General features: G+C 36.2%; 9 protein-coding genes and 1 long non-coding RNA gene across 18 annotated transcripts in view; 3 read left to right on the forward strand and 7 right to left on the reverse strand.

The window, feature by feature from the left end:
* LOC129253332 (SH3KBP1-binding protein 1) overlaps positions 1–896 on the reverse strand; it is a 3,633-nt gene extending 2,737 nt beyond the window's left edge. Inside the window, exons 1-2 of the mRNA XM_054891650.1 lie at positions 543–896; positions 1–355 (exon numbers count right to left, since the gene is read on the reverse strand). The exon at positions 1–355 is cut by the window's left edge and continues 946 nt beyond it. Coding sequence (XP_054747625.1) covers positions 1–355; positions 543–598 — 411 coding nt within the window. The 5' untranslated portion in view covers positions 599–896. The remainder of the gene's footprint in view (positions 356–542) is intronic.
* Positions 897–5,182: 4,286 nt separating this feature from the next.
* On the reverse strand, positions 5,183–16,677 carry LOC129253334 (F-box only protein 11). 3 transcript variants are annotated; one of them, XM_054891653.1, is made up of 10 exons: positions 15,900–16,677; positions 15,681–15,842; positions 15,098–15,622; positions 14,970–15,032; positions 13,586–14,463; positions 12,798–13,526; positions 12,547–12,727; positions 12,146–12,486; positions 9,605–10,338; positions 5,183–9,314 (listed from the first exon to the last, which is right to left on the reverse strand). In XM_054891653.1, the coding sequence occupies exons 2-10, from the start codon at positions 15,772–15,774 to the stop codon at positions 9,185–9,187; spliced, it is 3,675 nt and encodes a 1,224-aa protein (XP_054747628.1). In that variant the 5' UTR covers positions 15,775–15,842; positions 15,900–16,677; the 3' UTR covers positions 5,183–9,184. The 3 variants fall into 3 exon arrangements, with proteins under 3 accessions (XP_054747628.1, XP_054747627.1, XP_054747629.1); XM_054891652.1 differs by having other exon boundaries at positions 15,681–15,846; XM_054891654.1 differs by lacking the exon at positions 14,970–15,032 and having other exon boundaries at positions 15,681–15,846; positions 15,900–16,676.
* Positions 16,678–19,208: 2,531 nt separating this feature from the next.
* LOC129253336 (probable ATP-dependent RNA helicase DDX43) lies at positions 19,209–21,855 on the forward strand. 2 transcript variants are annotated; one of them, XM_054891656.1, is made up of 7 exons: positions 19,209–19,232; positions 19,398–19,971; positions 20,036–20,535; positions 20,597–20,987; positions 21,051–21,191; positions 21,258–21,358; positions 21,423–21,855. In XM_054891656.1, exons 2-7 carry the CDS (start codon positions 19,411–19,413, stop codon positions 21,733–21,735), a joined length of 2,007 nt encoding a protein of 668 aa, XP_054747631.1. In that variant the 5' UTR covers positions 19,209–19,232; positions 19,398–19,410; the 3' UTR covers positions 21,736–21,855. The 2 variants fall into 2 exon arrangements, with proteins under 2 accessions (XP_054747631.1, XP_054747630.1); XM_054891655.1 differs by lacking the exon at positions 19,209–19,232 and adding an exon at positions 19,240–19,296.
* Positions 21,856–22,107: 252 nt separating this feature from the next.
* On the reverse strand, positions 22,108–24,094 carry LOC129253337 (DNA primase large subunit). Its single transcript, XM_054891657.1, has 2 exons — positions 23,545–24,094; positions 22,108–23,489 (listed from the first exon to the last, which is right to left on the reverse strand). Exons 1-2 carry the CDS (start codon positions 23,949–23,951, stop codon positions 22,283–22,285), a joined length of 1,614 nt encoding a protein of 537 aa, XP_054747632.1. The 5' UTR covers positions 23,952–24,094; the 3' UTR covers positions 22,108–22,282.
* Positions 24,095–26,022: 1,928 nt separating this feature from the next.
* On the forward strand, positions 26,023–28,715 carry LOC129253339 (probable ATP-dependent RNA helicase DDX43). Of its 2 annotated transcripts, none has more exons than XM_054891662.1 (7): positions 26,023–26,122; positions 26,273–26,846; positions 26,911–27,410; positions 27,472–27,862; positions 27,926–28,066; positions 28,133–28,233; positions 28,298–28,715. In XM_054891662.1, the coding sequence occupies exons 2-7, from the start codon at positions 26,286–26,288 to the stop codon at positions 28,608–28,610; spliced, it is 2,007 nt and encodes a 668-aa protein (XP_054747637.1). In that variant the 5' UTR covers positions 26,023–26,122; positions 26,273–26,285; the 3' UTR covers positions 28,611–28,715. The 2 variants fall into 2 exon arrangements, with proteins under 2 accessions (XP_054747637.1, XP_054747636.1); XM_054891661.1 differs by having other exon boundaries at positions 26,064–26,196.
* A 1,659-nt stretch (positions 28,716–30,374) lies between these two features.
* LOC129236057 (uncharacterized) lies at positions 30,375–31,249 on the forward strand. The gene is made up of 2 exons (XR_008581627.1): positions 30,375–30,498; positions 30,597–31,249. It is a non-coding gene; the product is annotated as an uncharacterized LOC129236057 (long non-coding RNA).
* An 8,751-nt stretch (positions 31,250–40,000) lies between these two features.
* Positions 40,001–97,048, reverse strand: LOC129253341 (tyrosine-protein phosphatase vhp-1). Its single transcript, XM_054891664.1, has 4 exons — positions 95,481–97,048; positions 83,640–83,795; positions 72,058–72,282; positions 40,001–42,888 (listed from the first exon to the last, which is right to left on the reverse strand). Exons 1-4 carry the CDS (start codon positions 95,548–95,550, stop codon positions 41,945–41,947), a joined length of 1,395 nt encoding a protein of 464 aa, XP_054747639.1. The 5' UTR covers positions 95,551–97,048; the 3' UTR covers positions 40,001–41,944.
* Positions 97,049–107,496: 10,448 nt separating this feature from the next.
* On the reverse strand, positions 107,497–136,466 carry LOC129253345 (fatty-acid amide hydrolase 2-B). The gene is made up of 6 exons (XM_054891683.1): positions 136,208–136,466; positions 110,127–110,349; positions 109,848–110,065; positions 109,497–109,787; positions 107,969–108,361; positions 107,497–107,898 (listed from the first exon to the last, which is right to left on the reverse strand). Exons 1-6 carry the CDS (start codon positions 136,379–136,381, stop codon positions 107,602–107,604), a joined length of 1,596 nt encoding a protein of 531 aa, XP_054747658.1. The 5' UTR covers positions 136,382–136,466; the 3' UTR covers positions 107,497–107,601.
* A 19,224-nt stretch (positions 136,467–155,690) lies between these two features.
* LOC129253349 (fatty-acid amide hydrolase 2-like) lies at positions 155,691–171,385 on the reverse strand. Of its 5 annotated transcripts, XM_054891690.1 has the most exons (9): positions 171,215–171,378; positions 171,018–171,070; positions 163,197–163,370; positions 162,908–163,130; positions 161,580–161,797; positions 161,212–161,502; positions 161,026–161,151; positions 156,921–157,184; positions 155,691–156,837 (listed from the first exon to the last, which is right to left on the reverse strand). In XM_054891690.1, coding segments are annotated over exons 1-9 (1,641 nt in total). In that variant the 5' UTR covers positions 171,216–171,378; the 3' UTR covers positions 155,691–156,546. The 5 variants fall into 5 exon arrangements, with proteins under 5 accessions (XP_054747665.1, XP_054747667.1, XP_054747666.1 ...); XM_054891692.1 differs by lacking the exon at positions 171,018–171,070 and having other exon boundaries at positions 171,215–171,385; XM_054891691.1 differs by lacking the exon at positions 171,018–171,070 and having other exon boundaries at positions 171,304–171,372.
* A 26,920-nt stretch (positions 171,386–198,305) lies between these two features.
* Positions 198,306–201,615, reverse strand: LOC129236229 (probable muscarinic acetylcholine receptor gar-1). Its single transcript, XM_054870489.1, has 4 exons — positions 201,500–201,615; positions 200,989–201,416; positions 199,268–200,932; positions 198,306–199,192 (listed from the first exon to the last, which is right to left on the reverse strand). The coding sequence occupies exons 1-4, from the start codon at positions 201,613–201,615 to the stop codon at positions 198,306–198,308; spliced, it is 3,096 nt and encodes a 1,031-aa protein (XP_054726464.1).
* Positions 201,616–288,358: the final 86,743 nt, after the last annotated feature.

A 288,358-nucleotide genomic window follows, 5' to 3' on the forward strand; every position in this document is an offset into this window, starting at 1 on the left:
CGAAACAACTGTTGCATTAAGTGCATCATTGTGAGGCATCAACGGCGGTGGTAAATATCCATAAAAGAGCACATCACCACATGATGAATGGTTTAAGTCTTCGCACAGTGCTAGACGCTTGATAAGCGGCGTGATACCATAATACTCAGATTCGTGCCGCAGTGCGCGTATTTCACAGTTTTTGATATCGATATCCTTGGTTCGTAAATAGTTGAGAATGATTGAGAACAAAGTGGGGTCTCGGTCAATGAATATAGCGCCAGTTTCATCGCGTAAGCTGGAAATTCGCCCACTCAACAGTGCCGTAAAAAATGTATCAGGTATCCACGTCAGCGTTTGGCGTGAAGTAGAAAATCTACAATGTATTTGTCAAACTATAATAAAATAAACCCAAAAACTGCCAAAATAAAGCACAATCGCCAACTGGTAAGCATACATTAGCGTTTATTGACAACACAACAAATCAAGCCTATAAATATGTTTATATGTATGTATGTCTTTGCCAGCTGAGCGACATTCGTTCCAACCAACAAGCGACTTACCGCTGTCCTCCAACATTTAGATTTACTAGATCGCCACTGTGCGCATAGTAGCTCATCGCGTTGCTGATAGTGGTGCAGATGGTTCGACTGCCACTATACTCCTCAGCCTTTATCGTGGTCACTCTAGAAATTCCGACACAACAAAGAGCGCTTGCTTACCTTATGTCAGTGTAAATGCATTTCATTCGTATGTTAGGTGAACTTTGCGATATCTCCTCTGTAAGTAACACTTCACTTTTGATATGGAAATTATTTTGTACACTATATTTAAAGTTAAAATCTATGATGTTTCACAAATGGAATGCAAATGGAAATGGAAAATCCTTGCAGTAAAAGTGACGTTGTTGCTTTTTATTTACGTATCAATGTTGCCACCAAAATATAAGGGAAATTTTATTTCTAGGGTAACAAATACGAAATTCGTCTTATTGGAACATTTAGAAAATACAGGGAATATTTAAAATACAAATTTATATACAGTTATGTTGATATTAATAGCAGTACTTACGTGGCTACGAAAGAACCGCAGCTTCATTCAAAACGAATGCACTTCAATTTTTAAATCTTTTCATTATTCAATTATGGGATAAAAGCAAATATTTTGTATTTACATTTACATGAACCGGAAAAATAAGCGAAAATCTCTATGCGAAAATAGAAAAGGTCGTAAAACCATTTTTTTAATAATATAAAGAGTGCCAGTAGCAATGACATTCTTTATCAGTACGCAAACTTGATAAATAAAATATTTGATCAAAATGCGTTACGCAAAAAATTGGTACAAAAGTATATGTACATAGCCAAAAATGTTTCAAATTAGAGGAATCGAAACCCATCTGCCAAATAATGAAAATGTTTCTTTTAAAAAAGAAAATTTACCGAAGAGACATCAAACTATAGGATCCTCTATTTGCGGACAACACCCAAAAATTTGGAGGGAAAACTTTATTAAAACTCCCTTAGGGAGCGCATTTGCTAACTTGGCCTAGAATTTTAAAATATTTATTTACACGATGTTGTAAAAAGTTCCTACCAATAGGATGATGAATACATTATTGACGAGCATTCACTTGGCAGTAACAGGAAATTTCACTTTTGCATACGCTTCAAGCATCTCACAACTTTCGCCTTCTGTGAACCAACTACACAAAGGGTGGGGCTAAAGTAAAAAGGCGAACCGTGGTGGTTCAATTTCGACATGTTCTGCATAAAAATCGGCTAGAGACCAGTAGATGCGACTGAAAGCGGTGCTTTTAATTGCAGCAAACGGCTCGCTCTTTAAATCCTCAGATTGGGTCAGGCACTGGACTGGCGACCAGCCACATAGAACCGACTACCAATGATAAAATTTAAAAATTCTTGGATGATAACACAGGTCTGCAAAAAAATGAGTTCGGAATGTCCTATAAAAGTGTAGTGTCATTTCCGAAGTAATTTTTTGCGTAGAGTCCGAATCCGGGGTTTAAATTGCTCTATCACGTCAGGATTTTGAGATATCCTAACCTAAAAGTGCAAAAAACGCTGTTTTTGTCCATTTTTGAGGTTATGTAGCTACGCAGATTTTACTCTTCATAAAAAAGTAAGCATAGTATTTTAAAGTATAAGTCTTCCTCTTTTAAATGCCGTTGAGTTTGCTCAAATATCTTAATTTTTCACTGAGATAAACATAAACGGCAACGTTCGACATCTGACTCTGTCCTACTTGAGTGAGCATATATATGTATGTAATATATGCTCACTCAAGTAGGACAGAGCCAGATGTCGAACGTTGCCGTTCGTTTGCTTTGTCGTTCGTTCCGCGCTTTCGCTTGCAGTTCATTCAAGGTAACGGCAATGAGCAAGGTAACGACACATTTTTTCGTGCGTGCAGCCGGCTAAATCGAATTATAAGACGTTATCACGTCAAAATGTAATGCTACCTTATGCGAACGAGAATTTACCAGTAATTTGGAAATTTCAACAAGACAATGATCCGAAGCCCACTTCTCGTGTGTCAAAAAAAGTTTTTCGAAGACAGTTCGATCACTTTTCTGGATTGGGTATCTTCGAGTGCGGACTTAAATCCAACAGAACATCTTTGGAACGACGTAAAAGATGCATTAGTACGCAAAATATCATAAATTTGGATCAGTTATTTGAAAAGGCCTAGGCAGCATGGTAATACATTCTTGTTGAACGTGGTCGAGTTCTAATAATGCCAATGCAAAGGCGCTGTGCAGCAGTTATAAAGCAAAAAGGATTTTCAACAAAATATTAGTTTATACTTTTCCCTTTCGCCTGCATTTTTTATGATTTGACTTTCATTTTGCTTCTTTCTTTAGTATTTTTTTAGTGACTGTATATAGCAAATTCGCGTTGAAATCCAGGCGACCTTTCGAGTGTTCGAGAAAAAAATTAAAAGAACATAACGAGACAGCAAGGCTCTATGTCTCCACTTAAATGCAGGCAATTTTTGCTGAAAGACTGGACCAATCCAATTAGCCTATATTAGAAACCAAGCCACTTTCTAGACATATGAGAAGCCATTTCTGTGCTCGGAATCCACCCCTCACCCATCGCAGCAAGAGAGATCGGGTCTCCTCGTAACACTCTCGCAAACACATTAAGAATGACGCCGCAGTAGATTCTAGCATACCAAACATATGAGAAGCACCGCTCGATGATACTGGCCACCTCTTAAGCCAACTAATATTTGATCCCATTGATGGTTCGATGCTAAAATAAAACAACATTATTTTTCGTTTTACATAAACTTTGATTTGTAATCAGTATTATATCTATGTATGCATGTATGTATTTATAGTTATACGTCATTGCGTATGTGTAGTATTTAATATGCATTTATTTCTTTATATATATATTTAATTTTGTCATTTTAAACTCTAATTTATGAGTAATATGTAAAGTTTGTGGTTATGTTGTAGGTAAGTAATACATTAGTAAATCCATTGCTTCAATTCTTATCCCGTTGTAAGAAATCAACGCCTCAAACTGGTTGGTCCAGCATGAACGCCAGACGAATCGGAAATTTCGCTTTGGGCCAGTTGCATTTTCATTTATCTTCAAACAGTGTTGTTAGACGCTTTTCTTTGCTGCTACTTATTTTTTCTTTTTAATTTTGATAATTCTTGATTGCACTATAATTTGCGCATCTATCGTTAGGATTATTTTATTAATTATGACAGATAGTTGAGTAAGGTTGCATATATTTGTATTTGTTTTCTTCTTCTTTAAATTTACGACAAACAAACGCTAACTTGAAATTCGCAGCACAGCTGCAATAATGCGGTATTACAAATACAATAGTAGTAGTTCAAATAAGTATATAAATTGTCATTTCACTTATCTGTGATTTACTTCAAATAGAAAATGGTTAAAAACTTTATTAGCTAACGGAAATTTGCGATCGATCTAGTGTTAAATATTCTATAAGAGCTGGCGAACATGTACACAATTTTATGTATGACTAAACAAAAACATAAGCTGTAACCTCACGTAGTTACAAAAGTTTTTAAATAGCTTTGAAAAAACCACTAAAAAATTAGTGCAATTATATAGTGCATTATTAGTTTTAATTTATAGGTAAATTGACAGTTTGACAGTTTCCGGTATTTAATTTCATATTCGCCAACTCTACTACTAGCAATGGCGGTGTATCAGATTTGTGGTGGGAATGGGTGTGGGCCACCATGAGACTCGCGTGTGTTTCGTGTTGGGATGAAGTTTACTTTTTTTAATTTTCAAAAACAAAAATGGCAAAACTAATTAATTATGTGAAAGAGGAATTACGTAAAATGATTTAAAAGGGAAATTGGATTACTAAAAAGGTTTCCACTGTTTCTAATTTAAGAGCTTAATTTAATTTTTTTTATTCTACGTATATCTGATTATATATTGCGCGTTTTAAACAAAAAATCTATCTGAACTTATTAGCCACGATGATCAATAATATATAGTTTTTTGTTAATTTACCTAAATTTTTTATATGCAAAATTAAAAAAAAACTGCTTTAACTCTTAATAGAACTTCAAACTTTCGGGGTTTTGAAAGAGACTAAGGTACATTCCAAAAATTATTCCCATACAGCTAAGGAAGACGGCGTTTTTAAGTGTGAGAGAGTAGAGTAAATTGCAACAAAAGCTTCAAACTACTAGCCGGCAGCACGTGGAACAAGTACAAAAAAATATTGTTGTCAGCATGTAAAGCATCTACTCCTGAGCTATCTTGGCTCTCCCTTTTCAAGTGTGCGGGGAAGTTATGCCATAGCAGATGGGGAGTAACGCAGAACAAAATATTTTTTTCAGTTCTGGCTATAAACAATGAATGTTAACGAAATTACTTAAAGAAAATATAATATTCAATTTAGTTATCTACCGTCTAAACACACTTCCTTAATCCCATGCAGCCTTGGGGTATTGTTGTACGTATAATTGTGGTGCAACTCGGCATTTACATACATATCGCCTTTTTCTACACATATTTTTACTTACAGTACTAAATGACACACTGGAGTGAATTAAAATATTCGTATACATACAAATTTATATAAAATGAAAATACTAAAACATATATCTACAAGACACATAATTTGTGCTTGTATGTTAATGAACATTTCAACAAAAAAGCAAACAAGCAAAGAGTATAAAAATTATACACACCCGTGGCATTACCATTAGGTGCAGAATTTTATTTCCAACGCATTTCACACATAGGTACTCGATTATTATGACTATAACTATAGCTGCAGCTGATTAATAAACAAAAAAAAAAAAAAAATGTCCCTTATAAGAAGTGTGTGCTTTTTAACGCCCATAGTAGCATTATATTACTCATTCATTGTGAGTGTGTGAGTCAATTTATGGCCTTTACTGCAGGAAGTTATGTTACTCCACTGTTTTTTTTTGTTTTTGTTGTATAGTTAAATATACAATACTAGTGTATAAAAATTTTGATTTCGTAAAATAAAAAATTATTGTAATACTTACAAATCACTTCTCATTCACTAATGTCTATAGTAAAAAATGACAATATCTATTAAACAAAGCACATATGTATATATATACATATATATAAGTATAGATAAATACATATATAATTGTCGAATATATTTTTTGTTAATTGTTTTAGGCGAGCAACTCCTCCAATTTGTGATATGGGTCTTAATATTGCCTTACAATTGGAGAGGCCTAACTCTGTATGCTGCCTCCGAACGGCAGGTGATGTTTATGAGAAGCTTTTGCATGACGGAAATGTGCTTGGTAGTTTGCCATCACATACTGAAAGGCAACAAAAAACTTTTTTTATAATTTATGTTTCATGTCTACACTGGGCATCCTATCCGAGACCAACCGAATAGCAGTTCCACACAAACCCATCCGGCTGTCATGGCTGCCGAACGGAGCATACAGACAAATTACAAGATCTATACTACAGCTAAAGAGTAATCTACATATTCATATGGTAATTTTTAATTTATTATAATATTGTAGGTATGTAAAGTTAATGCAAAGTACACAATGTTCTGCTCTTTCATGTCTAGTTATTACTCAATAAGTAATACGTGTATGTGTGTATTCATGCCTATTATATATTTAATATATATGTATATTAAAACATACGCGAGATAAAAGTAGTTTTACATACACATTGTCATTTAATAGTGTACTGGGATTTATGTTGGTTTACGTGTTCGATTGGCATGTAACTGGCAAACAGTTCACTAGATATAATTTAATATTAGGGACTTTCACACCCTGTCCGTTAAGTTGTTATTCGTTAGTTGTTAACTTCTGACATGCATGCAGATTTACCGAACAGAATTTTAACGAGTTATCGAGATGACAAGTCTGATAACGTTGCAAAGAATATTTAGCCCACCTGACTTGTGTGGTCCTTCATTTGAAGTGCTTATTCGCCTTTGTGTATATGCTTATATATATATATATATATATAATTAGCGCTTACGCCCTTTATTTGGTGTTTGACCGAGCTCCTCCTCCTATTTGTGATGCGCGTCTTGATGTTTTTCGACAAATAGAGGGATCTACAACTTTAAGCCGACTACGGACGGCACATGATTTTTGGAGATTCAAACGAATGGTAGTCACGCACCAACCCATTCGGATGTGGCTTATTCGCTTTTGGGCATAAAAATAATGAGTAGAATTAAATAGAATAGAATTGAATGTATTTTATCTAAATTTATTTTAAATTATTACAATTTTAGTGAACATTCAATAGCAGGCGCATTGTTGCGTACTACAAAGTATTACACTATCTGCTCGAGCATGTTGATATGCTCTCAACTGAATTGGTTATCACAGTCAGAGGTTTTTGACTTTTCACTTTCCGCGATACCCTAAGATCAGAAAATACTGGGAATGTTTAAATAAAACCAAACCGAGTTAAATTTCAACCAAATTTATTTTATCTCCTTCAAAATATGACCCGTCTGAAGCAACACACATGTGCCAACGTTTAACAGAGTCCTCCATGCACCGCTGACAGGCCGACGAAATCTCCTTCCACGAAGTGGTAACTTCAACTTGGAAAACAAAAAGAAGTCGTACGGCGCCATATCAGGTAAATACGGTGCTTGCACGATGGCATTTACTTGGTATTTTTTGATCATAGGGTATACTATTTTAATTGTGTCTTTCAAATAAATAAAATACCCGACACAAATTTATTCCTTCTGTGAATGTACTATCTGTAGATTTACAAAATTAGTTATCATTTTAACGAGTAAAAAGGGGGAAGCGGTATTCGAAAAGTTTACCGAGTTATCGAATAACGAGTACAACTTTAACGGATTCAGTGTGAAAACTCCAATTATTACAATATACTTAACTTAATAATAGTTATAATTTGCCATATAAAAACTGCATGAAAAAATACAAAATAAAAAAGAAAACGTCTGCTTCTATGAAATGAAATGAAATTGATGCGCGCGAGACGCTCGTAGTCGAAAACTAATTTAAAATTTCCTAGTTTTCTCTTCAACTGGTTATATTTTAGAAGAGTTGCGTGTCGTCTGTGGTTGCCTTACATATAACCATGATAATCATATACGTAGAGTTTGTATGTACTTTTATGCTAGTACCTAAGCAATTTCTAATGTGGTTTATATATTTTCATAGATATCATTCCTTCTAGTAGTTTGATTAGTTCTCTCTAATTGCACATTTTAAATTTTGCTTTACCACATTGTATATGTGTATTTATGCATCGCTCATAGTTGTTTTTCGCAATTTAACTTTTCTTTATAATATACAATGAGTATAAATTGTAAAAAAAAATCATATAACTTAAATTAACTTTGTATATGAGTACTTGTCAATTTCTGCTTTCAACCGATTAGGTTAATTTTTCATTTCTGTATTATCGTGTTTCTAGTATCTTGTGTTCCTTTTCTACGCCATGTGACAAAATGCTCATAAACTCATGACTTTATATTCTTTTTTCTTTTTTTCTTTTAAAATTGATCGCAATTTGTATTATGGACGTGAAGTTTTATTTCGTCCATCCTCTGCTGTACATGCGTGATTAAAGTGAACATATAACTTGGACTTGCAAGTTTACGAAATAATAATGCAGAAATTATTTTACACATCCACATGTGATTTGAGTAGATACCTAACTAATGTTCAGTTCAGTTCATTTATATTGCTTGTAGGCCTAATATCAATAGAAATGAATAGGACGAATGGGATATGAATAAATTAATTACATTTCGCAAGGGATGTAATTTTTATAACATTTTTTAAAACTTACGAATAATTTGTTTCGTCGGACCACTATATGCTATATTTCAAGCAATTCAAATCTAATCAAACGAAACGTCATGTAAATGTTTGGTAAGTTTTTTTTTTTTTAATTACAATTAACAAAAATTAGAAGTATTTAAAAAAAACGATGAAATATCCCAGTTCATCCTGATATTATCGGAGTTGCTCAGGAATATAAAATGATTAGTTTAAAAAATAGTTTTTTTAACGCAAAATTAATTTAAAATGATGTTTGCATAAAAAATAATAGTAATAATCGATTTCTTAACAGAAGCCTGCGTCAAAATTAATAGTACATACTTTCAAATGCTTGATCTTGAAGTATCTACAAATTTCTTTTTATTAAAGCAAAACGTAAGCATGTAAGTATAATTGGTTGTATGCCAAATGGTAACCACTAAAGTCCCCATTTGAGAGAATTGTGTTGAATATGTTATCGTATTCTACCAACGAAACTATCTATCTCACACTCCACTCGCATAATGTTTTGCTTTGGTTTATTCAGCCTTAACGTGAATTACATATGAACGAAACATTCCCATAAACTACAATGCTAAACAAAAATAAAATGATAAATTACAAAACATTTTTTTTTTTCTATTTTATTGCAATTTATAGCAATGATTTTTTCACACGAAAATAAGGATAAAGCCGAATAAACTTAAAAACAAAATACTAGATTCATAACAGGAAATATCAGGAATTGCAGAGAGAATCCTCACAAGATAACATAAAAATAGCATAACATATATGATGCAACATTATATGTTAGCTCAAATCATCTGACTATCTCTCCCGTTCAGAAAATTTATATTCGAATGTAGGCCTTAATGAAATACTTATAAACTAGCAAAATTAATTCACCATAAGTGTATGAGATTCCATAGGTGCTGCCGAATCGTACAGTGTATCCGTATCTTGAGTCGGCTCGCCTTGTAATTGGCACTGATTTGTTAGCGTACCAGCACCACAATCACAAAAGAAGCTAATTAAAAGGGGTAAAGAAAACATATATTTAGTAACAAAACTTAAAGAAATTCATCTATTTTATACATTGATGCGCCTAACAGCTAAATTTTTCTAATCTAATCAGAAACATTCCCCTACATTTACTTAACGCTCACTTCAAACTAATTAGACATTTATCCTCCAAAATATCTATTTTTTGCATACCATCAGAATATTGAATATGTAATACATATTATACAGCCTAATCAGACACATTACCAGCAAATCTTTTAATTAATTTATTTATATATATAATTATTTACTCACCGATCATGTCGAATGAATTCTACATCGTGTCCAGCATGACAATGTTTAATACAATTCACACAAATCGCGTTACGGTCAGTCGTATTGCAAGTTTGGCAACGATAAAAGTCATGCATTGGAAATGATGTATAGCTGCTAATTTTGTACAGGCACTGACCGCCTGAGACTGCTTTCTCGACCTCGTCTTCGTTGTTGAATATATTGTTACCACGTACCACGGGATGTACGCCACTAGCTAGACACAAGCCACCGAATTTATTTTTGAAAATCTGATTATGCTCCAAGGTAGCAGATGCATTGTTTGTAATTTCAACTCCAGCTGCTTGGCCATCATAAATACGATTACGTCGCAAAATCGGGTGGGATTGCGTAGATATGAGAACGCCAGCCTGCGTGTTGCGGAAGATATCGTTCTCTTCAAGAATACCTTTGCCACCATTAAATATACAAATGCCGCCATCACGCCCGTCATAAATCTTATTACGTTTTAACGTCGGATTTGAATCAGTTTTTATCCAAACTCCAGCCATGGCATTGTCAAATATTTCGTTTTGTTCTAATAAGCCCAGACCACCATTGTATACTAATACGCCACCATTTTGTCCGCCCCAAATTTTATTGCCACGTATAACGGGATTGCTGCCAGTTCGTATTTGTACGCCAGAGTAAAGATGATTGAAAATGTCATTATCCTCAAGCTTGCCATGCCCATTGTCATAAAAATATACGCCGACCTGTGAAGTAAATTTGCAGTGATTTGAGTTCATATTTGAAAAATGATGTCAAGAGATTCATTTAGAAACATGTGTAAATTCTTCAGAAAATATAAGGATTTTTATAAGATTTGATTTTGAATTGCAATAACCAATGTGGAGTGTTGTATTTAAACTATCTTTTTTAGAAATGGAAAATCGTTTAAAATGTCACATGAGAAAATAAATAAAAATACATATACATACAGGGTGCATACGGTATTTGAGAGCATGCATGTAAATATGTGACTATAACTTCCCGAAACCATTATTTTTCTCTTTGCTCTTTTGCAGATAAGGCATGGAGGACTATAACTTAACTCAGGAAATGAAGAGACACGCAGTTATCGTCGTTATATGTGCAAATCACACCGATTTAGAAATCTCTAATTTTCTTAACTGCTGCCGTTCATTGGTTCATAAGGTTCGCCGTGAATTGGAAACATCAAGCGGCGATACAGAATCTGTTGCAGAACGCAAAAAACACGTTCTGACGTTCTGACGAAGACTCTTGTTTCTGAGGATCTTATCCGTCAAGTTGTGCATGCAGATCTTCGGTATAAATCCTAGGTTATACGCAGAAGACAATTTATGTCGAAGCTAACATGAGAACAGGGAGTTATCCGATCAAAACGCCTTTTAAACAAAATGAAACACCCCGAAGCGCCTGAAAAGCGTTATGGTTCCTTTTCTGATGAAAAAAAATGTTTACCAAAACCAAAACCGCAGAAATGGCCGATGGCTGAATTGATAGTGTACACGGCCACAGCCAATACATCTCTCAGCAAGACTCTGTTCCTTCAAACAAAGCGTTGGCGACACAAAATTGGAAAGCTAAAAATTTACATGACCACATAACACCGAACTTATGGCCGCCTAACTCTCCTGACCTTAATCCCTTGGATTACTACGTATGGAGCGTAGTTGAGCGTGAAACCAATTAGCATTTATTTTCTGAAACCTGCAATTAACCCTAATCCCAAGTTGATGGTCCTTCGTGTCCCGTTTTTCTTATGAAACTACTGCACGGTGCATGTTTGATACCATTTGTTTATGATAAACTATTATTAAAATAAAAAATAAAAAAATTTAAATCTCTTCGGATATGTTTAGTTAAAGCTTAGAAGATACCTTATGATTTTTTTCTAATTTTCTGTTGGCGTTATATATTATCCCATCAACATGGGATTAAGGTGCCAAATGGAACGACATGGGATAAGGGTTACATTTTTTGACAATACCCTTATAAAAAATCATATATGGCATATGAAAGAATAGTATCTTCTCATGCAATTAATTAATCCAGAATCCATAAAAATATACTTGAATGAATGACTAAATGAAAAGGATTGCACTTCGACCTCAAATTCTTTTGTGCCCTCTAATCATCACAGTGCCTTATCCAAACACAGCTCTCTCAATGAACCTAAGATGGAGCTGCGTTGGGCTGACTGTATGTCCGGTGGCATACGGCTAATCCTTCTTTTCGCTATACCATTACATTCGAGAAGAAATACAGAATAACTTTTCGGACGAAATTGTCAAAAAAAAAAGAATCTATAACGAATTGTACAATATTTATTTTATACTAATAAAGGCAAATGGTTTAGAAATATCAATCTGTCTGCTACAGCTATCAAAACCTTAAACAGAATTCTCGCAGGCAACACTTCCAATAAAGTGTACCTTACAAAATTAAATGTAATAAACTCCATTTGCTGTCACAAAACATTAAAAACAAGCAAAACAATTATAACTGTTCTGCCTTTTTATTGTTCGTTTTCCTCACCTGTTTGCCGGAATGTATGCGATTTCGTCGCAAAACTGGGGTGCTGCCTGTAGTTATCCAAACACCAGCTAATGTGTTCGAGTATACTTCATTTTCTTCGATTAAACCTTGACCCTTTTCGTGCACGTAAATGCCTCCATGTTGGCCATGATGTATTTTATTGTGACGCACTATCGGATCACTGTTTGTTCGTATTTGTATGCCAGCCAATGCATTGCCATAAATATTATTATGTTCTATAAGCCCACGCCCCTCGCCAAAGATGTAAACACCCCCTTGATGTCCATTGTAAATTTCATTCTTTCGTATAGTGGGATTACTATTCGAAGTTATCCAAACACCTGGTATAAATAAAATAGTTTTTTTTTTTAAGGGATACTTCCTAATGTGGTATGGTTTACCTGCAAAATTATTCGAGTGTATACGATTTTCAATGAACTGACCCAAGCCATTCTCATGCACATAAATTCCGCCTGTCTGGCCATGATGTATCTCACATTTGACTACGGTAGGATTGGCACCAGCTTTCACTTCGAACCCAGCGATTCGGTTATTATGTATATCATTTTTCTCAAAGTAACCCTACGGCCCAAATTGTTGATTGATTAGGTGATTTTAGCCAAATTATATGAATTAATTCTCCTATACTCACCATGCCATTCTCAAACGTAAATATGCCTACATCGCGCCCATGGTGAATGTGATTTTCGCGCATAATAGGACTGGCGAAGTTCTTTACCCAAATACCGGCCAAAGCATTGCGGCTGATTTCATTGTGCTCATAAGTTCCTTGAGCGTAGTCGGTGACATAAAGACCGACATTCTCGCAGTCGCTTATATCGCAATTACGTATGACTGGATTAGCGTTAACACCACTTACACACACTGCGGCGCCAACAACCGATGAACTACGTATAATGCAGTTGTCTACAGTTGGTGAGCAGTTTTCTCCAATATCTAGACAGTAATGTTTATGATGGGAGACTGTCGATGTTACATCCGGTGAGAATTTCAGCGTCAAATAGCCAACGTAAGCATATTTAGCTCCTTCTACAAACATCATTGTGGAACCCGCTTCACGTTCTAACACCACAGACTCTGCCACGTTACCAGAGGCCGCCCCAATTAATGTCACATCTGATTCAATATACAAGTATTCGCCCTTATAATGGCCAGCATGTACGAAAATCAGTGGGCCCGGATGGTCTTCAGGTGTAATACTGTCTTGGTAGATCGAGATCAGATCATTGGTCGTGGTAGGATCAGATGCAGGAACATTTGTATACCCGCCAATTGCGGCTGCGGCCGCTTGTTCTGGGTAATCAAGTGCAGCTTGTATGGTGTTAAAGAATAATATATTACGTCCGGGATATTTTTTGTCCTAAGCAAGTAAATTCATGAAAATTAGAGAGCAAATATGCAAAAACACAATCTATTTACCTGAAAGCCAGCACGAACATGCACTCCACTATAGAGTTGTCTGAAACTCTCTTTCCATGGATTGGAATACTCGGATTCTTCTGGCTTTTCAAAGACAAACTTACTTTGTTCGGTACTGAAGAGTGGCAGATCGTATTCGAACACAGACTGATACAACCGTTTCCACAATTCATTATCATTTGCAATGGTATTGAAGCGTTTGCAAACAATTGCCAAACGGCACAAATCCTGCTCTAAAAGATACGAATATATGGCAAGTAGAACTTCGTCCGGCAGTTCATATTGTAAATATTGCGCTGCTGTTGGACCGGGCGGTGTGGTGCTTCCCGTACAAGCTGCCATGCAAGGCATGTCAGCCGTTTGTGCATATGAACGGCGTGACCGTTTGCGAGCTGGCGACATAAGATTATTATCCTCAATGCCACCAATCGGCAAAGCACTGCAATGTTGCTGTGGTATGGAACTGTGTACTGTAGGTGATGATCCCAGTGGAGCACCGGTAGCGGTTGAATTCACAGGAAAAGTGGCACTAGTTGATGGCGCGTGAACAATGGCTGAGGATGAAGTTGAAGATGACGATGATGGCATGGCAGATATAGATGAGATGTTGCAGCTTCCACCCATGTGTGACGGACCGCAGGAAACGGATTGTGGGCTGCTATTGCTAGTATTAGCAGATGCACTAGACGTACTGTTGTTGGCAAGAGTATTGGAAGCGGACGGGAACCATTGTTCATGACCATTAGCGGGCAGCTTTCGACGAAGATCGTAAGGTGATTGATGTGAGCAACTGGCCACAGATGTGGATGTGGATGCAGATACATTTGACATAGTTGATGAGTTGCATGGCACGGAACTTGAATACATTGAATTGCTTGCTGAAATTGGGAAATATCGCTTGTTTTAATTAAGTAAGGAAGTACCAAATTACGTCAGAACCGAACTTTATATACCCGCGCACATTTTAGTTAAATATAATTCTAATTCTTTGAAGCAAACTTAAATTTTTTAAAGTAGTTATTGAGAAACAGACATTTATCCAAAAGTGGGCATGGTGCCCTTTTCAAAATTTTATTTGCGCCATATTTCTGTTGTTAGATTTGTAGGAAACGTAGGTAATTTTGCTTTATTTATAAAGACATATAGCTTTTTTTAAATTACCGTTATGCTATTTCATAGAAATACATTAATATTTTCTCAAGTTATCGTGCGCACGGAAGGACAGGAGGACAGACATGTCTGAATCAACTACTGAAATCATTCTGAGCTTTTTGGTATATATGTTACATATGCTGTTACATACAACCAGGGTGCATAAGTGCGCGCGGGTATAAAAATAGATATTTGCTTGATGCAATTAAAATTGAAATTTGTATTAACTTACAGCCAGTATTATTTTTACTACTGGAAGTGTCGGCAGTAATATTCACTGAACTACTAAAGGAACCTACATAAATTTGTTCTAAAAATTAACTAGGTAATTTTACGAGAAAACTATGGATTTTCATTCACCTGCACAATTATTACTTGTTTCTGTATCCATCAAATGTGCTCCTACAAAACCGCCTCCTGTGTTAAAAACTGACGAACTTATTAAGTTACTGGAACATGTGGCACCAAGCATTTTTTGTCCGCCTGCGGCTCCAAGGTTGCAGGAACCAGCAACAGACCTGGACGTTGAAGGTCCAGAAGTAGTTGATGACTGCGAGCATGAAGCACCAGAAACATTAGTAAACATTTCTGATGAATTTGCACCTGCAGCTGCTGAGGCTGTCATAGCTGCTGAAGATGCGCTAACAACAATAGCAGCCGATTGCGATGATGTGTCACCTGAAGAACACGACGATAATTGTGGTGTGGAAAGTGAACCAGATGGAGCTGATGACACATTCATAGTTGTAGAGATGACACTCGAGTTTGGCGGATTGGTATTATTTTGAAGTGACGGTGCAATAGCATTGGCGTTGGCACCTGCACTAGCGTTTGAAGAAGCACTTGAACCGGGTATATTTTGTATCATAGGATCCATTATGTTACCTTATTATGGAAGAATTTCAAAATGATTGAATAAATATGTTAATAATATAGAACTAACCGGATGGACGATTGGGTAAAGCAATGCGGTTGGCACCTTTACGTCTAGAACGCCGCACATACGAGCGCGACGAAGTGAAGGAAGCACTGGGCATTTTTCCTTATATGTTGTTAAGAAGATTGCTAGGTACAAATCCTTTTAAGTATTATTTTAAAATAGTGCCTAGCTAAAATGAAATCATTTACATAATTTTAATAATTTTCACATAATCATACATACATTCAGATATTGTGAATTTCCTTTGTTTTAACTGTCCTTTGTTAGAGCTCACTGTTTTACTGATTTTACACTACACAATTTATATCCATTTTGAATTAATATTAAATATTACACATTACAAAAGTCTTTACTATATATATATATACAACTTTTTAAGTCACTGCCGTTTTCTATGCCCAGTCCTTGCAACCGATCAAAAGGGAAAGGTTACAGACCAACCCGAGTAGAACGCCATTTTCGGTAATCGACGTCGCCTTTTTCCTTTCCCACTTGGAGTTTGCAGTCGCCATTAACTCCACTTACACCTTTCCTTCTTTATGCTGTTATTCCTATTTATTGTATATTTCTATGTATTACTGCGTTTCGCTTTTGTTTTCGTTTTAAGACGGTATTGAATTTTCCACTTTTGCCTTGCCAAACACTTGTCAAAGAAGCAAAACTCTATTCGATAATTGATCTGCCCCCATTTCACTCGCTCTTGAGCTCTTCACAGCTATCGCAACTCGTTTATATTTTTTTTTTTTTTGTTTTATTGCTTATTTCCCTTTGAGATTGGTGCTAGCAGAGAACGTTAATTTTATGTGCATAGATAATTTTTCTTCCTTTATAAATTATACTTTAAGGAACACACTATAGAATATATTAGAATCCCTTAGACACTTAATTAACTTTTTTTATAAAAAAATGTTTTATTTTTACTTCAATTGGCACAAAATAAGTGTTTGGCCCACAACTTCCTTCGCCTGTACGGGAGCAATGGGTCGACGCACTTTTAGTAGGGTTGCAATTTTCAGGTCGTAATATTGCAGGCGAAACTTATTTAGTATTGAACCCATTTACGGGGCTATTAAATTACTTATTTAGATTTGCGAGCTTCATTCCAGGAAACATTAATTTATTTTGCGATATTATACTGGATAATAGACCCCGTTCCTACGGGAGTCATTTCGACATCACTAACGATCCGGACTTGTATGTGACCAAGGACTGTCACTTCACCAGTATCTACCAGACATTTATGGGGAATGTTTTTTATATTAGCAGCTTTAATAACAGATGTACAATTTTTAGAAAAAACCGTATCTTGATGAAAAGGTTCCTATGCAATTTAGTTACAAAAAAACTACAACCCTGGCTCTCCTTATACTACGTTTATACAGGGTAAGACTGCAACTTTGTCATACGGCAACGAAGTAACATTGGCCGTAGCTGCGTTGATTATTTCGTGCGGGACCATCACAATCTCAGTTCTTACCACGTTCTGTTACATAGATAATTAGATGCGAAACTCTTTCATTTTGTGTGAGAGCGCACCCAGCCTCTCATTTAAAAATTGGCAGCATTCAATGATGATGTCGAAATGGCGAGCTGCCAGAAGTAAGCCACCAAAAATAATTAACGAAAACAGTTCGTTTTTGCGGTAATGGAAAAATTTAGTGATTTAAATATTTATACTGATTAGTTTTAAAATAAATTCAATTGAAACGTAATAATTCAGATTGAAGGGTTTTCAGGTTTTTCCAAGCCTCTTATATCCTTTCGGCTGATACTTTTAATTCGTCTTGGATACATTTGTATATGAATAAATTTTACATATGCACATGTAATTTTATTGAAAACTGCGATTTGGTTTATGTCTAAAAATTTGAATATCTGCAAATATTTTATGGTAAAAAGCGGTAAGGGGATATCATTTGAATCTGAGATAATTTACAAACATTCTTGTGTCAACTATTTGTAAGTTATAAAAATTAAGGTCCTTTAATTTATTGTATTCGTTATTTCACAATTTGTTGTTAACCAATTTTTATGTTATAGTAAAAATTGCAATATTTTATGTATTTATTGATACTTATGTTTTTCGGTTTCATTACCTTATTATTATTATATTACTTTTGTAATTCAATTTTGAACATTTCATTTCAATATCAATTTTTGAATTTTTTGCTTATTCATGTATTTTATTCTGATTGTGCTTATTTTTATTATATGTAGGTGTATACGGGTGATATAAACCTACTGAGTAACCGCACACTAAATACTAACCTCAATGGTGGTGTGGAAACTAAAAGCTCCCAATTTTTCTTTAAAAAATAACCATTCAATTATAAAAAATTCACATTTTCACAGCGCTCTCACGAGAAAAAGAATTTCGCATCTAGTCATCTATGGTCTGTTATATGGAAGCTGCATTCTCTTCGCCATGTCCAAACTTTATATTCTGTCATCCTTGTCTCGGTGAGCTATGACAGATGTTGTCAAGTTTTGGTTTCCAAAAAGCAAGAAAACTTAAAAAGAGCATTTTATTTCATTAGGTTAGGTTAATTCGTAGACAGTGTCGACGTCAACAATAGAATTGTGAATATATTAGTAAGAAAGTGTGCCATGTAAGCGCCAAGTTAAGTTTCGGGGATTAACGACTTTTTCGGAATTATCTCAGAAATTAAGCCCATAATCCGGATGAACTACTAGACTTAATTCCCATAATTTATTTCGACGACAATACTGCCGACAAACGACAGTTTATACTTATTTTTAATGAAAAATTATCAAACTTTTAAGAAGACAAATAAAAAAGACTGTTCCAAGACACGTTCCACGTTGCACGTTACATTAATTGTATTGATACTTCGGAGCAGTTTGAGAAATTGCAATTTAATTTTTTTTTAATAAATAATTATTTTTTTAGTATCAGGGAAGCTAATACCGGTATTTGTTGCCTGAGGTTGATCTTTTACTTTATTTTTTCAAAGACTATTAGATTATTTAAAATGTTTAGGGCAATAAAGCAGTGCATAGATTGAGCTACCGACATTATTTTTAATTTTTTGTTTAATAAACTTTTTTCTTTTGTTGAATATGCAAATAAAGTTCCCCGGTATATAAAATATTACCAAATGAAGATATTTCTCAATAAAAAAGCTACGGAATAGGTTAAAAATATTTGTTTATTACAAAGAAATTATATTGTATATATATATATATATAATTTTTTTTTTTTTTTTTTTGTCGTTACTATATGCCTTTTAATGTTACCATAAAAGTTCGAATTTGCCATAGCAACCACGCCATTCCGATCGAGCAAACAGACCAAGCACTCACACCATCCCACACCTAAGTGCCTGTTAAACTCACATCCAGGGAACTCGAAAAAATTGGAAAAAAGTGTTTTCACTTGCAATTTTGTACATTGTTCACGAATCAAATTTCTCACAAAACGCGAAATATTGATAAGTTGGCAGGGCTGCCCATACTACTGTGTTTCTCAAGGCGAATATGAACTAAATTCGCCTTGCTTGGTAATTGCCTGGTAATATACCGTTTCTATTCACAGTGCGTTCATTATTGGTTTCTATTTTATATTTTATTAATCGTGGCTTGTACTTAATCTTAACCTGTATGAATTTGTATTTCTGAAAGTTTCCTACTTTTTGAGGCTCAGTCGTTTAACGAAAGTGTCGTTATTTTAATATAAAATTAATAAATATTTTACGATAGGAAAAGAACTACAATGACGGAATGGGTGGAAGAAAACTGGGACGACGACGACCAAACTCCCGCTAAACCATATGTCTGTTATAATGACAACCAAAATAACTCCTTTTCCAAAGGACGACAACATAACTCGGATCGCGGTCATACCGGTGGAAAACGCAATAACTACCAAAGGCATGAACACAGTCAATCCATAAATATTCCATCGGATTGTATTGGTTTGGTTATAGGTCGGAGTGGTGCCAACATAAAACGTGTACAGAATGATTTCCATGTCCGAGTAGATCTTGACAAAATAAGTGGTGTAGCCACTATTAGTGGAAATAATGAGCAAGATGTTAATGACGCATACAAATATATTGAGAATCAAATGGATTCAGGTGGACGGGATAGCTATGGAGGTTCTCGCAGTGCCGGTGGAAGTAGTGGTAATTATCACTTCAAAAGTGAGGAAAACGAAGAATGGAAATTGGGTAGTTCCAATAACTATACTACAAAGGAGTCAAGCTATTCTGGAGAACAAACCGAGTCTAAATTTACCGGTATTATTGATTGGGATGCCGCGAATCGTAGAGCGGTAACACACATTTTTTAAAATAAATTGTTAGTACAAATATATAATATAGACATGAATGTTACAGAAAGAAGAAAAAACAAAACGATGGGCTAAATGTCCACCTCTTACCAAAAACTTCTACAAAGAAGACCCTGAAGTAGCAAATTTAACACCAGAAGAGGTAGCTCGCATACGAAAAGAAAACAATGATATATCGGTGTCACGGGTGTTTAAACAAGATGACGATTCAGATATTCCGAATCCAATATGGAAATTTGAGCAGTGCTTTGGGGCTTACCCTGATTTATTGCACGAAATTCACAAACAAGAATTTATCAAGCCATCTCCCATACAATCACAAGCTTGGCCAATCCTTTTAAGGGGCGAGGACATGATTGGCATAGCACAAACAGGTACAGGTAAAACCTTAGCTTTTTTGTTGCCCGCTATGATTCATACCGAGTACCAAAGCACACCACGGTCACAGCGTGGGGGGCCCAATGTATTGGTGCTTGCTCCGACACGAGAACTTGCTCTACAAATTGAAAAAGAGGTCAACAAATATTCATTTCGTGGCATGAAGGCGTAAGCACTTAAGATTCCATTCTAATGAGTTCTTAATCGCATGTAAGTTTTTAAATTTTAGTGTGTGTGTATATGGCGGAGGCAATCGTCGAGAACAAATAAGCAACGTTCAGGACGGTGTTGAAATCATTATTTGCACTCCAGGACGTCTTAATGATCTCATTGAAGCCAATGTTATTAACGTGTCTAGTGTAACGTATTTGGTTTTGGACGAAGCTGATCGTATGTTAGATATGGGTTTTGAACCGCAAATACGAAAAGTTTTATTGGATATCCGACCTGATAGACAAACTGTGATGACCAGTGCAACTTGGCCCCCAGGGGTGAGACGTTTAGCACAAAGCTATATGGGTAATCCTATACAAGTATGTGTAGGGTCGCTTGATTTGGCCGCAACGCATTCGGTCAAACAAGTGATAGAAATACTGGACGAAGAGGATAAATATTTCGCGGTAAATTTTATATTTTGTAATACAAATTAAATTAATTCTACTACTATTTGTCTTTGATTACAGATTAAACAGTTTATCAGAAACATGAGAGAAAATGACAAAGCGATCATCTTTTGTGGAAAGAAAGTTCGTGCAGATGATTTGTCTAGTGATTTGTTGTTGGAGGGTGTTTCGTGCACCGCTATACATGGCTCTAGAGAGCAGGTATTTATGTGTTGATGTTATAACTGTAGTGTTTTTTTTCTAATTTTATAAAAATATTCTTGTTAGGCCGATCGAGAACAAGCCATTGCCGACATAAGTACAGGATATATCAAGTTGTTGATAGCAACAGATGTCGCTTCCAGAGGTCTAGATATAGATGATATTACGTTAGTATGATTATACTTTACATAAGTAATACTGGTATTTATGTTTTTTAAATTATCTGTTTAGACATGTGGTGAACTATGATTTCCCTCGCAACATTGAGGAATATGTGCATAGGGTTGGACGTACCGGTCGTGCTGGCCGTACTGGAACATCGATTAGTTTTATAACTCGCAACGAGTGGGGTGTTGCCAAGGAGCTTATAGGCATCTTGGAAGAAGCTGGTCAGGAAGTACCAACTGAACTTCGTGATATGGCAAGTCGTTTCAAAGCGATGAAGGATCGACGTGCAAACGAGATGTCAAAATTCAATAATAATTTCCGTGATCGAAATGGTGGAGGTGGACGTGGTGGACGAGGGCGTCGCGATTATTATTAAATCTCAATTTTCGTATTGTCTTCCTACACATATATATTCAAAAGGTCATGAATTCAATCAAAATATGAAGTAAAATTTTGTTTATACAGATGTAATAAATACATTCATTTATGTATATAAGTTACTTATTTAACTAAAAGTTACTTACGCTCTACTACGAACCATATATTAATAACTTCGATTTGCATTTTTTCTTCGAATCTTAACCTTACGAAGAAAGCTGACTCAACATCTCCCAAATATTATTGATGGAAAATAAGTTATATTTAAATAATTTATTTGTTTCTAAGGTGGTATAATTTTTCTCATGGAAGGAAGTATAGTTAAAACAACTTTATATTGTCCGACTAGCTAAAATATAAAGAAATCAAATTTTGTAAGATCATTCTAATATTGTATTCCGTAGAGCATTATACAGACTAATTTAATAAGTAATTTGAGATTTGGTAACCAAAATGCTGAAAATATTGGATTTGAATCTAAGTTATAATTCGTACGGGGTATAGTATACGCTTTAATAAATATCTTAATTCTTATATTTTGCTCGTTAACAATCGATAGCTGTTAGGTCAAGATCTTCATCCCAGGCGCTTTTCTCGGCAGCTTGGCTAATGTAAGTGCTCTCTTGAGTTTCAGCAATGTTCCACAGTTCATCATCTTCGTCAGCATTCATTACATTTGTAATGTCATTCGCACCGCGCTTCATCGATTTACGCTGCGCGGCATTTACTGTTTTCTTGGCTACCCGATTTCCCATCAGATTTTGACTTTCTTCAAAGTACTGATTGGGATGGTTAATGGCCATCTCTATAGGAGATTCGTGTATTATTTGGAAATATTTTCCACACGCTAGCTGATAGTGACCTTTTGATACATAGTTCATAACCTCTTGAACGTGTGCAGCAGATAAACCATATGATGCGAGTTTCATTTTCAATATACTAGGCTCACTTGATTTATATGGACAGCCGCGACAATCATCTTGAACTGGGTTTTCTTGAATTATCTTGAGGCAAGAGTAGGGTGTATAGCTGATCATTGAACCCTTTTTGCCATAATTATGATAAATATTATACTCATAACGTTTTGCGAACTGTTCAGCATCGATTTTCTTGGTAAATTCCTCACGGAAAAAACGAAGACTATCCTCCAACGTTACACCGATGCCTTTCAGAAAAAGACCGTATTGCATCCGACCGCCATGTTTAAGATGGTGATGTGTGCGCAAGTGTTCGTGGCAAGTGCGCATGCAGATCGGGAATGACTTTTTCGAAAGTTGGTCTAATGATTCAATCGACACATTGCCTTCCTTGCTAAGCGCATAGTCTTTCCCCGTGTATGAAGTATGTAACGATTTAAGCAAGTGAAAGATACGCTCATCTGTCTCCACCTCGCGTATAAGTTTCTGTGCCGATTGCAAACCATGTTCTATTTCGTTTAGCTGAATGACCGCAATAACGGAAACAAAGTCATGCGTGTTGACATATGCAAAACCATCCTTCAAGTAACATCGTCGCAAGCGCACCAAGTCCAATACTTGTGTAAATGGCACTTTGTAAAAGTCGAGTAATTCAATTTTGGATACACTCTGTCCAACTGTACTTTCATAAAGTCCATCTTTAACTGCGTCTTTTTGTGCCTCAGTCAAGGGAGTATACTCTAGTTCATTCAGCTCTAGAAAATGTTTGATACAGGCGCTAGTCATGGACGAAAACTTGTATTTAAAAAGTTCCATTTCTCGTGTCAGGAACCAACTACAATAGTTGCATAAGTTAGAGAAATTAATTAAATGAATATATTTGTATATACCGCTTTAATTCCTCAGTGCGACAGTAGGCTAAGCGCAATATAAAATGCGAAATATAATCACGCCGTCTTGCCTGCAATTCCAGCTCATATTTGTTGCTATTCACTGCAGTATTAGTGCTACTGTTCGTACAAAGTCGCAAATAACCTCTCAGGCCCTCGCGAGTTAACTCTGTATTAACAGACTCCTTCCATTCATCCGACAGAAAACGTAAACCTTTAGATGTCGCCTGTTCTAGAATACGTAGCACTTTAAGCCGTTCCAGAGCCAAGTCCTCGAATTCATGTATTTTGATATCTTCCGTTGGTGGCAATCGGTAAAGTACAACGTTGTGTGGGTACTGTAATTCGAGATTTTCGAATTGAGGTTTACGTTCTAAACGTGGACGTGATTTGCGTCGAAAATCCATTTTAAAGGGAAATCGTTTATATTATCACTTTTTAAATATTTACTACTTATTCAACTGCACCCGTGCATTGACAAAATTGGCGGGTGAATTTGACATTAGCAGAAAAATATAAAGGGGCCTTCGCTTTGCTTCGTTACTTGGCAATTTTACGCACACTTTGCTTTCGTAAAGCCACGGCCAAGGCGAATTTATTACAGGTGACAGCAAACACATATAAGTAAAACCCTACATGTATTTGTTGTTGCGTTTGGTGCAAGCATCATGTCAAAATCAGCAAGCAAATGTAAACATACGAATGTAAACATACCAATACATACAAACAAAGCATATCATTTTGACGTAAGCCATACCTACGGCGAAAAATTCAGCTGGGTGAATGCTGTCACCTTATTAAATCCACCTTGGCCACGGCCAAACTATTATTTTATTCTTATGAACCAAGGCGAATTGAGTATCTACGGTGGCGACATGAAAATCAGTTACTTTATTTTTCGCGATTTCGACAAGTTGACGTCAGCTCAGTTTGCATACAAAACAAACGAACAAAACAAACAAAAGTAGAAAAAATTACGTGTTTGTGAAAATTCAGTGATTGCCTTGGTAGTTTTGTGATTTGTAAGATTTAAACTAATAGTTGATTGCTTGTTCTTCAATGCACCTTTAATTTTGAAATGTCAGTAAAACGTAATGTCGCAAAGTTGTTGTTGTGTTGTGAATGCGCGATAACTTATTTTTTTACCTAATATTATTGCAATATCCTCCAACCAAGCGGAGTCCTATTGTCCGATACCTTTCCTTCCTCTTTCTTTTGAGGCCCTCTTACTCCCACTCTACATGAAACATCTGATACCAGAAACACATCAGCATGGCTTTCGCAGCGTGCATCGTACCACCCCAGCACGATTGATACAAGCCCCAAGATCAACCGCGGGCTTAACAACAGTCGACCCTCCGGCCAGGACTGAAGAGGTGGACCTCGAACTATCTGAGTGGATCGATATTCATCAGGCACTTTCGAGATCAAAGCTTAAAACAAAGGTGGATAAAGCAACTTCAAACTCAAACTTCAACGGTGTTTGGAAGATGCTACCTTCGGTATTCAGTTCGCCATGGATACCACATTGCCCGAGATGACAAAAATAAATGCGTTCATAAAGTTCATGGAGCAATGGCGGCATTTTTTTTCAAAATGACAAAGGAGCTGCTGTTACGACGAATGGCGAGCGTTATCGATTCCCGCTGGCTGAATTTTTGTTTCCAAAAATTAATCAGCAAAACATCAACGACATTTGGTTCCAACACGACGGTGCAACTTGCCATACTGCGCGCTTAATATTCAGCTGACATCTGCCGGTTATCATATCCAAAAAATAAATGCCATGTAATGATCTACTAGATTATAGAAAAAAAATTCATTCCAACAATACATATTTATAGATCCGCTTTGGCTTCGAGGATTCAAAATATTTTATTTAAGTCTGGCAACTTTTGTCACATTTCGACTGTGTAAAGCGTATTTGTAAGCAAAGGGTCCTTCAAAAGTGACGCCTTTGCGTCAGTAGTGAATAATTTCCAGATGACACTTACATTTTATGTCATCTTTGACATTTGTCTTGTAGACAGATGTACAATATTACACGATAGATCAATACGTTAAAATTATTAAAACTTATTATGAAAATGGTCGATCTTTAAAAACAGCATATCGCAAAATTCGTTTTCTTTTTGATAAAAAATAATCATTCGAATGAGTTGAAAATTCAAAGGCTGGTGAAAAATTTTAAGAAACTGGTTTTGATGAGCATAGAACTGGCAGATTGGAAGCTGATCGTTCTGTTGCGAATATTGCTTTTGTAGAGCAAAGTGTTGCTGAATAACCTTCAACTTCGATATATCGACGTTCTGAACAGTTAAGTATTCAAGAAACGACTGTTTGGTGGATTTTCCCGCCATGGTGGACTTTTAAAAACGCCGTATTTTAAAATTAAATAGTGAAACCTGAAAGAATCTGAATTTTTGCATGTTTTATTTTAATACAACATCTAGGCGTGTCTTTTGAAATACCCTTTATTTTAGTAGATTCGCCTTCGACTGTGCCTGTCTTTTTAACTTTCTTTGGAATATACCGTTTGCATCGTTTGTACGCAAAAATTTTCTGTATTCTAACCGTGGTTTGTATTTGTAGAATATTTCTATCATCTTTGTTAATACGTATTTGAACATCTGAAAGTTTCCTAGTTTTCAGGTGCAGTATATCTTTATAAGTCATTTAACGGAAGTGTCCTTGTTTTGATATAAAATTAATAAATATTTTACAATAGGAAAATAACTACAATGACCGAATGGGTGGAAGAAAACTGGGACGACGACGACCGAACTCCCGCTAAACCATATGTATGTTATAATGACAACCAAAATAACTCCTTTGCCAAAGGACGACAACATAACTCAGATCGCGGTCATACCGGTGGAAAACGCAATAACTACCAAAGGCATGAACACAGTCAATCCATAAATATTCCATCGGATTGTATTGGTTTGGTTATAGGTCGGAGTGGTGCCAACATAAAACGTGTACAGAATGATTTCCATGTCCGAGTAGATCTTGACAAAATAAGTGGTGTAGCCACTATTAGTGGAAATAATGAGCAAGATGTTAATGACGCATACAAATATATTGAGAATCAAATGGATTCAGGTGGACGGGATAGCTATGGAGGTTCTCGCAGTGCCGGTGGAAGTAGTGGTAATTATCACTTCAAAAGTGAGGAAAACGAAGAAAGGAAATTGGGTAGTTCCAATAACTATACTACAAAGGAGTCAAGCTATTCTGGAGAACAAACCGAGTCCAAATTTACCGGTATTATTGATTGGGATGCCGCGAATCGTAGAGCGGTAACACACATTTTTTAAAGCAAATTGTTAGTACAAATATATAATATAGACATAAATGTTACAGAAAGAAGAAAACACAAAACGCTGGGCTAAATGTCCACCTCTTACCAAAAACTTCTACAAAGAAGACCCTGAAGTAGCAAATTTAACACCAGAAGAGGTAGCTCGCATACGAAAAGAAAACAATGATATATCGGTGTCACGGGTGTTTAAACAAGATGACGATTCAGATATTCCGAATCCAATATGGAAATTTGAGCAGTGCTTTGGGGCTTACCCTGATTTATTGCACGAAATTCACAAACAAGAATTTATCAAGCCATCTCCCATACAATCACAAGCTTGGCCGATCCTTTTAAGGGGCGAGGACATGATTGGCATAGCACAAACAGGTACAGGTAAAACTTTAGCTTTTTTGTTGCCCGCTATGATTCATACCGAGTACCAAAGCACACCACGGTCACAGCGTGGGGGGCCCAATGTATTGGTGCTTGCTCCGACACGAGAACTTGCTCTACAAATTGAAAAAGAGGTCAACAAATATTCATTTCGTGGCATGAAGGCGTAAGCATTTAAGATTCCATTCTAATGAGTTCTTAATCGCATGTAAATTTTTAAATTTTAGTGTGTGCGTATATGGCGGAGGCAATCGTCGAGAACAAATAAGCAACGTTCAGGACGGTGTTGAAATCATTATTTGTACTCCAGGACGTCTTAATGATCTCATTGAAGCCAATGTTATTAACGTGTCTAGTGTAACGTATTTGGTTTTGGACGAAGCTGATCGTATGTTAGATATGGGTTTTGAACCGCAAATACGAAAAGTTTTATTGGATATCCGACCTGATAGACAAACTGTGATGACAAGTGCAACTTGGCCCCCAGGGGTGAGACGTTTGGCACAAAGCTATATGGGTAATCCTATACAAGTATGTGTAGGGTCGCTTGATTTGGCCGCAACGCATTCGGTCAAACAAGTGATAGAAATACTGGACGAAGAAGATAAATATTTCGCGGTAAATTTTATATTTTGTAATACAAATTAAATTAATTCTACTAATATTTGTCCTTGATTACAGATTAAACAGTTTATCAGAAACATGAGAGAAAATGACAAAGCGATCATCTTTTGTGGAAAGAAAGTTCGTGCAGATGATTTGTCTAGTGATTTGTTGTTGGAGGGTGTTTCGTGCACCGCTATACATGGCTCTAGAGAGCAGGTATTTATGTGTTGATGTTATAACTGTAGTGTTTTTTTTCTAATTTTATAAAAATATTATTGTTAGGCCGATCGAGAACAAGCCATTGCCGACATAAGTACAGGATATATCAAGTTGTTGATAGCAACAGATGTCGCTTCCAGAGGTCTAGATATAGATGATATTACGTTAGTATGATTATACTTTACATAAGTAATACTGGTATTTATGTTTTTTAAATTATCTGTTTAGACATGTGGTGAACTATGATTTCCCTCGCAACATTGAGGAATATGTGCATAGGGTTGGACGTACCGGTCGTGCTGGCCGTACTGGAACATCGATTAGTTTTATAACTCGCAACGAGTGGGGTGTTGCCAAGGAGCTTATAGGCATCTTGGAAGAAGCTGGTCAGGAAGTACCAACTGAACTTCGTGATATGGCAAGTCGTTTCAAAGCGATGAAGGATCGACGTGCAAACGAGATGTCAAAATTCAATAATAATTTCCGTGATCGAAATGGTGGAGGTGGACGTGGTGGACGAGGGCGTCGCGATTATTATTAAATATCCTTTCTGGAATTGAAATTCGTCGCACTAAATATCGTGAATTGCTTCGTTATACATTAAAAACGTGATGAATTGAATTAAAACATAAAATCATTTTTTTAATTACTTTTATTTCCATAGTGTCATAATCCCAAGGAATTTTTTTGTGCAATAAATTCATGGCGATATTTGTTAACAGGATCTCATAGTGCATTGATACAAAATGGGTCATTTAGCACTGACATTCGTTTTCAGTACGCGGACTTGGAAGTTAAAAATATTTTTTTTTTATTTTGATCATTGTTTTTAATAACATTTCATTAGCTTATAATATTAATTTTATTTAAGGAGTCATAGTGAATTGAACATTTCGAAGCCGTTTTTCTCAACATTTTGGGTCTAGAGTTATGACGCTACAGAAGGTTCCGACAACCGCTGACAATATTAAACCCACATCTCCATACTTACAGTTGGCGAATTTCAACATTTTCATAAACGCCTTTGCATTGGCATTATTAGAACTCGACCACGTTTAACAGGAATGTATTGCCGTCCAAATGCATGATATTTTGCGTACTGAGTGTATTTTTAACGTCGTTCCAAAGATGTTCTGTTGGATTTAAGTTTGCACTCGAAGATGCCCAATCCAGAACAGTGATCAAATTGTCTTTTTCGTGTGTCAAAGAAGTGTGCTTCGGATCATTGTCTTGTTGAAATATCTAAATCACCGGTAAATTCTCTTCGCATAAGGTCGCATTACATTTTTAAGTATCTGAACGTACTTGACCGCATCTATATTACTTTCAATATGATGAATTGGCGTTCTACGAAAGCATCCCCGCACCATTATTGAACCTCGCCATGCTTTATGATTGGTGGGACAACTTGTGGTCAAACGCTGCATGTTGCGGCCGCCGCACGTACTTGCTACCATCTGGACTAACTCTATTTATTTTCGATTCATCGCTGAATACAATATAACACCACGGATTTTGAGTGCAGAATATGGGCTCTTGAGCAAATTCAAATTGGCGTTGTAATTGCGATGCCGTTACCATTGGCTTGTTCCGTGCCAGCCGACCGTGAAGCCCTGTTTCTGCCAATCGAAGCGAAACTGTTCTTTTTACTATTGCCTTTTCCAGGTGAACAAAAACTTCTCGATGGATATCAGCAGCACTCTTTTTTTACAATCTAAAGATCATCCTATCAATTTGGCGAGTAGTCTTTCGCACTTTGTTTTTTTTTTCTGGGAACTTTTTTCTGCTATTTTGTACTCAGAAAAATATTTCAAAGCATTAAAAACTATAATTTTTTCAATGTTTAATTGTGTGGAAGTATCACGGTAAGATAATCCGTTCTTTTGCAACTCTATGATTACTTTTCGAAGAGCTGGGGGTGCAATTTTTCCCTTTGCATTATTGAATCGATTCAACTAAAGTAAAGGGCAGTAGGAATTTTCTTTTTTACTTACTTACCAGTTACAATATATAGATTTTTTACTTCAAATTAAAGTTTTTTGATTTCAAATTAAATTTTTTTAAATTCAAATTAAGGTTTTTTTATTTCAAATTAAACTTTTTTAAATTCAAATTAAAGATATTTAAATTAAAGATTATGAAATATGATATAATAATTAATTATTATTTTCCAAATATGTTTATTTTGCTGACAATAAGGTTAAACAATTGTTTAAAGTTTAGCAATTGCAGTAATCACAAAATAAAACTTTTTTTTGCAATCGCAGTAAACGCAGAATAAAACTTATCTTTTCTTGCTGTGTAATTATTATTTAATTTGAAATAAATATTTAAAAATTCAAAATCCTTAAAAGCCTTAAATAAGATTATGATAATGAACACGAATACATCACCTGAAGAAGTAACTTTCGAAGAATACAGGAAGTCCGGTAAATAAACGTCATTCTCGGCGAATAATGCAAGTCACAGAAAATTCTGATGATAGCAATTAAAAAAATGAAGAGAACTTACTTTTTCCTGGTTGCAGAAACCGCTGGGGAAATTATGTTATACCGAGTATTGACGAAAACGAGATTTTGATAAAATGCTATATTATAAAGAAGGTAAAGCTATTGCAGAGTCAGCAGAATTAGCTGGAATTATTAAAAACACAGCCACTTCTATAATTAGAAGATATAAGACGGATGGATGTGAGATTATTAGACGAAATCGTGTGGAAAAAGAAATGTTAAACCAAGTGATGAGATTTAAAACTATGTGGACAAATTAGTTGAAGAAATTCTATCAATTACTTAAAAAAAAATTGTTGAAAATAAAAACGTCAACATGACCACAACAACGGTATTTAATGCATTAAAAACTTAAAAAATAACACTAAAAACCGCCACAATCAACCTGGACCGCTTAAACTCCAAATCAACAATTGAACAGCGCACAAATTATGCACTAAATTGATGAGTCCGGTTTCAACTATCCTCTTCGCAGAAATAAAGCTCGATCGAGGATAAATATTTAAGCCCATGTAATTGTTCCAACAACAAGAGGACACAATGTTTCATTAATTTTAGCCATGAATTTAAAAGATATTATACATGTTCAAGTAATTTCTAACTCAACAGTAAATTCAAATGTTTTTATTACATTTCTTGATGGATTATTTAATAAACTTGCTGGAAGTAACATCGTAGAAGCATGGTTGGTTCTGGACAATGCCAGAATCCATAAAACTCGGGAGGTACGCGAAAAGATTAGACTAATCAAACGTAAATGTTTCTATCACCATATTCCCCCCTGTTAAATCCTATAGAAAAGGTATTTTCAAAAATAAAATTGTTTGCACGAAATTTGCTGGCCGATCCACAAAATAATCAAAATTTGGTACAGATTATTGAAGAATCAATGACCACTGTTGCTTCTACTGATTGCAACAATTGTTACGTTGACATGTCTAGGAAACCACCGCTGGCTGTAGCAGAACAACCGTTGCATTAAATGCTTTGTCCAAATTGCTTTATTTACCTTTTTTTAATTCTTATTCTTGTTAGTATTCATTTTTTACTATATTATAAATATTCAATATTACATTAATAAACTTTAATTTGAAATTAAAAATCTTTAATTTAAATAAAAAAAAAATTTAATTTGAAATAAAAAAACTTTAACTTGAACTTAAAAAAATTTAATTTGAAATTAAAAAACTTTAATTTGAAGTAAAAAACCTATAAAACAGAAAACAATTTACAACATTTTGGACGAAGACCGAATCGTTCTTACGTATAAGCATTTCTCTGAAAAATATCAGTGCTCCTATTAAAACGCAAAAAATTAATGCGAACCCTTCAAGTAAAGTAGACAAATGAACGCCTTTAAATGCAATTGATCACAGCAAATATATTCAAGCGCAAACGTTACGTAGGTTCACATATAAGTAGATTATCTCATTTTTCGTGCTTAACTTCCAATTCGTAATTAAAAAGGGTGATTACTAATACAAAATTTCTCTCCCGAAATCTGAAAATAATCCTAGATTATAACCATACTTTTTTACATACAACCTTGTGTTATCGATAATTATTTTTACGAATGTTATGAGAAACGTCAAAGTAAAAATTAAATAAAATGACCGTCGGCAAAGAAAACGGGTCTGTAAACATAATTGTAATACAATTTTTGTTAAATGTTATTAACTAGCTTTAACCCGCGGCCGCGCTCACGTAGGAGTAGTTTTGAGGGATTTAGGATATGTATATAAAAGAATTACAAACAATAATTTGATAGAAAATAATTTTTTATTAATAACCATAATATTACAATACCCGGCATCCGTTGCTATGCCTCGTTGAATAAAATCAAAACAACCAAACAGAAAAATATCAAACCGTTTTTGAACTTTGCATTTGGGTCATAGTTGAACAGCTTATGCGGATTATGAAGTCTAGAGTGTGCTATAAATAGTGGGAAATAGAAAAAACTAATATTTTTTAGATTAAATTCGAGCAAATATTCGATTATTAGTGACGAATGAGAGTGGTGGCGCGCCCTGGGGGCTGTGGGAAGGGAGTTCCATTATAAAAACATGCCTATAATCTTCATTGGGTAAAAATATGAATGCATAACAATTTTTATGCCATTTGGTGTTGTCGCTTCGTAGTGATGCGCGGACAACGTACAGAAATTCACCTTTATAGTATAGACTAGCGAAAACCCGCCCGTTCCGCTGGTCGTCTTTAAAAAAATCTAGATTAATTAATTAAATTAAGCCGAAAAATACTGTGTGTATTTTATAAAAATTCTCGCGCATGAATAGTAATGAAAGAAGTTTTAAATAGTAGTAGCAATTAAAAAACGTTTGATGTGATTTACTTTATTACTTTTTTTTTGTAATGCTCTTTGGTATACAATATTCCTCGTTTTTCCATGCGTTGTTGAATAAATGAACAATACCGATGGCTTACCAACTCTTGAGCATGAAACATAAAGTTGGCCATGAGAAAAACATGAGTATTCTAAATCAATACCACAAATTGATAAAGTTTGGCCTTGTGACTTATTAATAGTAATGGCGAATGTAAGGCGAACAGGAAATTGAAGACATTTGAATTCAAACGGCATATCCGATGGTATCATTGGTATTCGCGGTATTAAAACGTCTTCACCAGAGTATTTTCCATTCAAAATTGTTGCTTCAATGACGTTATTCATCAATCTCTTAACTGTTAATCGAGTGCCATTACATAGTCGTGGTTGATTTATGTTTCTCAACATAATAATCGGTGCTCCTATTTTCAAGTTTAGCATGTGCATAGATGCGCTCCCCTTTACACATAAACAACAATATCAATCGTATGATACATACACTTCGTCGTGTACGAAAAAGCGGAGAAGGAGAAGAGAACTGTTCTATTCCCCTCCGCTTTAACCCAGCTTTGTGTTCAGGTGCAAATGACTTTTTTGCGTGAAGTCTGATATAAAATAAGTTCTATTTACTCTTCTTAAATTTATATAAACTTTTCCAGGCGAAATAAAAAAACTGACATATATTTGCTTCAACCGTATATTTGTGAGTACACAGGTAATACGTAAATATATGAATGATATAGGTAATATCTCATATTAGCATAACCTTTCTGCAAAAAATTAAGGAAACGATCACCAATCACGCCGGCAATGATACAATGAATTTTTCACTATAACTGACTTCAGATTAAAGTTTATATAATAAGCGTATATGTAACATTTTAAAATATTTTTAGAATTTTTTTTTAATTTTTAGTAATAAGTGGTCTTCCTCTTCCTCTTCCTGTAGCTATTCCTTTTCCTCTTCCATCTCCAGCTCCATCTCCTTTCTTTATCCCGGAAACGGGCAGTAAAAATTACTTCACTTAAAAGCTTTCATCAACAGCTTCCATCTGATACCCATATTGTACAAACACATCCAAGAGTGCCTTGGTCCACCTTTTCGGCTATATCTCGAGATCCTGGTCACTCAGAGATCTAAAAAATACTCTGTATTAAAGCACTCATCAGTAGCTTTGATTTGATACCCACAATGTAAAAACACATCCTAGGGTTACCCGGGTCCTCGTTTTGGCCTTCGGCAGCGCCACCTGGTGGCGAGTGGAATCAATAAGCATATCATACTAACCTTCACCGTGGAAAAATATATATATATTCCAAATTTCATAATAATCGGCCCAGACACACACGACCAAAATGTATTCAATTCTAATGAATGCTATGTGCGGTACAAAAAATACGTGCGGCAAATAGTAAAAACACACTCACTTAACCGACGCACCGCACACACACGCGTTGCCAGATTTCAACCAAACTTCACAGAAACCTTTGCCAAAGCAGCACCAACAATGTGTGAAACTTTCATTGTTTTCCTTACACGCGTTGCTGAGATTACCCCGGACAAATGCACACTTTTTTTCGGCTTAATTTTTATATATATAGATTATGGATTCATTTTACAGAAAAAAAACGTGTGCCTATGAAGGGTTTCTCCTCTTATTACCTATTATAAAATGCAATATAGAATATCCCATGCGCATTGTTGTCATAATTTTTTGCAACCTCAGTAAACGTCACATACCCTGTTAAGTGATTAGTTTTTCTTAGACAGCTCGATTTACTGTGCTGAATTAATTTCAAGCGAAGACCGGGATGCAAAACCGGGTTTCAGCCAAATATTGGATTCACCGTGCGCGTAGGCTGAACGATTATGATAACGATTATCAGGAAATTCAGTGTTCATGCTTTCTTTATAATATCAAAATAACAGGGAAATTTTCGTTTTTTGCTTAACTTTAAATTTCATAGCAAATGCAGTTTCCTCTTTCGGCATGACGCACATATACGACATTAACTAAAAAATGAACTTTTGAAATTGACGCATATATACGACATAATCACTTAACAAGATACGGATTTCCTCCAACTGTTTATTATTAGCAGCCAATTGCTCAATTAAATCAGCTAATCCTTCTCCTTGTCTTTTCTTTATATCGTTAATAATTATTATTCAAAGATAACGAACTATCATAACGGATTTTTTAAATTTTTAAGTAAAAATATAAAAAAATTTGTACTTTGAGAGAAAGGATCTCGAAAACTTTTTACTTTTTCGTATATTTTTTGTTTTCACTCTAAGCTCTGTTTTATTACAAAAAAAATAAACTTTGATTAAACAAAATCGATGAACTAATACAAAAGTTACAAGCATTCAAGTAAATATATCCATATAGTAAAACTTAAGTACCCTACAAATAGTAGCATATGTACATATGATTCTTAAACTATCTATTTAGGCGACATATGAAATTTATTACACCAATGAAGAGGAGGGAACCAACTTGCCATTCAACGGACTGCTATATTTGTACTACAAAAGTATTTGGGGTTGGAAAGTCAAGAAAAGTAACCTATGCGAGCGTATCTACAGTGTCATTACCAGAACTAAATTCAACGGAAGCTACATTGCCAGAATCAAATTTAACTTTAGTTTCGGCTCCAGTTTCATTGTCAACAGCAGTATCTGATTACGCGGCATCATGTTGTACTGAATTGCAAACGGAAAACGAAAGAAACCCTTTGTCACAAGCACAACTCAATGATTGGATAAGGGATTTGGAATTGTCAAAAGAAAAGGCCGAACTACACGCCTCTCGTGTGCAACAATTTAAATTTGTTTCATCCGATGTTAAGGTAACATATTATATGACTCGTCGCGAACAATTCTCCCAGTACTATACGAAGAAGGACAGTGTTTGTTATTGCAAAAACATTGCTGGTCTATTTAAACAGTTTGGTGAACCATATGATTCAAAAGAGTGGCGATTGTTCATAGACGGCAATTAATTAAGTTTAAAGGCCGTATTATTGCATATTGGCAACCAAAAGCCATCTATCCCGATCGCGCATGCAGTAAATACGAAGGAAACATATGAGACAATGCAAAAATTGCTTGAATTAATTAAATACGAAGAACATGATTGGAAAATATGTGCCGATCTAAAAGTCGTTGGAAACCTATGTGGTCTACAACCTGGATACACAAAATACTGTTGCTTTCTATGCAAATGGGATAGCCGAGCACGTCAAGACCACTACATCATAAAGGATTGGCCAGAACGAATCGCGTTTCAAGTTGGGGTGGATAACATAAAATACTCACCACTTATAAAGAAGGAAAAAATAATTCTACCTCCGTTCCACATCAAGCTCGGCCTTATCAAAAACTTTATCAAGGCTTTGGACAAAGAAGGCGAAGCTTTTCATTATTTGAAAACAATCTTTCCACAGATTTCAGAAGCAAAAATAAAGGAAGGGATTTTTGTGGGGCCGCAAATAAGGAAAATAACGTCCAATACCCATTTCAAAGAACTATTGTCACCAGTGGAGGCAGCGGCGTGGGACTCTTTTGAAAAGGTCGTTACTTCTTTTTTAGGCAAACACAAAAGTCCTTCGAGCTGATAGAGAACGATTTAATCAAAAACAATGCGGAAATGGGTAAATAAAAAACACATATAAGACCGTTATATATATATATATATATATATATGTATATAAGACCGTTTTCTCAGTTAACTTTAAAACTAAACAAAAAATTTGAAAGCAAATTTTTAAATTTACATGAGAATATATAGCCCTTAATCTGAATTTATTGCCCTGCTCCGAACAAACAAGAACGACCAAAATTTGTTCTGAATTGGAAGATTAACCCAGCCTAAGAAAATTATATGCTAATGTGTCACTTATGTATTTATCTAATTCCTTTTTTAATTTTCTTTCAGGAGTAAATATGTCTTTAAAAATTCATTTTATGCACTCCCATTTAAATTTTTTCCCGCAAAATCTTGGCGACGAAAGTGACGAGCATGGCGAAAGGTTTCACCAGCAAATGAAAATGATTGAAAGTCGGTATCAAGGATTCTGGGATGTCGCTATGATGGGTGACTACTGTTGGTTTCTCATAAGAGAAACCGATCCTTATATAAATAAGCGTCAAAACAAGACACATAACTTTTTCAATTATAAAATAAGATCATAGAGTTAAGACAGAATAGATACAGTACATATGCTATTATTTGTAGGATACTTAAGTTTTACTATATGGATATATTTACTTGAATGCTTGTAACTTTTGTATTAGTTTATCGATTTTGTTTAATCAAAGTTTATTTTTTTTGTAATAAAACAGAGCTTAGAGTGAAAACAAAAAATATACGAAAAAGTAAAAAGTTTTCGAGATCCTTTCTCTCAAAGTACAAATTTTTTTATATTTTTACTTAAAAATTTAAAAAATCCGTTATGATAGTTCGTTATCTTTGAATCTGCTGGGCCTAGCAAAAAGTGTTTTACACACAGTTTATAGGAAATTTTATTACCTTTTAAAAGCTTTAAACGGTTTTGGAATCGCTCAATTCGTTTTCGAGATATATATGATTAAGTGGGCCCAATTTTTTGTTTTTTTGAAATAACGGTAATTCGTAAATATCTCAAAAACGTTACCATAGAATGAAAAATAACCTTGATTTTCGGAATCAGACGGTGATTTTACATAGGAATTTCATAACGGCGTCTCTGGTGCATTTTGGCTGTAAACCAGTGTAATTAAACAAACCAAAAACTCCAAAATATTTCACCAAAGCAACTTCTATGAAGAAAAACCTTTCACAACAGTATTGACAGCTGATTGGCAATTTAGCAGGTAATTTGACATATGTGAATGGGTAGATTTTGATTTCTTAGTCGATTTTTTGACATTCAATCAAAATTGGTTGGAAATTTAACCGGCAGCCGTTGCAAAGAATCAAATCAGTGAGAATAGATAGCAAACCGAAGCATCAATGCTAATGGTTTGATTGTTTACATTTTGACCCATTTCGTTTGCTTGTTTCCCATGTGAATTTGTGTATTCGGCAATTTCTGTCTTCATTTTGATATCACAAACAATTAAGCAACATATCTAGCACGTATTCATACATGTTTAAATAATAAAAGGTTGTGCAAACTTTGCCAACTGATTTCGGATGCTACTTAATCCATTGATGCAATTTGGAAGTAAGGAAAAAGGTACATACGTTTATCCACTTTCTAAAAAGGTAGTAAAAAGTTGAAAAAAGGTCGATGCAAACCATATAATAATTTTATGTAATTTTATGAATCGTGCTTAATTATTTATATTGAGAATGCATGTGAGGCCTAGTTGCCGAGTTTTTTATATACCATATTTGATGGTATTTTTGCCTGTAAAGCCTTAATTTAGTAATCTAATCTTTCTGATTTTTTTCAGATTTTAGAAAAATGAATATCTCAAATCCAAAAGCTCGTAGACTGACAAAAAATTGTGATAACCAAAACGACACAGAAATAAAATGCACCTTATTTAGTATTTTCAAATTAATCGGTTATTTTGTGCCATTTTGAAATAACCTCACTTTTGTGCAAGTGGGTGAAAAAACAGAATTGAAGTGCAAGTGATTCATTTTCAAAAAAACGATCATCATCATCATCTTTCCTCTAACTCCTGGGGGAGCATCTGAACCGAGTTCAATTTTTTGCTAACTCCTTTATCTCCAGCCATGATTTTCCAAAAAAACGATAACAGAATAAAACGTAAGTACTTTTTGACGAAAAAAAATTATTTCGTGGAGTCGATATATTCATCTTTATCGATGGATAATAATTTGTCCGCTTTTCAATTGTTTTCTATACTTTACAATTAGTTTTTATAGTGTGGAAAAACAAATCCATTATTTTTGGTTTAAAACTGTTTTATGGTCGATCTTTAGCTCTTGCGCGATGCTACGACTACTACGATTATTTCTGATTTTAACGACATTATCGAATGCCTGAACGGAATCGGCGAAACCAAAATTGTCCGTAATTAGTTGTTACTTTATCGGCACCATACACATCACTCAAAATTTCAGCGACTTGGCTTGCATTTTCGCCTTACCGAATTTTCTCTTTGTTAACTTCCATTGTTAACACCCTGTAACTCACAACTGAATGGAACAAACAAAAAACAGCAAACGATTTTTTTAGTGTGAAATTTCACCTTGGCAACGAGCATAAACTTTAAACGGCTTGATTAATACTTTACGAGATATCGATCACTACTGCCATCTATGTATTTATTTATTTATTTTTATCGATATATTTAATGATTTATCGATAATTAAATAAAATTAGTTTTCAAAGTAAAGGGTTAAGGTATTTTTCCCATTCCCAGCGGATTCAACGTAAATATGCTCGGAAATCACCAACATTTTCAAGACCAGAATGTTGGAAAAAACGGCTTGCGAGTTTTCATTTCATTTTAGATAAATAAAAATTGAAAAATTTATAAATAAAATCACCTTTCATTTTATGGTACATGGAATAAAATACACATTCACTTTCTTTTTAAAAGTATTATGTTTTACATATATTTTTCTTGTTATGTTTACACTCCACAGCAAACTTATTGTGGCTTTGTAGCTTACCAAAATAGGTTTGTATGTACGCAGGTATGTGCAAGAACAGTATTATTACATTTAACATTCATTTAATGTATGTATGTATGAATTGTATATGCAGGTGTGTGTTTATGTATGATTCTTCATAATTAAGTGGTACATAAAGTCCATTAAGTCCCAACATTGCTTTTGAGCCAAGCAGAAACGAAGAAAAATTAAAGGATATTCTTTATGTTTTTTCTCTGTTTTAATATGATCTTATAACGTGTATAAATAATTTATATATTATGCATAAGTATATACATTTGGACTTGAATTAAAATTTAATATAAACTTATGATATTCATATATACATATGTACTTAGTAAGGTAATTAAATTAAATTAAATTAAACTCTGGTAGTGACGAGAATAGAAAATGTTATAATTAAAAAATATATATTTCATTTTTTTTTGTTTTTAAATTATATTACTCATATACGAAATATATGGAAAAGCCAATGTGTTGTGATGCTTGGGTAATTTTTTTATCGGCTGATTTAGGCTTTTGATTTCAATTAAGTTTACATACTGTATACTTTGAAAACTTCTCGCTTATTGTAGGTGTGTGCGTAAAGGAAAAACTTAAAACAGTTTTATAGAAAGAGTTTGGCATTAAAATAAATATTCGCTTGCTAATATGTTTATATGTATACAGTTTGTTTTTTGTTTTGTACATGGTTTTTTTACTATTTTTTTTTTTACAAATTATGCTAGGCAAAAGATAGGATTTTTCATTTTTTTTCGGGAGGACAAACATATGAATGTGTGTAGATTTGCAAAAAATCGTTTTTTTAACATTATTTTTATTACTTATAATAACTAAATTTTTCACTTCTCATAAAAATTAATTATGTATATGCATGATTTTCTTTCTTCATTAAATTTATGCTCGCAATATACCACAATGTTGTAGCGTACGGGGTGCTACAGCTTGGTTAAGTATATATGTGAACCCGGTGACTTAGAAGGGCATGAGGAAATGTAAAAATTAACGAAAATAAGAATTAAAAAGTAATGAAAAAAAATTAAAAATTAACGAAAAAAATTTATAAAAATGTAATTTCAGCCAGTGAACTACATTATTACAGTATTGCATATATGTATGTACATATCTGGACTTTTGACGAAACTTTAATCGACTTCGCACTTTATATTTGTCAATCACTAAATTAGTTGCTGGGCTTTACAGTAATATTTATACTATAATTCGTATTTCATATAATAAAAATAATATTTATACTATTATTCATTCACAGATGTAGCAGGCATTCATCTTTACAAAAGTGGAAGTCTATGAAAAAGCCAAAAGTCCATAGATAAGCGAACTTCATAAAGTGGACATGAGTGTATGCACTATGTTGCCCCACTTAATGGTGTTCGGTCGGTCGGTCGTTAATATCATTTCCCGTAAAAAAGCAAGTTATGCTGAAAATTTTTGGATTTGCAAAATAAAAAGATAATTAAATATTTCACAAAAACTTCTTCTACATTTATATTAAATACATTTTATTAATGACTTTCGAAAGCGAATTTTTCTTCTACTGAATGTTTCTTAAGCTGAAAATTATATTATATATAAACAGCTCCTTGGCAATAATGTCTACAAGTAAGCGTTTTACTAATTTAAATCATTTGAAAATAAATAAATAACATTTCATAGTTAAATCTTTTCAAAGTAAACTTTTTTCATACTCGAAAATTAGCCTTAAGCTTAGGCAAATGCATAGTTGCAATTTCTCTGAACGCCATTTGTATGCGCTCCCTTTTATTAGTTTTTCTCAAAAGGTAAAAAGGTACAATATTACAAAAAGTAAATATTTTCACAATTCTTCAGTTTTGAATTTATAATATGCATTCTTTTTGTATCAATATGTATGCCTTTATTTAGGTACATGACTTGCATGTTTACTTGTTTGTTCTTCGTTTTAATTATCCCGCTTTATATTCATTTAAGACTTTTTAATTGATATACTCGTCAGTAATTTTCCTGATCTTTTACAGAAATTCATATGTACTCGCAGTATTTACGTAATAATGGTAGGCGTGGTGTTATTTCGATCGCTTATTCGTTCGATCGGTATGCTAGTGTACTTACTATGTATGTATGTAATATACACAAAATATATATACGCACAACTGTGTACATATGTATATACAAGTATGTATGCTATCGTTAGGTAGGTACGCTCGCTATATTGTACACTTAAAAGATATTCACAGCATTTCTCAAAGTGCTTGCGTTGCTTTTGTTTTTGTTGTTAATTTTTTTAGTTATCTTCATTTGCTATTTTTATTTGTTTTATTTTTTATTTTTACTACTAGTGAATCCTTATTGTTGTAACCGTATTACGTATGTATTAGTGCTTTCATTCACTGGTCGACATTGCCAATACAACATTGTTCTCATGGTCCATCGCCACGGGCAAGGGCATGTTGCTCGCGCTGCTAGCGGCTGCAGCTGCTGCGCCTGCTATCGCCAACGCCGTGTCTGTTGCCTCGCTGGCAGTCGGGGCTAAGGCTTCGTCAGCCACTTCGCGTATCGACATGCACGACTGTGACTGTCGTATCGGCGCGAAGGTAGAACGCAGGTTGAGCCGCAGTTTGGCGGGCGAATGACGTTTCGGCATGGCGGTGGGTGTGCAGCATAGGAAGGGCGATTGTGCTGCAGATGAAGAAACGGATGGTGAAGTCGGCGTTGAGGCTGAAGATGAGGCGCATGAAGAGGCAGATAGCGATGATGACGATACCGAAGAAGAGCAGGACGCTTCCGTCGAAGTGGAGGGCGAGAGAAGAGCTGCGGGCGTTCCTGTAGGTGGCGGCCATGTCAATCGTAGCGCTTGACTATTACTGGCACAACTGCTGTGGCTGCTAAGCGTACTGTGCGCATCCTCAAACAAATCATCTCCGGCATCATCATCATCGTCGGCGCTCATCTTACGCTTGGCCTCACCAGGTCGCTTGCGTAATAACGACGCATCGGTTTCGTCTTCGTCCTCAGCCGAGGCGGGTTTCAGCACAGAGTTATTGGTAAATTCGACTTGACTAGATGTTGGGGTAGTGGGTGCAGTGGCGGATGGTGAGACGGGTTTCAAAACGCCACTCATACGTAAATTCTGTTCGAGTTCTAGCAGTTGGCCCATAAAGTTGAGATTGGGTGAAATTATGGGTCGCGCCACTTTAACCAACTTGTAAGCCTCGAAGAGCGAAAGCGATTTGTAACGCATAACGTAAGCGATGGCGATGGTAGCGCTGCGCGAAATGCCCGCATGACAGTGCAACAGTACACGGGAGCCGGTTTTGCGTGCATCCTCTGTGAAATAAAGAAACAGAAAGGAATGAGAGACATTAATAGAGTATATAAATTATTTTTGAAGATTTTTATAATACAAATATGTACTTGTAGACGATGGGTGGAGTCATAATATGAGCGTGTGTACGCACTCGTGCTTATCGAAAATACCTCATAAAATCGTTATTATTAAATTTATGCGCTCATCGTTCAATTTGCTTGCGGCGCTGATCTAAGCGTCGAGTATTATCAGTAACATTTCATCTAGATTACGTAAATAAGCCAATAGTACGAGTAGGTATGTATGTATGTAGAGATGTACATATGTACATAGCATTATAACGTGCGCATGTACATACATAAATAAATATTTTATAAAACAAATCATGCGAACGTTTATACAGGTTGAACAATTCATAGGCGTAGTAATTTTTGCAAATATTTTTTTGATTAGATTAGCACATTAGAAAGCACAATGGAAATATTGAAATTTCGCTGTTTGCTCTTTGATATTTTTCTTTCTTAACCATTGTTATCAGTAAATGATGAGTGTAAAACTGCCAAATTCAAACTGCCAAGTGATTCAATTTCGAAAATTTTCGTATTACAATGCTACAGGTGGAAATAACGCGAGAGTTGCGAAACATTTCGATATTTTAAAATAAAAATAAACTGCTCAAAAATAGTACTTATGGGACATGTCAGTCGAACGGCAAATGATGGACACTTCCACCAAAAAGTACATCGCAGACAAAATATTAAAAGTTAATAAACTGCAATTTTAGTATGTTTTCATTTGGTGCATGTATTCATAACCCATTTCGAGATATTCCAAATTCTATTTATTTTTATTTAATTTTATTTAAATCTATTTTTGTTTATTATTTTGTTAAGCAATACTATACATTGTTTAATGCATACTAAATATTTTATTTTTTAAATACAGTGAATACTTTGAATATTTCTGTTGATACAAAAATTTTTTACTAACCTTGTTTATAAATAATTTCGTAAAAACAGCAAAAAAAAAAGGAAAAATTTCACATGCGTCAGTGGTTGAAATTCAGTTTTGAAAAACGTATAAATAATTTTTGAGTAAAGTCATTAGCGGGTAAATTTTAAAAATAATTAGTTATAGTTATAGAAATAGAAATTTGTCAACAGCTGCCTAAAGAATATAATTTAAATTTTCTGGTTAAAAATAATGCCAAACAAGGAACTGTTCGAACAGGCAAACAAGGAGCCGCTAGACATTTGGAATAAAACACAGAAGTGGAAGTGTATTTGGTCACACTTTACGCAAGGAAAACGGTAACATAGCGAAGAAGGCAATAGAATGGAACCCACTCGCAGCGAGAGGAAGAGCGCCTGGTAGGCCAAGGGAAAGTTGGAAAAGAACTGTGGATCGCGAGGCAGCTCAACTTGGGTTAAGCTGAAAGCAGGTGAAGGCGTTATCCAGTAATTGGACGAGTTGGCGCATAGGTGCATGTCCGCTAGCGATTCAAGACAACAATGACGATGATAGAAATAGCCTAAGGTTCGCTGCTGTCGCTTGTTTGAAATTTTAGCCGCGAAAACCACTTCTGTTTTTGTTCGGTGCGAATGCTTTGGTTTTTTGTAATTATCTTGAAAACAACAAATTATAGCAGTAATTAAGTTCTTTAAGTTGAGCTTGCTGTCAAAATGACGTGTTTTTTTCAGTTTGTGTGTGTACGATGGTCGCATTTGCTATGATGAAAATGCCTACTTTGAACGGTAGATAATTTTTATGACAATATTAATTATGATAAAAATGCAAAAATGCAGTAGATGATTTGTTTTTGCCTGCTGAGGCGCGCCCGCTACTAAAAACACTTTTTCTATAATTTAATGTCACATGTCCTTAATAGGCTTCAAACCCAGTACCGTCGACCCTGGTTTCGTAATATATTGAGAAAAAGCAGTATTATAGTTTTCAGATTTTTACTGAAATTAATTATTATTATATTATATTAATATAAGTTTTAATTCCTATTTCAGTAAAATATTATTTTTTTAGTTTTAGTTTGTCAAAGAACTCATCCTGTCATACTTTGAAGTAACACTTAAAAATTAACATAAAGCGCAAATTTTTACTAAATAAATAAAAAAAAAAAATTTGGAACACTTGTTTAAGGGGGTCTTCTGGTCTCGAGGCCCTGAAATGAAGGGTTTTTTTGGGGATTGATTGTGACAAATCCTGTGAATATTAAAAAAAATTTTTTTTTTTATTTTAAAGGTACATGTCTTGGCTTTTAAAAAATGGTTTTGACTTTGAAAAAAATTAACACCCGCGACCTTGAAATGGCGCTGAAGACGTCCACCTCCAAACGAAACAGGTCTCCATTTTGGTCACGGTTTTTCCACCTGGGTAATCAGAAAGCAAAAATTAGATATGCGTTGTCTTCAGAGTTGCCCTGGTTAAGTTTTCCCGTGACAGATTTTTTTTTTTTTAATTTTTTTCAAAAGTTATGCAACAATTTGCAAAAAAAATTTTTTTTTGCTCATTTTTTGAACTTTAAAAGGTTATAAAAATGGAATGAAAAAAATTTCAAAAATCGTACACGGGGAAACTTAGCGGTAAGTTTTCCGAACCTTTTAAGACCAAAACCATTGAAATCGGAGTATAACTACTATGAAAAGTGTGACCAAAATGCTTAAAAAACACGATTTTCGGGGAAACGCGTTTAAAGATAAAGTTTATGATAAAACGGCCGGAGGAGGGTACACTTCGGTGCCCAGAAAAATGTGAAAAAATGCGATTTTCAAAAAATCCTTTCTGTGGCGTATTCTCGCATACACATACAACAAAATTATGCAAAAAAAAAAAATCGATTTTTTTTCGCTGGAGACCAGAAGACCCCCTTAAGTAACAATGTTTTAGATATACATACATACATATACAAGTATATGCATCGAAAGTTTGTAAAAAACATGAAGAGTGTTACGCTTCAGAAAAAAACTTCGTTTATTTTTCGAGGCGTAGAAAAAAGATTAATTAAATACCTAAAAAAAAAATAACACGACACTTCCATTTCAACTCTGAAACTCAATGCGGATATTTTTATATTTTCATTAATGTATGGACAGCTGATTTATTAGCTTTTCGCTTCTGTACATGTATTTATACATCTGTTCAACATACATACAAATGCGTATTCTTATATTCAAAGATATATTTTTTTCAACCGTTTTTAACTGTTTTTGGATAAGCATAAATATCAAAGCCAGTAAATATGTATATACCATAAAAAATAAAAATTTATGTACATACTAAAGTATAATCGCACAAGTGAGTGCATTTTCAATGCGTCAATAAATGCTTCGCCTATTCATTCAACTTATCCACCCTCCACCATTTTAACACAAGCAATCGCTCAGTACCTTCGTCAATCAGCCAAACCGAACGTCCAGTCAAGTCAGTCAGTAGCAACGAGAAGTCAAATATGTATGTCGAGACAATGAGGCTAGGCAGGCAGGCAGCAGAGTACGTTTGTGAGTCATCAAAATTGAAATGAAGCAACAACAATTTTATCAATACCATCACGATACGATATTGAACTGCTATATTATTGTTTGCTACTCTTCGACTATTGCCGTCAATGTATGTATGTAGGTATATTCGTCAGTCACACTAGCAACAAAAAACAAACAAAAAATGAATGCAAAAAGTGTTTGGTTTTGTGTGCACGTCAAGTAGCTACTTCCGTCACTGGTAGCATTTTCATTTACAGAACACTTTGGCGCGATTTACAGGGCTCCCTGCTATCACAAGCAAATGAAATAAAATTTTCCGCTGATATCATTGTTTTAAGTTCAAATATTATATGTATTTAGTACATGCCTATTGCTTATTAGCTAAATAGGCAAGCTATATTCGTATTGTTATCCAAGTTATTGTGTATAAGAGTACTATTTGTTAGGAACAATAGTTTAGGTTTGTTAACAATAATCCAGTAACCACTGAATACTAGCGCCATTATAAAAAAAAACATTTTTCGCCCTTGAAGTCAATTAAACAATTCAGTGCAATGCACTATACTCATTTAGCAAATGTTCAGGGTTAGGCGGGTTTGATAAGAAACTTATTTCAATGAAACTAATGAATTCATTGTATGTACGAAAGATCAGCGAATGCTCAGTACTTCGATGCCTTTGAACTGGCTGACTTGATTAAGTGTAGTAGAATAGGCAATAAATAGTAACTCAAAAATAGTTAATAGTATTACAGAGAAATTTTTGAAAATCTTAATTTATTAGTCAAACAAATTTAGCAATACGTATCGGCGCTTAAACTGAAAAATGTTGATTTTATAAACCAATACTACATAAAAAAAAACAACTATCGCATGGCATATGTATTTCAAATTCACTTTCTTTGCAAATAAATTTAATTAGTATTTGATTTGGGATTATAACTGGTTTTATCCTTTTCAAGTGCCTAAAAGTATGCAACAATTAATTTTATGAAGACGAAAAATTATCACGTAAAATAAACAAAGATTGCCCTTAATTTAAGCGCGAATTTAACCGTATTGAGCATTTAAATTAAGCTATACTCTGCAGAATTTGACACCTAACTATACTGTGGTTAAGTTTTACACAGCGCCACAGCCATTTTAGCGGTGCAACAATCAGGATGAAAGTATTAGAGCCACATAGTAAAAGCCCCAAAAGTTTTATGCATTCTTAGATATACTTTTTTTATAGCCTAATTAATTTTTAATTTATGTACTTGAGCGCTTTTCGAAAAAGTGCAAAAAACCGTTAAAGTACTTCTTTGAGCGAAATACCTAGCCCGAACGAATACAGTAGAATCTCACGAGCAATATTTTTGTAGTGTTCTAACCCGTTAGCTCCCCAAAAATATGGGTATTTTGACCCTTTTTGGAGAAGTTTGAAAACAATGCATTAAAAAGGTCGCTGGAGGGTTGAATTGTTTTAGAAAAATTTCACAATGGGTCTTCTCAGAGAAAATCTGCATAAAGGAAGCGTAAAAGCCGATAGGAGCTTGAATAACAAATCGTTCCCCTTGAGATATGCAATAATTTTTATTCTTTCTTTCAAAGGCATTTACGTGACGAATGCACGAAGCTGCAGCCTATGCTGGGAATTGCTGTTTTGAGTGATTTTGAAAAGGGTTTGCTAAATGCTTACATACATATGTACATATATAGTATATAATATAAATATTGTATAAAATAAAGTCTGTTCTATAAGCCACTTCTCTGCTAGCTACCTCTCTGCTCGGTGAAAGCAACAACGAAGTTATCGAGCAAGATTCGGCGCTAGCGAGTATGGTTATATCCCATAAAACTGGTGTAACTCACATCTCTATTCAAGCGCTACTAAGCCACGTTTATTTATACGAGTTGTTCATCTTTTCGCCACTTGCTAACGCTTGGCGGAAAGCAGAGGCCTATAGATTCAGATTATAACGATACAACTCTGCTTTATCGATTTCAAAAATAATAAATAGTTTACAAAAACATTATTTAATAAATATTAATTAATTTCTTATGCATGCTGTCTAGGAAAAATTGTTCGCTAATCACACAAGTAGTCGCTTTGCTTGACTATCAATCGGCTAATCTCAAGTTCCATGCCTACTATGAACATGAAACATCAAATGACAGAAAAAATATTATCTAATAACGGTAGTCCTCCCTCCGAATGAATTCTGCTGTGAAAATGTTTTTCACAAAAACTGTTACTAACTGTTCTTGATAAAAACATTGATTTTTTGTATACACAAGGTGGCCTTACCCTATCCGAAGATTTATAATTTCTGTAAATGGCATCGTACGTCAATTATATTTGACACTCGTGAATGGCAGGTCAAAATAAACATTTCCATCATTCAAAATTATTTTTTTATTTAGTAAAAAAGTTATTCAAGAACGAAATTGGATGAATAATTTTGCGCCACCTTGTACATACATACTAGTATAAGTAGATTAAAATACAGACATCAAAATAAGATAACTACGAATATTACAATACTTAATTCGTTTGTCCACAAACGAGTAATGAAATTGACGAATATTTGCCATTGAGCTAATTGAGTAGTACCAGCGGTTTGAGTTTTAATGTTCCATTTCGTTACTATCTATACTATATAGTATACTATAAGTGTATACTTAGATATGAATAAGCCAATATTTACACACTATTACTTAATATACCATTAGCTACATTTAACAGATACAAATCTATAGATATTATATTATACCATGAAGCTATCAGCTTGCACGCATACCCTTTTTATATACAAGTAATATTACATTAGCTAGCAATACAGGTGACACCACTCATCCAACATTTTTATGAAATAATTGTGAAATACCCACTACCTATCGAGTACTGCAGAGTGCGACGAATATTTAGGACAAATAGTTATGTCAAAGTAACAGTAGTTATGACAAAGTAACAGTTACTCATACATGCATTGGTTGGTCATACTCTTAGAAAAGGTGGTTTGTTATGAGCAATCTTATCAGGAATATTGTGCCAAGGGTAGAAGGGTAGTTGCAATATTTTCTTAAATAAAACTATTTGTTGTTTCAATCGGATCCACCTACTTCAAATGCTATTGCGTATAGCAAGCAGAGAGTATTTTAGACTGATACAATACCAACAACAATAAGGCTTAAGCGAAATTCACGTAAAGGAGACTACTAGTAACTGGGAATATACATACACAAGTTTAACCGTCATTTAGAAAGTCCAGAGAAAATGCAGGTGAAATGTTTTGAATCCTACAAATAGAAAAAAAATTCAAAATTCTGCTCCGTCAGCGGCTTGTAATTCATGCTTTGAAACTATTAAAAAACAATTTAAGATTCTCATTACTACCTTCAATATTTGCTAAATTCGGGTGCATTTCCGAGGCAGACCAGTAATATCCTAATGCCTAATGAATTTTATTGTGAAATTACCTAGCAAATTTTATAACACCACTGATTGAATTCGCTCACAAGTAATCTTTCATAGCCCCCAAACGAAGTATGTAGTGTAGCGACTTGCAACTTTGTCTAGACACTCTAGAATAAATTTAATATGTGAAGAAAAGTGAGTGTTAAGTTAGAAGTGAAATTCGAATCAAGGCAAACAAATAATTGCCGAACCAAAGGGCTTAATCATATTTCACGGATGTGAATTTGGAAAAATCGTTTTACATATGTACATATTGTGGATATATTGAAGAAGTAATTATGCTAAAAACAATTTCAATGTTTTTGACCCAACACACCGCACGATCCCTTTAAACCAATTCTTCAGACCCTGTACAATTCTCTCTAAGGTTATTGCAATAAAAGGGAGAATGGAAGAAAATGCACAAGACCGCATGCAAAAAAATTATCAGAAACCAACGCGAATTTTGAGACACTTCATTCGCGCACCATATTGTACAAAAATGGAATTGGCTACAAAACTGCACATCCAGAATTTTTTTAAAAATTCGAACTACAAATTGTGGAATTTTTTATAATTTATAATTATGTGCAAAGCTTAAAGTTTTGAGTTAAATGATTTTTGTTGTATTATAAAAAAAAAAAATTGTCGCGCTGCTATTATTGTTTATATGGGTGTACGAGTATGCATTTCTGTGCAATGATTTGTACAAATTAAAACAAAATTTAAATTGTCCTAAATTTTCGCTGATAATTTTTTTTTTATAAAATAGGTACCAACACCATCGATGTCTTTAGGCATATGGTTTTACCCTATAAATGATTATAGAACATTATGGAAATTATATTTTAAGTACACAGATATATAAATACTATATATTGAACATACTACATATATCAGAACGTAAGATTGTATAATATTTACAAAAACAGCTGAGAGGAAATGCATATGGAATTGTAAGAAATCAGTTTTATAATTATTTAAATAGCTTACTAGGAAATAGCTACGAATTGCAAGCGCCAAAGCCATTCGTATGCCAATGAGGTTGCGATTAAAGTGCGACGCTTAAATGAAATGAAATATAAAAAAAAAAAAATAAAATAATAATAACTGACGCGTACACTTCTGTTAGGTGTTTGGCCGAGCTTCTTCTCCTATTTGTGGTGTACGTCTTGATGTTGCTCCACAAATGGAGGGATCTACAGTTTTAAGTCGACTCCGAACGGCAGATATTTTTTATGAGGAGCTTTTTCATGCAGAAATATACTCGGAGGTGCCATTTTCTGCCGAGGAGCGACCGCTATTAGAAAACAACTTTTTCTTCATTCGAAGATTCAAACCTACGCACCACGAATGGTAGTCACGCGCCAACCCATTCGGCAACGGCGGCCACCATTTTTTAAATAGTGCGATTAAATAGGTTTTGGTTTGAAAGAGGCTTCTGAGAAATTTTTTTTACGTATCATCTCTGTGTTCTAAATAAATGAGCGAAACATTTTTTGTTTGAAAACTTACGAGATTAGCTGAAGAAAAGATTAAATAGAAAGAAATAGAATAAAAAAAAAAACATTAAAGACAACATAATACAACAACAGCAAAGCTTATTACATTGAATGACAGTTTGATTCTAAAAAACTTTCAAGGCTTGCCGAATTCTTATAAACTTACATGTACGGAGAATGCTGCTGGAGTGACAGCCAATGGGAACGGAAGTTAGTTAATCTTAACTTCTGGTATATTTTTAATAATTCAATGGAAGGGTTTCTGTGTGTATTTATTTTGAAGTCATGGCATCTGACAGTATTTCTATTACTTTTGGAGGTAGCGCTAGTTAAATCACAGAAATAATCTGCCATATCTTTATGCTTGCGATTGACGGAGGCTAGAATGCAGGGCAATAGTGAGGAGCCTTTGAAGGATTTATAAATATAAAAATATTTATTTACTTCAGTTCAATAGCTCGAGAGCTCTGGCTTGCCCAGTTGAACTCCATCTGCTGTTGACACCAACCAGTCTTTGTATAAAATATTTTTATGACAAGTGGCTACAATGGAAAAATTGATTTTGTTTTAATAACGGCCGCGTCTCTGCAAGCCTCCGCCGAATGCAGTCACTGCCGCGAAAAAATATCTCACAAAAATCATCAACTAGTCAGAGGTGGCATCAAAGTGTAGGCTTCTCAATGTGAATCTATAAAATTTCAAAAATAATTTCCAAATTAGAATGAGCAACAAAATTGCATAACCAGAATTCTTCTAAAGCTGAATATGTTGGTGATAATATTTTAAATTAATTAAATAAATAATTTGTTAAATTTTTGTGAAATTTCTACAAAATTTGAAAAGTTTTATATCTGTTATAGCTTTATAAAAATTTATACAATAAAAAAAATTGCTTGAAAAATAGTGCCACCATTGTAAAAAGACAAATACCTATACTATGTGTGTAGCTAGTCATTCAGAAAAAACAAAACAGAATAATTTTCATAAATTTTGTTGACCAACCCAACTATGCAAAAATCTCTGCTTACAACTATGAGTTTTCTAAAGGGTATGGCGCTTAAGCTCCTTATGATTCGCCGCACACTCTTTTGCCAAATGTACTAATCTGTATAATATGGATGTATGTATGCACAAATACATATGCACATATACAAGGTGACGCACAATTAATTACCCTATCGAAAGATTTATAATTTTTGCAAATAGAATTCGACAGCCGCAGCATACAAACAGACATCCAATGCAGCGCTTAAAGGGCAAAATGAAGATTTCCATCACTAAAAATATTTTTTATGTAATAAAAAAGTTATTCAAAATCAAAATGTGATGATTAGTTTTGCGCCACCTTGTATTTCTAAAATTATGTGACAAAATAGCAAAATGGTTAAAAACCTTTGGAAGTGTGTGATTCACGCGTCGTGAGGGGTGTGCCATATAAGGCAGCATTAGTCCATGCACATGCAAGTGTAAATAGGTGTACTTAGGTACATACAAACATACATACATACATCTATATTAGCAAGCATGTGTTTAAAAAAAAAACAAAAAAGAAAAAAAAACTGAGGGCTATGGCTGATTGTCTTTCAAACAAATCTAACTGTTTGACTTCCTTGCTATGTACATTTGTACGTATATACATACATATGCATATATGTACATTAAATGACTGCCATACTGTCTGCTTGCCAGAGTGTCGCTAATACAATACGAACTATTCACATACCCATAGATATGTATGTATGCAGGCATAAAGAAGCAATAACATTGCTGACTCATAATGTTTGCCAAAGCATTGAAGTGTTGAGTATTAATGGCCTCAAAAGTAAATATGTATGTATGTATGTACGATTGTTTGGCAAAATCTATGCGTTCATTGAATTCAATATTTTTGTTGCTTCTGCTGGTGTTTCCACAATATTTTTGGATTTATTTGCACAATTTTTTTAATATTTTTGTTGTTGCAGTTTTGTTTTCCTTAGCGGTGTGGCCTATCGGCAATCGTAATTATGATTTTGCATGTGCAAAAAAGAGAAAAATTAAAAAAAAAAAAAATGCGATTGAGCGTCTGATTTATTATGTGAGCCAAGGCAGAGGAAATTGCTTGGCAGAAAATTTTGTAGCACAAAATCGAATCGTGAAAAAGTATTGCAAAGCGCTAGGTCGCATGAGAAAATACATAGAAAAATGTTACACGTTAATGTGCCTAGTTCTAGTAATTACCCGAACCCGTACTTGAATTAGTCAGCATAGGATTTGATTTTATTTCAGTTTTTGCTAAGTTAATGCACAAAAAATGCCGGTGAGTTGGCGCATAATAAGTCGATTCCCATTAATTTGCGCAGTGACGTGGAAAAATTCACTTTCACACGCTTGCGGCTCACCGTTTCTTTCATGTGTTTTCAATGTTTCTATAAAAAAAATATTACGATACAATAAGTAACAAAATAATTACTAATCGATGATTAAGTGCCACCAAAAAGCCTTAAAGGCGGCTATAAAAGGAAGTGCCATGATGCGCATGCGCAACTGACTGGATTGCGTTACTCACACTCAGCGCTGGATATGAATGAACAAATCAGCGGCGACAACGCATCGGAAGTAAATATTGAATAAACGGTTCACATGAGTGATGAATATTGACAAGTTACCAGTGAACAAATGGTGGGTGGCGGCGGCGGCTTCGGCGGCACTGGCGAGATTGTCATTGTAATGGAATTTTTGGTATGTGCACACCATTACCTTTTGTCACTTTTAATTTGTGAGTTTTCAAATGGCTTGTATGACTTTGTGTTCTATGCGTAATTGCGCGCGATGCGTAATCTTAATCAAGGTGACTTATTAGCTACATATGTATGTATTCTGTCACACCGTGAAATGTCAAGCATCACGACGGCAATAAAGAATGCAACGATTTTGGATGACGCAAGGACTGGCTGGCAGCTAAACGGCTGTTGCACCACCGATGACGTGTTGCAGTGTCATCTCTCCAAGTGTTGTTGCATTCTAGAAGATTGCGCCTTTCAGTTTCGATTTCGTGAATTCTTTAAGTCTTTTTCATTTCTCATCTTATGTTTATGTGCATTGGCTTGTGTGTTTTAATTGAGCGTGATGATTAAGAATATTTTGGGGATGACTCTTAGCGTACGCTATGCATGTACTTTTCACTTGCAGCTGCAACATATCACAAATACGAACAAACACATTCAGATGTTTGCTTATCAGTGTTAGTAAGGCGATGAGCTGTCTACTTTGTAAAGATACATATATATACACATACGAACAGACATATCTACAAAATTAAGTGTAAATACGTTTTGACTTTGTTGTTGGTGCTAGCAATTGGCGATCGCGAACAACAGGTCGCCGCTACTTTGACCGACTGACGCATAAAGGCAAACAAACACTAGCAGCTGGCCACTAAATAGCAGCCAGAGGTGAGGATGTGTGACGCGTCATGTGCGACACACAAGCATGACGCAGACACGCACTTTCTGATGCTGCCACTTTAATTTTATTTTTCTTCTTGATACACCTTTACACACAAATATACAATATTTCAGTTATATTGCTGGCCTGTCTATGCCGCCAACTCTGCCGATGTCCTTCAGCTGGCGCTATCTGTCCGCCATTTACACGTCATAGTATTTAGCGTTTCCTCATACTCGCACGTACATATGTATGTACATACGTACATATTGCATGTAATTTGTGGCATGCGGAGGTTTATTTTGAAAACTTTTGTATGCTTATTGCGAGCTAAGTAATTTATTTTCTTTTTTTAAATAAATTTCAAGTCATATACGGCGCTGACTCATTGGCTTAATTGTTCTTTATTCTTAATTTATTGCTATTTTTGTGAGCACGTTTATTCTTCTTCTTCGCTCTTTCACAATAAAATCCACTCGTCAGCGTAAACAAATGAGTTAACAAAATAAAGCATTTAATCCACGCTAACTCGATGGCCTCAGCGATTTACTTATACTTTTATTATCTGAGTGACGGCTACTCTTCTCCTTACTTCGCTTGATCTTTACTGCGTGGTTTTTATTCTCCCTGTTTTGTTTACTTCAGTTTTTTTAGTTTCTTTGTTTTTGAATAAGTCATGGCCGAAACACGTTTTGGCAGCAGCTTAATTTTGGCACTGACGCTTTTTTCGACATTTGGTTGTCTCAAGAGAGACAAGATGCAAAGTGGCATTAGTAATGAAAACGTACGAATGGCAAATGTTAAAAGCATAGAAACCGTAAAGTCAGTAAAGTGAAGATTTTATGAAGAAATAACAACAACAATGATGCAATGAAGCAGGTGTCAGCCGATGAACAAGCATACCCACATACATAAGTCTGTGTGAAGATAGGTAGATGACTGAATTGTGCGAAATGGCGCCGAAGTAGTTACCAAAAGCAGGTAAATTTACACCAACCGATCGAAACTCACACCATTATGCAAAAAAGCCGTATGAGCACGTACATATGTATGTACATACAACTGTATAAGTTAGTTAAATGAGTAAGGTAGAGATTAGTGAAGTATGCAGAAGATAGTTTCTCGCAATGACAAATACGATCTACAGTGAAGTTGGAGAAATCTTTATGAACTTTAAATTTTGTAGCTTGGCTAAAATATTGCACATTAGTTACAAAATTATTATTTTTTTTTTGTATTTAAAAAATTTTTATTAATATACATTTATAAATTTTGACAACATTAAGCCATTCAATCTCGAATCAGTCCCGAAGTTAGTTGGGATTCCGATTTCCAGTGTTGTATTTATAAGAAAATGCAATTTGTAAACCGAATATGTTGCACTTTGAAGAAAACCACTACATCTGTGCATACTTTTAGGATGATGTTCATAGGCATACTTAAAGGCAACCAATGGTGCATATAACGGGGTCCTAATTTTGGAGAACAATTTATTTATAATAATTTTTCCACTACTTGGACGAGTGAGCAGCGTTTGTTATTGACGAGCCATTGACCAAACAATATTTATTGCAGTTGCAAACTTGCCAACAGTCGACTGTGTATTTATGCGTGAGGTTGAGTGATAAGTGGCGATCAACAAAGCAAGAATAAAACAAAAGCTATAAAAACGATCAAAATCAACAGAAACAGTAAATAAATCGCAAGCTTTGCCAATGATTCATGTGAAACTTTTGAGGGCGCCAACGCTATCGCTCCACCTCCACCGACAACAAAGTTCAAGTGCGCGCTTGCCTCAAACGAACTTTAAGTTTCCACTTCATTCAAGTGAATTGAACTCAAAACAAGTAAGTCGCAGAAAAACAAAAAAACAAAAAAATCATAATAATAATACAAGTGGTCACTACTAAGAGGACTGCTGCGGTGCGCACGCGCAATTCGCAGCCTTCACTCAGCAAGTGGCATCCCCGCAACAAGCGTTAGGAGAGAGGAGGTAGTCAGTTGCCATTAACAACAATGAGTTGCTCTGCCATCCAGTAGTCGCGTTTGCGACTGACTGCGAACAAAGTACACTGTCAATTGGAAGTGATCGATTTTTGGCGTTTTTCAGTTTTTGGCAAACAAGAAAAAATTTATTTGAAGCTAGTATGAGACAGCTTCTGGTACTTCGTTGATTGACCTTCAACTTGCGCACTCAAGCAGTTGATTGGCTCATTTGCGTTAATATAAAAAGTTGTTAAATGGAATGCATGCAAAGCTAAGCAATTAAATTTAAAAATATTTAAATATAAAACCAAAATGCAAAAAAATTAATTTTGTTAACTTTAGCGAGTCATTGTCGCCGTGGCGGTGCGGTGCATTCAAACGCTGTAATTAGACTATAAATTAAATGCGATATCCCCAAAAGTACTCAAGCGAAGTTCATGCAGTTCAAATTAAACAGTTTTTGTATAAAATCTCACAAAAAAATTAAATACATAAATAAAAGAAATAAACCAAAAATAAACCTTCACTTTCATGTTTAGCGGGTGGCTTTGCGGCTGACGGTGACTCATCCGTAATGAAACGCGGAACGCGCGCCTTTACAGGGAGCGCCTGCGCACACGCTAACGATTCAAGCAGTCACACACACACACACATGCGTACACACACCTAACAATTGTTTTGTTTTGATGAATGACTGACTGACTGACAGCTTGATCGTTGTTTGCACGCTTCAATGGCTGAATGGATTCCCGTGAGTTGTCAACAATGACAACAGCAGCAACAACAAAAATCTCATCGCTGTGATCTCATGCTAATGTAAACAAAAACTGCGAATTATACAAATTCGCCATAAAATTTAATGAATCTCGTGTGCCCGTGGCTGTGTCTTTCCCGCTTAGAGAAGTCTGGTCGTCTTTGAGTTGTTTACTCTCTACTGCGAAATGCAGGGTGATATCAACGCCAATGACTTATACACATACATACATACATATAGTTGTAGGTGAAAGAAAACGTTTCGCCGTAATTTGCGGGAAGCTGGAATTTGTACAAGCTCACGCGTCTGTTACATATTTATGACTTATAATAAACTGTTTATATTTTAAATTGTTGAGGCATGAATTGTACATCAGTTTGCAGTTACATACCAATGTATGAACGTATGTGGGTGAGTATGAATGCGGTTAACTCGTCGAGCTGACCGAAGACCACGCAAATATATTTACATATACGACATCTCTTGGAATTCCTGGGTCATAAATTGATATCGCACATTCCTTTGCTTTCTTAAAATTTCTTTGACTTTTCAATATTCAACAGCATTTATTTTTAGCGCGATGACAAATGCGTTAAAATTACGTTATGGTATGTACATAAAATATTTATATACAAACAGACATACGTGCATAGGGTTATACCACTATTTGTGCACACGCCCTCAAATATCCGCATTGTGATGTTGCTATTTTGTAAATGAAAATATGAGTTTCCAAGCAAACTAGTCTTATCATTTTTTTTATTTTTGATGAAGTTCAGATTATGTTATGATTTCATCATTTCTATGAATAATTCGCGGGATTACTATAAATAAATGGTAAAATTCATTGTTGCTATGGTTTCGTAAAAAGAATTATTACAAAACAGGGAGACGAAAAGTAACTGAAAGGTACATATCCATATATGAATGAATTAAACAATATTCTAAACTTCTTTTTGTTGCTTTTTATCTAATCAGTACTTAAGTGATAATCAACAGCTCTGCTGTCATTAGATGAAATTTGTATTAGTAAAGGTGTACGTAGAGGAAGCTAATTTGCGTAAATAAAAAATAGTTATAAAAAAAAATAAAATAAAAATAAAAAAATAAGTACGTGAAGGTAAATAAGTGGTGCTTAGTGCAAAAAGTAGTAGTAAATATTTATTGTGAATAATATTTATCTAAGAAACAGTAATGAATGACCCCGTCGAAATAGAAAAGATCTTCGAAGCAGGCGAAAAACTTATCCCGCAAAGGCTGAACATTCTTTGACCAAAGGTGCAGCTTGTTGCACATAGCAGAGTTATGATTTAGAGTTATTCAAGCAAATGATTGCCTTCTAAAGCTAACTTAATAGTATCACGAAATTGATAATTATTTTTACCGAAAAAGTTGGGACATCTATCAGGGTTAAGGTTATTAGTTATTTAAAAAAATTAGTGTCTAATAAAGGATAATTTTTTATCACAAAAAATCGGAACACCAACCAGAGTTAAGGCTACTAATTATTAAAAACAAATGATTACCTTTTAAGTGTCCCGAAACTGATATTTGTCCCGAAAAAATCTTGGCACCAGAGTTATGGTCACTAGTTATTCAAACAAAATGATTGCCTATTAAATTCAACTTTATAGTGTCGCGAAATTGATAGTTATTTGTCCCGAAAATGTTTCAATACTCTTGCAGTATATATTTTAAAAAGTGCACAGCAAAACAGAAACAAATCGGTCCGCGAATTCCAGTATGTCTTATAACACTATTGTGTGGGGCGGCCTTCAGGAGTTTAAGGCTACCGTAAATATTATTTGAAAACGACTAATGACGAAAAAGCTTTTTTACATTTACAGTCATATAAAATGTTTCAAACCACAATATCTTAGAAAACTCTCCATTGCGCATTTACTGTTATTGCCGAAGCTCAAAACGGCGTCCTGTTTAGACTACTAAAAGACACGAAGCGTTCACCGACACTTCAACCATTGGGTAAATTGTGACAGAAGTTGTCTATTGGCCTTTTTTCCATATAAATACCACAATTAATTACAATTTCGAATGAAAATTTCCATAAATTTGTTACAAAAAAATTCACATCAAGAATTGCACAGTGTACTGTTTGGGTATTTTTTATATTCTTATGCATATTTGACGAGCTAGTAGTTTTTTGTCAATAGCATTAAACTAAATTTTCTCTTTATATAGGCATCAAAAATCTTAATTTACATATGTAATATATGTACAATATATATTCACTTTTTTACTTCTCCATTAAATATTTATTTAATTTTCTTTGCCAGGCAAATTCAAGCTAACTGCCTATACATTCCGAACGCTGTTACTTTCCTTTTGCTACTTTCCCCCCAAGTATCTTATCTTTTTTGCTTTGTTGTCAGCTTATCTTCTTATCATCTAAATATCAATGTATGTATAAAAAAACTTTAAGAAAAACGTTTTGAAAACTGCGTCTTTTCTTTCTTGGAAAAAGTGTTGGCATAGTGTCATAATAAAAAAAACATTTGTGTAAGAATACATTTATGTACTTTACTTAAATATACATGCGTTTGCTTACATACTATGTTTGTAATTAGTTTAGCAGTTTAAATGCCTTTCACGTACATACTCGTATATCTATAATTGTTCTTAAAAGTTGTGAAGAGGCAACTTAAGAAGTCGCCAGACGTATCAAGTATGATTTCAGCAAGTCTGTTAAACTGGATTAATTAAAAATAATTTTTCAAATTACACGAAAAGTTGGTTAACAAAATACTTTTCGTTCGTGGACACGGGAATGTATACATTTTAGCAACAAAAATAGTTGAAAAAACACCTTCCTTTGTCCTCCTTTGTCTGACGGCAGATTTTTATTTTATTTTTTTCTTATAATTTATTTTTTTCTCATATTTTATTTTATTTTATTTTATTTTTTAAAACCTGTAATTTTTTTTTAATTTAATTTAATTTAATAAAAAAACAAATTTTTTGTTAACTTTACGCAATAGTCTTCAATTCCAAACAAGTCTTCTAATAACTATACTTTCACTTGTTACAAATACACATGCACTGTAGTAGATTAAGATTTGGTTGCACCGAACAAGATTACGTGTTTGATATAATATAATATTTTTCAATTAGTCAGTTCTAACTTTATGTTTTAAATTTGCTCATATTTTCTTAAAATAAGCTCAGGTGCTTTGCATTGTTGCAAAAAGGAAAAATCATTACTTAATTTGGACTAGATAATCCATATTCATTATACATATTTACATGTATAAACTAGTACCGTTTCATACCACAAAAATAAGTTGTATCATTTTTTACTTGATATAAGAATATGAAGCAAACTTTCTAGCTTAAGCTTTTCTTGACTGTATAAGTATAGTATAAATCTATTCCCTTCGTAAAAGTGAACTCGAGCTCAAACTTTCGTATTTGAAACTATCGCTTGAAAAATACATATTTATATCTTCATTCCTGGTGTATTTTCATATGTATTTATTTTTTTTTACTTTAAATTTAACTTTTCCATTTGCTTCTATGTGATTATCACGTGCTTATCAAAAATGTATAGAAATCATGACTCCTTTTCGCAACGATTTGATGTCAGCGGGCCATCGAAAAAGGTCAACTTTCAAACAATTAGATACGCCGATTAATTTACAGCTAGCTTTTAAAATTATGAGAATACAAATAAGAAGAAAAAGCATATAAAAATAATCGTGAATAAAATGTAAGTCAAGCTATTAATGTATGAACAGTAATGTACAAAAGACGTGAAGTAGAAGAAACAATGAGAGAGCGGACGCAGAAAAAATGTGAGTAAGTGAAAGAGTTATAGACAACAGTGCGCAAGTTTTGGAAAGAATATCATAAACTGACCACATCTCAGAAATTAAAGATCGTACCAAAACCGTCTGTAGTGCAACTTACTAAACAACTCCAGATAAACCACTAGCAATTTACAAAAGATCAAGTTCGTCAGCTGTTGAAATTTTCTAGGTCAAGTGCCAGATTTTACACAAAAGCTCCACTAATTATTTAAGTTTTGAATTTTGAAGTAGAGCAGCACTCGAAACAGGGAACACACTATTCGTCACTATTATCTTTTGTTAGCGTAAAGCAAATGTCCAAAGTGGAAGTGGCGGAAACAGGTGGGCAATGCGAAGACAGAAATGGAAAATAAAAATATAAAAAATGCTATGTAGCGTAGTAAGAGTAAGTTGTATATAAAATGAAAAATGTTTAATAATTATAAAAAAATCAACAAACTACAGTCTAGACAAGAACGACGGACGGAAGAAAGACGAACACAACCAACCAACGCAAGCTACATATGGTTTGGTATGTTTGGTGAATACAAGTACACACATAAACATGTAGGGGCGTAAGTAGTTGTGTGTGAACCAGCAAATGTGTAATACAAAAAAATCTGTTTTCACACCATAGCTAAGTGATAGCACGTAAGCAAAATGCGTGAATGGATAAATGTAAAGAAATCAATGAATTGTTGAATGAATGAGTCGGCAAATGGCAGTTGAAAGTATGGCATAGAAAAAAGTAAAATTTAAAAAAAAAAAATTAAATAAAATAAAAAACAAATACTTACATGCGCAAACAGTTAATGAAGTATTAAATGAATATGGATAATTACATTTCTGACGACAACAATGGGTTTGAGGGAAAATGGATTTTTAATGGCTTATTTGCATAAATTTTGGAAAGGAAAATTTTGCTAATGAAGAATTACAACAAGAAAATAACTAAAATATAAATAACAAATAAATAAAATTCCCAATCTTTCAATAAGAAAATAAAAATTTGTAAAATTTTAACAGTAAAGAGAAAGAAAAAGAAAGAAGACTGGTAACATTTAAAAAAAAAAAAGTTTAGAACTTAATATTTTAAATACTAAACATAAAAATATTGCACACAAAATGACAACCACAAAAAAAAATTATATTTATAACTATTAAAAATTGAATACAAAATTGAAGTAAAGTTTCCAATCTTTGAATAAGATAATAAGAAAAAACCATAAAATTCCGTAAACATTTTTTTTAATATTTATTAAACTAGAAGCTTAAAATTAGCTACGAATTGTCAAAATTGAAGTAAAATTTTTAATTTTTTAATAAGACAATAAGTAGAAAATCATAAAAATTATGTACTAATTTCCAAACACAGAAATTTTGTACTAATTTTCCAAAAAAGAAATTTATAATCAAAAATCGCATACAATTTGTCTTATGAAACTATTTATTTAATTCATATATTTATAAATAAGGTAATAAGCCAATATCAACATTTTGTTGAAAAAAAAGTTAAAAAAACAGACAAGGACATAAGATAGTATAATTATTTTGTAAATACTTGCAATGAAAAAATTCAAAATTTAAAACTAAAAGGTAAACGAAAAGTAAAAAAAAAAAATTAATATGATTATACTTTGTTCCCTAAGGGCTACTGTGGAAAAAGTTGAAATAAAGTACTAGCGTTAAATGCAAAGTTAAAAAAGGAAACGAAACAATTTTTTTTATAAAATTCAAACCGCAACTTTAGGCAGAAAACATGTAACATATGGACTATTTATGAAAATAATTATTTTATTAATTAGTGATTTAACTGAAGTTAGGCGGATGTTCTTGGAAATCACTTAGGCCCCGCGCCCTTTATGTGACTTATAAGTCAGTCTTATTACCCTAAAACAAATTTGTACTCAATGTGATTTTATACGGTTCCTAATCTTTAGAAACCTGAGTTCACTAAGCTCCTCAAATTACTAAAGATTGTAGCATGAATAATATTTTAGGAGGCATTTCGAAAGTGGGCAAGCTACCAATTAATTATTATGGCTGCATAAAATGAAATTCTGGCCATACAAATTAATTATGAAAACTTCGAAGTGAAAATTCCGAAAATCACAAAGTTCATTATTTAAATATTAACTCTTAATTAAGTAACTAAATTTTGTACATGGAATTAGAAATAAAGTTTAATTTTTTATTATTTAGCGAATTATGTGCGGCACTGTTTCTTTTTAAGCATCAGGGGAACTCGGACTCTGCAGATTTTTGTATATTTCACACAAATATCTCAATATAAAACCATGAAGTCACTAAAACATTCATACTAAGTAGGCACAGAAGTAATTATTCATGTCAGAGCGAATTACTTATTACGAAAAATTAAATTAAAATATGAAGATTATTCAAAACAATAAACTCATGTTCGTACTCGTAGGAGATTCAAGCCGAGGAAACTGTAAATATTAAATTCAAGTATGTTGTGTGAAAACGATAAATTTGGCACTTCTCTTATTTAAAATTTTCCAAGCCCTTATATAAGTTAAGTTATAAGTTATTTGCAGCACCGCAATGGTATAAATAACTTAGAAAATGTAAAAAACAAACAAAACAAGTATAGGTATATGAAAAATGTAGAGCAAAGCGGCCGATTACTTGTTTCTAATTAAAAAGATTTTAAAATAACGAAAAATTTGCATGCAGCTAACCTTTTGTTAGATATTTTTGGCCAAATTGCTTGGTATTTTAGGGCGTAAGTCGTTTTGCCTGCTTGCTCAAACATTTCTTACTTCAAGTCAAGCCAATATTTTCATTATTTATACTTATGTAAATATGTATGTGTGTAGGTAAATACTCATGTTGGCTTGTTGAAGTTATTTTACTCCGCATATGAATGAAAATAGCATGCGCATTGACTGAAATTCATAAAAATATTACTACTAAAATATTAAAGAAGAAATTATAATAATAATTGCTATAGTATAGACGAGGCAAAAACGTCAGAGTGCACACATGTACACATATATTATATCAACACACACGCAAATGAGTGCTATAAAAATAAACACAACGCCATATAAACAATGCACATACATACATATCTATATATATGCAAGTATGTATTTGTAAACATTTATATTTACTCGCACGGCGATTGCTTCAGAAATTTCATGGCATAAAAACGAAATGGATGATGATGAGTCATCGGCAGTCGACAGCCGCAAACCACCAGCCAGCAGCCGGCAGCGAACGAGGCAGTCAGTCAGTCAGGCAGCCAGATAGTCATTCAACCAAACAACCAGGGCGAGTTGTTGACGCTGTTGTTGTTGGTGTTTTGACTTGGAGTGTGGCAGGGAATTGTACGCAGGGAAGTCGCAGTCAGTCAGCCAGTCATCCATTGCTTTTGTTGATTCTTTACTTATGATCGTTGTTGTCATGTTGTTATTGTTGCTTGGCCATTATAGCTGTTGCTTCAGCAGAAGCAGACCCAATCGGGCCGGTTAAGTAGAGAGAGAAATTTCGCCCGCACTCTCGAATCTCTTAGATACGTCGAGAGTTCTACTACTCGTCGTATATATGTCTGTATGTGTGAATGTACATATATTTACTGAGGCATATGTATGTACGTAGCGCCGCTATTCAAATGTACCTAGCTGTGTATTCGTCTTTATGCGCATATTTGCCAGGTATTACTGTGTGTTGTTAGCATTTAAAAATTTTCTTGCTTTCATTAATTTTTCTTATTGTTGTTTTTGTTGAATTTTTCAGTTTGTACTTAAAAGGCTTGAGGAATAATGAGAAGAGGCAACATAGTACTTTTAGAGGTAAACATAACCATGGGCTGACGTCGATGACGATTATTGCACTGGTGTGAGTTGAAAAGGGGGTGGCGGAGTTGTGCACGAGAAAGGTACTCGTAGAGTGGTTGTAGGCAATTGTCGGTGTGAAACTGTTTTGAATGAAGTATGTATTGGTGAGCGTGTTTTAGAAGGGACTTACATATGTATGTGCATATGTGCATACGTGTGCTGTCGTGTGTTGGGTGGTGGATCTGGTGGGTTGGTGGGATGCAGCAAGACCGACTAGCAGGCTGTCAGTGAATGAGATTATAATTGTTTCGTGCCGTGTGCGAATTTATTGTGTTTTGTGTTTGCTATTGTTGTGCTCTTCGTTTGTGTGCACGTAATAGCATTCACTGTTACATACATTGCTGTTGATTTGTAGTAATTTTTGGAAGTTTTCAATTAATTTACTGCAAGCAGAAGATAATGTATGGAAATCTAAGAAAATCCCAATTGAGTTTATATATGCCAGCGGGAATGAAAGGGACGCTGGCCTGTACGTGGAACTCAGCTGGCTTTCATAAGCAAAGTTGTAGATGCATTGTATGTAATTTTAGTAAATTAGGGTGAGTGATTCTGGGCAATGACTAATGCGTTTAAGTGCGTACGTAAGTAAATAGGTATAATCTACGATAATGGCGTAAGCTACAATAAAAACTGCTGTTCCAAGAAATCCCTAATATTTCTTCATTTTAGGGCCCACTAATGTACTTATATAATGAGGTAGACAACTCAAACTTCAACAAAATCTTTTAGGCACCTTCCTCATCCAAAATATAATGGCAAAGAAGTGAAGTTGTTGATAAAGAAGCTAGCACTCTCTACGCTGACAGGTCCAAAATGGACTCTACATTCCGAAGTACTTGGTATAATTCTATCATTACGGCCGGCAAATCAACCAACCATATCTCAGTCGGAAATAGTTACAATGGGCAAGTACTTTTAGCATCTTTAGGTAATCAATCAAAGTAAAATTGAATTATACTTAGCTTCTCATATGGGCAGCTCTATGGATTCTGGTATACAATTCCACACTAGGAGCATGAGACATTTAAAATGAGCTTTCATCTTGTTATAGCAGATCGAAGTCAACGGATTTGCTAGAACCAGCCACAGATGCCTCTTTGAATCTCTTGAATAATTATTCCAATTCTGGAATATTTTGAGTTAGTTTAGCTCGAGTACTTAATTTTTATATACAAGCTTACTAAGGAACGATTCAGCAATTACGAAACTTTATCGACACGCACCCAAAATATTCGCTTTGCATGTATTCAATAAATTGTTAATGACACAATTTCCCCACGCATTAGAAATAATAGTTGAATATAACAGTATAATTAGAAAAGGACACGTAAAACAAGGGTCAGAGATAAAACACGCAATGGAAACATACTTCCAAGCCGCACGCACCTGCCATTAGCAGCTGGATAATGGGGAAAACTGGTTATAATAAAAAATAAAATAGGAAAAAAGGACACGTACATGAACTAAATATCGTAATAAATGGAAGGGAAAACTATTCATGCCAGAGCTCGGCTATTTTCGAAAGCATACGAGAATATTTTAGTGAAACCTGCCAATAAAATTAAAAAAATTCCTCGAATAAAATAAAATCGCCATATCGTAGGAGGAAACAGCAACTAATGACCAGCCGGGCTAATGGCCGCAGGCATTGGTTTATGTAAAACCGCCAAAACAAACCCACAAAGAAATAAAAATTTAACACGCAAAAAATGCGAGAGGCAAATCGGAAAACTACTAAAAACAAGCAAAAGCAAAGGAATACAAGCATGTTTGGATGTACATATGTATGTATGTATGAAGGCGAGTAAGCAGGCTATGAATAGCTGCTGGGCCGGAGGTGCAGAGGTGGCGTGAGGAAGTGGAAAGTAGAAAAGCCGCGTGTCAACAATTTAGCCCCAAGGTAGTTCATTTTAGTTTTATACGGTCGTTGTCCCGCCAAAGAAGAGAATTTATGTTTGGGAGAAGAGTAAGAAAAGAATGCTCACTGTCCTTCTGCTACTTTTCAGCACACCTCCAAAAATATTATATGTACTTATGTATATGTATGTATGTATGTACTATATATGGAGATGAGCACCCGCTGCAGGCTGGCGAGGCCAACAACGGCGATAAACCACCGCTATATATGATTATGGGTGGTGGTGGTGGTATAAATAAGATAAGGGTTGGGGAGTTTGCCATAAGGCAGACAAACAAATAAATAAAAAATGGGTGGTCGCAGGCAAAAGAGCGGACAGACGTACTAGCGGTTGAGTGTGCGACGCAATAAAGCGAAAATAAACTGAATCGATGACAGCCGAAAGGCGAATAAAAGCAGCGAAAGCGGGGCGGAGATGTCGGTGCGATGGCTACAAGGAACAAAAAAAAAATACAAGTCATAATAATAGTAAAGGAAAGAGGTGTTCTATGGTGGTGGTACAATTGCGGGCGGCTGATTTCCGTGCCACATTTGCATTGCAAGGCGATGACTCATCATCAATGCTATCGCCAACGCCATCCTCATCATCAGCGCCATCAGCACCAATACGATGATGAACAATAATAATGCCACTACCAACAGAACTACATCCATACATATGTATATACTTATACATACATATGGATATGCAGCGCCAAAGGCTATATTCGTGCTCGTGGCAGCTGTTGTGACAACGACAACAACTACAATAAGAAGGCGGAAAATAATGAAAATGGTAGCAGTTGCGGTGCTGTTTGTTATTTTTGGACTGAATGCAGAATGAAGGAGTTTTAGAGAAAATGCGTGGCTGCTCATATACTGTTTTTTCTTATTTGCCAGTTTTCCGGTAGAAAAAGTCAATGGTGCCGAGTTGGTAAATTTTTTAGTGAAGTCAGAAACACAACTAGCTCTAATTGCTTTTTTTTTATATGCAATTAGAGAATTATTATTATATGGAATTGTTTTAAAAACACTTCTTTACAAAGAGATTGAAGCGCTGGTGTGCATACTAGGTAAATTTTAAAAATCGATGCTCTAGGGAGTGCCAGTTTTCGCTTGATTGCCAAAATACTATAGTAATGAAGCTCAGTATTAGGGCTGTTTTCTCTAGTGAATACGTGGCAACACCGCAGAGCAAAATAACTAAAACTATTAAAATCATCTGTTTAAAAACCGACAGATTGACCATTGTAGATAATAAAAGAGCTAAAGAAAAGTTAGGAAGGCAAAAAAGTGTCAAACATTTAGCTGCCAAAGAGAAAGTAGTCGTAAGTTGGTAGAGTAGTTCTTGTAGCTGAGGAGCACAAAACACTCTTTCACAACTTAAAGCACCGGAATGCGGGTAACGTAAAATGAAAAGTTTGGCTGTCAGCTCCTCTAGCTTCACAAATGTAAAGTAGTTGGCGCCCTCGATGCAAGGTATGTTAATAGGGTCATGCACTAACCTTTAACGTTTATCGACGATAACCACATCTATATGCATACATACACACACATACAAGTACATAAAACAAGCAGTCGAGGCTACGACAATTTATTTAAAGAACAGATAAATTTTAAGGGGAAGGTAAGAATCAGATTTTTCCAACAGGGTTGTTTTGTTTTCTGTCATTACAGTGCGTGTAAGTGGGTTCATAAAAGCCCACGAGGACAAAAGTGTGTACGTGACGTAAAGCGGTGAGTTGTAGGCGAAAAAAATGCGTGCAACAACACGCAAAAAAAAAACCAACAACAAGGAAACACAAATTGAAACAATGTTGTTAAGCAAACACAGCAATGAAATATGAGGGTACCAACCCCTCTGACCGAATTCGTTGCGTGAGAACGAAAAAAGTGTGTGAGCGAGAGAGTGAGAGTGTGCCAGACTGAGGATGACTAATCATTGTGTATGCGATATAAACAAATATTATATTAAAGGAAGCATGCTCCTCAACGATCAACCAACACAAGGGGGAAAGGGGAAGGATGAGTGGGCTGTTGTAGAAATGCTTATAAGTGGCGAGAAAAGTGCGGTGTGAGGAGAACGGAAGAAAGTTGGTCACCGAAGTACATACAAACACATGCAGGAAGAAGGCTTGTGGTTACCGTTGATTCAGCTGCCGAGGGGATGCCTCATTGTTTGTGTTTCCTTGCGTCGATGCGTCATTTCGAAGCAAGCGGGCTATCGATAAACGCAAGGAGTAAGGTGGAAAATCTAGTATACAAAAGGGCGAGTAAAAAGTGTTACAGACGGGCGAAATGTTCTCATATCTGCATTTGTATGTACGGAAGTAAGTATAGAGAAAACTTACACAGAAAAAAGGTACCTAAAAGCGTCAAACGGCTGGCCGACACGCTTTGCGGCAACAGCCATTAAATATTGTACATACATTTGTATGTATGTATGTATGTAACTGCAAAAACAGCAATAACAATTATTGTAAGTCAACAGCAGTTCGCACGCCGTCTGTCAACGATGAAGTAATACACGTGAAACTGTTTTGAGTCACCTCCAAACGACTGCCTTCGTTTCCTGCCGACATTCGTCTGTTGACTCTCGTCTCTTGTTGTCAATGTTAGCCATAGCCATACCAGGCAACCAGGCTACCATTTAGTCAGCCTTTTCCCAGCCATTCCGTCTCATGGGGACCGTTGGCCTGTCTGCAATGGTAAGCGCACTTGCTGCAGTCTGAAGGGTCGGCCGGTAAATATACAAACATCTATGTAATTTTGTGTTTATGTTAGTGTCGCTAGGAGCCATACTGTCTGTTACGAACGGCAAAGGCGACTGCAGCGGTGTTGGCGGCAGCAACAATGCTCACGACAGGCGATGCGCAGAGACTCCCAGTTTATTGGTTGCATGGTTGGACGGTCAGACAGTAGCTTTTATTGTCGTTTGCTGCAGGAATGACGAAAGAAAAACAGGCAATAAAACTGCAAAACTTTCTTGTAAATATTGCTAATTAAATAAAATTGAAGGTTTCGTCGCTTTGACGCACTGATGACGACTTTTGTATACCAAGCAACAAAAAAACAAAAACAAGTTTCAATTGCTAAATATAATAGAATGCAACGGAAACATTTGTGCTGCAGTGGAAGGAGCAGTATATTTGCTAATCAGCGGAGAAAATATATGTACGTATGCACTTACGTACCTACAAATTTGTTTCATGCCGCTCGAAAGTACTAAGTAATTAAATAATAGAAAAAATATTAAAATAGAAGGAAATTTTAAAATGGAAAATAATAAAAAGAACTCTAGCGATTGACGTCAACTGCGAGTCAAGAACTAAAAAGAAATTAGTTATTTAAATTTTGCCACAAAGTATAAAAACCACTAAAAGAAAATCCATTGAAATTAGCCTCGTTGGAATATTTTACTTTTTAATCCCATGGTTATGTTGTGTGGGACAGTAAACAAATCTGCTTAAAGCTGTGAAAAATTATATATTAAATAAAGGCATTAAAAATTATGTTAAACTAAATGACTAAGCCAGAGAAAAAAACAAACGCAAGATACTAATTGACTAAACAAGAAAATTTGGAATTTTGGCATACACACACATATACGTATATATATACATCTGTATGCATATGAATTTTTCAGAATAAGTGCTTTCCTTCTAATAGATACAAGAATCTGTACTTAAGATCGATATACATATACGATTCCTCTTAGTAAGGGAAATAAATTTTAAAGTATACAAAAAAATCAACACAAGTTTTTTTTGTTATAAGCAAAAAATTATTTTATGTTTCAATTTTATGAACCAGAATAAATAATTTAATTGAAATGATAAAATTTTTAATTTAACTGGCTCAGATATGAGTACTTTTGATTAATTTCCCACTCAAAAGTATACATTATTTTAAATTGCCAATCAAACAGCTGCAAACTAAATTTTTGTGTCTGATATTGCGCCAATAATTATTTTGTGCTTGTGTTCTGAGTTTCTAGTAAAATAAACATGCACCAGAAGTCATAAAATTTTGTTAGAAAATACTGTGTAAGATTATGCGACTATTTTTTTCTAATAGAAGAAATGCACATTAGACCGGGCGGCCGCCTATACAGGAAAGCTAAGGTGGATAGTATTTCGACACCATAAAAGAAAGTTCTTGAAAATTGGATAACACATAGCCAAGTTATAATGAAAAAACCATTTCAACGGTTTTTAGAAGAATAGAAATTAAAAAACTGTATGGTGCCGAAATCCTTGCTTTATAAACAGAAGTGAACTTTGCAACTTTTTTTTCTACCCAATCTTATGTATGAGCGAAGGATATTTTATATTTATACATACAGGGTTGCCAATATTCGACGGACCTATCTGGCAACCCTGTATCTTTTGACAGAGACGTCAGATCGCTTAATGACATCAATGGCGTTGGAAGCGCCAGTTCAAGCAGATTTTTACCATGGAACAGTACACGCCACGCGAGCACTCGCAAATTGTTGAAATTTACATTCAACAAAAGAAGTCAATTGTGAAAACTCAACGTGCGTATAAAAAATTAAATAATGTGAAAAGTGCACCTTCTAAGAACACCATTAAAAGTTTGTACGAAAGGTTTTCGACTGGTGATGCTCTTTCTAATCCAAAGAGGCCAAATCAAAACCGACCAAGGCGTCGCCAAGGACATCGCAAAATCGCCGTTCTCAGCAGTTGGACATTGCTCGGACCACTTTACAACGAATTATCCGCATTGATTGACAAGCCTCGTCGATTGGAATGTTCCCAAAGAGTCATCGAAATCCGTATGTATATATATACCTATACACATATATGCTAGAAACAATTACTCTTTGATATCGCTGAAAATATGTAAACTGAAAATCCAATTTTAATTATTGCCTTTATTATTTTTCTTTTTTCTTCAAGCGCAACAAACTTTCCATATTTTGACTCATAACCCGATTTCGTTATACAAAAGTACTTGAAACACAAAATTTTCTAGAAAAATTAAAAGTTGTATTTTTACTCACCAATAAAATCGTAGGCCTCTTGAAAATATTGTTTTATATTTTGATGCGGTGTATCACTGGCAGGTATCTGTTTATACTTAAGTCCCGGCGTAGGTCCTGAGCTGGGTGCTTGGCAGGTAACATTCAAAACACAATTGGCGCCCACACTACTCGGATCGCTGGCATCTTTGCCGTTGCCCAATAGTAAATGGGGGAAAACTGGTGACGCGGGATGGGTTTCGATATCTGTGAAAAAAAAAATGAAAATAAAAAGTAATGAAATTGTATTTAAAAGACTGAAAAAGGTAGTAAAAATATTAAGTTTTCAAAAAGCACAACAACCTATGAGATTACACGAACAGTGTGCACAATATTTCCAGCTATGGAAGGAGGGAAATTTAAAATAAAATATCTAAAATGTAACAAAAATTTTAATCTTTGAAAGTTTCTTAACACACATACATCCATACATACGTATGTAGCTGTATCAAAATTGCCTTTTATTGCGTCGCAATTGAGACATACCTAAAAATATATACCTGCACATGTAATTGAAAACAAAATAAAACAAAACAAAAAAACCAGAGTAAATGAAATGAAAATTGTATTGTTGATGAATGATCTTATTACGGAAAAGTACATAAAAAATTTATATTTACATACTATATCTGAATTAACACCGCGAGCCAATGCGCGAATGTGGTTTGCGTCGCACGCGCCCAATCCAGCGCAGTTCAGCTTTTATGGAATATATACTGCTTATTAATACATTATTATGCGCTCATCACCTCATCGGCAAAACTGCTCCACCTACATACAAGCAATCTACAAGTAATCATACGTACAATAATCTATAATACACATGTATGTACATATCTGTATTTCTGTATGTATATGTGTAGTATTATCTGTCGCTGCTTTATTCTTCACACAAACTTGTTTATCTTACTTTCAAGTTGTATTTCTAGGGTCAAACTCAAAGAAGTTGAGAAGTGTAGTAATCAGCTGTGAATCGGAGACTTTTGTATTTCTTATTTCCCCAGTTTTTCGGTGATTGTCAGCATACAAACAATGTAAGAAATGCACTACCCATTATGTTTATAAATAAATTTTAATCACAGCTGTAAATTGTTGTATGCTTTACGCTTTAGCCCCAGAAAGCTGTCCTCATTTGGGCCCTGAGTTTTTTTTCGGTCGTTTGAGACGTGCGGTCAATGTATTCGACAGCCCGTGTTACTCAATTGCAGTGAAATTTTGTCATAAATTGTATTTAGCGCAAATGTGTGAGCAATCGTTCGTCGAGATTTGAGGATCAAGTAAGCGTTTTTTTTGTATTTTCTCATGTTAATTAACGTTGTAGCTGACGTCTTTTCTGCCCTCAAGTTGAATTGAGAAAAAAAATTAAAAAAAAAGAAAAAAGTCCAATAGCCATTTTAATTATGTAAATGCATTCGCCTCTGGGCGCACTAGACAATTTCGGGAGTTGAGAGATGACAACAACCAGCTAGTGGATACAAGTAAAGGCATTAAAGTAGCGACATATTTCATTGTAAGTTACTTGCTTCGTTAGCTTATTACTTTATAATTGAAATTCTAATATATGTAATATATATGTACAATAATATATATAATTGGCGCTTGTACCCTTTTTGGGTGTTTGGCCGTGCTCCTCCTTCTATTTGTGGTGTGCGTCTAGAACGGCAGATATTTTTTAATAGGAGCTTTTTTTATGGCAGAATACATTCTATGGTTAGTCATTGCCTGCCCAGGGGCGACCACTATTAGATTATGATTATTTGTTCTGAAGCATAAAAAAACAAACATAGACTTCAGTAGATTAGTTCTTTCAACATCACTCGAATGTGCGTTCAAAAGACAGTCGGTTCTGCGTTACCGGAACGACCCGGGTTTATAGCCGGCCAATAACTGTCAGCAAAATTCCCCAACTATTTACGGAGAATGTTTTTGCTATTACAACAATAACTCGAAAAAAAACAACAACGATAACAACTGCCAACATATACGGAAGATTTTAATTCCTCTCGTTAACTCATACGACTTACATTCTTCCTTAGATTTTAAACTTGAAGCTTAAGCCGACAAAGCAGAGGTCAGTCATGCCTTGTTAAAGCACATGGGATACTTGATCAAGGAAAGTTGGATACATTTATGATAAGAGGTCATGGAAAATTCTACGTAAACCATCTATTCAGAATGGAAGACAGCAGATCTCCAATTCGCGATGGTTTGTTATCAGAAAATATGGGAAAATGGATAGACAAAGAAAGGCGTAGGTACATAGCATGAACATTCGAAGAAGTGAGGCAATGTAACATGGAACCGGAGCGACCCGGATTTATAAGTACATTCAGCCAAGGACTGTCACTTCAGTAGTACTCCCCGTATGTGTATGGGGGATGTTTATACTACAACAACAACAACAACAACAACCATGACATATAGAGCAGAAATGTGAAGGAGTCACTGACGAACACTTTGTAAAATGAATTTTCATTCCAAACTGACACTATTTGTTTCTTACGTAATTCGATCGACAAACTACCGAAAATCAATAAAAAAAATTATTTAATGATACTGTTTTTTGCTTAAATTTTTTAAGGAGGCAACCGATGAAAATGACTAATACTTACCTAATTATCTACTTACATATGCCAGTCGACAGAAATAATAATAACCTTAAAAATTTTTCCTTCACATCAATGGCCAAACTGCAATAGGTAGAAGTTGTCTGATTTTTTTTTTGTATTTTTCTAAAAACAAAAATATTTAAACATGCACATTTTCGCATTTCAAGTTTTAAATTTGTGTAAATTTAGATGTTCAAGAAAATCCTTCCAACTATAATAAAAGTATAAGCAATTTCGTGAGTTTACGCTATTTGTAAAATTCCATTGAAAATACGGATGTATTTGCTTGTTACGAGTATTCAAGTAAAACGTGAGATATATCAACAAAATTCAGTATGCATGCTCTTTTTTAGTAAAAAATATGATCGGTATTGAAAATAGACAAAATATGGGTAATAACCAATCCTAATAATGAGATACAAATATGGCACAAAGGTGATATGAGTATTTGGTTTCATCAAACTTTGAAAAATTAAATAAATTAAAAATTAATATATGTATACTAAAATAAAAAATGGTGTATGTATAACTAAATAATATTTAGAAAATTAGTAGAATAGGATAAAAAATACACAAGCAAAATTGAATCTGCTCGATTAAAATCGGGGACCATCTAAAGTTTCTGAGCGGTTTACATTGGTTTTAAGAGAGAAAAGGGCAATTTCCCCACGCGGCATCACATTGAGCATGAGTTTGAATGTAACCCACTGTTACAAACTAATGCTACTTGTTTTGAAAATATCCCGAAATAGGATTTAACTTACGATTCAAATATCTATTGGCAGGGTTGCAGTTAATTTTTTTAAATAAAATAGAGAGGTTTTAAAAACATCATTTATTTATTTATTGTATAGCCATACCATATAATATCTTAGCCTAACAAAATTTCCTCACATATTTTTCGAAAGTGTAGAATTTTATTGTGGGATTTTGCAAATCTAATTATTCTTCCCCGTTCTTATTATAGCTCGGTTTAGTCACATATTTATTTAACAAAAATGTTCACACTTTTAGTCGAAACCTAAATTAAAATAAACTGATATACATAGCTAGTTTCACTAAAGTTAGTTAGCACTAAAAATAGGCGTACATACATATGTATATATGTAAATATTTTAAACGCACAAATGTTTGATAAAATGTCAGATCTTTGAAATGATGATAGCGTTTGAAGAGTCTCGACTCTCATTAGAGCAATAAATAAATTACGAGTATTTGATTGCTTGACATTCGGCCGCCGTGGCCGAATGAGTTGGTGCGTGACTACCATTCGAAATTCAGAGAGAGAACGTCGGTTCGAATCTCGGTGAGATATCAAAATTAAGAAAAAGTTTTTTCTAATGGCGGTCGCCCCTCGGCAGGCAATGGCAAACCACCGAGTGTATTTCTGCCATGAAAAAGCTCCTCATAAAAAGTATCTGCCGTTCGGAGTCGGTTTGAAACTGTAGGTCGCTCCATTTGTGGAACAACATCAAGACGCACACCACAAATAGGAGGAGGAGCTCGGTCAAACACCCAAAAGAGGGTGTACGCGCCAATTATATATTTGATTGCTTGGTAGGAGTAAATGAGTGTAGACGGGCAGGTGTTTTTATAAGAGAAGATGGAGAGGTGATCATTTGGAGGCAAATAGCGATTTTCTGTAGAGACTGAGCAGAAACAGTCACACGTATTTACATATGCAGATAAATATGTATGTATGTGTATTGAACTTACGAAGAGGCTCGTTTGGCTGTGCCTCCAAATTATAAAACTATAAAAGCAATCAGAGAAGCAAAAAAAAACTCAATAACCAAAAACTTCTGCAAATGTCTGTGCGTATGCTTTTGTATAAACATGTACGTATACATGTATCTTTAACCAACAAACCAGCAGCAATTGAAATTTGACGCGTATTTACAAGTCTACAGGCATTGCGGTCGTCTTGTTGTAATTGCTGTTGTTCTTAATTTTTTTTTTTTTTTTTGTTGGATTACTACATTTACGTTTTGTGTTTTCTTTCAAAGCAACGCAATAAATACACGCGGTTTGCATGAGTCATGCAAGCGATGCGATCGACCGCACTGTGAATAATTTGTACATATACATACGTATACGTATGTATGTATAAGTACACACTGAAGTAAAAATAACAACACTACACGCAGTAGCTAAAAATTACAACCATAGCAATAACACTAACAACAACACCAACGACATGTGCGTGCGTTTTAATCGCTCCTATCACATCACACACACAAATATATTTATGAGTACTATTTTCGCTTCGCCACTTGCTACCCCTCTTCCTTTCCCACTTCTCCATATGGCTCTTTTACGGGTATATATACATATACACATACATATCCATACGTACATGAGAATTGTTGTAAATTTTTATTAAGTGCTTTCAATTGAGGCAGCAGCTATTTACAACAACAGTAGAACATATAACCATACACATAAAAATTAATAGGAAAAAAAAAACAAAAAACAACAAACAGCCCAAATACACGCAACAATTGTGGCTGACAGCGGCGTTGAAAATTTAGGCTGATGAGTGGTGTTCAGGCAGGGCGCCCAATTGCGGCTAGCCTATGAGTTACCATGTGTGTATGCATGTGTGATGTAAGGTGCAGATGTATGCATCCACATATGTAAGTATTTAGTTTTGGGGAAACGCTGCCTATGGGTGGTGGGGCATCGTTTGGCGTCGTTGTTTTTTGGATTTTGTATATTTTTGCTTAGCATGAAAAATTTATGTTGCTTGCTTGTAATTTGTAGTTTTTAATAGTGATGTAGATTTGCAGTTATACATAAATATATGCAGGCGTACATACATTTGTATATGCGCATATGCGGTAATGCTATAATAATTAGTAGCTATGCTGCGTGTTATTGTTGTCGACGTTGGGGTTTGCGCGCCATTACCGTTTTCCTTATTAGTTGCAAGCAAAATGTTGAAAGAAATATATTCATTTATTCTCTCTTCCTCCTTATCTTATTATTATACCTATTTTTGTATAAACATACGTAGCCACACATACATTTACAATGTACGCAGCCAAGCAGTTTCAACATTTTTGTTTATGTCTGTTTGCCTCTATGTCTCATTCAAAGTTTTCAAATAGCAACCTTTTTGGCTTCTTGGGCAAATATTGATTTTCTTCTCAGTCATAAAGCTTCTAATTGGGTTATCATGCATTTTCTTGTTTTTTCTATTTTTGTTCTCCATTTTATTCTTCATTCTTCTCTCCTTTAGTGGCACGTTTTTGTTTATGCCCCTTTTATGACTAGGGATTACTATGACGACCGCCAGTTTTTGTTTTGACTGCTGAATTTTGATTTCGTTTGTGTTGGCATGCGAGACAATAATTACGCTGGTGCAACTACTGCTGCATGTTGAACGGGAATTGTGGAAAATTGCATAAGTTGATAAATGTGGGGAAGAGGCAATGACGCTGAATGTGACAATAGAATAATTAAGGGCTTGCAAAATACAACATGCATACATCCATAGCGATTGTTATTAGTTGAACCTATAGACTATGCTTCGGAGCAGTAGAAAACTTAGCTTAGTTTTGAAACGAAAGTTATAGTTTAAAAATCCCCATTATTCCATCCTAAAGGGGAAAACTAAAACAAAAAACCTAAAAGATTGTTTTTACGAAAATTGTAAATATAATTAATCTTATCAGTAGAGAATGACAGTGAGGGGAAAAAATCCAGTCGTGCTGGAAATACCAAATAAGTAACAATGCCAAAGTAAACCCCAAATTAAGGCCCAAAAGAGTCTAGTTGTAGTCGATATGATATTATATTTGTTCTTGTAGTGCCCTAGATGCGTTGCTTAATCCAACTTGATTCTGTCGGCTGTGAACTTTTGCTATTCGCGTCTCTCTTATCATTTTTCGTAGACTTTTTTTAATTCAATTATTCAATAATTAAAGAGTTTAACCCGAAATTAAAAGAGAAACAACACCAAATTTTGTTTTCCATTGTTCAAGGCTTGGATTTTGATTTGGTCACGTTGTCGACTTGTCAAATATCATTTGAATAGGCAACTGCTGCATAGGCTGCAAGCAATTTGTTTATCAATTTCATTTTTAAAATGTCTTCGTCAAAGAAAATAGCTGAAGATTCTCGTTTCGTAGGCCTTAAATTTTGATGTACATAGGGTTGTGTGGTGTAATTTTCTATGAAAGTTCAAATATCCAACTTTTGTTTTAGTTAATACACAATTTTCCTCCATCCACAAAAAATTACAAAAAATTTCCTATGTTCCTGCAAGAAAAAGTTCAAACTTTCACCTCTTGTTTTAGTTAATACCAATAGTCCCACAACAACAAAAAAAAAAAAATTAAAAATAAAAACTGTCCTATCATCTCGAGAGAAATATTTGGCATATGCGATTTGATAAGCAATTAATAAAAGTGGATGTATGTATTGCTAATTGAGGACAATAACTTCCCTGCTGTCCTGCTCTCGCTTGATTGATATTCACACAACTTGGCACTCACTTTTTCTTACTCCCACGTACATAGCAGGTTTAGATATCTTTTAAATTTCATTAGTGGTATAAAACGCTCTTCTCCATAACCCTCCCTACAGTAGCCATTTTGTTCCTGTCTTTCCCCATTTATTCTCTCAATGGTGACACAAGGCACGAAATTTGTGTTTTGTCTTAATAACACTTAACTTCACTACAAGAAGTTGCTGATGGAATTACTAACACACGCATACTCATAAAATCAGCTCGCCAATGATAGAAAGAGAATGAAGTAACCAAGTTACTCACTTTTATGTATGTGTGCCAATAAGATAAGTGCATATTTGGCATAAAGATACTCTCCTATAAAACCGAAATAACTTAAAAGGTGATTCCCATTGATCATATCATATCATACTTTTCCGATTGAACTCTATAAAATGTATGTTATGCCCCTATTGAAAACCCTTTAAATACATTTGAGTATAATTTTTACAACTTTTTTTGCATTTTATTGAGAAACCGCGTCACTTTGAAATAATGTTTTGCTCACAGGAAGTACTTCTATGTATTCATAATTCGTTAGAAAAATATGTATGTATATATGAACATAGGAATGTATATATGGAAGATATATATTTTAGTAGTCAGTGAGTGTACTACTTTGGTATGCTTATTTTAGGAATAAAAAGCTTTTATTGTTTTTTGAAGATTCTTAGCAAGCGGTGCCGAATTCATAAGAATTAGTATTTTTTATAGACAATATGTTCCAATGTTTAGGTATGCACAATATATTTGTGTGTACGTAACCCAATCACAAAAAAGGTTACTCACAAGTAGACTTTAGAAGGCGAGCCTGTAAAATTTATAAAAATTGAGACTTTTTCTTTAAGACCTCAGTGCGTATAATTTTTAAAACCGTTTCTTGTCGCTTGCTTTCCAATTTATTACTGATATTATGGGATTGTATTAGCAACCTTTGATTGATAACCTAAATGTTCTTTCCAGACCAACCCACAATTTAGCTGATTCAGCCGAAGATTGCAAATGGTTTGGGAATGTCGCTTTGTCAACTCATTATTTGCAACAGTTTTGCCAGCACATCCTAGTAAATGACTAATAAAAAACTGTGCTAATTCTTATGAACTACATACAAATACATGTACATATATGCATGATCATTTAAGGTGAGATTGGTGGTTGACACGTCATCGGCTGATCCTGCTGAGTAATGCAGTTGGAATACAGCTAGCAACAATTTGTTATTGAGGAATAATTTCACAATGGCACACGATATTGAATGAAGGGCAAAAACGCACGCATCTAGTACGTATGTGAATATGTGTATATGGACATGAGTACACGGAAACAAATTATTTGATTATAAAAACTTGAACTGATAATCGATTGGGCAAACAAAATGACTAAAAACTATAGGCAAAAGCGTAATAACTGTACCAACAACTATACTGAGATATTTTGCAAAGTAGTGGTATTCGCACCACATTTGTATGCATAATTTTGCATATGTGGGCGTAACCGCCCACTAATTGTATGCCGAAATACTCTAATATTTACTGCTATGGAAGCCACCCTCAATAAGTTATTCGATTCCATCAACAAACCAAAGGTAAATCACTTTAGACTAATCGCAATAATAATAACAACAACAAAAACACCATTAAATCAGCAATTAAGCTTTTTAAATGAATCATGTTTGCGACGTTGAGCGTTCAAGTGCAAAATAAGGCAATAATGTGAAGGAATACTTTTTTTCTGTTATTTACTCAAGTGACTGTAAATAGAAGCATACTTGTATGCACATACATATGTATATGGTAATAAACAAATTGTATTTTCATTTACTCATTTATTGAACATTTGCTTATCAGTCGTGTCACCGAGGGCCATTAGTGACGCGCATCAGCAACGCCAAAGTCAGCGACAGCGACAGCGCCAGCGCCACCAATAAGAGATAATCGGATCCCCATAGATGAAATATACATACATACATACATATACAAGCGCCCCCCCCCCTAGTTACCCCGCAATGATGATAACATTTTACATATTTGTCAATATCAATGTAAAGTATTTGCATGCCAATGTATATACATACATATACATATATACATACATATAGACATATTTAAATCGCTTGTAAATTTCTTTTCCGTTGCAATTTTTTCTTCAAGTGACGGAAGTTTTTCGTTTTGCGTAAAAAGAAATTGTAAATTATTCTGTTGTTTTCGCGCCGGTTTGTGAAGGTGAAAATGCAACAATAACAACAACAACACCAACAGCAGAATTAGCATGCATGCAGTAGTTGATTTGCATGATTGTGATGCAATTATCAGCGCACACTGCGCATCGAGTTGCCTTGCACAAATCAAACACTACGCAAACAGTACTACGCGGCGTATGAGCAATTTGTAGAGCGCTAAAGTGTAGGAGTGCAGAGCGGTGCTGCTGAGTGTTGGCTGTAGCTGGTGGCGTTGGAATTTAGCGTGCATGCAGCACGTGCTCAATGCAGCGAACATGCTATTAAGAAACAATAAGCAACAACAACAAGCGCGCGCGCGCACACACACACAGCAAAATTTGCGAATGCAATTTGAAATGTTAAAAACTATGCACATATTTTAGCAAAAGCAAAAAAAAGTGAGCAAAAAAATTAATAAATTGTTTACATTTAAATTACATTATTGGTTAATTTGCGTATGCTCGGACTGAGCTCAGCTCAAGCTGGGGAAAACGCTATTGCTACTACTGTTACGTTTGATTTGCCTTTACACTGGCTTGACGACGAGTTTTATGTGCTTTTAATTGACAGCTACTGTACACGATGCGTCGCAACTTATTTACTTGTTATTTTATCACTCACTGAATATTTGCTGGTGTACGCCAAACAAATTTGCTGGTGTACGTCAACTTGGCACTGACAGATTTTTATTACTAATATTATTTGTACTTTGTAGTTTGTTGTCAGTCAGTTGTTGGTGCGTTGATGAGGAAATAAATATTCATTTAAATCACATGCAAACAAGAGTATATCACTATGTCTATCCAAATGAATGCGTATGTAGGGGTGCGTGACAAAAGTAGTGAATTTTATACAAGCTGTAAAACTAAACTGGATAAGCATTAAGATACTGCCGCCAACTCTGATATCGTTCGTCGTTGTTTTATTCTTTTACTTGTTTAATGCCAGTTATGCGAAACATGTTTAACAAAATGTATGCAGTGCACGTTTCAATCGCTACATATTTCCATTAACACATACATACATACATATGTAAATGTTTTAAAATTTAAACGCATATCGCGTGTAGCTGCAACTTGCTTAACTTTAGCCAGATGGAGAAATGCGTAAGCAAAATAAATAGCTTTATTGAAATGTGATAGGAAACTTTGCATGGAATTATCTTAAACCACCTATTTCATAAATAAAATATTGTACATTTAATATTAATAGTAGGTAAAAAATTGTGAAAAAAAATTAAATTTACTATTGGCAGCATCCAAAGTTCCTTTTTAAGCGCATAAAGAAAAGAATGAGCCAAAATTAAAATCCAGCGACCAAACTGGTGTTAATATTGGGAAAACATTTTGATTTCTATCAAACTGAAATGTTTGCTTTAAAAGTTGTGGAATCCCATTTAGTCTCATGCAAGTAGGTGAAATTTCATTCAGCATGGAGCAAAATTAAATTTTATGTTCTTAAAGTCGCAGAATCCCATTGTGCTACGCCCATGTAGGCAACCAGCGAGTTTTTCAGTATGGTCGTCGTTGTCGTTGTTGTAGCAATTTACTAAACCCTGCCAGTGCGATGTAGTCACCGATCGTCCAAGTTAAAAGAACTCATTTAAAGGTAGGTCAAGAAAACGTGGGTAGAACGACAGGTTGGGTCAAGAGGAAGAAGGGTGTTGGGTGAGTAGGTTTGATAGGGCATGTGAATAGGTGGTTAGTGGCGTACGGTGTGCCTTTTAATGTGATATGTATGCATGTACTTACTTGGAAGACGATAACATAAATTTTGAAAACAAAGAAATTAATGCAAATGTCTTACGCTTAAAATGCATCTGCTTAAAAAAACTCATACACTTATTACTATTTAAAGACACTGATTCGAGGGCACTAGATTCACGCAGTACTTTTTTGTTACTTAAAAGTTTAAAAAATCCTAAGACAGAATTCGATTATAGCGCAACAAAGCTTCAAAGATAAATATTGTGACTTCCCAGTCGCATTCAGGTACATCAACAAGTATTTTAATCAGTATTTACGTTCTAATTGTTCTGTTATTATTTTCTTTTAATAATTTATTTGCATTCTATTATTTTGATTTGTGAATCGCGTTGTTCTTGTCGTATTATTCAAAATATTTCACCTATACAAGAATTTTGTTGTTGCTTCCAATCGAATTTTTTTGTTTGTTTTCAATAAAAACATCGCTTTTTATTATTATTGTATTTTATCAAACTCACCATAAACAGCTGGTGTAGAGCAACTTCTCATTAGCGGTGAACGATTGCCTGTTTGCGGCGCCGTTGACGACCAATCCTCGTTGCAGTCTTCTGATGGCATTGCCTCTGGTGCCGAAGCTGTGCCGTGTGTATCGCAAACTGTGGATCGTTTACAATCTGCAAAAAACAAAAAAAAAAATATATATATATATATTGGTAAAATTAGGATACGTAGATATGCAAAGAAAGTAAAGAATTCTAAAATAAAATATGAAGAATTAATTATAACAAAAGGCGGAATCAGTTCATTGCTTAATACAGAACAAATAAAAATAAATTAAAATCAAAGAAAAAATGGAAAGAATGGGTATCTACTTTTTTCTTAATTTAAGTATTTCTTCAAATGAACTCCATAACTGAATCTAATAAAAAAAGTTCACACAACAAACTTTTACGCAAGCATACAATAAATTGGAAAGAAATTAGAACTTTTATAAGACGCAATAATTAATAAGACGCAAAAATAATTAATAAAAAAATTCAAGAAAATATAAAAGAATACTAGACTTAATTGTCAATATCAAAATCAATTTAATGGAGTGCAAATGAATTGCACAAATACGCACACAGACATACAAGCTTTATGCGCAGGGTAAAGGCCCTGCAGGAAGAGTGAACTAATAAAGTAATGAAAAACTGAATGCAGAATAGACAGCTGGAGCAATAAATGAGAGATGGGTTTAGAAATAGTGAATCTGAAGGCGCTTATTTAAAACTCAACCAAAACCCCTAAAGAGCAGAAATTGTAGAAAATTAACTGATAAAATTGAACGCGAAACAGAAAAGATTTTAGTGAATGCATTGAAATAGAAAACAACGAGCATAGATTGCCCCGATTGATAGATTACAAGATTGCGACAACCGTGAGAGTGATTCTGGCAATAACGTAACAAACAAGAAAGAGAACGGGATTGTAGGGGAAATTCGTTCGTGAATAACAATACAAGTGAGAGACAGAGAATTGCACCGGTTGAGTGTAAAACATTCATACGCTTCGCTTGAACAAAAAAACAGGCCTTTGCGTTCAAACGATCGAACTTGTTCAAATAAGTTATTGTCATTGTTTATTTCAGCTCAATCAAATCATGTGCTGCGTTTTAGCTCTCCGATGTTATCACCAATCGTCTTCATAGCAGCCGTTTCGGGTATTTGCTCGTTCGGCTGTACATTCATTTTTTTGAGCAAGAATAAAAGGACTATAGAGCCAAATGAGCCGGTTTGAGCACGTATGATCCCGCATGAGTTTTTGCATGTAACGATAGCAAAGTAAAAGCAAAATTTTTAAGCAAAAACACTATATTTTCATATATGTTTTTTTTCCTTAAAATTTATAATAAAACATATAAAATCGTTTAACATTATTTTACAACGGCTGAAACCAACTAATCCTTTCAAATACGAAACGCAATTTACAGCGTACATTGTACGCCAACGCCCGTTTGCTCGAACATGTGCTATTTACAATAATGACAATTACTTCTTTGAACAAGTTTGATAGTTTGAACGCAAAGGCCGATGCTAATTTCATTCAATGCTGCTTTTTGGTCAATGATTAGATTTGAGCCGAAGGCATTAGATCATACGTGTTGACTGAGCTAAACTACGCGTTCGCCTGCATGAGCTGACTGCACTTGACCAAATATTTTGGTTCAATTGACTGAATGTGAGCAAGAAATTTAGCGTATGAACAACTCAAGAAAACAGTGAGCCATGCAGGCCTCTGGTGAGAGACCATGCAAACACCAAATGAGTACATATATTATCAAGAATAATAGAAACAAGATTGCACCCATCAGAGAGATATGAAAAGGCGAACAAGAATGCAAGAAGAAGAACTTACACAAACAACACACGACTAAATTGCACACTGCGACGTCACACACACAGAGATTCTGTCACATAAATGAAAAATAACTAAGAATTTTGCAGTTTACTAATAATATGTTTACAATTCCAAATTTGTTAAAAACTTGCCGTCTCAAAAAATTACAGATTTTCCTATGGGGTAGGTACTACATACGAATACAACAACAATACTAAATTGAAACCATATTTGCTTGCGTATATTGGCATACATTTGATTGCTTGTCAGTTTGTACCTTGCAAATCGAATATTTGATTTAATGAATTGAACCAATCGAATTGTAATACATAAGTAGAAACCTATGTACATGTGTTCAAACGAAAATATGCTATATAGTTTTTGCCAAACACGCAGCTCGAAATCAACACAAGCCAATATAAAGTAATAACAGAACTCTAATCGAATTGCTTACGCCTGAGCGACGTATTCGCAAATGATTCTTTTCGATTCGGCGCGCGTTGGCATGACGTCAACATTTGTTTTTATTGGTTTTGGAATTGAATTTTTCCAGTTGTAGAATATACACACTTAAGAATTTCATTATAATTTTTATTTAATGCTGCTGCATCACCTGAACTAAGCTTTGATGAATTTCAATAAAGGCGCTCGTCCGGAGGTGGAAAGTGGAGTAAAATAAAATTGAATTGAGAAATTATTGTAATATATGTAGGTATGTATGTATTTGAATAAAGTGACTATATACATACATTAGTACTCATTCCCTAGGTATGCTTATATAAATCTATACAACAACGTGAAGAGATTTCAAATTCGCTCACTATGCGATTATATCAAGTAAAAAATTTGTTGACTAAAAAGAACAAAAAAGAACTTTTTTTTGACTGATCGATGTTTATCTGATGGCTGGCAATAAGTTGCTGAAATGGTTGACTGATTAAGCAGATTGTGTTGAAGAATATTTTATTATTTGCAATTAGTGATGGGCGTGTTTGACAAAGTACTAAGAATTTATTTTGATGCCGAAAATGGCAGAAATAATAGGAGGGAAAAATGCCACGAATGGCATAATATGTAATACATAGTATATGTATGCATATGTAATATGTATCATATGTAGTTAAATATGGTTTTGTAAAATCTCTTTAGTACCGAAAATTTTGGTTATATCGGTAACTGATATGATAACTATGGTTTGACAGCTTATAATGGCAAACTGGTTGACATTTTTGTTCAGTAAGGTTTATGAAACGAATAATGCCAGAACAACTCTTCCAGATTGTGGAAATTTACTTTGAAAAAATAAATGTAGACGAAAAGTTCATAGAGCACTGACGACATCATCGGCTCTCATTTATTTCGAAATGAGAAAGGCGCTGCTATTTCGGTAAATGGCGAGCGCTATCGAGCTATGCTGACTGACAACCGATTTATTGCAATATTCAAGCCACCATTGACCACCATGCAGCCAGATTTATTGGGAAAAGTAGTAAAAATTAGACTGATCGAATAGATCATTTAACTCGTAGGCACGCTATAGTATTCAAAAAATAAATGCCGGATTATATTTAAAACAAAAATCCATTTCAACAAATTTTTAATCTAATTTTCCAATCTATTTTTATTGTAAACAGGTCACCAAAGAACAATAAAATTTCGCATTTTTTAATTATTTTATGGAGACTATATTAATTTTTTAGCGATTAACAGGTTTGGGCGTAAGCTGCACAGGCTCAGGATATGCGATTCTGTGACTTTTCTACAGTTGCATTATCACACTTGCTGCACGATGCGATGCGGGAAAAATAAGTAAACATCACGGCCTCGTACGGCCGGAAGAGGCTCGAACGCTCAGTCCAGCATAGAAGGCACAATAGGGGGTTTAAGGTTGAGGTGCATACTTCTATTGAATATCTTATCTAGCAATTAGTATTTAATTTTATGGCATAAAGTGCGAAAAGTTAGCTCAAATAATTAATAGAGAAAAGATTGCCCAGAAATTTTTAGTTTTTCGTCAAGAGTTAATAGGTATAGATATATATATGTAGGTATATTAGAGTTAATAGGTATATATAACATTAATATCGTGAACTACAGACAAACAATTGCCAAAAGTATTTAAGAATAACATTTTTTCATTATCGATTTTCAAAAAAAAAAAATCCTGAATACGTACAATCAGTCAGAGCAATCGACGCTATTTTCTATTTATTTAATTTTTTCTATTCTAATTATCATCGTAAAAGCAAGCGTCTCGAGTATTTGTTCTAAACCACTTTGTTTTTAATTTATGAAAATATCACATTCTTTTAAAAACTCACCTTACATATTGGTGTTAAATTTTTTTATTTGTCAAAAATATGGAGGCATTCAAGAGAAAAAAATACAATATGTACCTACAAAAATAACAATGAAATTTCGCCGCCCGCTTGAATCTGTGTATGCAAAAAAGCTCTCATCTAGATAAAAAATATGTCTACGCCAGCAGAAACTCAAGTCAAACAGCTCGACGATAGCTTGAAAACTCAAGCGGGTCACTTTTAATTCATGAATTTTAAATTTCAATTCATCAATTTTGTAAATTGTGCCATTCAATACGCCCTCCATACACTCTAGCGCCAAAGCTGTTTCATACAACTGCATATAAGTAGATGTACATACACATGTACAAACATGCTTGTTGTTGATACTCTTTGAGAAACTTCCTTTGGGTCGAGCGAATAACAACAGTTGATTAGAAATTATGCTTATCAGCGAGAATTGAACTGAACTGAATGAATACATGTGTACATATTATATATGCATAAATGTGTATGTTTCCATGTAGCTAGCTACGAGCACAACGGTTTTTTAAGCGTCAGCATAGGAAGCAAATTATATAAATTATAAGTAAAATATAAGTAAGTCTTCAGACCGAGTCGGTAAAATTATAATTCGTTATGCGGAAATACAGTAAACTTTCTAGGTCTGAAATACATGGAAAGTATACACCAAAACCGAATCGTAACTTTACCGAGCTCAGTCTAAATACCCCTAACATTTTTAACAATGTAAAGTTGAATATTTGTACATGGGGAAACTCTTTGAGGTGACTATTGAAAGTTGAAGAGGTTTTTGTTTTTATCTAATGGAGTAGTTATCACCAGAGAACATGACAAAGAGCTTTACACTTATTTGTGTCCATATAGGTACATATGTATGTATTTACGTATGTTGTACTTTAATATCTACAGTGTAGATTTCTATAACAATTTTAACTCACTCTGCAATGCTCCACATTTTTGGCTGAAAGCACATCCAAATATTCGTGGGCTGCCAGACACTGCTTTAAATTTATTTATACGAGTGCTGCAGCTGTAGGGCGTGAATGATTTGAAATCTAGTGGATATCACTTATGTATACGCTCTAAGGATCCTGTGGTTGCAGATCTGCAGCTATGTTGGAAATTAAGAGTAGTGATTGAGAAAGCACAGGAAAAATTCTCTTGCAGAGCGAATAAAATTTTATATAAAAACATTGCCCAAATATAATTTCTTGATTTAGGCAACTTCAAATATTCGTTGCTATATACATATGTATATTATGTACAATAATGCATATATAAGTATATATGCATATATTTTGATTCTTTGTGCGTCCGTTTTCTTTACGCGTTCTGTGAAAAGCAATTGAAAACCTCAGTATGCGAGTATGCTGATAGTCTGACATATCAGTTTATTTGCGGCTTTACACGCTTTTTAAGCGATAAACAAATAAAGGAAACGCTAGACTTTGGAAAAAAGTATGCGATTGCAAAGTAGAATATGTGAAAAAAAAAAAAAAATACCAGTCTAACGGTTAGACGCGATAGAAGTGAAACCTTCCGTAAAACAAACTGAGAGAGAATGAGACGAAAACAGCATTAGGGGCGGGATAATTATAGGTTCATTATAATATTGATATAAAGTTCATATTTTATTTTCTTCATTTTATTATTATTCATCCTCAATGTTTTCAATTTCAACAAATGATACGAGTGGCTTATGATAGCTAAAATATGATACAAATGCTTTGGTTTCGATGTTGTCAACATATCTTTGAAATACCGCGTCAATTGTTGTTTTTGATCGTGTTGTCGATTCAGTGCGATTGTTACACATTTTTAAATTGAATGTTGTATTGAGAAAGTCAATTGAAGGAACCGCTGTGTCCAATGCAAAATTTACGTTGAAATCACCTCTTAAAATCATTGGAACTTTATCGTATCCGCGATACTTCTGGTGTATACTTTATTAAATTTTCGTGAATGAATTCCGTGATGCTATTTATTGATTTTGGTTCTCCGTCACCTTTGGAAAATGTGTAAACAGTAAGCAAACTTTATTCAAATATTTTCCCTCATTTTTGCATCAGTAAAATTAAACAAACGCCGTAGCCGAATGGGTTGGTGCGTGACTACTATTCAGAATTCACAGAGAGAACGTCAGTTCGAATCTCGGTGAAAACACCAAAATTAAGAAAAACATTTTTCTAATAGCGCTCACCCCTCAGCAGGCAATGGCAAAACACCGAGTGTATTTCTGCCATGAAAAAAAGCTCCTCATAAACATAGCATAAAAAAAAAAATAACTGTATAAAAAAATTTTTTTTCTTGTGATTCGAACCAAGGATTTTGGATCGGAAGCTCACATTGCTAGTCGCTCGGCTACCGCGCCATGCTGTCGGCGCTGGCCTAAAAGTTATTTAGTTCGTCGCTACGTTTATATCAACATATAATATAACGCTTCGTAGCTAAATAACTTTTAGGCCAGCGCCGACAGCATGGCGCGGTAGCCGAGCGGCTAGCAATGTGAGCTTCCGATCCAAAATCCTTGGTTCGAATCACAAGAAAAAATAAAAGTTATTTAGTTCGTCGCTACGTTTATATCAACATATAATATAACGCTTCGTAGCCAAGAGGGTCGCTATTTCCGTTTCACTTTTTCTCAAATCACTCCCAACGATTCTAAAGAAGTTTTCACTTCAATAGTTGACGTTATCAGTATTGAGTTGGTTTAATGCTTTTTATGTAAATAAAACAGCAGCTAATTCAACTTGAATTTTGCATTGAAATTTGTGCTTGCGCCAACAAAACATGCATATACGAATATAAAGTGCAAGCCCAAATTCAACCAAAAATTAACTGCAAGTACTTTTTTGTACTTAAGTCTTTTCGTTTTAGCTTTTGGCTGACGTCAAAGGAAGCAGGAAACGTGTTTTGGCAGCTACTGTTTGACGCTGTTTATTTTTTGTAAAGTTTTAGTTATGCTTTATTTGTGTAATACGATTTACACGTTGGCAGCTGCGTTGGCAAATCGTTGGCCCCGGCAAACAAAAAAAATTGCATGTATGAAATAAAAATTTAACGCCAGAAATCACTTGGCTCACAGAAAAAATGCAATTCAGGAATGATAATAATAAGGGGCTATAGAAAACAATTCAACAACAAGAACAACGTGAGACAATGCAGACCATATGCCAACAACAACCGTCTCAACAAGTAACAATACATACACACTCCCATACCCACTCTCAACTAATAAACAAGCCAGCAACAAGCAGAGCTTAACATAACAAAAAATAGGAGAGAGGCCAAATTACACAGAAACAAATATATGCAGCAGCAATTCTCGAAGTCCAACCAAGCAACGTCACCTCTACGCAACAGTCATCAGCAGTTCAGTAACAACAACAACAATAGCAGAATGAAGACAAAAAAAAAACCGCGACCAGCAACCGGAGTTTCTGCAGCAACAACAACAATTGTTGCTGTCGGTGTAGCAAAAACTCGAACTCGTACTCGAAAGGTCGTTTCAAAACGGGTTCAAAAACAGTGTTGCCAACTCCACGTAAAAAAGCACTAACACAAGGCGCACGTTTTCTTTTTGGCTCTCTTGTCTACTTACATACTTGTACGTTGGTATGTACATATATACTTATAGTATGTCTTGCCGTGACTTGGCGGTGAATTCGTAGCTCGAGTGTTGGTTGCTGCTTCGTTTTTGCTGCTGGAAACGGCGACTGTTGGTGTTATTGTTTTTGTAGTTACTGGTTTAGTTTGCTGTGTTTATTCGTCAGCAGTAGGGGTTTCACAATGTTGTTGTTTTCTCGAGTTTTTCATTTTTAATTCGAGTCTTCTTTCTTTAATTTGAAACGTTCGTTTGGCTCTGTGACTCACATTGCAACGACACCCCATCAACATTAGTACTTAAGTACGTACACACATATACATACACGCATACGTACATATGCGTCTGGTGTTGGATAGTTGTTGATATGATGCAGTACTTTCATTGTTGATCTCTCGATTGAAGATGAAGATGTTGTTGTTTGTTGCACGCGAAAATGTTTGTTATTTTCAAGCGCATTCTTCATTGTTGCTATTGTTGTTAGATTCTTTTTTTCACATACATACATACACATACATACATATGTATGTTCTGCGAAAAGGCGCGAAAGCATAAGCGCGACTTTGAAGTGGGGGAAAAATGTATTGTTATTGTGCAAAATTGTGAGGGATATTTTTTTTTTTTTACTCGTATGCTTATTAGGAAGACGAAGAGCAAATTGGTAACTATGCAGGAAATGCAATGCGTGAGCAATGGGGAAACATAAAAAGCACTACTCTAACAGAGGTGCATTGGAGTAATTTTAAATAAGAATCAACTGGCAATATTAAGCAAAAACTGCATTTGTATGTATGCACATATTAATAAGCCTGTTGAATTTATTTTTCGTTCCACTGTAAAAAAATCAGTCACTAAAAATTTCACACTACTCTTTGCTAAACAAACGCTGGCACAAAGTGAGCTTTAATTAAATTTAATTTTAAACAGCTGTTTAAGCTGTGCTAATCGTGTGAGACACTAGAATATTTAATATAAATAAAAACGTTGATGAATCACTACCACTTTCCGCAAGCTTACCTAATTTGAGGTACATTTATATATGTACCTACATACATAAATACCTGAGAATATACCTGTCTACATATGTATGTACATATATATTGTAGATACTTTAAAGCATAAAATTCCAAAGAATCGCATGAGACATAATGCTTCAAAATATGCAAAAGAGGAAATTCTAATAAGAACCGAAATCTAAATGATTAGATCATTATTATTGAAGAGTAAAATAATTACGTACATACTCCGCATGGACATGATTAGGTGGTGTGTAGAGGCAAGATTAATAGAAGTATTGATATTTGTATAGAAGTATATGAAACAAATTGAATCTAAAACTGATGACGTGAATGCAAAAGCTAATCAGGAACGGATAATGGGTAACAGACGATCACTCTCAACCAAAATTTTGAGGCATAGGTCTAGGGATTGTCTGATAAATGGCATCTCGGTAATATATACAATATTTTTAACTTAATATTGTGATAAAAACTTATGCATGAATATTTAACATTTCCAAGAACGCACCGATCTCTCAAAATATACACTCTCCCTGGCTGAAAGCATGATTTTTTGAAACGATATAAATATTTATTGCAATTTTACGAATAAAAGGGAATTTTTATTGGATTAATTTTTGAATGCAATTTTTTGTATTTTTGAAAACCAATTACAACTTATTGAATCATCAGTACAAAAAGTTGACAATTTCATTATACCTGCTGATAATTGGGACTCCCGCAACTAATTTAATGAAATATCATTTGACTAATCGATGGTTAGACATCTAGAACTATGACTCATTAAAGAAGGAAACAATTACTACCAATTTAATTTTAATTGAGTTTTTGTGTATAAAACGAAAGCTCAAATTGAAATTCGTAAATTATCTTAAAAAAATGATACGTGCATGCAATTTGCAGGGTACGAAAGGAAGATAAGTATTTGCACTCAAGATCTGATTTTCCTTATTTAATATTAATAAAAATAAATAATAAAATATTAAATATTGATTTTCCAAAAGAAAAATTTAAGATGATTTCTAAAAAAATTTCACAAATTTAGAAAAATATTAAGTACTGTTTTTCCGAAAAAAACTTTTTAAGATGATTTATAACAAATATTTCCATTGAAGCCAACGACTTTCTCAAGAATACTAAAAATTAGTAGGTGTTGATTTCTCTGTTCAAGTTAAAGTTTGGAATTACTACCTCAAATATGTCATTTGCATTACTCAAATAGTAGGAAATATACCTTTAATACTAAAATCAAAGTCACTTTCAGATGTAATCAAATATTTGAAAAATGTCTTCTGGAATTATAAGTATAGACAGAAAATAAAATAGAGTTTAATAATAAAAAAATAATGGAAGTAGTAAATATTTAAAATATTTGAAATTAAATGCAATACTAATGCTAAATTATATTTGTTCACATCATTTTTCTTTCTATGTTTTAACGTAAACATTTTCTTACTTACTATATTTCACTATCTGGAGCTACATTCTTATTATATTGCAAGATTTAGAAGCTAATCTTTAATTTTAGCTTGTTGAGTTGAGTTGAGCCGAACTCATTTTCGAAGAGAGAAAATTAATGAATATTTTCCAAGGAAGTCTATAAACACCAACGAAAAAACCTTTTGGGAAGCGTGGAAAAATTGCCACCTTTGTTTTTTTTGGTAAGGGAATGATTTGTTCAGAAACATGAAATTGAATATCGGAAGAAAAATAAGTTAAATGATATATTTTGAGGAGAGTCTTTTTAATCTGCTTTACGTTAATCATTGCTTTGGAGTTGTTTACCTTGTTCGCATGGCCTAGTTTCCTTACAAAAGTGTTTATGTACACATATAGCACATACTTCAATACATAAAAAATAAGAGGAACCGAAATTTTCGTATAAAAATTAAATCAGTAATAAAAGATACATTTACATTTTCCGAAAATATTCGATGGGCAGTTGGTAAACCAATAAGCACCAGTTTGCCAGTGAGAGTTTAAGTCAGCTTTATTTTTAAAATAATATATATAATAATAGAGTTTAGCTGATAAACAACAAAATGTTTTGTTGATAGTGAAAGAAACGCAAAAAAATGGCAGGCTGATTGACTTGACTTGGAGGTTGATCAACTGGTTGAACAAACAACTTGCTTAGTGCTTGGCCGGGCGGTGCGACGTCATGAATATTTGTCAAAAATAGCTTTGATGCTTCGGTTCATGCAAATGTATGTATGCATGTATAAGTAAAAATGAATTTACGTTTACCGCGGCGGCTATGATGTTAATGGTCCGTGAAGGAGGGGTGAAGTTCGCACCCGTAGAAGTGGCAACATCATCGACCCAACGGCAAAAGCGGAGGTTGAGACAAGTGATGGCGATGATGATGAATTTATAAATCTTTTATATGTATATGTGTACGTATATATTCGTGCATATTTTGCAGCCTCTTAGTTTAACTTATGTGAATCCAAAAAAACATTCATATATTTTTCGCCTCAAAATCGCGTAGGAATTTAACGCTGATTAATCGCGCATGGTATTTCTACAAATATCTAATTTTACACGCATATTTTCACTATTATTAACTCGGATAAAGAAATTTATTTATAATTAAACTGGCAATGAATGTGAAAATTTAGAAAATGCGCAACGTGGGCGGTCATGGATGGGGGCGGCAAATTAGGCATATATGTAGATATATATACATGTTTGTATGTATGTATGTGGGGGAAATTTTTTCCATTATTAAATAGAATATGATTCTCTCCTTCCCAACTGTCCGCGTGAAAAGGAAATATGTACATACATATGTGTATATAATGTCGTTCGTGGATACTTCGAATTTGGTTGGGCACAAAGGTGGGTGGTGGAAAAGTCTGCTCACTCTCAACCCAGCAACTAACCAACCCATCGTTGTCAGCAGCCGTCAGCTTGCATTCATATCAATACTTAACGTACTAATAACTGTGTACATGACATGAAAAATCTCACACAAGCATACACTCACACCACATACAGGCTCATACTCACGTCACACGCGTTTGTACCTACCATTTCTGCTGTTGATTGTCCTAAATCTCAGCACGAGCAGCGGTGATTCTCTCTTTACCCGCATTTTCATTTCACTTTTATGACTCACGCTCTTGCTATCACGTTCGCACTCAGCGCTACGCGACACTCGCTTGACTATTCGCACTACTTTGTGTGTCTTTTTTATTATTATTGTATTGCTGCTGCAACGCAAGCAGCGGCAGTACTAGCGACAGCGAAGTGAATCACAAAATTACACTTGAACACACGGGTGTGTTTGTAGATTTGTTGTTTGCCAAGTTGTTGAGGTCTTCACTCACGTCTCTTCAACTCTCTTTGACATACGTAAATTTACAGTGAGATTTGTGTTGCTTTTTCGCTTTGCTATGCTTTACTTATCTGCTGCTGCTGATTAGCTTGGTGTTGTTGTTGCTTTTCGTATTATTTTAAACAAATTTTTTGTTCGTTGTTGTTATTATTATTGTTTTGCTGTAAAAATTTAGCTGTGCTTGTTATTGCTTTTGTCTCTGCTGGCTTATTAGATAATATGAAGCAAGCGCACTTTGGGCGAATATTAAAAATTTATTTTATTATCTATCGTTCGAGTTGAGTTCGTTTTCGAAAAAAACTTTATGAAAACTCGTGGGCATTCACTTGCAATATATGTACATATGTATATGGGCAATAGTTATAGGAGGCGGGTGGTAATTTAAATCGCGAAACACTTGCTGATTTTTTGATTCCCTGTTTTCTCAACGTTTTTTCAACTATGGTATTTTCACCTTGTATATTGTTTCGTCTAGATTAATTCTTTTTTATTCGTTTCTTGAAATACTCAAAGACCGCACAATTTGTTTTAGTTGTTCTTTTATTTATATGTATATGCACTTTGTTTAATTACTTTGTTTTTTTTTTCTTATTCTAGACAGTATGTTTTTTCTCTGTATTATTTTCCCTCTCTTCAACTACACTTTGCTGCATTTTTCGTGGCCGAAATTCCTGGTTAATAAGTTGGCTTACTGATGGTTAGGTTGAATGGTAATGTTTTTTTCGTTTTTTTAATATTTGTTGTAGTTCGCTTTGCACACGCACAAATATATATAGCTTTATGTCATTGAAAGAATGCAACAGGAGCGTTATTGCTGGTTAAAAACGTAAAATGAGTTCACCGTGCGGTCGCTCGAACACTTTATTGAATTCTGTTTTCTATTTATTTGTTAAAAACATTTTTTCACAAATGCGTGGTTGTTGGTTAGTAGCAGTCGGTTTGGTGTTGGTAGTTGTTGTGTAAAAGGCACTTGTTCGTTCCTTTTAATCCGCATTTACATTTTATGTTACTTTGCTTAAATTCGTTGAAGTCGCGTCTACTATTGTAATCACATTTTCTTCGCTCACTTTACACAATTATAAAATACTTTCCGATTTAATTGAATTCTTGAATACAAGTCGACATAACACTCGCACTTTTATGTAAATTAGCTATTTGTTTGCTTTTCTTCTAGCTGTTAGCTCTTAATTTCCCCCGTTTCTCTGTCGTAGCATAAATTAAACTTCCGTCGTTTCTTCCGACATACATACCCTCTCGATTACGTTCTTCGAATTCGTATGAAAGCAAACGACAAATCAACTTCTTCATTTATTCACCAATAAGTTAAATGCATTCTCCGCGCCGCTTCTATTGTGAATAGTTAAGGTTTCACCAATACACCACAGTATTTGTGGAATTCACCATTACGTTAAAGTCACGGTGGATAGAAGTCTTTGCATTTAAGTTTATGAGTTGACGACAGGCGTCGCTTTGCGGAAGTGTATTTATGCACAGTTGGGAGAAAACAGAAAGTTACACATACCGCAATATCGCTAATCAGCTCTTAGTTCATTGGACAGCATCAGTTCTGATGCTGACGTAATTATAGAAATATATTTAAATTTCTTGGTTTAAAAATATTTTTTCTTTATATTATCCTACATGTCTACATTAACCTAGTCCAATAATGATAATATACAAGATTATGTAGATTGAAGTTGAAAAAGTACTTAGACGCGGTGCAGGGCTTAATCGTATCTCATACCGCATCCAGACACCGAGAGGAGTTGTCGTTCGGCGACAATTCACCCTGATGTCTGGTACCACTTGACAACGATGACCACGAACTGCCACCTTCTAATCCAGGGTTTTATACGTCGCCATGCCCATTGGAAGATTTTCAAGCAGGAGGTTAATTTGGCTTTATTATAATGGCACCTCCTTAACACCGGGGCCAATTGTGGAGTAACGGTGACCTTATCACGGCAAGGGGCGCTGGCGTGGCGGACCTAATGAGATCTCCAATACATTTAGACACTGCTAAGCTTGCCTCGTCGGACAGGGAGTCGCTCAAACAAGATGAATATGAACAAAAGCTTGCCAAAAGCCACTTCGCGGGGCTTACGGAGGCGAAAGTGTCACTCTTTGAGGAACACGCCCTCGAGGATGATGAACCGTCTACGTGTGGTTTATTATAATGGCACCTCCTCCGAACCGAAGCTTGCCAAAAGCCACTTCGCGGGGCTTACGGAGGCGAAAGTGTCACTCTTTGAGGAACACGCCCTCGAGGATGATGAACCGTCTACGTGTGGTTTACCATGTGGGGTTTACCATGGCCCAGCCTAAGACGCACTGGGATTGAGTGGGTGAGTAATCACAGAATCAGCATTCAGCGGCCGCCGTAGCCGAATGGGTTGGTGCGTGATTACCATTCGGAATTCACAGAGAGGTCGTTGGTTCGAATCTCGGTGAAAGCAAAATTAATAAAAACATTTTTCTAATAGCGGTCGCCCCTCGGCAGGCAATGGCAAACCTCCGAGTGTATTTCTGCCATGAAAAAGCTCCTCATAAAAATATCTGCCGTTCGGAGTCGGCTTAAAACTGTAGGTCCCTCCATTTGTGGAACAACATCAAAGACGCACACCACAAATAGGAGGAGGAGCTCGGCCAAACACCTAAAAGAAGTGTAAGCGCCAATTATTTATTTTTTTTTAGTTACCAATGAAGCAGTTCTCACCAACGAGCATCAGTGCTGTTGTTGCCAAGTATAAGATCTGATACTGGTCGGGCTAGTAACGAATCTGAGGTATCCCACCAGCGGGACTGGGGGCCATTTGCAGTAAGCAGTAGCCACAAATCTTGACGACACAGTGAGTCCGGGGAATCGTCCGACTATAGAAGGGGAAGGGTTGGTGGGGGAGAGGCAAATGCCCAACTCTCCCGCAGCCTGGACATCCTGACGAGTTAGATGATCCCAGTGCCACAACTAAGAGGCAGTGAGCGCATCCATCGCCATATTTCCCCTCTTGCAGCCCCGCGAAATAGTAACGGACAGTCCACCAGCTATTAGAAGGCTCTCCAAGGCATTCGTTCTAGCGCCAGAAGATCTCACTGTGCTTAGAAAAACTATAATGCATAAGATCTTTAAAGGTTGGACTTCTTCTCTGGCTTTTGATGTACTTGTTGACTGCAAGGACAAGAAGTCCGCGGAGTGACTTGCAAGCGTGGCACTCAGGCTTGCAGAGTGGAAGGCTTGACACCAAAAGTCGGACGACATACTTCCCACATAAATACTTCATCCCAAAACGAAAGAGGTTCAGGTAACTCATAACCTTCCCTAAAGATAAACGGAGAATGTTGCCGGGCTTTCTCAAAGGCGATCCTAGATTGCATAGTCATTTGCACAGCTTGGGATATGGTTCACTGACTCCTGGCGTTTCTGTGATCAGTTCTCGGATACTCCAACATACCTTCGACTTGTATGAAACGCTTTAGCGCGGAGAAGGTTGAAACATCTCAGCCAAATGCAGCCAGAAGAAAGGCATATACCACAGCCCAATCCAACTCTATATTAAGTTTATTAAGGGAACTTTGTTTGGGTGAAGTTCGGTGATGAGTAGAGGACACAAAAGACCATGAGGTCGAAGAGAAAACCTCAATTTTTTATTTTTCTATTTAAACTTTAATAATGTTTCAGCCAATGGTGTAAAATTGGAAACATCGGTGTTGTGTTGAGCTAAAATACTTAGTGAGTTTTATAACTTTTTAATTAAAAACAACACTGTTTTTGTTTTGTTACGCAGGGCTAGGCGCCTAGATGCATACTCGCCCATGCATGAGTTTAATTAGCTACAAGTTTTACGTTATCATTTTCTTGACTGCAGAAAATCCCTGCTATGCTTAAATATTCTAGTGATACCTTTAAACCATAATAACAAAAACCATTGATATCGAAGATTTTCTTATAAAAATTTCCACCAACTTATACGAGATCACAAGGAGAAAACATTAGTATTTTAGATATCCATGCTATCCAAGGGCCTGTGATCACGAAGTTGAGACAGACATACTTCTCGGAAGAATAAAAGAGGTGACGAAATAAATCACAAGAGTTTAGAAATGTGCTCGAAAATTATACCTACAAACTCAAGAAGAAAATTTCTGGGCTGGTAATTGTCAACCAGAGAGTACTGAACAAAGGATATTTAGATTCAAATTTCCCAGTCATCATGGCCAATGGAATTGGAGTCGTGGTTATTAGATAATGAATCTGACGATATTAAAAGTTTTATTTTGATTTCAAACATTTATTTATTATCTTACAATTTGAGACTTTCATATCATACAACATCAAATTACTTGGCAGAATACAAAGATCAGCCTGTGCAATAACAGTCGGTGCAATCAGCCCGTGTCCCAGGGATACTCTGAATGCACTGATACACGTTATCCCGGTAGATCTACATATCAAGAAGTTGGCAACCATGAGTGCATTTAGGTTAAATGAAGCGGGTCGCTGGAAGGAAGGCCATGCCAGCCTTTTACTTGCGACAAATCCAGTATACCTCGGAGAGGACTGACTACATCGTCCCGACGGTAACATTCAAAAGGAATTTTGTCATTCTCTTTCTGTGGTGTTGAAGCTGGTATAAATTTTCATAGACTTAAAATTGAAAAATCTGTCCGTCTCCCTAATGCCTACAGTGTCTTTCAAGCGGAAGTACTGACAATTGGCGAAGCTTGTAGGTTAGGTTAGGTTAGTATGGTTGCCCAGGGAGTGGGCACACTTGGACGAAGAGATATTCGTCCTTTGTGATACCATTTTCAAGGAGGTGAGGAGAGGGGAAGGACCGATGAGGTGCAGGGAGAGGGCGGGGAGAGGTGGTGATGGGAAGCTTAGGAGCGTGCGGATTATGAACGATGACTATGTTTGCGTCAACCGCTTAATGCTGCTGATGAAACTCATCAGATTTTTAATGTCAGCGCCAGCTACCTCAGCAGGCGTGGCAAAGAAGTAAGAGCCAAGATGCCTGAATCTTAGCCCCGCCAGGGCAGGGCAGCTAAGGAGAAGGTGCTGAGGTGATTCCACCTCATCCTCCATACATCCAGCACAGAAAGGACTTGAGGTGATTCCAAGTCTCACAGCATGCATTCCTCGCGCATTGTATCCTGTGAGAGAACCCATTAGATTGGAGAGCTGATATTTTGTCAGCCTCAGAAGCTCACCCGAGCGCCTTCGGTTCACACGTGGCCAGAAGGATTTCGCGACTTTGCACGTTTGTGCATTTTCCCAGCGCTCGCTGAGTTTGCGCGATGCCCATCTTTCCAGGAGCAGACCGCAGGTAGTCAGGGGGATTCCAATTTTCTCCCTCCGCGGGGAAATCATCTCACACGTCCCTTGTCTAGCCAGCTCATCCGCCTCACAGTTTCCCGCAATGTCGCTGTGACCGGGAACCCAGATGAGGCTGATGTCAAAGAATTCGGACGCAGTCGAAAGTGAGGTCAAGCATTCCTTGACCAATTCCGAATGCACCGTCATAGACCCGAGGGCCCTTATTGCCGCTTGGCTATCGGAGTAAATATTTACCTTCTTGACTGTTAGTACACATTTGAGCAGCCAATCAGCTGCCTCCTTGATTGCGGCTACCTCTGCCTGGAACACACTGCAGTGGTCCGGTAGCCTGAATTTAAGTCTGATGGGGAGCCCTTCGCAAAAGACTCCTCCGCCAACCTTTCCTTCCAACTTCGATCCATCCGTGAACAGGTTCACCAGGCCCTGCCCCCAAGTGTAGCCCCCCGTCCACTCTTCCCTTGACGGGATGTGAGTGGAGAATGTTTTGTAGGTTACTAATCGCATATTTCTCTTTTAAGGACAATATCGGTATTCTTTCGGATAGCCAAGTTGCAATCCACTGTATTCGGCGACAACAACTTCCAAACTGGTGGAGCAAAGCAGGAATAGCCTTACCACCTTGAGTGGAAACCATGAAGTTACCTTAATCTGGGTCTTGGGGCATCGGAGCATTGAAGGTAAAGAAAAAGCAGCTGAACTAGAAGGGGATCTGTCATGAATAACGATCTGGTAGAATCAGTATTCACAATATAAGGTGTAGTCAAGAGTACAATTTCCCTAAAATATCTCCGAATTGCGGATTGGAGAGGACAGACTATACGCAAAATTAGCAGGACATTATGACCCGCCTACAACCTTAAGCAATCGTCAACATTGATAAACATGAAACGATGGGACGCCTGGAGACTAATGGCAGTCGGAACTGGCTTTTAGTCTGTCGGGGAACAACCAGCCAAATTGGGCATCCCTCACGACACATACTGTCACAGTTGCAAGCAACCGCAGAAAAAGGAACCAATATTCTATTTCCTCTGTGAATGCCCTGCCCTATGGAAGGAGAGAATGTTAAACCATTGGTCATACACTGTTCGGGAGTCTCGAACACCTGTAGGGCTTAAATGTTCAACAACATGATAAGGTTCCTGAACCGCACAGACTGGATATAGTCATGCTGTAAATAACTGGTAAACAAATTGGTAATGAGGATGTGGAAATAAAATGGTGCGGAAGCGCTAGTTGGATTCTGGACGAATCACCACTTAAACCAACCAACCGAGACCTTCATACAGCTTTTCTCTGAAACTGCGTATACTTACGAATGCTGTGCTTAGAGCAAAAGCATTAAGTATTGGAAAAGAGGGCGTGGCATATCTCACACAAACTTAAATCTCATATCGTGGCATTGACAAATTGCCATATTTTATAGGTATATATGTTTATGTATATTTGGCGCATACACCCTTTTTGGAGCTCCTCCTCCTACAGTTTCAAGCCGACTCCGAACGGTGGATTGATTTTTTATGAGGAGCTTTTTCATAGCAGAAATACACTCGGAGGTTTGCCATTGCCTGCCGAGGGAGAAGTCACGCGCCAACCCATTCGGCTACGGCGGCCGCCATATTTTAGGAAAAATTTAAAAATGCCTTTGGAGCTGATAAATACAAACAAACACACACTCTCTCTCTCTCTGATGATTACATAGTTACAATATATAGCTCAAGTGGAATTGAATAAAATTGACTACACTTGAAGGTCTGTCATTGCCTGCCGAGGGGCGACCGCTTTTAGAAAAAAACTTTTTCAATCATTTAGTGATTCATATCCGAAGTTTCGAAACTGGGCACTAGGGAATGGTAGTCACGCACCAACTCATTCGGCTACGGCGCTCGAATGTTACATACAAATCATGTTTGAAACACTGAAGGTAACTTTCTATTACCTCCTCCTTTAGGACAAGTAGCGCTTCTTTCATCGCTACGGTACAGCGAATTGAGTGGACGGTGTAATACTCGGATGGCTGTGGTGTACTGATTTGTTCGCGATTAAAGCGAGAGGTAACTACTAATGTTCATGGCAATTATTTTCTTTCCGCGTTCCATGTTTCCATGTCCATCCTTGTCGGCAGCAAATAACGCAAAATGAAAATTGTCAACCGATCTACAAAATTGGTTGCGTGTTAAATTGAACAATTCAACCGTCACACATTGTGTTTGCTTCATACATATCGAATTAATGTAAAATGTACATTTCACGCGATTTTTTTAAAATACCATGACCTTATTTTAGGAGAGAACACTGATCAACAAGTAAATATGTTTTGTTTTTAATTGAATGACTTTTTAACTTCATCAGCAAGCCCACTACTAAAACTTGCTGACCCGTCATACTTAGTGACTTTAATCGTACGCAACGTGCTCAAAACTCTATATTATAAGTTAATGCTGAAAAACTGAGACATAATAATAATTTTATTGAGAAACTACCACAGATCGTCGTCAGAAGAATCCAATGCAGTTGATATATGCACCAAATTTTCTTCCAAAAGCATGTCTTGAACTACCGAATGAAACATCTTCTTTTTCTTCTTAGCTTCACAGTCCGTGGTGGACCATAGCTTTATCTTTTTTGTCCACTTTATTCTTTCCATGGCTTCATCTCTCCAGTTGTGTACGTTCGTTTCCTTAAGATTTGATTCGTTTTTTAGGTCGACCTTGTTACAGCTGTATGTTGTGTGTAACGGGGACTTCGCGGCAAGTTTTGCTGTTACGTCTGCTACGGTGTTTCCACGTATTCCAATATGTCTAGGGATCCAAAACAACTTTATTTTTTCGGGGTTTGATATTAGCGTATCTCTGATTTGAGATATCAATATATCGTTGTTGTTTATGTTTTTTATTGAAGTCAAAGTTGAAAGTGAGTCACTGCAGATAAGTAATTTTCCTTCGTCTTTTTTTTGCTATTTTACAGGCGTTATAGCTGGCATTTGCTTCTGCTGTGACAACGGATGCATAATCTGGTAATAAGGCGGAAGATAGTGTTGCATTCTCGTTAACAACGCTGAAGGCGAGTACATCTTCATATTTGGAGCCGTCAGTATATAGTGTGGACCAATGATGATAATTGTTGTGTATGCGTTGAAAGTTTTGCAGAAATAGGGGCACCGAAGTTTTTTTCTTTTTTATATCGTCCGGATATATAACTGATTCTATCTTTGATTAGCGGAAATCCCGCTTCGGCGAGAATATTGAAGAAGGGAGTGGTGCGAAAAGCGCCTAACGCCAGACGAATCGCAGAATAGTATATAGATGAAATTTTCGAAAGATTTCTTTGTGAGGTAGCGCCGTATAGAGATAATCCATAATGGATTTTCGAGAGAATGGTGGCTCTTACAATATTACGAGGGGTGCCTTTTATATGTCGGGATTTGGCAACCCTGGTGTTGCAATCTGGCAACTGACAGTTGTATCGCAAAGTTTGACATTTTTTGGCTTTTACGTACTCAGAACGTTTTGATATACCAGCGCTATTTGTGTTGTTTACAGTAACTTAAAAGATTCATCTCGGTCCGAAAATGGAATTAAATCGGAACATGTTCGTGTGATTATTTTTTACAACTTTTGACGTGGATTAGCTCAGCAACATTGCATGGATGAACTTAATTCATTTTTTGGCGATGAAGCTCCATCAAGGACCAGTGTTTATCGATGGTAAGGTGAATTCAATCGTGGTCGTAGTTCACTCCAAGACGAATTTCGTGAAGGTCGTCCAAAATCAGTTGTTGTTCCGAAAACCATTGATGCTGTGCGCGAACTGATATTGCAAGATCGTCATGTGACCTATCGTGAGATTGAGACAATCTTAGGCATTAGTGGGACCAGCATACATTCAATATTGCATAAACATTTGACTGTCAAAAAAATTTGTCAATCGCTCAAAAAAGGCTCGTGTCGATTGGTCGAAGGAAATGCTCAAAAAATACGATCGCGGGGCTTTGAAACACGTCTATGACATCGTGACAGGTGATGAATCATGGATTTACGCATATGAGCCCGAAAGTAAACAGCAGTCGACTGTATGGGTGTTTCAAGATGAGCCAAATCCAACAAAAGTTGTTCGCGCTCGAAGCATTTCCAAGCAAATGGTTGCCTGTTTTTTCGGAAAAACTGGACATGTCGCAACCGTACCACTAGAACAACGCAGAACAGTAAATTCTGAGTGGTACACAACCATTTGTTTGCCAGTTGTCTTCCAAGAAATTAGGAAAACCAATCGCCAAAGACGGATCACTCTTCACCAGGACAATGCGAGCTCTCACACATCAGCTCAAACAACTGCATTTTTGAGCCCTAAAAACATCGAATTAATGGATCATCCGCCGTATAGTCCTGACTTGGCACCGAATGACTTCTTTTTATTCCCGTACGTAAAAAACAAACTGAGAGGTCAACGTTTTTCGACACGTGAAGAAGCGGTTGCGGCATTCAGAATGCATGTTTTGGAGTTACCTCATTCAGATTGGCAAAAGTGCTTCAACAATTGGTTCAAACGCATGCAAAAGTGTATAGATCTTCATAGAGAATATTTTGAAAAACAATAAAGTGATTTTCGATGATTAAAATTTGTTTTTGTTCCCTAATCCCGACATATAAAAGGCACCCCTCGTACTAAAATAATCGCTAAAACAAAAGAAAATATAATGACATATAGTTTAACTATCGTGTCTTCAATATATTTTTTTATAAAAAGCTAAAAAAATTACTATTATAAATACTTACTTTTCATCAGACATCGTTCAATGGCAGGTTGGTTTGGTAGGCGAAATGGTTGAAGTGCCAATCTGGCACCCTTCAAGTAGCACTGAAGCGTTGTTTTGTTACCATTATGAGACTTCCAACAGGCAGATATTTACAGCCAGCCAGAGCTGTTGAAATAATGGAGGAGATTGATTTGATTTAGGTTGGCGCACTGGCCCAGGCTTTCGAAGAAAGGAGCGCCCAGTGACCTTAGTCGTCTAGATGCCAAACCCGGACATTTACAGAGAAATCGCTCTACAGTCTCCTTCTCTGGAAGGTCCCCACAGCTTCTGCAATATGGGTTAAATGGTAACACTAACTTTTCCGCGTGTGTGCCGATCGTCCAGTGACCGGTAAACACAGCTACAAGTTTGGAAATTGAATGGCGAGGAGTCCAAAGGACTTTCTGAGTCATTCGTATATTGTACTGGGGCCAAAGGGTTTTCGAAATAGCACATGAAGAAATGGAGCTCCATCTTTTCTGCGCTTTCCTGAGAAATAATTTGTGCAGTTTCCCTTTAAGAACTGTCAAGGGGATTCCGATGACCGGGTAGGTCATTTCAGTACCCTTCCTGGCAATTTCATAAGAAATAATTTGTGCAGTTTCCCTTTAAGAACTGTCAAGGGGATGCCGATGACCGGGTAGGCCAATTCAGTACCCTTCCTGGCAATTTCATCACCAATTACATTTCCCTCTATGTTCCTGGAACTCAGACCAGAGAAAAGTTACCTGCACACCCAAGAGATTTGATCTCCTCCTTACAGGAGTTTACTAATTTCGTTCTGCACCATGACGTCGTCAGAGCCTTGATCGCGGCTTGACTATCGGGGAAAATGTTAATATCTCCCTCGCAAAAACTTCTGCTTGAAAAAAGCAGTATTCGGCAGTTTAAAGGAGATAGATAAATTGGCTGATTTAGAGAAAACCACTGCTCCGACTCCCGATTCCAGTGAAGTGGTGGAACCGTCAGTGAAGACAGAGGTGCTGCAAGCTTCGGCACAGATTTTCCCCTCGATCCAATCCTGCATATTTGGAAAGAAAGTTTGCGGATAGAGAGATCTGTACGAAGCTCGGAGACATACGGTGGTAACCGAGTACTATATGTATATATATAATTAGCGCGTACATCCTTTTTGGGTGTTTGGCCGAGCTCCTCCTCCTATTTGTGATGTGCGTCTTGATGTTTTTCCACAAATGGAGGGACCTACAGTTTCAAGCCGACTCCGAACGGCAGATATTTTTATGAGAAGCTTTTTTATGGCAGAAATACACTCGGAGGTTTGCCATTGCCTGCCGAGGGGCGACCGCTGTTAGAAAAATGTTTTTCTTAATTTTGGTGTTTCACCGAGATTCGAACCGACGTTCGCTCTATGAATACCGAATGGTAGTCACGCACCAACCCATTCGGCTCGGCGGTTGCCCGAGTACTACTCACCAAAATTTTTCTGTACCACACATTCCATGACTCACTTACAAATATCGTATTATTATTATTTTATTTCTAAAAGAAAATTTTATTAAAATAAAAGCTTACCAATATTTTTCACATAGTATCTACTAATATTACGAATAAAAAAATTACAAATATTTCTTATTTTGTTATTATTGTTATTATTATTGTTTATACATTTATTACTATGTACAAGTAGGAATATTTATCACAAAACCTGTCCAACTAGTTACCTCGACTAATCCATACGTTGAAGTTCATGTGGCGTAGGAATAATCCAACCACCGAATGCCGTTTCTAATTCACCAGCAATTTGGATGCACAGCTTATCTTTATAAGGGGCAGCAATAACTTGAAAGCCTACGGGTAAGCCATTATCATCATGACCCATGGGTACATGTGTGCACGGAAAGCCGAGAATATTGAACATTAGAGTATAATCTACAGCCCATAGCGCTAGGGTAGAGGTATGATGATGCAAAGCGGGAACAGTAAAAGTGGGGAAGAAAAGAACGCCATTACTGCCCAGCATTTGCTATGAAGGAAAAAAAAGCAGTTATTATTAAGGTAAACAAAATCTCGGAAAATATTATCAAATGACTTACACTAAACTCAGCTTTCAGCGTCTGGAGTTCTGCTTTGTATTTTTCTAAATTCTTCGATTTCATGAAAGCGTTTACTCGTCGCATTATATCGAAGTGTACCGCCTCCTTACTATACTCTGACTTGCCGAAAATTGCTTTCAGAAATTCAATCAAATGTTCGCGTACTTTATTTGGATTTGAACTGTTGATCAAATAAGGAAAGTCTTTCAACAGTACCAGAGAACTTAAGGATATCTCAAGTGAGTTCTTAAAAGCTTTCATTGAAGTCCGTTCAACTTGGCAGCCGCGACTCTCGAAAAACTTTACAGCTTTTAGAATGGAAAGCTTCATTTCAAATACAGGTGATGAATGCAAGAAACCATTGAGGCCATCATATCCGAATGCATAAAATATCTAAGTATTGAGGAATGGAAATTTAATTAATTGCCCATAATACAAGGTGGCGCAAAATTAATTATTAAATTTTGTTTTCGAATAACTTTTTTACTAAATAAACAAAAAAGGAAATTATTATCAGTGATGGACTTTTACGTGCTCCATTCTTTGTGTGTTTGTGTACCGCTACTGTCTAGTCTACTTAGTCTACCGATAGGTTGATTATTTTGCGCCACCTTGCATAAATATTTAAATTAAAAATTATAAATAAATTTAAATCGGCATGCGCTGTTCTACTGTTAAGACACATAATAACAAATCAAGAGATATATGTATAAGTATAATAGGGCGGGTCGATTTAAAAATCGCTCATTGCTCTGTGAAATATCTTATTCTAGGGATCAAAAAAAGAAACTTTGCCGAAGGAACTATACCTCTAAAACGAATTCTGATGTCCCCCAATTTGGGTCGAACGAAAAATCCCACTTTGACCCATTTAGAGTGCTCCAATCGAGTCCAAATGTATGACCGACCCCCACTAACTTTGGACGGCCGATCCACCCCTGCCAGTGGCACACCCCCTGGAACTCCCCTGGGGGGTTCCCCATACAATCATTTCAAAAGATCACTATTTTTGGCCTTTACATGAGAAACGAAACTAAAAAGTTCGACCCCAATTGGGGGACATCAGAATTCGTTTTAGAGGCATGGTTCCTTCGGCAAAGTTTCTTATTTTGATCCCTAGAATATGATTTTCACAGAGCAATGGGCGATTTTTTTGCCTCCCCACAAATCGACCCGGCCTAAAGTATAAGTACGTGTAAGTAGAAATCAGAAAGCATATGTATGTACATCTTTGATTTGCCTGCTAACTCCCGCTTACTGAACGATGAGCTGTATGAACTTTACGACGTCATAGACATAGCGCAGCGACTAAAGATAAAGAAGACGCGCGCAAATCGCGTCGATTTTTTTAAATCTGTTTTTGCGCTGCTGAGCATTTTCTTCTAAATAAAAAACTACCGAACATGTACTTTCAGAAAGGTTATAATAAAATATCGGCCTATTTCCAAGAAGTTAGAACAAGCGCCTGCTATGTAAAGTTCGGATATTTTTCTTATGCGCCCACTTAATGGCCAGCATAAAGACGTACCTTAATGTTCTTTGTTTCCACTGGTGTCATCAAATCCAATTTATCCGCATTTTTGCCAGCCATCACCAGCATTAGCAATCCTAAATCGCGCCCAAAGCGTGTTAGTGGGCCCAGCTGAAGATACTGACGACAATTTGCATCCGAACTGCCAGGAAAATGTCCTTCAATCGAGGTGATACCTCCTGTGGGTTTATGTCCGAAAATACCACAGAATAGGCTTGGAATACGTATAGAGCCACCAATGTCGGAACCAATGCCAAATAAACTGGCACCAGCACCATTCAAAGCAGCCTGCATGCCAAAATAACTATAAGTACACAAATGTTTTCCAGAAATATTTCAATTTCTTACCTCTCCACCCGAAGAGCCGCCAGGTGTACGTCTACTATCATGGGGATTCAAGCATCGTTTTTGCGTAGTCGGATTCGATTCTATGCTAAAGCAGTATTCGGGTGTTACGGAGACCAACAATGGTATACCACCAACGGCCACTACATTGCTCACCACCTCACCATGCTCAGGACTTGTTAGATGGGTACGTTGGCGACTCCCAACATGTATTGGCATACCTAAAAAGTTTCGAGAGCGAATTAAGGCCATTTGATTTATATTTTTAGAATTTTTAGCTACCCTTCACACCGCAAGTTTCTTTCACCGTAAATGGTATACCAAGTAGAGTGTAGCGGCTAAAGAGTGTTGGTAGTTGTTCGTCTGAAGCTTTGGCGATGAGTCCATCAGCACGAATTGCTTCATCGAGCGCAGCGGCAAATCGGTCCTGAACCACTGCATTGATATGAGGTTCGACTTCCTTGATGCGTTCAATGTAGGCTTTTACCAGATCCACCGATTTCAACTGAAAAAATAATTAAACAATGGAAGCTCATTTGGGGAAAGTTTTCACACTTAAATTATTTACGAGCAACTGTGAATAGAGCCCCGCGGCCTAAGGTAATTAATAAATGCAAAGTGTGCTTTCTTATATTTATTCTTATTATTTACTAGCAAACCCGGCCCCCTTCGCTGGGCACACTAAAATAGAACAGGTTTAGGTTTAGAACAGAAAATATATGATTTTCATATTATTTATTTCTTTATTCTTTATTCAAGCGCTTTGGCATAAACAATATTTTTTTGTTTTTCTATTTGTTTTTGAGTAAATATAAAATATAAATTGAAAATCAGGAAAAAAGAAGATTGTTTTTAAATTTCAAATCAACGCATATGAATAAACAATCGTCTTTTTTCCTGATCATCCATGAATTTTTCGTTTCAATTTATATGTTTTATTAAGCATTGGAGCTTTTTTAACCATTATCCATTTATATTTTTCAAAAAAAAAAAAACGAAAAAATTTTTTTTTTCCACGAACACATAATTTCATTCGGATTTCACATTAAATAGAAAAAATTCACAAACAATTTTTACATGTTGCACTTACGTTTTTTCTTTATGGCATCCAAATCAGAAAGAAATATTGACACATTGTAACTCACACTGTCAATTTGACAGTTCAGTTCCGCCCCAAGCGTTAAAAAAGTAAGCGACATTATGGCTGGTTCAAAAGAACGCTGTACCCGTTGCCAGTGCTCCGGATTACAACCAAACTTTACGAAACCCATTTTCAATACTTACTTAACAATGTGCGTAAGTTTGGTTTAATTCGGTGCAAAGACACGGCGGGGGTCCACGTCCACGTTTTGGCATATATTTCGAGACCCTAGTCATCAATAGGTATGAAAATTACCCCGTATTAAATCACTTATCAAGAGCTTTCATTTTATACCCATATTGTACATACACAACCAAAGGTTACCCGGGTCCACGTTTTGACCTATATCTCGAGACCCCAGTCACGGAGCGGCATGAAAAATACTCTGTACTAAAGCATTCACCAACAGCTTCAATTTGATATCCATATTGTACAAACACATTCTAGGGTCCACGTTTTGGTCTATATTTCGAGACCCTAGTCACGGAGCGGCATGAAAGATACTCTGGACTAAAGCATTCACTAACAGCTTCCATTTGATACCCATATTGTACATACACATCCGAAGGTTACCCGGGTCCACGTTTTGACCTATATCTCGAGCTCTATTTCCAAAATAAGATATGATCCATGTTACTCGTGGATGATGTAGCTTTCGAATGGTGAAAGAATTTTTAAAATCGGTCCAGTAGTTTTTGAGCCTATTCATTACAAACAAACAAACAAACAAAGTTTTCCTCTTTATAATATTAGTATAGATTAGAGAAATATAAAATATTGCACTAACAATTTTAACACACTGGCTGGATTGGCCTTCGGTGTTTTTTATATTTATTAATGTAACTTTCCTTAAAGGAGATGTACTTTTCATATAACGAACATAATGCCACTGAAATATATTCTTTAGAATGAGCGCATCATGAAGGTCAAAATAAGATTCGTAATTTTGCCCTTTTTGACACTATAATTCAGTCTGTGCCAAAAGTAATTTTATAAAGTTGTTATGTTTTAATATAGGAGATCATATCACCTTATCTATTCAACTACCCTTCTCTTCCCTCATAAATACTCGTGTTCTGTCCAAGCGAGCATGGGATCGCAAAGTATTGCAGTTTGTTTGGAGGTTTATGTTCCCTGCCAAGCAAAAACTCAGAGCTTTGATGAATCGAACATTAACTTGGTTTCTGTAAATATGTATGTCGATTCCAGCGTCACCTTGTGGATCTAAACAAATTAGGATGATCATTTCTCAAGCGCTTTACTTTGCAGATAATCAATATGACTCACATCGGCTCATAAAAACGATTTTTGGGAATATCTGGACCATAGCCATTCAAAATGGGCGCAGTTTTTCTGAAAATGTTTTGTTAAGTAATGTAGACATATTCCAAGTATGCACTAAATCGGATCTTAATAAAATGTTTTGTAATATTCCGACTACCACACAGCGCGTCCAAGCAAGCTCGTCAACCTTCTCAGACGTACTCAAAACAACTCAATTAAAGCCTTAGGAGTCTAACTACAGAAAAAAGCAAGTAAAGCAATAAATTTTCACATTTACGTGTACATAAGTGTCATACACTCACATATAAGTATATAAGTTATGTATATACAAATATACATATACGCTCCTCACATCTTTTGCTTATTTGGGCCGAGATTCTCCTCCTATTTTGCAGTTTGCGACTTGTTGCGCAGAAGCCTACAGTTTTATGTCACCTTTCAATGGCAAATAGTTTGTATGAGAAGCTTTTTCCAGGCAGAAAATATACTCGGAGGTTTGCCTCTGTCTGTCGAGGAGCGAAAAAGATTTTCTATTAATTGGTGTTTCATGCCCGGAGTTTCGAACCTGTGCACTTTCACCAACCTATTCGGCTACGGCAGCCGCTTAAAAACACATTTCTTACGAGTATCAATTAATGCATAAATCCACTCAACTAGGGGACAATAAAAAATTAAGTGCAATTCATTTTATTCAGTCTAAAGTTTCGTTGGTTGCTGAGTGCCTCGTGGCGCTGATAACGTGCATGCAGTTTATTTTTTTTGTTATTAAGTCTCGTAGATAAAGATTTAGCTATTTTTCACGCTATGCATTCAAATGTCGTCATCCAAATGAATCTTTGAAATTTATGTCTATATTTTTTTGTATAATTTGGCCCATTTTTTAGACATGTGCAAGCTTCAGATTAGATAATTCAACGTAGCTTTGGAAACTACATACATACGTGGTTCTCAATGAATCAATTTGCAAAGGTCAGTGCGCCAGTATTCGAAATATATTTTATAAGATACGTGAACTAGGGATGTTCGAAAAAGATCGATGTTTTCAATTTTTAATTTGGTGAATCATCTTTTAGAAAATTCGGTTTTTACATTTCCCAACAGCCGAATGGTTTGGTGCGTGACTACTATTTAGTAGTGCTCGGGTTCGAAACTCCGGTCGTGAAACAGAAAATGATAGACCTGTTTTTTTTAATAGCGGCCCCCCTTTGCTTTTGTTATTGCCGGCAAACCTTCGAGTGTATTTCTGTCATAAAAAACTCCTCATAAAAAAACCAATCGTAGTTCACCACACTTCAAACTTGAGGAGGAGTTCTGCCAAACAACCAACAAAGCAGATGTAAGCACGAATTATACTTAGTTCTGCCATAAGTTCTGTTACAAGTTACGCCCCTTGTAGAAATTATATAATTATAAGTTTTTTATAATATAAAAATTATTAGCTTTATTCAACACAACCTAATTATAAAATTATACAATAAGTTTTGTATAATATAAAAATTATTAGCTTTATTCAACACAACCTTTACCACCGGAGTCCTCTGCTAAAAAGAAAGATCCATTTTCAACAGAACTCCCATTTACAAATTCTAATTGGACAATAGTGAGTTTCACACTTTATTACTCATCGCTGTTAATTGCTCTGGTCGCTCTCATAACAGTCGCCTCACACTTTCATAGTAACTGCAAGTAATGCGTGTGCTGTTCGCTGTTAACTGAACTCGCTTTCACAGCAGTCGACTCACACTTGCATTGCAACTGTAGAAGCGCTGTAAAGTCGTATGCTTAAGATGTTCGCTGGTAGGAACACATCAGAGAGCATATTCGTGTATGAAGGTGGCCAGCAGTTATTTCTGCTTAACTTGAATAGCTTAACTTAGATATGAAATTATAATACTCTTTTAATCAAGTTACTTTTATTAAATCATGTAAATGAGTAAAGAAAAAAAATTTTTATTTTTATTTGAAATGGCCGTCACCATTTGCTTTTACACAAGTCTTCAAACGATTAGGCCATTCAGCTATTGCAGCAAGAGCAGTTTCCGTGGAGGTTGACGTCGCTGCCGAACCAAAAATTTTTTGAGACTCTCCAAATTTTTATGAGGTCTTCGACGAGCCATATTCTCCAATTCTGACCACAAACTGTAGGCCAATGGATTCAGATTGTTTTTGCCTTATGGGCTGGAGCCAGTGTTGCCAAAGCCAATAAATCTGAGTCGCTAGGTCCAATATCAAAAGTCGCTAGAAAGTCGCTAACTCCACCAGGGGCGGAACCTAAATTTCATTCTGAGAGGTGCACAAGAGGCCAGCTGCGGACTTAAAATTTTTAGTTAATTTTTAATAATTAAACCAGTAATACCAATTCTACTGAAATTTGAGATCAACGGACGTTAGTTTCAATCTTCTTAAATACTGTTTTTTTATTATGATTCGATAAAACTACCAAATTTTCTAACGCTTTGTTAATTTGTCTCTGAAAAACATTCGTGTCTTTAAAATATCATTGGAAAGCATGAGTGAATTAAGAAATATTGAAAAAGTTATTTACGAAGTTGATCCAGTACTGGATTCAAATGGAAATTTGAAAATTTATAAAATTAATAATATTAACTATTACGCTTTTATAATAAAACCGGGCAAATCATACAATAATTTACTATATTATTATTAATTAAAGTCTTGAAATGGATTTATAAAATATATTTAAGCATAGTAAAGAAAAAGTGGCATTAAAAAGCAACGCTTTAAGGGGGTAGTATGGTATTTTTTTTTTTCATTTTTTTTTTTTTTTTTTTAAATTATTCTATAACATCTTAAGATTATTGTGTGAAAGTTTGAAGTGCATTAGAGTAAAATTGACAAAGACACAAAGGATTAAGTATCTACCTCTCCAACCGGATTTCACGCTGCCGAAATCTTTAAACGCGTTTTTCTCACACTTGCCTTTTTTACGGTCGGTGTCCACTGTAGATTCATATCTACTGCACCGATTCTTTTCAAATTTGGTTTTTTTGTTTCTTTACTTTATTCACGAGGTAATGACGTCGAGTTTATTTTTTTTTTAATTTTGTCATATTTTAAAACAACAAAGTTTTCAAGTTTTTTTTATGAAAAATCGGTGTTTTGACTTCAAAGCGCTTTAAAAAATTAAAAAAAAAAAAAAAAAAAAAAAAAAAAAAAAAAAAAATTCGACGTTGTTACCTGCGAAACTTTATTAGCTGATGAAATCAATTTGATTTTTTGATTTTAGTTGATCCAGTAATGAGCTCTGAGGGACACCGCAATAAAACTTTTTTATGAGACGTCCGCGAAGATTCGCTGCCACCAACTCATTTCTTCATAAAAATCAATATTCTTTAAATATGACTTTATAATGAAGTAATTTTAAAATTTTGAATAAATCAACTGTGTCGACAAAAAAAAATTTCGAAAAATATGCTTGTTTTACACCGAATTAACCATACTACCCCCTTAAGGGGGAACACCACAGTAACAGCCAAAGAAATAAGTGATTTTTTTTAGGGGGAAAATGAAGGAATTTGTGGATCAGATTTTTTTTATTTTATTAAGTGTCCATTAAAGACTGTCATCCTAAATTTTGATAGAAAAATATTAATTTATAAATTTAAAATTTCAATTATAGATTAGATGTTACTCTAGAGTATGGAAGGTAAAGGGCATTCACGGGTAATCAAGTTGACAGAAAAGTATCTATTGCCTAAAACGGTTTTGATTTGCTCTCCAAAAGTCGCCAGATAAGTCGCTAAATCATTTTTGTCGTCAAAACTTTGTTTTTGTCGCCAAGACTCAAGCAAAAGTCGTCAATTCTAGCGACAAAGTCGCTAAAGCTGGAGCAGAATATTGTTGGAAGATGACTTGCCAAACCTTACTGCCTAGAAATGCAACACAGGTTGCCATTCTCAGCTATAAAACCATAGTTATCGATGCCGACAGTTCTCATGGAGCTAAAAATACACCCGATACATGTAAGTATATCATTTATATAGTATAAAGAAGCAACACGCTTTGCAATTAAAATACTTATTTATTATGAAATAACAAATTGCTCTCACAGCAGTTGTGGTGCTTAGACCGGTTCTAGGATTAGTAGGGGAAACTGAACGTTCCTCGGAACGGGAACAATTTCGCTAATTGCGAAACACTTCGTACTCATATTGCATCAGTTACAATAGTATAATGCCAAATGTATGCTTATCGCATGCAAGTGAAATAATGCAAATATCTATGGCGTGCGGTTTAGTGCCTGCAATTAGCCAGCTATACATATTTTTTTTATAGATGATAAGTACAACTTAAAGTAAGTCTTAGCAAAGGCAACATTACAAAATCAAATGAGAAATTTAAAAAAGGTGTGTTTGTTCTAATCTCATTAGCCTTTTTAAAAATTTTTGCGCGTAAAGGCAGCGAATAGATTGATTTACTAAATTTTTTTTTTTACTTTTCGGCGGCTGTTTGATGTGTAGGTTCGAGCGGGCACGTGAAGAGGTGATAGAAACGGCTTTTTCCAACGCGTTCGCCTCTCAGCAGGTAATGGCAAACCTCCGACTGTATTTCTGCTATCAAAAATCTCCTCATAAAAAACCATTTCCCGTTCGGAGTTGGCTTAAAACTGGAGGCCCCACCATTTGTGAAAAAACATCAACGAACTCACGCACCAGCTGAGAAATAGGGGGTTTCTCTTCCGACGAAGGTAATTAGGACCTAAGAGCTTACAAAGGTGATGATTGGCCTGCACCGAGTCTCATTTAAGGTCTGTTTGTATTTCGTCAGATGCAGGTGTAGTTTAATATAAGACCGGATCTCGTCAGTAACTTCAAAGAAATGACTTCTCAGGTGCCTACGAAAATGTTTTGTTTCCGGCAAGTATCCGTCTAGCGTTAGCATCCTAGCAGAAACTGCTTGCTGAGCATGGTGTTATGTTTCTTCTTTGGGTGCAAGTAGACTTATTGTATCAGAAGGCATCCCATTGCAGTCCTAAGTGCAGTATTCTAACAGTTCTGTCGCCTTAAATATTGCATCCTGCTAGTTTCCGAAAATCTGGTGGGCACTGCGTAGTTTAGAATCGGCTGACCGATCGCTCAAAATGTTGCTAACAACGTTTATTTGTTCTTGTGACAAGTGCTGCCTGCCGGCGGACCTTTTTGCGGCTTCTTTCTTTAGCGGTGATCGCGATTGTATGTGCCAAGAAGAAGAATATACTGTATAAGGTCGTTCGTGGTCACGCCGACTTGTGCCTTCAGTTGGAGTTTCGTCTCCTTCATCCATGTTGCAATCCATGTTTAAGGGAGACACTGTTACCCTCCGTTCAGTGTAGGAGCGAGAACAATCAGAGAAATTACTGTGTAACTTCAAATGCAAGCGAACGTAATCAATATCGAGCAAAGATTCAACGTAAGAGATCAGTGAAGCTCTCTCTGAGGGTTGGTAGAGCATTGAGATATAGAAGTTGCGATGCACCGCGGCACAATAGCGGTGTGAAATTCTCCAGTTGGAAGAGGAGAGAACAAGAAGAGCTGTGGTAACCAATCCCAGTTAAGAATTTTATATTTATTTATATGTCCATCAGCAGCGTTTTTATGGCAGACATACATATTCTCACAATGTAAAAGGTATGCGTCTATGTTGATTTTATCAAGCCGACGGCCCCGTTGCTTGCGCTTTAGAATGTATGTAAGTGTGGAAATGGGGTTCTATATCTGGGTTTCCACTTGGTTTGTCTAGATAAGATGCGATTTACAGGCAGATGTTCGGGCAGATTGCGATTCGTTTCTGGACCATCTCAAGGCCATAGTTAAGACAAAAGGTGGTCATACCGAGCAAAAGTAAATTGATTCTTAATTTTATAATATTTTCCAACATTTTTTACTTTGAATTGAATAAAAGTAAATTCCCAAATTAAATTTATGGCCTTTTTAATTGGTTACACTTCGAGTGCCGGGCCCTGTAATAGACATTGCACACTTTCCGTCGATGGTGCTTCATCTGCACCTTTCTCTGCGTCTTTTGGTGTTCCTCCAGGAAGTACGAGGTGTGTTCAAAAAATAAGGTGGAGGTTTCAAATTTCGCGGGCTACGTACATTCGTCTTTCGATTATTATTTTTTTTTATGTTGGCACACTCGTCTCGAAGATATGTTCACGGTTTTAGCAATATACATAGCTTGCTTAGTTTGTTTGTGAGAGGCATAAATAAGACAAGTGTTTTGCGTGTTCGGTGATTTTCTGCTATCGAAAAAAATGGATAAAAGAAGTTGCGTCAAATTTTGTGTAAAAAATGGAATTCAGCGCTCAAAAACACTTGAAATATTGACAGCGGCATACGGTGAGAGTACTCTGAGTCAAAAAATGTTTACAAATGGTACAAGCTTTTCACAGAATGTCGAGATGATGTGAATGACGATCCTCGCTCCCGTGCTATTTTTTTTTATTTTTCAACATACAGGGTGGGCCAAATAAGACTTACTAATGTTAAGCACAAATAACTTTTTTATTTTTTTGACATATTTATTTTTCTCTTTTTGTAGGTTATAATTGAATTGTTGGAAATTTATTATGGAACCCTACAGTACAACACGACGCGTTAAAATTATCGAGTTTTTCTATTCTTGTCAACGATCAATTTTTTTAACGCAGCGTAAATATCGGCATATGTCGGATGAAGGGCATTTCCCTTTAAATGGTTATGTCGACACACAAAACTGTAGATTGTGGGGCTCTGAAAATCCAAGGGCAACACACCAACATCAGTTGCGCCCATCTAAATGTACTGTTTGTTGCGGTGATATGGCCACTAGAGTTATCGGTCCATATTTCTTCGAAAATGAGGATGAAACGCCGGAATCGATTTCAGGAGCTTCTTACAAAACATTGATTGAAAACTTTTTGCGGCCAATGGCGGAGCAGTATCCTAATTTGTGGTTTCAACAGGATGGAGCAACTGCGCATACTACTAGGCAAACTATGCACCTGCTGCGTGAAATTTTTGACGAACGTCTGATTTCCAAAAATTCAGATTTCCCTTGGCCAACTCGTTCGCCAGATTTGACTGAGCCCGACTTCTTTTTATGGGAATATTTAAAAGTCAAGTGTATCTTGATAAACCAGAGACTATTAGACAGCTGAAGAAAAATATTCGTGACGAAATACTGAGCCTTCAACCAGAAACATTATGTGGTGTAATGGAAAACGCGTGAAAAAGAGCCAAGCTTTGTATCGAGAAAAATGGTGGACATTTGTCTGATGTAATATTTCATACATAATTTCCATAAAATATATTCAATGTATAAAAACAATTAACCAAAATAAATGATTATTGCAAAAGTTATTTGTGTTTAACATTAGTAGGTCTTATTTGGCCCACCCTGTAGTCCCCTCTTAGAAAGATACACGGTGCGGTAGCAATTCATGCAGTTTGGCGACTACAACAGCACCTTCGTTTTCGCCAAATGCGGCCGTGTCTCATTCAATTTTTTGTGAAAACGGTCCAATAACTCACTGTAGTATTTCTAGTGATCGTTCTTCCTTTTTCTAAAAAATCCATGAGGATGACGCCGTTCTCATCGCTAACTTATCATGGAAAATATTAATTGCCGTTCCGGTCGACACACCTATGACCTCTGTTACTTCGCGCACTTTAGTTCGTCGATCAGCGAGAATGAATGATGAATGATTTCCTCGGTAACTGATGTTTCCATTTGCTGAGGAGAATATGCCAATTCCAAATCACTTCTCAATATTAGTACGTAAATAGTTTGTACAACATACTGCTAAAGTTATGGTTTAGCTAAGCCAGTCAGCCCACCTAAGCCTCGCTGAAACTTTTAGGGAGGCTTAAAGAAGCGAATCCGGAAGGAAACATTCCAAAATAAGAAGGATTTGTGGCGAAAAATAAAAGAATTATGGTATTTGACTCCCACAGAAATCTGCCGTTGGATTATCAATTCCAAGTCGAATACATAAAGTCATTGACAATCCTGGTGGACGCAGTGGTTATTGATTAAGCTTCAATAATTTAAAAAGCATTTTTAATAAAATCACTAAGTTCTTTTTGTATCCTATCTATTTCTATTTCGTACCTATATATATTTATATATCTATACAATGTAAACCAAAAGGTCTGTCAATGTCTCTTCCTTTTGCAAGTTATATTTGAATTCTGGAAAATTTATAATAGATACCTCGACCTTTTCTATTCTTGTGCACGCTAAATTGTTATGACGCAGCGAAATTATTACCAATATTTTAATTCAAAATCAGCTGCCACAGCTTTCGCCGACTAGAATTTTAGTTGGTCGTTTTGAGGAACTGAATTCAGTAGCTGACCATCCTGGAAGAGGTGATCATCGAAATACTCACGCTGAAGGCAACGTGGCAGTTGTGCGGTAGAGTTTAGCAAATTATCCAGTTGAATCCACTCGTCGTGGTTCTTTTGGGTATTTCTAGGATAACATTGTGGAGAATTATAGGCCCTTATTATGAGCAACATTCGATCTTCGACTGTAGTCGAAAGTGCTGATCGAACGAATTTTCATTTGGTATTATGGTGCTCATTCGTTGAAGAATAGGACTATTGTGAATTTCGATCGCTCGACGCATTTACAATAGATAATTATTTCTCAGCTGATACAACAAATCAAAATAAAAGAACAACCGATTGTGTTGAAATTCTTTGCTAACAACATTTTTAAAAGTTAAAAAAAGTATTTTTTGTGAAAATGAGTACAACGGAGTTGTGGTTCCACGATTCATCGGCCGATGAAAGATTAGTGGAACTAGCTAGAAGTAGTAAACAGTTGAGGGGCGCATCCAACCCCCTAGAAATGGCTTCCACTGAGTAAGTTTAGAATTTTCAAAATGTGTTGACATACTTAATATTACAGAAATGTCCTTACAGTTATCCGATGAGACCCTCAACGATGATGCTGAAGATATTGAAGTGGAGTCAAATAACGGAGAAGCAGAAAACATAAGAAATGAAATTCTTAGAATATCAAAGCAAAATCTAAAAAGTATTAAATAGAAACCTTTACGCCACAGTTTCTGTTTTATTTTTGTTATAAATTTTCTTTATTCAATTATTCGTCATTCGAAAAAAATATGTATTTCAGTTCCTCTACGTATTTCAGCCCATACCTACCAAGGGAAAATAAAAATGTATTTCTATAAACATCACAAAAAAAAACATTATTAAGCTTAATCCATTTTGCTGCCGTTCTCACTGGTGATCCCAAGCAATTCAGCTCCGTTGTAAATTCCTCCCATTTTTTTGCTGCTTGAACTTTGGTGCAAATCCCTTTTGCGAATTGTGGATTCGCCTTTCTAATTGTTGTTTGGTACTCACGACTTTCGACCTACATAAAATTAACAAAATTAGTATATATTTATTATTTGGTTACTATAAAACCATAAATAATCGCAAACAACTTACATTTTAATAAGTTTACCCACAATACGCAACACAATCGAAAGCAAAATTGCATTCGACTCTAAATTCGGTATTCAACGAAAATTTCGACAGGGCTGCACCGCTCATAATACCAAATTGACATTCGATTTTCGATCTTCGACAGCCAACGAATATCGAAGATCGAATCTAACTCATAATAGGGGCCATAAAGTTGGATCTTTAGATACACACATACAAAAAGCAAATTGTGTAACCAACGACGACTACAAAATGCTATTCGTTTACACGATTAGCCACACAAATAAATTTTGTAATTATTGTTTGATGTCGCAACTTTCCAACAGTGGGCGTCGAAGGCAAGACTAGCGAGATAGTAGTCATGCACTAGAAACAAGATTAAAAGAGATAAGAAATACAGGAAGAAAAATGAAAGGGTGTGACTCTTCACGGAAGTACGAAAGAAAGTTCATTGGATAATTGAACATCTGACCGCGCGTGCGAACTTATTGCGATTTCTGTGAGGGCGAAAAAGATGCAGAATCTATAAAATTTGTTGTAGGTATGTATGCCCTGTTATGTGTATGCTCTTCCCTAAATGTTTTCGCAGATAGTGGTCCACATTATGGTATCAAAACGGCACGTACGTGCTACTTGTAGTGTACCTGGTGTACTCTTGCCATCTAACCTACCTACCTATCTACGGCGTGTACTTAGAAGAATGTACTACATATTTAATTAAAAGTGTTAACCTCTTAAGCGCTTATGCCGTTTATATATCGGGTGTTGTTTTAGCTGCATGAGAACTATCGAGAGAAGAATCTGAGAATCTGAAACGATGTTGATATTTCTGTTCAGTAAGAGTTAGCAAGTCATCATGAATCGTTTAACGCCAGAACAACGTTTCCAAATTGTGGTAATTTACTTCGCAAAGAAGTTCATGGAGAACGTCGTCCATTTCATGTGCTGTTTAAAGTTGGCGGCATAATCGGTCGTTATTTCTTTCGAAATGAAGAAGTAACTACCGTTACGGTGAATGGCAAGCGAAGAATTTTTGTTTCCAAAAATTAATCAGCTAAACATTGGGGTACATTTGGATTTAACAAGACGCGCTTAGCAATCAATTTATTGAAATGACCGAATGGACAATGCAACTCGTAGTCGCGACGGACATATGCATAAGGCATATCATATTAAAAAAATAAATACCATGAGTTATCTACCAGATAATAATAAAAAAAATTCGTTCCAGTATTTATGTTTTGTATTATCATTTTAAGTTGGCGTGTACACTTCTGTTAGGTGTTTGGCCGAGCTCCTCCTCCTATTTGTGGTGTGCGTCTTGATGTTGTTCCACAAATGGAGGGACCTAGAGTTTCAAGCCGACTCCGAACGGCAGATATTTTTATGAGGAGCTTTTTCGTGGCAGAAATACACTCGGAGGTTTGCCATTGCCTGCCGAGGGGCGACCGCTATTAGAAAAATGTTTTTAATAATCATTTTAAGTTATAAAACATTTAAACAAACACCCTGAATATCTGTTATGTCTAGTTGACTCCCATAGCAATTTTTTTTCGCTGACGGTATTTGGTGAAAATGTACAAGATCGTCAGTAAAAAAAAACAAAACTGCCAAAAATCAATGCGATTTTTAGGTCACTCGAAACTTACACTTTACCAAAATTTAATGAGCTGTATAATATGTAGTTATCATATAAGAATTTTTCTAAAAAATTTCGTTTAGTGGACAAATACCTGTAAAATTTCGAAAAAAAAATAATTTTTTTTTTCATAAAATGTTAATATAATCCTTTAAGAATATGTCAAAAAAAATTTTACAACGTAAATTTAAGTATTTCTTATATTATAGATTGTCAACCGTGACGACTCTATTCTTTGCGTTCGAGCGCTGGGAGAGGTATAGTTACGTTGCCGACTTTAGACGCGTTTTTTAAGCGATTTTTTTTTTCATTGGTTTTTTAATTCATATAGATGATAAATTGGCAAATGAAGGCTCAACAAGTACGCCACTAGGCCCTGAACTAGGGTTTCTCTCCCGGGATTTCCCGTTCCCGATATCCCGGGTAATCCGCAAAAATATCTATTCCCGATTTCCCGAAAAAAACGTAAATTCCCGGGATTATTTAACATTTATTATCATTTAAAATGAAAAATTCAAATTACTTTTTTTATTTAAAAATATTCAAAAACAAAGTAAGCTAAGCAAGCATTGACTTTCTTGTTTTCGTGATTATACAGCTGTGCAACACAAATATTTGAAAAGTCATAGCGTTTGGGTGTCTTTACTTTTTATATTTTAAAAAGTTATATATTAAAAGTGGTTAAAAGATTTCTTTGTGAATTAAAGTAAGTTTAATTGAATTTTAATAACAATTAGTTATTATTCCGATATTTTAAATATTAAAATTAAAGGGTTATTAAAAAATACGAATGTCGTCAGAAAGAAATTGGAGATTTTATTTTACCATTGATTCTACTAATAAGGACAAAGCAAAATGCAATAAATGTAATCAAGTGATTATGAGAAAGGGAGGTTCCACAAGTGGAATAAATCGTCATATGCAAATCCAACATGGAGTAGATTTGGTTACCAAGAACAATAAATTCGACGCTCCAAGTACTTCATCGCCGGACAAATCTGATAAATCAATTTCAGGAAATCAAAATTCCATTTTAAAATATGTAAAGAAACAATCATTGGAAGAAATTCTTGCAAAACTAGCAGCTGTAGAGGGAATTTCCATCAATGTTATTTCGAAAAGTACGTTCATTCGTGAATCTAATATATTTGTGCGAAAGGATATTTTCTTCCTAAAAATCCTTCACACATAATGAATCTTATATTCAACTATTATGCCGAAGTTAAATCAAAACTTAAATATAGATTTTCAACTATTCTAAATGCAAATAAAAAATTTTGCTTAACTGTAGATGAGTGGACAAGCAGCCGTAATCGTAGATACATGAATATCAATGTTATGTCCAATGGTGGGATATTTGAAAATTTGGGATTAATAAGAATTGAAGGAAGTTGTGGAGCTGAAAAAACATTAGATTTAGTTAATGAGCGGTTAAAGGAATTTAACTTGAATTTATCTACAGATATTATTGCAATCATAACTGATGGATCAGCCGTTATGGTGAAATTTGGAAAGTTAGCTCCTGCCTTCCATTTACAATGCTACACACATGGGATTCATTTGGCTGTTCTGGATACCCTTTTTGGTTCTACTAAGACAGAATTATTATTGCAAAAAAATCAGCAGCACCAAGTAGACCAATTATTAGATTCAGATGATGATAGCGACATTGATAATTATGATTGTCTTGACAAAGACGAAAATACAACATTTGAAGGGATGTCATATGAACATGATACAAATATAAGTGACCTTAAATTCAAAGATCTAAAACCTCATATCCAGGATGCAATAAAACAAATCCGCAAGATAGCATCATTTTTCAGAAAATCGCCAGTACGTAACACGATTCTTCAGCAAAATGTCAAATTAGAATATGGTAAAGAATTAAACCTATCATTAGACTGTACGACAAGGTGGAATAGCTTATTAGATATGTTGGAAAGATTTGAGCAAATAAGAATTCCGATTAAAAAAAGTCTATGCGAAGTTAATGCTACACATCTACTTGAAAAGGAAGATCAGCTGTTCCGAATTGTAAGCACATTAATTACTTGTTTACGTCCAGTAAAATTAGCGTCCGATGCATTATGTCGACGTGATATGGATTTAATAAAGAGTGAGGGAATACTATCGTTCCTAATAGAAACGTTTAATGCGTTAGATAATTCAATATCTCGAGAATTATTACAAAATTTTAAATTCCGTATGACAACTTGAAGATCCAAAATTTTAATTTCATTGGTAAAGTACCTAAATAATTCAAGTTTATTGTACTCCAATCAAGATGATATGTTTTTTGAAATGTCGTCGAAGTCTGAAATGGTTAAATTATCTAAAGAATTGTTACACCGCCTATTTCCAGTTAATATCCTTGAAGACACCACCGTACTTGAAAATGAAGAAAGCGTATTGATTTCCGAAACGGAAAACAATATAGAAGCAGAAATGCCCGCGAATGTTTTGAAACGAAAGCTTGAAAGTGCTATAAATAGTATGAGCGCCAAAAAACAAAGTACTGGAGATACAGAATATAAGACTATATTAAAAGAATTTAATTTATTTGAAGCTAGTGGAAAGTTAACCAAAAATTTTAAAATGCTCTTAGATGCTCTTCTTTGCATTAAACCAACTTCAGTGGAAAGTGAAAGAGTATTTTCGACTGCTGGCCGTTTTGTCACCAAAATTAGGACAAGACTCAACGACAATTCAGTTAATGCGCTGGTTTGTCTCAGAACTCATTTTAAAAACTCTTCTAATAAATAACTTCTTTTTTTGTTTTATGAATTTGAATAAATATGAATTTTTTTGTTTTGTGAATATGAATAAAATATGTGAAAATGAATTTTTTAATTGTTTTTAAATTAATAAATTTATTTTAATTAGTAAATATAAAAACTCGATTTTCCCGGGAATCCCGGGAATATTCTCGTTTCCCGGGAATCATTATGTGACGGGAAATGAGAAACCCTACCCTGAACCCTTTCTAGGTGTCGATACAACTATGGATTGACGACTTCATGAGGTCTACCCACAGAGATCGTTGGTCTGAGTTGAGCTCGTGCAGAGTAGCCAAGTGCTTTGTGAAAGAACCAAACAGGACCTTTCTCCTAAAACTCAGCAGAAAGGACCTGAGAGTACTGGTTAGCATATGGCTACCATGGGCGTCGTAGACAGCTCGATATGCCTATTCTGTCTTGAGAATGACGATACTGCAGAGCATTTTTTCTGTAGCTGTCCTGCATTTTCCAGAATTAGACTCAGGATATTGGGTTGCGATATACTGAGTATGGACAAAGTTCATACTCTTCCTCTTCCGGATCTCTTAAAATTCATCAATGAATCCAAGAGATTTGTGGAAGAGTGACCTCAAACTAATTTTTCCGTTTTACCATCCACTTTTTATCTTTCCTATCTCTATTCTTTCTACTGATATCTATCCGGGTGTAGTACAATGGTCTACTGACTGGTCTACTGCTTGGACTTGTTATTACGGACTTGACACTACCTTTGTTATTCTCAAAACAATCGATCAAAAAGAGTTTCGTGTTTTAATTTTCCACCGTTTCTTGATAGGGAAATATACCGTTCAAACGTGTTATGGGGACTCCGCTCCATCAGAAACGACAATAAAAACATGGTTTGCTGACTTCGTAGAGACACCGATGATGCAGCATGCAGTGGACGTCAAAATGAGGCGGTAACACCAGAAAATATCGAAAAAATTCACAAAATCGTTTTGAGCAATCGAAAAGTGAAGTTGCGTGAGTTAGCTGACATCGCAAAAATATCAAAAGAACGTGATGGCTTTATATTGCATGAGCATTTGCCTAGGAGAATGCTCTGTTCAAAGTGGGTGCCGCGTTTGCGCGCTGTTGACCAAAAACTAGAACGTGTTGATGATTCTGAGCAATGGCCCATCCACTGTAGTCGCCTGATTTGGCTCCCAGCGATTACTCACTCAAATGAAGAGTTTATTGCTGAAACTGAGGCCTATTTTGTGGCAAAATATAGATCGTTCTACAAAAGTGGTATTGAAATGCTGGAGCGGCGCTGAAATGAAAGCTAATTTTGACTAAACACAACAAGCTTTCTTTGTTAGGCCTGGGACTTTGCAGCCCATGTGTTAAGTTTAAAATACTAAGATAAGGCGTATTTTATTTCTATGCTGTTTTGGTTATCACAATTGTTTATCAATCTACGAGATTGGATTTTGGATACTCATCTTTCTAAAATCTGCAAAAATATAGTACATTTGGGAAACATTACTACATCAAAGCTTTACAGACAAAAATAATATGAAAAAACGAGGTTGCTAGCGCATATATGTAGATGCTCATCACATGTGATGTCAATATGTTACAAATCCGCGCCAATAGTTAAGTTAAAAATATAAATAATTAAGTACCATTCATAAAATTATTCTATGGTCTGCGCCGACTTTTTCAACTTTTTACTACCTTTTCAGAAAGGGATTAAACTTATGCCCTTTTTCCCTTACTTCTAAATTGCATAAACGGATTAAGTAGCCTCTGAAACCAGTTGTCAAACTTTACACAACCTTTTATTACTGAATGATGGTTTCACACGACTTTTGTAAAACGAAATGAATAACGAAATAAATAAATTGTCAAAATTTGCAAATAAGTCTCTGTGCTATAGTTATTTAATCCAGTATAGTAAAAAAAAACAAAGCCCACCTTTGATTTCACGACTGCGGGATACCATCCCTCACCCCCCCGAAAAAAAACATTAAGAAAATGGCTCATGTGTGCAGTGCACTTTGTGCCCAGGTTAAGTATTACATATAAGCTGTGTATATTATTTTTAATCCACTGTACGGAATATATTTTTAATTACATACAAATATATGTACAAGTTTTCATACTCTTATAATTTTTATGCATTTATCAGGTAGCACAATGATGATTTGCAAAACCCAACAAATGTACTTTTGAATTTAATGGTGGAATTTTTGAAGTGAATTATATGCAAATTGAAAAACTAGATATACGAGATAAGGCCATTAAAATATGAGACTGGCGATGTAGAATATTTTATTTTGCTTTCAGAAATATTTACTTATTATCTAAATGAATATATAAGTATGTACATATAACTCTCCGCCCTTTCACAGCTTCGGCGAACACAAATATTGTTTTTTGATGTGAATTTCACGATACAATTTGTTCTGCGCACGGTTCAGGACTGTAGTTCTAAGATTGCATACAGACTGAAAGCGAAACCAAAGATGAAGACTAAGCCGAAGACGAAAAACAGTGCAGTAGTAAACATATAAAAGTAATCACAGGCAAGCGAAGACGAAGCCGTCGGCACACGGTACAGCAGGAACTTCAGCGAAGTCAATTTTTATACAACCCAAATGCTTTCGCGGGACGGGTATTTCCGAAATTACTGTTCAAAATAAGGGAAAGCGAACACTCCACATGCATATACGGGGATGCCGCCGGAGATGGCGTGGAACACACATTCTTCCAATGCATGCGTTGGGAACAAGAACGTCGAATGCTGGAGAAGGCAGTCGGTCACATAACCACTGAAAATGTAATCGATAAGTTGCTAAGTAGCGAGAAAACGTGGAGATCATCAGTAGTTTCGCGGAAAAATATCTTCGGATGAGGACCTAGACGCAGGCACATAGGCATAGACCTTTGTAATGAGGAAGACGAAATGCTACTCTGAAGTAATGCGAAAGCGGTTCCAGAGCGGGCGACAGTTCCAAGCGAGGGGGAGTTTTCTAGTCCCAGACATACCATTGCTGCGACGGAAGCTTTGATGATGCATTAGGCATTTTAAATGTCCTCATCCGCAAAACAATCTCCGCCAACTACCCGAAAGGCAGTGCACAAGTGAGTAAACATTTCCCATTTAGATATCTACCTTACAGGTACAAACATGTTACAAAAGCCGCTGAAAGCCATGATCAGAGTTTTATTGAAATTCTTCCATTATTTTTCAATAAATGGCTAATTTTTTTGCAAAATGTAATCAAACGCATTAACTGAAATTCTTGAATATTCGAACATTCTCTGTTCGGCCGAAACATTTCATACAAGTGGCCAAATCTTCTAGACAAATTTATTTAGTGAATTGTTGTTTTCTTTTAGTTTTATTTAAAAAAAGGGTTTCATTTAGAAACAACTGGTCATCTGAAGACGAATTCATTTGAACAATTAGTTAATCTTTTTCGTCTTCCGCTATGAATATTCGCCAACTTGCCCGCTGGCCTCGTTTCCACTCTGTAGGCAACCTAAGTGCCCATTTACACAGGGAAACATTTTGTTCGTGGGGGAAGGACAGCCGGGGAAGAGAGAAGAGAATTTGTCTCCCCAATTTTTGACAGTTGTTTCATTTTTTTCTGTGTTTTCTTCTTTTGTGGGAGAAAGTTCTGAGTTATGTGTTGGTTTTCAACCGAATGGAAGACATCAATGACGATAAACATCAGAACGCTGCTTGGGAAATGCAGGATAATTTTTGCTACTAAAGTAGGTATAATTTAAAAAAGTTATGCGACATGTTTATGTTGAATTCTAATTTTTTCCCCATTTCTAGATACTCAAGTTAATTTTAAGTAAATTATTTATACATGAAGTATTTTTAGTTTAATTTTTTTGTATTCAAGTACAAAAATAACGTGACGCAGCGAATTGAACGTAAAATTATTAAAACTATAATAGCCCGCAAAGCAATAGAAGAATATTACCTCTTTAAGGGGTAACACCACTCTACACGCGTAAAATAAACACGATTTTTAAAGAATTTTTTTGTATAGAAAGAAAGGGAAAACAATCACTCTGATTTGGGAAGTTATTACTTATATACTAAAATACAAAACTACAAAGTTTGATCGAAAAATTTTACAAAATGGCGGTATTGGAGACATTTTTGTAATGTGGTTTCTCTTGAAGGAGTTCCGCGGCACGCAGCACAGAGGGTGCAAATTTTAATCTGGAACAAGGAAATTTATTTTTTCTTAATCTAGATAAGAATAGCTAGAGAAACACGTAGGGGATTTAAAAAATATTTATTTTTGTGGAATTAGCAAGCATTTGAAGAAAAAAACTCTATTTTGGACTAAAAAAAATAAATTAATCTATCGAGTGAAAAAGACTACGGGTTAAGAGTTTCTCATGAAACTGTTCGAAAAGTGTTGTAAAACCACAAATATTCTTCAAGAGTGGTTAGGAAAAAACCCCTGATATCAGTACAAAACGTTGATAAGAGATTGCGATTTACCACTGAGCACATATCACTTCCCACAGAGTACTGCGATGACGTTATTTTCTCAGATGAGACGAAAATGATGCTCTACTACCATGATGGACCCCAGAGAGTTTGGCGTAAGCCTCTCACAGCACTACAAAACAAAAATGTTATCCTTACCGTAAAGTTTGGAAAACTGTCAGTAATGGTTTGGGGTTGTATATCAACAATGGGAGTGGGTGAAATCAAAATTTTGGACGAAATAATGACCAAGGAAGTATATCTTGATATTTTAAAAAACGAATTGACTTCCAGTATTAGAAAACTCGACTTTGTTGACCCGAAAAATTCGAACAAATTTAAATACAAATACTATCAAGATAATGATCCCAAAGATAACTCTTATTTATGCAGGTCCTGGTTACTGTACAACTGCACAAAAGTTATTTATACTCCCGACGAAAGTCCCGACATTAACCTAATTTAAAATTTGTGGGTTCATTTAAAAATAAAAGTAGGAAAAAGATCGCCAACTAATAAAAGTGAATTAATAAGATTCATCAGAGAAGAGTGGGAAAAAATACCATTGGAATATGATATTGCGCAACTAATTAAATCAATGTGAAGTCGTCTTCAAGCGGTAATTGATGCCCAAGGAGGACATACAAAATATTAACCCCAAAAGACTGAATTTTTTGTTGTTTTCATCAGTTATGAAAAGATTCTTTTGACACTTTTTAAATAGAGTAAACATCTTTTTTATTGTTGTTTTTGTAATGTGTGTGTTATTTGATAACTGTTGGCGCCTAATAGTCGTAGACAAGTACAGTAATGGAATGTGTGTATAGATTATTTGTTTGCTTTTTTATTTGATGTTGAAATTCTCGATCAAAGCTAGAATTTAAAATTTTTCTTCACTATGCTAAGATAATCTTGTCAAACTGTATATGCACATAAATAAAAAAACAACAAATTATTGCTATTTAAACAGTTTGCATTCTTCAATGAGATATTTAAGAAACTGTTGACGAAAGTTCTCCGCTTTACATGTTAGTCGGTTGTAAAATATATCCGAACCAGAAGATGCTAAAGTAGTAAACGTCAAAATGTTGCCGAAAACAATTTTGCCGGTGTAACCGCGAATGAAACATGAAAAAAGAATTTCCAGTGTCTCCCTTCCAGATGTATCCGTGTGTTTATCGGCACGAATGGTGCTCACACTCACCAATGTAAACGCGCACCCGTGTCAGCGGACACGATGAAACTAATGGGAGCCACATGTAAATGAATTCTCACTACCGTTCCGTTCCGTAGTATCGAAGATGGTTGACGTGGGATTTTGGATTCTTTCCGTAGAATCGTGTCAGCTGATTGCTCTCTCTCTCCATACAGTGTTACCAAAAAGTACATTTCGAAATCATTTACAAAATAAACTTAGAAAAATTGTATTTTTTTATTAAAATAACTTAAAAACAATGTTGATAAATGATAAATGAACTATTTGCATTTGTTGGTTTTTGCCTTGGGTTTTATTAAATAATGAAAAATTGAAATTGATAACGCGAATGTGTGTAAACCACACACAAACCGATGTATTGTGTAAATATGCAACTAAAAGTTGTTTTCTACGGGATAAATTTTGCTCAATTTTATGTATCCTACGGGCAACGGTAAGGGACTACGATACGTTGATTACATAGTGTGAGCACCATTACACTGGGAAGCCGAACTTGGCTGGAAGCCTCTTAACCGCCAATACATAATTAACGGGCGAACAAAAACAAAAACCCAATGCTAAAGACGACTATGACTATACTTAATAGTTTACATAAGTGAGATAGAGAAGTTGTCGATTTGAACAGCTGGCGGTCGTTGGTGTTTGGGTCTGTTCGTTTGACAAAAAATTGCATGTGAATGCAACAACAAAGTTATCGAGCAAGATTCGACGCTAGCGAGTATGGTTATACCCAAGGATGATAGAATACAAGATTGCGCTTTCCGAATTCGCAACGACTTCATACACCAAGGAAATACAAACAAAAGGGAGGGAAATTACCAAGGCGTATCTATAGAAAGTGGTGTGTAGGGTAGTTCATTTCTTGTTTTTTAACTCGCCTTTGATTTAGAAATGCCAGTAAAATGGAATGACGGAAAGTTGTTGTTGTGTATTGAATGTGCGACAAACTAATTTTATCTATTTGTTATGCATTCATTCTTCTATTCTCTTTCATTTGACAGCTCTAATTTAAAAAAAATTGTTTTTGTTCGAATGCCACCACCTTGAATAGGAGCGCCTTGGAAATTACCTGCTTGTGAAGAGGAACAGTAGGCGAAGGAAATATAAACTGCCAAGCACAAGAAATTATCCACAGACACACACACTTTTGTCACGACGTCATCGGCAAAAAAAGCAAAAAACTGCATTCGGAGGCTAGTTGAGCACTTTTGACTGATATTGCAATTTAGTTTACACTACCAGTAAACTTTTGCTGATTACGAAAAAAAATTGCTGTAAAAGTATATTATTAATGATATAATTTGATTTGCATTATCAGAAAAATATTTACTGTTTATTCGTAGTTAAAACGTAATGCACTCTCATCAGGGGAATTAAATCATTTATATTTATACTCAATAAATATTTTGGGTTTTGGCTTATCTTCAGGAAAAGAAAAGGAACATAAATACAAAAGAGTCAGAGCTTGACCGAAAATATTTAGCAAAGGCTGAAATAAAAATGAAGTGAAAATATAAAGGGTAGTTAAATATCAAGGGCTGATGTTGAATGTCAACCACACCTAAACGTCAACGACACCGTTGGACTTCTTTCTTTGGGGTTATTTGAAAGAAAAGGTGTACGTCGATAAGCCAGCAACAATTCAAACAATCTCAATTATGCCTCAGCGTCATCGAAAATTTGGACCAACGGATGGAGGTGTGCCGCCAAGGCCGCGGCGGCCATTTGGCCGATATTTTGTTCTATACGTAATTGAGCTACACCAATATTATCATAATAAAGAGAAATGACAATAATTTCTTAAAAAATTGTATTTTATTCAAAATCAACACCGGCCCTTGAAACTTAACCACCCTTTATTTAGCATTATGAACAGATTGAGATTATTAATAAAAAGTCCACCTTGCATGAAATATAATTTTAAAACAAATATGAACAAAGACTGGAGTGTCTAGGCGAACCAACGAAACGGTACCCGAAAAAGGAAGGGGAAGACCACATCTTTGTTGGAGGGACCTGTCCGCGCTCGGGACTTCTAACTGGCACCAGCAGGCCCAGGACAGAAACAGCTGGCAGGCTATGTTGGTTTCGGCCAAAATCGACATACGACATTGTTTCGCCACCTAAGTGAGTAGTTTAGAAACAGCAACAATGTGAAACAACAACAGAAGATGGAGTCAAACAAATTTTCAATTCTTATATGGTGAAGTATGGAAAGATAGCCGATGCCGCAACTCGTGTTCTGTCTCAAACACCTCAAAAAACATTCTTTGATTTCCAGGATGAAACTAATGGTAAAAGTTTTACACTTGATTTTCAATTAGATATATGTTTTATGCATATATTTACTTAAATATATATTAACACACAGCGTGGTTCCACTGGCCCGGGAATTTATCTTCAGGACACATATTTATACCTGGATGAACGAGATGAAACAAGTTGTCTAAATAAACATTAGGCTTTGTGTTTGCTTTTGTGCTTGTTTTAAGAAAAGCTAATAGCGAATGACAAGTATAAAATAATTGCTTCAAAGAAAACAAAATTCGCGTCTTCATCATTATTTCATTAATCTAGAGGGGTTCGGTATTGATTTGATACTACCAGTAACTATTTCCAGTAAAGATTAAATATTTTGCTGATAAGGCAAATCAAATTACATTATTGGTATTTTTACTGCAATTTCTTTCAGTAATCAGTCAAAAAATATTTTTACTGAAAAGTTTATCCAGTAATCAGTAAAAGTTTACCTGTACCAGTAACTAAAAGTAAATTAAATTTCATTATTAGTCAAATTTTACTAATTACTGCTATTTGTAATGCAGTACATACATATATAATGCAGTGTGCCTATCTAGGGTTCGGAAGTACAATATATTTAAAATTTGTACTTTCACAATTAACACGCGGCACTTCATTTTCATTACCTTGTTTCATTTAAAAATCAAAAATCTTTAAACCACAATATTACCAAACGATTCACTGAATATTTACAAACAGATAATTTCTCTTCCCTTAGCTTATTTTGCTTATTTGTTTCGTTTACTTCAAGCCAAGGCGCATTCAGTAAAAGTGGTGGTACTAGACCAAGAATAACTTGTTTATGAAGAAAAAGATTAGGCGAAAGCAATGGAAACAACCAAACACCAGAAATTATACGCACACTCACATACTTTCTTGCCACGGCGTCTTCCTCATAAAAACGCAAACAAACTGCATTTTGAGGCTTTATATTAATTTGTGCTTCCACAATTTAACACACGGCACTTCGTTTTCATTAGTTTGATTAGTTTAAATCTCACAAATAACAATACTACCAAACTATTCACTGAATTTTCACAAACATGTAATTTCTCCTACTTTTGTTTGTTTTGCTCGTTTGTTTTGTATTGCGAAAGGAGCTGACGTCAGATTAAACTAACTGTTGTTTAATAGCGCCACCTTTAGTACTCAATTTGCGAATAACAACGTTTTGCACATTGTAATTTCATGACAAAAGATAGTATAAAAGAAAAAGAAAAGAACGAACATTGTACATAGCCGACAAGAAGTTGGAGCTAGAAGCATACGACAATAGTGCGAATTGAACGGCTTTTCGTCATTTCACACGGAGGCACACGACGAAACGAAAATACCAAATCAGCTGGTCTACCAATACCACTTTTAATAGATTCGCCAGCTTCAAGCGAAAACGTACACCGGTTGTCGAATTCGCGGAAATAAAATAGCGGTTTTTGGAAGGCGCAACCTTTATTTTTGTACACTATGTGCTCGATGTGATTGAAGTTTTTTCAATTGTTGCAAACCAGTTTGGTGGTAGCTGTTTAACTCTCTTGTCGCTTTCCCCAATTTTTTTATTAACTGTCAAACCTAAATTTTTAGAAGAAAATCAGCAAAGTATTTCGCTTCTATTTGTTAGATACATGGGGTATTCATTTGTTCATAAACATCACAAATATTTGTAGCAGCCTGCAGTGTTCCACTTTTTCCAAGAAAACAAAATGAAAAAAAAACTGTTTAGCGGTAACTTTCAACTCTAATTTTTAATTCAAATTTACACAATATCACTTTTGTGGTATCAAATACACACACACAAAATATACAAGTTTAAAGTTATATATCCGTATGTATGTATGTTACCGAACATTTGAGACTACTCAACCACCAGTCTTTCAGTTGCTTCGCATATATTAATTTTATATACTCATATTAAATATTTGTGAATTTGGCAGTTAAGCGCAAATGAAAAAAAAAATTTTATACAATACTTTTTTTATAATTTTCTTTTGAAAATAACATATTTACTTGCATACCAGAAAATACAAGCTTTGTTATGTAGTTAATGATGTATTTACACTTTTAAAGATTGTATGTTGAACAAAAACATAATTTATTTACCTTTCTTTGCCGCATCAGCTTTACCAGATCGATTAGTGGAAGTGTCACTAACTGATTACGAATAGGTGGAATTGTGGATGGACTTTTACGCGGTAATAAAATATGCAAAAGTGGATAAATTATCGCATAGATGATTTTGACAATAAATTGTATCAGGCGTAAGAAAAATTCCATTTTTAATTCATATAAAATCACTTGTATAGTGTAACAAAATACCAAATACCCAAAGGTAAACGTATATACAACCAAATTCACAAACAAAAAAAAACAAAAAACAAATAAATATGCTAATGTATTTTCGAAAAAATCTACTACAGCTCAATGTATGTATATGTCGTTGCGCGCGCAATTACGAGTACTACGAGCGCATGAGCGATACCAACTGATCACAATTCGACAAACACAATCTACTTATACAATACCGTCGCCGTTGAGCTGAGTAGCGAAACAATTCATTTAAATATTACATACAAACATACAGTAGGGGTGTCCTAATTTGTGTGTACCCAAGAATGATAGAAACAAGATTGCGCCCATCAGAGAGTGCGTGACGTCCCATTGGCTGAGTTGTGCAATGTTGCCAGGCCATTGCTCTTCGCAATAAATTTAGTGCTTTCTATAGACAAAATACGAAAATTTTTAAGTCTGGTGTTTGTTTCTTTTTTTAAATTAACGCTACCGAAACTGTAAGATAAAAAAACTGTATAATTAAACAAAAGAATGTTAAAAAATGTCACTCTGAGCAGAGTTTAGTGCTAATGAAAATTTGTTGATCCTAAATTTAATTTTTTGATTCTTTTAAGGTTATGCAAAAATATAAATTTTTCTCTCTCAACTCTTCTTAATATTGAAAACCTTTTTACACATTTTAGAAAGCGTATGAATTTACTGAATGCGAATTCAAACCATAGAGGTGTAATCGTTATTCCGGTCCTCAATCCTTAGTGGAACATCGGGCATAAAGGGGTGTATTATAATAGTAAAAATAAGCAAAAAATACCAGAAAATGCGCAACCATAACGACATTTTTACAAAAAGAGTACCTTATATTATTACATAAGCTGAAATATAACAAAGAAGTCATTCTTTTAACAGAAGAGTTTCTCTGAACAAAAAAATTATAAATTAAATTGTATATGAAAAAAAGTACATTTTAAAAACAATTTGTCACGCATACAAACTTCTTCATGTAATTCAATAAAAATTTGTTATCTTATGGCCTTTAAATGGTCATTTTAGCGCGTTTTTATATTCAAAGCTAGGCAACACTGCAGTAGTGAGAGTGAAATTTGACTGGTGGAGGAGAAGAACATCAACAATAACTGCAATGGCGGGCAATGTGACCAGATCTTAAAAAAGGGAAAGCTAAATAAAACTGAGTGAATTATTAAAATTATTTTTAAAAAAATTAATATTTTACAAAATTATAAACATTACATTTTAGTTAGAATAGGCTAGAAAAGTGTCATAAAGAAAGAACTAAACCTCCGAGGCTAAATAACAAAAAAATGCTAAATTAAGTGGTAATCTGGCCATACTGGGACTAATATGATGTCACTCATTGTCAAATTTGCTGAGAACAAAGTAACGGTACCACGATAGGTGCCATCTCATTATTCTTTCCATCATGTTATGTAGCTTTAGGTACTTTATAATATTTCATAGTAATAAAATATTAAATATAATTTGATCGCTTAATAGTTAATTATAAGTTCATCTTTTACATACAAAATCAATTCAACAAAATTAAGAAAAATATATATATTATAATAAAAAGAAAATATATGCATGTTAAAAATTATAATTTATTTTTCAGCATAATTGCAGATGTGTTGCGTGGAAAAATTTTAGTTGATGTCTTCTACGGCAAAGTCGCCTCAGCCTCCTTATTCACTTTCTTGCCCGTAAAAAAACCTTTTCCGGCGCATGTGCACCTTCAGAAAGTGAACAGATGTTAATTTGAAAGTGCCAGGTTAGTGCAATCAGGGGAATGAATGTCTTCCGGCCCTCTTAATAGCATTCATAGAAATGAGGTATTTTCAAACTCGACACCACTTCTATACACTCATAATCTCATTACCATAAACAGTTTTAACCTTACGTCCGTCAGAGCCTCACTAAACTTACTTTTTGGTTGTGCCTCGTATTATTCCTTGAGGTTTTAACCAAAACGTTGATAGGAATTGAAACTTGGATGTTAACTAAACAAAATGAAACTAAGTATTTAGGCATCCATATGCTCTCAAAACTCACTTGGGAAACTCACATCCTCAAAAGAAGAACTCTGGGTTTAAAACTCACTTCCCTAAACTGGTTCTCTTCTCTCTAACTTACTTCTCTTCGCTGTTTATTAAACAAAAAATCTCAATTGAGCTATTATATGTGGTACTGCAGCCAACTTAATTATCGAAATACTACAGAGATTTCAGTCTAAAGAATTATAATAAATTGCCGTGGTATGTCTCCAATGCCTAAATCCGCAGGGATGTCGAAACACCGACGGTTAAAGAGGAAATGACGGCTGCAATCCGCTACAAAAAGAGATTATTCTTGTACCTAAATACTTTGATATCATTTCTAATGAGAGAAAAAAGAAATGAAAGAAAAACTCCGCTCGAATTACCGTTAATCGGATCTGAGCGTATTTTACAGAATCAGCTGATGACCTGACGCCACTTGGTATGTGCTTAACAAAATTTATATTGTGTTAAGTTAGGTTGCGCTAGTCAGGTTGCTTGTTTAAGATAAGACAATCAGTGGCTCTAGGGTCCATTATTGTACCTGCATTTGTTTTCCTTGCCCTAACTAAGTTGCTTAAACCACTTAGATCTTTTTAGAAGGGAACTAGTCCCTCCAATGAGACATTTTGCAAATTTCCCAAGCCCTCAAAAAAATAATCGCCAAGATATTTGGCACGGCTTGTTTGAAGTTCAGGACATTCACAAAGGAGGTGTTGTATCGACTTATGCATAACGCATTTTTCAACAGAAGACGTCAAAAATGAGATGGAGTTTAATATGGGTAAAAAATACTTATAAAGGGTTTTTCAATAAGGGCGGGTAGATGTTGAAATGGAATAAAATGACGTTTGCTGCGTGGCACGTAGCGCCGTCCTGCTGGAATCACATGTCGTCTAGGTCCTTATGGTTCAATATGGGCCATAAGAAATTGGAAGGGCCACCACGTCTACCGAAAAATGGGCGCAATGCGCGCAACGTTTGCTTTAATGAACACTCATTTTGATAATAAAGTTTTATCATTTGAACGTGCTGTTCAATCGTGTAACTTGCCATGATGATTTGGCATAAACAACTGAATAATAAGCAAAAGATTTGACAGATGTCACCAAAACAAAATAGCTGCCACAGGGCGCCAAAATCGACCCGCGCCAATTGAAAAACCCTTTAGTTTATTAATAATTTGTGCATTTAACAATAACGCGTTTTAGCAAATATATTAGGTTTTTCGAATAAGAAATTTCTAAGGAGAGGTATTGTATCCAAACAATATACGATATATACATTCATATATATATATATATATATATATGGGGCATTCTTTCTCAACGGGAGACCCCTATCCATCCAAAAATGTTTTTGACCTAGAGAGTTCTAATAGGGCTTAAAATTTAGCTCTTTTTATTTACTTTTCAATGCAGAGTGGCCAAAAACGAAATTCAAGATGGCTGACGGAAAGAGTTGTACGAGGTCTCAAAATTTAGCTAATAAAGTTTACTTTAAAATACAAGTGAAAAATTTAAAAATTCAAAATGGCGGATCCAATATGGCGGATGGATTTTTGAAAAAACTCATGAATTCGCATGAAACTCATTACTCAGGGGTTTTTGGAGTCACTGATTACAAATCTGATGTTGGTTTTTAAAAATTCAAAATGGCGGATCCAATATGGCGGACGGATCCCACAAATAATAAAAAATCACGGTTTCTTGGTCTGTGAGAATAAACAATTATTAATAAAAAGATACTCAAACGCTCCAAATGGCATTGTACTAAACTACAAGGTTAAGTGAATTGGACTAAAACTATTCTTGCCTTAACTGTCAGGAAAATGATTTTGTCTTACCTTTGCTGGTTGGACCAAAACAAGTCTTGCCTTAACTGTCTGGACTATAATCTTGTCTTGCCTTTGCTGGTTGGACCAAAACTAGTCTTGCCTTAACTGTCTAGACTATGATCTTGCCTTACCTTTACCGGTTGGGACAAAAATATTCTTGCCTTAACTGTTTGGACTATAATCTTGTCTTACCTTTGCTGGTTGGACCAAAAATATTCTTGCCCTAAGTATCTGGAATATGATTTTCTCTTACCCTTGCTGGTTGGACCAAAACTAGTCTTGCCTTAACTGTCTGGATCGTAATCATCGACTAAAAAAACCCCTGAGTAACGAGTTTCATGCGAATTCATGAGTTTTTTCAAAAATCCGTCCGCCATGTTGGATCCGCCATTTTGAATTTTTAAATTTTTCACTTGTATTTTAAAGTAAACTTTATTAGCTAAATTTTGAGACCTCGTACAACTCTTTCCGTTGAAATGAATTTTTTTGGCATAGGTTATTGGAATGAATTTAATGAATTTTGATTACATTTTTAGCCATATTAAATGAGCCATCTTGAATTTCGTTTTTGGCCACTCTGCATTGAAAAGTAAATAAAAAGAGCTAAATTTTAAGCCCTATTAGAACTCTCTAGGTCAAAAACATTTTTGGATGGATAGGGGTCTCCCGTTGAGAAAGAATGCCCCATATATATAATTGGCGCGTACACTTTTTTTGGGTGTTTGGCCGAGCTCCTCCTCCTATTTGTGGTGTGCGTCTTGCTGTTATTCCACAAATGGAGGGACCTAAAATACCATAAATTAATTGTTTAATCATATTTAATTTTATTATTTACATTCCACACTTTGAAAATGCATAATAATTTCTTTGTCATGTGAGCCATTTAAAATATTTATTTATTTAATTATTTTTAATAACACAAAGGGCCCTTTTCAAAGCAGCAAAATACTATTAAATAAAGAGATCAAAGATTTTACATTACATGGTCCGGCACTCGAAGTGTAACCAACTTCAGACCACTCGCGCAGCTGATGCACGGGCTAGCTAAATGACAGCCCAGAGTATTGTTTACAAGCGCGCGGAATCATTTTGCCGATAGTAAACGCGAACAAAGAAAATCAGTAATGGATTTGAAACGTACAAGTAATAGTGTGATTGCATTATATTTGGCTGGAAAATCAGCTCATTTTAAGGTGTTCTTGTTTATCGCACCATTACTCGTTACAATGATATGCTACGCGTCATGGAGTTGGTCATCAAAAGACTGCAATGTCATGTGAAATTATTAAAAAGTCAAGAAGCGACTTGAGTGAAATCCCCGACGAAATGCCAATCAAATGGCGAAAGAATTACAAACATCTGACTCAAGCATCTGCCGCATACTGAAAAATGATCTCAAAGATCCTTAAAAGTTCCAAAAAGCGCATGATCTCACGCCAAAGCAGCAACAAGAAGTTACTTCGCTTGGCCGAAAGCGGTAAATTTTCGAACATTGTGTTTTCTGACGAGACAATTTTTCAAGCAATTCATAAACTCCCAAAACAATAGGGTTTATTTGACCGACCGTTCATACGAGAATTTGAGTAATCAATTGGCCACCAGGAGGCAGCACCCACCACAAGTAATTGTTTGGGTTGCTGTAACCGCAAATGGGCGCTCTCCAATCGTTTTCGAAATATTATCGGGAAAGTATTCTGGAGGTTATTTTGAAGCCGTGGGCAGACAAACATTTCGGTGGCAGAAGGACCTGTATCGACTATAGAAACTTGAATTCGATGGTGCTGAAAGATCGGTTTCCGGTGCCAGTTATTGACGTTGTACTTGAAAAATTGTAGAAAGCAAAGTTTTTTACAGTTATGGATCCGGAAAAAGGTTTTTTTCATGTCAAGATAGACGAACAGAGTAAAAAATATACGGCGTTCATCACCAAAGAAGGTTTATTCGAATTCAATAGAGCGCCTTTTGGGTTCTGCAACTCGCCTGCAGTTTTCAGCCGTTACGTAAATCACATCTTCCAAGACTTGATTAACAACGATATCATGGATTTGTATATCGATGACATAATCATGTACGCTTCTACGACAGAAGAATGTTTAAACAAAATGAAAATGGTCTTAGAAACAGCAGTTGGAGTTTAAATATCAAGTGGAAGAAGTGCACTTTCTTACAGTCAAGGATAAACTTTCTTGATCACACAGTCGAGAATGGAAGAATCTCACCAGGAGAAGAAAAGACTAGAGCCGTAAAAAAGTTTTCGACGCCGCAGAACATAAAAACAGTCCAGTAATTTCTTGGATTGACGGGTTTCTTCCGAAAGTTTATTCCGAACTACGTTCTAAAGATCTTTGACAAATATTTTAAGGAAGAATAAGCAGTTTGATTTCGGAGTCGAAGAACGGAAAACTGTACAAGAACTGAGGGAAGCGTTTATAGAAGAACCAGTGCTACACATTTTTTGTCGAGATGCGAACACAGAACTGCATACTGACGCATCAAAAGACGTGTTTGGAGCCATGTTGCTGCAGCAGGTCGAAAATCAACTCCATCCGGTATTTTTCTGGAGTAAAAAGACGTCGCCGAGGGAATCCGCTCAACATAGCTACGTTCTTGAAGTTAAAGCAACGTATCTAGCATTAAAAAAGTTTCGACACTATTTACTGGGAACGAAATTCAAGCTTGTCACGGACTGTGCAGCGTTTAAGCAGACCCTTAAGAAAAAAGATGTCCCCCGTGAAGTTGCACAGTGGGGGCTCCATTTCCAAGAATTTGACTACGAAGCTGAACATCGAAGTGCGGACAAGATGAAACATGTTGATTGTTTAAGCCGATATGCACAGCAAGTTCTTATAGTTGCTTCAGAAGTCACAGTTCTCATGCGCGCTGCTCAACAACGGGATAGGCATCTCAAAGCAGTTCACGAAATCTTGAAAATCAAATCATATGAAAATTTCAAAATTAAGGGCGATATAATATAGAAAGTATTAGACGGTCTGGAGTTGTTAGCAGTACCGAAATCGATGGAGTCCGAAGTTATCAGAAACGCGTACGAACCAGGACATTTTGCCACGCAGAAGACGATGCACACGATCAAAGAGTTTTACTGGAGAGTAAGGTTAACAGTTCGTCAATAATTGCATAAGTGCATCCTGTACAACAAGAAGTTGGGAAAAAATAAGGTTTAAATAATTGCATTGATAAAGGGGACCTGCCGTTGCATACGATCCAATGGATGCGTCATCAAAAAGTTACCGATATATTTTTGCTGTAGTCGACGGGTTCACTAAGTTTGTGTGGCTATACCCCACAAAGTCAACAAGCTGCGAAGAGGTTATCCGGAAGCTGAGCGAGTGGTCAATTATCTTCGGCAATTCAACACGCATCATAAGTGACAGAGGTGCTGCATTCACATCTAATGATTTTAACGAGTTTGTTACAAAGAACAACATAAGCCACGTTTTGACCACCACTGGCATCCCAAGAGGGAATGGACAAGTAGAACGGGTCAACAGGGCGATTTTATCTATTATTTCAAAGCTCTCGGCAGCTGATCCTGCAAAATGGTGCAAGTTTGTATCTGAAGTAAAAAAAATAATAAACTCTTCTTTTCACAGCTCGACAAAGGCATCGTCATTCGAAATTATGTTCGGCATCAAAATGAAAGTTGATGTTGAGAGCCAGATTCCAAATGCTTTACGAGATGAATTGGTTGACAACTTGGATATCGACAGACAGCGAATTCGTGATGACGCGAGGGCACAAATTCTGCAGACTCAAACTACTTACAAGCGAAATTTCGACAAGGGCAGAAAGGCGGAAATAGGTTACACGGTTGGGGATCAAGCGCACTCAGTTTGTGGCTGTTAAAAAATTGGCCAGCGAATATCTGGGTTCTTATGAAATCGTCAAGGTTAAGCGCAATAGTCGATACGACGCACGCAAAGCAGCCAACGTAGAGGGTCCCAACTCTCTCGCGAAATAAATTCGGGACGCACAGCAAATACTTTGTGAACTAATTTTTTCAGAATTCATCTCGATTATTTCGGCATTGGGCTAATTGACTAGGTCGGCAAAGCTGTGCCTATCATCCAAAAGTATGATAATCTAGGCTATATGTGCGAGGGTAGTTACGAATCAATGAGTTAATAATGAAGATAAAAGAAAAATGAATTAATAATAAAGCAAAAGGTTATTTGCATTCATACTCCCTGCATTTTGCTCAAAGATTTTGTTTAGTTAGAACTCATTTGCTCAATGCTCAATAGCCCTGGTTTAAGTACATATAAAGTTGAGATGTGAACAATTGTGAAAATGCTCGTTAGTGAAGTCATGTTCACGAATTTATCCAGTTATCCGTATTTGAAATAAGTGTTTCGAAAATATTGTCGAAGGTTAGATTACGACGGTTATCACTCTCCATTAGATTGTAGAGGGGCCCAATTTGGACTTAAGTTTTCACTTAAGTGGTGAAACCACTTTTTATCATTCATAAATTGTAAAATATTGTGAAGGGCTGTGAATTCTAAGTACTTAAGGTATCCACTTAGCACTTACTTCTCAGCAATCAGCGTTTCAGCGTAGTTGCGACAGAAGTCATTGGAGGAAAGATCATAAGATCCTCATGTTTTTCTATTAAGCAGTGCCCAGTGATGATAGCAACTACTATACTGATGGAATGTCGATCGAGTTAGATGAGGGACATAAATCTGTTTTCTTCCATTCTAGATAAGGTCTGTGTAGGTATCTCACAAGTGGGCTCCGCGATCCATCTATTGTTGTACTGTTATTCTAGAATAGAAAGAAAATGTTCATTTCGATATATTAATGATGTTTTTGATGTATAATTGCCAAGGTCGGATTTGGTAACCTTCCAAATCTATTACCAGTTATCGGAATTATAGATATATGTATATATAATTGGCGCGTACACCCTTTTTGGGTGTTTGGCCGAGCTCCTCCTCGTATTTGTGGTGTGCGCATTGATGTTGTTCTACAAATGGAGGGACCTACAGTTTCAAGCCGACTCCGAACGGCAGATATTTTTATGAGGAGCTTTTTCATGGCAGAAATACACTCAGAGGTTTGCCATTGCCTGCCGAGGGGCGACCGCTATTAGAAAAGTGTTTTTTTTTTCTTAATTTTGGTGTTTTTACCGATATTCGAACCGACGTTCTCTCTGTGAATTCCGAATGGTAGTCGCGCACCAACCCATTCGGCTACGGCGGCCGCCGTATCGGTTGCTTCTATGATATTTTGTGTTTGTGTACAATTGTTTAAGAACTGTGAATTTGATTCGTGTTATTGGTGATTGCAAAAATTTTTATATCATGAATTCAGGTATTTTTCGAGTCAGAATAGCTTAACGAAATTTTACGTAGTGGCAACGCTTTTGATGACTAGAGGAGTGTGAGATAGAATCGACAAATTTTCTTAAGTTAAAGTAAACAAAGAAGATAAAGAGAGAAAAAAGTTGTTTGTTTAATACATTTACATTTGCAAATGATATGGGCGCGAGATGAAAAACTAGTAATTAAATCGAAGAAGTGCGAAGTGATGATAAATGTTGTCTGCTAGAAACACGCAATTGTAGGGTGATCCAGAATCTAGTAATTTCCTTTTAAAAGTTCAAAAAAATTTGCAAAAATACATTTTTTTGTTTATTACTTTTTTTTTTCAAAAGAGGAAACATTCCTCATTCATGTAGCTAATTCAGTTGGCACAGTAGCACGTCCTGTTAATCCAGTTTTCCAAGGTCTTGGTGACGGTTTCGAGTTCTATTTGATGTATAGCTTGCTTGATGTTCACTTTAAAGGCCTGAATCGTTAATGGATTGTCCACATAATATTGGTTCTTCATGGCACTGTATAAAAAAGGCTGACGGCGTCAAATCGCAACTCAGAGGTGACCAATTGGCATTACCAAGACGGGTGACAACACAATTGCCGAACTTGGTGTGCAAAAGATCGAGTATGGAATGGGTGCGCGCAATTCTGCTGAAACTAGCAATGGTCAAAGTCTATGGCTCCAATTTCCGGCTACAGAAAATCCTTTATTATGCTTCTTTAGTGTTCAACTGAAATGGCGTTCCTAGCAACATTTTCGAAGAAAAATGGGTCGAACATGCAACGGCTTCAAAATCCGCACGAAACTGTCACTCTATGCGATTGCTTTGGCCTCTCACGTGCGGATTTAATAATCCGTAGGTGTGACAGTTTTGCTTGTTCATATAGCCGCCGATATAAAAATATATATGTATATATGGGGCGTTCCACGTCAACCGGACCAAAGCTCTGTCCAAAATTCTATGGGATGAAAATAATCATATAATATGTCAAAATACTCGTAAACTCATGCCCTTTCAATTGCAAAGTGGCAAATTTGAAAATTCAAAATGGCGTCATTACTGTGTCACCTCAAAGACACTAAATTCCAAAATTTGCAAATATATCGATCAATTACTTTTAAAAATAGGTTCAAAAATGATGACTCATGATATATTTGAATGTTTTTGGGGTCGCTGATGACGAATCCGATGTCAGTTTTTCAAAATTCAAAATGGCGGATCCAATATGGCGGACATTTTTCGAAAATTTTTTTTGATTCGCTTGAAACTCATCACTTGGGGGTTTTCGGGGTCGCTGATGACGAATCCGATGTCAGATTTTCAAAATTCAAAATGGCGGATCCAATATGGCGGACATTTTTCGAAAATTTTTTTTGATTCGCTTGAAACTCATCACTTGGGGGTTTTCGGGGTCGCTGATGACGAATCCGATGTCAGTTTTTCAAAATTCAAAATGGCGGATCCAATATGGCGGATATTTTCGAAATTTTTTTTAATTTGCTTAAAATTTGTTACTCCGCTAAAGTCAATGGAGAAAAACGATTATTACAAAAAAGACTCTTGCTTACCGATATTAAAGTAATGCATGCAGAATTTAAGGAAAAATATCCTGATTTGCCGATTGGCATGTCAAAGTTTGCTGCTTTGAGGCCAAATTGTGTTTGTGCGGGATCGGCTGGCACTCATAGCGTTTGCGTCTGCTTAATTCATCAAAATTTTAAATTAATGATTGATGAGTTGAATTTTGAAAAACTGGCACCTGATTCAGACCTTTTAATTAAAAATTATAAACATTGTTTTAATTTTGTTTTATGTAAAATTCCTCAGCCCTCTTGTTTTCTTTTAGAATGCACCTCATGTCCTGGAATTGAAACCTTTTTAAATAAAGTGTCAACTGCTTTAGAAGCTAATGAAATTAGTGAAATTATTTGTAGATCTTGGCAATCGACTGATAGGTGTACTCTGAAGAAAATGTTCTTTTCCTCAGAAGATTTTATAGGAGAAATGTCCACTCAGTTTAAGAAACTTTTAGCGCATCATTTTATTGCTAAGAGGCAGTCTGAGTACTTTCAGGAAAAAAAAAATAATCTTCAAGACGGCGAAGTAATATTGCATTGTGATTTTTCTGAAAACTATGCTTATTTCATTATAATAATGATCAATGCACAGTACATCCTGCAGTTTTCTATTACAAGGAAGGGAATGAAATGAAGCACCGCAGTATTGTTTTACTGTCAGACTGTACAACGCATGATACTGCAGCAGTTTACATATTACAGCAGACAGTAATACCGGAAATAAAGAAAGTATGCCCAAATGTTAAAAAAATATACTATTTTACTGACGGGGCTAAACAGCACTACAAAAATCGGTACCAAATAATAAATTTAATAAACCACGAAAAAGATTTTAATGTAAAGGCTGAGTGGCATTTCCATGCAACTGCTCATGGGAAAGGAGCATGCGATGGCGTTGGAGCAGTTTTAAAAAGAGAAGCAACGCGTGCCAGTTTACAACGTAAACCTCAAGACGCCATTTTGAATGCCAAAGCTCTTTTTGATTGGGCAAAAGAGCACATTAAATCGATTCAATTTTTTATTTATTCAAAACAGCAACATGAAAAAATGAAACGTTCGCTAAACAAGAGATTTTCCGCGGCACCTTCTGTAACAAAAATCCAATCAGCACATTGTTTTATAGTTACACCACATAATAAAGTCAACGTTTATAGGTACTCGAATGACCATGAACCGCTCGCCATTGTCCAATATTAATCAGCCGTTTTGAAATATAAAACCATTTAAAAAGAGTTACTATCAATCAGCCCTTTTCAGAGCTAATAAATTAATTAAAACACCAAAAAATAAACCTTTAATCAGCCCCTTTCAGGGCTAATAAAGTAGCTAAAACACCAAAAAATAAATCATCAATCAGCCCTTTTTAGGGCTATAAAACAACATTGATTTGACATATTGGATCCGCCATTTTGAATTTGAAAAACTGATATCGGATTCGTCATTAGCGACCTCGAAAACCCCCGAGTAACAAATTTTAAGCAAATTAAAAAAAATTTCGAAAATATCCGCCATATTGGATCCGCCATTTTGAATTTTGAAAAACTGACATCGGATTCGTCATCAGCGACCCCGAAAACCCCCAAGTGATGAGTTTCAAGCGAATCCAAAAAAATTTTCGAAAAATGTCCGCCATATTGGATCCGCCATTTTGAATTTTGAAAATCTGACATCGGATTCGTCATCAGCGACCCCGAAAACCCCCAAGTGATGAGTTTCAAGCGAATCAAAAAAAATTTTCGAAAAATGTCCGCCATATTGGATCCGCCATTTTGAATTTTGAAAAACTGACATCGGATTCGTCATCAGCGACCCCAAAAACATTCAAATATATCATGAGTCATCATTTTTGAACCTATTTTTAAAAGTAATTGATCGATATATTTGCAAATTTTGGAATTTAGTGTCTTTGAGGTGACACAGTAATGACGCCATTTTGAATTTTCAAATTTGCCACTTTGCAATTGAAAGGGCATGAGTTTACGAGTATTTTGACATATTATATGATTATTTTCATCCCATAGAATTTTGGACAGAGCTTTGGTCCGGTTGACGTGGAACGCCCCATATATATAATTGGCGCTTACAACCTTTTTGGAAGTTTGGTCGAGCTCTTCCTGCTATTTGTGGCATCTCCCAAATACAGTTTTGGCCGACTCCGAATGGCAAATGGTTTTTTAAGAGGAGCGAATTCGTAGCCGAGGGGCGAACGCTATTAGAAAATTTTGTTTCTTCATTTTGGTGTTTTCCAGAGATTCTAACCTACGTTCTCTCCGAATTCCGAAGGGTATTCACACACCAACCCATTCGGCTACGACGGCCGAATAATTAAAAATGTGTCAAGATATCCAGCGGGAAAGAGTTGTCACTCTCTCGGGGAGTCTAATATTGCTACCGGTATCTCCAAACGGCGCAATTTGAAGGGTTATTTTCAGCCAATAATAATATAATAACAATAAAAACAGAACATCCTTCCTTTAGTACACACAGTCGCATCAGATAGCGCTACGCCGCACATGACCGGAGAGACGATGGCGCTACTCGGTGATTTCTTCCTTAACAAATTAATAAGCCGTTTCGGTAGCACATCTGACCACCTAGGACGCTCGATCTTATCTCTATAGACTTTTTTCTTTGGGGGTACCTCGAAAGAAAAGTCTATGGAGCAAACCCAACAACCATTTCAGTACTAAAAGAAAATATTGTTCGCTAGGTTAGTGGACAACCAAATTGGTTAACTATTGGTAAGGAGAAGATCAAATCTCTTGGGAGTGCAGATACAATTTCTCTGATATGAGTTACAGGATATAGCAACATTGAGACGGAAAAAATGCTGTTGAGATTGTCAGGGAGAGGGAATTCGCGACATCCTCCTGACTGTTAGTAAAGGGAAATTGATTGCACAATTTATTTCTCTGGAAAGTAGATCAGATGGAGTCCGATTTCTTTGTATGCAATTTTGAAAATCCCTTAGCTGCAGTACAATAGAAGCAGAACGTAGATAGTGCTGTGGACTCCCCGCCATTCAATTTCCAAACTTACCGGTTATTGGACCACTCACGTAGAAAAGCTGGGTTTAGCATTTAGTCCCCGTTACAGTGGCTGTAAGGACTTTTTAGAGAAGGAAACTGTTGAGCACTTTCTTTGTAAACGTCCGAGTTTGCCAGCCAGGCGATTAAAGACACTGGGTGCTCCTTTCTTCGACAGCCTGAGGCAGTGCTCCATCCTAAATTCCATCAAACTTCTCCGTTATATCAACAGCTCTGCTTCACTCTAGATATCCTCCCGCTGAAGATTTCATAATGGTATCAAAACGGCGCATTAGTGGTAGTGCCAGAGTGTTACTTCAACTTAAAATCTATATACCTACCTACCCAGATAAGTTAATATCAACGATTCTTCAGGTGTCGCTCTATCAACCGCTTCTTCAGGTGTCGAAAAACGTTGACCTCTCAGTTTGTTTTTTACGTACGGGATTAAAAAGAAGTCATTCGGTGCCAAGTCAGGACTATACGGCGGATGATCCATTAATTAGATGTTTTGGGTGCTCAAAAATGCAGTTGTTTGAGCCGATGTGTGAGAGCTCGCATTGTCCTGGTGAAGAGTGATCCGTCTTTGGCGATTGGTTTTCCTAATTTCTTGGAAGACAATTGGCAAACAAATGGTAGTGTACCACTCAGAATTTACTGTTCTGCGTTGTTCTAGTGGTACGGTTGCGACATGTCCAGTTTTTCCGAAAAAACAGGCGACCATTTGCTTGGAAGTGCTTCGTGCGCGAATAACTTTTGTTGGATTTGGCTCATCTTGAAACACCCATACAGGCGACTGCTGTTTACTTTCGGGCTCATACGCGTAAATCCATGATTCATCACTTGTCACGATGTCATAGATGTGTTTCGAAACCCCGCGATCGTATTTTTAGAGCATTTCCTTCGACCAATCGACACGAGCCTTTTCTGGAGCGATTGACAAATTGTGTGGGATCCAACGCGAACAAATTTTTTTGACAGTCAAATGTTTATGCAATATTGAATGTATGCTGGTCCCACTAATGCCTAAGATTGTCTCAATCTCACGATAGGTCACATGACGATCTTGCAATATCAGTTCGCGCACAGCATCAATGGTTTTCGGAACAACAACTGATTTTGGACGACCTTCACGAAATTCGTCTTGGAGTGAACTATATTACGACCACGATTGAATTCACCATACCATCGATAAACACTGGTCCTTGATGGAGCTTCATCGCCAACAAATGAATTAAGTTCATCCATGCAATGTTGCTGAGCTAATCCACGTCGAAAGTTGTAAAAAATAATCGCACGAAAATGTTCACGATTTAATTCCATTTTTGGACCGAGATGAATCTTTTAAGTTACTGTAAACAACACAAATAGCGCTGGTATTTAAAAACGTTCTGAGTACGTAAAAGCCAAAAAATGTCAAACTTTGCGATACACCTGTCAGTTGGCAGATTGCAATACCAGGGTTGCCAAGTCCCGACATATAAAAGGCACCCCTCGTAAAAATGCAAAGTACCAATATAACTTTATTTAACTTCAATTGATTACGATAAATATATATATACCGCGTATTAATGGACAGAAAATTATATGAATACAAAAATGTATCGAAAGCAATTTTAATTAACGATGATATAAGTTCACAGGAGAGTTGCCACGTATGAACTACGTGGCCCATGCAAGCCTTTTTTCAATGGCTAGAGATTTGAATGCATAGATAACTCAAACATAGTCAAAAGTAAAGGGACGTTATTTATATGTATACTATATTTACTTGTTTTTATCTTTAGCTTAAGCATACTTTTTTAATAATAGGACTATGAATAAGTTCGTGCGGTTTTACAACAGATGGCGTAACTTGATTATTATTCCATCGATCCACATTTCCAAACATTCATTGGAGAGCTACTGTCGTAAGGCACAAACGTCAGTATAAGTTTTTTATTTGAAGCGTAAACAACAATATTTTTACCACACTTGAAAATGTCGAATTTCGTGCCAAATAATGTGTTTTTGCGGGGAATTTTTTAATATGAAGAAAAAAGCAGCCGAAAGTCATCGTATCTTGGCGGAAGTTTATGGTGAGCATGCTCTAGCTGAGCGAACGTGCCAGAAGTGGTTTGCACGCTTTAAAAGTGGTGATTTTGGCTTGGAAGACGAAGAACGCGAGGGTGCGCCGCCAAAGTTCATGGATACCGAATTGGAGGAATTGCTCGATCAAGATCCGGCTCAAACGCAAGAAGAGGTTGCAAAAACTTTGGGAGTTGATCAATCAACCATTTCCAAACGTTTAAAAGCCATGGGAATGATCCGAAAGGTAGGCCATTGGGTGCCGTATGAATTGAAGCCAAGAGACGTTGAACGCCGTTTTATGGCATGCGAACAACTGCTTCAACGGCACAAAAGAAAGGGTTTTTTGCATCGAATTGTGACTGGCGATGAAGAGTGGGTCCATTACGACAATCCAAAACGTCGGGCAACGTATGGATACCCTGGCCATGCTTCAACATCGACGTCGGCGCAGAATATTCATGGCCTGAAGGTTATGCTGTGTATCTGGTGGGACCAGCTGGGTGTTGTGTATTATGAGCTACTGAAACCGAATGAAACGATTACGGGGGATGTCTACCGACGACAATTGATGCGTTTGAGCCGAGCACTGCGAGAAAAACGGCCGCAATACGCCGATAGACACGACAAAGTTATTTTGCAACATGACAATGCTCGGCCACATGTTGCACAAGTGGTCAAAACATACTTAGAAACGCTCAAATGGGATGTCCTACCCCACCCGCCGTATAGTCCAGACCTTGCGCCATCCGATTACTATCTCTTCCGATCGATGCAACATGGCCTGGCTGACCAGCACTTCCGTAATTACGATGAAGTCAAAAAATGGATCGATTCGTGGATTGCGGCAAAACCGACCGAATTTTTCACAAAGGGAATCCGTGAATTGCCAGAAAGATGGGAAAAAGTAGTAGTAAGCGATGGACAATACTTTGAATATTAAATTTGTTTCAAATTTCGAAAAAAACCGCACGAACTTATTCATAGTCCATAAAAAAATTTAATTTCAATTCAATAACATGCAGTTTTTTTCATTAAGTAAAAAACTACTTTCATTAAAAAACTAATAATTCCCAAAAAAATATTACTGTAGGTAAACATTTTATTTACAGTCTGTCTAATAGAAGCGTGACCGCCATAACCTAGAAACTGTTTGACGAATTCGATTCAAACAAACTGCATTGTATGGGCTTATATTCAATAAATTGTAAGTCATTATCGATAATGACTTCACATCTTTCAGTCATAACTTGTGTTCATTTCTGCACAATTTGTGGTGGAAATCGGCTCCAAATTAGCCGAGTTTGCTTCGATAACTATTTGACCGTCTATATTTGTTTTCCTTTGAGTTTTTGCTTAACCACTGCCCAAATATTTTCAATGTGGTGGGCATCAGGCCACTGTGAAGGCCAATTCAACATTTCAGTCTAATTTTGCTGTTTCCACTCTACACACCTTCAGCTTCGATGCTTGGAATCGTGGTATTCTTGTAAAATCCAAGGTTGGCTAGTTCTTGCAAACATCTTTTCAGCTGACGGTAGTAATGGCTTTTGGTAAATTTTATTCATCGAAACTGCATTCAAATTGGCGGTCAATACAAATAAAAGGTCACAGCCTTTTTCGCAGAAGCAGTTCCAAACATGCAACTTAACTGGCTGCTCAACAGTTCGTTGAAGCTGTCGCCCCTCAGCAGTACACCAGGACTGACGTATGCAACTATTCGCCTGAAGGAAAGATTCAGCCGTGGTCATTACATTTACCCAATTCTGTTCTGAATTTGCTTTAGCCCATGCAAGTCTTTTTTCAATGTGTTACGGAATTTAAGGGGTTACATACGTCCAGCAGCGCGAAAAATGCGCTAAAAGAAAAACTGTTTTTAGAAGGGATAGCAATAGAAATAAATATAAAAAAATGTTATACATTGTTTATTAGTAGGTACTTAAACTTTCTAAAAAATTTTTTTTTTTACAAAAATTAATATATAAAAAATCACGTGACCCAAAGTACAATGAAAAAAATTGCTCCACGGTCTGCATCATTTCTCCTTGAAATGTTGATGGATCTGTAAAAAGTCAAAAAATTCTTGTAAAATCGAGCCCGATTTTTGAATTTCGAAAAATTTTGCAATTTACCTCATTTTATAAAAAAGTAAGTGTTTTACGGCACCGAAGCCGAATGGGTTGGTGCGTGATTACTATTCGGAATTCACGGAGAGAACGTTGGTTCGAATCTCCGTGAAACACCAAAACTAAGAAATACATTTTTCTAATAGCGGTCGCCCCTCGGCAGGCAATGGCAAACCTCCGAGTGCATTTCTACCATGAAAAAAGCTCCTCATAAAAATATCTGCCGTTCGGAGTCGGCTTGAAACTGTAGGTCCCTCCATTTGTGGAACAACATCAACACGCACACCACAACTAGGGGAGGAGCTCGGCCAAGCACCCAAAAAGTGTGTACGCGCCAGGTATATAAATATATATAAGTGTTTTACGTCATAAATGTCACACTTTAATTATGTTTATAAAACTTTTTTATAAAAATATTAAAAATCAAATCCATAGAGAAAACACTTTCGAATTTTAAAAAAACCGCATCAAAAAATATTAAAAACTATATAAGTTATTATGCAGAGAAAAAGTAGTTTCGAGAAAATTTGGTTTAAAGTTTGAGGTGCAGGAGCGCGCGGATCGTTCTATACCTAGTTAATGGGCTGTAGAGGCTATAATATTGGAGATTTCAGCATGAAAATTTCATAGTCTGTTCTTAAGGTGCTATACTTTCGAAATTTCGAAAAAACAAAAAAACGATTTTTTGAAAATTCTGGACGTCTGGACGTCTTTTGGATGTAAGCATGTCGTGTCCTTGGATACATAATTACAATTTTTTCTTAAAAGTGCTTCAGCTTCACGCAACGATAAGTACGAATTTGTTACAAACAAATAAACGATCTTACTTTGGAGAGGTTTGTTTTGGGACCTTGTTCGGGGTAATTATGAACATCGTCTGTCTCGGTTTTCAAATATCTCATCTCAAGACCCGAATCAATGTTCACAAACACACATACACATTCGGGTAAATATGAACATATGGGTTAATTATGAACAGGCATTTTAGGGTCTCTTAGCTGCAACTATAAAACAGAAGGAAGTAGGGTAATGAAATATTCGTTTTTGGTGACTTTGAAGAATTTCTGCAGGGATGAAAGACTTTTCGTGGCTGTTAGTACCTGAAATTTAGAAAATTTGTTCATAATTACTCCAACTGACCCTACATTTGTTATTCAAGGTGTCGAGACTGCCATCAAATACTTGGCAAGGAAAGATTTTTGTACTCCTGTCTTCAGAGGAGTCAGAACGAATTTTCAGCAAGGCGATTTAATTGTAAATAATCTGCGGTGATTTTTATTAAAAAAATTTAATTGAGATTTGATTGCCCGTAAATACATAACTTGAATATAAATGCATGGACATCAAAATTAATTAATTGTGTAATTATTCGAAAGTATCTACAGCTTATACATCAGCTATCGATAGTTTGACAGCTCTAGTAGAGGTATATCCTTATACTCGTACTTTACACTTGTGCTCTCATAATGAAGCCACTTTATCTCTTTATAATACTCGCCTTTTTACGCGAAATTTATTTCGCTATTTTTTAATAAAAATATAGTTTTATGCATAGCAAAAATTTTATAAATCAAGTAATTAAAGCTCCAATCTTTGTACAAAATTCACAAAAACTTAATAAATAAATAAAAAAAAAAAATGAATCTTTGATCTTTAATCAGAACTTTTTGGTATACAGTTTTATACTCCGTTTAGTTTTAGTAATAAAAAGTGTAAGTTTGAAGTCGTCTAAAAATCGCGTTAATTTTTGATAATTTTTTTTGCATACGATATTGAGAATTTTCTTTCATATAAATCAGATGCTCGGAAGTTTTTTTTTTTTTTTTGAAATGTTTTAACTTTTGTATAATGTTTGGCACTTTAATTAAGAATGTTTTTATTAATGCGAAAAGCTGAACGACTTAATTATGTGAATAGATGTATACATCTCTATTATACCATATGAGAGAGACCGCTTAAGCAAATTTTACAACGCACAACAAAAAATACAAATCTTCAATCAATAATCACATTGCAAATATTCTAGAGAAGTATACATAAAGAATTTCAACCAAACTACGTAAGTACGTAAGCACAAAGCACGCTATACTTATGCTAAACTTAAAAAGCTTCAAGTAGCTTATTTACACTAAGCTTTTATGTCATGCGACAGCGGCGGCACCCATCCGCCGAAAGCGCCTTCCAACTCAGCTGCTATCTGTAGACACAATTTGTCTTGATATGGTGCAGCGACCACTTGGAAGCCTATTGGCAGGCCTCGATGATCCAGACCCATTGGCACATGTGTTGCAGGCAAGCCCAGTATGTTGAACAATAGCATTAGACCCACTCCGACCAAATTCAAGGTGCTTGTGTTGAATGCGAAAGCCGAAGTGGGAAAAGTGGGCAAGAAGAGTACACCATTCTCGCCTAGCATTTGCTGAAAAATATAAGAAATTATTAAGGGGATATAAAAATGTATGAAAAAAGTTAAGCCAATAAGATAATGACTGTTTATCTCACCACCAACTCTTCTTTCAGCTTTTTGCTTTCAGCGCGTAATTCGTCTGCTTGCTTATCAGAAATATACGCCTTCTCTAGACGCATCCACTCCATAAAGACAGCATCGCGGTTATGCACCGACTTCCCAATAAGCGAGAGAATCAGCTGCCAAATCAATGTTCTTATTTTGGGTGGACTTTGAGTGGTTACGCTCGGTATGCCGTGTAACTCTGAGAGAGCGCGTATACCAATTTCTCTGGCATTACCAAATTTGTTTAAGTTTACCTGTTTCAGAAAATGTACGGTGTATATAAAATTCTACACTCTTGATGAGATTTCAAAATTAAGTTAGACTTCAAAGTGTTTCATACCCATAACTCTAGTAATGGGAGCCAAGTTGTGTGTAAATCGTACAGTAATATTTTACAAATTCTGTGGCCAACTTTAACTGGTACAGTTCATTTCATATTTGAAGTAATTTTAGTTTTATTTTATAATAAACTGTAGTCTAATGAGTTTGGGCGTTAACACTATTCGATTGATTCAGGCTCCAATTTGAATATGGGCGTGAAATATTAAATGACAGGCCATGTTTTTCTTCTAATCGCGATCACCTTTCTGTCATGGAAATTTCAATTTCTGTCATGGAAAAGCATAGCTAACTCCCCCGCACACCATTTATTAGAGGAGAAGGTCGGCTAAACACCAGTTGGGGATTTGAGATTCAGAGAACAACTTAAAATCAGAATTAATGTGTTTATTGTAATTATAATGTTATTCACAATGTGAGCCTTGAAATCTTGCACCGGCACATTCTATAGTGGGGTACCCTGACAACATGCACTTTTACAACGAGGTTTCCGAGCTCTCAGTTAAAAAATACTGCAAAATGCTCAGCAAGCAGTTTCTACTTGGGTGCTATCGAAGAAATCACACCCCTGTAGACCTTTGCTAGAGTCTGAGCCACCTCCTAGGCGTGTCAGAAGGCATCTCCTCAACTACGCTGACGAGATCGAGGACAAAGTATAACTACAACTACTGGGCCGGACAATATTCACACAGACGTTAAACGACATTAATTGGAACGCTTTCACCACCTTCCTAAACCCCCGATCCCCGAATGCCGTTATCGGAGATCAACCACCAGCTATTTCCGACGAAGAGCTTCAGCTACCTCACGATACCCGCTTAATTACGATCTGGATATTGTAGTATATTAAACTCCTACTCATTCAGAATATACACCGACATACTCAATATACCTATGTCTGACATGTGAAGGCACACCGCACGATACTAACCACCTATTCACATGCCTTCTCAAGTTCACTCACCTAACACCACTCTTCCTGTGGACCCAACCTGTCGAAACAGAACGCTTCTTGATTCTACCATAAGATGAGTTATACGATGACGATCGGTGATTACGCCGCATCGGAAGGGTTTAGTAAGCTGCTACAACAACAACACGCTTTTCAGTGTTCGAATTAAAGATTCTGTGGAAGATTTATGGATCTTTATGTGTTGGGGAAGGGCATCGCAATGAGTGGAACGATGACCTGTGTGAACTGTAGGGCAGCGAATAAAAATCTAGCAGCTCAACTGGGTGGGCAATTTTCATGAATGGATGCAAACATTTTAGCTCTGAAGTTATTCGAGTCAATAACCGCTGGTGTTAACAGAGGAACTGCGCGGACTTTGCTACTTTAAAAAGGCCAAGTAGCAGGATTTAGTTGCAATGGTACCTCGACTGTTAAAGCATTCGAAGAAATGCTCTTCCAGATATTTGAAGCATGTTCTTCGTAGCTCTTCTTCTGAAGCGCGCTGAAGAGAATGTGGTAATTTGTAGGATTTATGTTAGGCTTATGATACTATCGAAGTCCTTAGTTAAGAGCCTTGTCATTTAATTGGAAGTCAATAGACTTTGTACTTGTATATTTTCTCATGCGAGACGGGTTCCTCCTCCGCTAAGTAGGTAACGGTCAGATGTCTAGGATAATTTTCAGTTTCTCAATCTTTTTGGATTTGCTTGGTTATATCAAGTTGATCTGATTACCATATCGGAAAAATTTTACGCCTGAAGAACTGATTAGTTAAGGTGAACTTTAATAGGCTTCTCTATGCTACATAGGAGTGAAATTAAACTTCTCCAGCCTCATGTAAAATTAACTTTAGTTGATTACTACAGATTTAAAGAATGACCTTTGAAACCAAAATATAAGTGTACACTGGAGGGTGTTATATACGTATACAATATACATATGTATGTACATCCATGCTCAGTTGGGCGGCTGTAGTACGGGAGTGTACAGGTTCGAATCTCGAGGCATGAAACACCATATGATAGTGGGCTCCCCTCGGCAGTCGATGGCAAGCCTCCGATTGTACTTCTGTTATGAAAAATACTCCTTATAAAAATGCATTTGCCGTTTGGAGGTAGCAGGTTCGACCCCACAAATAGGAGGAGGAGCTTGGCCAAACACAAATAAAAAGGATGTAAGCGCCAACAGTGACAGCTGCGCATGTCACAGAGAATGTGAAGTTCCCGATACCCGAATCGTTGACGGCTAAAGAACAACAAAGCCGCTGGCGCCGACGGACTGCCGGCTGAGCTATATTATTTAAACATGGCGGCGAGGAGCTAGTAAGGTGCATGCATCAGCTCCTATGCAAAATATGGTCGGATGAAAGCACGCCTGCCGATTGGAATTTAAGTGTGCTCTGCCCAATCCATAAGAAAGGTGATCCTGCAATTTGTGCCAATTACCGCGGGATTAGTCTTCTAAATATCGCCTATAAGGTTCTAGCAAGCGTATTGTGTGAAAGGCTGAAGCCCACCGTCAACCAACTGATTGGACCTTATCAGTGTGGCTTTAGTCCTGGAAAGTCTACCATCGACCAAATATTCACAATACGCCAAATCTTGGAAAAGACGCACGAAAGGAGAATCGACACACACCATCTTTTCGTCGATTTCAAAGCTGCATTCGACAGTACAGAAAGGAGTTACTTGTATGCCGCGATGTCTGAACTTGGTATCCCCACAAAACTAATACGGCTATGCAAGATGACGTTGCTCAACACCAGCAGCGCCGTCAGAATTGGGAAGGACCTCTCCGAGCCGTTTGATACTAAACGAGGTGACTCGCTGTCGTGTGACTTCTTTAACCTGATGTTGGAGAGCATCGTACGAGCCGCAGAACTTAATCGCTCAGGCACAATATTTTATAAGAGCGTACAATTGTTGGCGTATGCCGATGATATCGATACCATCGGCCTTACCAACCACGCTGTTAGTTCTGCCTTCTCCAAACTGGATAAAGAGGCAAAGCGAATGGATGTGGTGGTGAACGAGGATAAAACGAAGTAACTCCTGTCTTCAAACAAACAGTTGGCGCACTCGCGTATCGGCACCCACGTCACTGCAGATAGTTATAATTTCGAGGTTGTAAAAGACTTCGTTTATTTAGGAACCAGCATTAACACCGACAACAATGTCAGCCTTGAAATCCAACGTAGAATCTCTCTTGCCTACAAGTGCTACTTTGGACTAAGTAGGCAACTGAGTAGTAAAGTCCTCTCTCGACGAACAAAACTAATACTCTACAAGACTCTCATCATGCTCGTCCTAACGTATGGCGCAGAAGCTTTGACGATGACAACATCCGATGAAGCGACACTTGGAGTGTTCGAGAGAAAGATTCTGCGTAAGATTTTTGGACCTTTGCATGTTGGCAACGGCGAATATCTCAGACGATGGAACGATGAGCTGTATGAGCTTTACGATGCATAGACATAGCGCAGTGCATAAAGATCTAGCGGCTATGTTGGCTGGGTCATGTCGTCCGAATGGATGCAAACGCTCCGGCTTTGAAAGTATTCGATGCGGTACCAGCTGGTGGTAGCAGAGGAAGAGGGCGGCCTCCACGGCGTTGGAAAGATCAGGTGGAGAAGGACTTGGCTTCACTTGGTGTGTCCAATTGGCGCCGGTTAGCACGAGAAAGAAACGACTGGCGCGCTTTGTTAAGCTCGGCCAAAATCGCATAAGCGGTTATCGCGCCAATTAAGAAGAAGAAGCCAAGCCCATTTTACAATGTGTTACTTACTGAAACGTTGAAACTCATACCTGCTTTGTGGTGAGTCCACCTTTTTCGAAGCACTTCACCGCTCTGGTTATGGCTAATTGTATGTCGAATGCGGTTGGCAGGTGCATTAGCGCTTCACAACCACTGAAACCATATGCGTAGTATATCTGCAAGAGAGGTCTATAAATTTTGTAATTTCGCAACAAAATCTAGAATTGAAATTCGACCTTAATGTCCTTTAGTTTTACTGGTTCATGAAATTTCAACTTATTGCTATCATCGCCGGCCATCACTTGCAGCAGTATGGGCAAATCTTTGGCAAAACGTGTTATTGGTCCTGCTGTCAGGTATTGTGCAAATCTCGGATCTTCTACGTAGGGGAAGCTCCCCTTAATTGGTATCAGTCCCCCTGTTGCTTTATGTCCAAATACACCACAAAACATTGAAGGTAAACGTATTGAACCGCCTATATCTGAAGCCAAACCGAATGGTGTCGCACCGGCGCCATTTAGAGCACCCTGTGAAAAGGAGTTAAAAGCAATAAAAAAATATAAATCGAAGTTTGACATTGTGTTTTTTTTTCTTAAATACCCACCTCTCCGCCAGATGATCCTCCAGACACTCTGTTCAGATCATATGGATTGCGACACTTTCCATTCATTATAGTATTCGTCTCGTAGCTCATACAAAACTCTGGGTTTGCTGAGACCAAAAGTGGTATGCAACCGGCAGACCGTAGCCGCTCTGCCACTACACTGTCGTGTTCACATTTCATATTTTGCCGATAAATGTTGCCGATAACAAAAGAGAGTCCTAGAAATTAAGAACAATTTTAGGTTTTATTCATAAAAAGTATGAGGTGAAAAAAAGCCAGGAAAATGCAATTTCCTTGAACCAAACAAATCTTGGCCTTAATTTCTGAGAATATAAAAGTGATAGGGAAAAGAAGTGGACGAGTGTCGAAGTAATAATTAAAGCTAATAAAAATAACAACAAGAAATTACTTGGTGTTTGCCAGCATTCTTAAAGCAGCATAAAAGTCCATCCAAACTATCAGTAAATAATTTTTTGAGCCTTAACACTAACAAGTAAGAAAGCGAGTTACAACTTGTAACATTAGGCGGACGGACAGAGGTGTATTTTGAAGTTTTTTTCTTTTTTGAAAATTACCTTTATATAGCAGATGTGCGTGGTTATTGAAATGGCAAAAATACCATTAACAGACCGTTTTTCGGCTCTAAGCGGATTTGATAGAATCAGCTGATGGGCTGACGTCACTTGAGGTGTGTTTACAATAAAACTGAGATTGTGTTGGAGATATACGAAAAAGATCAACCAATAACACTTCGTTGCTGTGTGAACAACGACTGATGATCGTGCAGAATTTGGCTGCCGAATCCCCAAGTGACGTGACCGCCAAAGTGCCCCTCACAATTTTCTTTTCTACCGTAGCTAAATAGCAAACCTGGTAATCTATGAAGGCGAATTTTATCATCCTTGGTTATTGACCGATTTATATAAGTAAATATTAATTTTTACTTGTCTATCAGCAAGCTTAAGTAGCAACTCTCATTTTTTTGTAACGATATATGTTAATTTCCGATACTAACCCGCAATTATACTAAACTTGAAAACTTTATTTTTTAATGACACTTTCTTGATAAATCGTATAGTGCAGTCGTTGCTGTTTAATGACTCCATGTAATCGACCTTGGGGGTCAAGTGTATTCATACATATTATATACTTGATAGCAAGTGTTGGAAGCACAAATACAAAATATACATATAAAACCAATTTAATTAATAGCTATTTACGCTGAAATCACTTAAAATTAAAGCTATAAAAACCGGTTGCAAAAGTGCTTAAAGTTAAGAATATACCTGAAGTAAGTATTCATATTTAATACATTTTAATTATTTCACCTTTTAGCCCTGCTGATTCCTTCACTGTAAATGGTATACCAAGTAGGGGGTAGCGTGCAAAGAGTGCCACCAACTGTGCGTTGTTCGCCTTGGCAATCAGGCTATCCGCATGTTGTGCGTCTTTCAGTGCGTACTCGAAACGATTCTCAATTACTGCATTTAGGCTAGGATTTACTGCCTGTATGCGGCTGATATACGCTCGCACTAGCTGATGTGAAGTGATCTAAAAATTATTTCGGAAATAACGTTGCATTATTATTAGTTTTTTTTTTTTAATATTTTATTATACCTTTTTTTGTCGCAGCTCGGCAACCAATTCGCCCACAGATTTGATTAGCAACTCATCCTGAATTGGTGGGTAGGTTGGCCGTTTACGTGATATAAACCAATTGACTAGCGTGTTCATAATGAAACATAACGCAGTGCCAATGGCGATAAGAATGTGGATAAAGCTGAACATATCCTAAAATTTAGTATGTAAATTCAGCATTTTTTAAACTAAAATTAAAATTCATTTTTTTATTCTGAAAATAATAAAAAATTTTCTTCCTGACTAAAAAAGGATAAAAATAAAAAATAAATAATTGGCGCGTACACTTCTGTTAGGTGCTTGGCCGAGCTCCTCCTCCTATATGTGGTGTGCGTCTTGATGTTGTTCCACAAATGGAGGGACCTACAGTTTCAAGCCGACTCCGAACGGCAGATATTTTTATGAGAAGCTTTTTCATGACAGAAATACACTCGGAGGTTTGCCATTGCCTGCCGAGGGGCGACCGCTATTAGAAAAATGTTTTTCTTAATTTTGGTGTTTTCACCGAGATTCGAACTAACGACTCAGTGAATTCCGAATGGTGATCACGCTAAAAAAGGATATTTGACGAAAAAATTAAAATCCTAAAATTATATTGCAATACATAAGTGAGGAGAATTCATAGTTTAGATAATGTGAGATCTCATTGAGTTCATGAAGAGATCGAAGAATAGGAGTATTGCAGGCATCATTTGTTCTAAATCTATTCAAATAGAACGGATATTTATTGCCTAAAAACCTGGTAGGGACTGAAAAGTTAATCCTTCTGAAATACACGAACAGTCAATCTCGCTCTTGATAATATTATATAAAAAATACAGTGACAAAATGGGTCTTCTAGATTAAGTAGAAATAAGCGAGATTCAGAGGATGAAACAGGATCAGATAAATTCAGGGAGGAGAAAGCATATTTAAGAACAACTTTTTGCACCCTCTCAATAGAGAATTGGTAGTAAGATCTCTGAATACACGCGACATTCGCTAATTTATATCGAATAAAAGCAGGAAATAGAGCTTAAGAGCATAAGAGTTGCAAAGTTCGAGCTATTTCGTTTTATGAAGCCAAGAACAGAATACGCTTTAGATAGCATAAAAGCCGAGATTATTGATTCCTTCAACAAATTGAAGTATATCATCCGCCATTTTATAACAAATAGGAATATATATAGTATATCTACATATAATTAGCGATTACACCCTTTTTGGGTGTTTGGCCGAGCTCCTCCTCCTATTTGTCTTGATGTTGTTTCCCAAATGGAGGGACCTCCAATTTTAAGCCGACTCCGAGCGGCAAATATTTTTTATGAAGAGATTTTGGATGGTAGAAATACACTTGTAGATTTACCATTGCCTGCCGAGGGGCGACCGCTATTATATAATATATATATATATAATTGGCGCCTACACCCTTTTTGGGTGTTTGGACGAGCTCCTCCTCCTATTTGTGGTGTGCGCCATGATGTTGTTCCCCAAATGGAGGGACCTACAGTTTCAAGCCGACTCCGAACGGCAGATATTTTTGTGAGGAGCTTTTTCATGGCAGAAATACACTCGGAGGTTTGCCATTGCCTGCCGAGGGACGACCTCTATTAGAAAAATGTTTTTCTTAATTTTGGTGTTTTCACCGAGACTCGAACCTACGTTCTCTCCGAATCCCGAATGGTAGTCACGCACCAACCCATTCGGCTACGGCGGCCGTAAATAGGAATAGTGTTAGTTATTTTTCAATACGTGAGTTTAAAACCTTTTTAATAGTAAGCGATAATCGAAAGACACTACACCAATTATTATAACTAAACGGTTAACATCAGCTTGAAGTTTATGTACACCCGCCGAGTTTGAAATCATTCGCATATAGAAGAAAATTGACAAAAGAAAAACAACTCCATACTCGTATCATTGATAAATAAAACAAAGAGGAAGTGACCCTATATGCTTGCTTGAAAAACAGTGCAGGACGCTGAAAAAGGAGCAGACGAGGCACCATCAACAGAAACTACACAATGTCTATTACCTAAGTAACATAAGATCACAACCAATATAGAAAAACTGAGTGCAAACCCAGACAGAGGAGTTTATCTAATGAAATTGTGTGCCGTACTTCAGCGACCGCTTTTAAAAATTCAGAATTGTAAACTGTGGCAACTTTAACAAAAGCGTGTTGATATGGTGATATGATACTTTTAGTTTGAAAATAATTTTTTCTTGGGCAATATTTTCAATCAATTTAGATACTTACGAGAGTTTCGATATTGCTTTGTCATTACGGACGTAGACATGCGCAAAAGGGAGATCTTCTCGCTATTCAAGAAGCAACCCGTTTACAGATGGACTAACACGGATATCTGCAAAATAACTAAACAAACGCGGCCCAATCTCAATAAATCCAGAACTGACAAGTTGTTAAGAAAGCCACGAGTAGACATATTCCGAATTACGTCAATAATAACCAGCCACTGGCCTTTGGCAGACCATGCCGGGAAGATGGGAGAGCCGTATAACGATAGATGTAGAAGCTGAAATCAAGAATAATCAAGAATAAAAGGAAACAGTCCTTCCCTATCTGTGTGCGTGCCCAAAACTGAGTGCTCCACGACATACGTAGAATACTGGGAGAGTTATCGATGGTTAAATTGAAAGAAATTGCAGAAAAGAAAATATAAGACATAGGCAGATTCATAGTTAATTTCTAGATGGTTCGATTAATAAAAAGCAATAGTTCTACAAGTAGTGTACCAAATGGCATCTTTTGTGCTCATTCGGTCTGAGCTGTGTCACTCAGACAACACCTCCAATCCATCAATACCACGGACGTCGTTTTTTTACCACTTCTAAAAAGCAAGCAACAACTGTAATTTTCTGTCCCCAGTTTTGACTCTTAGAGGTTGATTGATTACAATCGAGTTCTAAATTATAAAGCCAAAAAACCCAAAACCCAGACTATCCAATTGTTATGTAAAATCAGTCACTGAGTTCGATGATCTATATGCTTGTTTTTCTGTTAAGTAGTTTTCGAGATTTCGCTGGCTCATAGATTTGGTTTAAAGAAAAAAAGCAGATGATGAAAAGTCTAATATTTGAAGAAATCGTCAGCTGATCAAAAGCGGTGTTAAATCAAATTAAAGGAAATAAAATTTCTTATCTTTTGTTCATATTTAATTTTCCAATAAACGATGAAGTTTTCAAGATATATTATTCCACTAGAAGTTCGGTCTCTATGGTTCCCAAATCTTTTTTTTGAAATTCGCGTCTGGCGAATTTGAGCTCCATTGTGTGGACGTTATGATGTTCGAAACTTAGTTTTTTAGCTATTCTTGGTTCATTCGAGCTTTGTGAGACGGTGCCGAGTTTTGTTGAAATGTCCATGGTCTGCCATCGAAATGTTTGACTGCCGACGGCTTCAAAGCAACCTCCAGAATACTTTCCCGATAGTATTTCGTATTTACTTTCACGCCAGGCTCTATGAAAACGATTGGAGAGCGCCCATCTGCGGTTACAACGAACCTATCCATTACCTGTGGCGGATTCTGCCGCCTGTTGGGCAATCGATGTCTCAAATTCTCGTATGAATGGTCGGTCAAATAAGCCCCATCGTTTTGGGAGTTTACGAATTTGCTTAATTTGAAAAATTGCTCGTCAGAAAACACAATGTTCGAAAATTGACCGCTTGCGGCTAAGCGAAGCAACTCCTTCGCTCTCTCCAGTCTGACTTGTTGCTACTTTGGTGTGAGATCATGCGCCTTTTGGATCTTGTAAGACTTGACTTCGAGATCATTTTTCCGTATGCGGCGGATGCTACGGTCAGATATTTTCAGTTCTTTCGCCATTTGATTGGCACTTCGTCGGGGATTTCGCTTCGTATTGTGACGAATGAAGGCAAGAATCGAATACGATTTCCCCTGAAGGGAAATTTCGTATCGAATAAAATTCCAAGATCCTTAAACTCTGTTACACTTTGCAGTACATTATTAGAAATGGCTTAGGACGTGTTAAAAATGTATTGACGCCTTGAAAATGATAAATGAAAACATTTCTTAACACAATATTTGAAGACAAACGCGACCTCATGCACCAACAATGAAGATTGCTCAAGTCGAGTGGAAACTTCTGAGCATCACTGAGCCCTTAACAGATGAAAACATTTGTTTGTGCCATTGATAAAATGACAAAAAGAAGTGTCCTTAAGATGCTCCATGTGGTTCGATAAAACTCTATTGAGTTTTACCACTCACCGTCTGTCTGTCAAATATGACTTAAACCATTGCAGAAGGATGGAGTAAAAGTCCAAGCAAGCTAACTTGTTTACTAGAACCTCGTGCGACACTTTGTCAAATGCCTTAGAGAAGTGAGTATAAACGCAATCAACTTGGAGTCCTTTGGAAAACGATGACATACAGAACTCACTAAAAACAACAGAGTCACCAGTTACAAAACAATGCTGGTTTGCCTTTGGCACTCAAACAGTTTAGAGATCCTTCATAGCTTGGAAGCCGGCCTCTAATTACAAACATCACTTTTTCTTCCGCTTTAAAAAAAAGTGTGAGGATTGTAAGTTTCCATTATTTTAGGAAAGTGTCCATATATAAAGATTTGACGAAGGTTTGAGAGAAAGTATCCCCTTGAAAATATCATCAGATGAGATGTCCAAATTACCAAAATTTAGAAATGAGGATATCTCGGATGATTTTTGTTTTATTTTCTTAAAGGTACACATTTTGATATAGCCAATAAGAAACGTTGGCGCATTACGGTTCATACGGTTCATACGAATACTTCAGCTCAGTGTCTAAAAAAGGCATTAATCTGTAAACAATTGTGAGTAATTATAATATGAAATTAAAATGAAAAAAATAATATGAAATTAATATGAAAAAAAAGCATTTATCTGTTTTTCATTAATTAATTAGATTAACTTTTCACATCGCGCGACGCTACTTTGTGAGACTTGCTATACGGAGAAATATAATATTTAACTATTCTATGAATTGTACTTATAGTGCGTCCATGGTCGAAAGATCGACCAACAACCATTTCCATTTCATGAATTATTTTTGTATAATATCAATAGGAAGTGTTACATAAGCACTATTAAAAAATTATTTAAATTTATATTATAAATTATAAAAAATTATTGACAGGAAATTACAATATCGCGGATTTGTGCGCATTTTTTATCTAGGTATGAAAATATTGAATATCTTTGAAAAAAAAAAAATAAGTAAGGTATTTTTTTTTGGTTTGGTTATTTACAATTTATTAAAACTATTTTTTGAATACAATATCAATCAAGTGTCCACCTTTATTAGCAGTCACAAACTGCGATCTTTTTTCCGCGTTTGACATCAACTTGTCAAGCATTTCGGGTTTTATAGCATCGATTTCGGTTGTTTCTGTGTGATCCATGGTTGAAAGTGAATTGTCGTATCGAAAACATGTATGTTGAAGTCGATCTGCTTGTAAATGATAAAGTTATTCAGCGTTTACATACCGACATAAAAGATGGCGCACCCTGTATATAGTATAAAAGATCTTTTAAAAGAAGCGCCAAGATGTTGTTTTAAAATAAAACAAGTAAAAATTTAAATTCTTTCAGGTTTCATTATTTTTATTCAAAACACTGATCTTAACAATTATATATGAAAAATAATTTATTAAATGTCCACCATGAACTGTAGACGTATTAAAAACCGCCAAACAGTAGATTCATGAATTTACTTGTACAATTGTTGGGAACTTCGAAATGCCACTACTGACATTTATGCGTTACCCTTTGTTTGAGTATTTAGCCGAGCTCCTGTTCTTATTTGTGGTGTGCGTTTTGATGTTTTACCTACAGTTTTATGCCGCCTCCAAACGGCAAAAAACTTTTTCATGACGGAAATATAGCCCATTTTTGAGAGGTGATCCCTTTCGAAAAAACTTTTTCTATCATTTGGTGTTCCATGCCCGGGGTGTCGAGCCCGCATAGTAGCTAACATTTCAATATGTGCCACCTTGATAAAAAATTCCGGGAACAACCAACAGGTGACGCTCCAAGTCAACTGATTTGATTTCTGTTTTTAATATTCTGTGATTAATATTCCTGCCATTGCTTGACATTTGTAATGTTACGCCATTTGAGTAAATCTACCATACCACTGCACGTGTTTTCGATTGCTTACAGTTTTAAAAAGGGATTTGAAATTGCAACGATGAGTTTGCATAAAGTTTTGCGTTAAAAATGGATTAAAATGAGCGAAAACCTTAGACAAGTAGGGAAAATGTTTCGGTAAAGATAACCTAAAGAAAACAATCGTTTACGAGTGGCATGAACGAGGATGACGAACGTAGTGGCAGACCATCGGCATCGAAAACTGATGCAAACATCAATAAAGAGAAAGACAAATTGATAAATAACCACAAATTATCCTTCAGAGAGCTGACAGCGGCGTGTTGCCCCAAATTTCATCAACAAAACTACACACAATCCAAACATCAGGCTCAGAATGAACCAAGACCAAAAAAAAACCACTTGGTTTTCAGAAAGCGATGCTCACCGTAATTTTTTCCAGAAGGTCAGACAGTTAATAAGGACTATTATTTGGGCGTTATAAGACGTTACCGGAAGCAATTAGCCTAAAAAGAAAAGATTTGTGGCAGAACAATAACAGAATGAAACGAATACCATCTAACATCTATTGAATTCACTTCTGATTTCTTTCTGCTTGATCGAGTAAAAAAACCAGTACGGAGAACTCGTTTTAACAGCCGAAAGGAAGTAATGGAAAAATTGAAGGAGGCTCTGATGGCTATACCGAAAATAGAGTTCAAGAAATATTTCGAGAGTTGGATCAAAAGCTGGCATAGGCTCGTTGCAGTTGATGGGGAGTACTTTGAAGGAAACGTGTATTTTGAATTATATTATATTGTATTATTATATTTGAATTTCTTAATATATTTCGGGTATTTTTTCGTCAAGGGGGTATGTATGCGTATTTAAGTTTTACCAAAACATTTCTTCAATACACGCTGACGAAACTAAACCTTTAGAATGTGTTCAAACATACCAGTTAGCCGAGGCAATACGTCATTGAGTTTGGTGTTCACACGCATACGAGTATAAATTAGCTTACATACCCAATTTGTATTTAACAGCTGAAAGTGTTTTTATTGTGTTTGAAGAAAATTCGGTGTGAGAAAACTTAACTTTAAATCGAATTTTATTAGCTTATAATAGACTTTATTGAACTTTCCCAGTCAATTCAATCGAGTTTTGATTGGAGTCCTGCCTTGCTGAAAAAAGAACAACTCAACGGCCATTGTTGAACAATTCATGATGACTTGCCAAGCCTTATTGAAGAGAAATGTCAATACAGTTTGTGTTATCGATATCGATAGTTCTATTATATATAATTTATATATTTTTAAAAACATTTTTTATTTTTTTTATGTTTGAGGATACGAACTTTCAACGGTGAAATAAATTTTCACTTTGGGATTACACTGAATCACACATATTTTAATAATTTTTGAGTTTTTTACTTACAAATACTTCGAATCAATATGTCTTTATTGTATTTTTTTAACTTTTCTTAATTTTATAAGTAAGAAATTTCAACAATGAAATAAATTTCATCAGAGAATCTCACTGATTTGTTTTTAATATATTTTGCTATTTGCATTAAACACTATTCTCAAATATGAAAAGTATAATTAATATACAAAAACAAAATATCAAAATATCATCTCTTAAACATTTTTTTTGCCATTTTTTGCTTGCAAATTGCTACTGATTTTTTTCCTTTCCAGATATGCACCCACAGTGTTTTGAAAGCGTTGCAAATAGTTTTGTTTGTGATCCTCGATTATGGGCACTATTGTCACATACATAAATACACACATACATGCATATGCACTTATATTGAAATCTTTTCTGGGGCGTCTATTTAATAACATTGAAATCTGCCGCCTTTCCACCTACAACACATCTATGGATGTATGTGTGTGACAATCCTTACTTCTAAACTATCAGCCAAACATAGACGACGGTTTACTATTCGAAATACCGCTACCGTTTTATTCGCAATAAAAACCAGATGCTTTTTACCAGCTCGAACCGTGTATTCCGCCCGTAGCGTTGTTGTTCCCACATCTGGTGCGCGCCCAGTACTGAGGTGCAAGCGATTAAGCTTAGCACCAGCCGCGCCAACACAACTTTTAATCGGACACACAAGATATACTCACACACGCATACGCACATATATATTCGAATTTAAGTACTTGTACTTGCAAATTTAGTACGATTACGTTTACGAGCACCCGGACAAGTGAAAATAATGTAAGTTTTTTATTTATGTTTTTGCGTATGATTTGTATGCGGAGGCAAAGTTCAATTTTTGGTCTTTCTTACCCTTTTACCCTCCGTTCATAAATTAGCGAAATCACGGTTTACAAGCATTTATTGAATATTTCCGACAATGTCGTTACTATGTACATATTTGCAATTACGAGAATACTTGTTTTTGTTATTGTTTTTATTGTGACTATTTCGATAAAGCGGAAAAATTGTTTGCGCTAATGACCGGCTATGCGGCTAAAGTTCAAGTGCACGCATGCGGCTACATTGCGTGTTGTTTTGGGAGCGGGGTATTGGTGGCTGTAGGGGAATTACAACGATTTTAATTTATCATTATCGTTAATGCTTGCATTAGCAGCATTTTATCAGCATTCGATGATGCATCTAGTGATTTTTAGATGAGTAAATTGGAAATTAGGTGAAGCTAGAGAACTGGCATTTATTTGATTGTGTTTTTACGTTTTTTAAGGAGTTGATGCATACGAGTATAAATATTTAGTTTGCTGTTTTGTTATCTGGCATTTTATTGAAATCCGGCACATTATGAGTATATACATACATATATATAAATATTGTACAGGGTTGGCCATATTAAACTGACCCATGTGATTATTAAAAAAATATGGAAAAAGAAACATTTTTTTGTGTTTCATTGTGAAAAACATTTAATTTAGTTCAAGGAGATTCGTTTACATCACTTTTTGAATATGATATCGCGCAAGTGGTCGCCCTTAGCTCGTATAGCGTAATGTGCCCGTTTTTCGGCGTTTTCCATAGTTTTGGCCAGCGTCTCGGCCGATATGGCGGCTATTTCCCGTCGGATATTGGCCTTAAGTGCGCCTAGTGTCTTTGGCTTGTTGACGTAAACCTTAGATTTCAAATAGCCCCAAAGAAAAAAGTCCGGTGGCGTCAAATCCGGTGATCGTGGCGGCCAGTCTTCAATAAGTTGACGGTGGCTCGTGCTGTGTGTGGTGGTGCGCCATCTTGCTGAAACCAGAAGTGCTCCATACCATTTTCACGAACAATCGGCATCACAAAATCGGTTATCATGGCCCGATAACGCTCTTGATTGACGGTCAATGGTTGGTGTTGACCATTTTCAAAGAAGAACGGCCCAATGACCATATCAGCGCAAATGCCACACCAGACTGTAACTTTTTGGTCGTGGAGAGGTACCTCTTCAATAATTTGAGGGTTTTCAGTGGCGTAGAAACGGCAATTTTGCTTATTTACGGTTCCGTTCAAGGAGAAATGGGCCTCATCACTCATAATGATTTGATGCCAAAAATCCTTATCAGTTTGGGCCATTCGGACGACAAAATTGGCATATTCCAAGCGACGAGGCTTGTCGGCCGGCAACAGTTTTTGATTTAGTTGTATTTTGTACGGGAATATCCCCAAATCCAAACGAATGATACGTCGTAGAGTGGTCCGAGGGATGTCCAACTGAGCAGAACGACGATTACCTGACGTTCGCGGCGATGACTCGATACTGGCTCGTACGGCCGCGATATTTTCGTTAGATCGTCTTGGCCGCTTTTTATTTGGACGTCGGGTATTAGCCACAGTGCCGGAAGACAAAAATCTTTTGTGCATTTGCTTGATTGCGTTCTTTGACGGCGCACTTTTCACTTTATTTTTTTTTTCTCCACGCACGTTGCGTTTTTACAATCGAGAAGGAATTTTGAATGTACAGCTGAACAATTTCAGCGCGTTCTATTGGGGTGTACTGTTTCATGGTATAAATCTCCTTCGACTGACGCTTCCAACGCGGTATGTCATTAGCTGATCTGAAATTACAGTAAAAAGTTATAGGGTTACTCAATGGGTCAGTTTAATATGGCCAACCCTGTATATACTCGGAAATAAGAATCAAAATGATGAACTTCTTCTTTTTCTCGACTTGCTTGGTAACCATCTAAGCAATTTCGGTCGAACGTTTTCCTCGTGTTAACCGCGCCACTTACAAACTCCAAGTGAAGCTGAAACCAAGTGGAGTAGCTTATACAGCTCAGAGTAGGTAATTATTTTGCTTAGCCACGATTAGGAGATATGAATTGCATCCATTCGTAGGATATGACCAAGGAAGTTAATGCCGCCGCTGAATCTTTATTCGACATGTCGCACTAAACTTTTTACAGTTCGTGTTTTCAACGTCGCCAACATGCACAGGCTCATACATTTTTCGGAGAAATCTTCTTTCGAACTCTCAAGGGCCGCCACGTTTTCTGTAGTCTTCCTCCAAGGCTCTGTGCCATGCTAAATACACTTGTACGAAGGCTGTGATGAGAAACTTATAAATTGTGGCTTTTGTTTGTCGAGCTGTTGTGTATGAAGTGCAAAGTAGCATTTGTTGGCGTTGAGAGACTCTTCGTTGGACGTAAAGATGGGATGGCATTATTGACGGTGTTAATGCCGGTTTCTAAGTGAACGCTGTCCGCTATTCTTTTCAACTCTCACAGTGACTTTGCTGTGCTGATAAATACGGGAGTGAGCTTACTCCAGGCCCATACATTGCTTATTTTGGCAGCTTAGAAAAGGGCAGCAATAATGGCATGGTTATGTGTTACAACGTTCCAAAATGTAGGAAAAAAAGAGAAAACACTACGGCAAAGGTCTTACCACCGTGAGCGATAACCATAACTTTACCTTAATCTGGGTCCCGGGACATCGGAACATTGAAGCAAACGAAAAAGCATATAAACCATAACATTCTTGTAGAATCGGTATTCACACCACTGTCTGTAACGTTATGGCTCACCCACAACCATAAGCAAATGTAAACATTGATATATTATATATAAAACGAAGGGATGCCTGCAGACTCACAGCAGTAATAACAGACATCCAGCCCATAGGTGAGCAAGTATCCAAAATTGGTATCGCTTCAAATTCATACTGTCATAGTTATAATCAACCGAAGAAAATGGAAATTATCTTCCACTACCTCTGTGAATGCCCTGTTCTATGGAAGGCGAGGTTGTTAACGCTTGGCAAACCGCTTTTTGAGAGGCTGGTACAGACATAAAAAATCTTATAAGGTTTCTCATTCACATAGACTGGATATAGTCGTGTAGGAATAACCCGTATAACTGTTTGGTACCGAGAATGTGACAATAAAACGATGCTGAAACGCTAATCGGACTCTTGGTGAATCAGCAACCAACCATCCAACCAACCAATCAACGGCCAAGGTAAAAAACGAAGCAAGCGGTCAAACAAAAAAATCATGCTGTATATGCTGTATACGGTAGCAAAGCTGTGGTTTCAATGATTCCGTTTTGGCAATGTAAATGTCGAAGATGAGGGATGAAAAATCATGGTGACCTCGCAGTCGAATCAGCATGTGATCACTTATAAACTTAAATGTATTCCATTTTCCAGGAACTAAAGATTAGCCATAAAACTATTTGGTCTCAAGAAGTGCTCGATGTATGAAAGCCGAATTGTCGCAATAAGTATTTTTTCTGCGAGATTGATGGGGTTCGAAGGGAATTATCCACTATGAGCTGCTCGCATCGGCCTTTTCGGCCCAAATGGATAAACAACTGTCCGAAAACTACAGCTATGGCGAATTAGAAAGGCTTTGTGTTTCATCAACAGGCCGCATTTTTAGAAACTTCGATAGTTTCAATGGGAGGCTATTTAGTACTGGCGATTATTACCATTTAAAGCATTTTAGCGATTCCCTGTCTAGTGATTTAAGTATTTTGCACACTGTTGTCAAATGTTCTATGAATTTGTTTATTTGTAGACTTGAGTATAGTCATAAGTAAATTGTAAATTTTTATTATTTTCAGATTTATTTGAAGCATAACTCGAAGAGTTAAAGGAACTCTATTATGAAACTTCCTCGGATAGCTGAGGCTATTAATACAAAAAATATATAAGAAAAAATATAAGCGCGATGTCTATGATTGGAAAAAATCTGTAAGAAAATAAATAAAATATTTTTCGCAACTTTGTTTTTTGTTTTTTTAATTTACATTTTACCCTATTTGCTCTTTGAGATATCCAATGAATGAGATTCGGCCCTGATGCAAAAATTACAGCCGAGCGACCATAGACAATGCCGTGAGTTCATAAATTGAGCGCTGAAAATGTTGCCCAGAGATGCGGAGAAAATCATCTTCCCGGACGTGACCCTTTTCCGAAGTCAGAGCGAGTACAATCCACATAAAGATTGACTGTTTGGTACGGTTTTTACCAAAGGGTCATCATCGGAACTTCTGTTTTTTTCGAAAGAAGGAAGACTACAGCATTACCGCCATTGGTCTTCGGTCTTCCTACCGTTGCTGGATGGCGCTGTATTCAATATCCAACCGGGTGCCGGGACCCATAGAACGACAAAGGTTTAGTTGGGCCTTGAGTTCAACCAAGGCGGTTAGTGTGTTCATGCCGCACTGCCAATCGGTACCAAGACCTTCTTGTATAATTACTTAGAACAATAAGATAATATTTCCATAAATGTCTTGGGTTCCGATCAATAATATAATTGATCCGCGTGCTTTTGAGCACAGTGGGTCTTTACTCACGTAAAAACCATCGGGCGTTGTGTTCTAATGTTTCCAACTGTAAATGTTAATATGTATGCATTTCTTGAAATGAAATTAATTGCTGTTCATATTTTTTGTGATTTGTTGAAACAAAAACGTGAATATAATGTTTCCTCATATTTAAAATTAAACATGAAAACGTGGGGCATGCAATAGAATTAAAGTGCTATAATCCATTAAAAATGCCACTTGATTTGGTTGGCAATAAGTTGACTAAATTCTTGCATTCAAAGTTCAGATTATACAAGAAGGGTGTTTTTTGGAGAGCCTGATAACTAAAAATGATAATAGGCGGAAATATTGTTGTAATACATGGTCCATGGTTCGATTAGTCAAATTTTTGACTAATTTTCCAATAAACCTGAATAAAAATTTAAATGCGGTAAATTTAAACAAAAATGCGAGGCAAACAATGGTCATTGGCTTCAATTCTTGTGCGAGCTGTATTTTATAGGCACATAAGCCATGACCTTACGTAAAATTTTACACGTAGTCGAAGGACAAATGCCGATAAATTGAGAACGACGAGGAATCGACATTTCGACGACTTTGCTCTATGAACTTCGCGAACATTTTTTTTTTCAAAATAAATGTCCACAATATGTAAGCGTTGTTCTGGCGTTAAACGATTCACGATGTCTTGCCAAGCCTTACTGAAGGGAAATATGAACACAGTTTGCCATTTTCAGCTGACAAGCCATAAGACCAAAGTAATCTTGATGCCTAAACATGCCACTCGAGGTCAGCATGCAACTAGGCGACACATCCCACAGGCTTAAGTTTTGGTACGCGGTTACTAAAGCAGCGAAGATCACGGGAAAGGAGTCTCCCCAGAAGAGGAGGAGGGATTGTTTTAGTGGCTACACCACTCGATGCAGTAGATAACGGTTCGATAGTTCTCATGCAGCCAAAAAACGCCCGATACAAGGTAGCGCAAAATTAATCACCCTATCGAAAGAATTATTACAATGTTTGGAAATGGTGTCGTACGTCAATTATATTTGACACTTCTGAACCATACAAAAACAGATAAAAGATGGAATGCGTAAAGGTCACCCAAAATAATTTTTTTTATTTAATATACAAATTATTCAAGAACAAAATTGGATGATTAATTTTGCGCCACCTTGCATAAAGCGCATTTAAGTTTTATATCGTCTACTTAGAACTACGTCTATGTCTGGGAAAAATTATTTTCTACTTTTCGGCCCAAAACCGTGCCATAATAAAAATTTGTTTTTTATTGATTTTTATTAAAAAATAAATAAATAAATAATTGGCGCGTACACTTCTGTTAAATGTGTGGCCAAGCTACCCCTCCTATTTGAGTTTATGTGAGTCTTGATGCTGTTCCACAAATTGAGGAACCTAAAGTTTTAAGCCGACTTCGAATGTCAGATATGTTGTATGAGGAGCTATAGGGTGGGCCATGTAAAATTTGCTTTTTGAATCGGCTATAAAAAAAAACTAATCAATCTTTTTTCAAACTTCTTTTTTATTTTGAAGATTGAACATTGTCATTTATGAATGAAAAATAATATGACTGCCACGACTGGCTTTACAGTAGGCCATTGGATCAACCCACATTTTCGATTGTTTGGGCTCCAATTTCATGAATGGCAACTTCGATTTCGTGTTTTAAAGCATCAATCGTCTCTGGATGGTTCGCATAGCATTTTTCCTTAACGGCTCTCCTCAAAAAATAGTCCAACGGGCTTAAATCACAGCTCAGAGGCGGCCAATTGATATCGGAATTTCGGCTGATTATTCGGTTTTCAAAAACGGTAGCCAAAATTTCGAGTGTAACTTTGGCAGTGTGACAAGTTGCACCGTCCTGTTGAAACTAAATGTCGTCCATGTCATCCTCTTCAATTTTTGGAAACAAAAACTCGTTGAGCATGTCACGGTAACGCTCGCCATTTACTGTAACCGCGGAAGAAGAAGTAGACTAAACACTTTGGAAATAGGTTTTCAACATTTCCCAATTTTGTTCAAGCGTATAGCGTCCCATTTCGTAAATGTCAAACCTTTAAGTAAGTTGTGAACACATTTGACATGCCATTTGTGTTATCATTCTCAAAAAAATAGGTGTTTCAAAAAGCAAACGCTATATGGCCCACCCTGTATTTCATGGTAGAAATACACTGAAAGGTTTACCATCGTCTGCCGAGGAGCGACCGCTATAGAAAATATTTTTTCTATCTATTGATGTTTCGCGTGCCCGGTGTCTGGAACCTACGTACTCCGAATGATATTCACGAAACCAACCCATTCGGATACGGCGGTTAATTTTTATTAGATACTTTAAATTCAAGCTGGATTTATGATTAAATAAATTATGTGAATTTAAGGTGATCTTACTTGTAAAACGGCACCCAGGAAATTTATTTTTTAAATTTACGTTCACAAAAAGTGTTTTTAACAAGAAACTTATAAAAATAATAAATATTTTTTTCTATTGAGTTCTGTTCCGTATTTTTTTATTATTTCGAATAAAAGTAATAAATAAATGTATGATTATATTACATAGTAATCTTTACAGTTATGAATATTATTAAAGCTTAGCAACGAGATGCTGTTATTAATGACGTTAAGCAATTTTGTAATGTGCAGTTGACTGATTGTAATCGACTGTTAGACGACTACGGATTGCGGTTTTAAGCAGCCAGTAAAATCTTTACGTATAACGCACGCATGTGTGTGTTTTTTTGTGTCAGCAATGATTCCGATTCTGTCAACCACAAACTTACGATTGCGTAAAGTGTTTAACTACGTACAAGTAAGTAATTGGCTAGATTTTCAGGAAAATAATATTTATATTTAACCTATGAGCCGAAATGAATTATTAATAAAATACCTATTAAGTTTTAATAAATTGTAGGCTAAGAGCTTATCGTAATCGGAATCAGCGAGGCCAAACCAGACAAAATAAGGAAATGTATTTGAATAAAATATAATATTAGATTCATTAACAATGAAATTAACATAGCAATAATTATCTGTATCCAAATAGTTTTTTGACTTAAGCGGTCCCGGTAGTCTAGAGCTGGATAATATAGGGTATTTTATGGAAATTTTCTTACAATAACAAATGAAAAATGATATTTAAATTTTTTAGCCTTTTTATTTAACTTCTTTAACATTCTGAAGGTTTCTTTGAAGCCGTCGGCAGACAAACATTTCGGTGGCAGGCCATGGACGTTTCAACAGGACTCGGCACCGTCTCACAAATCTCGAGTGACCCAAGAGTGTCTAAAATATGAATACGATGGATTATTCTCTTTGGGCCATTTTGGAGAGCAAGGTCCGAACTAAAAGATTCACCAGCCTCGAGGCGCTGAAAAAAGCCATTGTTCGCGAGTGGTTCAAAATACCTGCAAGTCACATTCGAGCTGCTTCCGATTAGTTTCAGGATCGTCTCAATGCTATAGTCAAGGCAAAAGGTGGTGATATCGAGCAAAAGCAAATTGATTCTTAATTTTGTATTATTTTCACACATTTTTTACTTTGAAGTGAATAAAAGTATTTTTCCAAACTGCAGTGGTCGTCGTTAGTATAGGGAGGTCTCGTCCGAGGCTTTTTAAATCTTTCATGGGTCTGATGGTGAACGAGGACAAAACGAAGTACCTCTCGTCTTCAAACAAAGAGTCGGCGCACTCGCGTATCGGCAACCACGTCACTGTAAAGAGGTATAATTTCGAGGTTGTAAAATACATCGGTTATTTAGGAACCAGCATTAACACCGAAAACAATGTCCGTCTTGAAATCCAACGTAGAATCTCTCTTGCGAACAAGTGCTACTTTGGACTAAGTAGGCAACTGAGCAGTAAAGTCCTCTCTCGACGAACAAAACTAATACTCCACAAGGTTCTCATCCTAACGTATGGCGCAGAAGCTTGGACGATGACAACATCCGATGAAGCGACGCATGGAGTGTTTGAGAGAAATATTCTGCGCAAGATTTTTAGACCTTTGCACGTTGGCAGCGGCGATGGAACGATGAGCTGTATGAGCTTTACGATGACATAGACATATCACAGCGAATAAAGATCCAGCGGCTACGTTGGCTGGGTCATGTCGTCCGTATGGATACAAACGCTCCGGTTCTGAAGGTATTCGATGCGGTACCAGCTGGTGGTAGTAGAGGAAGAGGAAGGCCTCCTCTGCGTTGGAAATATCAGGTGGAGAAGAACTTGGCTTTACTTGGTGTGTCCAACTGGCGCCGGTTAGCACGAGAAAGAAACGACTGATGCGCTTTGTTAAACTCGGCCAAAATCGTATAAGCGGTTTTAGCGCCAATTAAGAAAAAGAAGAAGAATTTTCCAAACTAAATGTATGCACTTTTTAATTGATTACACTTCGAGTGCCGGACCCTTATACACAATTAGCTTCCCCAAACACGAAACTGTTAAATAATTATTTTAAACATAATATAGGCTTCCAGTTGTCATATTGTGTGCCCAGATCCATTGTAAATATATTTATATTATGAGATATGGCTCACCAAAGGTAGCTAGTAGGAAACGCTCAGCACTTTTTACTTCACCCAATACGTGTAATAATAGTGTTATTTATGGAGACAGTTTCAAATTGATTGACAAACATCGTTCTATTTGAACTTCATTAAATTTTCCACTTTCACGAAATACAAAATAAAAAAATGAAAAAAATACTTTACCTTTCGAAAAGTTTTGTTGAACAAATAAGTTTAACTGCGATCAGAAAAAGTTTTTGTGTTAACCAGTAGTCTTAGAAGTAAAGCCAATCAACTTATTTTTTTTCGAGGATCGCGGATATTTTCTAATTTTTTAGGCAGAGCCATTATTAAACAAAGAAATACTCACAACTGCAGTATGGGCTTGAAGGTGGCCAAAAATCTGGTGACCAGTGGTAGGGTAGGTTATTCTGGAGCCAAGCCTGAGTCTTTGTATGGCTTGCTCGATCAGAAAAGACATCATCCTTGCAGTCGGTTTCACGAAAAACTTTCGCAATTTCGTAAACTTGCGTTTTTTTGTAGCCAAACCACTCAATTATCTCTTTAGGGCTTTTTCCGGCGCGAAGTGACTCTAGTATCGCAGCTCTTCTGTCCTGCTCTCGACTCATCGTTTCACTAGCACTTACTCCCGCACACCAATGTCAATCAGGAAACAATACACTAAAAATATGTCCCTTTATCAGCGGTTTTAGACTTAACGCTACTGCTTCAGAGCTTTCGAAATGTTTTCCGCATTAACCTCGACGGCCCTGTACAAGAATCCGAAAAATGGATTTGTGTTTTCTTTTTAGATTTTGGGAGTTTTTGGCAAATTTCATATTAAAGTTTTTGTAGCAAAAAACTGTTTCAAGGTTCATACTGAACTGAACATTATTTCGTTAAAAGAAGATTTGATAATTTGTTTTATTTTAGTGTTACCAGGTGCACTTTAGGCGTATATTACAATGTATGCAAGTTAGTCCGCGCACCGCCAACTCAAATCAGTGTAGTCGAAACTGAACTTGCTTTATTGATTTTTGATTCTTACTTTTATTCAATAATTTCGCTTATTTGCTATTAGATTTTTATTTACACAGCTTTTTGCATTTCCGTTTAATTTTGTATTATTGCTTTGCCATAATTTATATTTTTGCTAACACATCTTTTTATATCCTAAGCTTACATTATTGTTTTATAAAAATGCTTAATATTAGTTTTGTTGTTGTTTTATTGGGTGTGCTTATAAAAATGCTTAATTGTAGAAAGTGCGATGTGCTAATAAATGCTTAATATTAAGTTGTTGTTGTATTGTGTGTGTAGAATGTGTGGTGTGCTAACTTGCATGTATGTATTCCTGTTTATGGCTATCTTTCGGTATATCCTTTTAGATGGCCCAATGTTCTAATTAATTTCAAAGCTTTGAAACTGATTCAAGGCGATGTGAATTTGGTATCATGAGATGTAGTTTATCCCGAACTTCCTAAATCATAACTTTTGACTTCACAGAATAAAAAAAACTTAATTTTTTTGCATGACATCTTTTCACTGCAACGTTTGAGAGCGATTCCACGTCAAGTGATCCATGAATTGGTTTTAGAAATGTTTCTGAAAATTGATTTATTTGTAGGATTGAGAATAATAAGAAGTAAACTGAAAAACTTTCCAAAAAATTTAATAAAAGTGATGATGAAAATCAAAGCTTTGGTACAAAGTATTTAAAGAGAAATATCTTCGGTTTTTTTAACATATTTATTATTATTATTTTTTTATTTTATCCTAAAACCTTTTTCAAAATTTCTGTAAACATTTTGTTTTGACATATTTGACAAACATCTCCACTCAGATTTCTTTCTTTAATAGCTGGGATTGCAAAAATATAAATAAATAATTTGTTCTTACACCATATTTGAGTGTTTGGCCGGGCTCCTCCTCCTATTTGTGGAGTGCGTCTTGATTTTGTTTTATGGAGGGACCAACAGTTTTAAGCCGAGTCTGAACGGCAACAGTTTATATGAGAATTTTTCAGGGTAGCACTACAAGGTTTGCCATTGCTTGCCGAGGGGTGACCGCTAATAGGAAAAGCTTTTACTTCATTTGGTGTTTCATGCACGGGGATCCGAGCCTCCGTTCTTCCGAATGGTAGTCCATTCGGTTACGGCGGCATTTCCCCCTTTGCGAGCAAAACTGCGGAGTCGAAGCCAGCCGTTGCAGCGACATGAATGATATCGAATGTTTTCCCTTTCGAATAACTCAACAATATACCGAAAGTTATTGCTTTTTATTAAAATTTTTAGAATCTTTGGAAAGAAACCACTGTATGAAACCACCCGGTATTTGCGTTCGTTTATGAACAATCATAATATACATTTTTAGTATTTTTTTTACTTTTTCCATTCTGTGTAGGCTACAAAGATGTTTCAGGGAACACCTCGAATGACTCAGGAAAATTTTGAAATTTAATATTTGAAAATTCTGCAAGGATGGATTGCATGTGAAATTTCGAAACCATGGCGCGTTCATTTGTTTTGCCATAGATTCAAAAATTAATATTGAATCAAGTTTAGAAATTTCGTATTAAATCCGTATGAACTCGATAACTTCAGCCTTGCCGAAATTTTATTATATGCATGCGAAATAAATATAAAATTCTTGTTTTTGATTTCGAAGGAGGGTAGAGGTTTTGTTGGCCTGACCTGAAAGCCCTGTCATGGTTCTCGAGGGAATATTTAGCACTTTGAATATAATGTTTTGGATTTCTGGAGGCCCACTTTTTCGTGGGCCCATATGGTCTACGTATTGCCTCTTGGCAAGTTTGAATACATACATGAAGATTACCGACATCTCTCAAGTAGCGTAGGCTAAAGTTTGAAGTTAAGAAGATCACAATATGGCTATGAGACCACTGAGTGTCCTCTTTAGGAGCAGTTAGTGCAGCTTTATAGAACATTTGAATCAAATCGAATAATCGAATAAACGAGCATTCGATTTGAAACTCATCTCATAAATCATCTCGTGGGCAAATAATGTTAGTTTTCCTTCCGAAAGTAGAAGCTTAACTATTGGCTGGTCCAATTCTCAACGCAGAGCTTTCAAAGTAACCACTCGTACGCGTCCATCAGCTCTCGGGTGGCATTTTAAGACCTGTGCACTTCTTTGAGGGAGTAGACTTGTCAAAGACAGCAACCGAAGGGCCCTCTGAGGCGGATGCAAAACCGCACTATTTATGAGTTGCTAGGGGGGCCAGGATGTTGAAGCAATCTCCGTCTCTCATTATGCCCGTCCTATCGTTTGGCGCAGAGCATTGGCCGATGAAAATATCCAATGAGGCGTCCCTTGGCGTGTTTGGGAGAAAGATTATGTGGAACATTTTTGAATCTTGAACAACACCACATTGAACTTTATGGTGACATAGACATAGTGCAGCAAGTAAAGATCCAGCGCCTTCGTTGGCTACACTTAACACTCGCAATACACTTTTATACGGACGGTTATAAATGAGTAGTTGAGATGGTCTTGGCAGAGTTAGACTTAAGAATGTCGTATAAGTTTCCACATTATTGCAGTGTATTCCAGCCATTTTAACAGTTGGAAAGGTTTAGCAGACCTAGTTTTTGTTACTGCTGGGACCAACTTCAAGGTTAATTTTTACATATATAGTTAGGCAGCCCTTAAAGCAATAAAACATAAAAGTGTAGTATAACATAAAAGATGGTTTTTCAGAGCAGGGAAGCAGTCGAAAGGTTGGCAGTGAATTGTAAGTTATATTTCTATTGTATTCCAGGCCATCAGGGCATTGAAGAGAACAAGATAGTAGACGATATAGCGAAAAACGGGGTCTCTCCATCCTCGGATCTTTTTAACGAAATATCAGCGAGGAATGCAGGAAAGTTAGGGAGCAGAGCTCAAAGAAAACTGTAGAGCATCTCCTTTGCGGATGTCCTGCGTTATTCAAAACACGTTTAAAATACTTTGGGGCACCACAGTTTTACAGATTGGAAGACATCTCAGCAGTGGGTTTGAAATGCCTCCTTTAATTCGCAATAGATGCAGGCATTATGCAGGTGGAATATTTCAAAACACACAGCTAATAAGCTCCATCTGGTATTGCTATGAACCCAACCGGTCTATGCGTGACTGCAAGTCAACCGGCTCAACCTAAACCAACATAACCTTTGTTGGCTGACTCGAACGGATACAAACGCTCTGGCTCTGAAAGTATACGACGCGGTATCAGCTGGTGGTAGCAGAGGAAGAGGAAGGCTTCCTTGTTGTTGGAAAGATTAAGTGGAGAATAATTACTTGGTCTCACTTGGTGTGGTTAGCACGAGAAGGAAACGACTGTTAAGCTCGGCCAAATTCGCTTAAGCACTTAATACGTCAATCAAAGGGATGAAGTTCTATGAAAGTTTCATATGATCGTACATTAAATACGAGTTTTTGTTTCATTTTACTGTATTATATTTTGTTATATTTTTCCTGGAGCTAATATAATATCATTTATTCCGTCTCAAATAAAACTCATATTCGTTGCTGTAGTAATATTTTTTGTTATTTATCATTTATTTACTCAATAATTATTGTTTTTGTTACATTTCCCTTTTACAAAACTGCAAGAAACAAGTAATAGAAATGAAATAAGTAAATACGTGGTTATGCGTACTAATAATTGGAGCAAATCGTAAATCCAAAAGAAAAATAACTAAATGCAGAAAATTACAAACCATCACTACGTTTCTAAAGGGTAAAGTATTCGAATTTCTAAGCAGCTTAAATATATATAAACTTGTTTGTATCAAAGTCGTAAGAATTTTAAGTTGAAATCGGCTCGTAAGTTTAGGAGAGTAGTAGCTTAAAGTAATTAAATATACAGATTTTTACAGTGCAATACTATGCACATACATATGCGTATGTACCGTTATTTACTTAACTAAAAACGTTGTAATTGCACATGGCAAATATTTATTGATTGACGGGTGGAAGTGTTTTGTTTTTGTTTCCAACTGCATACATACTTATATTTGAATTGATCACTAATAGCAAATTTAACTCACATGAATGCCAGTGTGTTGGTGGGGGTGGAGGATCCTTATTAGTATTTGTGGCTATGCAAATATTTACTTTTATTGTTTTCTCTGCTTTGTACACACCTCGATGCAAAAGAAATAAATAACGCATATTTGTTTATGGTTGCCTTTATAAAATGAGTTGGATCTATGGACGTTCGTCAACAAAAAACTTAAGTCGACTTAGCTGTAAGCGACGTGTAATAAAGTGGAGCGGTAATGCAATACATAAATTATTAAGTGTTTTTAGTTTTAGATTGGAAATGCATTTCAATCAATCCAAACCAACAAAAAAAAGTGTGAAATATCATAAGTTAATAATTCAAAAGCTAAATCCGAAAAGAGGTTTTGACAAAAATTCACAGATATTATTTTTAGTTGCTATCCAGCTATCCAGATAACCAGCTAATTTTCTATTTTGATTTGTATGTTTGCAATTCTTTGGCACACTTCGCATAAACTTTTGCAATGTCTGCTTTTTCTAAAAGTTTTGATTTTACAAAGCTAGCAAAAAACCAGAAGCTTTACTAACACAAAGTTTTTACTCTAAGTGAGTACGGTTTGGAACTTTGATATTTTCTCATACCCAAATTGGCCGCATTTTGCTTAATACACAGTTGTTGTTATATGCAAGAGAGTTGCTGTTATATGCATGAAAGTTGTTTTTTGCGTGCTCTTTTCTATTGTAAAACTAATATTAATGCCTTGGTTGTGTATATATAAATATATAAGTACATTTACATATTATAAAATTATAGTAATCAATTGTAGTATTAGGGTACAGGGCGTATACGTTACTTTCAACCTGGGCACCAGTGTATAAGTAGTTTGTATGGTAAAATTGATTCGAACACCACGAAAACTCCTACAATCAGCTTTGTCACGAAACTAAATCTTTGCAAACTTATATGGTTAGTGCAGAAAGCGAAAAAATTATGAAACTATGTAAAAGAGGTAACCAAAAAATGACCAAATTTACAGTTGGAAGCTCAGTTTCTTCCTATACTAGTGTGCATAGGCACACAAGTATTTTCAATGGAAAATAAACAAATGCTAAGTTGAAACAAACATATTATATGCATTTCGTAAAAAATAAAAAATTGGGCAAAAATTAAAAAATAATAATTCAACACAAAATTATTATAAACAATTCGCTTTAATATTGGCTACAAATACAAAGGCTCCAGAGGTTCCCTAATCATTCCCTAATTAATTTTTTGCCTTGAAAAGTTTGTATCTCCGAAGTTTAGTCTTAATATTTGAGGCATTCGAGGACTTTTATTTAGCAGTCGTTTATTTTCGTTTCAGATTCAAAAGTAATTCCCATTAATTTTTGCCAACTGTTCAATATCAAAGTGCAACCGATACAAACGATACAGTACATAAATTTTGCCAAGGGGTAAAATAAAATGACCAGTTTTATAATATAGCCAAAAAATTTCTGCTATGCATTTTTATGAAGTTTCATCAAACTGTTGCCATTGTAAAAATATAATTACAAAATAATCAAAATGCTTGTAAAGAAATAGAAATAACCAACTTTGCTTAAAAATAACCACAGTGACAACAGTGGTCTAGATGTATTATACTATATATTGGTGTTTACACTTTCCATTTTAGTGAAATCTGATCTTGAGTATCGGAGCGGTAATTTCACTATTTGCCTCTTTAAATACACTTGTACTTCGTCCGTTTCATGAAATAAATAAATCAATTTGTGATTGATTTTATAAGGTTAAGCCTTATATCAAGTTTTACATTATAAAAATGTTTCGAAAAATATGCTGTTATGGATATGGACATTTCACAATTTTGTTAGTTCAATAGCACAAATAAATAGAAAATAAATGTAAATTTTTCATAAAGTTTATATAGTAGGTGGTCAATCAATTAGCGCGCTCGAATGATAACCATAACAGCTAAAGTTTGTATGTGATATAACATTTTTACTTCAATAATTCAAGAATATTTTTGCACTAAAAAATTTCAATATTAATTTGAGATATTTTCTTCTTTAGGAATTGAAAAACATGGGCCCGCCAGATGTTACTGAGCTTCAGGCATTTTCAAAAAACCGCAGTATAGAGTAATCCAGATACACGGATATTACAAAGTGTACTACTGTAGTGTGCCAGATCCTAATATGCACCCTTAACAACCTTATTTTGGCAAAAAAATTTATTAATTTGTTTTTAAAAATTTTGTTCACGTTCCTCTTCCAAATTAATCCTGTCGCTTTTTTATTCAAAAATAAAGCACATGTATACGTTGAAAAAGCGACATTTGCTACACATTTGTAATTTTTTTAAAATTTTAAAATTTTTGAGTGGAATCATTTTCAGGGAAGGTTGACAAAAATAGTTAAAATTGTTACTTTTTTCAGTTCTAAGACAAATCTATTAAAAATGGTAGCAGTACACCAGCTGATTTTTCGCCGCGTACATCCGGATATGCTCAAAATTAAATTTCGCAACTTATTCTTTAAATGCAAATTTGTAATTTGAAAATTGAAATTTTGTAATGAATTTAAATTCAAAAGGCTTTTTATAAGTAAATAAAATAATGAGAAAGTGCGCAATATATTTTAAAAGAGAGAAGGGTGCCGAAGAACCATTTTCCAAGATTCCTAGAACAGTTAAAATCGTCTAGATCATGCCGAACACAACTCAAAGCCAATGGTTTCATTTGTTGCGACCACTTTTCACGTGCAGACATCGTATGCTCAGGTACAAAACCCAAATTACTGATGAAAGCCGTATCATCATCGTCTAATGATTCTACTTCATTAAGGGGTCCCGGTGGTCTAGAGCTCGAAAATTTAGGGTAGTTTTTTACAATTAAAAAAATTAAAACGATATTTAAATTTTACAGGCTTTTTATATCATATAACTTCTTTCACTTACCAAAATAAAAAAAAAAAAATTTTAATTTTAATAATTTAAAAATGACGCTGAAGTACACCATTTTGGCTCCTCTATTTATCTGAAACACAAAAACCAAAAAAAATTATTAATCAGTACGACAAAAATTGACAAAATGGCGCGGTTTTGAACTTGACGCTCTAAAAATAGTTTTTTTTTCAGTGTTGTGATAAATAAAGTACGAAGTAATTCAAATAATAATATGAGTACAGTACGGGCTATAGCCATTGATGTTGTGAACAAGGTATTAAAATTTCAGACGGTTAGATTGAATTATTTTTGGGCAACAACAGACCGAAAAAAGTGGTTTCGACATAAATGAGTTTAAAGTTTGAGGTACAGGACGTGCGGACCGCTTTCAACCTAGTTAATGGGCTGTAGAAGCTATAATATTGGGAATTTCGGCATGAAAGTTTCACAGTATATTCGTACGATTATACTTTCGAAATATCGAAAAAGTAAAAATCGATTTTTTGAAATTTCTAAACTACCGGGTCCCCTTAATTCAACTTCATGCCGAGCGTTAACGTAGTTCGTCCTCTTCTTTGATAGAACCAACCAAGGCGAATCCATTAAATAATATAATATTAAATAATATAATAGTATAAAAAATATATAATACTTTTTGTATGCACATTTTATGTATACAATGTTATTTATTGTTATTTATAATAACTTGTAAAACCAAAAAAAGGCCAAAAACTAACTTCTTAAATACAGAAATATTTAAATAAGTTAAATATGTATATAATGATTACTGAAACATAGAAAGGAACTAAACAAATTTATAATATTCTTTATTTGTTTACTGGTTTAGGCTCGAATACATTTATTATATACGTTTTAAAGCCGTAAGTCAACAATTTTAGACGAAATTGAGACGTATCGATTTAATGTGAAATATTTACAAAACACATAGGGAAATTGAAAAACCGATACTTTATGTGTACAATCAACACTCTTTCATGCCAACTCTACGCTCTTCCATTTTCTTTATAATCGCAATTGTGCTCTTCATCCAGATATCTACAAGAAAGAAAGCTCATCATCACTCATGCTTTTTTCAATTGAACTTGCTGAATAGTTATTTATTTACCCGCTTGAAGTCAAGCAAAAGCTTTACTAGCAAAAGCCGCGGCTTGATTACGCCCGCCATACAATATACCTCGCTAACTCGCTGCCTAACAATTAACCCAAAGCTTGTGTTGCCTTTCTGAGAGGCCACTGTCACTTGCTCTCACTCTCACTCCAAACTTTGGTTGGAAACAATGCGAGGCTTGAAAGCAAATGTAGGTATACATATATCGCACCCTAAATACAAAAGGGTCACAACTCAAAATGTACTTCTGCTCAAATAGGAACGAGACGTTATCAATTAAACGGTCCGCGAATGACATATGGCAAAAATACATTTTTGTTGGATGGTAGGACTGTTATAAACTTACATGGCAAATTTCAGCGTGATATGTCACATAGTTTGTTTTCTGTGCTACTGTAAAAAGTCAAGCTCGAGTGTGGAAAATTTTCAGTTGTGACCCTTTTGTATTTAGGGTGCGATATGTGCCTTAGGCAAAGCATATTGTACTTGCCAAATATTTCCGAGGATAAAGGTTTCTATTTTGCACAAAACACCTAATGCACACATAAATTGATTGATCAGTATGCTTCAAAACTGCATATATGTATCTAATTCTCTTTTCACACGCTAGATACGTTCCCAAAGAATTCGCGTAAAAAAATTCTTATGAATTGAGAATTAGGTAAAAACAATTAAAAAAAAAAATCTTTTTAGAGTTCACTTAAGAATATATTATATTTCATGCTTACACATTTTAATTCATTAAATATATTATAAGAAATAAATTATTAAACGGCGGGTCCAAAATCTACCAAGTCTCAGACGCTTTTCCAGACACTAATTTAAACGCTTCGTACTTGGGTCGAAAAATCTCACTCAAGGAAAATTTATAAAATATTGAAAATCGTGTTGGAACCAAGAAATTCGTGTAAAAAAGAATGCTTATAAAAAGAGAATTAGGTATATGAGGATATTTATGAATTCAAATCTTAACAACTTTAAAATTATTTCACCGCGACAAATAATTGTTCCTTTTTTTCTTTCAGCCTTTACAAATAAATCCCTTCTTTGTAGTCTACTCTGACGTGACATTCTAATGTACAAAATGTTGTTGTTGTTTTAGTGCCACCACTTTTAATGAATTCGCCTTGATCAGAAGCAAAAGCGGGCGTCACGGAAGTCTGAAACATTTTATTAACAAACTTTGAGCAAAGGAAAAGAAGAAGACGTGCATATTTGAAAATTTGCTAGATTGCATTGGATGATAATTAATTCTTCTCAAGGTATGATTTTCATAAATCCAATTGAATTTCATTTTCAAATTTCAGTACTTGCAAAATACATATTTCATTTCAAAACTCACATAAATTTAAATATCAGGAAAAATGCCAGGCAATTCGTATTTTTTGTGCTAGAGTGCTACACGCGTTGAATGAAGGTGGTTCACCATTCTTTCAAAACCCAGAAACACAGAAAATTCCGTGCGGAACATCATTGGCATCCCATAGCGCAAAACATTTTAAATCGACCGATTTTTCTGCTGCCGGCATGAAGTGTAAAGGACTATGACTTATACAGTTCATAAAAAACTATATAACACAGCTATATAAGTTAAAGAATTTTAATAAAAAAAACTAATAAATTAGTATTTAAACTTACATCCGAAGTCATAAATCAAAGTACGGAAGTTGCTTTTTATATTTTGAGCCTTTGCAATCCTACGTGTGTTTAGCTGTAATTCGATATTTTTATCGAAAAGTTTAGTGTTTTTTAGCATAAACTTCGATACAACGTTATCACTTACGAGCTTTTTTAATTTTTTCTTCCCTGAAGATGGAATTAGCTTATGAAATTTTTCGTGCGATGATTTATTATGATTTTCGACTTGAATTATCTAGACAGTAGTGCTTTGATCAACTGACTTTTGGCGTTGAAGCATCACACATAGCCACTATGAAGCGCTGGTACAGCAAGTTTCAATGTGACCGTCGATCTTTGTTGTATGAATTTCGGGAAGGTCGTCCAAAAAGGTTGTTGTGCCAGAAACAATCGATGCTATGCTTCAATTTATAACGCAAGATCGTCATGTGACATATCGCGAGATACAGGCATCATTCAACATTAATAGGATCAGCATACATTCAATATTGCATGAACATTTTGTCGTCAAGAAGATGTGTTCTCGTTGGATATCGCACAATTGGACAATTGCCAAAAAAGGACTCGTGTCGATTGGTGCAAAGAAATGTTAAAGAAATTAAGCTGCGGTGGTTCAAAGCACGTCTACGTCGTAACAGGTGATGAACTTTGGTTCTACCGGAGCGGGACATAGAACGACAATCGGCAGTGTGGGTGTTCCAAAATGAACTTAATCCAACAAAAGTAATTCGTGGAAGAAACACCTCAAAGCAAAATGCAGAAAGTAGATGCTATTGTTGGCGTTTGTGTCAAATTTATTTCAAGGTGGCTTCTTTATCTCTCGCGAGAATTTTACGAAGCTCTTAGCCTTTTTTATCTCAAGATATAAAAAAACAAACTTCGAGTTCGATGCATCTATTGCTCGGGCTGTTCGCAAATTTAATGAGATCTCAAACTCCATTTCGTTTGATTTTCCACTTTTTTGTTGAATGCATCATTTTAGTCGGGAATATATAATATTTATGAATTCATTGATCAAGTTGTATTTTAGTCTTAGTTCTTGTTATTTATGCTTTTCTTAATAAAGAGTTTGTATTGTCACTTAAGTCAGTAAAAACTTTTGCGTTTTGTAATATAAAGAAAGAGAGAAAATAAGTAAGTAAAGAAATTATTGAATGAGTGTATAAAATTGATTGTGAAGATTCAAGTTTGACTAAGCTGGTACTAGCAATTATCTACCTTAGGAGTCTCAGATGAGGGGACGCTCCATATTTTACATGAAGAGTTACAGTTCGCGACAGGCATATCAATACTTTGACCAGTTTTGACTAATCAAAACTGTTTTTATTTTTTTATTTTAATATTCATTATATTATTACAAATGTATAGTTCATTGTCAAACCCTTCAAATTAGAGCTTTAAATTTTAATTTGCATATTAGAAAAATTCCACAAACTTTTCATTTCAATTCAAAGGTTAAATTAGAATATATAAAAAAATCTTTTCTATAATTCTAATACAATAAAGTGCAAGTTTAAAGTTCCTAAATAATCCGGTTGATTTTGTATAATTTTTTCCCTGATGGTGTTGCGCATTTTCTCCATATAAAAAAATATCGCGCATTCGGCAAAGAAAAGCTATGAAAAAATCAAAGAAAAGTTATGAAAAAATCAATGGATTAGCATTAAAATGTTTTGGAATTTTTCGCATATTTTTATAAAAATTTTAAAATTGAATTTTTGCAGCTTTGGTTAGACAATGAACTGTACTTTTATATAAAAATAAAGAACATTCAAAATCAGAAAAAAATACCAAAAAAACAAAAATAGTAATATATAATATTATAAAAACTGTGGTGTCGTTTATCGGGAGGTGGAAAAGGTGTTTAGAGTGTTAGTGCCGCAGTCATTGAAAGTTTAACAAGAAGTTGTGGAGTTTCCGGAAAATCATTATTGAAGTGGTGTAAAATTATTAAATAATCTTTGGAATAAATCTATTGAAGTTGAGGAAGTTTACTTTGAATAAACTATTTATTATTTATTTTATTATTAATTTCGTTTAAAAAATTCACATTCCTTTATTTTGAATTGCTTACTTTTCAACCAGCCGTTACGTTTCTTTATCTCACTCTTTAATCGCTATTAAGCATTTATATATTTATGTTTGGATATGAAAAATAGCAAACCAAGGGAAATGAAAAATCCTTAAAAAATATAGACCTTCACTTTAATTAAAATTTGACACGATTGCAACCGTTTTTGTTTCACTTTAATCGCTTAAGGTTGTATGTGTAATGTTATACTTTTGTAAATTTGTGTATGTATAAGTATGTAGGTGGATATGTATAAATACGAAATTTATTTCTTCGCCATAGTGGATATGTTTTTCAAAAAAAAATGTGTTTGTTAGTATTCTAAAGTGGCTTCAACAAATGTTGCTGTAATAATTCAGCAATGAAAATTTATTTCCTATTTTCTGCACACAATGCCATATAATTTACTCTTTATTCCTTACACAGTTGCATATATCTATGTATGTTTGCGTGTTATGTATAGGGTGATTCAATAAAAATGCAGATTGTTGATACAGAGGTTTTTGTATTTCATGATGTGTTTTTAGTCCATTGCATTAATGTATAAAACATAATAACAACCAAATGCGCAATACGGCTCTTCTGGCAACACATTATGCGCATATGAAAAAAATTTCATGACTTTTTGCGCTAAAAAATATAAACACAGGCATTCAAAAGGGAAGTATTTTGGGTCCTCTGCTATATCTCCTGTATACCTACGAACTTTTCACGGCCTACGTCGGTAAATAAGCAGCTAACTGCAACATGCGCGGATGACACTGCCATACTTGCAGTCGATAACCTTATTAAAAATGCAATTAACGAATAAGCTGCATAGGCTAACAAATGGAGAATAAAGCTAAACAAAGTCAGTCATATAGTGTTTTCCCTAAAAGAATGACTTCGATAATCCCATATGTCACCGAGGCCAATGACTAGGCATAGCACTTGATGCCAAACTGTACTGGAAAGCTCAAGAAGAAATGAGAAAGGCTTGGCTCGAAATGTAAATTTGGCAGGTGCTTCAGCTTATCAATCCGCAACAATTTTTATATTTCAAAAAGCCAAAAGTACAACACTTCTATCCAACGTCTGCCAAACCAAATCCTGCGAAGCATAACATAAAAGGAATAGCGACCTTCATCGTGGTGTCGGCATTATTGGCTGTAATTGCAATAAGGGAATTCGCGTATTCTCAGGCTGTTTACTTGCATTCCGGTTACCACATATTCGTATAAACGAATCAACTTAATTTTTAATATAGACATATTTACAGAACTTTTAATTGTTGTAATTAGTCCTCCATTTTTATTAATAACTTCAAAAATACACTTCGGCATAAATTTCACTATATTTTGCAGTAAAATGAGGCCCAAACCTTCCCAAGCTTCCTTAATGGCCAACCTGAGCTTTATTTTGCGCGACATGCTCCCCCAGCGGTTCTCCACCAGATTCAAATCCGGACTATATGCAGGTCACTTCATAAGCGGTAGGACATTGTGCTTTTCGAACCATTTCAACTATTCTTTGGAAACGTGAATGGCAGCGTTAGCTTGTAGGAAAATTTTGAATTTGAGCTTTTTTTCATCGGAGTACTCAGTTTACTACTTCTTGCGTTTTTGATCGACGTCTAAACGCGCTTGTCTGTGATGCGTTTCCAACACAGGCTTGCACACTGCACGGGAAAACCCTTTTACGAAATCTTTGTTGTGTAAAATGTGTGCGATGTGCCTGGTTCTTACTGGAAAATTCCAACTTCTCTTTTACTTGAGTCGAATTTAAAAGACTTTTCGTGGCTTCCTTTTTAATTTCGCTTCCTTTCAACGCTTAAACAGTTTTCTATAGCCTTTCTCACGAAATATTTTTTGCCTTTTTTTTTAAAGAGCACACCACTGTCTCTAATCTTCGGATTGTTGCCCAATCTCTCGCTTTGAATAGCCCTCCTTATGGTACAGGTTGATTTGGACCTTTTCCGTATAATTAAGATATTTTCTCTTTGGCATTTCGATACGAATTAAAAACCTTATTACTAAAATAATTTTGCATTTTGCCAATTATCAATTTAACTGAAAAAAATTATAATTTTTTGAATCACTTAAATGTTTTCGGCTTTCTTATTTAGGTGCGTTTAAACAAATATCTCCTTAGTTTTAGTAGTAGTAGTATTTAAGGTATATTTCTGGTCTAGAGACGTGAAAATTGAAGGCGTTGGAAATTGAAGAAAAACAATCGGTATCAATTGAAAATCATTTTTATTCATTAGATCAATTCTTTATTTCCAAAAAAAGAAGATATTTTTTTCAATGACAATAATAAAAAAAATTGCTTCCCCTGACGTAACACACGCCACTGGCGTAACTGATTGGGCAGCTCAGGTACGTCTGAAAACAAAATTCGGTCAATTATTCATCAGGAGATATGTCGCTATGGTGGGTAGCAGATTTACAAAAACAAAAACAAAAATTGTTTCCAGATATTTGACCTGTTAATTGGGAAAACAAAAAAAAAAAAATGATTTTTTTCCACGTTATCGATCTTAAAAGAAATAAAAAAATTGATTATAAAATTATAATTCCGCTACCTGCCAGGTAGAGCCAAAAGTCCACTTAATTGCATATAAAACATTCAAATCAATCGGTTCAATACTTATTGAGAAATTACCAACGCCAACTCGGAAAAAATAGTTTCGAGAAAAACACGGTTAACGCGCTTATACCGTCGGACGTCGTACTCCAAACCGGTCTCGTTTTAAAGGACTGTAACGTCTAAGCTACAACGAATTTCAATATAAAAATTGCAAGTACGTTTTTGAAACTATAAACTATCATAACATGGAAAAAAAAACAAAAAACGATTTTTTTGAAATTCTAGACCAGAAAGGTGCCTTAAAGTGCAACGATTTAAATACAACAACAACAACGAAAGTTGAATTTTGCATGCAATCTAAATTTCCGTTAGTTGGACAAACAATATGAGTTAGCAGTTGTTGTGAACAATGCATGGAGAAGAGAGAAAGAAGGTAGTAAAACCAAAATTAAGAGTGCCTTTGTACGCCAGCCTAAATATCGCACCACACCGACTTGTTGTGCATAGATTTTTCTTGAATGACTTGTAGATTATCACTACCTCAAAACTAACCGGGTTTTGCTCGATTAGTTATCTACTCAGGTAAGAATGTGTCTCACCGCTCATGATGAAAAAATCACGCAATGCGCGAAGTTTTCATAAAGCGCTTGAAGCACTTTTACGCGTTATTCAAGTTTTTCGCGAAGTTTGCCGAGGCATGCAGTAACAATTATCACAAAAACAAAAAAAATAGAAATTAGTTTACCACAAATAATTGCTGCGAAATATCTGCATTACCCTTAAATCACCCTAGACATGCCTTAAGTTAATTGTGGTTAAAGTATTTATAGCTAATATATAGATGTGTAAGCATGTATGAATACATTTAATATTATTTATTGTTTTCACATAGGCAAGTTTGTAAATATGCACTTGACAGCACTTATACATGCACTTACTTATATACTTATATATATATGTACACATGTATATATGCATTTTGTTACTATTCAATTATTTGTATTGTATGTGCGTAGTATGCACGCAGATTATTTGTCTGAGACATAGATACATAAGTACATATGCTCCCAGTTTTGCTAGTTAGCATATGTATGTATGTTTGTATGTAGTTATGTTGCAGTTAAGCTGCTCGACTTTAAATAAACTCTTTACCTAAAACAATACACTTCACATACATATGTATGCATAATATATGTACATATTGACTTACTTATTTGATATTCATTATGACATATGAACAGCATCAAATTCTTATAGCTTCAGTGTTATTTTATACATACATACATGGTAAATATTTCTGATATCAATAAGTATTCACATAATTGCGTTAAATCTCCTCCAATATCAACAGATCGTTTAACAACTTTTATTTAATTTTACTCATCATTTTTAAGCTTATTGTTAATTCACTTATTCTGTATTTTAATTGTGTGGTTATTCATTTGAATTTGCAGCTAATTTTACTTTGGTAATTATTGTCTAAAATTTGTTAAACGTTTATTAAATATAGACTTACAACGACGTACATATTTCTATATTTTCATTCTAATAAATAAATTTTTGATTTCACTAACACTTACACACAAGTTCATTATTGGAATTAGCTTTAATAATATTATTTAATATCAACTAAGTTTTAGTTATTATATTAAATTGTTACAAATATTTTTATTACTTCTATTTCTATTAAAAATATTTATTTTGTTTGACTTAATTTTTATTATTTTATTTAATTGAAAACAAGCATAAGATTATGGCCTGCGAGCGCCGCTCCGTCTCCGCGAAAGCTTATTGGATTGACGCTCGCCTAATAGAGCCAACTATAATGCACTAAGAGGATCCCTCAAACGCACAACCCCTCTCGCTCTCACACATACAAGGCTAACTTACGTAATTAAATTCTGATACTTAACTCTTCAACTCTTCAGCTCTTGTCTCTTACATACTATGCGTTCAACAAAATTTTAGGTATTGTTTTTTCGGAAGCTTAGAGATCTCGCTCGGAGAGCAGCAGCCTTTTCAGACGCGTTTTCTTCATAAATAATATAAATTGATATATATTTGATAACTCAGACATCTGATAGTTCCTAGGGCTCATTAGGGATCACACCAAACCGTAGTTATCAAATATATTTTAACATAATTTTCTCTCCTAACGTCAATGATCGTTTGTATCTTAGAGTTTGAAATAAATAATATTCATTTAGCTATTCGAAAACGTTTTCTGAAAAAGCTGCCTCTGTATGTGAATTTCCTAACAAAACCATTTTAGCATTTCACGCACCAGCTCACTCTCACTCTCTCTCTCTCTCTCACACTCTCTCGCTCTGTCTTCTACATTTCAACTCTTCCCCATTATACCCTTAAGTCATGTGAAAATCCCCTTTGAGTATCCGCGTAAATGTCTTCTTGAATTGTTGGTTTGCAAGCGCATAACAAAAGGGGTTCATCGGGCTATTCGCATAGCATAGAAAATATGAAAACATGTAGAGGTGCTCATTTGTGCAGGGTGGATTTCGGCAGAAGCCTTCCACTAGCGCAAGCACATGATATGGTGTCCAACACGCCACAAAACAGCCAAGAATGAAGGAGATCGTGCGAAACGCTTTGCGTGCCCGATTCTCTGATTTGGATTTTTGTCGTCCACCACCTATTACCAGCGGCAGCTTCTTTTTGCTCTTGAAGTGCTTACCGATCGAATGAATGAAATCACGTTTGCTTGAATTTCGGCTGGTCACATCTCCGCTCGCTTGTGTATGCGATTTTATGCTCGATGGCTTATTGTTGGTGTTCGAAGTGCTACTACTGCTGCCGTAGGTTGTGCTGATACCAGCGCCTGATACGAACATCGTATTGTTGGGGTTGGCATTTTGTGCGGTACTCGTGACTGGTGGCAACGTTGATTCCGAGCTTACAGCCCCTTCTGTGATGGAGGCGAATTTGTTGGTGTTTGTTGTCGTATCCGATATTTCACGTTCATCGATTTTTTCTAGCAGCGCTGGCGCAATATTAGTGGCAACGGTTGTCGTTACTTGGTTTTGCACTGATAGTGCTACTGTAGTTACGGTGGTATCTGCGCCAGCTGTTGTGATGGATGTGCGTTTCGTTATCGTCTCCAGTGGGCTGGAACTACGTCGTATCTCCGTTGCGATTCCCGCATCATCAAATAATTTAGCTTGTTCGTTGATAGTTAGCAAGCTTATAGCCTCTACACAACTCTCTCGTCGCAATTTGACAAAACCTTCCATGCCTGTATAGGAAACAAGAAGATGTCGTTCAATTTCCAAATTATTGAAATCGTTTTCAGGTATGGAATTTGTGTTACCATTGGGTGGAGCGGATGGATTGCTGGCACCAGGTGGGGAAGTACGGCGTGCACTTTTGGTCTTAGATTGTTGCAGTTGCTGTTGAGCAGCTGCAGCCTTTTGCAGCGCTTGCTGCAACAACTTGGGGTTCGTGACGACTTGATTTGCACGATCAGGCGCGGGCTGTGATATCGCTTGCCGTAGGGAGGTGGTTATGCTCTCATTGGTGGTAGGCGAGGCTAGCATGATAGAGCTTTCGTCCATGAATCGCAGATCGGAGTGATTGGTGAGCAGGTTGTAGGTCATATTCAGTTCGCTGTTGCTGCTGGTGCCGCCCAGTGGTCTATCTGAATATTCGGAGAAGGGTGAGGGGCATTGGAACTGTTCAGGAGGTGGAAGAATAGCCTGAACCAAGCATGGTTGTATTTGGTCACGAGGGACCTCGATCGGGGCAATATCCACAGGCGATAATGGGGACTCAGCTTGCAGCCTAGTAGTGGTACTGGAACGGGAACGTGGCTGTGTGGGTTCAATTCTGTTCTGCTCATCAACTAGACGATCAGTTTCAACAATTTGGGAAAGGGTTGTGCAGGAAGTACGTTTGGGTCGATCGCCACTCGTGGTTGAATGCACGCTCACTTCTTCTTTGCTTTGGGCACGTATCAGCACACCACTGCGTGCCGGGTTGGGGGAAGTTGCGGTAGCCGTTGTGGCCATGGCTTCACTGGATTTAGAATTTGTGGAGCACTGGGTTAAATTACCTTTACTGCGCGTGGCAATAAGTGCTGCCTGTGCGCCAAATACCAGTCCAATTGAGGAGCGTTTCCGAAGGTTGGCTAGTTTTTGTTGATTTATCATTTGTTGTGTTTGATTGACCGAACTTTCCTCATCGGAGTCAAAAGCCGGACTACTGGATCGTTCACTTTTTTCCGTTTCACCTGAACCGCCATCTCGTTTACCGTTTTCCGCTTTGTCTTCCGAAATACGGCGTTGCTCATTGACAGTATCGACTGCAGTGCCGTTAAGGGCTTCAGCTTGTGTCATTGGATTCATTTGCCCAGAACCACGCTTAATGGGACTACTGCAATTAGTTCCATCTTTGCCGCTAATACCGCCAATCTCTACTTTCGTTTTCAATATCTTCTCCTCAATGGCACCTATACCAGCGGCATGGCCCGCCATACCGGACATAGCGCCCGCACTCAATGCCACCATTGACTGCATTTTTCGCTGTTTAGCCTCACTCCGTTTTTGCATTTCGTAAGCCGTGCGATAAATACCGCCATACAATACAAATAACACTACCAGCGTGGTCCAATAGTAGCCAATAATAAGAGCGGTGTTGAAAACGGGGTCCTTGAGAAATTGCACAGCACACTGGCCGGGCAAAAGATCACGTTTGCCCGTAAAATGTTCCCAGCCAAATATGGATATGAAAAAAAGCAGCGCTGGTATGATCCAAGTGATGGTAACCATGTAGATAACACGTTTCCTGGTACGCCAACTGCGGTATTTGGCAGCGATCTTAACCGAGCAATAACGATCTATGGTTATGAGTAGCACTGTATACTGGGAGGCCAGACACACCGTATAGTCTACAGACAACCACAGATCGCATAACAGCGGACCCAAATCCCAATAGCCCATTAGTACGTATATGGTATAAAAGGGCATGGAGACTGTACCTGTCGAAAATTTTTGTATTAAAATTAAGTGAATTTTAATGCCTTCTCAAACCTACCGATTAGCACATCTGTTGCGGCCAATGATGCAATAAAATAATTGCTCGGTTGCCTGATATTTCGATCGACGATGAATGCGAGCAGCACAAGCACGTTTCCACCCACCGTCAATATGATACAGATCATTAGGCACAATGCGATCAATATGCTCTGCCAAAGTGCAAAAGGTGGCAGAACTTGTGATGGTGTGGGATCGCGTGTGGTGACATTCGTGAAATCCTCCAGTAGGCTGTGGTTCAAACTACGATTTGTATAGGCCGTCATCATGTCCATTTCAACTTCAGAGTTCCACATACTCAGCTCACCATTTTCACCAATAAAGGGATGATAGAGCTGAGCGGCCTCCAGAAGTCGTTTGCATTCTGTGTGCTCGACGAAGCGATTGAAAATAGACTTGCAAATATTTTCTCGCTCCTTCTTTTGCCGCCTGTGTATGATATTGGAGGCAGAATGAAAGAGAAAAATTACTTAATAATAATTAGAGCTATGAAAAGAGGTTTGTTTACTAACCATTGCGTGATAAAATCTGGCTTGATGGAGTAAATGGGATCGGTTTTATTGCTGCTTCCCACCTCCAGTGTGGACAATTCAATGTCCGTGTACTCATTTTGATTTGGCGTTGCCATCTTTTGCATTCACTGTATCCGACTCCGTCAAATGAGTTTGACCAGCATGGGCGAATGGGCGATAAATTTACAATCCAGATACTTTTCGATGCGCTTCTCTAAAAGTTGATTAACGGTAGTAACATCATTAGCTGTGCAACCGCAAAGTGTCGTACGCCAGTGAGATGGGCAGTAAGTACAAGAGCATCGGCAACTTGATGTAAAAATCTGCAATGTAAAAGAGAAATTTATATAACTACATATGTGTATGTACATATATTTGCACTTTCTGTTTTTTGAATCTCAAATTGCCTGGCTAGCAAAATAAGTATTAGCCGAAAATTTGTTTATGTTTCTAGCGTAAACTTCGTTTGCGCTGCATTTTAAGTTGACTCGCAAATGTTGACAAATTAGTTCTATGTTGCAAAATAATTGAATTTGTGGCGCAAGCACGAAGCAAAAGGAGAAAGGCAGAAGGCAACAGACAAACTGCAACAGCAAAAATGCTAGTAGACATTATTTCTTCCCTAAATATTCTTCTACAAACTAAGTCATGCCGATGTTTTAGTATGCATCCATTAAGGTACAGATGTGGGCATGCGAGCATTGAGTTCTAGCCTGCCTTACCACATGCACTCTTACATAACAAAATCTTCATGATTTCATACTTCGTATGTATGTGTGTGCATGTGTGTGCAGATAGTCACTGGTGTCACTTGCTTTGGGCGCTAAATTTGCGAAGCACGAATAGTTCTGTCGCAAGTCGACAACCATCGACAGTTGTTACCTGCAGAATTGACACTAATAGCTATGAGCAATTGCGATGTGTACAACAACCTGTAGTATGATAGTTGTTGTGAGCAGATGTTTTGGTGTGCGGTTTGGTTTTAATGCAATTTGAAAGTTTTTACTGCGGCAAGTAATAGTTTTGAGATGCTTGAAGGTGAAATGTTGTCTGGTCCTACGTGGTTAAATGCTCGCATTTCGTACATAAGACTTGATGAATACTAAACAGGATGTGCAAAAACTGGGGTTTCTTTGTCGAAATTTTTTATGCAAAATAGCATACATTTTATTTATTTAAGAAGCCAAGAAAACATGAGCTTAAACTGACTACCAAAAACGAGGAATAATGGAATTAGATAATTAAATTATAAACTATCGTCTAAGGAAACTAAAAAAATAGCACAGAAAATTCTTTCTTGGAAACAGAGAAATCTAGCGATTTAGAATGCGAAATCTCATTAAAATAACGAAGTGTGCGTTTAATAGTAACATACCAGCATATTTTGTATTAATCTCTTTAGATAGAAAGGAACAGCAATGTCAAGAATTCTTGCAGGTGTAAGAAAATTAATAACTTAAACCATTTCACCCTTAATACTATTGAAAGGTGTAAGTAGGGATGAGAAAACTTTGATGATCTTTGTACAAACTTAAGATACACTTTTAGTACACGTTCGATCCAGTTCATTAAAATTTGGACATACCACAAATAAAAGCCCATATATGCCAACTGGAGAACGACCGTATATCGAGTTTTAGACCGAACCTTACTGAACCGGACTTAGGCCAATCTCAGCCCAAGCTGAACCGAACATTTTAAAGGGCCCAAGTGATGTATAAGCAATGATTCTTTTAACATTCCATATTTTTATTAATAAAAAACAAAGAAGGTGCATAAATTTCAATGACAATATTTTCAGTTCATAACATACACTTAAGCTCATATAAATAAGTCATTTTATCGTTTTACAATGTTTGCAATATTTTTGAAGCTTAAATTTAAAAAGAATTTAAACTGTCTTCAGAGAACTGTAGAACATTTTTGGGTAAGCTATTTTGTGACCCTATAGATTATAGTGTAATAAAATATTAATTTGAAGTCACTCAAAAATCTATTTATATTTAAAATTTTTTTTTGGCATAGGATGTTAAGAATGTTCTTCCATATAAAGCACAGGTATCGGAAGTATTTTAGGAATATAGCTGGCTTGCAGCATTGAATAATTGCTCTCTATTTACTCACACTCCATGGAGGATTAGGTGATCACGCGATATTTCAAAAGAATTAAAAAAACATATTTGTTTTGATACCAGTATTCAAAAGTTATTCGGCCCTATAAGATTTTTAGAGGCCTGAAATGGCGAAAATATTTTTTTAACCTACCGTTATTCATCTCTGAGCGAATTTGACAGAATCAGCTGATGGGTTGACGTCACTTGGGATTTGTTTAACAAACATTTAGCTTGTGTTAGTGATATACGAAAAAAGTCAACCTATGATACTTCGTTGCCGTCTGAACAACGACTGATTGGACGAGTGTGAGAATACATGTGAAATGATCGTGCAGAATTCGGCTGAATCTCCCAAGCGAAGAGGCAGCCAAAGTTCCCCTCACAATTTTTTTGTCACCATAACTAAATATCAAACCAGGTAATCTATTATCCGTGGATTAGAAGATGGTACATACCGTATATTGTATCACCACGAATTCAGTGTTTTTATTGCGGGGCGAAACGTAACGCGGTTTATAAATTTGCGAAGATTACGCTGCTATGGACACGCCCTAAGAATGAGCAGCGAAAGAACGACCAAACAAAGAAGATGTTATACGAAAGATCAGAATCCCACAGGACCTATCGACAACGGAATGTAGAGAAAAATTCAGTGTATTGTAGAGGAGGCAATGGTCCACCCCGGACGATAATGCCAATATGGACTCAAAAAAATGTTACAAAAGAAACTGAAAGTAGATATAATTCTTGAACGAAAAAATTTACAGAAATGTTCGGTCAAAGTTCGACCGAAGATCGGTAGTTCTCTAATTCCAACCTAGAACAGCTTAAGGTGTTGGGCATTTTCTCCATATAACAAATGCACTACATTTTTTATATGGAGAGAATGCGAAACATCGCGAAAGAAAAAAACTTATCAAAAACCCTATATCCAAATTTTGTTAAAAAATTCTATTCAAAAATATTGATGAAAATTTATCGAATTTTTATAAATCCATTTTTCTAGTACAAAGTTTCAAAGTTGGATTATTATATAGTCTTTGTTAAGGAATGAACTATATTTTGTTAAAAAAAAAAAATAAATAAATAAAAAGAGAAATACATAAATAGTGAAGACAATGGACAGCACGTGGTGCCTTTAGAATAATTCCGTGGGATGTGTAACTGAATAAGTTTTTAAGACGTCAGCATATAGCAGGAAATTAACTAATGAGAAAAAACTGCTTACACACTTTTTGGGTGTTTGGCCGAGCGCCTTCTCCTATTCGTGGCGTGCGTCTTGATGTTGTTCCATAAAAGGCCGAACATACGCCAAATGATTTTTATGAGGAGCATTTTCATGGCAGAAATATACTCGGAAGTCGGAGGGACGACCACTATTAGAAAAAATCCAATTTGCTAATGCCGTTGATAATTAACACAAGGTGTAGCGAATCTAAAACACTTCTTTGAGGCACACCAGAACTGGCAATGAATGTTTCAGAGAATGGACCATCACCTTTTGCATAAATATGATTTCATCCTCCGCAGGAAAACATAGTAAAATCAAAACGAAAATAATTTTTACAATAAAATGTTATGAGAGACTCTATCGAATCTTCTTCTTCTTCCTGATTGGCGCGTTAACCGCTTTAGCGATTTTAGCTGAGTTTATGTAACAAAGCACGCCAGCGTTTGTTTCTCATGCTAACCGGAGCCAGTTCCCACTCCAGTTGAAAACAAGCTCTTCTCCACTTGAAATTTTCAACGACAAGGAGGCCTTCCTCTTTCTCTGCTACCATAACCTGATTTCGCATTAAATACTTTTAGAGTCAGCGCATTTGTATCCATTCGGAGGATATCAACTAGCAGCGGAGCATCTGGATCTTTGCTCGTTGCACTTTGCCTATGTGCTCGTAAAGCTCATGCAGCTCATTGTTCCATTGCCTGTGCTACTCGTCGTAGTCAACGTGCAAATGCCGAGAACCTTTCTCTTAAATATTCCAAGGGATTTTTCATCGGATGCAGTCATCTTATAAGCTGCTGCGTTGTACAATAGGCGAATATGATGAGAGACTTAAAAGTGTGGGTTTTGTTTGTTGTTTATTATAAAATTGCAAAATTAGATGGAAAAGCATTCTCTGAAGAAATTTACTTCTTCCAACTTCGGGTTAGCAGATTTTCTATCAAGGCATTACACGATTTGTTAGATTTAATTTAGTGCCAAAAACTCTCAGGACTAGACTTTATATTCTATTCAAGGCTTAGAATGTAATAATGGCAAAGATTTTTTTAAATCTTCGCGGTGGCACCATTTTAGACTACACTAGGCTAAGCTAGCACTATTTACATTTGTCTGAGCTCTGTAACTTCATATACCTTCTGCTCAAATATGAACGAGACTTTATCAATAAAACGGTCCGCGGATGACATATGGCAAAAATAATTTTTTTGTTGGATGGTAGGACTGTTATAAGCTTACAAGGCAAATTTCAGTGTGATATGTCACATAGTTTGTTTTCTGTGCTACTGTAAACAAGTCAAGCTCGAGTGTGTTCTTCGAATTTAACGATGGAAATTCAAGTTGAACAAAGAATTTGTTTGAAATTTTGTTATTCCAACAAAATTTCGGCTTCAGACGCCTTAAAAATGTTGCAGACAACCTATGGGGACTCTGCTCTATCGCGTGCACGTGTTTTCCAGTGGTACAAATCGTTCAAAGAGGGCCGTACATCAACCCAAAAAACCATGCCAAAGTCGCTCAAAAATTAAGGTTATGCTGACTGTTTTTTTCGATTACGAAGGTGTAGTGAACTCGGAGTTCCTTCCGCAAGGCCGATCGGTTAACGCTGAATATTATTTAGACGTTTTAAAGCGTTTGCGCGAGAACATTCGTCTTAAAAGGAAGGAATTGTGGGACAACAAGTCATGGTTCTTGCATCACGATAATGCACCAGCTCACACATCACGTCTTGTTCGCGATTATTTGAACAAAAATAATGTTAATATCGTTCCGCAAGCACCGTATTCGCCTGATATGACTCCATTTACTTTTTCCTGTTTCCCAAGCTCAAGTTGCCGCTCCGTTGAAAACATTTTGAGATAATTGAAGTCATAAAAGAGAATTCGAAGAAGGAACAGAAATCCATACCGAAATCGGTCTTCCAGAAATGCTATGATGATTGGAAAAAACGTTGGCATATGTGTATCGCCTCCAATGGTGATTACTTTGAAGGAGATAAAATAAAAAACAATAATTAACCGTTTGTGTTTTATTAAATCAGTCTCGTTCATATTTGAGTACATATACGCTGCGCTAAGTAATTATAGCATAAAAAGTTATTGGTAAGTTTGGACAATTTATTTCTTTCATATTTTTTATGAAAGTATAATCAGTTCGTTCTCCTACAAAAACAACAACAAATTTTCATCAGAAGTTGGAGAGCCAATTGAATTTTGGTAAAATAAAGCGTAAAGTTTCAAGATAGAGAGATTTTTGAACTTTTTTTTTTGATGACAGTATTGGATGTTTCCTTATAAATGTATATAAAAACTTTCAAGCAATGGTTATATGGAGAAAATACACAATACTCTACTGCCTGCAAAAAAAGGGTCTTATTTTCGTAAAAAAGTACATTAAATCTTGAGTGTGGCTAAAATTTAGTTCAAATAATATTCTACTTGTCATTTTTTATTAAAAACAAGTTTTTTCTAAACGTCGCGCATTCTTACAGTATTTTCGGTGAAAAAACTATGGACATTCAAAAATTAAATGATGTTTCTTCGTTTGCTACCACGAATGATCTAAAAGAAAATTATAAGTAAGGAAACTTTGTAATCAATGCAAAAAGCCTGTTTGAGTCGGACCTGTTTGAGCGCAACCAAACGATATATACATAGAATAGAATCCTGCATTTTATTGTGATTCACTAAAATCTTATTAACTTTTAAATATTTTCTGGCACAAATGGAGTAATACATTTCCATTTAAAGACAACATTTCACCCTGTATGTGTGTGCTTATACCAAGGATATAAGAATATAAGCTAGAAAGCAATGCAGTTAACACCCAAAATTCAATTGTTCCACAGTGCATTACTGGTAAAACTTTCGAGCTGATTTGTGGCTTATCGCGACAAGCGTGATAAATGAAGTTACACCTTGATTTTGCCACCTCTCATTGGTACGAATAAAATCGCTTTACACATCAAAACTGAGCAAACGTAGAAGGATGTATGGCGCAATAAATATTATATGTGTATACAGACACCCTACAACAACTTGAAATAGCGTAATTGACAATTGGCCAAGTTGACGGATGACGCTGACGGCTGCTGGCTGTATGGTTGATGGGTTGAGCCGTTTGTACAATTTACGCCTCAACTGTGTGAATCAAATGCAATTTCAAAGGAAATTGCAATACATTCACTAGAGTCGGGCAAGGCCAATAAATGTTGGAGGAAATATGCGATGATTTGATGTATGTATGTATGTGGGCATGCTTAGAAAATTCAAACTGTACAAGGATTTTTAATAACATTTCTACTGTAGGATGCTGATGCAGTTTTCTTCTTGTGGTTACCCAGAGTCAATTTAGTGGCTGTAAATTCTATGTTTTTATTGTATTTCTCCTATTCGCCTGTAATTTTATTCATAGTTGAGTGCAAGTTGATTTAGCAATGAGGTTTTTAAGTTCTTAATTCTCCGATTCTCAAAAGGGAAATGCAAGATTTGTGGCTTGAAATGGGATTCAGCGTTGTTGCGGTGATGAAAACCAATACAAATATGAGTTTGTTTTCCTTTTCCAAAAATAAAATAGACAAAAATAATCACTGCCAACAAAAGTCTATAATTAATCAATAAAATTCGTGCAGTTTTTTATTTCTCTATTATTGCAAATATTTGCTCTCTATATGGGTGGAAAAACATCACGCTTAACCAAACCCCCAATAAAGGGTGTAAGAGTCAATTATATATATATACTATATATATCTATACTATAAAGGTGAATGTCTGTACGTTGCCCGCGCGTCACTACGAAACGACAACACCAAATGGCATAAACATTTTTACACATTCATATTTTCACCCAAAGAAGGTTATATGCATGTTTTTATGATGAAACTCCCTTCCCACAGCCCCCAGGCCGCGCCACCACTCTTATTCGTCACTAATAATCGAATATTTGTTTAAATTTAATCTAAAAAATCTTAGTTTTTCCTATTTCCCACTATGATCCAAATGCAAAGTTCAAAAACGGTTTGAGATAAAAAATTAATAAAAATAATTTTGCTTGATATTTTTCTGATTGGTTGTTTTGATTTTATTCAACGAGGCATAGCAACGGATGCCGGGTATTGTAATAATATTTATAAAAAAATATTTTCTATGAATATCAAAATAACACCTCCGTTTGGAAAACCCTATATATAGGTACAGTGGAAACTCCATTCTTGCACACCTCGATACCTGCGACACAATTTTTTTTTCATTGCGTACTCAGTACTTGAGGCATTAGAAAATGTTTACCTTGATACTTGCAACATTTTTGGTTTTGCTTTTTACGTCGTATTTTGGAAGCTCAAGGAAATAGCGTCGATGCCAGGCTGGTTATGAGATATTTTGAACTGAATCAGCTGAATGAATTTAGGGGAAGACGATAGATAAAAATTTGCGGCAAAATTACCAAATAAGAGTGCCTCGATGAACCCATATCTGGACAGATTTAACAAAGCAATTATGGAGCTAAGTTCGACGAAAGAGCAGATATACAATGCCGAGGAGTCTGGCAGATTTTAGAAGCTCTTACTCGATAAAGCACTTGTGCGCTCATGAGAAACCTTAGCTCCGAGGCATAAGATCAGTAAGGAGAGAATAACTTTCCTTGCTTGTACGAATATAGTTTCACAGAACATTTATTCCAGAGGTATGCTCATTTTTGTAAAATGGCTTAAATAAACAGGTAAAAGACTTCCTTTGAGCACAAAATCTTCCGGAAAAATCACTTCTTCTTGTTGATAATGATCCATGCCACCCATGGCCAAATATCGGCAATATGCTTTCCTCTAAACTGTACGCCTCTAATACACGATCAATGGATTGGAACCCAGAGCTTTAAAGGAAGAATACTGTAATAAAGACGATGATATAGTCGGTGAAAGAATTAGCCAAGTGGTGCTAAATACTAATCAACTTACATCGGAGGAGGCAGCCATGAATCAAGTTTGTACTGTATACTTATAGTTATATATATTTATATGGGTTAAGATAGACTAGTTCTTTTTTTCTTAAAGAAATGAAAAAGGAATTTCTCTCAGTATCGAAAGTCAAAAGTCACTTGATCCTTTCGCGAACCCAAACTATCTTTCCGACGAGACTGTCAATGTTGAAATGTTTTTTATTGGTTTTCATTCTACCAGTGCTGGCAAAGTGAGCTATGGATACATTAAACCAAAAGGCACTGGAATGATTGAACCTAGATAGTAAAATTCTGTGTTAGACCCTTTTCAATGTATTTGAGATCTTCCTCGCTTCCACTACATATGCCACAGAATCCAATCAATGGTATTATGAGTTTGAAGAATTGGTTATGGCATGCCATCAAAAAAGTTCGCTTCCACCTGCACAACACACCAGCCGCTGGAGTTGTGCTACAAATTGCTTTCTCATTCTACATATTAAACCGATTTTGTAACTAGTTTCCACTTGTGCAGAAATGGTTTGGTGGTAGAAGGGAATCGATTTGAATGAAAGGCCATACAAAATTGAAGAAATGCTGTAAAAAGTGTAATGAGGTAAAAAGATAAAGAAGAAGGTTGAAAATGAAGACTCAACCTCGTATGCACATACATATGTGCATATGTATACGAGTATACAGGGTGTGTCCGGTATGTGAGGACAACTTGAGAGTAAAACTAATACGTTTTTATATTGAACAAACTCTAAAGAAACTCTACGAATTTTTTGCACCACGTTAACGTAATACTCAAGGATTATGGCCGACATTGGTGGTCCCACTCAGAGCAAAAGAGCGCTCCTGGCTAAAGTTACCCAGTTTTCACTCATATATGCAGCATCCCTATGGGGAAAGCCCTGATGCAAAAAACATGCGCGAGGAAGGTGGAAATAGTCTTTAGACTAAGTGCCCTTAGAGTTGCCTGTGCTTGCAGGACAGTGTCGTATGAAGCAGTGTATGTCATATCGAGTATCATGTCACCAGATATAATTGCCTCAGAACTGGGTAGAGTCTACGACAAAGCCAAAAGCCTAAACAGGTGACTAACGGCGAAAGAGCGTAAGGAGGTACGACAGGGGAGCATAAATGAGGGTCCCAAAATTGCTGGGACCTAGCGACTAAAGGGAGGTGGGCGCATAAACTCATCAGAAGTGTGCTGGCATGGGTTGAAAGAAGACACAGATTACTACCTGCCTGAGTTCCTGATGAGACACGGATGCTACAGAGTTTATCTTCAAAGACTCGGCCACGAGAACACAGCAGACTGCTCGATCTGAGAATGGTAGTGAGAACGCGGAACATATCTTCTTCCTCTGCCCGACACATGCTGCAATCGAAGTTGGTGTGGGCCGAGATGAGAAAATGGTTCGCAAATGCGTTACAGGAACTGCGGAAAAAAGAATTGGAACGGAGTAAGCACAGAAGACAAACAAGTAATGAAGAGTAGACAGAGAAAGAAACATATACATATGAAGAGCCATACTGGCCAGCTTGGCCCTGCGATGCAATGCTTAAACGGCAGTAGCGTAAGACAAACTAAAGCTACAGAGGTAGAAGTTAGGGTTTAGTACGTAGGTGTACTGTTTTGCAAGTTTCGTCCAGTTTAGTAGTAATACTGACTGTGCGTGGTCTCGAATGAGGTGCACCTTTAGCGATCAGTATGAATCGTGTATGCCGTCTGTGTTGGCGGTATCTATGTAAGAATCCCTCTTCGAAAAAAAACGTTAACGCAATATATATCTATAAAATCATTCAATAAAGTTTCCATTAGCTGCAATAATCCTCTCGATATGGGTTCGGAAGCCATAATAGTATTAATTGCAGCATTCTGTGAATAATTGGAGTTCTAAATATGTTTATTGGTTTCACGAGCAACTATGCTCCATACATAGTAGCCCAGGGGATTGATAATAGTTGTACGGGTTAGGATAAGACCTTTATGCACTGTGACCAAATTGATCTACTGTGCGGCCCTAAGTGCTTAATTTTTATTCATTTATTATATTATCGAATTAGCTCTTTAAGAGGGAGCATTTGTAGGTCTTCATCCTTTAGTAGTTACGAGCCCGGGATTCTGTGTCTCCTTTGACCTAATGCTTCACAATTGGTGATTAAGTGTTTCAGGGGCTCCTTTTTGTCACAATAGAATCTGCATCAACTAATGCTAGATAGTGGTATTGTATTGAAATTTTTATTGCAGGCAAAATGGCCTGTAAGTTCTCCAAATAGTCCTCTGAGTCTCTTTTGCCTAGGGTTAGAGCAGATTTTGCTCTGTTCGTATTAAAGTTCAGGAACTTTTTGGTGTGATTAAGGCCGTTTGTGCTATTCCAGTATTCCTTCTATTTTATTTGAGTCCATTTTTTGGTTTCCTGTTTTAGGCTGTTTTTGTTAAAGCTGAAAAATGGAGTTGGTCCAATAAATGGCCCTTCCACCCCTCTTTTAGCATAAAAGTCTGCCTTCTCCTTCTTCCCTCGTGGAACTTATTTTGTTGTATACGAAGTAGGGCACCTGATTCAGAATCGCCAGTTTGTTGAGTGCATTGCAACGCTCTATAATTACTTTTATATTAAACGTCAAGATATTTAAGGCTTTGAGGACTGATTGACTGTCCGAAAATATTTTAGTTTTTACTTTTTCGAGCTCTCTTTGGTGTACGATTTCCACAGTTTCCATTTTTGCGAGTCACCATGTAGCCACGTTGGGCTAGTGCTCCACTCTTCCCTGGACGGGAAGTTCAGTGTTATGTGGTCATGGAAATTGTCAGCCATCCTATATTGTGTCGCCATCGCTTTGTGTGAAAGGGAAGAGTTTTGCTGAATGATGTATGGGCTTCACCGCATACTCTATTAATCCACGGCTTCACTACTGTCTGTAGAACCTCGCATTCACTCGAAATTCTTGAGTAAAGGACAACACCTAACTTTAATAATGGCGGGAAACTTCTTGTACATGACAACAGGAAACTCTGTTCTGTACTTTGTCATAGATATCCGTCATTTCTGCGGTTGGTTGACCAAGACCAAAATCCTTTTCATCAGAAAAAAATCTTAAAATCCCTGGCGCTTCAGAGTGTTTAATTTTGTTTAGAAGGTGTTTTGTTCGGATAACTCGCCGTTCTTCTGTTTGCCCCGACATAAACTGCCTTCTGCCTCATTGGCTTTAAAGGGTCCTCCTCACTGGTGGTGTCAGAACGGTTCTCGCATTTTATGCTTTTTGCAACAGGCTCTGCAGCGCTGCCTGATACTTTTCATTCACGGCTTATTCTATGCACGAATGAACGGGCGCACTTAACGGATTTTTTAAATCTCTCTCATTGTTTCTTGAGTTAAGTTGTAGTCCTCCATGTCAGATCTGAAAAAGAGCAAAAAGAAATGCACCCTGTATCTGTCTACTTTTGCAACTTTCAGTAAGCATACAAGTGCGATATTTTGCGGCATGGGATTAATTTAAGGCACCGTACATTGTCATTCCACATTACTTATTTTCTTTTGAGCATATGGGTAAACCTATTTTTTGTTTTTTTCTTTCAGTCGCTTTATGATGCCAGTATTTCGAATTCTATGCGATTGGTTGGAAAGCTTCATAAATTGCGGATCACATGCACAAATGCTTGATATTTGAGTAGGCGACACAATACGCTGGGGAGGCGGTGGCGCAACAATGCAAGAACATTACGAAAGAACAAAACAATCAAGGGTAAGGAAAGAAAAGTAGGAAATCATTTTAAAATTTCAAATATTTGTGGCATGAATTGTGTGGGTTTTGTAGAGCATGCAAAAAAGTAAGAAATAATATATGTATATTTGTATATTCATACACACCCAGCAGGGAAATTTTGAACTGGTTGAAAAAATATCGGGTTTAGAGCTATTAATAAATACATATTACTAATGAAAAATGCGGCCGCCATAGCGCCGTGCGGTTTTTTTTCGAAATTTGAAACTTTATTGACGTAAAATGGTTACAAATTTAATATTCAAAGTATTGTCCATCGCTTACTACTACTTTTTCCCATCTTTCTGGCAATTCACGGATTCCCTTTGTGAAAAATTCGGTCGGTTTTGCCGCAATCCACGAATCGATCCATTTTTTGACTTCATCGTAATTACGGAAGTGCTGGTCAGCCAGGCCATGTTGCATCGATCGGAAGAGATAGTAATCGGATGGCGCAAGGTCTGGACTATACGGCGGGTGGGGTAGGACATCCCATTTGAGCGTTTCTAAGTATGTTTTGACCACTTGTGCAACATGTGGCCGAGCATTGTCATGTTGCAAAATAACTTTGTCGTGTCTATCGGCGTATTGCGGCCGTTTTTCTCGCAGTGCTCGGCTCAAACGCATCAATTGTCGTCGGTAGACATCCCCCGTAATCGTTTCATTCGGTTTCAGTAGCTCATAATACACAACACCCAGCTGGTCCCACCAGATACACAGCATAACCTTCAGGCCATGAATATTCTGCGCCGACGTCGATGTTGAAGCATGCCCAGGGTATCCATACGTTGCCCGACGTTTTGGATTGTCGTAATGGACCCACTTTTCATTGCCAGTCACAATTCGATGCAAAAAACCCTTTCTTTTGTGCCGTTGAAGCAGTTGTTCGCATGCCATAAAACGGCGTTCAACGTCTCTTGGCTTCAATTCATACGGCACCCAATGGCCTACCTTTCGGATCATTCCCATGGCTTTTAAACGTTTGGAAATGGTTGATTGATCAACTCCCAAAGTTTTTGCAACCTCTTCTTGCGTTTGAGCCGGATCTTGATCGAGCAATTCCTCCAATTCGGTATCCATGAACTTTGGCGGCGCACCCTCGCGTTCTTCGTCTTCCAAGCCAAAATCACCACTTTTAAAGCGTGCAAACCACTTCTGGCATGTTCGCTCAGCTAGAGCATGCTCACCATAAACTTCCACCAAGATACGATGACTTTCGGCTGCTTTTTTCTTCATATTAAAATAATGAAGAAGAATTCCCCGCAAAAACACATTATTTGGCACGAAATTCGACATTTTCAAGTGTGGTAAAAATATTGTTGTTTACGCTTCAAATAAAAAACTTATACTGACGTTTGTGCCTTACGACAGTAGCTCTCCAATGAATGTTTGGAAATGTGGATCGATGGAATAATAATCAAGTTACGCCATCTGTTGTAAAACCGCACGAACTTATTCATAGCCCTATTACATGTGTGTATATTAGAGCGGGTCGATTTAAAAATCGCTCATTGCTCTGTGAAAATCGTATTCTAAGGATCAAAATAAGAAACTTTGCCGAAGGAACCATACCTCTAAAGCGAATTCTGATGTCCTCCAATTTGGGTCGAACGAAAAATCCATTTTGACCCATTTACAGTGCTCCAATCGAGTCCAAATATATGACCGACCCCCACTAACTTTGGACGCCCGATCCACCCATGCTAGTGGCACACCCCCTGGAACTCCCCTGGGGGTTCCCCATACAATCATTTCAAAATATCACCATTTTTGGCCTTTACATGAGAAAAGAAACTAAAAAGTTCGACCCAAATTTGGGGACATCAGAATTCGTTTTAGAGGTATGGTTCCTTCGGCAAAGTTTCTTATTTTGATCCCTAGAATATGATTTTCACAGAGCAATGGGCGATTTTTTTGCCTCCCCACAAAAGACACTAAAAGTTCGACCAAAATTGGGGGACATCAGAATTCGTTTTAGAGGTATGGTTCCTTCGGCAAAGTTTCTTATTTTCTTCCCTAGAATATGATTTTTACAGAGCAATGGGCGATTTTTTTGCCTCCCCACAAATCGACCCGGCCTAGTGTATATACCAAAAGGATCAGAGTGATGAGAGAAGTCGAGCCCGTCCGTGCTCATGATAATTCCATCAAAAATTAATGTATACCAATGAAACTTGCTGCACATATTACTCTTTGCCTACGGTGGTTTGGTACTGAAAATGGGCAAAATTGGCCAATAACCGAACCCACCTGCCATATAATGGCAAAAAAGAAAACCGTTGATACAACTTTGACGAAACTAAAGCTGTTTTTTGTATGTCAAGACTAAATTTCCGCCCGCTCTTGTGCTAGTATAACTCTGTTTGTTTCTGGATTCCAAAAATTAACAGCCAGCCCAAATTAAATTTTACAAAAAATGTGCGTCTGTATATAATTCTGTACGAACCGTATTTAGTCTCCATGACTTGTTTTTGTTTCTTTGAATTAAGACATGCAATTATAAAATTTTTATAAAATTCAGATCCAGACGCATACAAAGCAATTTTGGTTTAAAAATCACTAGAAGTTATTTGAGTTCACTAGAAATGAACAACTGAATGACCCTACAGGGTACATTGCTCACTCACACACGCTTTCAAGTGCTTTACAAGTGCACATTGTTGGGTATTGGGGGATTGTTAGCCGAAAGTATTCTATGATTGAATAGCATTCCTCGGGGTAAATTTTGCACATGAAATAGTGAAACATTTAAATGATTGAATTTTATTATTTATTGCGAAAATTTTGTATACCAATTTATTTTATAAATAATCCTAACATTCTAAACATTTTTTTTATTGATTTGTTTACTTGAATTCGCGGATTTTGGATAAAGTTGTTTTACAGTGGGATTGGCTATTAGTTATATTTTTACTGCAATTAATGTACATATGGAGAGAAGAGAAAGATCACGTGTTTTTTTTTTTATAAAACTCCAGCTTGAGTTCAGTAAGTTGTATTAGACAATAAAAAAATTATTAGAACTAATTGGGAAAATATAATATAATATTTATGGTATAAACGATAAAGATGAGTACCTAATTAACTTCATTTTACAAACTAGCCCAGAAATAGCAAACCGGGGTGAAGAACCAACATTTATTGGACGCATCTCAAAAAATGTTCTAGACTTAACTCTTTTTACGAATAACTCTACGATTGTGGAAGATTGGAGAGTATTAAAAACGCCACCTTTCTCCGACCGCAAGTACATACAATTCAAAATGACATTCTCGCCCAAGCTAAAGAGCAAAATCTTCAGAAATCCTAAAACACAAACTGGGATCTGTTTAGGAAAGTGCCATTGCAAAAACCATTGAGACCTCGCAGGTTTAGCTCATGTGTTGAACTGGAAGAGAGTGTTAGAACGGTAACGAGGGCACTTAATGAAGCATATCCGGCAGCATGCACTCCTCTATCCTTAAAACGCATATCGAAGCCACCTTAGTGGAACAACGAGAAACATACAAGAAAGAGGTACGTAGAGCCAAGAGAGAGTCATGGAAATGCTTCTGTGGCAGTATAGAAAGCACAAACTAACGAACAGTAAGAAAGCGCAGATACTTTAATGCAGTCTCTATGGATCTGCCTTTAGTGTATGCATGTATTTTCTCTAATGTGGGCGTCGAGGATTTTCAGAAGGAATGAGGTCAAACTAATGGGCCTATATTGCTTTCAGAGTGTGGGGTTGCTTTTACCTGCTTTCGGTATAAGCACAACTCTTGCTTCTTTCCAGAGTACTGTCACATAGTTCAACCTCAGGATCCTGTGTATATCGCTTTTAGCCATGGTACCAACAAATTGTCCATCCTTTGGAACACGGCTGGAAAAATTCCGTCCAAACTTGGTGATTTAAATGGGTCAAAAGTGCTTATTGCCCATTTTATTTTTTACGTTGCAATAATGCCTTTCGGGATGTTTACTACGTTATTTCTTACAGGCTCCTGACCTAAGTAGTCTAAGCATCCTGGAAAATGCGTACTGATTAGTCACAAATATCAGTCCAGTTTCCGTTGGATTTACGTATTAAGTTGGGCATAGTCGGGTAGGTACAGGGATATATTGCGCAGAGCTAGATATCAGGCGGCAAATTAAGCTCCCTAACCACTGCAGTATTTTTCAAGCAGAAGTCTTTGGGGTAGGAAAGGCTGCAGAAATAGCACTAGCAAACACATCGGATAATTCCAACATAAATATATACTTTGACAGTCAAGCGACAAGAAAATCATATGGAATTTCATCTAAAAACGTTCTTAGGAGCAGTGAAGCCATGGAGAGACTAACCGCAGACAGATGGTAACACATCTGTTGGATGCCCGGACTTAATGGCATTGCAGGAAATGGAAATGTAGATGAGATTGCCATTTACATATAATTTGAACAAGAAAACGACATATTAAAACCCTTAAAGCAGTTTTCGTGATAAGCGAATTGATGCGTGGAATTTCAAAAACAAAAAATCACGCCATCATTAGCGCGGCGGATTGGAGATGTGAGCCCATGCAGGGGTGGCAAAGCCGATGGGACACTGAATAGAGCGGTAGATGGAAATGAAACTCATTCCAACAATAGTTATATGAGCTCAAAGGAAATTTGGGGAAGTGAATTATTTCTTGACACAGCTCCTCTCTGGTCACGGATGCTTTAGGAAATACCTATACCGCATGGGTTTCTACTATAAATTGTATTTCATCGTATGTAGTACAGGGTGGGCCATATAGCGTTTGCTTTTTGAACCACCTATTTTTTTGAGAATGGTAACACAAATGACATGTCAAATGTGTTCATAATTTACTTAAAGGTTTGACATTTACGAAATGGGACGCTATACGCTTGAACAAAATTGGGAAATATTCAAAATCTATTTCCAAAGAGATGAGTCTTCTTCTTCTTTTCTGATTTTCACATCGGTGGCTACGTCAATAAGCAAAATTTTCGGATTTGGGGCTCAGAAAATCCACACGTTACTGTAGAGCAGCAAATGCATCCACAACGAGTCACTGTTTGGTGCGATTTTTGGTCTGGCGGCATCATCACAGCCACGTTACCGTGACATGCTCAACGAGTTGTTTCCAAAAATTGAAGAGGATGACATGGACGACATTTGGTTTCAACAGGACGGTGCAACTTGTCTCACTGCCAAAGTTACACTCGAACTTTTGGCTACCGTTTTTGAATTTCGATATCAATGGACCGCCTCGGAGCTGTGATTTAAGCCCGTTGGACTATTTTTTGTGGGGAGCCGTTAAGGACAAATGCTATGCGAACCATCCAGAGACGATTGATGCTTTAAAACACGAAATCGAAGTTGCCATTCATGAAATTGGAGCCCAAACAATCGAAAATGTGGGTTGATCCAATGGCCTACTGTAAAGCCAGTCGTGGCAGTCATATTATTTTTCATTCATAAATGACAATGTTCAATCTTCAAAATAAAAAAAAAGTTTGAAAAAATATTGATTAGTTTTTTTTTATAGCCGATTCAAAAAGCAAATTTTACATGGCCCACCCTATATAATATCTAAAAATGTATCATATTCTATTTAACACTGAAATTTAATCAGTCCCTTGTTATGTTGGAATAAATGAATATATGGGTTTTCTTTTTTCTATATTTGCGCTTAATGCATTTTCTTTTGAATTCATACTCCGGAAAGGGGAAAATATAAGTGAATGAGAGAGCGAGCGGTAAAGGCTAAGTAAATACGCAGTTGATTTAAAAGAAATAAAGAAAACTGCTTCATAAACAAAAAAGCTTCAGTCATCTGAAGATAGCTTACGAAACAATAATTTTTTGAACCCGAAGCGAATTTTAACACTTTGTAAGTCTCTCATCATGTCCGTTCTAACGTATGGCGCAGAAGCTTGGACAATGACAATATCCGATAAGGTGTCACTTGAAGTGCTTGGGAGAAAGATTCTGCGAAGGATTTTTGGGCCTTTGCACGTTGACGACGGCGAAAATCGCAGGCGATGAAACAATTAGTTGTATGAGCTTTACGACGACATAGATATAGCGCAGCAAATAAAGATCTAGCGGCAACGTTGGCCGGGTTATGTCGTCCGAATGGATACAAACACTCCGGCTCTGAAAGTATTCGAAGCGGTACCAGCTGGTGGTAGCAGAGGAAGAGAAAGGCCTCTGCGTTGGAAATATTGGGTGGAGAAGGGCTTGGCTTCACTCGATGTGTCCAACTGGCGCTTTGTTAAGCCCGGCCAAAATCGCGTAAGGGATTATCGCGCCAATCATATTAAAATAGGAAATTCTAAAAAACCTTTCTCTTAATTAGTGGCCGATCATAGGCCCTCAACAAAATATTACTAAACTTAGCTATTTAATTTTTATTATTTTTGGCCTCCCGCGTTACCCTGTATGACGGCCCTACAGTTTTATTGTATTAAAAGTAGATGTTAAATGTGAAATTGAGAAAGAGCAGAAATGAAACTCGTAGTAAATTTAATTAAAACTTACATTTTGTTTACCGGCTACATTTAGCTCAAAAGTATATTGAAATTGTGCGAAATTGCTTACGTCAACTGTTTGTGCAAATATTGGTTAACCACAAAACCACAACTTCATCAAAAAAACCACAAAAAGTGTTGATAAAAAATGCGATTGTTCTGCGTCAAAAAAGTTTACCCCCAATAAAAAAAATGGCCAAAAGTGTTGAGCAGTGACAAATCAATTAAAATCGTATTTTCACACCTTTTTATTATGCGGTGAAAAACTTGAAAAAAAATTAAAAACATACACACACCTATAGTTATTTAATAAAATTTTTCAATTTCTATGCTAATTAAAATGTAAAATGAAATAAATTCACGCTTCAACAACTTGTCCAACTTATTGACACATGACAAACATTAAAGGATTTTGATGTTACACTAAAATGAAAAACATGGATCAATTCCATGTATATACATACATATATAATATATATTATATACACATACATATTCATATACACATATGCATACATAGCTACAACTTAACACTATAACTTGAATATGAATGAGCAAAAAAGTGCGAGTTCAATGAGTTTACTGATGGAAAAAATTTATTTTACAATTTCACAAAATAAATGTGAACGCCTATTAAGCACTGGCCCCAACCCATTTGCTTCACACTTTTGTTGGCTGTGAAAACGGCAATTGAATAACAATGCGTGATTGTGAGGCAGGGCAAAGCTGCTTAGGATTTTGGCTGCAGTGGGAGTAAATGTTCGAATATGGAGAATAAAGAGTGAATAGAAGTGTAGTAACAAAGGGAGGTTTGGAGTGAGCTATGGAAGTTGCCAATACCTATTGCCAGTTCATTGCACGTAACCCTAAATCCTTGCTAAGAATGTAATCTCCATTTTGTGTGACACAGAATACTTTTGATGGGTGGGAGAAATTTACAAAGATGTGAAAGAGAAATGATGCCTTGGGTTCCTATTATTCTACGTTTGCTTTGCTTTCTACTTTCTTGCCATTCAAGCAATTGATCTGCTTCCTACAAATATAAAATAGACATATACATGTAAGTATATATAAATGAAGTGTAAGTATTTTTGTAAAATAAAAGACAACTGTGGCAAATGCCAATTTTGCTGTTTTTCTCAGCATGCCAACAGGTGCTTTTATAAGTATATAAACGTGAGTATACAAGTACAATATATTTACGCGCATAAATAAATGTTTGTGTTTAACCTTTACCATAAATAAGATTTACTAAAAATGGGTCTTGAACTTAAAGGTGGTCTAGAAATTACAAAAAAAATATTTTTTTCGGCTTTTAAGAATTTACTGTCAAAGTTTTGGAAGCATATTTTGAGTACTTTGGATTCTACAGCCGTTTTAGCAGGTAGAGTCAGATTCGCCACGCGGCGGCATCAATGGTCGCATTATCCACTCTAAAATTTTTAAACTCAATTTTCTCAAACCTACTTTTTTCGTCCTATTCAACCGAATGCACAATGGTCTGAAATTCAAATATTTTGGCATAAATCCAAAATTTTTTTTTTCTTATTTCAAAAAAATAGGTACGCATCATTAATTGAGACATTTCAGTGGTCTAAAATATACAAAAAATTATTTGGATATGGCAACTCTGTTCTAAATATGAGCTGTAAAACATGAAGCAATAACAAACTTGTAAACAGTTCAGTTAAATATTGTAAGAAAACAGCTGTTCGATAATAGTTAAAAAGGAAAAAAAACGAAATAAATTTATAATGGAAGAATATAAGGAATGTATCTATTTTTTAACTTAATGAAAAAAAATTTGGTTTATTGTGTCATATCTGTATAGTGTGGAGTTTTGTTTAATAGCTTTTTTAACCGAAAATTTCGTATTAACCTGTGTTCTGTGGAGTGAAAGTTGTGTGTATTGTCCCATATTGTTCCAGATTTTTATGTTCGGTGGAAGTTTGGTGTATGTTCTTTAAAATCATGTATGTAACATATGCCCGTTTTCGCCCCATTTAAGTATATTTGTAATTTTCAGCAAGTTTTAAATTCCAACACGAAGAAATGCTTGGAGTTTGGATGGAGGGCGATAGCAAAACTAATGTTGTTTTGGATTGGGTTTTTAAAAAAATTAATACTAATGAGTTAAGTTTAAAGAAAAAAGATGAAATAAGAAAAAAAATACAAAATTTATTAGCATATGTTAGCGAAAAATTATTAAAATGTAATCGGATGGTTAATAGATTTAAAGAGAATTACCCCCAGTGGGTTTCCCAACAACTATAATTGAAATTTCTGAGAATGATTTTGAAAAACCCTGTTCAAGTAAAGCAGGACGACCAAAGGTTAGCTACACAGATGCAAAAGATCGGCTTAAGAGGAAGCTGGCAAGTGATCTTTCTTGTGAAAACAATGACGATGTTGATTTTTTGATTCATGCAGCTACTGTTGTGGCAAAAAAATCAAAACAAAGTGATTTAGCATTTATTTTAAACAAAACTGCGCATCAAGCAGAACAAAGTGAAATAAGAAAAGCTGTTACCTCCAAAAAACCCGAAGTAGTTCCACTAACTCCGGAAGAAGCTCTCGCATTTTTACTTGAAAATGATTTAAGCAAAAGACAGTATATCAACATGAGGTTGTTAAATAAAGAAAGGAATTGCAATATATATCCAAGCTATGAGGAAGTAATTAAATGCAAGCTACTTTATGTATAAATATTTGGATAATAAAATTATTTGACCACTTTTGCCTATCATATGCAAATTTTTCATTTTATGAAATCAAATTTTTACTATAGGTCCAAGGGAGGTACTCCTAGGGACTGGCCCATTTCAACTATTTTTGGTATCGTCGATGCGTATTACGAGAATAACATATTTACCAATTTTCGTTAAGATATCGCAATTTTTGTAGCTGAAATTCAAAAATTTTTATTATAGGTCCAAGGGAGGTACCCCTGGGGAATGACAGATTTCATTCTTGGAATTTTTCTTAACTAAATCATATATAACCTGTATGCGAAATTTCAATGACTTAGTACCACTCCTTCTAATTTATGCCAAAAAATTTGAATTTCAGACCATAGTGGAATGGTCGGAAATTTTTATATGTTATTCACAATATCAATGGCAATCGCCCTTAATAGAATTATATTATTAGTTCAATTGTTTCGTTTTTTTATTATTAAAAAACTGAAAAAACCGATTTTTAGAGTGTGAAATTCAAAACCGCGTCATTTTGTCAATTTGTTTTTGTTTATTCTAGTACGGGGCACAGCTACTGATTAATAATATTTTTGGTTTTTGTGTTTCAGATAAATAGAAGAGCCAAAATGGACAATACCGTCCAGGTCCAATTTTTCGGGAGGGTCAACTTCAGCGCCATTTTTAGAACTAAAAAAATGTTTTTGTTTCCATTTTCATAAGGAAAAGAAATTGAATAAAAAACCAAAAAAATGTAAATATCGTTTTTCATTTTTTATTGTAAAAAAAATCCTGAAAATACCCTAAATTTTCGGGCTCTAGACCACCGGGCCCCTTAAAACATTTTTGCTTTGGAGCGGTGAATAAATTAACCTCAGAATATCAGCAGGTACAAATGATTCACCATTCACGGAGGATCCAGGTACGAGCCCCAATGTGAACAGTAAACAACAAATTATAGAAAAGTTTTTTCTCATAGTGGTCATAACTCGGCAGATAATAGCAAACCTTCGAGAGCAGACGCTTTTCATAAAAATAATCTTCTCTACGCACATCACTAAAAGGGAGGATTTTGCATAGTGCAACATTTGGCAACAAGCTCCAGTCAAACTGTTTACGGATGGTTGGCAGGAGGTGAAGAGGTTTATAAAGAAGTCTTTTGTGCTAAATTCTGGTGCATATTTAAAAAAAAGGCGACAACAGCACCGGAGAATAACACTTTTAAACATCACTTACAAACTTTTCTCAAGTATTCTAGCTGTCAAATTTAATAAGGCGGCGAAATCAAAGTTAGGCGAATATCAGTGTGGTTTTCGGCCCAACCCATCAACGACGGATCAAATATTCATGCTTAAGCGGAATCTCGACAAATGCGCTTTCTGGATTTCGAGCAAGCTTTTGAACCACGCATCTATTACAGAAAAGTTGCTGTATCCGATCATTTTAAAGGAGCGACCGCCATTAGAAAAACGTTTTCTATGAATTAGTGTTTCGTGCCTGGGGTTTCGAGTCTGTGTACTTCCGATATCCAGTCCATTTGGTTACTGTGACCGCTTTACCGGGATAAATATTTACTCTAATAGTCAGGCTGCAGTCAAGACACGGTTGCGTTCTGGACATGCCTCCGTATCCTTTCGGTAGAATCTGAATGCTTCTGTATCAAGCGTAAAAGTTCTTTCCTACCCAATGGATATCTCTTTGAGTATGGCCATTTAAACTTACAAAAAATATGTCCTCGGCGAATAGTTCGGCGGCGCTGAGGTCGTATTCATAGTTCAACTTACTTCACATTTATAAGTATTTTTGGGAGTCGAGATATCCCGAAAACTTGTATTTAGTTGCCTACAATAGTTTGCTTGATTTCACAGGTCAACACAAATTTTGAACTCCGAATTAGGCAATACTTTTGCGAAGGGTTTTGATAATCAGAATCTCGAACAGAATTGCCTCAGAACGTCAGTTTTCAAAATATTACGACTTAAAAGTACGGAAAATACCGTAATTAGCTATATTTGAGGTTATGTATTAAATCAATAAAATTTTGACGGCCGATGTTTTGCTCAAGCTTGGTCATCATATTTCTTGCACTAGAGCTGGACTGTCGAATTAAGGCAAGCTCTTCGAATGATCTTTGGTCAGCGTGCTAATGACTATTCGTTCACATAGAAGCACAAACCGGGCCGAGATAGGAAAAGCCTCAAAAAGCAGTGCTTGATAACACTGACCAGATCATGTGTCAAAGTCAAGACAAAATGGTAAATAAAAGGTCCCCAAGGCCATACGGACCCGGAAAGTACTTTGTGGCAGGATGTGACGCCTAAGTACCCTGTAGATATTAACCTACTTACCGATAAAAGAATCGGTGAGAACTTTTCCAATTCCAGGGAGGGAATCCCTTTTAGGACTGACTAAGTCTCACTTCTTTATACAAGCAGCAAAGCGTCTATGGTTATCGGTTTGGACGATATTCGAACCTACGTTCGCTCTGTGAATTCCGAATGGTAGTCACGCACCAACCCATTCGGCTACGGCGGCCGCCAATGGCAGGCAGGTATTCTGAAAAAAAACGGGGCTGGAACTGCACCGGATTTCTGCCTACATTACCAAAGAACTCTTCTTTGGCAGTAAATTTCTAGTCGGCTTTCCAGAAAACGAAGTGGACAAAACATCTTCCAATTATGACCTTACATATGTTCAGTGGTGCAGAGTTGTATTAAATTTTCTATCGCGATAGCCACAGATTTTGGCCTACCAAATTTCAGTCAGATATTCTGGCATAGACTTTGCAAAAGGTATGAAAAGCTTATTTATTGCCACATTCTCAGATCGCCGTGTGGCTGTCGAGGCTCTATGATATCCAACTACTAAGTGAAGGCGGCCGCCTTACATCTGGGAAATTTTTCATCAAGGCATGCATTCTAATATTGGCATTTATAATCCGATGGCTCCAAGAGGGATGTGTGGATTTGGTCCAGGTATTTTGTTGGACATCCTAGAAGTAAGGTGATGCCTTCACAGTTTATTGGGCACTTTCTGTGCCCATATCCGTAACACTCTGGAATGCCTTGAGTTTAAGCAGATTGTGCTCGACCGCAGTCTAAATAACATATAGTATTTCATTTTGGTGCTAATAAAGTCAACTGAGGTAAGTAATATCAAAAATGTGGACGGTGGTGGTTGAGTTCTTCGCCGACATAATAACTATAAATGGCACTAGTCTTGGATAAAGGCATCCAATCGCTTACCAACTCAACTCGGCCTTTGATTACATATATGAATTTGTATAATGATAATCACCGATGTGGTCTTCTGCAAAGCGAAAATTCTTATGAAAACCATTGGGTGGCATTTGGATTTGTTGCATTCGTCATTTGTAGTAAACGAAGCTAGGGCAAGGTCCGTCAAGAATTTATGCACTTCACTATTATTGGGATTATTATGTTTGCATTTTTACTTACTATACTTTGCTAGAAAGTGAAGAGAAAATTTTCTTTAGCTGGGAAAAGTAGTAATGAAGAATACGAAAATGGCTGACGCAGGCATCAGCAGTTAATGTTGGCAAAGCTGAATGCGCCATTGCTGTTGCTGCTGTTTTCAGTTGTCTACTTTCACAACAATTTGCAACATTCTCGTCTTCATTTATAATTTATAACAAATATTACAAAAAGTTACATTTTATTTTTCAAACGCAATTGTAGGGGCTTCCATTAAGAACGCCAATTGTGAAATTCGAAAAAATTGCAGTGCTTAGTTGGTTTGTTTTTTGTATTTTTCATTGTACTACATATATGTTTGTATATTTATATTATATTATAAATATTTGTTTTATAATTATTTATATATCTATATATTTGTATAGACCGCTTCATCCGTTAAACTCCCGCTCGAGACGTCAATAGGAAGTCTTCAACGACCTTTTTGGGTCGACCCGGCAGTCGCTAGTACTTTCATTGAAATTCCCAATGACATTGGCATAGTGACGGCTTTGGGTTTTTGGGTTATTGGCGTACACTTTCCTTTTCAAAAATATGCCCAAAGAATAAAATTTAAAGGCGTCAAATCGCATGTTCTTGGCGAGTATTCAAAGTGATTTGCCGATAACGGCACCTTCGAACCGTCTACGAAAGCTTATAATTTAAGTGCATTGTGCGTGGACCTAATGCGCCACCCATTATGGCTAACATTTTGTTTTTATTGTAGTAGAAGAAGAAGAGCAATAGCTAAATTAAAAGTGAAGTGCACTTCGTTTTGCTTACGGTGAGTATATTTCCAAGATTGTGCCGTCCGGGTATGACTGGCAGGCTTGCAATGGCACGTGCGAATTATTTGTAGTTAGGAAGTAGCAAAACAGAGCGGAAAAAAAAATAGAAAATAAAACAGAGCCATTATTCTTATTATTATTTTGCATGCGTTTCAAACAACTTTTTTTCTTATTGTTCTTTTGACTTAACATCTTGTTTTTATGAAAATTGTAAAAGGCGCTTCAATAGCGTAAATTATGGCGTAGAACGAAGAAAGCTGGTGTTGACAAATAACTGGAAATTTTCCGTCAGAAAGAAATACAGTTTAAGGCATCTGCGTTTTAGGAGTTGTTTAATTTTATAAATATTTTCGTTTAATTTTCCTTACCTTTTAGTCAATAATAAAGTAATTTTGCTAACAAACAGTGCCCGCTCAAACATTTTAAAGATTTCCTGTTTCTTCTTTAGGTGCATGAGGTAAGTGGAAGTGAGTATTTCAAAATGCTCTGAAATTTAAAATTTCGCAATTTCCTTTCATGACGAACGTGGAGTGTTGAACGTCAATAGTAAGTAATAGTGATTTTCAAACAAACAAAAGAAATGTAAAAGATTACTAAAAATCATAAACAGTTTGCATAGATGATATCGCAGAGTTTTGTGGAGTTTTGATTGACAATTTTAGCTTTTTGACCAGGTAAATAAGAAAAAATGTTGAAATTCGAAAACCAAAAATTCAAAACTCTGACAGCAAGAGTTCCTACGAAGCGCCAACTTAGCGACTACCGTTAACAGTAGAAGTTTTTTTTTCGATAACCCCTAGTCAAATTTTTGGTAAGCAATTTTTGTAATCATTTTAGTCATCTAACTGCCTCTTAATATACTTTAAGAAAACTTATTTAAAAAAATGAATGTAAGGACACATTAAAGTAGAAAGGAATTCTTCGATAATTCCAATGTTCTGTCTAAAACTTTTGTTAAAAATAATTCTAGCTTTTGAATTTTTTATAAAGTTTCGTTTAAAAGAGGTTCTCAAATACTCATTCAAGATGAAGCTGGTGGGTTTAAATGTTCAAGAAAAAAATTTCTCAAAGCAGATATATTTCCTGAAATCAATTGATACAAAGTACCATTCGGAATTCAGAGAGATCGTAGGTTCGAATCTCGGTGCAACTCCAAAATACTTAAAACTGTAGGACCTCCATTTGTACAACCTCCATTTCCATCAAGACGCATATCACAAATAGAAGGAGGAGCTCGGTCAAACACCCAGAAAGGGTGTAGGCGCCAATTATATTTATATATATCGGTCCCCTGATGCCAGAATTATGAATGCACAAATTTTTCAGTTTGAGTTAACGAGTTAACTTTATTAACCTTCGGAAGTTCTAGATCATACCAAATTCGTGGCATTTTAGAAACCACAAGGAAACCACAAATAACTTTTCATGTCAGACTTTCAAACTTCATGTCCCAATAATCTCATTTTCATACATATCAATTTGTTATTTAAATTAAATTGAAAATTTACTCATTTAAAAAAGAATGTGATTAGTAACAAAATCCGTTTACAAAGCACGCATAGATATGTATTAATATTAGAAGCTGGCTTGGTTGAGACCTTAATAAACAATATTAGAACGGTTTTACAGTGTCAGCTGTAATGGGATCGACACTTATTTTTTCGGAAAAGCAGCGCCTTGCTTAGCCAAATTATCGCCTCCCTTTTTGATTTCGCCTTTTGGTTCTTGAAGATTTCTCGTGCTCTTCTATGACTTCTATGCATCGAAAATTACGCTAAAATCATAGGCATAATAGAGGGGGGCATCTGGATTTAAGGATTTAAAGCAATGACCAGCGACCGAAGATTAGCCATAAAACCGTATTGGAATAGTTTACAGAAGGCTAATCTCAAAAAGAAGCTCCATATGTGGGTGCTGCACAAATTGACTTAAAAGAATTTTTTGGACCGAATTTACGCCTGCAATTCTTTGCTGCAGTCAAGCCGACCCATTTCGAAGCGGTGCCTTCTATGAGTGAGCCCAAACGATCGCCAAGCAGGGAAGGGAAGATATCTCTCTAGTATTTTGGTGGCAGCCATAACCGAATGGGTATGTATTAGGCCGGGTCGATTTGTGGGGAGGCAAAAAAATCGCCCATTGCTCTGTGAAAATCATATTCTAGGGATTAAAATAAGAAACTTTGCCTATGGTTCATTCGGCTTCGAACTTTTTAGTTACTTTTCTTATGTAAAGGCCAAAAATGGTGATATTTTGAATGGATTGTATGGGGAACCCCCCCAGGGGAGTTCCAGGGCGTGTGCCACTGGCATGGGTAGATCGGCCGTCCAAAGTTAGAGGGGGTCGGTCATACATTTGGACTCGATTGGAGCACTCTAAATGGGTCAAAGTCGGATTTTTCGTTCGACCCAAATTGGGGGACATCAGAATTCGTTTTAGAGGTATGGTTCCTTCGGCAAAGTTTCTTATTTTGATCCCTAGAATATGATTTTCACAGAGCAATGAGCGATTTTTAAATCGACCCGCCCTAGTATGTATATATTTCACGCAAAGGAAAGATGTCTTCACTTTTACCTTGACGGCAATTATAACAAAAAAAGCATAGCTATCCTTATTGACAGCAAGACAGCAATCAAGGTTTTCAACTCTTTTCAGGTTACATAAAAACTGGTGTTGGAATATCTTGTTAAGCTGAATATCTTAGGCCCAGTTTTTCTTAGGTTTCAAGAGCCCATTGGAATTACTGGAAACGAAATGGTAGATAAATTATCCAGGAATGGAGCGGTCTCTCCATTTGTAGGCCCAGAATCATTTTGTGGTAACATCTCCTTTCTTGTTCAGGAAGTAGGGAGTATACTCTATAATAATAATATCGGCTAACTGATCCTGAAATTCAGTTTGATTTCTTGTTACAAATCCAAGCAACGACTTAGATTGGGCAGCCATAAAGTCTATGTTCAGTTTGAAACTGAATAATTGAGTAACAAGTTCAAATTAATAAATAAAGTAATAGATGTGCACATGGTGGACAATTGAATGATGCCATTTTTCACATGTAATTGTTAAGAACCGTATTTTGAATAAATTTTGTGAAACCTAAAATAATCTAAATTTGTATATGTTTTATTTTAAAATAACATCTGAAAGACCCTTTACTTATTCAAAAACTGCAGAAGAAGTATGTAAGAGTATAACAAAAATCGCAAGAGTACGAAAAAAATTAAATAGTCCACCATTTTGAAGCACCATTTAAATGTGTACTTTAGGTAGCATATTTTACTGCTCAACTTTGACAAAAGGATGCAAAAAAAGGCGGGAAATGTATTTAATTAGTTAAAATACAAACCGCGCAATTTTTAAGGATTTGAATAGCCTCTATTTCTTTTTTTTTTTTAAATAGCAAGGAGAAGCAGATGTTACTATTCAGCAACAAGCAGATGTATGCGCTCTAATACATACGGGTACTTTGGTCTGATTCACTTAATGAGTAAAGAAAAAGGGTATAATGGCTTAAATTAATTTTTTGGGAATACATTTAAAAATAACAAAAAAGCAAATACCCAAAAAAGCCTTAGAAATATAATTATGACGCATTACATTTAGAGCATGCACTCGTACATACATATAAAAGTAGTATAGTATATCATGTATTATTATAGTATGACAGATTGCAAAAAAAATAAATCTATTCGACGGTGAGTATTTGCGCGAATTATGGTGTAGCATTTCTACAGAGTCCTCCAAGTTCTATTTGCTTCTTTAAATTTAAACCCAAAACACATATTTGGGCTTACGATGCAATATCTCTTTATCGACATACCGCTCGTTTGCTGGAAGAACATCATAATAGAAAACTAATCTTTTCAGATAATTATGTGTAAAAAATTCATAGCAATATTAATTAACAGTGTCTCATTAAATGAAAAGTTGTATTTGTTTTTACTTAGGGAAGTAAACTGAAAGCTTTGAAACCGTTTTCTCGATCTTTTTGATTTTTTGAGCTGTGAAGTTCTTCCCGCAAACGAGAGATATGTAGCCATTGTAAAGGGGTTTTCAATTGGCGCGGGTCGATTTTGGCGCCCTGTGGCAGCTATTTTGTTTTGGTGACATCTGTCAAATCTTTTGTTTATTATTCAGTTGTTTATGCCAAATCATCATGGCAAGTTACACGATTGAACAGCACGTTCAAATGATAAAACTTTATTATCAAAATGAGTGTTCATTAACGCAAACGTTGCGCGCATTGCGCCCATTTTTCGGTAGACGTGGTGGCCCTTCCAATCTCTTATGGCCCATATTGAACCATATAGACCTAGACGACATGTGGTTCCAGCAGGACGGCGCTACGTGCCACACAGCAAACGCCATTTTATTCCATTTCAACATCTACCCGCCCTTATTGAAAAACCCTTTATTATTAGTTGCTATCGCGCAGTCTTTGGGCACATAATGCACAAATGCTTTCAAATGTTGTCTACCTCTCGCTTTCGTCTTAATTTGGGTTCATGAGTCTTTGTATAGATCTATTCGTGAAAACACTCTGAGCTGGTCGTCAAAAAATACTCACAGCTGAGATCACCTGATTCCAAAATGCTCTTTTCCGAAACATGGCTGCATAAAAAATCATTAAATTTCATAGAAAATCTGGCCAAAAATTCTAACTAATTCGATTATTTTTTATATTACTATACAAATTCTATTTTTGTATAGTAACCCCGCCAATACGCTCAAATGAAAACGTCAAACACTCACACCATCATACACCTAGGTGCCTGTCAAACTCGTACTTGGGTGCTTGTCAGAAAATATAAAGAAGAAGATTGTTTTTATTTGTAACTTTGTACAATTTATGTGTGCAATTTATGAGCGATAGATGATATTTGCCAAATGTCGTACGGATGTTGATTTTTTCGTGTAAATTAGACATTTGGACATACAGCCCACCTCAAATAACAGCACAACAATATTTTGACTTCTTGAATGATTTTTGAATATTGAGTGTTCTTTTTTTAATGCTCATTATTTTTAAAGTATAGGTGATTGTTTATAAAAGCCAATTCAATTTTAAAATTTTATAAGAAAGTTCAAAAAATTCTACAAACTTTTTATCTCAGTTCCACGGATTGAATGGAGAAAATGCGCAAGCAAACAAAACGACATTTTCATTAACCTCAAACTGACACTTTATTATAATAAAATTGCAGATTCTTACTAAAAACTGTGGAATAGGGATGAAAAGTTTGTGGAAATTTTGCAAATTTTTGTATAAAGTTTTCAAACTGCATTTATTTTGTTTTTGTTTCAGAAAAATTTCATACAAAACGGCCTACGGGGCTTCTTTACTGGCTACTTATAAAAATGAGCTGAAAAGTCTCGAGTCTAACAAAGAAAACAGTTTTTTTTTTTATTCAAAATTAGCTTTATTCATCAACGTAATTTCCATCAAGAACAACGTGATGTAATATTTCAATACCACTTTTGTTTCAAAATAGGCCTCAGTTTCAGCGATAACCTCTTCATTCGAGTGAAGTTTCTTTCTTGCGAGCATTTTTTTTTAGGTTTTCTAACAGCCAGAAGTCACTGGGAGCCAAATCTGGCGAATGCGATGGGAGAAATTCGAAGTACCATTCAAGTAGTTTTGCCATTGTTTTGATTGACTTGTGACACTTACGTTGTCTTCAAAGGGAGCAAACGCGGCAATCGCTTTAAACAGAGCTTTCTCATAGTCAAATGCTCATGCAATATAAAGCTAACACATTTGATGTCAGCTAACTCACGCAACTTCACTTTTCGATCCCTCAAAACGATTTTACGGATTTTTTAAATAGTTTCTGGGGTTACTGCCTCATTTGGACGCCCTCTGCGTTGAGCACCATCGGTGTCTCTACGACCACGTTTGAAGTCAGCAAACCATCGTTTTATTGTTGTTTCTGATGGAGTGGAGTCTCCATAACACTTTTCAAGCTATTGTTTCTCTTGAACGGCGTTGTTTGCCATTAAAAAGCGGTGAAAAATTAGAACACGAAATTCTTTTTGATCCATTGTTTTGAAAATAACAAATGTAACACAATAACTTACGAACGCAGGATGTATTGGAGTTATTGAGCTCCCAAAAATGTTTTTGCACAATGTTATTGAATGTTACTTCTGAAAGCTTCAATTCTTCTTGGTTTATTCACATAAGCTTTGTCTTTGGGACGGATATACATAAAATGGTCTAATAAGATTAAAACGGCGGCAAATGTCCAAATAAGATTTTGTTTTTGTTTTCCTAGCTGTACAACAGGATAGGCTTACCACCTTGAGCGAAAACTACAAAGCTACCTTAATCTTTGTCCCGGGACATCGGAACATTGAAGGAAATGAAAAGGCAGACGACCTGGCAAGAGGGGGATCTGCCATGAGTAACATTCTTACAGAATCGTTATTCACACCACTAGATGAAGGAATTAGACGACATGCAAAGTTAACAGAACTTGATGGCTCACCTACAACCACAAACAAACGTGAAAATTGACAAATATGAAACGAAGGGATACTTACAGACTCACGGCAGTGCTAACTGGTTTCTGGCTTATAGGTGAGCAACCAGCCAAAATGGGAATAGTTGTAATCAATCGGAGAAAAAGGAAACTATCTTCCACTTCCTATGTGGATGCCCTGCTCTAGGGAAGGCCAGGACGTAAGCCAATGGCGAACCGCTTTTTGAGAACTTCGAAGAGCTGGGTGGTATAAACGTAAATAACCTTACAAGAATTTCGCTGTATCGTAAGAGCCCACGAATAAACAAGCAAAAGGAAGGGGAATTACTTGTTTGTGAAGAGGAAGAGTAGGCGAAACCAAAGGAAACTACCAAACTCAAGAAATTATACACAGACGCACAATTTCTTGCAACGGCGTCTTCCGCATAAAAACGCAGGCAAACTGAATTTGAAGGCTTTATATTAATTTGTGCTTTCAAAATTTAACACGGGGTCTTCGTTTTCATTAGTTTGTTTAGCTTAAATCTCACAAATCACAGTATTACCAAGTCATACACTGAGTTTTCACAAACATGTAATTTCTCCTCCTTTTGTTTGTTTTGTATTGGTAAAGTAACTATTTTGGGAAAACCTTATAGTACTCAATTCGCCTTGCAACCTACTTAACCGTACAAATGTACGAGCTTCGTCTGAGAATTTAATTTTTTTCAGCAAAAATATTTTTTGTTAATTTAAATTTTTTGTAGGCATTTCTCGAGCAATCGAACTCATTGCAATAATCTCCTTAGCACCATCGAACTATCACCACTATCAAAACAAAACACTGTTAAAAAAGAAACGTGAACTTGAAAGACCTTGTATGGAATTGTAAATTTTCCCTATGTACCTTACAGCTGCCATAAATCTACCTAACCACCTTCTCTGCTAACTCCTCCCATCCTTTTCATTCGCCCTCATCATTCACAAAATGAACATAATCATTCACTTTGTAAACAGGTTGTTGTCAAACTTACACTTGGTTTTGTTGTTGTGGCTTTTGTTTGTAAAGATGGTCACTTTCCATGTTACCTCAAAATAAACAAATTTTCAAACTAAATGTGACAGCTTAGGACAGACGAGGAAACGCTTCGGAATATCATCAATTTAGCTGTCTTTTGTGAGGAAAGTGAATATTTATTTCGAACTCAGAGTGAAAAGGAGTGAGTAAATGAAAAGGTAAGCGCACGGATGGATGGGATTTGGTCGCATTTAAAACAAAAGGCAGGTAACCTTTAAGGTTAGGTTGTTTTTTTATCGAGTTTAAAGGTTTCGTAAGTTTTTGTTTGTGGGTTATTTGGGCGTGTTCAAATTGGTGTGCGTGTGAGTGTTAGTACAGAAGGAAGATGCTTATTATTAGGCTAGTTAGCATAATAAATTGTATCCTAATTTAGTTGAGTAAATATAAATAATAATTAAAATTGCTTGCGCATTGCTTTGAGGGTTTAGAGAAAAAGGTTAAATGCACGTTTGAATCATTTTTCAATCGACTAAAACTTAGTACCAAAAATATTGTGTATATTGTAAATAAAAAGTTGAATTTACTTAATTATGTGTGCGCAAGTGTATATCGAAGAACTTGAGATCTCAGATGACTCGAAAATATTAACACCGGTCTCTAATATGCTTACATACGATGTACTAGTAAATATTTAAGGAAATTTCTCGATGTGTGAATTTTAGATTTATCTCGGCCTTTGTAACCTTATGGTATTTCTCCAAAAATCCAAAAAATTTGGCATTAAATCATTGATATAAGGTAAATGATGAGTTTCAAGCAAAGCAGCTCCTATCTATCAAATTTATTCTTCGCCTTAATTGGCGTGATAACCGCTTATGCGATTTTGGCCGAGTTTGACAAAGCGCGCCAGTCGTTTCTTTCTCGTGCTAACCGGCGCCAATTGGATACACCAAGTGAAGCCAAGTCCTCCTCCACCTGATCTTTCCAACGCAGAGGAGGCCTTCCTCTTCCTCTACTACCACCAGCTGGTACCGCATCGAATACCTTCAGAGCCGGAGCGTTTGTATCCATTCTGACGACATGACCCAGCCAATGTAGCCGCTGGATCTTTACTCGCTGTTCTATGTCTATGTCTTCGTAAAGCTCATACAGCTCATCGTTCCATCGTCTGCGATATTTGCCGCTGCCAACGTGCAAAGGTCCAAAAATCTTACGCAGAATCTTTCTCTCAAACACTCCAAGCGTCGCTTCATCGGATGTTGTCATCGTCCAAGCTTCTGCGCCATACGTTAGGACGGGCATGATGAGAGTCTTGTAGAGTGTTAGTTTTGTTCGTCGAGAGAGGACTTTACTGCTCAGTTACCTACTTAGTCCAAAGTAGCACTTGTTGGCATTTGTTGTTGGATTTCACTGCTGACATTGTTATCGGTGTTAATGCTGGTTCCAAGGTATACGAAGTCTTTTACAACCTCGAAATCATAACTGTCAAGAGTGACGTGGGTGCCAATACGCGAGTGCGCCGACTATTTGTTTGATGACAGGAGGTACTTCGGTTTGTCCTCGTTCACCACCAAACCCATTCGTTTTGCTTATTTATCCAGTTTGGAAAAGGCAGAACTAATAGCGCGGTTATTAAGACTGATGATGTCAATATCAGCGGCATACGCCAACAATTGAACGCTCTTATAAAAAATTGTGTCATAGCGGCATAGAGGAAGCTTTTTTTCGTACTGTCGAATGCAGCTTTGAAGTCGACGAAAAGATGGTGTGTGTCGATTCTCCTTTCATGGGTCATTCCAAGATTTGGAGTATTGTGAATATTTGGTCGATGGTAGGCTTTCCTGGTCTAAGGCCACACTGATAAGGTTCATTTAATTGGTTGACGGTGGGCTTCAGCCTTTCACACAATGCGTTCGCTAGAACCTTATAGGCGATATTTAGATGACTAATCCCGCGGTAATTGGCACAGATTGCAGGATCACCTTTCTTTTGGATTGAGCAGAGTACACTTAAATTCCAATCGGCAGGCATGCTTTCATCCGACCATATTTTGTATAGAAGCTGATCCATGCACCTTACCAGCTCCTCGCCGCCATGTTTGAATAGCTCAGCCGGCAGTTCGTCGGCGCCTGCGGCTTTGTTGTTCTTTAGCCACGTTATCGCTATTCTCACCTTGTCATGGTCGGGTAGCGGAACGACAATTCCGTCGTCAAGGATTGGGGTATTAGGACCTTCGCATTCTCTGCGACATGCGCAGCTGTCAGTATTTAATAGGTTCGAGAAGTGCTTCCTCCATAATTTAAGTATACTCTGGATGTCAGTCACCAGATCGCCGTCTTTGTTCTTACAGGAAAACGCCCCGGTCTTGAAACCTTCTGTAAGCCGCCGAACTTTCTGGTAGAATTTTTGGCGTTGTTCCAATAGGTCAGCATCTCAAGCTTCTTGCACTCACTTATTTCGGCCTCTATTTTCTTCTATCGGATGTTACGTCTCTCACCCTTTCTTAGCTCTCGGTAGCGATCCCAAATGGCTCGCGTTGCGCCCGATCGCAGCGTGGCTCTATAGGCGGCATAATTTTTTCAGCGGCAGCATGACATTCCTCGCCGTACCAACTGTTTTTTCGGGCTCGTCGGTATCCTATTTCTTTTTCGGTGGCGGTACGTAGAGAACGACAAATGTTGGTCCATTGCTCGTGCATGTCGGTTTGTTGGGCAGTACTCTTTGAGAGCAGGAGTGAGAGTCGAGTGGCGAATCTTCTGGCTGTCTGTTGTGATTGCAGCTTTTCGATGTCGAACATTTTTTGTGTAGTTAGATGTACGATTTTCCTGCACAGAGGCGTGTGCGTAGTTTGGCTGCAACAAGGTAATGATCCGAGTCGATGTTGAATCCTCGGAACGTACGTACATGTAAAACACTGGAAGCGTGTCTTCCACCTATCACAACATGATCGATCTGGTTTCGCGTTTTTCGATCAGGCGACAGCCACGTTGCTTGGTCTATTTTCTTATGCTGGAATCTGGTGCTGCAGACTACTATGTTTCGGGCACGGGCGAAGCCGATCAGCCTTTACCAGATGTTTCGTTGTGCTGGCTGAATTTTCCGACTGTGGGACCAAAAATTCCCTCCTTTGGCGTTGAAGTCGCCAAGCCCGACTTTTATGTCGTGGTGGAGGCAACGCTCATAGGTACGTTCCAGGCGCTCATAGAAGGCATCTTTGGTCGAATTGTCCTTCTCTTCTGTCGGGGCGTGGGCGCAAATGAGCGAGATGTTAAAAAAAGAAATACCGCTTTAATGCGGATTATTGCGTGACGCTCGTCCACCGGAGTGAACTACAGTACTTGGCGGCGAAGTCTTTCTCCCACAACAAATCCGAAAATCAAATTTATTACTTTCATTCAAATATTGAAAAATACTTATTTCGCAAATTGTAGCTATTTCAAAACCATGACATTTTTTAAAGTAAAGACAAATTGTGGAAATTTATTTCCAAATTATTTTTTCGGTCAGTAATGAAGCTTATTTGTGACTCAGCAGCTTTTGCGTATAAGCAAAATTATCATATTTTAGGTCACATGGATATTATTATTATTATTATGAGGCGGCCGCCGTAGCTGAATGGGTTGGTGCGCGACTACCATTCGGAATTCACAAAGAGAACGTCGGTTCGAAACTCGGTGAAAACACCAAAATTACACCAATGGCAAACCTCCGAGTGTATTTCTGACATGAAAAAGCTCCTCATAAAAATATCTGCCGTCCGGAATCGGCTTGAAACTGTAGGTCCCTCCATTTGTGGAACAACATCAAGACGCACACCAAACACCCAAAAAGGGTGTACGCGCCAATTATATATAATATACGAGGGAATTTATCAGTGCGACCTGCGAACTGTGTCCTCTGCATGGATGCAGAGAGTTTCTCTGAGCCCCATACATTTTAGTATTTGTCCTATTTTGTTGAGTTTTCTCTTCTTCATTCAGATTCTTAGGCGATTTCATTTTACCCTCCTCAGATCCTGCAAGTTCCATTGTAATATATTCCCAGGTGATTAATATACAGTGCTCTGTTAGAGCTCCAGTGATAATTCTAAAACTATTCTTATTTAATCTTTAAATCGCTTTAGGTTAAAGCTAACTAACATTGATTTTGATTGCTGAAAGCCCGGTTGATTGCCCCAGTATAATTTTCTTTATCTTCCCTCTTCTTCCTAAAGAAGATAGGAGGAGTTGCCCTTTCCTAGGCCACACAATGGCTCTGGTCTTATAAATAGGTAGGCCAGCTCTTTTCTGGCTCATTGGTCTGTTAGAATATGCCTAGAACCCATAGGGTACGTACCGATTTTTCTGGTCAAGCTTATCAGATTTAATGTAACCTGGAAAAAGTTGCTGCCTAGCTATCAGTAAGGATATCTATACTCCAGTTGTTATAGCTGCATTCAAGGTTAAATTGAGTCCATCTTTCTATTGCGTAGACTTCCGCTTCTATTTCCTGGAGCTTCCGAATATCTTTTCCCCGGTCCGCAGAAACCTGCTCCTGCACCTTTTTTGGTGAGGGATCCGTCAGTATTCTATGATATCATTCGGTTTATCTTTTAGGTTTTAGATAACCCTTCCTATGTCTTTTTACTGCCCTGTTCAGTCCTGAAGCTTTTGACAAGACTGTACATAGGAAGTATCATGTCCCATGGCAATGAAATCAACAGCAAGAATATCAAGCATCCTGCGATTTTGATGAACGTCTGAGCCAATGGTAGCTTTGGTTGTTTTTAGAATAGCCTTCCTCGCTTGGGATTGGATATGAATATTGGTAGATGTGAATTCTGAAAGAACCGGTATTGATGCCGTAAGACATGCACCCATGAATGCTGATGTGTATACGCACGCAATTCTTTGTAACCTCGTTAATTTATTTATTACAATTGGCTTCGTTGTGAATTTCTTCCCAACCACTACCCCGCGGTCTGATTATAACCGTGGAGATTCATCGCAGTAATTTTGGTGTACATCCCCAACTTTTCTCTGCAATCGAAGTACTTATGTAGGAAAGTCTGGAAGTCCTTTCCTCACTTCCTTTATGGGTCTGTTGAGCTTAGACCCATAAAGGAAGTGAGTAATTAAACTCATTTTTTTCTTAGGCTCAACTGGTCGCTTTCGAAGAGATCAAAGCTGAATTACTGTGGCTAGGCTTATATTTGCTCTCAATTTCAAGGTCAAGAGTTTACATTTTTATATTTTTTGGCGTTATAGTTGTAGGTGTATGCAAAGACATTTTATAAAGTCGAAACTTTTCTTTTCAAATCTCTTAATGTGTTTAAGTGAGAACGAAATCGGCAAACCAATGTAGTTTATTGGAAGCTTAAATATAGAGAACATCCAAAAAAATCCTGTGCTTTGATAAACCGGGTCATAAATAATCTATTTTCATAAATGCTTCAAATAAGTCAGCGGCGCCATTTTCTGTTAAAATACTTACTTCTTATAATCGAGCTTTAAATATAATTTTTGGAATATTTCGATGCTGTTGTCAAAAGAAGAACGGACTTTCAACGTCATTCTTCTTGCTATTTTATAAGAACTTAAAAAAAATTATTGAGCTTTCCACCGTTGAAATAAAGTATACCCAGGGATGCTATAAAAAATGTGTGGTTGGTCTGAATTTGAAAATTTAGACGTTTGAATCTTTGAAAATTTAAATTGATGACATAATACAAACTGAGTATGCAGCATTACCTCAAATGTTAATATCCATAGTTTCACGCTCATATTAGATTTTTCCTGGATAAAAAAAAACAGTTTGTTTTTGTTACATAGAGTAATACATTTTTTTTAGCATTGGAGAAAAGTTCACAAAATATGCTTAGTTTTTACGCTGTTACAATGGCATAACGCCTCAAATTTTGTCACAACATGATAAAGGGTCACTTAGATTTTATTTTAAAATAAAACACGTACAAATTAAGATTCTTTCAGGTTTCACTACTTTTATTCAAAATACATTTTTTAACTGTTATATGTGAAATTTGATATCGTTTAAATGTCCAACATGAAAGTATTTGCATGTATAATCCGACAAATAGCTGATTCATGAATACCTCATGCAAGTTTTGAGAACGTCAAGATATCGATGTTGAAGTTTGCTCAGCAACACTTTGCGCTACAGCAGCTGTACCACGGCAGTTCAATAAGTACCCGTGTTTGATGACAGAGGGTGTTTCTGAGGGAAGTTGGTGTTAACATCGTCTGCTGCGATCTATCGATGACTGCAAAACAAATTTCAGACTGATTGATAGGTTATTTTGGACTTGGCAGCTATTCGAGTAAGACTTGTTTCGTGATTTTGATGTAAAAAGAGCAGTATCGTTCGGTAAATGGCTTTTTGTTTTTGGATGGAAGATAAAAGCAAAGTTGTATGCTGTCTATGGGGACACTTCGCGATCTATTACCAAAGTTAGATATTGGTTGAACGAATTTAAATGTGGGCGAACATCCGTTTTTGATGAGGAGCGACCAGGACACCCGGCAGACTTGGTTACCGAGGAAATCATTCAAAAAGTGTACGACATAATTCTCGCTCATCGCCAAATAGGTGTGTCATCCGGAATGGCAAGTTATTTTTTACATGATAAGTTGGCTATGAAAATATTGTCGGCTGCGATTACTCACTACACACGGTGGACAACAAGTGGATGCGGCTGTTAACTTCGAAGCAGTGTTTGGAGTAATTTAAGCGGGATCCGACGATTTTTTGGGATGCGAACGCCGTCATCCTCATTGATTTTTTAAAAAAGGGAAGAACGATCAGTGCACAATACTACAGTGAGTTATTGGACCTCTTTCGCAAAAATTTAAAGGAGACACGACCGTGTTTTGCGAAAAAGAAGGTGCTGTTTCATCACGATAACGTACTAGTTGTCCCCGCCAAACTGCATGAATTGCATTATAAATTGCTGCTGCACCCCCATATTTGTTCGATTTGGCTCCCTGCGACTTTTTCTTGTTCCCTAACATGAAGAAATGGCTCGCGGGAAAAAAAAAATTATTTCAAACGAGGAAGTCATCGCCGATACAGGGGCGTATTTTGTATAGTTCGATAAATCCTATTTTTTGGAGGGGTTGAAAAAAAGTAGAAGTGCATCTTTCTAAAGAGGACTTTGTTGAAAAATAATTTTTTTTTGTTTGAAAAATAGTGTATTTCTCTCTAACAGGGGTTCTTATTGAACCCCGTCGTATTCTCAACAGAAAGTCTGCCAGTGCCAGTTTTCTATCCTCGATGGAACAAAAGAAATTTAAATTTGAAAAGGGCGACCCAACAAGCACCGAGAGATTGGTAACTCTTAAAACACTCAGGCTAAAATGCACATTGTATTCAAGGCCCTGGAAAGTAAAAGGGTAGATAGTCAAGAAGGAAAGGAGAGAAGTAACAGAAAGAACAAGATAGCATAGAATAGAGACAAAGACAGAGACAGCTAGCTATTCTTGTACAAATTTTCTAGATACTTTGGCAAATCTGATAATATCCTCCAGTTTGAGATAACGAATATTACTCATTATAATGACATCGGCACCCGAAATTCGTAGGCTTGCTCTTGCAGAGGCAGCACATTCAAAATGAACTTCCTTGCAATTTATCCAAATTATTTCCATCACTAATTTTTCGATATGTTGTTCTTAAAGATTGACCATTTTCATATTAAGTTTCAATAATTTTAAGGCGTTGTTATATCGTGTAAAATTGTACATCTGTTTACTTGAAAATGTCAAAGATGACATTGAAAAGTTATCGTCTAGGGATTATTGACATCTAAGCGTAACTTTTGAAAGACCCTTTATTATGTAATTTGTGAGGAGTATATTCATTGTTGACATTACATTGTGAGGTTAAACTAACCTCTCGTGCCGCCTGTCCAAAATATGCTTATATTAAGCCTTGCTCGCAGTGAATGACGAGTAAATATACAAGAGAAATACAGTAAATTAAAATGACAGGTGATTGCGGCATGTCCGTTAGTATGAAAAACGGTTTGTGTGAAATTGGGTGAGTGCGAAAAAATTCGTTTGGTTATAGCATTATTTTTTCCTGAACACATCAGTGCTACTAACAAACACACAAAGTTAATTGAAATATCATACACATTTTTCCACAGCAAAAATTTGAGAGTAGAGTTTGACCAATTTCATGGAAAAATCCCTGCAGCAACATAGCTTTTCTATTTATGTTAGTTTTAGCTAAAAATACAAAACCACAGTGACAAAAACAAAAACCAAATATCATAACAAAGAAAACAAGTTGGTATATACGGCGAAAAAAGGTTGGTATAAAAAAAACACACACACAAAGACATAGTGAAGTGAATTTGAAAGGGTTTAAAAGCCATGAAATCTCTACACGTCTCTCTCTGTTACACGTCATTTGGAAGCCATCGGAGCAAATCAAACAGAAATTCGATAACAGAAAATGGCAATGTATGCTGATATGGGGGAAAAAGCAAAAGCAGATGTATGTATGTATGAATAAATGTATGCGTTCATGGGGTCGCATATGAGTGGCAACTTAGCAAAAAAAAAAAATTGGTTAAAACGCTTGAAAAATTTTGATTTCTCAATTTTTTATCGAATCTTGATATTCAAATTGCGAGATAGACTCGTATTTTACATTTGAAGTTTAATTGGAAGAAAATAGCAGCGTTACGTTTCTAGTGATAAAAATAAAAAAATATATAAAATACTGACGTAGTATACTATTCAATTAATTGGAAATTACTAAATTAATTTTAATTTTTAAGTTTTCTTAAGTAAGAAAGATTTTCATTTGTGCATAAGCTATCGTTTGATCTGATAATCATCTCATTATCTGTCTGATATAATTTCCATAGCGAGGAAAATTATAGAATTTCAAATAATAAACATCGATATCAAATCAGTAAGTACTTAAATGTTTCATATGATTTACATTATGTCAGACGTATGATGAGATTACATGATGAGTTTATACAAAAAGAGAGAGAGAGAGACACCATATCACACATGTAGAGATCATGTGACGTCATTTCATTTCAAGTTGACTTCAAAAGAGAACAGTTTTCTTTTTTGAACCAATCTGGAAAAGTAGAAATATTAATTTGGAGAAAATACATTATCTGCTCAGTGATCGATATTTTGCAAAGTATTGATCAAACAATTTAAAGTTTATGCTCATTGTCAAGGTGACATTTCACACTAAAAAAATGCTTTTGTCAAGTCAACTAAGAGAAAATTTGCTACATTTTACAGTTTGTTCTTTGATAAAGCCGAAAATGCAATCCAGGCCGCTGAAATTATGAATGGTATTTATGGTGTTGATGCTGTAACAGCGAATCACGTGCAATTTTGGTTTCGCCGATTCCTTGCTGCAGTTTGTCGATAATGTCAAAAAATCACAAAAATAATCGAAGTTGACCGACTTGTTCGTAACCGTAGCAACGCCCAAGGGCTATAGATCGATCATTTTAAACCATTTTTACAGAGCTGGACTCAAAAAGAAGCCCGATGTTTGGGTGCCACACCAATTAGACCCAAAAACATAATGGATCGAATTTCAATCTGCGAAGCCTTAGACAAACGGAATGAGATCGACTTAATTCTTAAACCGATGGTGACTTGGGATGACAAATGGGTCACATGCGACAATGTTGTGTGAAAACGATCGTGGTCAAAGCCTGATAAAGCAGCTCAAACCGTGGCCAAACCAGGGCTAACGGCCAGGAGGTTCTACTGTGCATTTGGTGGAACTTGAAAGGAATCATTTATTATGAGTTGCTTCCGTACGGTCAAACACTCAATTCAGATTTCTACAGTCAACAACTGGACCGTTTGAAGCTAACGATTGACCAGGAACGACCAGAATTGGCCAACAGAAGAGGTTTTGTGTTCCATCAGGACAACGCAAGGCCACATCTGTGGTGACTCCGAAAAACTCCGGGAGCTTGATTGGAAGCTTTAATGCAGCCACCATATTTTTCGGACCTGGCACCAAGCGATTAACACCTTTATCTCTCATTGCATTCTTCTGAGTGATAAGAAATTGGTATCAAGAGAAGATTGTGAAAATCGATTACTAGAGTTTTTCACCAATAAGGGACAAGACTTCTATGAGAGAAGCTACCTTTAAAATGACAACAAATTATGTAGCAAAACGGTGCATATATGGCCCAAATCGGACAATCCGAAACATCTTAAATAAAGTTTTGAATTACACGCAAAACCAATGGATTTGCTTTTCCCCCCAACCTGATATCATCATCGTATTCGGCATACCATAAATGTCTTTGCCAGATATGTGCGACGAATTTCGTGTTTTTGAACGAGAGACTTCATAATTTGCTCTTAACTGGCTTGAATAGTATCAGTAGAACAGAAAGCTGGTTATTAAAGTAACTTAAGTAGTAAGTCTAGGATTCGGGCATGAAACTCTAAAGATAGAAAACGTTTTACTAATAGCGGTCGCCCCTCGGCAGTATTTCTGCCATGAAAAATCTCCTCGTAAAAAACCATCTGCCGTTCGGAGGTAGCGTACAACTGCTCATATCGATTGTACTACAACTGGTTTCATACCCCATTTTACTGAATGCTCGCCAACTCTGCCCTAAACTAGATTTATTAGGCTCACCTTCAGCTGGATGTAATTCTTTCACGTCAGCTTCTTCTACATAATAACTACTACTCGTGTGCTCGGCTGTTGAAAAAAACTCTTATGTGAAAAAAAATTTGTTTACTCTATTGCACCAGTGCGCGTGGGGTATACAAAGTTGTACCAAACTCATCTTCCTCCCTGAACGAGTTTCAAGTCGAAACACATGCAAACTCATTTAAGCACGTTTTCGTGTATGTACGCGTACGATATAACGAATTCCAAAGTGTTTGCAATCAGTGTGAAAAATTCATTAGAGCCTGGTGATAACATTGCGAACTTAAGTGCCACTGCAACAAAGAGTAAACCCCTACACTATATTGACTAGTGAAAAAAACTTTATGAGTTAGTGAAAAAATAACGAAAAAAAAGAAACAAGAAAAGTTTGCAACATTCTGCTGTCATATGCAACAAAGTCACATATGGTTACATGTACATATAAACATGTGTGAACGTATAGTAGATATGAGGGAAAAAAGTTGGAAAGAATTGCCGGCGCATTGTAAGGAAATCAGAAAAAAGTGACTGATAAAAACATTTTTTTGTCCTCCTCCACTTTTGTACATATGCATGTTGTGTTTGGGTTAGCTTTTCATTGTTGACTTTGTTAGTGCTTTTGTTGTGGCATCGGCAGTTTGGTGATTGTTTGTTTGGGGCTTAAACTCCTACCCAAATCCTGCAGGTTTGTGGGTAGCTTCGGAAGGCTTTCATTAAGGCTGACATGGTTGAGTTCCTCGTCAAGTGTGGTCATTCGCGTGAATATAAATGCTTGTACGAGTAGGTATATATGCGTGCATATACAGAAGCATGTATCCTGTAGGGAAAGTAAGAGCTAGAGAAACAAGCTTTCGTTTCAAAACTATTGCGATTCCGTCAAAACTGAATTAAAACGACATCTGTCTTCGGAGTATGACGAAAAATTGATAGAGTGGCGAAAAATCCACTTCCCATCCAGAAGGGAATGGATGTGCGCGATCAAGTGTGCTAAAAAACAAACCACCTCTCTGTATTCTGGCGGATTAACATGGACTGTGGTCTTAGGACAGTTGTTTATTCCGAACAATTTGATGTCACTCAGTCACTGCGTGTGGGAAACTACGCCAGCACCTACCAAGCAGAAGTATCTAATAGGTATCTGCGAAGCTTGTAAGCTAAACTGCACTATTAGAATTATCATGCCTTATGACCAAATCCACGCTAATGATAGTAAAGAAATGCCAAATCGAATTATGCTCATTGCCACAGTACACGATCGTTTCTCGTATCGTCTTTCTTATAGGATAATTGATATGATAGATCATATGAATTGGCTAAAACAAGAGCCTGTGTGCATGAATTCCAGTCGCGCGGTCTAATCCAAAGCAGAACTCAATTAAGCTCTTTTGGACTTGAGAGAAAGAGGTGGTTTTCTGTTTAAACGTATAAATAAACTAAGAATATACGTATTTTGAATTACAACTACCACAACAACAAAAAAATATATGTTAAAAAAATAAAAGAAATAAATACAAATAAAATGCGAGCGAAGGTACTCTCCATAGCTTCTTGTACGAATGCTCGATCCTGGTATTCTTATGGTAAACGACACCTCGAAGGGTTGTAGTATGGCAAATAACAAACTTAAGCTAATTTCATATTAGGTGAAATCATTAGAGTTATTAGTAAACTAATCGATGATAGAATGCTGGTACGAAATGTTGCCTTAACAAGCTCATTTGCTCTTGAATTGTTATTTGGCCAGCACTGTAAGTAACTAGCCAATCTTGATCGTGTTGTTCCAGTGAGGCATCGGAAAGTTGCAATATTGTTGCTCGTCCGCTTGGTTTCATTTTTAAACTGCTTCAAAATGACATCTTTGGATGACGCGTCTGTTGGATGTTCTAGCTCAGCCGCATTCGCCTTGCTTTCCTTTTGCGCTTCCATTCTATGTTTCGGAGATATATTGCAATTCTTGCTGCAAACTTTTTACTGCTTCCCATTTCTCTTTCAAGTTTAGCATTTGCGTTACCCGGTCATTTGGTAGGGGGACGATGCCGAGGACATTTGTGAGCTCGGATTGCTCTTCGTAAAATCTGGCGCAGTGAAACGGTGGAGATACGTAAGAAAATCACATGTTCCCAGCGCATCTGGATAAGATATAAATCTGTTTCGCCGTTTTTTCTACTTATCCATTCATATAGTTTGGGAATCAACCTCATATGTCCAGCAGCCTTTGGATGAAGAATCTCATATATTTTGCCATTTTGCCATCAAACATGCGCGCTCCGTTATCTTGTCTTCAGGCGTCGATTTCTGCCGATATGAGCGATACAGTCGCTTAAATTTGAGCGTCTCGTTCGTTCTACTAACCATACTGTGGCGGTGTATAAGAGAACATAGTCAGCAACTGTTGAACACGTCTTTCTTCTATCTCAATGAGGTCCTCTAACGTTTGGGAGCGAACGCATGAGAGCGTTATTCACTCTCAGTGCCTTGCGGCTGGTTATTTTTATATGCTACTTGAATGTCAGCTTCTCATCGATGTGAACTTCAAGATACTTTAACGATGTTTGGGATTCGATGTCATATCCCCCAACCGAAATAGTGAGCCTCTCGCTTCGCTGATAAGGACCAGCTCAGTTTTTTGCGCCGCCAGCTCAACTACCTCTGAACTCTCGCAACGGCATCGTTCCACATATGTTGCAGGCAGTCGCTACGTTTATCAGTTACCACCAAAGCAATGCCATCTACCACAGTTACATTTCCTGGCATCATAATCTTATCAACTATCGTGACACTGGTATGAGCTGGGTTGCAGTTGTGTTTCTTTTAAATATAAGCTGTCAGACTCACCGCTTGTTAGGAACTATTTACTGAAAAAGGCATGCAGAGCGCACTAGATCACAACTAACGATTTTCAAAAGAAGTCTGCGGTTCAGTCAGTGATAAGAAATCGTCATGACAAGTTAAACCACTTATATACCTAGAACCGCATGCGCAATTGACAGTACTTTAGTATTAATCTTCCCAGGTTAGGGTTATTCATCGCGTAAGTAAAGTGATGTGGTCACCAACGTCGTGTGATTTGACATCACTAAACTTTTTTAGACAGACTATAAGTCAAAGGATAATAAACCTCAATCGGAATAGCACACAAAGCTAACAGAGCTCAAGTCATTGCCAAAATAAAGCCAGCTCTATGCATTAAGTCATTGAAAGTTTGATTTATTGGAGCCGCGCTACCTGAACTGAGCCATTCAAAAAAACAAAAATATTTCGTGAATACTTTACATACATACACACACGCTCTTATTCGAGCCCCCATTATGAATCCTCGAAAAGGGCTGCACCGGGAGACAATTGGCCTTTCCTAGAAGATATGTAAAATTCAGCATTTGCTTGCACTAAAAGCGCACCAATTCATTTTCAGTGGATTTTCACGCAGGGTATGTCTATATACATACACATATGTTGGTATGTTCGTTTTAACCGAGCGCTATATTAGCAAGCAGTGATAAGCCAAAAGCGCAGTCAATGAGTGGTGTAATTAAAATGCAAAAATCCTGAAACCCTTACCAAAAGCTGATGAGCTTGGGGCAAACCAAAGTGTTGCGTAAGCATTTTCACCGTGACGTGAGTGGAATATGAAGGACATGTTACTACTTTTTTCAATGTATGCATGTGTGTGTAAGTGTGAATATCTATAGGACCACATGCAATACATCTGTGTGCTGTGCGCTTTTATTTACGAAAATATATGACCAACTTACAATAATGATTTATAAAATGGACCGAAAAGGCCAATTTACGGCCAGATTTCACATATGCCTGGTTGAAATTTAGCGAAAAAACTGTGCAAACAATAACATAACAATAGGCGTTACAGATGTGCGCTGCATACGATGGATTATTAATTTACAGTGAGACTTTTTTATAAGCTACGCTCACAAATTTTAGTTTATCTAAATACATATTATTACATAGCTTTTTAATATATAATAATAACTTTGGCTAATAACTATTAACCGGTGGAGCGTAGATTCGTTACTAGTTCTTCGAGAATGAAATGACCATGCCAAAGAGAAATCTTCTGCTTTGAATTTAACAAAACAAAAAAAAAAAAACAATTGAAAATCGGTGGCTCCATTTTGCTGTGGATTTCTGAACTTTGAACATTGGAAACATGAAGCAGAATCTGCTAATAAAATTTAATCTATCCAGTGGTAAAGAGTGTGTAGTTGGAGTTAAAGCTATACATAATTGCAGTTATGTTGTATTTATAGATATTTTTATTTATTTAAGATAATCCTCCTTATCAGAGCCTTTATGAGAACTCCGAACCGGCAGTACTTAGCGACCCATTCACCACTCACCTGCCGCCTCTCAAACTCACTGATATGCAAGCGAAGGCGGATAGACTAATCACGCTGACACTCACTGTCGGACTGGAAGTCAACATCGCCAAGACGATATACAAAGCAAGACATATATAAGTAATGGTTGGCGAGTGCCCAGTGGAATTTGGACTATCACGTTAAATGGCGGAGCAGATGAAGATCTCTATTCTATTCTTGGCGAGACTCTATACTCCAGAATGAAGTGAATAAGGCAAAAAAATAAATTTTGTTAGACTAGATAGTCTTTTATCCCCGGTTTTGAGTTATTGTGTAAAAATTTTTTCTTATAACAAATTGTAGGGTTCAATCTTTCTAAGTTGGGGAAATAACAGGTGGCGCTAAAGTAATCCTCCTATCAGAAAATGCTATACATTTTGCGATTGGCCCCTAATGTCAGTTCCGTTTTGACATTTGTGTAGTAAACACATGCGAAATACACGTTAATAAACAATGTTACTCTACACTGCTCCAGAATGCGGAATATTGCTGACTATTTATTTGACCAATAATCGGTCGGTGACTTTGGCACAACGTGAATTTCGTCGCAGATTTCCTCGCCGTCCAACGCCTACTGGTGAAACACTGCGACGTTTAGCCGCTCGCCTCGAAGAGACTGGCACAACACGAGATGCTGTCAGGCGTGGCAGACCCCGGAGTAGCCGTTCTGCAGGGAATATTGCTGCTGTAGTCGAGGATGTCATGGAAGCGCCGTCGACATCGACCAGACGACGTGCCACGCAAATGGGTATCAGTCGACGGTCTTTACAGCGAATTTTGGTACAAGATTTGAAGATGTTTCCGTACAAAGTCCAGACGGTGCATCAGCTGTTAGCTGCTGACCGCCAATCGCGTCTAACATACGCTCAAGCCATCCTTAATCACCACCAAGAGGAAGATGAATTTTCATCAAAAATAATCATGAGTGATGAGGCCCATTTCCATCTTAGCGGGTACGTAAATAAGCAAAATTTACGCTTCTGGGGCACTGAGAATCCGCGTGTAACCCACGAAGAGCCATTACACCCGCTCAAAGTCACTGTATGGTGTGCTGTTTTCGCTGGAGGAGTCATCGGACCTTTTTCTTCGAAGACGTCGCGGGCCAAACGGTTACTGTGAATGGTGAGAGCTACAGAGCAATGATCAACGAGTTCTTTCTGCCGCAAATTGATGAATTGGGATTGGAAAACATGTGGTTCCAACAGGACGGTACAACGACACACACTGCACGTGCCACAACCGATATGCTGAAGGATGCATTTCCCGGGTGCCTAATCTCCCGTTTTGGCGATTTGCACTGGCCAGCAAGATCGCCTGATTTGACTGCTCCAGACTTCTTTTTGTGGAGCTTTTTGATGTCGCGGGTTTATGTCACCAAGCCTCAGACTCTTGCAGCTCTTAAAGACAATATCCGTCAAGAATGTGAGGACCTATCGCCGGAAGTTTTGGCCAAAGTGATGGAAAATGCCATAAAAAGGGCTCAAATGGCAATCAACTGTGGCGGCGGCCATTTACATGACATCATATTCTCGACTTGATGTATAAAAAACTAAAAGACCAAATAAAAATAATCCACAAGAAGAATAAAATTTTTTCATTTTTTTTTAACTTACAGCCAAGAAACATCGCAAGGTTACTTTTGCGCCACCTTGTAAAAGTCCTTAGATGGGCAAATCTCGACGCATTTCGGTAGAACTAAATGTCGTGGGAATGACTTCCTTTTCGTCTAGTTTGGATTTATAGTCCTCCGATTTCAATGAAATGTACATATTAGATATTTGTTTGATTTCGTTCTGCAATTTGGAAGTGGCTTAAAATCATAAGTTGCCCAATCCACACGCACACCATAAATTGGAGGAGGATCTCTGCCAAACACTCATATAAGGATGTATGTACCAATTATGCATGACATATGAGTACATAACATATGACTAGATATTTACTAATATAGGCCACTTTATGATGCCAAACTTTCATTCATTAATATTTGAAATATGTGAATATAAATAGAAATGTGCCGACAACATCGGGTAAGCTTCTCGGAAAATATTATTCCGAGTGTAGATAAATGGTTGGACTTAAATTATTTCTAGGAGATAAATACCCTGAATAGGTAAACACATTTACATGAGAATTTTAATGTACAGGATGTTCGGTGACAGAATTAGGTTTTAAATTAAAAATTTCTTGCTAACCGCTGAGTGTATAAGCGCGGAGAGGACCGCGTGAGATTCATTATTCGTGTGGGTTTTACAGGCACAATGTCGGAGTGGAAGAATGAACAATGTACGTATTTCAAGGCCAATAGTTCGTGTGCAACTGCTCATCGTAGATTTTGTTCATGTTACAATATTCGGCATTTACGTGATGCCCCAAGTCATGATTTGTTTCATTCATGGGTGCGAAGATTCCGGACAACAAGTTCGGTGACAAACAGTCCACGGCCGGAGCCCAGCCGGACACCGAGAGCAAATGAAATTATTGAGCTCGTCGCTACAACCTCAAAGGTAAAGTCTATGAAACAAACCCTGCGATCGTTTCAGCACTAAAAGAAAATATCGTACGCGAGGTTAATGGCATTCCAGCAAGTGGCACGGAGTAAGGAGGCTAGATTCTAAGAGTGTATCTAACCGGTCAAGATTTAGAGCAAATGATTTTTAAAAATAAAATCCTTATTTGCCTTCTATGTAATAGTTATTGATTAATTCCTAATTTTAAGGCGGCTTACCCTGTAGTATGCATATGCCTTTCAATAAAGAAGTAGGTCGATATGTTATAAAATAACACCCACTATCGATACTACCGGCGATAGGTTTAAAGCTCTGGTTGAGTATAATAAGAAGTAAATGGACATTTTTTGAAAAGCTTTAACAATTTAAAGATTTATTCAATGTTGAAAGTTTTGGTGTAGAGTTTATTAAAGTGAAATGTCTTCGGCGCCTTCTAGCATTTAATTTTTTTTTACAGGATTTAGGATTAAGGATAAAATATAAATAATAAATACATTTACTTATATATACATATATATATCATTCAAATAAAATCCTGGCATCAGATTGAAAAAATCAATACATATATTGTATATATAATTGGAGCGTACACCCCCTTTGGGTGCTTGGCCGGGCTCCTCCTCTTATATGTGGCGTGCGTCTTGATGATATTTCACAAATGGAGGAACCTACAGTTTCACGCCGGCTCCGAACGGCAGATATTTTTTATGACCAACCTATTCGGATACGCTGGCCGCCGAAAAATCAAAAATGATATTTTATTATTATTGGTCCCTAGTTGTGCGAGTATATTATTGCAATGTTTGTGTTTTGTAATTTTTTGGTTTTTGTCGCGCGATGTCACGAGTATCAGCCTGTCGGGGAAACGTAAATAGTCGACGAGGTAGAGATTATAAGACTTATTTGCTAGGTGACCACATCTCTGCATCAGATTTCTATTCCCCAGAACGAGACCAACTAGAGTTACGCGAATGCCATTCTTTTTTAAATGGCAAATATTTGCTAAAAATTCTAGAAATTTCAAACTGGAAGCGAACATTAGATTTTACCTGAATTAATAATAAAAATTATTATTTTTTCAGAATTATCCAAAATTAGCCATTGTTTTATTTCATTTTAATGAGTTTTCGCGTTGACATTGGCGCAACAGCAGCTACTGCCCAATTCTACAAGACCAACCGTTACTTTATTGCTAGTCGAAATGTCTAACCAAACCGTTTCGCCTTTCAAATGTTATTCATGGAACTGCCGAGATTGATGGGTTCAACATTATTAGATGGAAAGCAAGCACCCGCTTCCGAAAGGTACTCACACCCCTTGGGTAACACATGTGCGCTTAGTTTACATTTGTTGCTGTGAATGTGTCTCTTTGTTGCTCTTTCATTGTTTGCATAGAGTCCAGCAAAGTATGTGTCATCTGCTCTAATGCTCTTTTTTCACTCGCCTGTTTGTCCACAAACCCGCAACACCAACATCAACATTAACATACAATTCGCACTTCATTCAGTAATTTCCGTCATTTTCACTCACTTTTCGTCATTTTTTTTAAGTTAACTGCGTGGGATAGGCGTTGGTTTTGTGTGTGGTTTGTGGAAACATGCCCGCCAGCGTATGGGGGCGATAAGAGCGTGTGATTGAGCGTGTTTTAGTGTTAATGATTTTCCTCTTCTGCTTTATTGAAATTTTGTTTACATTTCGCTGTGACAAAACGATAACGCGTGATTGGAGATTTCTTTGTTCGTCTCGTTTATGCTGTTTAAGGATTATTAACACCTTTCTGAAATTGTTAAAAATGCTTTTGGGCATAACTTTATTTTCGTGGAAAATTCTGTGAGAACACTCACAATAAAAGTGAAATACAGTGCGATAAATAAATATAGCACAGGGGATTATTGACAATTCTTCCATAAAAAATAAAATGCCTATTATTCGTTATAAGGAAAAATGCATAAGACCAGCAAAAAAAAAATTAATTTCAAAAATCAACGCGATTTTCGAGCCACTTGAAACTTGCACTTTTTTTCACCAAAAGTCAGTAGGCTAAACAACTGTGCACCAGAAATTGTTCTAAGAGTTCTAATAAAAAAATTTGAAATTTTGAAGGAAGTTTGTGGATTTTTTTTTTTAAGTTGTACAGAGTTGAAATCATTTAAAAGGCTTTTCTAGGAGCATAAATTATATTCTCTTAAGCAAATTATTGAAATACGAAACAAATAAGTTCTCAAAACACCTCAATAAGTCCCTGGGCTAACGCAATGTTTATTTTATTTCTCTGGCTTAAAAGGCTGTCATCTATCTTCTACAAGGTGGCACAAAATTAATTACTTAATCGGAAGATTTATAATTTTAGCAGATGGCGTCCTACGTCAATCATATTTGACATCTGTGAACAAGACATCTGCAGTATACAAATATACAAGCAATGGAGCGCAAAAAAGTCAAAATGAAGATCTGCATCACTCAAGGTAATTTTTATTATTTAGTAAAAGTTATTTAAGAACAATATTGAATGACTACATATGATATAATAAAGCTGTAGGACTACCGTATATTGCAATTATTATCCGAACAAATGGAAAACATTTTGTGGATGATATAGGGTGATGTTAAAAGTGGACCTCAAAACATCAGCAAAAACCATGTTTCCTCTATTGGAATCTTTATGGGAGTATCTGTGTCGACCAAATAGCCGTTCTTCGAATTATTGCAGAAAAAGCTAACGAATTGTATTAACCCTTTCATGTTGTCTTAGGGACTTTGAGAAAGCTTTTGATAGCCTCAAGCGAAGAGGAGTTTCAGATAACATTCCCAATATTATTCAAGCCCAATATTGAAATTCAAATACCAAGTGCTTTACGATGGTGCCCTTTCCGAGCCTATTGAACTTTTGGCTGGTGCCAAACAAGACTGTATACTATCGCCACCTTTATTTAGTTATTCGCGGCGTATTGCATTGTTTGGGCTTTCGATACCAGCTCAGGCAGCGGAATTTTTTGGAATTCTATAAGTATGGAACATTTAGACGACCTTAGGCTCACAATTTATGGAAAACCATTGAAAATGTATACACCTTCACCCATCTAGGAGGACAAATCATTGATGACAGGACAAAAACAGCTAATGCAGCAATCGCAAGCTTCAAAAATAAATCCATTATTTTTATTTATTATTTTGCCTAAATGCTTTAAAACTGTTTTATGGTTAATTTTTACCTCCTGGGCGATGCTACGACTACTAACACCATTCACAATTTTAGCGGCCTGGCTTACATTTTCGCCTTCATCAAAGAAAAACTGTAAAATATAGCGAATTTTTTCTTTTTTGACTTCGATTGTTAACACCCTGTAACTCATAACTGAATGGAACAAACCAAAAACAGCAGAATAATTTTTTAGTGTGAAATGTCACCTTGACAACGAGCGTAAACTTTAAATTGTTTGATCAATACTTTACGAGATATCGATCGCTAGAGCCATCTACCCAGAAAATAATGTATTTCTTTTTCCCCAAACTAATATTTGAAAAATAATATTTCAGTTTTACAGTTATTATATGTAAGAACCGAATTTTAAATGACTAAATTGGCTCAATCCGTAAATTTAGTGTGCTGTCGGCTCAGTAACGAGACCAAGGGAAAAGCAATTGCTATGGTTTCGTATGCAGATTAATCTGTGACTTTGTAACGGAAGCTCTATAGCTAACAAAGATGAGCTCTTGAAACCGGTTTCGCTGAGACATGACTCGGGAATACGAAAGTACATTCTATTTTTGTTTTTTGTCCAGTAAGAAGTACTTGTATTTACTGTCACCATCCTTCGCATACGGCAATTGGCAAGTGGTAAGAACGACTCCGTCGGTGCTGCCAGGCAAATATGGGCAAATTTTGTTAAGTTGTTTTGTAATCTGTTTAAAATGAAATACCTATTTAATAGAAAATAAATGTTTTCAAATATCTTGATTCGTTTTTATTTTGTTAGCCAACATTTGTGGCCTAAGGCATTTGCATACTTACATCCAAAACTGCATACACGAGACTGTGAGTAGCGAACATAACAGAATGCATGCTGTTTTTTTTTATATTTTTCGAGTTAATATGTTTTTGTTAATCCTTTTTTTTAAATTTTATTCAGATTTTCAGACTAATAAATCAGACTTCCAAAATCTATACAAACATTTGGAAAATTCAACAAATTTTCATTTAAATTTTGAACGTTCTATTCAGAATTTTAGAATACTTTCGAGTATGCAGTTTTACAGTCCATTACAGTTTGGTATAATAAGTGGTTTCAATCGGGAGTTGAATCATTTTTGAAGTGAAACTTCTTAAGCTTCGATGGACGAGCGAGAATGGAGAGTAAAATTACCAGGCCACGCAACGTTTTTTTTTGGTGCCTACTTTTTGGCGCTTATTTCCGTTTCCTGGCTTGTGTTTGTGCGTACTATAAAGTGCTATCCATTCCCGTGTCGGATTTATTGGTATTGCCTTGCGGTAATTTGTGCCGTTGCTGCGGTCCTGAATTGCTGCGTTTGTGTGGGTGATAATCGCGCGTTGTTGCCACTGTTTGTGTCGGGCGCCTACCTACACCGGTCGAACCTTCTGCGTTTTTTGTAAATTTTGTCTATTTTTATTCTCTGCAAATGTTGTGAATTTATTTAGATATATATTCTTTCTCTCTCTCTCATTCTCACTCGTGTCTCTTCCTTTTTCTTTGTCTGCCTTGAAAGTTTCACTTCTATTATGTGTACTACGCTACACACACTTTTTGTTTGCAATCGTAAAGCTGCAAAAGACCGGATTATTTCACAGCGATATTACAACACAATTACGCGGAATACCACAAATTTGGATCAGTTATTTGAAAAAACCAAAGCAGCATGTGAATCCATTCCTTTTGAACGTTGTAGAGGCTTAATAAGGTCAATTCAAGGATTTTCAACAAAATATTAATGTATAACTTCCCTTTCGCCTGTACTTTTTAAGATGTGACTATTATTTTAGTTCGTTCTTAAGTGTTTTTCTCGATGGATTTTCGAATTATATTGACTTTTGTACATGAAGCAAAAAAATAATGTTTTTCTTAGATAAGAAGATGAAATATATTGAAAAAATGGTTGATTTATAAAATAAAACCTAATATCGTCCCCTTAGTATAACAATAGCCTATGTGCTCATAGGCTATTATTTTTTTTTTTAATTTTTGGATTCTCCATCGTCGATTTTATATGTGGTAAAAATTTTGTCAAATTCTAGTTCCACAAAGTGGGTCAAAACGTCAGTCAAAAAATAATAAATATTTACAGACATAACGAGATTTGAGTGAGAGCTATTTTCGACAAAAAGTTTGAAATTCATTTTCTCAAAACATCAAAAAATGTATAGGCTATTTTAATACTAAGGGGACGATATGCAAAACATGTAAGTGATTTTATTAAAGAAAAGGCTAAAATGGAGGTATATTCATGTCTGCATACGAGTAAAGGCATGCGTACTGGTAGCCAGGTAATGTATTGTACATATACATCCAATATATGCGTATGTGTACTTATATATACACTACTGCATTGCATCAAAGACACAACCTTTTAAGAGCGACTTATAACTCTTAACGCATTCAACAAATATTCAGCCTTTTTCATCTCATAAGAATACTCATATGCCTTTGCCCCTGTCCTCAAACATCTTACAACTCATCCTGTCAGCATATCATTTCAAATTCTTTTGCTTGTCTGTCTGTCAATTTCCTTGCCAGTGTGACTTACTGGCTTTTATGCGCACATTTTATTCTCTGGCACTCGGTATTTATTTATACCCCTTACGTACTTTCAGTGCGCTTTTGTTTCAATTTCATTTCCTTTAAGCGCACAGGTGAGTGCCTCATTAACGGCGTAATTTTCTCTGTCAGCCGGTTACTTTATATTCATCAGTGTTGCTACAGTTATTGTTATTGCTGTTGCAGTGCATTGCCGCACAAGTAAATGTCTTTGTTTGGCTTTGTTTCTGCACTTGCAATCTCACAAAGGATGTCAGTCAGAGTTGCTTGAGGGTGTTGGTGCAGGTGTTGTTGTAATTTATATACATACGTACATATATATAATATTTGTTTAAAATACATTGTTTGTGTATTCTACATTCACTTTGTCTATTTTTATATTTGCTATTGTTTTTACATAATATTTTCTGTGCAAAAAAAACAACAAAACAAAAAACAAAAAAATATTTGTGCTGAGGCAACTTAAAAGTGCCTGTGATATTTAAGAGTTGTTTTACCTGCCGTAAAGTAAAAATTCAAAATACTATTTACTGCCCGTTCAAATATGTAAAGAAGTCTAGTCTAGAAAGGAACTGGAATTTGTATACCAAATACTTTTATTGTTTACTGGATGTCTGTATATTGACTAGATTACTGAAACTGCATTGAAATTGAAATTTGAAAAGGTCGAGCCAAGGAGCACCAGCAGATTTAGTGGCTCCTAAAACTTTCAGGCTAAAAAGCCCATTGTATTTAAAGCTCTGGAAAGGGGGTAGATAGTCAAGGAGGGAAGGAGAAAAGTATCAGAGAAAAAGATAGGAAAGAATAGAAACAGAGATAGAGATAGTTAGTCCTGTGAGAATTTTCCAGATTCTTTGGCAAATCTATAAATATCCTCCAGTTTTAGAGAACGAATATTACTCATTCTCATGACATCGGAACCCAATACTCGTAGCCGTGCTCTAGCAAAGGCAGGACACTCACAGAGAAAGTGCTCAGTGCTATCCGCCTCCTCCAAGCATGACAGGCATACCGAGTCCTCGATGATTTCAATGGTGGTCATATGCTGACCCCATGGATTGAGTCCTGTAATGATACCGACCATCAACAGAACGTCTTTCCTTCTAAGTTTTAGTAGAAAGTTTCACAGTTTTCTGTTTGGACTTATCACAAAACACTTTGCAGTTCTGCAGCGTTCTAGACCGGACCATCGCTCTTTATGTAGATTGCCTACATAATCACTGATCAAGTTCATGATTCCTGCGGAACTGATTCCGATTATTGGCTCTGGCCCCTGTGGGGGCACCACTGATCCACGGTTGGCCAATTCGTCGGCGATTTCGTTTCCTTGAACATCGGAGTGCCCCGGAACCCATATAAGTACAAGTCTGTTTTTGTCTTGCGATTATCCATTCGGCTTCTTTCAGGATGGCAAAAACTTCTGTTTGGAAAACAGTTGCCATTTTCCCCATAGCATAGTGATACTTATTACTATCGTTTAAGTACCATCCGGCTCCAGACCCTATTTCATTCTTTGACCCATCGGTATCAGGTCATCTTTAGGTGCCAAAAACAGTGGATACTGCTCTGATAGCAACTTAAAGATTTCTCTGTGTCCCGAAGTTCCATTTTCGTGCCAGAAACCTTATTTATGGAGTCTACGCATTGCTTTTATTGCTTCCTGCTGTATCTTAACATCCAGGGGGAGCAAATCAAGTATAGCATTTAGGGCATCACTAAAGGTTGTACTCATGGCACCCGTGAGGCATAAACGTACACTTCTTTGCAGCCTGTGTAGTTCCCGGATTGTGGACTTAACCATGCTCCGTCGCCACCAGACCACAGAAGCGTAAGTGATGATTGGTCTGATAAGTGCTGTGTATATCCATAGGACCACAGCAGGTTTCAGACCCCAGGTATTACCAAAGGCTCTACGGCATTGCTGAAAAATCTTCAATGCACGATTCACCTTCAGTGAAACGTGTGTCTCCCAAGTCAGCTTCTTATCCAAGATTACTCCTAGATATTTAACTTCAGCGGAAAGACCAAGTGTCACACCTTTCAGTGTTGGAAGACTGAGTCCATCCAATTTCCGTTTTCTCATAAACAAGACTAGGGTTGTTTTGTCCGGATTAACGGAAAGACCCTGTCTCATGCTCCAGTCATCGATTTTGTCAAGAATCCTCTGAACTTTCGTGCAAAGCCTCCTTAAGGATTTATCCGATGTTAGTGCACAGACATCGTCCGAATATGCTTGGACGAGTTCTTGCATATCCACTAATAGTGAGTCTACGACGAAGCACCACAGCAGCGGAGAAAGAACACCCCCTTGGGGACATCCTTGCTGACTGACCCGTCACTGCTCCCACCAGCGGTTAACAGCCTCTCAAAGAGCATGGAATATATCCATTTTACAATGGTTTGATTAACTCCGTGTCGTTCGGCAGAAGAACATATCGAGCCGAAAGTGGCATTATCAAAAGCCCCCTGTCCACGAACACGCCCATTGTGTATTCGTCAGCTTCCAGCCCGGCTTCAATCTTGCTAACAAGATCGTGTAAGTCGCTGATTCACATCATTTTCCACTCTGGTAAGCGTGTTGATTTCTACTAAGTGGACTTCTCGGCAATCCACTCGAATATGTTTCTCCACCACTCGTTCCAAACTTTTCAACATGAACGATGTCAAACTGATTGGGCTAAAACTTTTTACTAGGGAATAGTCATCTTTTCCTGGTTTCGGAATAAATACTACTCTAACGCGTCGCCATAAACTCACTCATCTAACACCCCTCTCGCTCTGGACCCAACCTGTCGAAACAGAACGCTTCCTGGGCCTACTTTTAGATGGGTTAGACGAAGACGACCGGTAATATACACTACACTGACAGGGCTTGTATTACTGCTACCACAACAACAACAATAATAAAAACGAATTACAGGCGTTGTGGGCAAGCTGGTGAGTGCTCATAGTTGAATAGGAAAAAAATGTACTAACTGTCTGGATTCGTCTTCAGATGACCAATTGTTTCTAAATGAAAACCTTTTTTAAAGATGAAACTAAAAGAAAAAAATCGGTTGACGAAATAAATTTGTCCAGAGAATTTCACCACTTATATGAAGAGTTACGGCAAGATGCATAGAAAGTTTTCAAATATTCATGAATGTCAACTTATATGTTTGATTACAGTTTGCTAAATATTGAGCCATTTATTGAAAAACAAAAGAAACATTACAATAAATCTTCGATAATGACCTCTGAAAGATTGTTTGTAACTTTAAGGTAAATAACCAAATGGGGAATGTTTACTTCTTTCCCCACGGCCTTTGGAGTGGAAAACGCTTTAAGACAAGTAACCCTTCCCCTATGTGACACCTGTGGACCCATTTGAAAATGAGACTGAAACCTATTCGCAATATTTTTTTAATCCCAGATAGTTTATTCTAAATAATTAAACTACTATTATTAAATGCTTAAAAGTAGGTAGGTAGGTAGTTTTGGCAGCCGCATTGCACATAGAGACAGCGATGCCACTTAGACCACGATATGGGTCCGTTGTGAACCGCGGGGGCTGAGCTACATTTCCCTCTCCATATTAAACCATCCTGAGCTTTTCACAAAGCCTAAAAGGTTGTTGATACCTAAAATGTATAGATTTTCTATATTCGTTAAGAAGTTGGATTTTAAAAATCGGTTCCTGCTTCTGGCTAGAGCTGGGCATGTGCAAAAAAGGTGTTGAATTGTTTCCTACTCCTCCTCATTTCTGCAGCTACGACAGAAATCATGCGTGTAAACGCCTAATATCTTTGCATGATTTCCTATGAGACAATGTCCTGTGAGGGCCCCTACTAAGGTCCTGGTTTGAAGTCTATTCAGTTTTATAATACTCTTGGACAGATGTAAATTTATCCTTGGCCATGTTTGCCTAGCAATTTCACAGGTGTTAACGCTAATCCATCTTTGATTTGCAGACCTGATTTATGCGTTCTTAATGAGAAGCTTACAAGTTGCTTAAAAGTAACTCGTGTTTATTTCACAGTTGCAAAAAATTATAGCTGAAATGTGAATACTTATAATTCACTACTGCAAGCAATTCGTCTTTGAAGTATCAAGCTGACCGCTTGCGCAATGTTTGTAGGTCGCTCTGCTCACTTGCAATGCTCACTTGCATATGTTTGCTATTGCACTGTTTTTTATCATCATCTTCTTCTTCGCTTCTACTCTGTCTGCAACCTTAAATAATACGACTGAGTTAGAGATCCATCCGAATTGACCCACTCAATGCATGAAGAAAGAAAAAGAGATTGCGCAAAAATTGTGTAAACAAAAATAGGTGGCTGGGTTCTGCGTTCTCCATTTCGGCCATGACTGTTTGCTTAGTTCGCATGTAGTAGGCTATTGTATTTACTCTGTGGATGGCTTCTCCACCTATTAGTAATTTGCAAGTGGATGTGGGCATACGCATCAACGTTTTATCCTATTGGAGTATTACTGTGGCCCGGCACCCAGATAAGGCTTACTTTATGGCATTGAGATATGCCATTTTTAATTAGAAGTTAAAACTATCCTATAACTGTTTTTGACGAGTGCGTTCTAGATGCTAGCGCTTTTATAGCTGCTTGACCGTCTGAGTAAATTAAGACTTCATTTGTGGATAATACTCTCGTTTTTAGCGCTGTAATACAATAAACCCCTCCGCTTACTTTGCTATCTAGCTTTGAGTCATCTGTATGGACGGTTATATCATTTTCGTTAGCAATAAGCCCGTTAACCCATTCCTCTTACAGAACTCCGAGGTACCCGGAATACAAGAGAATTTCTCTAAAATTGATGAATGCCCACTAGGGTTCGCTTTGATTAGATCGATTTCTGTTAATGTGAAAGCTGACTTGGCAGGACCTGGCTGAATTGATCTATGGGAAGTTTTTTTTCCTTGGTCACTCCTCCCAGGAGCATAGGGCCTGTGCTGTTGTTTTCACACAGTCCCATGAGATGTCGGCATCACCATCAACATCGACCTTCTCTCTCTAAGATTTTTTTGGTCGACCGCGACCTCTGCTCCCTTGCGGGCCCCAGTCCAGTGTCATTCTCGTGATGCTATCTGGTGGTTTTCTCAACGTGTGATCTATCCATCGCCCCTTTCTGCGTTTGATTTGCCTAAGGATGGGTTCCTCATTCTTTAATCTCCACAGTGCGTCGTTATTGATGGTGTTTGGCCAGAATATTCTGCAGATGATGCGGAGGCATTTGTTGACGAAGAATTGTAGCCTCTGCGTGATGGTGTTAGAGACCAGCCATGCTTCGCTTCTGTACAACAATACGGACGTCATGCAAGAGCCGAATATTCAAAGTTTAGTGCGCCTGGAGATTTGCGAACTCCCTCATACTGTATGCATTTGCCCGAATGCCGCCCCTGCTTTGTTTAGCCTGCAGTTGACATCTTCATCTGCTCCACCATCTGCCGTGATGATGCAGCCGAGGTAGCGGAAGCTTTGGACAAATTCCTCCGGGCATCCGTCAACCAATATCTGCCTTTCGTTATTGTGGTTAACTCTCATAGCCTTGGTCTTGGCGATATTGACCTCCAGCTGGCAGTGCGTGCCAGTGCGACTAGTCTGTCCGCCTTCGCTTGAGTACTAGGTTGAGCATAATATTGAGTGCCTCTGTAGGTATAGTCCTAAGGGCTACGCAGATGCAAAGGCTAGCCATCTTTTGTACATGTTCCATAGTCTTTTTGATATATTTCTTATCTAAAGCCGTTCTTGTAAAAAGCCAATGTACGATAAAAGGGGAAAGATCCCAACTGAATCCGTTTTACTTTTTCAATGAGTAGAATGCTGTCGTAGCTCTTCTTACTCTATTTTCGACATTTGACTTCCATCTGATTTTTCTATCTAATATAAGATCTAAACAGCGGGCATCATCTCTAAAGGGATGTGTCTAGCATCGGAGGAGTTATTTCTAGAATTCTTTGTTTCCTAGTAAATAAGATGAGTGAGTTCAGTTTTTTTATCGCCCGCCATATAACGCCTATGCAAATTATAAAGTTAAGACACCTAATTTCGTTTGTTGATTGGGTACCAACTCGGAATGTACCTGTAATTCGGGATCCCAGGGGCTCGGGATTTTGGTTTTTTTTAATACCAAAAAATCCTGAACTATTTGCTAACGTTTTCGGTATTTTCGGTATTTGCTTCAGTATTGATCTTTCTGTCTATTAAAAGCTTACATGTTGCCAAGGGTATGGGTATGTCGACCTTGCTCTAACTAATTGGGAACGAGAAGCTCAATCTAGTTAACTCATTTGCCTTAAAGTTATCTTTAATATTAATGTGCAAGTATTTTTAATAATTTGCAACACCCTGCTATTGTCTAAGACGTGTGTTTAAATGATTTCAGCGCTGCCTGACTATGAAGCTTTCTCTAACTGTGACTGTGCTTTTATCTAACACTAAAACAATTTCTGAGATTGCCAAGATTTCGGCTTATACTACCGGCAAACGGTCCTGCGCTGCCTTACTTGAACTTTTGATATTTAAGTATTTAAGCACCTCTGAAGTATTCTGAATAAATTATATAAAAATCGGCGAGAAATTTTGGAGACACAGAAAGTACTAGAGGAAGCAAGAAAATTGTTTTATTTTCTAATTTTTTGCATCGATATTTTTTCGACATACCTTAAGTTACTTTATCAGATATGTACTCGCTAAAGTATTATTAAATGCGCATAAATTTGATTATTTTCCTTTGCTGTCTTACTGCTAAAATATTTTTGGCTTTAAATAAAAAGTTTATTACAAGGTAGAAAACTGCTCAAATAATACTGATGCAATTTTTCAGAGCTAAGATGTTGCAAAATAATGAATATTGAAGTCCCGGAACTAATCGCGAAATCCCCGAATTGTAATAACTAAATCCCGAAAATCTCGGCACCGTAAAAATGAATAAAAATGTATACTTCTATTACCATCACATAACATCGTATGAACGTAGAGTTATTTTGTTTTTGCTAATATGTTGCACACATTTCACATTTAAATTGCCACAAAAGTCAACAGTAAATTGCTAAATTATTGCTTGTTCTATACTCCCTATTAAATCTAAGCATTCATTTTATTTCAGCTACAAAAGAAAAATAGGAAAACCTACTAACGTATCAACGTCAACACTTCAACAGGCACGCGTGCAAATAAACGTTGAAATTTCCGGGCAAATAAATTCACGTTTAACGAGTTGAGAAGAAGAAGAATTTAGTATTATTACCGTATTAGCAATTTTATCAAACACTGAACAATACAAATTACACTAAGGCGGTATGCCGTTAATATAGATTTAACAACATGCAAATAAGCATTTGATTATTCCATTACTATTAAGTACTCCTATACCTAACTAGAGCAAATATTAACAAGTACAAACATAGTTAAATTTAAGTAACACTTCTTTCTCGTTATAGGCGTGTGAGTGTAGTAAAACAATTTCTAAAGAATGACATTTCAATCAAGTTTGGAGGGCATATGAATTTGCAAATGTGCACAAGTACGAGTATTACCTCCAAGAAAGCCGACACTCATACGCCTTGGTGTACCTCAAAAACATTACGGCTTTAGCGACGCACATTATCGCGTGTATATGCAAATTTGCTAGCGAAAAGACACGCAAAACATGTACGAACAACACTAATAACAATAATAAGTGAGGAAGGTAGAATTAGAGGCAGAAAAAATGTACGTGATTATATGCATACAATTGCGTGCGTACACAAACGAGTTTATTATAAACTTCTAGGTATATGATCCAGTAAGTAAGTGTATCAGTAATCCCATAAGCAATAAAATAATATTTCTTTAACCTTGGAAAAATTTGTAATCTCAATATGATATCTAATATCAGTCTCCCATTGACATTAAACATTGCTTTGCAAGTTCAAATGAAGTTGAGAATATTAATTTTCGTTGGCTTTGTATATTTACAATGTTAACAAATGGATAGATTATTTTTAGTATTACAGCGTCTACATATCACATTTCATTGGATGAAAGTTCAACTATTTTATTTCTACGTTTCTATAGAACATCAAGGAGAACGAAGCTGAAAAGTAAACAAATTTGTTTTAATAGCTGGTTATATCTCAATAGCTTAGAGTGAGTATACATATTTAAACCATTTTTTGAAAATATAGTAATCCATTCAAACTTTAATTTGATGAAAAAATGAAAAACGGAGTATGTATCATTGCATTAGAAAATATAAAATATAAAAAAATAATAACGTATGCGGTGCTACAGAAAATATTTTCTTTCATCTATAGGTGTATATAAGCACGAATTCGGAGTGAAACAGTTCACGCGCTTAGCAGTGAAATTAAGTTTGCTTTATTTTTAAGTAACAAAGCTAAATATGTAGTAGTATAAAGATATAGGCATGTACATAAAAAATATGGCAAAAAAAGGAACAAAATACATAGGCCGAAGCGAGATTATTAGACATTCAGCCTTGCATATCTGTTATGCAATCGACATCGCGCGGTGGCTTTGATTTACTCAAAGACGTGGAGAAAATCTCCAGGACCAAGAACAGCACTGCAATATCCTACAATAGCTTGCCAAGTGATTAATTTATTACAGCTTCCCTGGTTTTTGAATTTACTACCATAGCTGGATCGATTTTGAAAAGCGTATGTAAAAACCAAGATATTAAATACACTGTGTAGATTGCAATCTGGCAAAAACTAGTCTTGTTATTTTGGAGCGCAAACTGAAAATGAGATTCGTTAGAAGTCCCATAAATATCATAAGCGGTAAGCTCATAAATTTTGCCTGCGTTTCATAGCCTTTCAAAGATTTTTGTTATTTTATTCTTAGCAATGCGTCTTTCATAAACCGCGCTTAGATGTTGTTTCAAAAGGAAACATGGAAAAACTTAAATTCTCTCAGGTTTCACTACTTTTATTCAAAATGCGGCTCTAAACAATGAGGTGTATGTGAAAAATGACATCATAAAATATAAATAAATATTTTTCGATTATATAAGAAAGCTCCTGTATCATTTTATTCTAGATATATTCTACTCAAGAACCATTGGCTGTGTATATAAAGTTTGTTTCAGCGCGAATTTAGAATACCAATATGAACTCGCTTTGGAAATTGGTTTATTTGCAGGCTTGAGTATATAAGCGGCATATTAAAAAAAAATTGGAGGAAACTTATTAAGCCTGAGATTTATTCATTATTTTTTTAAATTAATTTTGGTAAATTTTGTTTAAGTGAGAGTACTGCTCTAATAAAGCGCTAGAATACGCACTCCTATACATATTATAGTATGTCTGTTTCCAAATCGATCGAAGCGTCGCTATATTTATTGGTATTCAGTAACACTGTTTCGCTATATGTACTTGGATGTCACTCAAAAAGTTATAAGAATCTCACTATGCAACTTTTAGCGATTATTAAGCATAGCTTAAGCTATTAATAAAAAAAGAGGAAAAACTGAGGGGCATTCTATTTCAAAAACGACACAAAAATTATTTCCCAAAAATTAAAAGTTTAAGAACAAAGAAATTAAAATTTATGCAAAACAAAAAAAAAGTACAAAAAAATGGAAAGGAGTATATTTTATCCACAAAAATTAATAAGCAAAAAATATATAAAAATGTTTAAAATAATCAAAAACATTTCTCTTCTTCTTTTCTCTATAGCAATTTTTTTTTCATTTATACGAATATTCCGGTGCTAAAGTAGCTCTTAGGGACTTTTAATGGAGCCCCTATACGAAACTTTCAGGGATTATTGAGCATAGTCTTAGATATAATATTAATGAGAAAAATAAAAAGAAAAATCTGAGGGGGGGGGGGGGGTTTACGAAGGATAAACAAATGTTTATCGAAAATGTTTAATAAAAACATTTAATTTTTTCCCCAAGGTAGTAAAAAATATTTTCCAAAAAGTTTGAAAAAAATATTTTTTTAAGTAAATTTTTTTATAAATAAATGTAAAAAATATTTAAATAAAGCATATGTTAAAGCAAAACCGAAGATATTTCTTTAAAAACTTTGCACCTACATTTTCAACATTAAAAAAATCTCAAAATTATAAAATTTTTTCAAATATTTAAAAAAATTTTTTCAGTTTACATCGGCCATTCATTAAAGTTGATGACTCTAGGCCAACAGCAACGTTTTTTAAATTCAGGTGTCATGATATAAGAAAATAGAAAAGACAAAAAAAGACAAACTGCGTTGAACAGCCGACTTGCAGTTGGAGCTAGAAGCATACGACGATGCTAATGAAACGGATTTTCGGCTTTTTTCATTTGATTTTGTGCTAGTATCCCAGTGGACACGGCGAAAGAACAAAAAAGAAACCAAACAGCTGGTCTACTGATACCACCTTTAATAGATTCGCCTGGACTCAATCCTAAAAATAAACAAATTTTCAGAAAAATTGTGACAATGTCTATAGTACTTGTACCATTTGACATGGAATCGCTCATCTACTAAATTGAGACAGCTATCTGCTGGGCTGCTGTATGAACTTTTATTCGAATGGCATATGTTCTTTCATATAAAAAAGTGAGTGTTCCAATGGACTGAACCTCTAAACGGACAGATTCTTATGAACAAACAACTTTTTTCTTATTTTTATTTTTTTATAGAAATTGTATTCTCATACACAGACTTTATTGTAAACGGCAGCGAACTTACATAAATTCTTCCATGAATCAACGCAAAGTTATAATAAGAAGACAATTTTGTCCTTTTTTTCACAAATGTGAATGGTTTATTTTTGTTTTAGTTTCGATAGTGCGATAGTTTTAGTTTTTCGATAGTTCGAAGAATTTTTTTTCCTTTCTTATTAGTTGACTCATATAATGACATAGTAAAGCAATAAGTTGCAGCGCTTGCTTTAATGTTTTACAAGAACAATTCGGGTCATTGTTGACTCGTGCAAGTATTACGTCATCGATTAAAAATTTATTAACGTTGAGAGAAAGTGTAGAAATAATTAGCGCTTATGGTAGTGAACAAGTTTCTGAACTTTAGCAAAGCGAGAAATACCAAGCAGCGCTGATTGCAAGCAACAAAGAAAATATCAAATGCCAGTGGCAAAATGAAGTTACTCGGAGCATAAAAATAAAATTTGTGCAAAGTGATTTTATTAAAATTTATAAGTTGTCTTTGGAGTGGTTTGTTGAGACAAGAAATTCAAGCATTTCCATTCGTTATGACTTTAAATTTACGGCATACAAATGAGTCATACACCACAACGGCTCACTTATGTAAATTCATATTTTTTAAATTTTGACTTTTAATATTATTTTTATGACTTTCCCATAAGTGGTCATCTCTCATAACTGAACAAAGAGTAGGCATCCATTTGTGCTTATGGGAGCTTTCACTTTATATAAGTTGAGACCGTAAGTCTATTTTAAAAGGAAAATACTGACTTTCTTACTTGAAAAATAAATTTGACATAAAAAGCATTCAAATGTTAAAATATTTCAGAAAAAATCTATCCTCTCATGCATTTAATAAACTTTCTGGTCCTAAACCAAATCATGATCCAATCGCCGTCTAGTGAGTTAAGAATGAAATTCTGCATTTCTAGGTACATGAGTTCCGGTTTCTTTTAATATAATTTATGAATAATTAAAGGTATATTACAAAAAATATTAATATGTAAGGGTGTATTTTCAAGAACTTGAAAATTCAAAATATAATACAAAACAGAAATATTGAAATGAATTTTTTTTATTATAATCTGGTAGATATTTTCAAGGTATTTATTTTTTGAATATGATATCCGCCGTATGTCCACCGTAGCTATGAGTTGCATGGTCCATTCGATCAGGCCAATTTTTGACTACTATTTCTCATATATCTGGTGATATTCCGTCAATGTTGGCTTCAATATGGCTATAAATTGATTGTAAAGTACGCTATATGGCAAGTTACGCCGTCTTGTTGGAACCAAATATCGTCGATGTTTAGCTGATTAATTTAGTCAGCATGGCTCGATAGCGCTTTATCATTTCGAAAGAAATAAGGACCGATGATGCCGGCAGTGCTCTGTGAATATCGGGAACAGATTTATTTCTTTTTAAGTAAATTTTCACAATTTGGAAACGTTGTTCTAGCCTTAAACGATTCATGATTCACCTTACAGAACAGAAATGTCAACACAGTTTGCCATTCTCATCTGTCAAACCATAATTATCAATATCTATAGTTTCCCTGCAGCTAAAAAACACTAGATATTAGGCCTTATTTGCCGTTCTATCCCGAAGTTGAATGTAGCATCGTTAAGATTATCTGATTTAGATCAAGTTTCCGACTAGTCTTTAGTTCGTGGACAATACAATAAAGGTAAAACTCCATACCAGTCCTTTCAGTTCCAGCTTCAGAGCTCATATGCCGGTCCAAATCAACGATTTCTATGATATTTTCGAGGGTTAGCCTAATGTTTATGCTATTAAGTACAATAATAACAATAAGAAGTATGGAAGTGTGGCAGTCACCACTTATCTATTACATTCGATATTCGATATTATGTTAGGTCCGTAAGTAGCATAATATATTTTCACAGCCTTTTCTGACTTTTCATCTTTGACGTAGTTCTATTGAAGAACTTAACGTATTTCCTTTTTCCTTCCATTTCGGAACGCTGTAACACACAACCGACTTTACTTTATACAAAACTTTTAAAGAAATATTTTTGAAGTATACTATCGCTATTTAATTGCCAGATAGTACTTATATATCTTGAGATATGGCTAACTGAAGGTATCTAATCGAAAGTGCTCAAAACTTAAAAAATGACTATTTTCCCATTATTATTTTTGTTATTTTGCTATTTCACTTATATTTATTATTTGCAGCATTTCGAATTATTATGATGATGGAATTTATGGACAAGTTGAACAACTTAATTTTTGCAACAAACACCTCTTATGGAGAATGGTACGGTTCTCAAATGGAGGTGTCATTGAGCGCAAATGTTGCAGATTTGATAAAAAATTAATAAAAATGTATCACGTCTTACAATTATGAATCAAGTCTCGGATTTGGGTGTAATACTTGATTCGAAAGTCCTATTTCTGAGTCATTTAAATTATAAGTTATAATTCCTAGTCATATTTTACATTGTCTTTGGGTTCCGAATTTAGTGATCCAGTTACGCTAAACTTACTATTTATCTTACTTGTACGATCTAAGTAGGAATATGCTATGTTTTTACGGAGGCCGCATCACCTTTGCCATATTTGTTGATCCGATTTATTCGTGTGTTGTAAGACGTGCTTTAATAAATTGGAAGTCTTTACAAAGTAGAAGGAGTATTATTTTACTCTGCTTTACCTTTAATATCATCAGTGGTGCAGTGGACGGCCTCTTCTTTTAGAGCAAATTTATTTTTACGATCCATAAAAAAGCCTGCGGAGTAATGATTTATTCTTTCTGGAGCGTGTTATCTGTCGCTTATACTCTGATACATTGAATGAATTTAATAAAATTTTTGATTTTTCATATTGTAAACAAACTTTCCGATTGTCACTGAATGAAGTATGAACTATTTCGTTAAGTTAATTTTTTTTTGTATTCTGTAAGAAATCATGTATTATATTTCTAGATTTCAGCCGAAAGCCTCCGATGCTAGCGCCGAACTACTTTTAGTTTGTATTATATTGTATAATAATTTTATTGTTATGTAAACTTTTATAAAATAAAATAAATTTCTAGATTTACTAATAACAAATAGATAAATAAATAAATGAATAGCTGAAAGCCTCCGTTGCTAGCGCTGCGTTATCTTTTTGTTTATTATTGTTATTTAAGCTTTTAAGATAAAAAAATAAAAAATAAAAATAAATAAATCAGTAAATAAATAAACAAATAAATCAATAAATAAATAAATATCGTACTTCTCAACTTCATCATCGAAATGTTCATTGGGATTGCATGCATAACTTTGCCAAACAGCTACTTTTCAAAGCCCTGCGTGTGTCAGCCACGCGTTTGCATGGACACAAGTGTGTGCATATACATATATGTATGCCAGTGTAAGACCCGAAGTGTGTGTGTGCTTGTGCGCATACGGAAGGCGGAAACCGCTGGCTGTCAGTGAATGCCAAAGGCAGATAACCTCAGAGTTTTACCTTTTGTTTGAGCTAAGTTCAGTTGAGTTTAGACTGAGACGGAGCAAAATTCATTTTCGTAAACAGAAGCAATTTGTGTCAACATAATCAGCTTGAAAATTAACTTGCAAGTGTGTGTAGAGGCATTTGCACCTTACGTATGTATATACTAAACACGTCTATTCATTGTGTATTGAGTACATTTATACTTGTAGGTAAATATACACGAGACGGTTGCAAATAGGGGAAATTGAAATGGCTGAATTTTCGCAAACCACTTTCGTGACACGTACAAATGCATATATTTCACGCGAGCGCTAATGCTCGCTTATAATGGGTATAAGTATATGTACGTACATATATATTTATCAACAAAGCGTAATTTTAGAATAATCAACTACACATGTACGAGTATTCACATCCGGTGCAAAGAGAATACATCACAACTCACATTAGTGTTTGTAGACTAAGAAATAAATTTTTTGACGTGATAACGTCTTATAATTCAATGTAGCCGGCTGCACGCACCAAAAAATGCGTCGTTATCTTGCTCATTCGTCGTTATTTTGAACTACAAGAGAGAGCGCGAAACGAACTACAAAGAGGCACAATCGGCTCCCGCGTTCGGCACCGTTAGACATCTGGCTCTCTCCTACTTGAGTGAGCAAATATATGTATGTATGCATATGCGCATATGTACATATATAAATTCACATATTTGTATTTGCATATGCCTTCTTCCTGTGTGGTTCCTGGTAATGAACCGTTTCTCTGTTGAGAATAAGACGATGACAGAAAAAGGAGAAAATGAAAGGGAGTGTTTCGAGTGTAATGTGTTTGAAAAAGCCAAATCGATGATGATGCCTCTTAGTGTTGTTAACTTACGTATGATGCTCAATCGAAATTGAACATATCTTTCATGAGTTTGATAAATGTTTCGTAGTTTTTCACGTTTAAGTATATGTAACTTGATCAATTCCATTGCGATTCCATTTACCTCCTTCTCTATATCCATACAAAATATCTATCAAACAAATAAAATTAAAATTTTCTTTTGAAAAATGCAACCATTCCATCAGTATTTTCGTATGACGTTGTCACGTTAAACTATCGTCAGTAAACCGACTTTACAGACAACCTCTTTTTTACAACTAAATAATTTTATAATATAATTAATTTGAAAAAGTTAAAAAACTTTCTTTATAGAAAAAAAGTACTTAAGCCCAAAAGTAAGAGTTTGAGAGGTTAATTGAAGTCAAACCTCGCTATAACAAAGTTGAAGGAGTTGGACAAATGATTTTTTATATCCACAGTTTTATATCCAAAATTCCTTAAAAGTATAGCCTTCGAAGGCTCAAAGCGAGCTCACAATGGAGGACTGTCACACACGGACAATCAACCGTCTTAGACTCCTATATGAATATACCCAGTGACTGCGATGACATTCTCTGCTTCGAAAGGAATTTCCTAATGAAAATCCCTTCTAGGCTGGAATGGCTTGAAGAAGATCCAACACCCACTCACCCGTCAAGATTTACGCGGACGGATCTAAAATGGTCACCGATGTAGGATCAGGGTTATATTGCGAAGAGCTTTCCATTAGTGAATCATTTAAACTACCGGATCACTGTAGTGTTTTTCAAGCGGAAATAAACGCTATTCATGAAGCCTTCAAATGGTTAAAGATAAACAGAATATCATCAACGGATATCTTGTGATATCTGGAGATTAGGCGTTGGAAACAATTCAACACCTTTTTTGCACATGCCCAGCTCTAGCCAGAAGCAGGAACCGATTTTTAAAATCCTACTTCTTAACGAATGTAGATAATCTATACATTTTAGGTATCAACAACGTTTTACGCTTTGTCAAAAGCACAGGATGGCTCAATATGGAGAGGGAAATGTAGCCCAGCCCCCGCGGCTCACAACCGACCCATATCGTGATCTAAGTGGCATCGTCGTCTCTATGTGCGATGTGGCTGCCAAACTTAACCTTTTGTTTTTATCAAAGTTTGTCATATCGAGATTTGACCTTTGATACTACAGGGTGGTCCATATAGCCATATATAAATTAAAATAATAATAATAAGATCACAAATGAATTCATTGAATTTAGGGTGTTTGTAATTTTAGCCCAAAATAATATTGTAATGTAAAATTTAAGCCCGCCTCTAATTAAAATATAAAATTATTAACCCAATTTCGTTTTTGAATAAGGGGGCGTCCATAAATTACGTGAGATGTTTAAGGGGGGGAGGGGGTCGGGTCAAATCTCATCTAATCTTACGTTGGAGAGAGGGGGGGTCTCGGCAAATATCACGCAATTTTTTTTCTGATTGAAACAAAAAAAATTATACTATTTTGGTTCATTATCCAGATTGAACATGCTTAAGATTTAATCTTAAGCGTAATCGTAGTATGATTAAGATCATTCACTAATTCGTTCGAAAGAAAATAATTTCATTCATACTTCGACGTTATATGTACATTATTACTGTCAAACCACCATATTTGTTTTATACCAAATAGCTCAATTTAATCTGAGTTTACAGTACAGTGTAGCCCGTCGTTTTTTTTCGCGCCACTATCAGCCGAACGCGCGACTCAATGAACAAGAGCGTACGAGCTGAGTGGCAGCGACACACGGACAGGTTCCAACCTTCTTTGTTTATTATTGTAAATATTTTACTCGACTCAGTTCATGCTCTTACTAATTTAAAATGAGTTATCCAGATTTTTATAACGCATGCGTCAAAAGATACGTCTATAAGGCGAAGAAGTCCTGCCACGACGATGTGAGAAAATTATGAAATACCTCGAAGCAAAAATGCCCGAGGAAAGAAGAGTTAATACATCACATTAAACATGAGATTGAACGGCTTCTCAGGGAATCCACTGAGATAAAAGTTCGGTTTACTTTAGCATTCCTTCAAAAGGTAGATTAAATATATATGTTTTTAAGAAAATACTTTTTTTATATAAAGTTTATTGTTACATTTAATAGCATAAAAAAAAAACTGAAACAGTGAAATTCTTGATAAAATATGCTAAAATCATAACTACAAAATATTAGCGCGGTCATTTCCTTCACTGTTTTCACATAATTCAAAATCAGCTTCTTGTGATCAGCGATGATGTGGATGAAGCTATGTCGAGCACTACACCATCTAACGTACGTCCCACTCCAGCACAAGATACTATGAAGAAACAGATTGCTAAGCTGCATATGGAGCTTGACCTAAGTGCTGCAGCGCACGCCGGAGTGATCTGCATATGATTCTTCACGACCGTTTTCTGCCACCTCAATACCCTATCACTCAGGTTGATGGACGTTTGACAATTTCGGACTTTAAAGAACATGACGAGCTAAGCAAGCGCGTATGTTCCGCAAAGTGCGACCCTCACGGATTGTCACAAGACGAGCTAATGAGTTACTGTGCGCAAGCGTCAACGGCTTAGAGTGGCTAGATCAAACGAAGTTGAAGGAGCAGATGATTTTACTGAAAATCATATGGACATGTTGGTCCCAATAGTCTCTCTTGAAACCGCGGATGATTCTCCATGGACTGAATTAGAGTAGATATTTTTTTTAATCGCAATAGTTACTATTGAAGTCTTCTATTATTAAATTTTTATTACACTTATAACTCTCAGCAATATTGATTACTAGTCTTAAATAGTCGTAAATAAAAGCACGGAGCAATTTTTTTTTTCTTTTTACAATAACAATCCAACGCGTTTACATAAGAAACCCACATTTTGAAAAATCTCACGTGAGATTGGGGGATGGGGGAGGGGGTTGAATAAAATCTCCCGACATCTCACCAGGGGGGGAGGGAGGGTCAGGAAATATAAAAAAACACCTCACGTAATTTATGGACGCCCCCTTTACAGCAGAAATATAGTGTCATCTAACATTTTGTTTTTTCAATGCTAAAAATTGGTACTTTTAACAGAGCGTTGCCCGACGGCTTAGCCTTTGCATCAGCATGGGACCAGTTAATGAACTAGTAATTCCAAGCGTCAGTGTTGTCTCAGTTAAAGAACTTATCCAAATCCCAATCACCATGACACTTTATTAATTAGTGCATTATAGATGCAAAAAAGTTTCAGATTTTTTAAAGAAAATCAGCAGTTTTATAAACTATACTAAGAGCCCTTGCTAACCCACGCTACTCTGCGAAAGTAGTCGGTGAATGTGACAAAACTGAACAGTGTTGTAAAACACAAAAAAGTTTGTCTTTCTTGGGTGCCTGGGTATTGTGATAAACTGGCTAATAAAGAATCTTCAAGACCTGAACTCTTTTTAGGTGTGAATTCTGCATTGATTCAACTGTGGATTGACGACTTCATGAGGTCTATCCATAGAAACATAGATTTGGGGTGGCGTCCGGTAGGGTAGCCAAATGCTTTGTGAAAGAACCAAACAGGAAAGTAGCAACCTTTCTCCCAAAACTTAGTAGGAAGGACCTAAGAGTACTGCTAGGTGTAACGCCTGTGGCTAGATGGGGATAACTAACGATCCAATATGCCTATCCAGTCGGGAAAGTAGGAAAGTGGCTGCGAACAAAATTGTTCAGTCTTACCATCTATACTGCATCTATCCTGTCGCTCTATTCTTTCCACTGCAATCTATCCGAGTGTAGTACAATGGTATTCCTGACTGAGTGTTTTTTTTTTAAGCCTGGAGGTGTAAAGCAAAATGTCAGAAACTCATCAAAGGTGCTGTCCACACCAATGATAAGTGGAGCATGCTCCCACTAACACTATAACATTCCTCCTCCTCGATTGATTTCCACCCTGGGATCGCGTTAACATATCTTCAAGGGGAAGCCGCGTTTATGTCAATTCACACAACAGGTTCCTGCGTCCAGGTTCCGCTCCTGTGGGCGTACGGAGACTTTACGCCATTGATAGTATTCACTCCTCCCACTGCCTTTTCAGGTCACGGTGGAAGAAGTGAAACACCGGAAAATGTGCAACAGCCCGATACTCACAAACTATTGTCTTATCTGCTGTTTGGTACTGTTGTGTCGTCGGTTTGTTTAAAACAGTTGATTTCCACTATCCACCTGTTAGCAAAGGTACAAAAACTTACTGATAAGCGAATAGACTATATATAAACAGTATTATTTATAAGGTTGTTTTGGTTTTTCTTCGTTTTTTCCTCAAAATTGCCGAATTATGACATAGTTGGATTAAGTACACTACTTTAGAAATAATCTAGCTGGCCTTGCTACCAAGTTAATTAAATATTTGATTAGTATTGAACCTTAATATATCTTGCTGCTTCTACTGCTGCTGTCGTTTCTGGGCTTTTCTCTCCCAGTCAATGCGGTTGAGCCTCGTCACGACTGCAGCTCCGCACGTTTTTGTGGCGTCCCATTTAGTGATGGTCGAGCACATATTCTGGACAAATCTTCTGTGATATGGCGGGTGTTCGAATGCATTCGCCAGCATTGCTCGTTCTTCACTGCAACGTTTACAGTGAAAGATCGTAAGTACTGCGCTCTCAACTGTATTCGAGCAACACGGGCAAAACGGGCTGTCGGTCAGTTGAAATATTCGCTGAATACTGAAAAATATGCAGTAATAATATCTCAGGGAAGATATGTTCTGCCATTGAAAGTCCGTACGTTGGAAGACAAAAAAGTTTATTTGAACAATTTAAGAATCGAATAATAAAAATTTGTATTCCGGAAATTCCAAGTACAACCTCAAAACCTGGGATTCAAGTCAAACCCATTTTTAACATTTCTAAATCCATTTTTATATTTTATATACAGTGAGCATTTTTAAATTATTTTTAACATACTTTTAATTACATTATATATATTTTTATATATACTCGTATATTATCTTTTAAACAGTAAAAATTTTAATTTTCACAATTTTTTATTTTAATTTCAATTTAAGTTCAAAGTTACTGTAAAGGCTGCAAGAACGATGAGACTGAAAAAACACGAGTGTATCATTTACTCTGTTTAAAAACAAGCAAATATCGATTTAACAGTGCTGATGAGATTCAACAGTTATACCGGTTGAGGAAAGGAAGAGTATTTTAGACAAATTTTATATAACAACGGGCCTCCATCTTTGACGTAATTTTAGATGTCAGCCTTATTTAATGTTTTGCCTACCGGCATTTTTTAATTTTATCCAAGGTGGCGGAAAACTAATCACCCTATTTAAAGATTTATACATTTTGCAAATGGTGTCGTAGGCCAATCATATTTACCACTTGTACGACTCGGCAACTAAACAGCTGCAGCATACAAACAGACAAACAATGAAGGGTGTAAAGGAAAAATAAAGATTTCCATGACTCAAAATAATTTTTTTAGGGGGCGTCCATAAATTACGTGAGGTGTTTTTGTATATTTCCTGAACCTCCCTCCCCCCCTGGTGAGATGTCGTGAGATTTTATTCAACCCCCTCCCCCATCCCCCAATCTCACGTGAGATTTTTCAAAATGTGGGTTTCTTATGTAAACGCGTTGGATTGTTATTGTAAAAAGAAAAAAAAAATTGCTCCGTGCTTTTATTTACGACTATTTAAGACTAGTAATCAATATTGCTGAGAGTTATAAGTGTAATAAAAATTTAACAATAGAAGACTTCAATCGTAACTATTGCGATTAAAAAAAAATATCTACTCTAATTCAGTCCATGGAGAATCATCCGCGGTTTCAAGAGAGACTATTGGGACCAACATGTCCATATGATTTTCAGTAAAATCATCTGCTCCTTCAACTTCGTTTTGATCTAGCCACTCTAAGCCGTTGACGCTTGCGCACAGTAACTCATTAGCTCGTCTTGTGACAATCCGTGAGGGTCGCACTTTGCGGAACATACGCGCTTGCTTAGCTCGTCATGTTCTTTAAAGTCCGAAATTGTCAAACGTCCATCAACCTGAGTGATAGGGTATTGAGGTGGCAGAAAACAGTCGTGAAGAATCATATGCAGATCACTCCGGCGTGCGCTGCAGCACTTAGGTCAAGCTCCATATGCAGCTTAGCAATCTGTTTCTTCATAGTATCTTGTGCTGGAGTGGGACGTACATTAGATGGTGTAGTGCTCGACATAGCTTCATCCACATCATCGCTGATCACAAGAAGCTGATTTTGAATTATGTGAAAACAGTGAAGGAAATGACCGCGCTAATATTTTGTAGTTATGATTTTAGCATATTTTATCAAGAATTTCACTGTTTCAGTTTTTTTTTTATGCTATTAAATGTAACAATAAACTTTATATAAAAAAAGTATTTTCTTAAAAACATATATATTTAATCTACCTTTTGAAGGAATGCTAAAGTAAACCGAACTTTTATCTCAGTGGATTCCCTGAGAAGCCGTTCAATCTCATGTTTAATGTGATGTATTAACTCTTCTTTCTTCGGGCATTTTTGCTTCGAGGTATTTCATAATTTTCTCACATCGTCGTGGCAGGACTTCTTCGCCTTATAGACGTATCTTTTGACGCATGCGTTATAAAAATCTGGATAACTCATTTTAAATTAGTAAGAGCATGAACTGAGTCGAGTAAAATATTTACAATAATAAACAAAGAAGGTTGGAACCTGTCCGTGTGTCGCTGCCACTCAGCTCGTACGCTCTTGTTCATTGAGTCGCGCGTTCGGCTGATAGTGGCGCGAAAACAAACGACGGGCTACACTGTACTGTAAACTCAGATTAAATTGAGCTATTTGGTATAAAACAAATATGGTGGTTTGACAGTAATAATGTACATATAACGTCGAAGTATGAATGAAATTATTTTCTTTCGAACGAATTAGTGAATGATCTTAATCATACTACGATTACGCTTAAGATTAAATCTTAAGCATGTTCAATCTGGATAATGAACCAAAATAGTATAATTTTTTTTGTTTCAATCAGAAAAAAATTGCGTGATATTTGCCGAGACCCCCCCTCTCTCCAACGTAAGATTAGATGAGATTTGACCCGACCCCCTCCCCCCCTTAAACATCTCACGTAATTTATGGACGCCCCCAAAGTAAACTGGTAGTATGGTAGTTGGGAACAAGTAGGTTTTACTGCATGGATGTGTCAGAAAACTGTTAAGCTGCCAACCATCAAGCATTCAATCGTACTCGTAAAATCTGACCTTTGACACCCTTTTTTCTGTTTATGCCATCACCGTAGCTTTACTTTTCGCTTTGTTTTGCATATTTTGTTTGTTGTAAATTTTGTTGTTGTATTTTTTATTCAACTCTTTGTTTATTTTACGCAGTTTGTTTGCTTTAATTGTTTTGTTGTTGCTGCAACCCCTGCTATTTCACCTTTTTCTTTGTTATCACAACGATTTATCTCGAACACACATATACAAACATTCATGCATACGATTGGATATACTCTAGTAAAAGATATAGCTATGTATATGCATGTGTGTGCATTAATTTGTATGTATGTATGCATGTATGTATGCACTTCTTTTCCAAATGTGGACGAAAAGAGTTGGGTGTCTTCCGTTGCAGAACATAAATAAGTATGGTAAATAATTTACTTCAAAAAAAATATCCATATATAAGTATTTTTAATCAATTATGCCGATGAAGTGTTAACCCGTGGTGAAAAGATTTTTAATGGTGTGGCCAATATCAGACCGTTAGGCGGATCTTAGCCTATTTAACAGAATCAGTTGATGGGCTGACGTAGCAGGGGTAATGGGCTTGTTAGTCGCTTAGTTGCCATCTGAACAAGGACTCATTGGTCGAGTGTGTGAATATGTCTGAAATTTCTGTGTAGATTTCGGATTGCGAATCACCCCCGTGGCGTGGCAGCCGAAGTTCCCCTCACAAGTTTTTTTTTCACCATAGTTATTAGTCAAGCCTTGTAATCTATCATTATCATTCTTGGTGTTAACCCTTAAAACGCTACTGTATGTCTCATAGATCTCCTCGAGATAATATTCATGAATATTTTTGTGCACTAGTTTTGAAAAATCTTATTGACTTTTACACCTACCTTTTTCTCGCACCCCTCAGCACTGCACACACACTTGTCGCGGTTGGACGTGAGCTTGTTCTCTGACGTGAATAAAAAAAACTGCGGCTGCAGGTCTGAGAGAGAGAATTGGAGCCTGTAATTATTATGATTTTATTTATTAACTTTTTACCAGTGAATTTCCTGCTCAAAATAATATTTTTTTGGATCTTATACTCCAAATATGTTAGTTCTTAAGGGCCAAATAAGACATATTGACAGTTATTAGAGATGTAGCCAAGTGTTCAGTTCTATTAAGTTCCATGTATTTATTAAAAAAAAACTCTGTTTGATTTCTTTGCATTGAAAAGGTTTGCGTGTATCACTTTTCGGCAACGGATTTCGAGACCGGACCAGTTTGGAAGAAGGCAAAGTTGTCTAGAGATGCTCTTCCGGTGCTTATCGAATTTGTATTGCATTGCTGGAATGAGCTCGAGACGGCCCATCCTTTGGCTCAAACTCCTAAATCAATTTTTATGTAAAAATTGTTGTTTTATTTAAACGAATTTTGATTTATATCGTATACTTATTGACGTTTGATTCACGTGGGAAAAGAATTGACCTATCTTGTGAAACTGAATAAATTCAAATCCAGCGTCAGTGAAATACATTCAGAGGAGCAGATTAAAAAGTTGGAATACAATATGACTCAGGCAACATTCAGATTCATGTATAGGTTGTGGGAAACTTATAGTTTATGTCCTTGGCTGCCTGGAGTTAAAGAGTCTCGAATATACGCGTCTAAAATTTTCTCCAGCGTTTTAAGCATGAACGAGGTCAGACTTATCGGTCTACATATATTTTTTTGAGTAAGTAGGGTTGCATTTATCTGTTTTCGGTATCAACATAACCAGTGCTTCTCTCCGTGAATGTGGCACATAACTGAACCTCAGACATCCTTTGAAACTTTTTCTTAGCCACGGCGCCGCAAGTACTATAACCTTCTGAAGCACGGCCGGAAATATTGCATCAATTTATGGAGATTTGAATAGATCAAAGCAAATAATTGCCCATTCTATTATACTCTATTTGCTGTGATGATGTCCTGAGGAATGCACAATACACTATGGATTTCAGCTTCGTTCTCATTGGTATCGTTGTTGCACCCTGGGATGTGAACATTGACTAACTCTTCCAACGACACCTCACAATTGTTAGTCTAAACCTCATTACGAATTAATTTTAGTACTTCTGGATTATTTGATATAAGTTTCCTGAGGCTGGCTACCTCATTAGTCTTTTCTTTTTCGCCGCAAAAGTTTTTCTAAGATTCTCTCTTTTGCTTTACACATCGCTTTCTTATATTTTTTTTGCAAGTACTTGAATTCGCCCCAACAGAATTCGTTGTCCGTTAGTTTCGTCAACTTATAGAATTCTCCTAACTTGAGCCACTTCAATCTAAGCTCCTTACTAAATTAAAGGCTTACAAACAAAAATACCATGAATAAATAAATAAAAAATGAAATATAAAACTCCGTAACTATCATATAATGTTCATTGCCAATATATGGCATATGTGAGAAATCCACAGGAATGGTTACGTCAAAAATAAATATAAATAATCAGGTACCATTCATAAAATAACCTAAAGTTATTCTATGGTTCACATCAACCTTTTTTAATTTTTTACTACCCTTTCAAAAAGGGGATAAACTTGAGCTCCTTTTCCATAACTTCCGAATCGCACTAATGGATGAAGTAGCATCCGAAATCAGTTGCCAAACTTTACACAACCTTTTATTATTGAATCATGCTGGATTAGGAGCTTTGAAAGAAAGAGAGAGTGACAGATGAAGACTTTCAGCTGTGTTTCGGGCAAAGAAAGACTTTCATCAGCATTGTAGTGGCAGGGGAGGAACGCAAATTGACGTGTTTGATAAGTACAAAATATACATGAAATCAAAATAAAAATGCCATTATTTATTAATCACCTCATATATTCCGTGCAGGAAACTTAGTACGCGCATCCGTGCATTAATTGGCTGACATACTGAATATTTGCTGCATATATCGTCTGGTATTTGCTATAGTAGGACTTACTTGGTGTTTGCCATCCCAAACTACACCAAATATAGCAACTGTATTGCCAAAGTAAGCCAAAGCGCTAATCGAACTCAATTTGCTTTATTTTTCACAGTGTAAACACATTTACCGGAAATAAATGTATTTAGAATGTACAAGTACTATGCACTCTCGCCACAGTTTATTGCAAATGGAAAATTCTGAATGAAACTAAAGTGACTGCACTAAATGAGAAAAAGTTTCATGGAAATGGGGTTGAGAGTCCGCATAAGGATTCTGAGTAGTTTGCAGCGGTGTGGCATGCGGTTTCCTGTGAATTGAAAAGAAATGGAATAGTTGAAGGTAGACGTGAAGGTAAAGACGCAAATGAGGATGTGAAAAGGTGATTGTTATAAACTTGATGACGGTGGTATTCTACCTTTGCCGAGCCCTACATGACATGACGTGCAAACACACTGCGTATTATCGTATAAAATTCGTGCGAGTGCATAGCAGCATACAAAAGGACCGCAGTAGTTGTACACGTCCTATGTTCGTTTGTGAATTCTTGCTTTCCTAATGCTTGCTGCAACGCATTTCTTGCATGTACATGCATATAAAAGTAAGGAAACTTTGGCGTTGTATGAAAACACATTTCAACAATTCAGAAGTCGACTTTGAGACTAATCAAAGGAGAAACTTTCGTATGAAAAACTAAATTTCTACAATCGATAGTTGTTACGCGAACTAAGGCTTTGTTTTCGTTTTTTATTTACTTGTATATGGGTGATTATGTGTAAGTGCAATGTTGTGGTAAAGATCAGTAGGTGGGTGTGAAGGGATTTTTTTGTGTTGACACTATTGAGATATTATTTAGTAAACAAACATTTGAAATAAAAGAAAACACTGGCATTAAGCATTTATGACCGCCATTAAGGCAAATGGACATACAACACACGAAAAAATTATGAGACCAAATACATTTCTTATATTTTTATTATCAGTTTGGGACTAACAATTTATATTTTTAATATTCAAACTCTTAATGATAAACGTTTCGAAAATATCTAGAAATATGCAAACATTTCACAAAACTTAATTTAATTATTAAGAAAAGTAAAATCCACAAAATAGAGAAATAAACAAATATAATTCTTGGGATTTGCTTATAATTTGGAGCTTAGTCATTTGTGCTTGGTCCTCCTTTCATTATTATTTGTTGAAATCATCGAGGCATAGATTTGCTTATAATATTTTGATAAATTTTTGACCATACGTCCTTAATCACACATCTAAGGCTTTTAGCGATATCAAACTGATGCCGATTGAGAAGGTCAGAGCTACAGCAGGCCATCCTAAAAGCGTTGCCAAAAACTATTTAGCTTGACATCGACTCCTCATCGAAATTATTATCAAAAAAGTAATAAGTACTTCGTCTAGAAATTCACTTGAAACCATTCATTTTTGTTGGCCACTGTAGCCGAAAACCAATCAGAAGACTTTGGCTCGCATCTTCGTGAAACACCAAAAGGAAGAAAAAGTTGTTTCTATTAGCGGTCGTCCTCGGCAGACAATGGAAAACCTCCGAGTGTATTTCTGCCATGAAAAAGCTCCTCATAAAAATATCTGCCGTTCGGAGTCGGCTTGAAACTGTAGGTCCCTCCATTTGTGGAACAACATCAAGATACACGCCACAAATAAGAGAGGAGCTCGGGCAATTACCCAAAAGGACGCCAATTATATATTGTATATACTCGCACATATATTGATTTTTGTGGATATGGAACATATGGGGGATTTGCCTTTTGGCACTAAGTGCTGCCCAAACTATGACAGAACCTCTACCGAATTCACGAGCCATTCTCTCTTGTTCCATCTATCATGTCAATACATTTGGGAACCATCTGGTGCAGACAGGGCCAACTTTTTTTTTCATCGGAAAAAGTTACTCTTTCCCATTCATCTTCCCAAAATTGGTACTTTTCTGTCAATATCAATCCCACCTGTTGGTGTCGTGTGGTTACCTTAGGTTTAGGTACTCGTTTTACAGACTAGAATCCGCTTGGAATTTGTTGCTGACGACGGGTAATAACTTCCAAAGTAAGAGGATATTTAATTTCAGCAGACCTATTTGGCTTATTTATAGCTAAACGTTTGACTTCTTGAACGTCTTTATTGCTAATTTTTAGTTTCCTTCCCCTTCTGTTGGTACAACCGTACTTTTCTTACAAATAGAAGTAATGCAAAATCACTGCTTAGGTTCCTTTTAATTTTTAAATAATATTACGCAGTGTAAGGGCTCTCTATCTATGCTAAAATTTGTCCCTGCTCAACTTCAGACAAAGCTTTTCTGCGCGTCATATTTTTGTTTGTAAGCCAAAACAACCACATAAATATGAGAACGAGATAAAGCGATCACAAGCACTTATAACATAATAATTTGAACGTAATAATTTACATTATACACTTCTCAATTAGAAGCAAACGCTTTGAGTTTTATAGAACAAGAGTTTGGGCTTTACTAAAATACCAGGAATTAATATGGAATAATTTCAGTTATGAGATATCGCAGTAAACACACAATTAACACAGCGATTTTGAGACGGTTTTCTATTATTTCTTAGTAGGTATCGTCAAATTAATCGTGGTCTTATAATTTTTTCGTGTGGTGTGCAAGATTCAGTTTTCTACACGGTGCAGTGGCGTACGTGACTTATCGTATATTAAACCGATGTTTCTTGGAATGTGCAAATAAATTTTCGCTTACGGTGATTCCTATTACCCATGTTAAAGTTTCTTTCACACATACATAAACAATTTTAGTTCGTTCTGCCAATTTATTCTCCTGTACAATCCATTTCAAGTTGACGTGCCAGTATATTTTTTTTGTAATGTAAAGAACCGCAATTTGGAAGTTTATAAGCAACTGAAATGTATAAAAACATGGTGAAAAATTAATCTGCTGCTTCATTTCTAACTGTTCTTCATGTTCAATATCCATGGGTTCTAGAGTTTAAAAGTGATCATGCAAGCGTTGATGATAACCAACGTAGCGAAAGTTTAAAAACTACAACAATGAAAGAACAAAGAAATCATTAGGAAAATAATTTACATTGATATTTTATTTTAAAATTCTTCAACTGTATAATTGTAGTGCGGGCGCCGTGGCCGAATGGGTTGGTGCGTGACTACCATTCGGAATTCAGAGAGACAACGTCGGTTCGAATCTCGGTGAAAGATCAAAAAATTAAGAAAAAGTTTTTTCTAATAGCGGTCGCCCCTCGGCAGACAATGGCAAACCTCCGAGTGTATTTCTGCCATGAAAAAGCTCCTCATAAAAAATATCTGTCATTCGGAGTCGGCTTGAAACTGTAGGTCCCTCCATTTGTGGAACAACATCAAGACGCACACCACAAATAGTAGGAGGAGCTCGGCCAAACACCCAAAAAGGGTGTACGCGCCAATTATATATATATTTTTTGTATTGTATTATGCATTGCGTAGCCATAGTTGGTGCGTGACTACCATTCGGTACTGCCTATGTTTGAACTCTGCTGTAGACACGAAACTTTAAAATAAAAGAAAGTGTTTCAAAAGCGGTTGCCTCCTGGCAGGCAGAGTATATTTCTGCTATGGAAAATCAACTCATAAAAAACCATCTGTCGGTCGGAAGCGGCATAAAGCTGTAGGTCCCTTCATTCCATCAACACGCGCACTAAAAATTCGATAATCAGCTCAGCCAAATAAGCAACAAATGTTCCAACTTACTTATGCCTATATATTTCTATGTTTTATTTATAATTATTTGACTTTCACAAATAATTCAAACCCTTTTTGAATGTTAATAATTAATTTCCAAAACATCAGACACTGCTTTTGGGGTTATTGTAATTTGTATTATTTTTACTTTGTTTATTATCTGGTTATTTTCTGCAAAATTGCCTTGTCATTCGTCTTCTTTTTTTGTTGCAGCAGCATAAACATTCCCCATACGTAGAACCTACTGCCGTGGGAGAGTGCCATTTTTCTTTTCGAATGATTGTGGCCGAGTTTAACAAAGCGCCCCAGTCGCATCTTTCTCATGCTAACCGGCGCCAGTTCGGCACACCAGGCCTGTCAAGCCAAGTCCTTATCTATATAATCTCTCCAATACAAAGAAGGCCTCCCGTTTCCTCTGCTACCATCAACTGGTACCGCACCAAATACTTTTCAGAGTTTATATCCATTCGCTTGATATGACTCAGCCAGCGGAGCCCCTGTATCTTTATTTGCTCCCTATGCCTATGTGCAATGAGGTCATAGAGCTCATTGTTCCATCGCCAAGATGTAAAAGTCTAAACATCTTCTGCGAAATGTTTCTATCCAACACTCCAAGGGATGCCTCAGCGGATGTTGCCAAAGCCATTATTATGCTAAAATCAAGCATACTTATAAGCAAACTTTAATGCAGTAAGCACTTTCGACTTTCTCTTGTTTTTTCTACCCTCTTCACTTACTATTATTCTCAATAGTTTACCTTACGAGGCTAAGTTCGGTAGTGGAGTGCCGTGCACCAGCAAGTTGTTTAACAATTTTTTGCAGGAAAATGCGTTTGTACTGAACTAGTGCGTTTCTAGCGAAATGGGATTTTTAAGTGCAATTGACTATAATGAATTACGTTTTACGGTTTCTGAAGATTATTTGATGATTTCTGAAGAACTCTTGGAAAAAGTGTAATCTGCATGAAATGTAAATTGATAGACAAATTTGAAATAAATAAACCATTCTTATGTTTAAGTGAAGGAATTGTTTTGTATTGCCGGTTTATATTAAGATATTGGGTATGGGAATAAGTTTCCGTCCTTTCTTAGCCAAAGTTACGAATTATTCAAACAATTAAATAATACATGATTTTACGTGAAGTACAATACATATGTGTCATTGGAAGCACATTATGTCTCATAATAGGTCCTCAAAAGCGAATCATCAAAAAGCAATTAGAATATTTTTTTTGGTTGTGTTTACGATTCCGTTTGGATTTTGTTAGCCTCCGTAGATGAAAACTCATTCCTTCCGAAAGGAAGATTTTTTATGTGAAATCATTGCAATCTTCCAGCTGCTCCAAATCTAATCCAGTCAAGTAAAGCGCAAAGTTTTTTATGTATGTAGAACACTTTTGGATGCATGCACGCACATACGATTAGCAACAGTAACAATTTTTTTGTCAACTAATAAGACAATCAGTAATTTGTCAATCACAAATTTGCATATGTATGTATGGCGGCCGCCGTAGCCGAATGGGTTGGTGCGAATCTCGGTGAAACACCAAAATGAAGAAAAAGTTTTTTCTAATAGCGGTCGCCCCTCGGCAGGCAATGCAAACCTCCGCGGGTATTTCTGCCATGAAAAAGCTCCTCATAAAAAATATCTTGCGTTCGGGGTCAGCCTACAGTTCGTCCCGCCATTTGT

This window comes from Anastrepha obliqua, chromosome 1 (assembly GCF_027943255.1).
Source record: "Anastrepha obliqua isolate idAnaObli1 chromosome 1, idAnaObli1_1.0, whole genome shotgun sequence".
NCBI classification, from domain to species: domain Eukaryota; kingdom Metazoa; phylum Arthropoda; class Insecta; order Diptera; family Tephritidae; genus Anastrepha; species Anastrepha obliqua.

Coding starts and splice junctions, on each gene's coding strand:
- LOC129253334 (XM_054891653.1), bottom strand. CDS start 15,774: ATGCCCAGTGCTTCCTTCACTTCGTCGCGCTCGTATGTGCGGCGTTCT. Junction 12,728..12,797: donor TTACGTTTGAGAATGGCATG/GTGAGTATAGGA, acceptor TTTGGGCCGTAG/GGTTACTTTGAGAAAAATGA. Junction 9,315..9,604: donor GAATTCATTCGACATGATCG/GTGAGTAAATAA, acceptor CCTTTTAATTAG/CTTCTTTTGTGATTGTGGTG.
- LOC129253336 (XM_054891656.1), top strand. CDS start 19,411: ATGACGGAATGGGTGGAAGAAAACTGGGACGACGACGACCAAACTCCC. Junction 19,972..20,035: donor ATGCCGCGAATCGTAGAGCG/GTAACACACATT, acceptor TGAATGTTACAG/AAAGAAGAAAAAACAAAACG. Junction 21,359..21,422: donor CTAGATATAGATGATATTAC/GTTAGTATGATT, acceptor TTATCTGTTTAG/ACATGTGGTGAACTATGATT.
- LOC129253337 (XM_054891657.1), bottom strand. CDS start 23,951: ATGGATTTTCGACGCAAATCACGTCCACGTTTAGAACGTAAACCTCAA. Junction 23,490..23,544: donor CGCACTGAGGAATTAAAGCG/GTATATACAAAT, acceptor CAACTATTGTAG/TTGGTTCCTGACACGAGAAA.
- LOC129253339 (XM_054891662.1), top strand. CDS start 26,286: ATGACCGAATGGGTGGAAGAAAACTGGGACGACGACGACCGAACTCCC. Junction 28,067..28,132: donor TACATGGCTCTAGAGAGCAG/GTATTTATGTGT, acceptor TATTATTGTTAG/GCCGATCGAGAACAAGCCAT. Junction 28,234..28,297: donor CTAGATATAGATGATATTAC/GTTAGTATGATT, acceptor TTATCTGTTTAG/ACATGTGGTGAACTATGATT.
- LOC129253341 (XM_054891664.1), bottom strand. CDS start 95,550: ATGAAAATGCGGGTAAAGAGAGAATCACCGCTGCTCGTGCTGAGATTT. Junction 72,283..83,639: donor CTCTACACCAGCTGTTTATG/GTGAGTTTGATA, acceptor TTTTTTTCACAG/ATATCGAAACCCATCCCGCG. Junction 42,889..72,057: donor AGAGGCCTACGATTTTATTG/GTGAGTAAAAAT, acceptor TTTATTTCACAG/AGGATGCACGCAAAACCGGC.
- LOC129253345 (XM_054891683.1), bottom strand. CDS start 136,381: ATGGAATTTTTCTTACGCCTGATACAATTTATTGTCAAAATCATCTAT. Junction 110,350..136,207: donor AGCTGATGCGGCAAAGAAAG/GTAAATAAATTA, acceptor TTATTTTTTCAG/TTGAAATCGGTGGATCTGGT. Junction 107,899..107,968: donor CGCTGAAAGCTGAGTTTAGT/GTAAGTCATTTG, acceptor TTTCCTTCATAG/CAAATGCTGGGCAGTAATGG.
- LOC129253349 (XM_054891690.1), bottom strand. Junction 161,503..161,579: donor GAGGATCATCTGGCGGAGAG/GTGGGTATTTAA, acceptor TCCTTTTCACAG/GGTGCTCTAAATGGCGCCGG. Junction 161,152..161,211: donor TAAAACTAAAGGACATTAAG/GTCGAATTTCAA, acceptor CCTCTCTTGCAG/ATATACTACGCATATGGTTT.
- LOC129236229 (XM_054870489.1), bottom strand. CDS start 201,615: ATGGCAACGCCAAATCAAAATGAGTACACGGACATTGAATTGTCCACA. Junction 201,417..201,499: donor CCAGATTTTATCACGCAATG/GTTAGTAAACAA, acceptor TATCATACACAG/GCGGCAAAAGAAGGAGCGAG. Junction 200,933..200,988: donor CGCAACAGATGTGCTAATCG/GTAGGTTTGAGA, acceptor AATTTTCGACAG/GTACAGTCTCCATGCCCTTT.